This window comes from Felis catus, chromosome B1, assembly GCF_018350175.1.
Source record: "Felis catus isolate Fca126 chromosome B1, F.catus_Fca126_mat1.0, whole genome shotgun sequence".
In the NCBI taxonomy this organism is placed as follows: Eukaryota; Metazoa; Chordata; class Mammalia; order Carnivora; family Felidae; genus Felis; species Felis catus.
This window is the reverse complement of record NC_058371.1, coordinates 61,997,094-62,285,451: the sequence shown is the minus strand read 5'-3', so window position 1 is coordinate 62,285,451 and position 288,358 is coordinate 61,997,094. Positions and strand designations below refer to the sequence as shown.

The window sequence follows — 288,358 nt, the reverse complement described above, 5'->3', positions numbered from 1 at the left end:
TCTCTTGTTACAGCCTTTACTTTAAAGTCTAGTTTGTCTGATATAAGTATGGCTACTCCAGCTTTCTTTTGGCTTCCAGTCGCATGATAAATAGTTCTCCATCCCCTCACTCTCAATCTAAAGGTGTCCTCAGGTCTAAAATGAGTCTCTTGTAGACAGCAAATAGATGGGTCTTGTTTTTTTATCCATTCTGATACCCTATGTCTTTTGGTTGGCGCATTTAGTCCATTTACATTCAGAGTTATTATAGAAAGATACGGGTTTAGAGTCATTGTGATGTCTGTATGTTTTATGCTTGTAGTGATGTCTCTGGGACTTTGTCTCACAGGGTCCCCCTTAGGATCTCTTGTAGGGCTGGTTTAGTGGTGACAAATTCCTTCAGTTTTTGTTTGTTTGGGAAGACCTTTATCTCTCCTTCTATTCTAAATGACAGACTTGCTGGATAAAGGATTCTCGGCTGCATATTTTTTCTGTCTAGCACCCTGAAAATCTCGTGCCAATTCTTTCTGGCCTGCCAAGTTTCAAAAGAGAGATCAGTCACGAGTCTTATAGGTCTCCCTTTGTATGTGAGGGCACGTTTACCCCTTGCTGCTTTCAGAATTTTCTCTTTATCCTTGTATTTTGCCAGTTTCACTATGATATGTCGTGCAGAAGATCGATTCAAGTTACGTCTGAAGGGAGTTCTCTGTGCCTCTTGGATTTCAATGCCTTCTTCCTTCCCCAGTTCAGGGAAGTTCTCAGCTATGATTTCTTCAAGTACCCCTTCAGCACCTTTCCCTCTCTCTTCCTCCTCTGGTATACCAATTATGCGTATATTATTTCTTTTTAGTGTATCACTTAGTTCTCTAATTTTCCCCTCATACTCCTGGATTTTTTTATCTCTCTTTTTCTCAGCTTCCTCTTTTTCCATAACTTTATCTTCTAGTTCACCTAATCTCTCCTCTGCCTCTTCAAGCCGAGCTGTGGTGGTTTCCATTTTGTTATGCATTTCGTTTAAAGCGTTTTTCAGCTCCTCGTGACTGTTCTTTAGTCCCTTGATCTCTGTAGCAAGAGATTCTCTGCTGTCCTGTGTACTGTTTTCAAGCCCAGCGATTAATTTTATGACTATTATTCTAAATTCACTTTCTGTTATATTATTTAAATCCTTTTTGATCAGCTCATTAGCTGTTGTTATTTCCTGGAGATTCTTCTGAGGGGAATTCTTCCGCTTGGTCATTTTGGATAGTCCCTGGCGTGGTGAGGACCTGCAGGGCACTTCCCCTGTGCTGTGGTGTATAACTGGAGTTGGTGGGCGAGGCCGCAGTCAGACCTGATGTCTGCCCCCAGCCCACCGCTGGGGCCACAGTCAGACTGGTGTGTGCCTTCTCTTCCCCTCTCCTAGGGGCGGGATTCACTGTGGGGTGGTGTGGCCCGTCTGGGCTACTTGCACACTGCCAGGCTTGTGATGCTGGGGATCTGGCGTATTAGCTGGGGTGGGTAGGCAAGGTGCACGGGGGCAGGAGGGGCAGGGTTAGATCGCTTCTCCTTAGGTGATCCTCTTCAGGAGGGGCCCTGTGGCAGTGGGAGGGAGTCAGATCCGCTGCCGGAGGTTTGGCTCCGCAGAAGCACAGAGTTGGGTGTTTGCGCGGAGCGAGCAAGTTCCCTGGCAGGAACTGGTTCTCTTTGGGATTTTGGCTGGGGGATGGGCGGGGGAGATGGCGCTCACGAGCGCCTTTGTTCCCCACCAAACTGAGCTCTGTTGTCAGGGGGCTCAGCAGCTCTCCCTCCCTTTGTCCTCCAGCCTTCCCGCTTTCCGAGCAGAGCAGTTAACTTATGACCTCCCAGACGCTAAGTCGCGCTTGTTGTGGGAACACAGTCAGTCAGGCCCCTCCGCTTTTGCCAGCCAGACTCGGGGGCTCTGCTTGGCCGGCGAGCCGCCCCTCCGCCCCGGCTCCCTCCCGCCAGTCCGTGGAGCGCACACCGCCTCGCCGCCCTTCCTACCCTCTTCCGTGGGCCTCTCGTCTGCGTTTGGCTCCAGCGACTCCGTTCTGCTAATCCTCTGGCGGTTTTCTGGGTTATTTAGGCAGGTGTAGGTGGAATCTAAGTGATCAGCAGGACGCGCGGTGAGCCCAGCGTCCTCCTAAGCCGCCATCTTGCCGCTTCCTCTCAAGGGAATTATTTTAATGATTTACATTAAGTATGATGATTGGTATAGATTTTTCACTGATACACTTGCTAAGTCTTAGAAAGTTGCCTTCTGTTCAGAGTTCTCTAAACATGCATGGTAAAAAACCATGAATGGATTTGAATTTAATGAACATGTTTTCTGAACTGTTGAAATGTTTGTTTTTAATTTTTTTTAATGTTTATTTTTGTGAGACAGAGCATGAGCAGGGGAGGAGCAGAGAGAGAGAGAGAGAGAGAGAGAGACAGACAGACAGACAGACAGAATCAAAGCAGACTCCAGGCTCTAGAGCTGTCAGCACAGAGCAGAACCCGGCTCTCCAACTCATGAACCACAAGATCATGGCCTGAGCCTAAGTTGGAAGCTTAACCGACTGAGCCATCCAGGTGCCCTGAACTGTTGAAATGATTATATTGTCATATTCTTCTAATATGTTAATGTGGGTAATTTACCAATTGATCATTAATCAATTTTCTAATATTAAAACAACCTTCACTCCAATTTATTTACCTAATTTTGTTCTGCAAATATTTTGTTCAGGTTTTTGCATCTATGTTTTATGAGTGAAAATGGTTTTATGAGTGAGAACATTTTTACCTTTATCGTAAAGCCCTTGTTTGTTTTTATATCAAACTTGGGCCAGACTTTTTTAAAAAAATGGATTTGGAAATAGTTGCCACTCTTTCTATGTTTTTAATATTTTCTACAATTCTTAAGACAATTATGGTAGTGTATACCGAGAAAACCGTCTATGTTTCTTTTGTGTGTGGAATTACTTCAGTGGTTACAGGGTTTTTTATTGGGGTTTTCTATTCTTTTTGAGTTAATAAAAATTTCTTAGAATTTTACAATTTTTAGAATTTTTTTCCCAGTTTGTTTACATTTTAAATTTATTGGTATAAAATTCTTCATAATAAGCCTTTTGTTATCTCTTTAATCTCTTAGCATCCGTGGTTAGATACCTTTTTATTTCTGTTGATGCTTATTTTGTTTTTTTATTTTCTTTTCCTTTATCAGTCTCGCTAGAGGTTTCTCCTAGAACCAATTCTGGGCTTTCTTGATCCTCTCTATTATATATTACTGGTCTATGTTACTGACTTTATGTTTATTATTTCCCCACTTTTATATATTTTGGGGCTTATTTTACTATCTTTTTTTTTCATCAATCAGGTAATTCATTTAACAGTTTTCAACTTTTCTTCTTCTCTAATGGAAATGTTTGAGGCTATAAATGTCCCTCCAACAATTAAATTAGAATTTATCTCTCAATATTTGGTATTTTTTGTTCATTTTTAATGTAGTCTATACATATTCTCCTTTTCATCATTTCTTCTTTGCCCATGAGGTGTTTAGTTATTTTTTCCCTGTTTTTTTAAATATTATTTTTCCCAACTCAGAGAATTGATATCTCAAACAATTATGGAAATTTGACCATTTAATCTGATCATTGACTAACATTTATTCTTTCTGTTACAACTAATTTTTTACATGTAATTGATTTTTAATTGGATTCTGGCAAATAATGTAATATGAAATATACAAATCTTTTGATATTTGTTAGGGTTTGTTGATAGCCCAGGACATGTTAATTATTTGTGTGCTGAAAAGCATATGTTCTATTTAATTGTTAAGTATAATGTATACATATCTTTAAATAAAGTTTTTTTATTATACTCTTTAATAGTACATGCAAGCAATACTATGGCACTATTAAAATCTGAAATATTTTCCACAAATGATATTTTGTTCTTTCAATTACTGAAAGAAGTGTTTGACATATCCCACAATGATGGTGGTTTTCTCAAATTTCATTTCTGTGAACTTTTGCTCTAAATATTTGGTGTTACGTTATTATAAAAGTTACACATAAAAAGTTTAGAATAGCAATATTCCTTATAAATTAAATATTTTTCATACAAGTATGTGTGTTCTTGTATTGTTTCATGCCTTAAAATCTAACTGGTATTGTGTTAAAGTTGCTTCAAGTGTTCTTTTTTTAGAATTTGCTTTTGCAGTCTTTCCTCATGTTTTAAAGAATGTTTGAAAGTGAAACATAAAATAGATATAATGTGGAAATATACATTCTTTAGGCATTATTCTTACTGCTGTCTTTTCTACCTTTTTCACCAACTTTATTGAGATATAATTGAAAAATAAAAGTATATATATTAAGATGTGTAATGTGATGATTCAATATACATATACATTGTCCAATTGTCACCACAATTAAATTAATTAACATTCATCACCCTGTGTTGTTACCATTAGAACATTTTTTTTTCTTATAGCTGTCTTTGATTTTCCTTCTCTTTTGCTTTTAAAATCCAGTTTGGGGGCATCTGGGTGGCTCAATTTGTTGAGCATCCCACTTTGACTTGGGCTCAAGTCATGATCTTACCCTTCCTGAACCCAAGCACCCTGTGGGGCTTTGCTGTTGTCAGCTCTGGGCTCCCTGTTGTCCTCTGTCTCCCTCTCTGTCTGCCCCTCCCCCACTTATGTGCAGGCACTCTCTCTCTCTCTCTCTCTGTCTTTCTCTTTCTGTCAAAAATAAATAAAACATTAAAAAAATTACAAAAAGTAAAATAAAATCCAGTTTGAATATTTTACCTTTCAGTAGAACTAATGCAAATACAACTACTGTGATTACTGACATAATTGAATTTTGTTTTTTTACCATTTTTACTTTTTGAGCTTTGTATCTGCCCTAATTTTTATCTTTATTTTGTTTTCTCCTTATTTGCCTTCTTTTGGATTCTTTTTCTCTTTATTACTTTTTATCCTTCTAGTAGCATGAAAGTTTAATAGTTTATTTTTATTCCTTTCAGGGTTATATTATAAAACTTAACATGCATATTTTAAAGAGTTTAGTATTAATAATTTTACCCTATTCCTGGACTCTCATTACTCCCTTTATTTTACATTCTACTCTTGTCCATATTTTCATTCAATTTTTTAATTCATTAAATCAGCCATTAATGTTATGTTTTACACAGATATTTCTAACTTAAAATAGTTACCATTGATCACCAGTCCCTTATGCAGTTCAGGCCATTTACCTGGAATCACATTTGTTTTCCTAGAGTCATCCTTAAAGTTTCCTTTAGTAAGAATCTCTTGGTGTCCAATTGTCTCCGTTTGTTTTTCCTCAAGTGGTATTATTTTGCTCTCTGTATTGAAAGGTAATTTAACTGCTTGATTGACAACTGATTTCTCTCAGTTCTTTGAAGATTACATGGTCTTCTGGTTTTGATAGTTGTTGAGGAGACAGATATCACTCTACGTATCATTTCTCTGTACGTAATTTGCCTTTACCTCTGGTAGCTCTTAAGACCCTTTCCTTGTCTTTGGTGCTTTGAGGTTTGCCATGATGAGTGTAGGTATGGTTTTAACTGTGCCCGGCTTTCTGAATCTGAGCATTGCTGTCTTGACAATTTGGGAAACGTCGGTGTCATCATCTTTTCATTATCACCTTTCTCCCATTGTTTCCCTTCTGTCTTTATTTTATCTTTCATGTCTTTTTAATCTGCATTTTGTTTATGTCACATTCTAAACAATTTCTTCAGATTTATCTTTGAGTTTACTAATTCTCCTTTTGCAACAGTGTAATCTGCTTTTAATACAAGAGCCAATTTAAATTTTTTTAGTTATACTTTTGTTTCTAAAAGTTCTTTTTTTAAAGAAATCTTAAACTTCTCTCAGTTGTCTTTTTAAAAAAAATTTAATGTTTATTTATTTTTGAGAGAAAGACAAAGTATGAGTGGGGAGGGACAGAGAGAGAGAGAGACAGAGAATCAGAAGCAGGTTCTAGGCTCTGAGCTGTCAGCACAAAGCCCGATCAGGGGCTTGAACTCACAGACCGCAAGATCACAACTTGAGCTGAAGTCAGACGCTTAACCAACTGAGCCACCCAAGCGCCCCTGTTTTTAAAAGTTCTGATTAGTTCTTTTCCAAAAATGCTTTTTTCCAGTTTCTGGGTTCTTGTTCTAGTTTTTAGTTTTATGCTTGTATATATTTTCAGTGTCTTCTTTTTATTTATTTAAACATAGTAGATACTATTATTTTATATTTGTACCTGATTTTTCCAGTATAAGGAATGTCTGAAATCTGTCCCTTTAGTCTTTTGTTTCTGTTGCTTCATCAGATATTTTGTCATATTTTACTGTACACTCATGTGCCTTAAGAATTTATCTGTGGGAGTTACTACTTTGGCTGAAATTGAGTTTTTCCTAAGAAGATTGTATTTATTTATACTAGGTATCTGAAAACACTTTTGGTTCAAGACCAATTTAAAATAAGTTTTCTAGGGTGCCTGTGTGGCTCAGTGGGTTAAGCATCCAACTCTTGATTTTGGCTCAGGTCATGATCTCAGGGTGGAGACTGAACCCTGAGTCAGCCTCCCCACTGGGCATGGATCCTTCTTGGGATTTTCTTTCTCTCATGCTCTGCCCCACTGGTGCTCTGTCTCCTTCTGTCTCAAAAATTAGATAAAATAAAATAATAAAATAAAATAAAACAAAATAAAATAAAATAAAATAATTAAAAAATAAATACATAAAATAAAATAAAATATGTTTTCAATTTGAGACTTTGAAAACCTGCTAGTAAATTCTGGCCACAAACCCAGGTGAGTCCTAATTTATTATTCTTAATTATCAGTATATTTTTTTCCTTTTACCCCAACAAGATAGACATGTTTTTTGAGATATATTTCAGTCCTTAGTTTCATTTTTTTAAAGTTTTTATATCTATCTATTTATTTAAGTAATCTCTACACCCAATGTGGGGCTCAAACTCACAACCCTGAGATCTAGAGTTGCATGTTCTTCCAACTAAGCCAGTCAGGTGCCCCTGTCCTTAGTTTTATTTTGGATTTTCTTTACACTAAGGGCATAACTCTTGCATTCTCCACTTTAGTTAGGTGTTTCTGTTAGCTTTCCTGTCCTGGGAAATCTGTAGATTTTGTTTTCTTAGCCTCTCAACATGATGAAAGCTGACTGAAGAACTCCAAGTTTTGGTGAATGCCCTCAGGTTAGAAACCTTCTTTGGTGCTAGCTTACCTCCCAGATTCCCTCTATTACCTCATTTTAGTCCTCTTACACTCCCTTCCCTTTTGTAGGCATGACAATAACTTCAAACTATTTTAAAAATATTTACCACAAACAGCACTGAAAGAAAGAAAGAAAGAAAGAAAGAAAGAAAGAAAGAAAGAAAGAAGCAAGAAAATAAAAGGCAAATGCTAGAGGCAAATATCTGTTTCAAAGAAGAATTTAACTACCCAGAGGAGAGAAATGATGAAGTGTCAAAGGAAAATTTGGTTGTTACTATGAATATTTCTGTGAAATATCAAGTAGCAGTGTTCTGTAGTCTGTCCTATTTCACAGTGGAGGATTATTCCTTATGCGTGGCATTGATATGCTTTTGGTAGCATTGTTTTCTCCACCCACAGGACTCACATAGTTTGTCCATCAGTGTCCTGTTATCTTGTGCCTGGAACACATCTCCCAGAGCCTGCTAAGCCTGTGGTCCTTTCTCCCCTGTCAGTCCTGTACTGTTGGATCGACCAACGTAGAAAAAGGATGGGGGGGGGGGGTGGTAGAATTGGAGATACTAATAGGGAGGAGAAAACAAGTCCCACGGAAGTTTTAAGCCTCTATACTAATTATTTAATCATAAAGTTCCTCCCTACCACCCCTCCTCCCTGACTCACTCCATATTCTCTTTGACCTGTAGTTACAAGGATTATCTCTTGCCAAGTCTCAATCTGAGTTCATTTTAGCAGCTCTAATCCAACCAGAAAAACACGTTGTTTTTAAATTTTATTAAAAAAAAATTTTTAAGTAGTCTCTATACCCAACGTGGGGTTGACTCACGCCCCTGAGATCAAGAGTGAGATGCTCTACTGACTGAGACAGCCAGGCACCCCTCATATATGCTGTTTTTAAAAACTAACACATTTTGTTTCTGTTTCCTTATGATGTCTTATAATTTTTGTAGTTGCACAGATCTATGCTGCAACAGGAAATGAACAGAGTTATTTGTACTGATTGATATTCCTTGCCTACTTCCTTCCTATTTTTAGGTTTATTTATACAGGATGCATAATGTTTAATAAATAAATGAGCCATATTTATTGTTAACAATTTCTGAAGTTTTAACTATCAATTTTAAGTCTTTTGTTGACAAGGTTTTCAGGAACTCCAATTCTCCATATGGCTAGAATTGGAAGTCCCCACTAAGTTTTTCTCACAATAATAAGATTGATCACTTCAAAGAAGTGACTTCCTCAAATGCAGTTTTGATGAACACCATGGCGCAGTTGTAAGGGACCTAGCAGTTGCCAAATAACAGACATTATTCCTGAAGACACTGACTCAGAGAATTTAACCTGGTGGGTAGTTGGCAATTCATTAGGACTTAGAAAAGCCTTCGATAAATCTAGTCCTATGGGAGCCTCACTATATTTCTGAAGTTCCCTTCCCATTGGAAACAAAAATACTCTGAAACCAGTTGTGAGCCCGAACAAAGGATGCAAAACAGTCTAATGGCAAACAGTAGGATAAGAAGCAGCGATTTGACCCCCACTGGCTGTTTTTGGGCATAGTCTCACACGGGAAAGTTGCAATTAGTTTGCCTTGATTTCTCCATTTGTAACAGAGACTTGTTACAAGAAGCAAGCAAAAGAATAGATAAAAAAGCTCTTTTGAAAGAAAAAAAGTGCTTCTGACATATGAAATAACACCAAACTCATAAGAAATGTTAACAGGGTCTCTTAAGACTATTTTTTCCCCCTTGGTTTTATTGACCTTGTGCCTCTTTAAACCAGTGCAGCTGCCTGAGGAATTCAAATAGCGTTGGGGTGACTTTGGACACTCACCCCGGGCATCAACCCCTCATCAGTGGCCTGACGAGCTTCAAATCATCCTTGCTGTTCTAGTGCCCTTCCTGGTGAACTGAGAGTGTTAGGCCAAATAAGTTTTAAGAGTTAATTTTGAAAAGTGGTAAGAACAAAGTAATGATTACTATTTATTCTACAAACAGAATAGTTTCATTTTAATGTCCTTTGTTCTCGATTCCTTTCTCATGATCATCCAAGATGCTTCTCGAACAAGCACAACGTAACAAGAACATTTCCAGGGCACTTCCCAGAAGGTGCTCTAATATTACAACTGTCACTCAAAGATTCTAGATTTTGGTTAAAAAGGAGTTCCCAGAAAAACTGTGGTTTGCACAGCAAAAACATTTAACTTGCCAATAGTCTTGTTTTTATTTAGTTACTGTGTACACAGATATAGAAAGAGGTAGAAAGAACATGGTGCTGAGGAAGGGGATGCCTTCCCAATAGTGAGGAAATTGCCAATAATTCACAAAGGTGGAGCCTTAAAAAGTTGAAAAGGTCACTTTCCCAGCTGTGACAACAGTAAGCATTTGTTTTATACAAAAGTTATGCTCAGTGTTATCTGTTATATATTATCTGTATAAATCATTTTGACCCATGTTACTTCTTAAATAAAATTATCTACTTTACAGTTGCTTCCTATTCCTATGTCATCAATATTTATTGCTTTTTCTTAAGTTAAAGCTCTAGTGTAGTTTTAACATACTATTTTTGAAACTACAATTTTTACTTGCAACGTTCTGATGTCGTATGTGAATTGTAAGGGAAAGTCAAAGGTTTTATGAAGCCAGAGTTTAGGAATAGGAGAATTCAATTCTTCTGTGGATAAAATAGAAATAGAAGCTTTCCAAAGCTTCTATAGTTATTGTTAAGGTATTAAAATATTAATTCAGTTATGAGTTCATTTTAAATTCATAAAAGTAAGCATGATGCAAATTTAACAGTTAAAAGGGCTTAAGAATTATTATGTCTGATAACAGTGACTTAGTGTGAAATACAGCATCCCTACCATATGATGGTGTCTATACAGAGGTCTTTGTTAATTTAGAAGAGTTTCTGATTTTTTTTTGTGGTCAAATAATTCTTTTTAAAAAGAATGCCTAATATGCAGACTTGATTATCTTAACACCAAGAGTGGAACTGGAAAAGAAGAAAACCGAAGGGTAGCTATTGTATAGTACTCATTTTCTCCGGATGTGAGTCTGTAAATTGTTTCTAATACCTCATAAATGAAAAAGAAACATATGTCACAAAGGACACTTGACCACAATAGTGTACAATAAAGGCAAATCAAAAAACATATTTTCCTTTCTCGAAGTAGCAAGGTATGGCCAAATTGCTTCTTTTAGAAAAGACTAATAGAAATGGAGTATTCTCTTCAAATGTTGTAAGAGTAAGAACTCTCAAGTGATATTCTGTTATCCATACCATTTGTCTACTGCTCCTCATTCTTCATTTTCTCTTTGTATGTCAGGTGAGCTGTTCCCTTGAACTTGACTGTGAATAGTATTCCTCCTGCATAGAATTCTAACTGCATGCCACATTCTCGAGCATGCTCTGACATATTTGGAAGTGTTTTCTGATCCATCAAGACTTTGAGTAGGTTTAATGAGGGTTATTGGTTAAATACTCATTTTTATGTTTGTTTCTTACCTGTCTACGACAGATCATTCACAACATGTTATTCATTAGACCGCAAGTGAAAATCATGTGACTTCTGGTATGATTAATTTTAGTCCACATGCTATGTCCTTTAAAGAGTATAAATCAAGTGGTATGCTTCAAACACTTCCTTTGATTTTTTTTTCTTTCTCATCTTTTTATACCTTAGGCTTCCTTTCAAGCATGATATGAATAGGTGAAAAATGGGGCCAAGTATTAATAACATAATAAAGTAATACTATTGATAATTAAGTAATACTATTATTATTATAGTTCTTTGTTTCCATTGTGTTCTCAAATCTTCTGCCTTTTGTAAGTAGTTTCTGTCACAAAGTTTAAAAAAAGTACCTGTGTCTATGAATGTAGATATATGTGTCTGAGAAAGAAATGAAGAGAATACTGGTACGATTTAAAAACCTGTTCTCCGATCTAGATCAGTGAGACATCTTTATAAAAAATGAGAAGAAAAATGAGATAAAAAATGAGAAGAAAAAAATCCATTACAGTGTCTTGTTGGGGTCATTATTTATCTGCTGAAAATGAGGAATTATTTGGATCATAGAATCTGTCTGATCCTTTTGCATCTTCCTTTTCCCAAGAATTTATTCAGTTTCTGTTGTTCTTAGCACAACTTGCACGTGCAACTCGAGATCACTCTGCCTGATGAAAATCACCAGAAGAGAGAAATCTGGATTACTGATTATGTACTACCATCCAAACCTAAATCTAACAAAGGGGATTGCTTCTGTTGGTTTTATTTGCTCCAGGTCAGTTTGTGGGGGCGGGCCAAATAGAAATGAAATATTTATTGCTGATGAAAATAAAGCGTTTATCTGAAAAAAAAAAAAAAGAGGCAAATGGAAGACCTAACAGAGGCATTATATATCAAATAGCTGCACTATCAGACCAAGTTACACTGCCCCATGCTGCGGTCAGCAAGAAGATAAGGTCCCCGCCGTCTGTTCTCTGAAGGTCCTGAGTTTAAATCTCAATGGGAGATGGCTGCAGAATGCCAGGGCACAGGGAAAGGTACTTTGTAAATGTTGCTTTCTTTATGCGGAAGCAATAATGATTCTTACATACATTTGTTTATAAAAAGGATAACATCCCACCCATACACTAATTTTAAACAAACTAATATATAATAGAAAGTCGAGATCCATTTTAGCTTAGCTTATATGTTTCAATCTCAGCTAACACTCTTTGGGACGTACTATATACATAGAAGAAAAGGCGTCAACGATTATACCTGCACTGTTTAGTTTGTCTAACCGTTAATGCTTTTGGATTCCAATGTTGTTTAAATTCCAGTTGGAGGATGCAATTTTAAAGTATTTAAAAGAGCCATCAAGTGAAACCCTACAGTTCTTCCTAATGGATAGCAATGTAGTAAGTGAAGAGTTCGCAATTAGGTTGAGGTTGCTTCAGTTATTAACACAGAACGAAACAAACTTACTCTTAAATGTGTGTTCCTATATTTGGAAATAACCTGACAAATGTTGGCATCTGGTGCTTAGACTGGATTGTAATATAGGTGCAGGTAACTTGCAGTGGTTGTTATAATACTCAAGAGGAGAGGGCTCATATGTCTCTCTCTGGGGTTTCTGCATTATGTCCATTTCAATTTCCTATGTCTCCGAGTCTCCTGTTTATATTTCCTGGTCTCAGCATTTATGTCTCAAATGATCTTCAATCCTGGAAGCTTTTACAGAAAATACAACATCTTTTTTTTTTTTTTCTCAAAATAAATGTCCTCAGGATGCAAAAGCTTCTCCTCCACTTCCTCTCCTTTCACTGCTCACTCCACCCATGTATGTCTTTCTCTCTCCCCTCCGTGCTACTAGTAGTCATTTCATAATGAATAATAGCATTATGTGCAAGGAATCCCAGTGGGTCTCTTAAAGGAAGGATTTCTTGTCTGTACAATCCAACACATAATTCAGCGCCCTACATAAGGACTCCAAAGGAAAATTTTGATCTTTCCTTTCTTCTGGACACTGTAGCCAAAACAACCTTGATAGTTCCATAGTATGTTACTCTTTGGTCAAAGCCTTCCTTCCTCATTGCTTACAAGCATGGACGTTCAAAGCCCTCCACAATCTGGCTTCCCCCGTCTCTTCCAGGCTTGTTTCTAACTGCATGCACTACACTCCTGCCAACCACGCATCATTACCGTAACAAGTCATGCCTTTTCCTGCCTTTGTGTTTTTGTTCAAATTTGTTCTTCCTAGAACATTCTTGGGACCTTTCTAACAGTTCTGTTAATTGATTTTTCAAGGTGTAGGCAAATACCACTTCATTCATGATCTTCCAGCTACCACCAGTGAGAAATAACTTCTCCCTTCTCAGTATTTTGTAACTGTTTTTTTTTTAATTTTCTTATTTAAAGCACTTTTTTTTAATGCTTATTTATTTCTAGAGAGACAGAGAGCACGTGAGTTGGGAAAGCCCACCTCCGGAGAGAGGGAGAGTGAGAATCTGAAGCAGACTCCATGCGAAGTGCAGAGCTGGACCTGGGACCTGAGCGCACAACCATGAGATCATGACCTGAGCTGAAATCAAGAGTCGGACGCTTAACGGACGAAGCCAGCAGGCGCCCCTGCAACTATTTTTTAGCAATTACTTTATTGTCAATGATGTTAAACCATAATAACCAATTGCATGAGGCAAGAGTTACGTCATTCATCTTGGCAAATGCTTTCTCCATGTGATGTTGCATACTCCCTGATAGAAAGTACTTGATAATTATTGAACCGCATTTGCTACAGATCAAATAGGTGTTGCTTGTGAAAACCGAATGCTAAAGGTATGTAGAGCAGTTCTGGCTCTCTTGTCTTGGTTTTCATTCACACGTTCATCTAACAAATATTTATCGAACACCTGCCTGACACTTTGTAAAGCACTGTAGGTATAAGAATTGACAAAACAGTCTTGGTTCCTGCTCTCACAGACCACCGCTCTCTGGACTTACCGGTTTTATGGGATTTCAATTTCTTTATCTGCAAAATGAAAGGCTTAGGTTATGCAATCTCAGAGGCTTCTTCCAATTTTAAAATTATGAAGACTCCTAAGCAAAACACACTTTGTAAGAATATCCTTATTAAGAAGACACGAACTTATTATGCATTCTATGTATATATTTATAAATAAAACACACACACACATGTTTTCTTTATAATATGTCACAAAAATATGATTGTCATAAACAATTGAATATGGGGGTAGAAAATGAATTGTCACTTGTTAATTAAGTATGGTAGTCAAAGAAGTTATCAGATATAACCTCCATTTTTTATTTAGTTTTTATCTATTTATTTTTTAATGTTTATTTATTTTTGAGAGCGAGAGAGAAAGCCAGAGAGCACATACATGCTCAAGTGAGCAGGGGAAGAGCAGGGAGAGAGGGGGACAGGATCCAAGGTAGGCACTGAGCTGACAGCAGAGAGCCAATGCAGGGCTCGAACTCATGAAGCGTGAGATCATGATCTAAGCCAAAGTCAGGAACTCAACCTACTGAGCCACCCAGGCACCCCTATACTCCATATTTTTTAGATTTTGGATGAAAATATTGTTCTTTCTCCTTATAAGAATCAAAAATTAGGATGATATTAGAAGATATGGGAATTTGTATATTATATATACTTTTTGTCAGATGGAGGTAATCTTTCTACATAACAACTTCATCATTATATTAAAATTCCCCTTTACTAATATGTATTTTACAAGTAACACTTGGAATGTTTCCAGTAGAAAATATGGTGATGTTCTTGGTATAATGGGGTCTGGTTGAATTCATTCTTACATTACTTATTTTAAGTAGAAATTATGTATGTTATCGAGTCTGCAATCTGAGGAAACTTTGTAAATTTTCTTCAGACACTCGTTTACAGTAGACTGTCTCCCATGAACCCTTGAACATGGCTAGAAATAGCCCTGCAGCTATGAGATTTTCTTTCACCAGTTAAATGTTGTATAATATAATGGCAGTTAATCCTTTTAAATCCTTCAAAGCATTTTAAAATAAAAAGGCACAGTATATTTCCAGCTATGTACTAATGCTGATTATCCCTGTTGTTTAAAAACCTTTAGAAAACTCCAGTATATGAAAAATGAGTAAAAATATTCCGTATTCTTTGAGCAAAGAAAGATGCAGAGCTAAGGTCCAGAAATGTGATATCCTGATTGTTTGATTGAAGGCTGTCTTTTCAGATATCTTATATGTGCTTTCGGTTGGAGAATCTGGATCTAGCACATTCTCAATGAAAGTGGGGTAAAGAGGGTAGAATTGAAAAGTAGAAAGGGTAAAGTGGAAGAATTGCTTACAATCAAAATAATACCAACATAATAATTACACTGTTATCACTTAAATAGAACCTTTATTCTATTCTGAGAAATTATCAGACTGAGTTTATGAAGTGAATACATGTTTACACAGATGTGAAACTGCTGTCTAGGCTCATTATCCCATCATGATTCAGTTAAGTCATACTCTCAAAGGAGAGTGATTTGTTATATTTGTGAACAGGTGGCAGCTTCATCTACTCAGCGACCAATTATGTAAAACAGCATGAAAAGAGCCAGGGTGCCAAGGCTGGCAGAGAGAGAGAGAGAGAGAGAGAGAGAGAGAGAGGGAGAAAATCTGTCACATGTTACAAAAACAATAATCATTTGCTTTTTGAATGAGGAATTTTTTTCTTAAGTGAAATAACTCCCTATATAAATGTCTATCATTGTAACACCCGTCTGAGTATCTAGTAGTGATTCTATTAGTGCAGGTAAGAAGAATGAAACTTACCACCATTATATTTCGATGGTATTTTGCTCTAGGATAGGCTGCTGGGACTCATTTCCAAGAGAACTGACCCTTAAAAGACAGACTATCTGTTAAAATTTGAAAAATACTGACAGATCAGTTTGCAACTGCAGGGTTAAAACATTGCCTATGAGAGCTATTGTTCACACGCAAATGTATCTATTAAGTACAGATTTTCTTATTGAATTAACTAGTCATCTCCTGAAAATGTGTAAAGAGGGTCCCTAGAGAAATGGGGGACAAGTTTGGTTAATTTTGAAGAAAGTCAAATGATCAGAGAAGTTTCTGGAGACTGAAAGTTTCTAGAAACCAGGAACAGCATGAATGAATGGGACCCTAAGAGGGTGAGCTGACTGGGGAAAGACACAGAGCCAGCTCTTTCTCAGTCACCAATGACTAGAACTACCCACAATTTACAAACTGCCTTTCTCCAATACTTCTTGGTGAAAGCCTTTTATACTAAAGCTTGTAAGTTTTGGTGGGTGATTAATTTATCTGATGACTTAATGAAAATACCCACAAGCCCAAAGATGAGTTGAACAAAAGTTATTATTCCTTAAGCTTGGAAATGACTTAGGTGATGATTAACAAGTGAAAAATGTAAAGGTGTTTAGACTATTGAACTTTAACCCTACTTTTCATTTTTTATATGGTAAAGCTTGCCTTCAGAAAGTGAAAACAATAATAATCAAAGCCACTGTATTTGTTGTGAGCATTGGGAAAATAATGAAGTCTCTTTGTTTCAAAATAAATATTTTCTTTTCAAAAATGTTTGAGATTCAAATTCTCTGCTAAATATATTGATTTAGTAGAATCAGCATCACTAGATTTGGGCCAATCAGACACAAACATGTAGGATATTTAAAATTTATTGGGAACCATTCTAACTGAACTCATCTTGGCTTTACCTTGTTGCTGTATGTCATAATGGATTTCTTAGATTTGGGAAAAATTGAGTTTCTAATGAAAACTTCCTTGAGAAATGATGATTTCAAGTCTCTGATGGCATGTAGTTTCTTTTGGCATTTGGGGATGATACAGTTAAAAATGGGAATAAGTATTCAGTTGTGCCTGTCTGAATACGTAAGTTGCCTGAGAGGTCTTCAGTGGAAACTGCCTTAACTGAATGTTGTGTATAACACTTGATGTTGAATAGTTCATTAATGTCTTATGTAAATTTAAGCTTAAGCTAATAAGCAATCAGTAAAAGTTCCTTTACTATGTAGATGTTTACACATAATTTAGTGTATAGGCTACATTCATGTTTAATTTGAAAGAATCAAAATTTCTATCTGTATTTAGTTTAGATTTAGATAAATTTTTGCAACTTCCATTGACTTACATTTGTGTCTGCTTTTCTAAGGAGCTTACTTGAGTCTTCGGGTTTAGCTATTTCTGCCTGATTTGGGATAAAGATCTGTTAGAGATAGAGGAAAAGAGAAATGTACAGCGTTGAGAATTTCTATGGGAATGGAATATTCCTCACTTTTATAAATCAGATTAGTCAGATATGAATTATTAAAATAGTCCTTTTAATCTGTCTGCAAGGTTAGTTAGAGAGAAAATCAAGCTGTAAATCTTTGGGGTTTTCAGTACCTCTTAATTCAGTATTATTTGTGAATTTGACTATTTGTGAATTTGTAAATTTTTGACTAGATTTAAATAAAGTCAGGCAATTCTGATCCCTCTGGCAACACATAATAATCCTTTCATGTTTCATTACCGACCCCCAAGTTTTATCCTGTTTTTTAAGGATAAAACTTCACTCTGGTTTTATCCCATCACTGCTGGTGTATACAATTTGCTTCCATTTTTTTTCAAGTCTCTTTATCTTTCCATTAAGTTCCATTTCAAATAATTAAATTTTAGTTACTTATATTTACCAGTCTCCAATCTACCAGTTTATTAATTTGTGACCATTCATTTGAAGTTTATCCATAGTAGAAAACTATTCTAAAGATCATTCTTTTTTTTTAACATTTATTTATTTTGGAGAGAGAGAAAGAAAGAGAGAAAGGAGTGTGAGCAGCAGAGGGGCAGAGAGAGACGGAGACACAGAATCCAAAGCAGGTTCCAGGCTCTTAGCTGTCAGGACAGAGCTCTATGCCTGGTTCCAACTATCTGGCGGGGAGATCATGACCTGAGCTGAAATCAGATGCTTAGCCGACTGAGGCACCCAGGTGCCGGGAAAACTATTCTAAATGTGGGGGAAAAAGTAACAAATACCTGTCAGGAATACTTTGTGTCTATAACAGCAGAGCAAAAGACTCATGCTCCTGTAGAGTATTATTTAAAGTGATTGTGAGTGGTATTTTTTCCAAGTATTTTAAGAGTCTATAAACTAGCTTTTCTTTTGCACATTCATGTGTGGGGATGAGCAAAGTGTACAAAGGGAAAAGGAGAAGGGGAAACCTTATAGGTGCAAATATCTTTCCTGAATCTGTCTGATCCACTGAACTGGTTTAATGTCTCCGGAACTATAGCCAAGGCCCGTACAGTTTGGCTATTTCTAGTTGGATCTCCTCCTTTTTTTGTATAAATACAGAAAATGGTAACCAGCATATATTAATAAATGAAAGATTTTACTATGCTTTGCACATGCTTTCAGGATTGGTAAGGCAGTATTTCATATGTTAATGTTGTTTATCTCAAGTAAAATTTACATATACACAAGTGACATTTTCCTATCATTCCCTAAATGAAAAGGATTTCTTTCTTAATATCGTGATTCCTTTTCCCTATAAGAATTAATTGCATGGACAGCCTGTGAGAAACTTTGTTACTTATTACACATGAGTGGAATTTAAAAGGACATAAACGACAGGATTTTATATCAAGAATAAAAGACAATTTCCACATGGGAAAACAACAATTTGAGAAATCCCAGTTATCAGAGAACCTGTAATCTAATCAGCCATCGATGTCTATAAATTCAGTAACTAAATCTATCTAGAAAGCAGGTAGTATTTAAAATAACATTATCTTGTGTTGAAAGATTATGTTAAAATAACATTCTTGATGGCACCCAGGATCTTTCAGCACATGGTGATCTCATAAAGATGTGGACTGTACTCATTTTTTTATTCAGTCTCATCTGTAAGCTGCCTTCTGAGCAGATCCGGGTAACTGAGCTCCCTTATCAGTTCATTTCTCATGATTATTTCTCTCTATAGATTCAGGAAAGCGCATATTCCCAATGTTTTACTTTCCACAATTTATTCCTAACCTCCTCTCCAACTTTCCATTTTTCTTTTCCAAAGCAGCAAAAATCTCTAGTATTGAGATATGTATATACATATGTGTGTGATCTCACACACACACACACACACACACACACACACCCCACTCTAAAATTTTTCTACTCAATGTTTTTTGTGTGTATGTATCTCTTGCTCATTTTTTCAATGGATGTCTAAAACTTTCATGAAAGGCAAAAGCTGATTTAAGAACTTAGTATTTACTGCACACTAGAATTCATCTTATAATGAAAGTCACTTTCAGTTCATTTAAATGAGACAATTCCTTTACTCACTCTGGAGAGGATATACTATCATGGATGGCAGCCAGTTGATTCTGCCAGAGAATTCTATTTCCACAGTCATTGGAAATTTCTCACATAGAGATAGTAATATCCCTGGTGAGGACAGTGATGACCCTGCTTAAAAAAATGCTATCAATGATTGGTCAGATTTGGAATATATCAAGCTGTTTACAAATTGTTCTACTAATATATCTTCCATGACTATAACTGGGAAGGAAGTTACGCAGGCTAATGGAAGGTTCCAGGATTTCCCTGTTCTCTTTGTTTGGCATTTACCTCCATATTTATTTTTCTTAATTTACTCTGACACCTGCTTAGGTTTCTTTTTAAGCTTATTTTTAAGTCCTGTTAAAAATATTAAGTTGTTATATTTGCTCCTAATTCCCATTTTTCAATTCTCTATATCAAAATTTAACTAATTATACTTCACTATATTTGTGAAGTTCTTTTATATTCCATTATCAACCTGGGAATCATCCTCATACTGTCTTCTATAGTTTAAGATGATTATACCCCTTACTTTATACACTCTGCCCTCCTTTAGTCCCAAATAACTAGAATTTTTTCTTAAATTGCTCACAAAATAATTACCCTTTATTATTATCACATTAATAGCAATAATTTATATTTCTGGAATACTTAATAGGTATAATGCTAAATGCTTTGCATTACTTCAGTCAGTCTTAGAAGCAACTGTCTCAGGTGAGTACCATTTTAAAGATGGGGAAATTGAGGCACACAGCATAATTAATCCACCCCACATTTTCGGTTATTCTCCAGTGTACCTATTCGTTGGCTCGACTCATGCCAAAGCTCTCTTTTAAACAATGACCCTTAACCTCTGCAGCTGTCTGGAGCTCCTTTTCCTTTACTGGCTCCCCTCTATCTTTTTCCTGCACTGGCTTTTCCTGACACGACTCTGTAGTCAGGCTAAGGTCCTTCCCAATCACCTTTCCATTTAAATCGCGAGTTCTTTTTCACCTCATAAATCCCTCAGTATTATCTGGGAGTCAGCTGTAAATCTGGGCCCTGTATACAGGTGAGCTCTTAGATGCCATGATATCCAGGAGCTGGGAAATTCATCCTCATGAGTGTTTCTGTCAGTAGAGGGCAGGAAAGCATGCTCCTTCTGTCATGTGGATTAGCGATGATTGTAACTGCTTAGACTTCTTGCTGGAACGCATAGCCAAAAGAATAACTTGATATTTGATTCATCTTCTTGGTAAACCAGACTTTTCTTCCACTGGAAATGTTTGTTATATATAAGTCTTCTCTGTTGTTTGTTAAAGGGTGGGAATGGGGGGGGGGAGGGAGGAAGTACATTCACTCTGTTGTCTTTCCCTTCCTTCAAACCTGGTGTGAAATTCCACTGGGCGTACTTTCCAAAATTTGGCCTGAGTAGCACGCACAATGATACATAGTGTATACAGGAAGCAAAATTCAACAGAGTACCTTTGGCTACCGCCCATGCTTATACAAAAGAGGAAATGGGCCATTATCCTACTCTCTACTTGCTGAACTTTGGCTACCATTGCTGTGAGGACAATATTTACTCTCATCTCACTTCATTGAAACTATTGTATTGTTTTCAAGGCACAGTATGAGGCATGAGGAATAAAACCCAAGCAAAATAAAACCTTACCTGCCACATCAGCCAAACAGCTGATAAGTCGAAGAGAAAAGAACTTTACAAAATTAGGTATACTTAAACATTGCATTTGGATATAAGGTTGTTTATAACATGGGAGTTGATAAACCACTAAGATTTAGTTCCCTGAGGGCAAATTGTAGAATTCATAAGTGGGAAGGACATCAGGAGTTGTCTGGCTTATAGACAATTTATCAATTTTATGATGTTCAGAATACAAATGTACAGAAATTCAGAATCAAAGAGAATAAATCCATTGCCCAGTGTTAGTTACTAGACAGTTAGGGACAGAATCGAGTTGTGGATGAGGACCTCTGGATTTTCTGAGTAACATCCTTCACATGTACGACACGCTTAAATACTGCTCATCAGGTAGGTGATGTAAAGTCTGAGTAGCTATGGATTTGATTTATAGTCAACGTTTGCTTATCCACATTTAACATATCCTATTTGTAAATTTTCTGTGACAAAAATGTAATCTTCTGCTAGTTTTCCTCACTCTGCGTCCAACTTTACTTATACTGATATTATTTCATTGTAACTAAATACTGCCATTATACTCCTTCTGCAGAAACACAAAGGGATTTTTTTCTGTTTGGAGGAAATTGGGGAAGCCTTCACAAAAAGGCTTTTAGCTCAGGATTCAAGACGAGAGGAAGTTTACTAGGATGAGAAAGAAGGAAGCATTGACTGAGTCAGTAGTTTGTGCGCTTAGCCCGGAGGACAATGCCTGGCCCTGTTGTAGGTATTAATTGGAAAAAAGCAGGGTTGTAAAAACTTACCTTACAGGAGGGAGGGAGAAAGTTAGGCAAGAAGGAGGGGAGATAGATAGAAATAGATGAGGGGGAGACAGAGAGAAAAGGAGGGGAAGACAGCGAAGAGGAGAAAAAGAAAAAGAAGAAGGAAGAGGGGAGGGGGAAGGAGGAAGAGGAGGGTGAGGAAGAAAGGGAGAGAGAAATTAAATAATTTGTTACAATTACGCAGTGAGAAATATGTTTCATTTGTTAGAGTATTTCTGCATTAGGAAACATTTAATGGGTCACTTAAGTAAGACATGATAGGCCCCTTGAGGCTAGAAGGAACCGGCATAATAATATAGTATTAAAAGTACGTGTAATTACACTGCATTAAAAAAAAGGAGAAAAAAATAGTATAAGCAAAACAGAACCTTAGAGGCATCTAATTTTTAATTTATGTGACAGAATCAGTGCTAGAAGTAAGCAATGACATAAAAAGTAGTATTTCAGAGACATCTCAGCTCTGTTTTTTAATACAATATTATAACATTGTCATCTAATATTGTCATTAAATCAATGCTATTTAAATTCTCATTTAGCCAAAAAGACAATCATTGTAAGCCACAAATGTAGCTCAAATCTAGGATTAGAACGCAGAAACTCTTGTTCACATACTTAAATGCTCATTTTGTTGAGTCAGATCTATAGCATCTCACTTCATGGGGGTCTATGAACAGCAAACAATTATTTTTATGGGTTTGTACACTATGAGAAAGAACTTTTGAGATCCATCAGAATGGATCTGATAGAAGCTTTTTATAGAAGCTTCTGATAGAAGCTTTTTAAATTTAAAACAGTGTAAACCTGTACTTTCTTATAGAGAAATAACTTACTCTATAAACCTTAATTTATTTATCCATAAAATGGAGATTATAAACTTATAAGTTTCTTTTTTTGAGGATTAAATCAAAATAGATATAGAAAGCATCTAACACAATGCCTGGTATACATAGGATGTGCTCAAGTGTAAATTCCCTTTCCTCTTGTCTGTATCATCTAAGAACTGACATTTGCTTTTTATCCCCAGGGAGAAAAAAAAAATAATTCAAAAGACAGGAAACTGAGTTATCTAGTAAATTTGGGCTAGAGTAATATAATATTTAAGATAATTTAACTTTTTACCTAGTGCTAGAAAAATCACTGCTTGATAAGCAATTAACTTGGTGCTTAATAAATCCTTAGATTATTTCTATGGACAATTTTGAAATCATCAGACAAGACTACAAGAGGTAGTCTTGTTTATGAATGAGACATCTTGTCCTTGCATTAATGTATCTGATCAGTGTAAGCAACTAGAAGGGGGAGCAAAAAGAAATACAAGTAAAAAGACAAAGTATATGATAATCCAATGCCCTATTTTACCTCTCTTTCTAAATAAAAAAAAATTCTAAATATATAGACCTATGTTGGCTTATTGCTCATTCTTTGTAACATCTTGATCATGAAGCACTAAAAATAGATTCAAGTCCTATTTATGTAGTTTCCCTATCAAACAGACATTTCAATCAATCAATCAATCAATACAAATATTTCACAAAATTTTGACTCCTCTCCTATCTCTATCTCTCAAAAGAACAAAAACAGAAAAAGAGAAGCTAACTCTGCTAATATTTCCCTAAGCTTTATTTCATTTCTATTCATTCAACTTAGATGAATTAAATGGATCATCAGTAGGTTAATGTCTCACAAGGACACCCTAGATCTCTGAATACTCTCCCATCACTGTTAAAAAAAAAAAAATCTCATGGAAGGTGATGTTTTAGCTGTCTTGAGGTGTTTTTATTCTAAATTCAATTATCTCTAAGACAGAAAGAGGGTATTAAATTTCTCACTATAGTAGACCGTATAATGCTAGATGTTTTGCTGATAATGTAGAGCTTCTAGTTTTAAGAATAACTAAACTCAGGGGCGCCTGGGTGGCGCAGTCGGTTAAGCGTCCGACTTCAGCTAGGTCACGATCTCGCGGTCCGTGAGTTCGAGCCCGGCGTCGGGCTCTGAGCTGATGGCTCAGAGCCTGGAGCCTGTTTCCGATTCTGTGTCTCCCTCTCTCTCTGCCCCTCGCCCATTCATGCTCTGTCTCTCTCTGTCCCAAAAATAAATAAACGTTGAAAAAAAAATTAAAAAAAAAAAAAAGAATAACTAAACTCAAAATATGGCTGTCCATTAGATCAAGTTTCCTTGTAACACTCAAATCTCTCTTTTTATTTAAGTACAAGTTTATAATTAAAAATAAATTGTGGTAACAATATTCATACTGAAAATGCTATTAAATTAACACTTTTATCTATGTTATTTTTTTCAAATTTGACTTGTGATGGGTGAAATGATTTTTTTCTATTATTTTAAGAAAGATTGATTAAACTTCATTTTAACTAACCAAGTAGGGAAACAAGAATCACAAAAAATATTACTATATTAAATTTTTTTTTACATTTATTTATTTTTGAGAGACAGAGCACAAATGGGGGAGGGCAGAGAGAGAATGAGACACAGAATCTGAGCAGGCTTCAGGCTCTGAGTTGTCAACAGAGCCCAATGTGGGGTTTGAACTCACAAACCATGTGAGATCATGACATGAGCCGAAGTCGGAAGCTTAACCAACTGAGCCACCCTGATGCCCCAAAATATTACTATATAAGAATGGAAGTTATTATTGAAAAGATATGTAGAACCCATAACTGAATTATCATTCGATTTATCCAGTATTTTCAGAACTACTTAGATATACAATACACCCTTCTCCATATCCCATATCCCATCTGCTTTGCTGTGAACCAGGATCGATAGCCTTCTCAGTTAGAATAAAACAATTCACAGACTACCCCATTTTTTTTCTCACAGAAGCAGCATCCCTCTATTATGGGCAAACTCTTCTGGGCAATGTGGTCTGTGACATTCATAGTGTGCATGCTATCCTCCAGGATATTCTGTATCCTCAGAGCTTCCTTACCTACAGCTACATTGCTCTGGATTGTGCAAAAAAATGGACAGTGCTATGGAAGGAGCAAAAGCAAAGCATAGGTGCCTTTTTTTTTTTTTTGGTACTTGCTTCTCCCCTGCCCCCCAATACAATAAAATAAAAAATAAAAATAAAAATGTTCTTCTTTAGAAAGTTAAAAACTTTGATGAATATACTTATAATTTGTTTCTGGCTTAGTGTTAATATTTAGCATTTCTAGGTCTTTATCCCACCTTTCCCTGCCCTTGAATGCCAAAGAAGCACTTATTCCTTAACTTCAACCTCAAGTTCTCACCTATTGAGAGGGTCCCCTCCTTTTGTGTATACTCGATTGGATTCTCTTCCTATGTACTTTCTGGCCTCTCGTTATTACCCTTATCACCCCCCCATTTTTTTGGATTTACACTGTATTATAGTTAATTAAAATAGAAGGATTTAATTGTACTAGATACTCATTTATTTGTATTATACAAATATTGCTTGAGTTACACTTTCCTCCAGGCTTAGACGGTTTGGAACATTTCTCAATAAAATTTAAACAATTGTCTAAATGTCAGATTTTAGCCTCTGTGCATCCTTTTTATTTAATGTGAAAGATATCATGCATGTTTTCTGACTTGTGTCTGGCCCTCTGAATAAAACCATGTTTGACTCTGCTCTCTAATTAATGGAGTTCATTTTCCGGACAGGTCTCTATTGGCAGTGCAGGATGGATCAGAGCCAAATTTCTGAGGTTGGTTGCTCACAGAGTAGCCTAAACACACACGCACTCACGCACTCACTCACCACTTCAGCAATGGAGGTTTAAGGGGGCCCTTCTGGAACAGCTTCATCGCAAATGGAAATTTCTTCTCTCATCCTCTCCAAAACTTCACTTTAAATTATATTTAGGCATGAAAACTTGCTTACTTTGTCCTGAGCTTCCATGCCCTATCACGGGAGATACTGACCACTCTCAGTGTATCTTCTCTCACTTTCCCAGAGATTTAAAAAGAAACAATTTTGGACTGTAAATTAATTTCAAACCATGTACAATGGGGAACATGGACAGCATAGGGTGTTGGTAAGGAGTATAGTCTCTGGAATGGACAAGATCGTATCATGGCTAAACCACTTACAGGTGTATGACTGACACTGGTGATCAACCTCTGTTAATCTCCATTTTCTTATCTAGAAAATGGGAAAATTTTAGTACCCAGCTAATGGTGTTGTTGTACAGATTAAATGAGATCTAGTAGGACACATGGGTGGCTCAGTTGGTTAAATGTTTGGCTCTTGGTTTCAGCTTAGGTCATGATCTCACAGTTCATGAGTTGAAGCCCCTTGTCGGGCTCTGGGCTGACAGTGGGGAGCTTGCTTGGGATTCTATCTCCCTCTCTCTCTGCCCTTCCCCTGCTCACACTCTCTCTCTCAATAAATAAATAAACTTTAAAAAGTATAAATAAACAAATGAGATCTAGCATAGTGTCTAAATGATAGCTATTACTATTGTTTAAATTATTAACATTTTCTCCACTGTGAAACAAGGCTGTAATTAAGTATGATCTGTTGTAACTTGGTTAAAATTGATCAGCAGCCTCATCTGATTTGGAGATATTTTAGCTCCCAGAAGCTCTGAAATATTTATAGCAGCTAAGGGAAATTCTATCTAGGCTTTACAGTAGATGGGAGCACAGCTCAATATGTCTCTGACAGATGTCATAGCCTGGGATTCTCTTATTTTTTTATGTTTGAATAAAACTATGTTCTAAGAATAAAAATATTTAAATTTTATTTTACAAAGTGAAATATTTTCTCTTAACAAAAAAATATTGGGAATATTATAAATAAATGCAGAGGTTTTGTAGACTTATTATTTTGAAATAAAACCCAAGGATACTACAGGTCCTTGGGGGAAAACATTTTATGTAACCTTATAGAAAGATTTTTCTGTAGCAACATGGGCAAACAAGCAAACTTGAAGCTCTAAAAGCTTCCAAAGACACTGAAGTTAGGTGACACATTTGCAGAGAGAATGGCACGGAAGATTGTGGCTTGCAAGAGTTCCTTATAGCCTTGTGTATCAAACTTTGAAATTGAGACAATACACCAACAGGTAAAAGTATTAAAAAATATATGGAGACTTCTGACATACACCATTTTATTGATTTCTCTTCCCTAGGGAACACTCAAACACAACCAGATGGAACTAAATGCTTTGGAAATTGCTTTCTCTTGAAGGCAAAGGTCTGAGACTGATTCTTCCTTATTTATTCTGGGCTTGTATACAAAAATACTTCTGTTTCTGGAGTGTCTAATTTGAGGTTTTGGAGTAGCAAAATATCATATCACTTGATTATAAAATGATAAAAATAACTTGTTCTATTTTAGGAACATGCAGTAGGATGAAAAGAGAAGGACCTGACTGTAAGTTTATCTTAGATTTCAGTATGTAAGCATTCTAGAAGTGTAACAAAAATTATTATTTTTTAAAGTCCTTATTATTTGAGAGAGAGAGAGAGAGAGAGAGAGAGCATGAGTGAGAGATGGGCAGAAAGAGAGGGAGACACAGAATCCAAAGCAAGCTCCACGATCTGAGCTGTTAGCACAGAGACCGTCGCGGGGCTGGAACTCACTAGCTGCGAGATCATGACTTGAGGCTAAGTCGGATGCTTAACCAACTGCGCCACCCGGGTGATCCCAAAATTATTTATGTAGAAGTCCCAAGCAACAGAATTTTCTACTAATATATTTCTTTCATTCTTGTTTTCTTACCTGTCAGCCAGATTTCTAAAATGTAAGTACAATCAAGAGAAGAGGTGTATTAAAATTGTATTCAAATTAAGGAACTACTAGGAATTCCAAATTCTATCTCCAATAATAACTTCATTTCATTCTCTGAGAAATCACAGATCCTATATATGTATATAATCTAAGTAGTCTATTGATATACAAACTATTAACTCAGGGATAGTCATTTACAAAAAGCAATAAAAAATAAAACTGAAATGAAGCTCTGGGTTTTATCAAAAATAAACAAATAAAAGGTCAAGACTTTCAACCTGAAAGGAAATGGTTTGCACTTAAAAAAAAACTTATTGATCAATAAAATATACTCTTGTGAATTACTGCTACTACTATGTGACATTTTTTATTCTAATAAAAGAGATTTTAAGCTACGTATGTTTTTCTTAAGTAATGACGCATAGAGGTACTTGTCAAATCATTTATACGACTAATCTAAGTCATACTGATAACCTTTAATAAAACAGTAACAATTAAAGATCATAGGCTAAAAGAAATGGCACTTAACATTTGACTTAAAGCTTGACATGTTGCCACAGATACTAAGATTAAAGAGTATTTTTAAATTAATTGCTTTTCTTTCCAATAGAGTGAGGAAATCATAGAGTGTGTTGGGCTTCCTAACACATTTGTAAAACAAAAACAAACACAAACACAAAAACAAAAAGCAAAAAACCAAAAACAAAACCCTCAAAGTTTTCCTGTTGCAATAGTGATCAGTCCTAAACTGTATTAGATAAAGTCCAATAAAAAACAAAACAAACAAACAAACAAAAGACACTTTTGTGATTGGAGGTGGGAAGAGTGGACATAACTGGTACAAAAGATTATTCAAGTGGCAAAGTCTGTGACAGCTCTCATTCTCTTCTCATGCCTGACCTGGGTCTGCTTCATGAACAGTTTGTTATCCCTGGCGGTGTCCACAGGATAAACTCAGTGTTTTCAAGTTATCCAGGGCCAAATATACATGAGGATTTTATTTCCGGGGCCAAATATCCTTTAGGATTTTATCTGCTGGCTTCAGCCATTTGTGGGTTTTGACTACTCGAGGGAAAAAAAACAAATGAATTCAATATGCTTTGCAAAGCTTTTTTTTTTTTTTTTTTTTTTTTTAAAGGATCTATTATTTATTTGGAACCTGTTTTGTTAAGAGATCTTCCTGGACCAAAATGTAACCATTGATCTCAGAACAAAAATACCCTCTTGAAAACTCAAGAGGAGTATAGGAAATTAGTGAAAATTGCCTGAAGAGTAACTGCTGACTTTTCTATGTCAACACACACACACACACACACACACACAAATATGAGCACACATGAGCACATGCACTTTCAAATCTGTAGAGATGATTAGCCGTGTGAATCTGCTCTGTGTTCTATAGATCATGAAAAAAGTCCGCTTTCCTATAAGGAAAGAAAATGTAGTTGCTACTATTCATTAAAAGGCCTGAAGATTATATAGGCTAGATAACAGAATGAATTAAGAAAGAAGTATATTTGACATTCTTCTTTCAACAGTTTAAGCAAATTTCGTGTGAGACGCCAGAGCCTCGAATCATATGGTGCCAATTCATGATCGTCCGTCAGTATTTATAGCATGCCTACTTAATATGTGGCATTATTACAAATTCTTTTTCTTCAGGCTGTGGTTCCTAAAGATGACCCTTAAAGGCTTATAAGCAATTACAAAAAATAAACAAAATAATATCTACTCAGATCTTAATTAGTGATGTCCCTTGAGGAAACCTTTGGCCAGAAAAATTTCAATTAATTCAGAATTGAAATCCCTCGTACTTTTTCAAAAATCCCGAACATATTTTTTACCAATTTATAAATCTCTATTTTTTCATACACAATTTAAAAAGTAAGCTTTGAAAACCTGTTCTATTATGCCAAAACTTTCTCTGTGTCTTTGTGTCTCTCTCTGTCTCTGTCTTTCTCTCTCTGCATACACACACACACACACACACACACACACACACACACACACCGCTACTTACAATGAATTAGACATTGTCTTTAACAAGGTTTGAAGCTTCTGGCTTCAAATTTGCCAATTTTGGGGCAATCATTAGTATCAATTCTTCCAGAAGATAGTTTTCATTCCCAGAAAAAAATAATGTATTTCTACCATAATCTAAAAATTTCATAAATTGTGAAGATGAATTGGAATTTCCTATTAGATATTCATATTAATTAGATAGAAAGCTTTTTCTTAGTAAGAACTTAGCCACATATGTGGAGGTTGAATACAATAATTTGAAGAGGCCCCAGCTTTTCAAAATGGACTTAATCAATCATAAAAACAGAGAGAAAACAGTAACTTTGCTGAAAATTCTTGTGCCTTTTTCTTACGTAAGAAGAGTAGATTTTTCTATGTTTATAAAGTTAAAACAAAATTGTTTTTCTTATATCAGACTATTAAGTGGCAATAAATTTTAAGACACTATTTTTTAAGTATATAAATACATAGAAAGACACTCTATTGATATGCATATTAATATAATGTGCAATACAATTAATATTATAAATGTTGGTATGCATATTGATATCATCATGGTTTATATGATGAGAAAAATTCCTACGTCTTCAAAATGTCAAAAGGAGATATCCCATCTTTTCTTACCAGCATGGTATTAGTCATTATATTTGTAGCAAACTTGTATGATGCCAATAGACATATGGAATATATACAATGAATGATTTTCTAATTGTCTAGAAAATTTAGGCTTAAAGTGCCTTGCTTGGAAGAGAACTCTGAAAACAGAGTCACCTTCTTAGCTCTCAGTTCATAGCATCTGTCTCTCCTAAGCTAACCAATGATTTGTCCTCAAGAGCTCTGCATAATCAGCAGCCACTGGAGTCTCTGAAAACCCCCAGGAAGGGAAAAACTGAAGCCAGGCCTCCTCTCTGTGGCTTGATGGGAGCCTGGTGTCCACTGATGGGGGAGGTGTAGCTGCCAGATCAGAAGGGTAAATCCTGGAGGAAACTGCACCTGTGTGAGCCTCAGGAATTGAAGATGAAGGCCAATGGTGGTCGTACCCAAGTGTGTCAGGACTTCCTGGCTCCCAAGAAGACCATATGGAGCTACAAGGGAAGGCCAGCTGTGTATATACATGGTAAATATTTGAAAATAATAATAATTACGATGTTAATGAAATTATCAAGATAATTTAACCGTATAACTTCCACTCAAGAATCTCTTAGATGGTGCTATAATCATCTTGTAGTTTTTTGTGTGTGTGTGCCTTACCTGATCTGGATACTTGGCGAGATCAAGGTCTGCTCTTTAATGTTAGCGCTCATTTTCATAATTCAGTTTAAAGTTTAAAAAACTTTGAGAGTTAACACTGAAAGTGGTACAGACCAATACTGGCCGACAATCTTGAGATGACAGGTCACTTGTCTGATGCCTTGTTTTCTGAACCAAAAAATGAAGGTGATGTCATAGGCCATTCAGTGGCATATTTTTGTTTGTTCATTTTTAACCTTCTTGTTTATCCTCTTTGAATTTAGTGAGGCTCTGAATCTCATTATTTCTTTGAGCTGTGAGTTCCACAAGCTTATCTCCTCATTTCATCTCTAATTTTCATTTACTCATATGGCCTCTAATGTTTGACATGATTAAGTTTGCTATGACTTGACAAAAGAGTTGATATTTTGGTTATAATATAGTATTGACTCTAAGGAATTTAATTTTTTTATGTTTCCAATTGAACTCTGAAAATCACGTAGGTCTCTAATTGAGCCTTTTATGTTGGATTAACATGGCACCACTCAAATGAAATGTTTTAATCTTACATTTTCTTAATATGAAAAATTACACATATATTTTTGTCTTATCTAAAGATACATTATACCAAGAATATTATTAAATTTTACTTTGGCATTCAAACTGGATTCATTTTCTTTGTCATAATCTTTTTTAGTTCAAAGAAAATTTTTTTTTCTCTTGAATCATTTCTTGCCCTGTGAGCCGCCATGGTGGTGAAGTTGGCATGAGCCGTTCCAGATATGAATGTGTTTAAAGCTGGTTTGTCTTTCTCTCTCTTTCCCACCTGCACACAGCCACACACAGCCACAGATGACACACACACCACATATTGTGCTCACACACACTCCACACATCACATACACGTGCACTGAGAAATACTATTAATCTGTAGCAGTCCAAGGGAATTCTAGGCGTAGAATTGGACCACCCACGGAAAAGTGCATTTTTCATAAATGAACTTCTGTGCCAGGATTTCTGTGACTGCTGAGATGTGCACCATGGTCATATAGGAAGAACAAAATGCTCCTTTGCCAGAGCTCAGTTAACAAATTAGTACTATAAATACTATCAGCAGTCATATAATATCTAGCAACAATAGAGGTATCATTTTCTATCTTATATTGCCAGTAGAGCAGTGTGTAATTGCATATGGCTCTGCGAATTATTCTTTACTATCAACTTTGATAATCTCCAAACCACAAGTTAAATAATTCAAGATTATAAGCTCAAGTAATATGATATATAAAAATTAATATATTACTACTTTTTAAATATTCCTGACATAGAGGCTGACGTAAAAGAGCTATTTTTACTGTTCTGACAACCATCTGAAGACTCTGGCCGATGTTTGAAAGCTCTTTCAACTCAGAACTCCCTCAGATGTTCTTTTATGATAAGGAAGAAAGGAGAAAGCAGAACAGCTTTGTGTTCTGTGGTAATGAAGGAAGGTCAGAAACCACAGCATATAGATTTTTGGAAGAGTCAGAACTTTTTAGAGAGAAAAGATAAAGATTATTAGCAACATTGACCTTGCCATCCCATGTAACCATTCCTAAAGCTAAATTGAAGTCTTTGTGAAACAAATAACATGTTGACCCTCAAAATAACCTCATGGAGACTATGCACAATGGAGCAGCAAGGCAGAGGTGACCAGGGATTCAGTCTTAAATTACAGCAGCAACATCAGACTCATAGAGTAAACTCTAAACAGAGTTTCACTCATACTTTATCTTTTTTTTGTATAGTAGGAGGACTGTAAATACTATTTTTTGTTTGCAATATCGCTATAGTAATCATATTAATTACCATGTAAATAGATATTTTTGAGAGTGGCAGGGACAGTGCGATTCTGGAGCAATAGGACCAAACTGGGACTGACTGGGGGAAACCAGGATGCATGGTCACTGTATGAGCATACTTGTGGTGGAGAATAGATTTTATTATCACCGGACATACATTAGTGTATACCCTATGGAACCTCATTAGTAGCTTCTAATTATTTGAGACAACCTAAAAATAAAAACAGTTCAACTGAGATTTGTTGCCAGGAGGAAAGAATGACTGGGTGTTATCGAAGTTTTAATCAATGACACTTTAAAAATTATGTTCAATAGACAATGATAGCATGGCTTAATAAATATCAGAGTGAAGTCTTGTGTATGCATTGCAAATCTGATATAAAACTTTGGTCTAAATATAGGTGAATATCAGTGAAATATTCCTAGGATGTGGTTTTTGTTTTAAGTACCAGCAGAACAGTGTGGAAATTCCTATAAAATATATGATCCTCTCTCAGAAATTCCATTATGTTTCTATTTTGTGGAAGGATGTTTATAATTAACACCTAGCCCAAAGACTGAAGTAATTACAACTAAAAATACTGAGAAATTCTTTAAGAAAAAGTAAATCTTTATTTGAAATAGTATTACAATTGGGGCGCCTGGGTGGCGCAGTCGGTTAAGCGTCCGACTTCAGCCAGGTCACGATCTCGCAGTCGGTGAGTTCGAGCCCCGCGTCGGGCTCTGGGCTGATGGCTCAGAGCCTAGAGCCTGGAGCCTGTTTCCGATTCTGTGTCTCCTTCTCTCTCTGCCCCTCCCCCGTTCATGCTCTGTCTCTCTCTGTCCCAAAAATAAATAAACGTTGAAGAAAAACAAAACAAAACAATATACGTAAACACAAAAGATTGGGCTAAATTTAGCAATTTCCCCCAATTGCCCAACTTAATTTTTAAGGCTGCTTTTATGTAAAAATGTTACATTTCACTAAAATGTAAACTTTCCCCAAAGTTAACTTTATTTGATGTGGGACAACTAGTAAATACACACATTTATTTTAAGTTTTAATTGAATAAGTGAACTTAAAAAGCTGAACCAGTTGTATGTAGTGGCACAATCTATTTAGGATATTCCAAATCCAAAATCCATCTGTGCGGTTCACCGATGAATGAAAAGAATACTGACATCACACGGAGGAGACCTGCCTTGGTGGAATTGGTCCTGAGCAACTGCAGGTTCATGGTTAAGCCTCTTAACCATGACTTCAGTTTTCTTAACGTGTAAAAATGAAAGTACTGAATTAAATTGTACAATGGTTCCTTTCCAGCTCTGACACTAGATACTTCTGTCCTAGTGACTCAAATCACGGAAACCATTTTGCTGTCATTTGGCCATTAATCTTCAGAAAATTATCCTCTTGTCGTAAGAATTTATGTCTTACCAAGAATTTATCAGAGAATGGCTTTCATTGAAATGTGTCAAAAGTTAACTGTATTTAAATGAATCTTGGTAGGAGAATTTTTGGTTTGAACAGTCCCCTCCCCTCCTCCGCTGCAGAACCATGGGATGCAGGGGCTGTCCGGCCAAGCGCATCAGCTTCCTCGTGCTCATCCTCGGAGGCTCTGTCCTCAGGCCCTGGCCGTGGGTGCTGTGGTCCTCCCGCCCTCAGGGAGTGGCTCTCCACACCATCCCAGCTTGGACTGTTCCAGGGAAAGCGGCTTCCTGCCCAAACTGGATGGGACACGCCTTGGAGGAGGAGCGTGGGCGGGGAGGAGGGGCAGGGAGGGGGTAGGTTATTTCCAAAGTTAATTCCTCAGAGCAATTAAAAGGGACTCATCCGTCTGGCCGCACCTAAAAAAAAAAAAAAAAAAAAAAAAAAAAAAAAAAAAAAAAAAGGAATTTGACCTGTAAGGAGTGTGCCTTTCTAACAGTTTCCGTCTACGTATCTTCATGTTGACAATCAGTTGCACAGAGTGGCATATTCTCTAAGTAGTGTGCTTCAGCTGCATTTTTATTTCACTTTTACATGAGAAAATCATCAAAGTTGGTTCATAAGGATTCAATTTCTGGAGAGATACGGAGGAAATTTCTGATTTGTTTTTTTCCTCCCAAATCGCTGCCAGCTACAAGTGAGATTCCATATGTTGTGTGGTATTTAAAGAGAAACTGCGCTTGATTTTTTTCACACCTGAACTACCCTAGTTCAGATGTTTCAAAGAATGTCTACCTAAAAAGAAGCTGCAAAATAGATTATAAAATTATTTTGGCATCATTTACTGAAGAAAAAATGGATAGTATTTACTAACATATTATCACACCATCGCATATAAAAGAAGGAAGCTGATAACTTTACTAGTTACTAGAGTACCATTTAAAGCAACTGATCGAACAAAAAGAATTTTAAGCCTCTTTATCTTGCTTGGAGGGACTTCCACACTGAATAGTTACACCTGGCTATACATTTTCTGACTCTGATTTTTCTCTGTAACATTTACAATTATAATAGTCATTTACAATTTCTAGTATATAGTCATTTATTACCATAAACACTTGTCATCGTGATTTTGTAATGACAAACTTGAACATAATTCAAGTGATCTGCGTCTCTTGTAAGGGTTCTCATGTCCATAATAAGTTGAACATGCTCCTATTATCCACAGTGCTGTGGAGAATGAGAACTGTGTCAGCGCTAAATCAGTACCTACTGGTGGAGGCTGTCATAGCAGGTCTGTCTGTGGATGCAAAGTCAGATTCATAGAGCATTTATTAAGTCAGATTCCACAACTTTAGGGTCTCAGTAATCACTGAATCTTCAGAGCCTTGAACATAGTAAGTATTAATAAAAAAATCTCTACTAAAACCATAAGGAATGAGAAATCACCCCAAGAATAGATACCCTCTTGGTATGACCATAACATTTATACCATCTCTCCTTTTTAAATAAGTGCTCTCTAATAACTCAATCCAGTAAAAAAAAAAAAAAAAAAAAATCAGAACATAATTACTTCAAACTATCTTCTGCTATGCAATTTTATGTATTTTTTTCTTTTTTAGTTGTAGCTATTTTTACAATACCAATTGTAAAACTGGTTACATGTTTTTACTATGGCATACATCTTGCACGTAGGCTTAATCCAGGCCTTTTTCTCCGGGAATCTTAAGAACAATGGAATGCACACGGTGATGCAATGGTAGGGTATCTGTGGTTTGAATCAAACCATAGAATGCTGTTAACTGTTTTCTCAACTACAAATAATGGAATATCATTTCTAAAATATGCCAAATAGAATTAGGCTCTAAGAATGTTATAGCATATATTTCAAAGCATCTTATTTTTCAACCCAGAGAATGCCATGCAAAACCTTGGAAGTGCTTATTCATGCCTAAAGCAGAAACATAAATATAGGTGTTTTTTTGTTTTTTTTTTTTTTAACCAACAGGAATTTAATCATTTGGTCACAACTTGTTATGTTAAAAAAATAAATAGTCCAAGAGATGTCTTAAAGTCTTAAATGGGCTCTTCCAAAATTAAACATAAAAGTTACATCCTATGACATGAGGAACAGTCCTGTACACAGAACTATTACAAAGCAATGCTGACACCTATAGAGAATGTATGCAAATATCCAACTTTAATTGGTATATACCTTATTGATTGGTATTAATACTTTAAATTCCACCTATCTTGATGTACAAAAAAAAAAGACAGCTTAAATTTGATGTGCTGCTTTTAGAAAGGATATTTAATTTCTAATAAAAAGGATCTTTTACTGTCCTTTCAATAAACTTCACTGTTGCAACAGTATTAATGTGAGTGGCAAATCAAAATGATTTGATTATTTTAATAGTCAAGGGTGGAACCGATCTTACCAGCCTCACTGCTGTGGATTCATCTGCTGGTGCTAACTGATGACATATGTGAAACATGCTGACAATAACGAACAAACTAACAAGCTTATTCTTTTTCCTCTTATATTTGTGTAGTATTTCTAGCGAGGTAGGAGAGCTATCTTTCTGAGAGAGCTAAGATAACGAGTTCCCAAATGTATTACTGGAGGCCAGAGAGAAACAGACTGCCTTTGTCCAGTAGTTTCTTTATTGGCTCTTCAACTCCCATGATTTAGAAGAACTATTCTCCCAAAATTAAACCATGACGTGAACTTGGACCAAAGAATATTTTTTATATAAGTAAAACTCACTACCCTCTTTCAGGAGCATTAGCTAAAGGAAGGCAAAAACCATATCCTTTATTAAACAAATATTTGAGTGCCTAGTTGTCATGGGAAGAAATCAGGATCCCACAATGATGAACAATCAGAGTCTACTGGTACCAACTGAGCTCAATATCCCATGAGCTATTCTCATAGAAAACATCCCATTTATTTGCAATTAAAAATACCTAAGAATGACTTTACTAATGAAAGCTCAGTAGCTTTATCAAGAACAAGTACCAAATTTTAGAGACAATAAACTTGACTTAAATGAAAAAGAAAGATGTTTCTGAATAAAAATATAGGTTAGTATAGAGATGTCAATTATCTCTTAATTTGTAGATTTTATATGATTTCAAAAAAAAATCCTAAAAAGTCTTCATTGGACTTTTATTTGTTTAAACTCGTTAGAAGTTGTAGAAGTCAGAGTTTTCTAGAAAAACCAAACCTGGGCTCACTGGCATGGGGGAGGGCCATCTACTTTACTTAGTCTACCAATTCAAATGTTAATTTGATTCAGAAGTAGCCTCTCAGACTCATGCCAAATAATGTTTAATCAAATATCTGGGCACCCTGTGGCCCAGTCAATAAAATTAACTCTCACAGAGGCTTATGGGTCGAATTAGCTAAGAGCTTTTTGAACAAGAAGACTAATAAGAGAATAGTGTTGCCAAATAACTATATGCCTAGTAAAATGTATATTGCATAATATGTGTTATATGCCATATTGTGTGCATATAATATAAATCCAAATAATTAGAACAATGTAGATCCAGCATTATTTAGATGGACACTTGGAAAGGACAAAGTCCATAGTTTATAAATAGATTCTGGTATCACAAATTATTGCAAAAGGAAGAATTAGTCAGTAAAATAGTGTTAGGAAATTTATTTCCCAGTTTATTAAGCTAGCAGAAATATAAATAAAAAGTACAGATGGTAAATTGAATTTATTATCTAAATTGTAGATATGAATAGAGAGATCATAAAGTAAAATAAAGAGTGATTGAATTAAGACCATCATAAGTGGAAATTTCTGTGCCACTAATATGTCACATTATGTCACATTAATTAAAAAAAATAACAAACTTGGGGAAAATAATTACAGTGATTACAAAAAACACATGCGAAGAAAATAAAAAAAAGTCTAATTGAAAACTAGGCAAGGATTATAAAAGGTTATTCCATGAAAAACTAATAGAAGTGTTTAATAAATATAAGAAAAATTGTTCAACACCACTAGTATTTAATCAAATAAATTCTAGTTAATGTGATAATACTTCTTTGCACTTTAAAATTGTCAAAGATTTAAAGTAGATTATATTCTTTATTGGGTAGGAATATGGTGAGAATACACATTCTCATATGATGCTGATAGGACATTAACACGGTAAAACCTTCTAAAAAGGTAATATATAAAATGGGCTTAAATATAGATCATGATTTTTGACAGTATTTTCACTATATGCTTTTCTTCTATTGAATTATCCTGAAAAAATATAGTCTAAGTAAATAATGAAAGTGGTTTAAGATCTAAGTATATGTGAGAATACTCATTGAAGCACTACAAATTGGGAATAAGTCCAAAAGTCCAACAATTGAGATATGGTGAAAGTGACTTTGTTGCTTCTATAAGGTAGACTATTATGTAGCTAATAACAAAATATTTTCAAAGAAATTTTAATATGCATGCAGAAAATTTATTGAGATAAGCAATATGGCTACAATATGGGGTTCAGTCAGGGTGGAGAAGACCTGTTTGGATTTAAGAACTTAGTTTGAACATGCTAACTTTGAGATGTGTAAGGAATATCCAAATAGAGATTGGCAATTCAATATATGAGACTTGAGCAAAGAGGAGATATAAATAGGGAGGTGAACATATTTTACTGACCTTTTCATTTCTGTTTTTAGCATCTCTGGTCATTCTGGTTAGGACTCTGTGTAGTTGTTGACTATTCTTTTTCCCTTGCTATCCTTTCCACTGGAAAACAAAAGTTAATCGAGTTTATCAAATTCTATGAATGACTTCTTCATAGCAATTCATTTTTTTAATGGAGTACTTAATACTCCATTGAATGAACTGACAGTTTCGCTGTCATGACTGACATGAATTGTGGCAATATATTCCTCCACATCTTTTTGCTTTTGAATAATTCCTGGAAATGACACCAGATTAATCTTCCAAAACCATCAACTCTATTATAGTTCTCTCTTTCTCAAAATCGTGAATGGCTCATCAGTATGTAACTCTTCTTCCCAATATGTAACTCACATTCCAGGCAATCTGTATCATTAGCTTTAGCAACCATTTTTTTTTTTTTTTTTTTTGTCACAAGACCCACCTTGATTATTTGTTCCCATGGGCTATAACCTCTTTCCCTCTTCTGTAACTCTTCACGTTTAAACAATCACATAAAGGGGCGCCTGGGTGGCGCAGTCGGTTAAGCGTCCGACTTCAGCCAGGTCACGATCTCACGGTCCGTGGGTTCGAGCCCCGCGTCGGGCTCTGGGCTGATGGCTCGGAGCCTGGAGCCTGTTTCCGATTCTGTGTCTCCCTCTCTCTCTGCCCCTCCCCCGTTCATGTTCTGTCTCTCTGTGTCCCAAAAATAAATAAAAAACGTTGAAAAAAAATTAAAGAAAAATAAAAAATCACATAAAATGCGTTATCCTGTATGGTGTCTTCTTCCAATCCCCACAGACAAAATATTTCATCGCACTGAACTTTTTGTGGTTCTCATATTTACCCTTTTTATTTTAAAGTAATCTCTACAGCCAGAGTGGGGCTCAAACTCACAACCTTGAGATCAAGAGTCACACGCTCTAGTAACTGAGCCAGCCAGACAACCCTATGTTTATGTTGTAGATTACACTTATCCCATGCCAGTCTATATTTTGCTGATTTGTTAAAAGTCTTACTTCATCTCCTAATTTTAAGTTATTTGTAGCAAGTTGCAAACTTTAAACATCCCTATTTTGGCAGATCTGTCTGACCCAAAACAAAACACAATGCAACAACAACAAAAACAAACAAACAAACAAAAAAGCAAAGGTAGTGACAGTCTTCATTTATATGAAGACATTAACACATACAAACTTAGCCTCCTATTTTAAAGCAGAGAAAACCTGTTCCTTTCCCATGCCTATGCGGGCTTTAGCAATGCTGGCTATCTTTTGGCCACACAAAATCTTAATACATTTCAAACAGCAAAAAAATATGCAACATCACCTTCTTTGATAACAATAAATAAAAGGAAATTAAAATTAGTATTAAATTGATAAAAAGAGAAAACAAAAACTCAGTTGCTTTGAAATTAAAAAATAAATCTAAATAATTCATGAGTGAAATATAATAAAATTAGGATAAAACCACATACTATCAAAAGTCATTACAAAGTGAAGAATAAACCTTAGGAGATAGTGTCTGAGCTTCTTACTAAAAAATACATCATATGGAACATACAGTGACTTCACTTGCTCAGTATTCTTTCAGCTTTCAATTAGGAGGGCTCTCTGAATGACAGGCACTACAGAGCTAAACCCTACTTTTACTTCACTTCCTTGCAACTAAAGTTTTGGATGTGAAATTGGCTCTTCTAAAAGGTACACTCTCATGAGTTATAGAATACCACTGTCCAACAGAAATTTAATGTGAGCCACCTACAAAATTTTTAATCTTCTAGCAACTCCATTATGAAAGGTAAAAAGAAAACAATGAAACTATTTTTAATAATGCATTTTGTTTTATCCAATATATTCAAAATATTATCATTATAACATGTAATCAATAATGAAGTATTGTGATATTTTACATTCCAGTTTTCCCCTTTAATCTTTGACATCTGATATGTGTATTAAGCTTAGAACACATTTCCATTTGGACTATGTCGAATGCTCAGGAGCCATATTTGGCTATTGGCTACCATGGTGGGTAGCAGTATTCTAAAAGATGACAATGAGAGGAGCCCTTTCCTGCTTTTAGTAGGCACTGAGGTAGACAAGTTGGGTTTTCGACAGTAGAGTTTCAGTGTTGCTTCAGAAATAGGTAGTGACAATAACTTTTTAATTTCTGTAACAAAGCTGAGGGATGTGTTCTTGAAGTCAACATCTCTAGCAAAGGCTTTCTGATTCCTTCTTTTCTGACTGTATCAAATGTGGTATCTCCCTTGGCAGGCTAGTTCTGTTGTCTTTTTCTGGAGTCATTCCTGCTGGATTAGAATCAAGCTTGCTTTTTCAGGCCTTCTAACATCTCTCTAAGCACACAATTCCACCAAATTTATTTCTGTTTAAAATAGAATGTTTTTTGCCCCTACAACTGAAATCCAAAGGTTTATTATATGACATTATCATAGATATTTTCATGTTTAAAAGGATAAAAATGCACTGAGGATTTTAAAATAATTAAAAAAAACTTTAATAAAATGCACATAAAATGAAGAAATAACTAATAAAGAAAAAGATAAATTAGCTAAAAAAAGAAAATCTTCTTGACTAGCCTAATAAATAAGTAAAAGCTAAATTGGAAATGCATACAATTGGAAATGAAAAGAGCATGAGTTATTCAATAACAAAACTAAATATAATACAAGACAGTATTTGCATCAATGTTTGACATTGTAGTGTTGAAAATCTTGACTAAACAAATGAAATGGAGGCTACAACTTTAAAAAAAAATGAAATGATCAAATTTGATTGAAGATACAGTAAAAACTTCAATATTCATGAAAGAACCAAGCATCTCAGAAGATAGAATATTATCTTTTTACAAAGGAACTTCCACTGATGGAAAAGTCACTCTTGCAACAGTTTAAAAGAAGCAAAATCGGGGGCGCCTGGGGGGTTCAGTTGGTTAAGCCTTCAACTCTTGTTTTCAGTTCAGATCATGATCTCATGATTTGGCTCATGGGATTGAGCCCCACATCAGGCTCTGTGCTGAGAGCACAGAGCCTGCTTAGGACTCTCTCTCTCTCCCTCTCTCTCAACCTCTTCCCTGTGTGTATGCATGCATGCTCTCTCTCTTTCTCTCAATATAAATAAACTAACTTTAAGAAAGAAAAAAGAAAAGAAAAGAAAAGAAAAGAAAAGAAAAGAAAAGAAAAGAAAAGAAAAGAAAAGAAAAATCTTTCTCTAACTTACTGGCATTGTTAAGTTGAGTGCACCTTTCAATTCAGGTAACCAACAAAAGAATTGATAAAATTACTCAAGAAAACAGACAGGTATCTAGCATGTAACTGATGAATTATAAATGAATGTTTACTCACAGTTTTTTAATTACTAAAGAAGTCAGAGCCTATTCTACCCAGCATCATGTTTGTGAAAGGATGAATAAAACAAATAGAAAATATTGTACGATGTTCACAAGACTTCTTGTGTTCACAGTTATTTCTTTAGTCATCATTTTATGATGATGTGCCCACTTTGAATTTCCATGGCAGCCAAATAATCAGCTCCTGGGCCACTATTTGCACGTAGTAAAACCGTACTTTTCTTCAGGTAAGAAATGATGTCTTTTGTGTTTGATTCCCTAGAGTATATAACAGAATGATGGGTGAATTGGAAATAAAATAAAATTGAATTTATTTCTTTTGTTGGTTTACTTTGTGTGTCAGGTTCGTTTGAAAGCAATAAAACAACACCCATACTTACGACAAATTCTACCATATAATCTTTGAATATCATTAAACTTGTTACTAATTTCTCTCTGAGTAATTACAGAGCTTCTGAGTTATCAAGTCTGTTTATGGTGGGTATAAGATGATGGCCAAGTGAAGACCAGGACAGCAATCTGGATATGGTTGGCCAGTTCCCCTCCACTCATTAGGTAGAAGAAATGCCTTTATCCATATCCTTTTATATATGGAGACAAAGTTAAGCAATGTTGTTCCCAATGGCTGGTTGCAATGTCAAGTCCTTTCTAAAGTGCTAACACACACATACCTTACAAAGAACTTGTAACAATGAAAGATACAGGCATTCAGTTCAGGTCCTCAGTGAGAAACTTAAAGAGAAAATTCAGACTAAACGCAAAGAAAATGACTACAGCTAAGATTTTTATTGGCTACCTCTCACTCAGGTGAAACTTCAAGGTAATAAAATGTTCAGTTATGCTAGAAATGGACATCATCTGTGATTGTTTCAATTGCTATCATTCTGATGATCCATGCTCACAAAGTATCATTCAAAGATTCAAGTAGCTGATGTTTTAAAAATCAATATAAACTTTGGACTCTATGTCACCTCATTCCATATATCTGGTTGAATTATATCTGTTGATTAATTGAAATTACATTTTCAAAATTACTAATAAAAAATTTTAAACCAGCCCAATATTGTCCAATACGATGGAAGAAAAAAAGTCACATAAATCCCTATTTTTTCTTAGAATATTCTTTAGTGTAAAAACCAATTTATAAGACACAGGCTTGTCAAATCACTGTTATACACCTGAAACTGATATAACATCGTGAGCCAATTATTCTTCAATTAAAAAACAATCTATAAGAATTTTAGGAAGCTAGATTTATAAAAATAGTTCTAGGAATATTTAGACTAAATTTCCTACCTAGAAGGAAGAAAGAGAGAAAGAAAAGATAATCAGAGAAAAAGTTATATGGCCAAATCTAATCAATTAATTGTATGCCCTATTAATTGACTATATAGGAAAATATTTTGTCATTATATGGGTAGATTTTATCCAATGGAATATTATTTTTTTAATGTTTATTTATTTCTGAGAGAAATAGAGGGAAGGAGAGAGAGAGTGCGCAAGTGGGAGAGAGGCAGAGAGAGAGAGAGAGAGAGAGAGAGAGAGAGAGAGAGAGAGAGAGACAGAATTTGAAGCAGGCTCCAGGCTCTGAGCTGTCAGCACAGAGCCATGCAGGGCTCAAACTCATGACCTGAGCTAAAGTCAGATGCTTAACCCACTGAGCTATCCGGGCACCCCTGATCTGATGGGATCTTAGGACATAATGAGAATCACTCTCACAGTCAAATCTCAGAAAAATTACATTTACTGTAATAACTATGTACATATATACATATGTAGAGTTCTGTAACCACAGTTTAACATTATACATATTATATGTGTATGTGAACATAAAATATTGCTGTGCTAAATATTTATAGGCATAGTTCTCAAAAAAAAACGGCCTTGGAACAGAAATTTTAAGAGATGGTCATAAAAAGTTTGAGATTATCAACAACAAAGATGACTCCCTAATTATGCTAAGTGAAAAAAGTCAACCTAAAAAGAGTTTTATGCTATATTGTTCCATTTCTAGAAAACTCTAGAAAATGCAGACAAGCCTACAGTGACAGAAAGCAGATCAGTTTGTTAGGAAGGGGAGTGCAGGGTGGAGGAGCACAGGAAAATGAGACATGAAAGAATACAAAGGGACATGAGGGAACTTTGGGAGGTGACCCATATACTTACTATCCTGATTGTAGTGATGTCTTATGGGTGTGTGCATATGTGAAAACTTACCAAATTGTACATTTAAAATATATATGCTTTATTTTATCTCAATTATATCTCAATAAAATCATTCTTAAAAAAGTTGGAGATTGGGGCGCCTGGGTGGCGCAGTCGGTTAAGCGTCCGACTTCAGCCAGGTCACGATCTCGCGGTCCGTGGGTTTGAGCCCCGCCTCGGGCTCTGGGCTGATGGCTCAGAGCCTGGAGCCTGTTTCCGATTCTGTGTCTCCCTCTCTCTCTGCCCCTCCCCCGTTCATGCTCTGTCTCTCTCTGTCCCAAAAATAAATAAACGTTGAAAAAAAAAAAAAGTTGGAGATTCAGTTAAATTACATACATTTATTTAGTCTGGGGGACATAGATATTTTATAAAATAAATAAAATATAAAATATGTTACTCATGAAACGTATCTCCAAGAAAATATTTATTTGATCAAAAGACTTACCTTATTGGGGGCACCTGGGTGGCTCACTCAGTTAAGCGTCTGACTTGGGCTCATGATCTCATGATCTCATGATCTCATGATCTCATGGTTCGTGAGTTCGAGTCCTGTGTCAGACTCTGTGCTGAGAGCTCACAGCCTGAAGCCTGATTAGGATTCTGTGTCTCTCTCTCCCTCCGCTCCTCCGCTGCTCGCATTCTGTGTCTCCCTCAGAAATAATTAATGAATTAACAACAACAACAACAACAAAAACACCTTACCTTTTTTTTCAAGAAGAATTATAGATTGAACTCATGCTTCTTGGAACATCTTTACATGTTATGGCAGTAAAGAGGTATGGAGTGTTCCAGTTTTCTAAGTGTGGATACATTTTATAATTCCTATAGCAACTATAGCCCTGAAACACTGAAAAACCATATATAAGTGTTTAAGTGTAAAGCTCATTTGAATTGTATTAGTTATACTAAATGTCCTGATATAAACAAATGCATTAATATGCTTACTGTTATTAACATCAGAAAGATTAAAATATAGAATGTTATAGAATATATGTGAAATTTGGGAAGAAATATAAGAGTATTACCCAAGGTAAGATCAAAGAAATAATATTTTCCATCTTTGCCTAAGAGATTAAGTAAAGGCTAAAATAAGGCCAAAGAAGATGAATGAAATTTATATGGCATCGAAGGAAGCTGAAAGGTGCTTGTTTGTTCCTCTTTCCTTCTCCCTTATATTCCTTATTAAAGTCCAACAACCGTATAAAAATTCTTCCCTTATTTCCTAAAGCGAGAGTGATCATTTTTCATAGAACATCTGTGATTTTCCATTGTTCATCATATAAGGTACTTATCACATTCTATCAAGTTATACCTGTTGTTCATCCTATTAGATTGTACATTCAGTCAGGGTGGCAATCATGTGTCATTTGCCCTTATGTACCTATATTATACTGTTAATAAATACATTTGACCTCAAACAACTACGCATCATTATCAAAGTTATTAGTTATCACAACTAAAGTTTCTAGCATGCGCAGCATGCCAAGTGGTACACTTTGTGCTTTGAGAATTAAGGCCATGATATTCTTACTCATGCCTCATTCACTTATTTATGCATTTACGTTTTGCACTGAAATGCACTTAATTAATATCTTCATTTCAGAGACTAATACTATGCTTTATAGGATTATTTAAAATACAGTATAATTATATACTCTCTTATACATACAATTTGCAAAAATTTGCTGGAAAACAAATATCAAATGACTGCCCACTTTAAATTATTTTATTTTTTCCTTTGATACCCAGCTTATGTTGTTATTGGATGTTTCACCATTTTCCCTTTCATTTGCATGCATTTTAATTTTTTACAGTGTAGTATTAGAAGATATTTAATGACTGCAATGTAATTCCTAGAAAACCTGAGCAAAAACGTCTAAAGGTACATATTTTTAAACATTGTCACTCTCTCAAACCTGAATTAATGCTGTGATCTAAAAAAAAAAAAAAAAAAAAAAGTATTCTATGAGCCTTCCCGAAGTTCTTTTCTATCTCTGCAGTTCCTGTAGGGACTCAGACCCAGCAAGGAAATTTATGTTGGCTGACAACTTCTGGTTCTCACTAGAGGTCGCAGGATGTCAAAAAACTGACCAGCAAACAAGGACACAGTTGCCAGAGGTAGTCTGCACAAAGCATCCTCTTTGTATGGTCGGGGCAAGGCCTCAGACAGTGAGCCAATTAGAACACCAGACTCTAAAACCTGTTAAGGCTAATTAGTGCTCACCTCCTGCACCGCTTCTGCCTTTGAAACTAAGAGCTTCAGTGCCTCGTGGCCTTTAAAGACCTAGCAGAATAGGATCTGAAGGATTGCTATAACATTCTACAGAGTAAATGCTTCAATACAGTTAAGGTTATCTGATGGCTACGGTTAGTAGTCTATTTTCTCTCTTGTGAAGTGGCAGACATATTTAATTGGTATCCCAATGAGTATTATAAATTCAACTCTTACAAACTCATTATTTCCTTAAATATTTTAGTAATCATATTGCTAGAAAAGGAGGTAACGCTATCCTGTCCTTTTCTTAACACGCTCTATCTGGTAAGTTTCACATGCAAATATTCCTCTGGTAATTTCCGTTTTCAAGTTTGATTGTAACAGCCCTTTCGATATTCAAACTCTGATATGGATCTCATACTTTTTACTTACTTATTTATTTATTTATTTATTTTGCCCTTCATAGTAACTAAAGTATTATCAAAACAAAATAATGCTTAAAATATACAAAAATCTCTTGCAATTGTGGTGCAAAAGTACCAATTATAAATCCTCAGGAGAACTTTTAAATGGAGCAACCCTTCTGAAAACTTACCCTGAAATGAGCCAGCATAGTTAAAGGATTAGTCTTATGGAAAAATGTGACAATTGGGGAAAAACAGATCTCCTCTTTGAGGGCAATTCAAAAGCCACAGGGAATCTTACAGATCAAAAAAGTTGTCATCACTTCAGCCTATAGTATTCGACATGTGAGAGAAGAAACAACTGATTCTGCAATAAAATAAGTTCTATTGAGTTAAATTAAAATTTATCATCCCATTGTTCCCTTTGATGTTTCTTATTTGGGGAAATTATTAAAAATAACTCAGATACTGAGATCAAAGCAGTAAATATTGGTTCAGTTAGGAGCAAGTTAATTTTGAGAGGTAAGAAGAACACAAGTTAGTAATTGGTCAATCCTGATATTATATTTTTTTGTATAGTTAAAATCACTTATCGGCACTTACTCTGTTTTATGAAGAGCTACCTGTTTACGATAGGTTTATTTATTCTTCGGGAACAGGTCCTGAGAACTGAGGCATTTATATGCTGGGTTATTATAATAAAAATGGCTAATAAAAGGTCCTACAACATATTGAATTAATTGCTCTACTAATTGCTTTCCTGTTTTACTAGTAATTAAGAGCAAACGGCTTTATGTTCTTTGCATGTGGTCTGATGATTTCAAAAGAGTAAGTCATAAACTTTGCACTGATTTTAAAGCCAAACACATGACAATTTCCATTTCTTGTAGCAATTGTTATTATAGGGCAAGAAAACAAAGGAGAACCAAATTCACTTCTACAGGTTATCTAGAAATGTTTAAATCTTCTGTTATCCTTTTTTGAAATTACTGAAACATTTTATTTTAAAAGGCAGCCTGTGCTTAGACATTGCTCTAGCAATATGATTTAGTTACTTTTTATGTTAATGTTGGAGCCATTATGAACGAGCAGACTTTTTGAAATCCTTCTGTAGAACGGAGAGAAAAAGGGACAGCAGCCCAGTCCATCTCTGTGACAACCAGAATACTCAATAGTGAGGAGTGTGATACGAAGCACAGCCTTACAAATGAACTGTGACCTCAACTCACAGATGGTGGTGTTTTTAGAGGAGTGGTAATAATTTGGAAAGCACTGGGTATAACCTTCTATCAAATACATGCTAACTAAAGTAGAAAACGGAGGAAATTATCCGGAAATGTCAGCACTTTCCCTCTAGCAAAAAATTAAAGCACCACACCCATTGTCCTCTGAAATAGCTAGATAATTGAGGATGAGGGGTGCTTTCAAAACCTTGTCTGGGTAATTAGCTTTTGATAACCCAGCTCTCCTGTGTACCCTGGCAAAAGCAATGTGGATATTCTAGTGCTCTACTGACCTGTGAGACAATCGGAATCCACTGTTCAGACAATTGGTATCCCTGGCTCAGTTGTGCTCAGTTCTGTTGACAGATTTTTTTTTTTCTTTTGGGTGTCAGACATAGAGTAAATCTGAATGAAAACTTTCCCCAGGAAGCGAGGAAGAGAAATCACATAAAAGGAAATTGTCCCCTCCGAGTTGGAGCCGCCTCAGCGTCTCAGGATTTTAGAGCTGGTGTTGCTAGCCTTGAGCACACCATGTTCACCTATTTTAGGGACCATTAGTTAATGTTGTTAAAGTGCTGTGCAGATGAAAAGCAATACATATATAAATAAACACACCTCAGATGCTTCATATTGATCGGAATTTGGTTTTATGGTGCAAAATTACTGCTTTAGGAGTTGCAAAAGTGACCCAAAGTGAGTTATAATGCCTGAAGATGAAGGCCAAGGTCATTAATTATTGCCACCTGAAAGCTCAGTGCAGCTTACCAAGTGAAGTTGGCCTGGCCCCGAAACCAGCCCAGAGCATAATGGTGAGTCTAGAAGTACAGAAAAACCAGTGTGTAAGTGCAGCTGCATATGATGAATAGAGTTAAATAAGTTATAAAATAACCTGGTGATTTTACAATGCATCATAAAACCTGAAGTCATACATGTTGTAAATGTATACCAACCAATTACCCAACAACTTATTCTAGAGGCTGGTAGAGAATGTCAGCTTTTCCCAGCTAAGTCAGTTTGGCATATTGTGTTTTTATTTGCTAATTACTGAAAGAGGCTTGCTTTGATAAGTCCAGGCTGTCAGAAATTTATTTTCAGAAGGTAAATTAATAAAGTTAGTTATGGGGATCACTGCTATTTGGACATTTAGTCCCTAGTACTTACGGAATGGGATGATGTAATCCTGAGGTAAATGAGTCCTGTTACGAGGAAAGGCATTCTCCTTCTCCGGTCTCCCTTCAGATTCTCTTTTTACCTGTGATGGGAAATCTTGCTTTCCCCTACTGTTCTGTAAGAGCTTGTTACAAGTTTCCTTTCTGAGTCTCTGATCTGATTGTTGATGCTCTCATGGATATTTGTAATTTGTGGGCGGGAGAAGAGACCAGGACTTCCTAGCCTCTGAGCTGCTGTCAAATGCCCGGCTCCATGCTAAATGATTCATGTACCCGACGTGTTTGCATTGCAAGATAACCGTATGAAGTGAGCATTTTATTTTGAAGGTGAGAAAAATTGAGCTGAGAAAGAGTAAGCGTCCAAAGACATCTTGTCCAAGGGCAAGGATTCAGAGACATTTTCTGATTCCAAACACTGCATTTATGTTAAGTAGGTAGAGTTTAAAATTAATTTTCAGGCTTATTCTAGTGTAAAATATTTCCTGTGATGGAATATTAGAATACTACTTCGCTTTTTGAAATAAACTGAATTCTATTTTTGTTAGTTAGAGATATGTATCTGATGGGATTCATGCACAGAAAATACGGGGCCTTTGTCATGGAAAAGATGTGCATGGAAAAAACATGGCATCTACTTCTCAGGACTTGAATGGAAGGCAGAGTAGGGACACTTCCATGTAGAATATAACCTGGGGAGTCAGGACGGATACAATGCAAAATGAGGCTTCACCAGAGGCTTGAAGAAAGACTGGGCTTTAGCTGGGGCCAGAGGTTCTTGGCCACTATCACACATGCATTTCTCCCTGCCCATCACCGGTCAGCAGGAAGGACTAGCAGAATTGCAGGCCCCCAAAGAGCAGACAGCTTAGGGAGCCAGCGGAGGATCAGAAGTTATGAGGTGACAGTAGTGTGTTTATGAAAGACATACTTATTCTCTTATCGCTTATTTTTATTTATTCATCTATTTATTTTTACATTTTTAGAAAAGTTTATTTATTTATTTTGAGAGAAATAGAGAAAGCATGAGCAGGGGAGTGACAGAAAGAGAAGGAGAGGGGGAGAATCCCAAGCAGGCTCCCCTGGCAGTAGGCAGAGCCCTACGCAGGGGCTCAAATTCACGGAACCGTGAGATCATGACCTGAGCCAAATCAAGAGTCCGACGCTCAACCGAGTGAACTACCCAGGCGCCCCTATTTATGTATCTATTCATCTTAGCCCTTTATAATAGCATAGGATCAGAAGAATGTTAGGAAGTGATTGACTTGGATAATGGCCCTTATGTAGTTTGGGCATTTCTATCTCACAAGAAGCTGGTACTACTTAGTTATTTTATTTTTAAAATTAAGTTATCCTCATTGCACTGGAAGTATATAGTATGTTTTATTGAAGGTGCCAGTGACTATTTTTTAATCTTCTTGAGGAAAGTTGAATGAAATGAAGTACAAATTTTATTTGATAAGGAGATTGCGTAGCAAAAGTTGGGAAACCTACATTCTAGACACTGGTCACAGATGTATATTATTGGGGAATTTATAAGCAACACCACCAATGTCACCTGAATCTTTATTTTAAACTGATACAGGCTGTATTAGAGGGATTTACAAATAAAATTGTCCTAGCTTTATTTAATTTGTACCCAGGTGTGTGTATGTGTATGTGTGTGTGTGTGTGTGTGTGTGTGTGTGTGTGAGTGAATTTCTTGCCTGACGGTGGAAAAGCTCACAGTGTACAGGATTTTCACACAAATCATTAGGAAAATGCCGATTAATAATAATAACCACCTTTTAAAATATGCTTACACCCACCCAAAAGTACACTGCATGCATAATCTTACTTAATTCTTATTTCAACACTATCGGATATTTTATTCTTGTTTCAAAAACCAAGAGAGAGAAGCTAGGGAAGTAATTTGCCTGAGGCAAAACCGCTACTAATTGACAAGGTCAGACTTAAAACTTTGTTTTCTGCTAGTGAAACCCATGCCCTTAACCAATCTGTCCGTTGTCTCTTTCCAGCATCACCTTGAATAAATCACTCTACCTTAGAGTTATACCACTTAGTTCCATTTAGTGAAGGAGAAGGCTCTCTTCAAATAATATGTTTAGAGGGGCTGGATATAGTTTGACTTTTCAGAACTCACTTAGGATGATAATAATAGCAAACAGATACCAAAAGTGCCCTATATATGGAATTGTAAAGCGTATCACATATATTAACTAACTTAATCCTTATAACAACTCCATTAAATATTATTATTACCCCTAAGATTATCCCTGTTTTATGGATGAAGGAAGTGAGGACAGACAAGGTTAAAAAAAAAGTGGATTCAAAGTTACCACTACTAAGCTAATAAAAGAGCACTGGAATTTTGATTGGGGGATCATTTCCAAGCTCCGTATTTTTGTACCTCCCTCGCTAGTTGTTCAGGGGAAAACAGTGAAGATTCAGTGTAGGCCTGGAGGTCACATAGTTGAATACCTGTTAGTGGACTACGGTTATGAGTCCCATCGGGTGAGAGATGAGATGATTTTCTTCTTATTCCATTCCATTCCTTCCATTTTCCTTTGGCAAGCTGATGCCTGAATGAAGAATACAATCATTTCTGGATGTCATTAGGCAATAATACATGGTTACTGACACAAGTCAGTGGCTCTTCTTGAGACCTAAATAGTAAATGATGCTTAAAGAAGCGACCCAACCTAAAGTGCTAATGGTAAATACACGCAGCTTCTGTGTACAAACATGACCTTTTTGCACTGTGTTACTAGACGTGACAGTGAGTGATAAGTAAGAGAAGGAATAGACTGAGGTTTGGCGTGTGGAAGCCGCAAAAAGGTTGTGGTCCACAGACAGTGTGGGGCCCTATGGGTACATAGCAAGTGAGTTAGATCGGTGTTTATCAAGTATCAGTTAACCTTTATGTGCTACCTTTATTTTCGACTTAATTTCATAAAGCAACCAACTTGCTTTTTAATCTAAGTAGCAGGAGAAATATATGCAATTGCGAATTTGTTAATTAATTTTTTATAACATGTGTATATGGGATATACAGATATATGTAACTTTTCATGTTTTTGTTTTTAGAAAGTTATCACTGTGTTACCTAAAATGATCTCAAGCAGTATTGGTAGTTTAAGTACCACACCTTGGGACACTGAAGTAGAATTAGGAGATGCTATGTAGACTTGCTTAGGGCAGAGAGAGAGCCTAAGAGAAAGAAGGTGAGATACAGCATATGTGTGCTGTAAAGGATCGCATAAGAATGGGGGGAAAGCGAGAGTTACAAGAGTTAAAAAGCCATAAAAACAAAGGGGATCTCTGTTCCCCACAGTTGAGGATATGTTAGAGAAGAGGGTAGTACAGCACACCAGTAAGTACCAAGGAATAATCAGACTGGTTTTTTCTTTCTTTCTTTTTTTTTTTTTTTTTTTGATATTTATTTTTGAGAGAAAGAAAGAGACGGAGAGAGTAGAGGAGGGACAGAGAGAGAGAAAGAGGAACTAAAGCAGGCTGCACACTGACAGCAGAGAACCTGATGTGGGGCTAGAATTCAGGAAATCTTAAGATCATGACCTGAGTGAAAGTCAGATGCTTAACCAACTGAGCCACCCAGGAGTCCCAATAATCACAGACTCTTAGTCAGTAGTCAGACCAGAAGCCTTTGACGGAGAAAGGTTCTTTCTTCCTTTCTCCCTCCCTCCTTCCTTCCCTCCCTCCCTCCCTCCTTTCTTTCTTTCTTTCTTTCTTTCTTTCTTTCTTTCTTTCTTTCTTTCTTTCTTTCTTTCCTTCTTTCTTTTTCTTTCTTTTCCTGGGGGAGGTGTATGTCTTTTTCTTAACAAACAAACAAACAAACAAACAAACACCTTCTGTGACACTTTTGTTGTGAAGCTAATACTGCCTTCTGTTCATTTTTTCATTCTGTCTCTGACACTATATTTGTTACTTAGGAAACAGCAATACAGACAGATTTTGATTGAATGTAGTTTCATGCTAATTATCAAGAGTTGGGAGCATCCTGTAATAGTGACATATGAAACAATGTGACATAAAAAATTACCCATAGAATGTGAAATTTAAAAAAATGTGAAAGTCAGAGGTCATTTAGGCCCAGAGAATCATCTCCTCATTGAAATATATTTATCTGAGATGCCTAAAATGTAATTCCAAAGAACAGCAGCATTAATTCAAAGCAGGATTTTTTTTAAAAGCCTTGAAACAGTAGGTTGAACCATATGAAATTGCCAATATTTTCTGTTTTTAACCTTCAGAGAAGACAATTTCACAGAAGCCAGTCAATATATATACTATTTGGTTAACAGGTTAAAGTGTTTACTTCAGACAAGGGGAGTGAGACTAAGGGAGAGAGGAAAACACATTTGATTCCATTCACATCTAAATTACAGTAAAACCTTGGATCCTGAGGAACTTGTGTGAGTGTTCTGCAAGATGAGCCAACATTTCTAATAACTTTTGATATGATAAACGAGTGATGTCTTGCAATACAAGTAGTGTCTGATGCCGAACATCACATGATCACAACTTAGTCAATGGTTCTTGAAATTTGCATTGATATACGAGTGCTTTGGATTACAAGCATGTTTCCAGAATGAATTATGCTCACAAAACAAGGTTTTTCTTTTCTTTTTTTTTTTTTAACCAGGGACATGAGCAGGATATATTCATGTATTACTTGGTTTCCTAACAACAACAATCACAATTAGCTTTTTACAAAATGACTAGACAAGAAAATAGACATTTCTAATTCAGATTATCCACAGGGCAAGTTTATTTAAATTACTGTGACAGCCAACAGGATATACCAGTTGGCATAGAGTGTATCTCTTGCTTTAGCTCTCTTGGGTGACTTTATTCCCTAGAGTGCTGGGGGCTGATGGAGTTCTGCTGCAGGTGGTGATGGTGGTCAGGGCCAGGTGCCAACTAGAAGCCAAGGTTACTTCAGCACATGTCTCACTAAAGGAATCAATCTCCTCTTTTTATCTTCCTAAGGGAGACTGGATTCACATCCTGCACACGTTTGTGGCTACATTCTGACTGAACATTCAACTCCTTCCTAACATGCATATTCTTGCTTTTTGTTTTCTTCAAATTCTTGCAAATTCATGTTTTTTTTAATGCACGTGGGAAAAAAGTCTACTTTTAGTTTGTGATCACAACAACTATAGAAACAGAATTTAAAGGTAAGTATTTTATTACTATAGAGTTAGATTCAGTAAATATTTTAAAATAATATTTATAAATAAATCAGGGTTGAGGCCTAGGATATTGTGGTGTAAATAACTATTCTCTACAGGTAATTTTAGCCTTAAAGAAACATTTCTATATTTTGATTTGAGGTTCTAAATCTAGAATATAAATTTATAAAATTGTGAAACTGAGCAATGATAAATTTTGTATGGAAACCATAATAGGCATCATTATATGATGAGGCAGATGTCCCTATATATTACCTTTTTTTTTTTTCAGGGAAAATGAATGAATATACTTATTCCTGCAAAGTAAGTGATGTTTAAGTAGACTCCAGGTACAAACTCTTCCAAATTTACCTATGTTAAAAAGGCTAGGAGATGTTTGCAGTCATTTACATCAGCAAGGGACATTTTAAAAGTTTGGGGATAGCAGGTAGGGACAACGCTAGCAGCTTTTCAAGAGCAAGGATCCTCTAAAGGAAAGTTGCATTTTCTAGGCATTCAGATGGGCAGAATACATTCTTGTTTAGCCCTGCACTACAGCAACACCATTATTAATTATGCAAACCTTTTTTTTTTTTTGGATGGGTAAAAGAATTTGAGAATGACTCAGCAAGAGATTTCAAAACCAAATACCTCTACCTACTTATTGAACATGTTCTTTTCAGATCTGCTCTCTGTTCTGTGACCTGGGGTTAAAAGTTTGAGATCTACAGAAGAAGGCTTTGTTACTGCACCGGCCTCTGAGAAAGCCCCAGTTTTGCCAGGAATATCAAATCAGTTCTACCTAGTCCTCTCATCCTTTTAGTCTTAGTTTAAGTTGGAAATAGATGATACTTCTTTGAGTTTAGCCTCCAATATTTCTTTAACAAACATAAAACCTGGTCAAATCCACTAACCTAACTGGGTCTACCTGTCAAAAGTATGTGTGTGGGAGGGAGGATGGTTACTTTCATACTTTCCTCTAGATAACACTGTATATTGATGGAAAAGGGGGGCATTTAAATGTTAAATAAAAATGCAAAGGGAACAGAAGATTTTTTACAAGCCACTGCCAAAGTGACAGTTCAAGATTGAGTCGGAAAAGGCAAGACTCCCAATCACCAGTCTGGGGGAGGAGAAGTCCTCTCACCTATTTTGGAAACTGCTTGCAGATGTGGGGAAACCACTGAATTGCTCACAACAGGGGTTTTGCAGAGATTTCCTCTGATTTTTTTTCCTCCCCTATTTCCCACAACCTGTGTTTGTCTTGCGTCTGCTAGGCTGACATGTGGTTTACCTCGCTGATCCTGCTGCCAGGTTTTACACACTCTCCTCAGAAGTAAAACAACTGAAGCCGAAGGATACCGAGCAACTCTGGGCATGGGCGCCAGAACTGTCACAGAAAATTTGCTTCCCGAGTATTCCTTCCAACTTCCCTTCCTGCGCCCACGTGAGCCAGAGCGCCAGCCCATCAGCAAGGTCTTAGCGTTTCCTGCTGCTGCAATCTGTAACTTGATTTTGGATTTTTTTTTTTTTAATTGCAGTTCTGGGGATCTTAGTTCTTAGCAAAACTTTGTTGGTTGGAGGACTTTTAAAGCAGTCTATTTCCTTACCCAAGTCGCGAAGGCTCAGACACTTCTCCTCCATTCCCGGGCTGCACTAAGGTTAAGCCGCAGCAAAGGAAAGAAACACACACTCGCTGTTTATTTGGGGGGAGGGGAAGTAGAGGTTTGCAGCTAAGTTATCACGATCCCTCGCGCCACCCCCGGTCTGGCACTCTCGGCTGACACGTACATCATCTATTAATTGCTGTTCGCGGACGCAGATACATAATATATTCATTTTTATCTTTAGTAAAATATAAATGGAATTGTCAGCGCGCTCGTGTCTGTTTGTTTGTATAAGGCTATCAAAAGAAGTCAGAGAGGAGGCTGTGGCCCGGATCCTGACCCTGATTGTATGAATAAGTAAGCAGGATGCAAGTGATTGGGTTAGATGCTGCGAAGATTTTTTTTTTTTTTTTCAAGTTAGGAAGAGGGTAAAAAGACAGCCTGGGGAAGGTGGGGGGAGGCAAACGGTGCATCCCCACATCCTCACACTTTTGCTCTTTTCAGTCAGTTGCTTTGCTGGCTTCTGCAGGCTTTTAAGGTCTCGCGGCGTAGAAATGCCTGCCCCCCACCCCCTTCCTCGGTCTCCCCTTTCAGTTCAGATGTGCTGATGTGCAGACCGGATTCATCTTCCCGGAGCGGCGGCGGCGGCGGCGGGCGCAGGCGGCGGCGGCGGCTCGCGCTCGACCGCCGGGTCCTGGCAGCGGCGGGGGCGCGGCGCTGGAGCCCGAGCTCCGGTGGCAGCTGAGCCCGCGGGGCGCCGCTCGCCCAGCCGCGGCCGCGGGAAGTTCGGCCGCCAGAAGGACGACCTGGCAGGCTGCGAGCGCCCGCTCCGCGAGAGCCGAGTTTGCCCGCAGCTGCCCCTCCCCGTCTCCGGGAGCCGAGCTCCTTACCTGCCCTCCGCCCACCCGCGGGCCCCTAGCCAACTTCTCCCTGCGACTGGGGGTAACAGGCAGTTCTCGCCCTCTCTCCTGTCCCGACGGCATCCGTATGTCTTCGGACACCTGAACGCCCCAGTGTCGCCGAGGAGCCTCCCGGTGGGGAGAGGAGCACCGGTTCCCCTCGCACCGCACATCAGCGCGGACCGCGGACGCCTCACCTCCCGGTCCCGTCCCTTCCTTTTCCTCCAGGGGAGGAGGATGGGGTTGGAAACGCTTCCCCCGAGGATGCTCGTGTTGCTGGTGGCCTCGGGGATTGTTTTGTACGGGGAGCTTTGGGTCTGCGCTGGCCTCGACTATGATTACACTTTTGATGGGAACGAAGAGGATAAAACGGACACGATAGATTACAAGGACCCTTGTAAAGCCGGTAAGTGCCTCTCCAGGTCGGGACGGTGGCGCGCGGGGTCCGTCGCGCTGGATTTCCGAGGGGTGGCGGTGGGAGCTCACCTGTTTCCTTCCCTCTCTCGCCAGCCCCTCCGCCGTCCCTCCTTCTCTTGCCCTCCTTTCCTTCCCCTCCCCACCCCCCAAGTGGCAGTCGCCGTGGCCCGAGTTGACTGGAGTTCTGTGCTAGTGGGATCGAACGCCAAGCTCCCATCTCCCAGTTTGGGAAAAACGTCCAGAGTTCGGATTCCCTTCCCCTCCCCCAGCAAAACGAAACAAGACTTACACACAGCTGGCTGGCCGTGGGTTTTAAATACCAACGCTCAGCGGGCTATATGTATCTGGAGGGGACTTCACCTCCTCTTTGTTCCAGGGTGCGGTTCCCCGGTGCTCGCCCGAGACCCAGTTGGTTCGAGTTCCCCCAAATATGGGTGGGGGTGGGATTGCTACCTCGGGACACCTTTGCTTCCCTCTTTTGCCAGGGATTTCAAGTGTGGGATCCGGGCGAAAAGGGGATTGTGGGACGACCTTGGAAGCTCTCATGCTAGATGGAATTCGAATGCATTTGCCCATTTAAAATAAACCTTAAAAAAAATGTCCAAGTTGTTACCCCATTCAAACTTGCGCCTTCCTTCCTGTGTACGCCCCCTGGGAACCGCAGTTTGATCTGCACTGCCTGAAGCTCAGCTTCCCCTCGCGGGTCCCCAAGCGCCCCGGGATCTTCCCCTCTCCCCCCCAACGCGTCCAGTGCTTCTGCGGGTCCTCCTCCCGCTCGGGGCGGAGCTTAGCTCCCGCCGCCTCAGGTCGGATCCGCACGTGCCGCGGCCGGTGACCACGTGAGCGCAGCGTCCCGGGGGCTCCGGAGGCGCCAGGTCCCTGGCCCTGCGCAGCCGAGGTTGGGGTGACCAGAATTCAGTGTGGTGGACTCACGACCAACTTCGGAAGGAAGGTTACAAGGGGTGTTGCGGCCGACTCGGTAGGGTTGTTTGTAAGCACGTTCTGTCCCATCTCTAGAGGTGTGGGCTTTGGCGAAGCAGAGAGGAAGGGAGTGGGCAAAGTGCCAAAAGTGTGTCTGCCTCTCCGGATTCTGTGCGGGCTTGGTCGGTATGTGACTGCGACTTCTTCCCTTTTCATAGCTAGGTAAACCTTATTCAGCCTTTCTTGGTCCTGAAGGAAGGAGAAATGCACACAGTGAAAGAAAATGCTGGAAATTCCCTTGTTGCTTTGTACCGTTGATGACACATTGCTCTGACAAGGAGCGAATGTGTGCTGTGTGCGCGTTATCAGATCTTCCTTGGTGCCCTCTTACTGAAGATAGTTGTTCAAAACTTGGAGTAGCTTCGTAGAAACTTGTCAGTCTGGAGCTTGGAATTCTCATTTGATTCCATTTGGTTTGTAAGTTTCCTCCTGACACCTTTAACACTAAGTCTGCCCCGCCAGAAGTTTCTTGGGCCTTCCCTGGTGGTTTGGAGAAGGAGACATCATTCTGCCAGGATGGGTGACTAGCGACTGGACAACCAGAATTCAGTACTGTAACAACTCCCCAAAGCACACTTTTTATTGGGAAATTAGTTTTGAATCATGTTTACAGCTGGGGGAAAATTGTGTACTTTCTTGTTTTACATAAGGTAGAAATGAAGTGTTTCTAAAGGTTGTCTAGGGAAACATCTATTCTGATGCTCTCTTGTGTGAAAAATTCAACCAGCTATTAATATGAAAAAACCAGGGCATATGTATCATGGGCTTGATTTCAGGACAATAAATATTGTTTTCCATACAGATTCAAGTAAAAGTTTATGTCTTTGAAAATCATTGACTTCAAATATGAATATAAGAAGTGTCAAAAATTAGTACTATTTTCAGAAATTATGTTGTGTTTAGACTTATGTTAGAAATTGTACAGAATAAGATTTGGCGAACATACTGGTTTTTTTGTTTTGTTTTGTTTTTTGTTTTCTACTTAAGACTGTTTTCAATTTTGAAATTTAAATGGTTGCACCATGTGTATTGAAATATGACTCAAGGATAAATATTTATTATTCTCAGTAAATAAACATCTAGAGCAAGGAAAAAAATTCTAAGAGCGTTTAGTTTTGTTTTTTCCTTTAATATTGGTTTATTGTTGAGCATAGCTGTTGAAGATAAAACAATGAAAACAACTTTGAATGGGTTATTACTCTAATCTTATTTCTTCCCTATCTTTGAGTACAAGAGGCATACCTGTGTGTATGTGTATGTTGTGTATGTATCATGAAAGAGAGAGAAGAATGGCACCAGTGGTAGGCTGAGAAGTATGTCCAAAATCTGAGATCACTTAAAAAATTTTTTTAATGTTTATTTGTTTTTGAGAGGGAGGCAGGAAGGGAAAGGGGGCGGGGAGAGAGAGAGAGAGAGAGAGAGAGAGAGAGAGAGAGAGAGAAAGAAAGAAAGAAAGTGGGGGAGGGGCAGAGAGAGAAGGAGACACAGAATCCCAAGCAGGCTCCAGGTTCTGAGTTGTCAACACAGAGCCCCCATGCAGGGCTCGAACCCATGAACCATGAGATCATGACCTGAGCCCAAGTAGGATGCTTAACCAACTGAGCCCCCCAGGGGCCCCTGCCATCACTTTTTAAATGATCAACCCTACCTTTTAAAATTCAGTGACGTGAAGGCTTTAATTTACCATCTTGGCTAAAGAGTGGCAAAATCCTTTTTGTTTTTCCCTTGGCCTCTCTTTTGGCACTATATAAGACAAGTAAAAGTTGTAATAACAGGAAAAAAATTAAATAGTACATTGAAATCCCAAACGAGAGTCAAAAAAAGGTCACTAAAATAAGAAAGATGAGGGCAGATATGTGAAAGAAGGCCACACAAAAGCACGGAGGGTGCTCTCCAGATTCTGGGATACCTTTGTCTGCCCTTTCCAAGAGCAGAGTGGAGGACGTGGGCCATGAAATAAAGTGTCCTTCTCTAACAAGGGTCCTAATTTTCCTCAGACTATACAGTGGCTTGATGTGATAATGACTAATGAAACCATAATTTTCAGTTCAACACAACAGCCCAATTGGGTGGAACTTGTGAATCTTCCCATTACACAGATAGGAAAACAGATGCTCCATGAGGTCAAATGCTTGTTAAGATTATCCAGAACTTGATTTGAAGTCTCCTGGCGGCAAAACCTGCATGCATATAGACAGATAGACTGACAATAACACTGCATTCTTAGCTGGCCTTTTGGAGGTCTTCCTTGAAATGCAAACAATAGAAATTTGTCCGGGTTTACCTAGAGTCTAGACTAATAAAAGTGCAGTTACTTTCATATCTGGTAAGTATGAAATGACTAAGAACATAGTTTCATCTTATAAAGTCTTTGAGGTCAGAGGTCATAGCTGATTTTTAATGTTTATCACAGGGAGATAGATTACCACTGTTGGTATCTAGCTAAAGTTCTTAATTCCATCTCGATATCTGTAGAGTATAAATGTTGATCTTCATTCCTCATCTACAAACTTCTATTTTAACCAGTAATGTGACTCAAGAAGAAATATAAATATAACATTAAAATTGTGCCATTCTTAATACATTTGCGAAATAGTATAATTTGTATATCCATGAGAACTCTAATTTCAAGTTCATGGGACAGAAAGGAAGCCTCGGGTTAATTTAATTGAACTTTCACTTAGACATTTGGGTATAAGCAAAAGTAGGTTAAGTTAGTACAGCACAGCTTCATGTATATTTATATAGCCAAATCTGTTAGGACAGAATGTAGGTAATTAATCTTTCTCTCTTTGTAGATAATCACAAAGAAGCAGATAATTCAAAGGAGTATCTGACTGTCTTTCTTCAGCGTAGTGTGTAGTCCTCTGAGTTTGCAATCCTACTCTCTCTAGTTCAGAAGGTTCCTGAGGGACACCAGGAAGCTGATGCTGCAGGAAGTCATTCCAGAACAGAGACTGTTTCGGTGTTGTACTGTTCCATTCCATTCCAGAACATACCCTTGTATGGAACTGTTCCATACAAGGATCAGTGTGGAAGTGTTCCAGTGGGTGTTAATCTGAGTATTAATATCTATGAAGAGCCTGGGCAAATTCAGCGTGCAAGTTAAACTCTCAGATTTGTCTAGAGGTTCCCTGGAAAAACAGAAACCTGATAAACTCTGTATTCCCTGCCTTCCTCCTTTCTTTCTCTGTTTGTACTTAAGGGGGTATCTGGAAAGCTCAGGCAATCGAAATACAAGCGGTAAGAAGGGGGATTGAAGAATTTCTATTGTGAGTGATGGGTAGAGGCGGAGGAGATCGATGACGTAAAATGTTTGTCTAGAAGATTTGTCCTTATCCTCTTGGACAAGTGTGAACACCCTGAAAAAAAAGACTTTCTACTTTGAATCTCCTCAGTAAATGACTCCTTTGCTTGGAAAAAATCCAAACAATATTAAAGGTCAGTGACTTGCAAGGTTAAATTTGCCTTTAGAGTGGCATATACAAGCCTGTTTACATAGAAATAGATTTTTGGCATCCTAAAGGATTCTCCTTTCCGCTTTTCTTTGCAATTAATGTCCCAGGGTCCTGGTATACTAATTCTTCATCAATTCTTCATGGGATAATTTTCATAAATTCATAATTTCTTGGTAAAGATTTTCTTTCTTTTGGTCCTCAGTGCTGTACTTTCTAGCTTCATTGCCAGCCTCTTAGGTATGAGGTTTTAGAATTTGATGTCCAACCCGGTGTCTACTTCATTCTATCATAGTATTAAATATTGAGGCATATATTTCTTGGTCAGCACCTCTCTAGGTTGCCAAACCCTCATGTTAAAAATGCATTTCGTAGAGTGGCTTCCCTTAACCAGCCTCCTCTCTTTCAGTTTTCATTCCTCAGATCTTGTTTTGTTCTTTTTTTCTTTTTTTTTTTTTTCCTTCTCCTGCTTCTGGTGCCAACTCAGAAGTGGCCAGAGTACAGTTTTTGCAAAAGGGATGGATAGACATTATATTCTATACACTTGAATTCTGTTCATCATTTACAAGAGTAATTCTTTAGCCCTTGTCGTGAGGGTTCACATCCATTTTTGGCCCATAAATGGCAGTTACTGTCACTAGGTATGAATTAGGTGGACTATTTTTTTTTCTTAAATATATCCCCATAGAGGAAGCTGGCTTTGAAACTCCTTTTTGTTTGTTGATTTACACATCGTCTCCTGGTGTCTTCCCAGTTTTTGATCCCTGAAGAAGGTGGTATCATTTACAAGTTCAAAATCTACCTGGAATCCCCTCTCTGAGGCAGTTCAGGTAATTAATGGAGTCTTTATGATTTCTAATTCAGCAGGTGCTGTTTGAGTCCTCCCTTCTCTGTTGAGGCCTCCTGAGTCTATGGTGGAACAGTTAGACGTGCCTAAGAGCCCATCTAGCAAAGGCTTTTTGAGAAAGTTAGCACATAATTCCCTACTTTTCCTCTTGCCATCATGATGGCTCACTTTTCTATGAAGGCCTGATGTATGCCATGTGTAGTTTCTTCTACAGAAACCATATTGTCTTCCCCCATTATGTATGTAAGAATCCTATTTTTGTGCATCTTAGCAACTCTCCCTTATTTAACATTTATTCTCACTTGCCTGTAGTTACCATCATATTCTTTGTAAACCTTAAGAATATTAGTCACATTAATGATCCCTTTGGCCTCTTCAACAGTGAGTGTACTGGACAGAGGTTAGCCTTTCAATTTTTCTAGAACTCAGGTAGATAGTATTGAGTGCTAGTGATTTACCATCATTACTGTTTTTCTTTTTAGAATATTATCTATTGTTTTTAATAGTACCTTAGACCCATCTACTTAAATATTTAAAATTAGGACTGCCCTAAGCTTTTCTAAGAATGCTTGGAAAAGATAGAGGTGAATAATCCATTTAAAATGAGGCCTTGCACATCCTGCTGGGACCATCTGGTGTCTGGGGAGATGGGGGGAGGGGGCCGTACTGCTCCCCTGAACTGTAGGAAAGCCCCCTGCAGCATCTGGAGCCCATAGCTAGGCCTGGGCCAGGCTGAGGCTCAGGTGCCTGGCAAGGTTTCTGGGCCTGTAGGATATCCTCAACTGAGGGAATTTTGAGGCCTCTTACAGTTTTCATATTCCAAGATCTGAAATTAATCCTGGACTTATCCTTCCTAAATGAGGGAGTTAAGAGTTCTCTCCCCAACCCTGGATATAGTAGAATGATTTAGCAGTATGGCTTTAGTGGTTTATTTCCTTTAGTTATCTATTGAATAATGATGCTTAGGGAGGAACATTAAAAACAATTTATAGCCTTAAAGTTATGGAATGAATTGCTTAGAATATGTTCTTTCCCAGAGAGCAGGAGGGAGGGAATCCCTTGCTTATTTATTTAGTTCTTGCCATTGTCAGCCCTGAAAATGGGATATTGACTATTAGATTTTGAGACACTGTGGGTTGGCTAATGGAATGCTTGTTTTATCAGCTCTTTACAAAACGTGGGCTAATCCTGTCAAGCTGTTTTAAAGAGCTCAACTATATATTTGTATTAAGAAGTATTGTAAATTAGGTGTTAATTGAAATCCAGAAAGTGAACCAAGGAGACATTTGTCTTACTCAGCTCTTCTCTTGCAATTTACATTTATAGTTTGAGCTAAACTATTTGCTCTAGACCATATTAGAAAAAAAAAAACAAAACTTTCTTGAACGATAATAGTTCTAAAATGTTGAAACCATACATTAGAAGGTCAGGGGTGCTTCCAAATATATTATTTTTCTCAAACAAAATCCAATGTTGTGTAAATACTCAAAGCATTTACCTTGATGTTTAAAAAAATATATATCTCAACACTTTTTGACACACTACACCATTTTACAAATCAAGGGAGTTGTATGGGGATGCAGTCACAAAGCATGTATTTACTATCGACAGTTGATATCTTCCCTGTGTTGTTGAACTTCCTATTGATGACATTTAATTTGTGTGTTGGGGGAGTGTAGGTGGATGTGTAGGAGGGTAGAATAGTTTCTTCATTCTTTACATTTCTCATCTGTGTTAAACTGTTAGCACGTGGATTGTGTACCACAGGGACTCCTTGAATGGCCCTAGTAGCTGATCTCAGCATTTTTGAGCTCTCTTCTTTGGCCATGAGTAGATTTGAAGTGCTTATTAAGATCATCTCTGCTCTTGTGCAGCACTGGGAACCCACTTGGCACCATTTCAGTGGACCAGTCATACTGAAAGGATGGTGCTCTATTCCTCAGGGCTGAGCTCTCTGACCGCAAATACCTAGAGGTGAAGGTTTAGGATAGTTTGTGTTTTGTACTCAAATTCTGGAAGTTAATTAAACCTTTAAAATATCTCCGGGAAGAACATCGTGTATAACCAGAAAACAGGCACATGGAGACCTTTCTTAGAGAATGAGTTTTTGGACCTCACTGTCTAGGAATTGCCTTTGTTAGTCATGTCAAAATAACATAGTTCATCTTTTCACATTAAACGTTTTACATAGTCTTCTATCTTCACCATATCGCCATCAATTAATATTATTGTTACCTCTTTTGGACAAATGAAGAAACAGACTCAGAAAGATTCAGTGGTGGGCCTGTCATGATACTTACTGAGTGGTGAGAATTTGAACCTCAACCTGGGTTCTGTATTTCAGATGCCTTTTTTTTTTTTTTTTTCTTTTGAATCCCCTGTAGTGGCTCCTCAGCCAGTACAAATGTATTAAGACTGGCAGTTGAAGTGATGGTATTTGTGCCCTGGGCCTCTATCCCTTTTGGCAAGTGGTTTTCTGTAGTGAGAATACATTTTGTCTTTAGCATTCTTGCCTTTTATAACCCGTATATTGTCGGATTAAGGCCAATACTTTCAATTGCATGGAATACAGGGGAGACCCTAGTCCCTTTCAAAAGAGTGTTCTCTAAGTGTGGAGAGTTGTAAACTAAATGTCCAATTATGTACGGGACGGATACAAAATGCATACGGTTAATTTTAATAGTGTTAGAGAAATATTTGAGCGCTAAATAGTGTCAGGGAGACACTGCTGCCCATTGTCCCAAGTATTTAATTGTGACAGCAGGCTTCTCATGTCAGTGAAGGCAGAGGCTGAATTGGATTTGAGCAGAATTCGTCGTCATTAGTGTCTGGTTCTTGGCACAGGCTCTGACATTTTGTGTGGTAACGCGTTAAATTGTTTCACACTTTGGATTTGCTGTCTAAGTATTCATTGAATGCATGATTATGAGCCCATAAAGAGTGTGAAGAACTTCCTTTCAAATGCAGGTGATTCAGGAAAGTGGTTTATTGTGTACAGTATGTATGTAAATGATGCGTGAATGCCTTTGAGAAAACAAATATGCTGTGAGAAGGCTCTTAAATAACTTTATCTTTTCAATCCTAACTTGTCTGAAAGCCCTAAGGTCAAAAGCTCCAAAGCTTTGGGGGATCATAGGGTTAACTAAACTTCTTGGAACTCCAGTGTGGTTTCCTAAGACTAGGAAGTCTGGCATGTTCAAAATATATACTTTATGTAATATTTACTAAGTTACAATTTCTTTGAAGAAAACATGCTACTTTTAGCAAATTATCATGTGTTCTAGAAGGAAGAGTTCCTGCCTGTATTTTTTCTCTGACAAATGGGTAAGAACAAAATCTGGTGAAACAGGCTTCCCTTTTCTGTTTCCTTCTTTTCTAAACGTAAGAACCAAGGGGAAGTTTTTCTTTTATATATATTTTTTAGTCCCAGGGGAAGAAATAGTATATATGTGGACCTGGGAAGTGTGGCCTGCAGGCAGTGACCAGGGGAGGAAAAATTAGGATTTTCCATCTGGAATGGGTAACGGAAATAATGACCTAAATCAGGTTGCCTTATGTTTCTGTGGGGGAAAGAGATTTGTGAGATTTGCTGGGTGAACTAGTGTCCAAGAGTAAAAACAGAAAAAAGATATTGATTATAGGATACACTTCCATTGTGTCCAAGATTAAAAAGTTCACAATAAGACCAGATTTCTAGTGTATGTCATGGTAGAATGGGGCTTCATGTACAAAACTGTATGCATCATAAAAAGTATCCTATAACATATCTTATTTCTGTATTGCATAGTACCTATAGCTTAGGGTTTTAAGGTAACTTATCATATGTTGCTCTGTGATAGAATCAGAATTTGAATCCAGAACTCTGGATTCCATGTGTTGCCATGATGCTTCATTCTTCCTTTCCTCCTCCCCCTCCTCGTCTCCTCCTACTCCTCCTCTTCCTCCTCCTTCTACCTCTCTCTCTCTCTCTTTCTCAGATAGGTATATTTTTGAAAATTGGGATTGGCTTCAAAAATTATTATTATTATTTTTTAAGATTTTAAGGAGACAGAATAGTGCTGCTATTAAAAATTTGGGCTCTGGAATAAGAAGGACATGACTTCTAATACCAGCCTACACATATGGTAACTGTGTGTGGCTTTTGGCAATACATTTTATGCTTCAGTTTTCTCATCTATAAAATGGAGACGACGTTATGACCCTCACGGTGTTGTTATAAGAACTAAATGAATGTGAAGTAAAAATCACTCTGTCTGCAACAGAGTAAACACTGTATAATTTTTACTCATAGTGCCATAAATATATAGGAGGTAGAGGATTTTTTTTTAATTGCAACTACTTATTGGTGGGAAGGTGTTCTGTATAAAAACATTTGTAGATAAAGTTCTTTTTTCTTGTCATATACAAAAATGCATTCATATCTCAAGTCCTCCATATTTTACAGTTGAGAGGTTAAATCCCCAGTAGAAAAATAAGGGAGGTTTGGAAAGGTAACAGGAAAGGTTTGGCTATTTGCTCAAATGCTTAATAGACCCAAAATATATTGACAGTTTTCAATTCCCATTCATAATATGTGAATAGAATCTTGGCTATATAGTCTTTCAGCAATTTCTGGTACACATTATATTTGCCATCTGGATTAAGTTGAAGAGCTTACATACTCATAATCCTGTGTTTACACAGAGCTAAGTGTAAGCACATGGCTCTAAACTACAAATATTCGTAAATTCATCAAACCTTTATTGAACACTTACTGTGGATGAAACATGGATTTATCCTTGGAATTCCAGAAGATGAAATATGATACAATCCCTGACCTGGTGCAGCCTTAACTTCACCACTTTTAGGTAGAGAATACCTAAAAGTAGATAATATACAGCTAATGTGTTAATAGTTGCTTGTATACTAATCGCATAACTATATGCTAAAATTATTTCAATTTAGTATTTGAAAATGGATGCTATTATAAATGGTGACAATCAAGAAATATATTCTTATAATTTTTTCCTCGAATTTTCTTTACTCATGATATATGAAGAGTGAAGGGTAGAGCTATGAAAACTTCTAAGCAAGTACTTTGCAAGCTTTGTTATTTGGCAGTGGACTGGGATGGGATGTAACTAATAATTGTGCAGTTATTTGGAAGAAGTCTGTATTGATAATATGATTTCCGTTTGTTTTTCTCAGATAGCTTGATTTAGAAATTTCAACTTCTTTTTGTCATCTTTTCCTACATTATCTGCTAGAGTACATTTCTGTCCTTTACGCAGTATCCTTATCCTTAAATACATCTTAGTGTACATGGTTGACTCTTTGCTTACAGGTCCAGGCAAAGCAAGAATTGATGATAAATGGAAAAAAAAAAGAGTCTAGTGTTTTTACTTGCAGTGTTCTCCTGTGGTTTTGAAAAGGAAATATAAGTTTTGTTTTCTTTAAATAATTCTGTGTGGGTAGTGGTATGGCAGTTGGAAAACAAACAATTGGTAGTAAGAGATATAATTTCCACTACAGACTTTGCTGTTGTATTCGTATGTAACCTTGGGGATGTCCCTTGATTTTCTGGGACCTAGTCCCTGAGGTTAGGAATCCCTAAGGCTGTCTGAGCTACAAAGCTCTCTGCACCCTGGTGTCTCTGACATGAGAAGTAAGATCTCCTTTGAAGTGATACCAGGAAGTTGTGGGACCAACGGCCTATACTGTTCATTGAGAGGAAAGGGAAGATGTTTACACCTCTCCAGCAGGCACTTTTATGAAGGCCTCAGGTTTCTCATGGCTCCAGCCAAATCATGGCAACCAACAGATTGCAGCTGCAATAGGGCTGTGCAGTTCCCTGACTTGAATTTTGCCAGAATTATCTTTGAAAGCATTTAGGAATAATTTCCCATTCCTCTTTTCCAACCTCAGTCCATCAGCAAAATATCTGCCCAAATAGCGACCAGGTATGTGAGCAGCACCTATGTGCGTTTCAGAACTTGTTAGTCTCACATCACCACTAGAATCGAGTGTTGCTCTATTTGTTTCATAGAAGAGATGATTGCACTGCAGATGAGCAGAAAATGGCCAGTGGATGGGGAAAATTCACTTCTTTCAAGTTGGAGGTCAATATTCATAGTGGAGAGAACAAGAACTCTAAAGAATCTACAGCAAAGTTTTTCTCACTTAAAGCATTTTTTGAAATATACAGTATATTAAAAGATGCATTCTTATATCAATTGATCACATATCTATTCTTGAAAACATCCTTTTACTTGGCACAAGTGTGTACTGTTAATTATCTGTATAAAATTAAATTTCTCAAACTTTCAATTTATCTGAATTGTCTAGTGAATAACTAGTTTTTTTATCATAAGTTAATTTATGTAAATTTTTTAAATGAAGAGTCTCAAATTCTCAAACAAATCATTGCCAAAAGAAGTTTTCATTCTTGAGCTTTTATGATAGTAAAGAATGAACTCCAATAGAAATTAATAGTCTGAATCTAGGTAGTCTGGTTTAACTTAAAGAACACTGGATATTGTGTCAGGAGACCTAGGTGCATGTCTGGGGTCTTCTGTGTTTAATTATATTATTTGGGTTAATGCTGCTGAATTTAAATTCTCTCATTTGTAATATGGGATAGTGATACCTAGTCTATAATAAATAGGTAGGGATTAAATGCATAAGTGTGGTGCATTGTACAGATGTAAATTAATACAACCAAGATTTTACACTTGGTGTGTTTCAGGAAGATTGGAGAATACAAGATGTGTCCCTTCCTATAACAATTTCAAATCTACCAGAAAAAAAGCAACAGATATTTCAGTTATGAATATGAAAGTGTAACAAAATATTGTAGTAACACAGAGGAAGGAATGCATTAATTATGTTTGGGATTGGAAAGACTTCTTAAGGATGGTGGCATTTGAGTCGGATCTTGGCTTATAAGTTTCTTCCTGGACAAAAGGTGGTGCAAAACTTTATAGAGTCAAATCACTAAGATAAAAACTGAAGCTATGTATGGAGACTCATGGAATTTTATGAAAGAGAAAGTGGTAAATAGTCTAATGTGGGTAATGCAGAGGGTATATAAAGGTTTGTGCTTTGGCAAGAGATGATTTGGGAAGGTGCAATGTAAAAGGATTTTTAATGCCCAGAGGGGTTGTGAATTTGATCCCCTTTGCAGTGGGATAGGGGTTTATTGAAAACTTAGATCAGATTACTGGCTTGGTAACAGTCTTATTTTTTTTAAAGATAAGTGAGGATGTAAACAGTGGTCTCATGTGGTAGCTGTAGGAAGTAAGGAGCAAATGGGAGCGTGGAGGCTTGTTAGAGCTATAGTAAAAGTAGTGGCCAAGTGTTGATGAGTATTTGCATTTGTACTGTGGCCGTAGTTATAGAAAAGAGGGATTGGATTTAAGAGACCAGTCACCAATTGGACAGACTTGGAGTGAAGGTCAGAGGGTAGAAGAAAAGGAGGACTCAAAGATGATGTCTCCATGGCTGTATACTTGAGTGACTGGAGGAGAAACAATGATACAGAGCAAGGTAAGAAACACAAAAAAAAAAAAAGAAAAAGAAAAAGAAAAACAAAAACAAAAACCAAGTTTGTCTTTTGTAAGCAAATAAATTTGGTTTTGAAATCCCTTTGAGTTGCACATATCTGCTGTTTGTTATCATAGGTCCCTTCTTGTTGTTATTCTTCAGGAATATATTTGTTGTATTTAGACTTTTGTATTCTATATTAACTTTGAAATCAACTGTCATGTCCTACTGTTTAGATTTAGATTTGAATTGCCTTGAGTCTCTGGATTAATTTAGAAAGAATTATTTTTATGATATTGAGTCTTTCAATCCATGAATATGGTATGTATCTGCATTTGTTTAGGCTTTCTTTAATACTGTTTAAGAAATTTTTAGTGTTTTTAACTGTAACAATGTTTTCTGCATGTTTTGACAAATTTATTTATATATATTTTCTATTTTTTGATGATACAAAATTTCTTTTAGGCCATGTGCTGCTGTTACATAGAAATGCATTTGATTTTTGATATGTTTACTTTTTACCCCAAATCCTTGCCAGTCTCTCATTAATTTTAATAATTTATCTGTATATTCTTCACACAGGCAATCAAATGATCTGCAGTAAAGATATAGCTTTGTTTCTTTACAATCCCTATGCTTTAAATTTAACTTAAAACTTTCTTGCCTCGTGTGCTGATGGTATTCCAGTGTTATAGGAAATGATGACTGAGGACTAGATTACTCTGTTCTCAATTTTAAGTAGAATGCTTTAAGTTATTTATCAATTATGCTATTTATAGTCTTTAAAACATAAGATACTTTTTATCAGATTAAGAAATTCTGCTTATACTGAGATGATACGATTATTTTTTTTTCTTTTGCCATTTAGTGTGGTGGATTAGAATAACTGATGTACTAATATTAACCCACTTTGCATTTCTGAGTTGAACCCAATTTTTAACATAATACATCATTCTTTTTCCTTCCCTCCATTCAGTTTATTGATACATACTTTAGAACTTTTGTTTCTGTGTTCGTTAGTTAAATTGACCTGACTTCTTTTACTGTTCTTGGATTTTGGTGTCAAGGTTGTGTTAGCCTTGTAAATACTCTGGCATATATTGTGGAAGATTGGAGTTATTTGTTCTTTTAGTGAATTGAAAGGATTTTTCTTCATTTCTGTCCAGTGTATGGCATTGCTAACATTTCAGTACAAGTTTAAACTAAATTCGCCGCTTGAGTTTATTGTGCTACCATCGTAGTGTAAATTCAGAATGCAAACCTACTTTCGGGGTGATTTTTGCATATGACATTTGAGGATGTTTGCTTTTCTCTCTTCTGTTTAATTTCAGGCTTCCAGATAGTCAGGTTTTGTGCAGTTACCTGGGGTGGTAGGAATTTAATTTTCATTCTTCCTTATACTGAGACAACCCAGATGATCTCAGAGTTTTGGAGGGTTATCCTATTATTCTTTCAGCTTTGGTGGGGCTTGCATGTGCCTTCTTTCTCTTGAGCCCTGGTTGACAACCAAATTCAATAGTCAGGTCAACCAATCTAGGCAAATGCCCTCCTTTGAGAGCTGACTTTAGTCTTCCACATACTTCTCTGGGTTCCCTCCTTCACTCAGCCATGAAAATGTTTACTCATCCTGTCATACATCAGGGAGATTTTTAAAATATTTTATGTACCAATTTTAGTTCTCCAGGAAGCTCCAGTACCTCATCTGCCATGTTGGGAGAAACAGCAGTCTTTACAACGGATTTTAAATATTAAAAAGGACTTTATAATGTTAAGCGTCATCAAGGCATTTTTTTTTTTTTAGAATTTAAAAATTATGGTGATTCAATGGCTTTATTAGTTTTACTAATTTACAAAAAAAAATAAAATAGTTTTCTTTTAGGTTGTTTTTATATGCAACTCTAGTAAAAGAACTTGACCTTCAAAAAAATAAAATAAAATGAATGTATTATTTTATGCTAAATATAACCATAAAGTTATATTGATATGTATATCAGTATACATATACATTGGTATATGTACCATATGTCTAATTTGGTTCTTCATGATCAAGCCACCATTTGTTTTTAGCTGACTTTTCATTAGCTGACATTTAGCTGACTTTCATTCAGTCCTAGGTATGCGTAAGAAGACCTCCAGAAATTTCCTGAATTTTGTGTGAAGATTTCATTGTAAATGTAAACATTTTTAATGCCCTTCACATGAAAGAATTCAATTCAAATTTTAGGGGGGAAGAAAATCCAAATGAATTCAAAGCAAGCCATTGTGATTTGCAAGGGAAAGAAAGACACTGCTTGAAGGAAGCAGTACTTGGTCATCTGCACTGACTTGCTGCCTTAAGGCAAATATGATTACTCTGTAACCGTGTTAGGAAAAGCTAGGATTTTACTTTTCTTAAATTTACTGTGATGTAGACTGGGAATGTGTTTCAGCATATTTTGATATGTAATGCATTCCATTTTATTGATTTTGAAAACATAGAGAAGCAACCCACCATTATTCAATCTATTATTTTTTTAAATCGGTAATGTTTTCCTTTCTCCTTTAAAATACGCAGAATTTCTTTAACCTCTCCTCACATGGTTATGAAAACTTTTACTAATATGACTTTAACCTCAATTAACAATTAACTCATTCAAAATTTCCTGTATTAGTTTTTAGTTATAGGTCCTCAAAGAAAATATTATTCTTTAATTTGTAAAAATATAGCTCTGAGTGTACTCTTAGCATTTATAGCCAAAACTTCTCACCTTAGGGCACGACAATGCTGTTTTGAAGTCCTGACCAATCCCAATTATCATGCTTAACCTGTGTTGAAACAGATTATGCAAATAAGTAGAGTGGGTGGTGGGGATTTGTACGTGTATGAATGGAGGTGAGTTAGTGCGTGTGTCATTCACTGATTCAGTAGGATTTGTTGAAAACATGCTATTAGTGATTTCTTTGAATTAAGCATTGCTCTCTCTGTGCCTCTTTCTTTTAAAACAGAGATACTCTTTGCTGGGTAAGTAAGTATTAAGTCATTAGTGTGAAAATCATTAACGTGGAAGATTAGGCTAGTTTTATAAATGTGCTAGGAACAGACAATAAGAGGGTGGAGAACGCAGCTCTGAGGAGAACCCAGTCCGACTTCACCACTGGTGCCTTTGGGCAGCTCTTTGGGTACTCGGATGACTCTCTTGCCCTTAAACTTTTGAATTCTTTTTATTGGTGCCTCTGCATTATGCTCAGTTTTCCTTAACCTCCATCTGGGTTGTGGTTATAGAAATTTTTCTTTTTTAAAGAAATTCTTCTGACCTTACATTAGAAGAGTTCTTCAAGATGGTAGCTATTTCCCTCAACTTCATTCCTTGTCAGTACTCCAAACTATCCTTGTCATTTTGAGTCATTAGTGAGCATGTAAGCTTGCCCTGAGCTTTTGAGTGAGAGTACTTGATAGTCTTACAAACTTATAAACTTCTATAGAATGATAATAATTTTTAAACTGCTCTTTTTTAGTAAGGTTTTCTATATAGGTGGTCACTACTTAAAGAAAATTTGATCCAAATTGAGTGACCATATTTCTGAAATGCGACTGAATAAAATCTTAATAAATTCAGACTATGGACCTTCTGCTTCTGGCCAGACAGGGCTAATAGGGACCAGACTATCACTGTGCCTGAAGAAACTAAAAAACTGGACAAAATATAAGGAATAGTAGTTCCAAGACATTGAGCATCAAGCAACCAAAGGCAGTGGTCTTTGGGAGATGGGAAACAAATGAGATGAGCCCTATCACTGCCTCAGCTTATTCTGTATAGGACAGGGTTGGAGAATCCAGACAGAGACCAGAAGTTTCCCTGTGTTGAGGATATGGAGCTGAGAGTCCAGAATTCAAAGCAGCTAGAGTTTGTGAAGCAAAACACCAGAGGGGAGATTGATACACAGAGAAAAAGTTCTGGAGATCTGCAGAGAATCCCTTTGTTTTGTTTTATTCAGCAGTGTCCAACCCGAATAGTTAGCTGACTACTGATTAGTGCATGCATTTAAGAAGACTCCCCAAGGTTCAGGAAAGAACTACCCCAAAAAGATAGAAAATTCCTGGGCGCTCACACGGAGCTGGTAATAGTGTTCTGTTCTCACCTAGCAGAATGGAAAAACTCCATAATTTACTGGATAGAAGGTAAAATCTGGGAAATGTTTATCTAGTGTATTAGGAAAAACTTAGCACTAGACTAAACACCGTGCTGGTTCTTTCCAACAAAACTTGAAAAAAAAAAAAAAAGACCGGAAAGGATCCAGATAACTTAACTGCTTCCCAGAGCAAAACTCAAGGATGTTCATAGGAATATAAAAATATCCAGCAACCAACAACTTAAAATTCAATCAGTATTGCATCTGGCATGCAATCAATATTGCTGCATTGCTTTAAGAGGCAACAAAACAAAACAAAAACAATAATAAAAAGCAACCCCCCAAAACAAAAAGAAAATACTGGAAACAGTGGGAATGTCTATTAGGAAAATGATTAAAATATGTTGTATTGTTGAATAGGCAATAAAATGAAGATATTGAAAGAATTAGTTAAGCCTGTGTCTTTTGACCTTGAGAGGTATTCATGGTATAATAAATGAAAAAAAAAGTGAGTTTCCAAAAAACCCACAAACAAAAATTATATATTTGTCTATATATGGTTTACATATGAAAGATAAAGAAATAGAAAAAGATAAGGAAGGATACACACCAGAGTATTAGTATTTGTTAGTTAAGGAAATGCAATTGAAATTGGGTGTGGAGACCATGTATAGGCATACCTGACTTTATTGTACTTTACTTCACTGAACTTTGCAAATAGAGTATTTTCTTTTACAAATCAAAAGTTTGTGGCAACCCTTCATTGAGCAAGTTTGTCTGTTGGTGCCATTTTTCCAATAGCATATGCTTACTTCATGTCACATTTTGGTAATTCTCACAATATTACAAATTTTTTATCATTATTATATTTGTTACCATGATCTGTGATCAGTGATTAATGACTCACTGAAAGCTTAGATGATGGTTAGTATTTCTTAGCAATATATTTAAATTTTTTTTTAATGCTTATTTACTTTTGAGAGACAGAGTCCAAGCCGGGGAGGGGCAGAGAGAGGGAGACACAGAATCCGAAGCAGACTCCAGGCTCTGAGCTGTCAGCACAGAGCCCGATGCAGTGTTCTAACTCACAAACCATGAGATCATAAGTTGATCATAACTGAGCTGAAGTTGTACGCTTAACCAACTGAGCTACCCAGGTGTCCCAAGCAATAAAATATTTTTTAATTAAGGTATGCACATTGTTGTATTTTTTAATGCAATGCTATTGTACTTTTAATAGACTATAGTATAGTGTTAACCTAACTTTTATATGCACTGGGAAACCAAAACATTCATTTGACTCATTTTATTGTGATATTTGCTTTATTGAGGTGGTCTGGAACTGAACCTGCAATATCTCTGAAGTCTGCCAGTAATTTTTCTTCCATATAATTGAATTATTTTACTTGTAAAATAAACATAAATTGTCTCATAATTTTTTAATCCTTAAAATATTTAAGAGAAAAATAATGACAAAGACTATATGGGGATATTAAAGATTGTTTTATAAAATGACAGCATAAAAATATGAATTTGACTACATACTTTGATTTTACAGCTGCATAAATGAGACATGCATGTATATAAAAACTAGAAAGCACTTCAGAAGTTTTTTTTAGTGTTAGATATATGTATATTCTCCCCCACACACCTTTTTATATCTGAATGTTTGTGGGTAATATTAAGGATAGTTCTGTGATGTAAAGTGTGTAAAATATACATGGATATGGACAAAGTATAGATGAGAAAATGTAAAAATTAGCAGTATTAGAATGGCAGGTTATGAATCATTTTGTTTATTCAATTTCCCCAAACTTTATGTGACATTGTACTGTCTTTATAATAAAAAGTAACTCAAAACTCAACAGGGCTTGCAAAGAACCACACAAATATGATTTAGCATAAGGAGAAAAATCTCAGAAATGATACAGATGATAGGACTAGTAGGCAAAGACATTAAAATAATTATTACAATGGTATTTTGTATGTTTAAGAAGCTAGAAGAAAGATTTAACATGTTATGTGGAGATATAAAGGGTATAAAAAAGACCCAAATCAAATTTGTTGAGATGAAAGACCCAATGTTTGAGATAAAAAATACACTAGATGGTATTACCAACAGATTATACATTGCAGAAGAGAAGCTTGGTAAATTTGAACACAATACAAGAAGCTATGCAAAACGGAACACAAAGAGAAAAAAGACCTTAAAGGCATGAGCAGAGAGCAGCAGTGAGCTGTGGGACAAGGTCGAAGGACTTAATACATAAGTAATTGGAATTCTTGAAGGAGAAGAGATAGATGGGAGCACAGCATGGTGGTGGTGGAACACAGCCTAGAAAACTATTTGAATAAATAATGACTGAAAATCTCTGAATCTGATGAAAACAATCAATCCGTAGATTCAATCATCTCCATAAACCCCAAGTATAAGAAACATGGAGAGAACTGCACTATGTCACATTGCAATCATATTTTTAAAATCCAGCGATAAAGAGAAAATATTAAAGAAGCAAGAGAAAAGAGCACATTACAGAGGAACACACAAAGGAATTGCATGTGGAGGAGCAAAGATAAGAACGATAGCAGGTTTCTCGCTGTAAGCAAAGCTAACTAATCAATGGTGCAGCCACATGTTCAAAGTACTGAAAGAGAAACACGGTCAACTTAGAATCCTTTACCCAGTGAAGGTATTTTTCGGAAGTGAAGGTGGAATACTTTTTTCAGACACGCAAAAGCTGAACGAGTTTGTAACTACCCAACTTACCCTACAAAAATGTTAAAATAAATCATTCAAGTAGAGAGCAAAGGGTACGAGATGACAATCTCAATCTACTCAAAGGGATGGAGAGCCTGGGAAAGGATAGCTAAAGATGTTTATTTCATTGTGTAAATCTCTTGTGTTGTTTAACACTTCCTCTGCTCTGTCTTTAAAAAAAAATTTTTTTTAATATTTATTTTAGAGAGAGAGACTCTCAGTGTGAGCAGGGGAGGGACAGAGAGAAAGGGATACACAGAATCTGAAGCAGGCTCCAGGCTCTGAGCTATCAGCAGAGAGCTGGTGTGGGACTCGAACTCATGAACCATGAGATCTTGACCTGAGTTGAAGTCAGGTGCTTAACTGACTGAGCCACCCAGGTGCCCCCAAAGTCTGGACTTTTAACAATTGTCTCATTTTGCTGCTTCAATTGAAAACATAAAGGAAATACAGAATCAAGGAAAAAAATCTAGCACATAGAATACGTGGTTAATTTATGGTGGACAGTCAACCAATTTAGGTGAAAAGCAGAGAATTATTTAAATTACAAGGAAGAAGATAAGATATATTTAATTAGTTTTAGATTAATTATTGCAGTTTCCTCGGGCTTATCCACAAAAGAATAATTACACGACTAGCCAATTTCTTAAAATTTGCTTTTGTTCACCCTTAGTGAATTACCTCTTTGAATTAGGCCTGTATCTCAGTATAGTCATTTTACAGGATAGTAGACTAAGGCTCCTTTTCCCAACTTCTCTGTTTCTCTATTTTGTCTTTGTCTTTTCCATTTGATTTGATGTCATATCCCTGGAACTGTTCCACTGAGGAATCAAACTCACTTCCAGAATTTTAGCTTCCTAACTTTGACTTCTCCTTAAACCTGTTTTATATTTTCTGCATCATTGTAGTAGAGAAATCAGAAAGCATTTATTTTGCTAATTGTTTGCAACTAAAACATGTAAAACAAAACAAGCTGAAGAGATCCTGACAGCTTGCTTATTTTTCTTGAAATTATTTGAGTTTGGATTTTTGACACAGTGGTCTCAAAAAAGTTTAAAAACGATAAACATACAACTTGGTAACTGTTTCTTCTTATGGAAACTATGCTTGTGACCAGAGTTCAGCATGAACTAATATTTAAGAATATGTCATGGTTATGCTTTTATTAAAACACCATTATGTATTCATTTTTAGACTCAGGCCATGATGCCCTTTCTCTTTTAGGGCCATAGTAGATACTTCTTTCAATATAGGAAGCAAGATGTTAAAGTAATACCTATTCATTATATCCAAATAAGTACATCAGCTATAAAAAATGTGTACATTTTCTTTTAGTAGGCACCTGTGGAATATGTGAGAAATTAAAGAACATCTCGTAGGGAGTATCTTTTTAAATATATATATTTTTTTAATGTTTATTTTTGAAAGAAAGAGAGAGAGGTTGAGAGCACCAGACGAGGAGGAACAGAGACGGGAGACACAGAATCCGAAGCAGGCTCTAGGCTCTGAGCTGTCAACACAGAGCCTGACATGGGGCTTGAACCCACGAGCCGTGAGATCATGACCTGAGCTGAAGTCAGATGCTTAACCGACTGAGCCATCCGGGCGCCCCTCATAGAGAGTATCTCGTCCTAAAAAGAAATTATAATCTGGGCAGGAGCAACAGAATAAATATACCAATGATTGTAATTAAAAAAATGCAGAGTAAAGCCAGTTTCACAAAGGACACTTTATAAACTTATGATAAGTTAAACAGCATTGCAGTATTGAATTACCTGATATAAGTTGAATTGAAATATAGTAGATGTTTGCAACCAACAGTGCTATAGGAAAGGTATTCTTTTACTAGTTCATCCTGGAAACACTTTACAAAGCTATGTGGACTGGGTTTTAAGTAGATAGAAAGGATTGGATTATAATGGAGACTAAATATTTCTATAGAGCTTGATTTTTTTTCGAACACTTTTCATGTCTCTAATCTGATTTTACAACAACCTAATAGAACAAGTAGCATTGTTATTCTCATTTTAAAAATAGTTTGAGACAATAGGTTAATGTCTCGGGTGTGAACAACTGGTAACTGGTGGTGTTGCTCTTCATATCCAGGTCTTCCAACTCTGAATCCTCTGTTTTGCATTGTACCACCCTTTAAAGAGGAGAGTGGGAAGCGCTAAGCTAGACTCATTCTGCCTGGAACTCAGGTAAAGGAGGTTGGAAATTAGGCTAGGAGTCAGGGTTTAGACTCAGAAGCTCCTTAAATGCCTGAGAATAGATTTGAGGTGGGAGCAAGCAAGAGAAGATGAGTGGACCATTGCAGTAATCCAGGCAAGATATGATTGTGGCATAGACCAGGTGTGAGTTAAGAAGCTGAGGGAAGTGTTTGTATTCTGGATACATTTTGAAGACAGAGCCAACTGGATATACTGATGAACATAATGTGGGATCTTGAGAGAAAGAGTCAAAAATGGATCTAAAGTTTAAAACGTGAGCAACTGGAAGAATAAGATTACGGGGAACACAGAGATGAGCAGGTCAGAATTGAGTCTTAAATGTGTGGAGGTGAGATGCTAATTAGGCATCCAAGTGGTCATGTCAAATGGCAGCTGGACGCATGAGTTTAGAGTTCAGAGTAGAGTCTGGGCTGGAGATCCGATGTTCGAAGTCATCAGGTGGTACTTACAGAGGTGAGATTGGGTGAATCACTAGGGGGAATGATTGCAGATAAAGAAGAGAAGAGGTGTAAGAACTTGGTTCTGGGGTACTCCAGCATTCTGAAATCTTGAAGATGAGGAACCGTTAAGGTACTTGATATTGATTCAGTTGCTTTAGAATAAGCTGGAGTGAGGCCGCCAAGAATGGGAAAGCTGTAAGGGCATGTTGAAACAGAACTTGAAAGCAACTTGGAGAGTTGTTTTTTTTTTTTTCTCCTAGACCATGCTATGGGCATAATGGTATGTTAGGCATGGAGTAGTTCAAGAAAAGTCCATCATAAACACTGTAGTGATTAAACATTTTTATTCATTAGATGAAGCAATGTTCATGGCTGTCACAATAACAGAGTGAGAAGTAAGTAATAAGGAGTCATCATCCTCATTTTTAACATGAGGAAACGGAGACCAGAGAAGGTGACTGAGTTGCTAGTAGTTTTACAGTTTATCGTAGCATATATTTTTTGTTACAAATATCAAGTTAATTTTCAATACCCTGCTGTCAAATATCTTGCTAAATTTCTACAAATGTATTTTATAAGTAGGAAGCAATTAGAGGTCAGAATAAAGTAGAGAAAAATAATTGATGTTAAGGAAAATCACAGAAGAATGTTTAGAACATAAACAGTGACACAGTCTACGGGGACATAAGGAATCACGGGGTGGTGAAGAGCGCCCTGGACTGAGAATCAGGAAATTTGTGTACCAGTCCTGGCTGCTTAACTTTCTGAAAGCCTTGAAACCAGTGTCTCAGGGCTTGGTGTATTGCTGAGAGCACATCTATCATGTGGAAAGGTATTTGTAAACGCATTAAAAAAGTCTCAGAGGACACACGTACCAAGGAGTTACTTCTGGGGAGCAGGTTGGATTGGGAGGGGCAATTAAGGGAGACTTACTTATCTCTTCAGTTCTGTTTGATTTGTTTATAACGAACATGTGTTACTTTCTTCAGTTTCATGAAAAAAAAATGAACTCTAAGAAAAAGTTCATTTAAGCAATTTCTAGACATCAGCAGGCAGACATAGTTCATATCCATTTGATCTCCACGTCTGCATTTCTCCTGTGAAATGAGGGAGTTTGAGTAGAGTCCCTAAAACTAATTCCAACTGTAGTACCTGTCATCCTATGGAAAGCCACACATTTCAAGATGTGGGGCCCTTTCCTCACTACTATATGAAGGGGAATCTTTGGACTAATGTATTCAAGAAAATTGGGTAATTGAAATGTATGGTACATTATAATGCTGAACTTGTAATGTGGATTGGATAAGTAATTTCGTAAAATAATACATTATTTCCCATAACCATAATAACCACTTGAAATAGTTACTGTTGTTATCACCCATCCATCATTCAGTTTTACATATGAGAACGTTGGGGCTTATCAAGATTAACTAACATGGTTAAGTTCACACAGCTAAGTGATGAAACCCAAGCCTGAGTTCTGAGCCTGAAATCTCAATCATTAAATACATCTCTCTCAGTCCTTTGGGGGGTACACCTTCCTTGATGTGGGGAAGCAGCGATTTATTTCAGTTTACAGAGTGGGAAAACCAGAGTTTGCTTGATTTTGTCAGATGCCTTGTTTCTGAACTCACTCTCTTATTCCTTTTCTTTTATTTCTTTAAATGTTTTTATTTATTTTTGAGAGAGAAAGAGAAACAGAGAACTAGTGAGGGATGGGCAGAGAGAGAGGGAGGCACAGAATCTGAAGCAGGCTCCAGGCTCTGACTTCTCAGAACAGAGCCTGACACGGGGCTTGAACTCACAAATTGTGAGATCATGACCTGAACCGAAGTCAGATGCTCAATCGACCGAACCACCCAGGCACCCTCCCTTATTCCTTTTTAAGTTAACTTCTCATATTAACTAAATGAAGTGCTCACATCTCCTTCCTGTGCCTCTCATGTTATAAAACTACCCTCATATTCTTTAGTCTTAAATTGCATTGCGCAGATTTTAATGTTTCTGAAACACAAATCTTAGAACTTATGGGTCTGCTGAATGTGGCAATATTTCTTTTTTTCCTGTGGAAAGTTAGAGTCAAAGATGTTCTTAAAAATGATAGATTTTCTGTTGGCAGCATTATCTCCTTCTTTAACAGTCTAGGGGCCCATGCGTCCAATTTTCCTTGACTGTCTTCCTGGTCCTAACAGGAAGATCGCCAGCTTGAGTCTCTGACGTCCATTTCTCTCTTAATTGTCAGACACGGAGCCCTTCCAGTTTGACTTACTCCTTTGCTGCCTTCTAATTCTCATTCCAGAACTTGATTTGGGCTGTCGATTGTTCTGCTTTCCTACCCTCTTTCTGTCAGCCATGTGAACAGCTCTCAAGCCCGTCAAAGTATCAGAATCACTTGAAGAAACTTTTGGAATGACAGATCCTGAGGTACAGATCAGAAGCGTAAAATCTGTTCCTTCAGTTGGAACCTGGAAATGTATATTGAAAAATGTGTCTTGCTTCATGCGTTGCCAGTCTAGGAATTTCTGCCCATTGTGATACCTTTACCTGGAGCAAGTGCCTGTGTAGATGTTCTCCCGGCTCAGTGGTCTGCATTCTCTACCTGCTGTGGGAAGTTAGACGATGAGTTCTCACTCTGTCATGGCACTTTGATTAGAAACTTTATTACTGCAAACTGTTAGGAGCAGATACTCTAATCTCCAGAAAAATGTGCCTTTTTTGTCCTTAGAGTTGTGTAAGCACATAGTAAATTACACTTAGAATTGTATTCCCAATAGAGGTGCTCATTTTACATGTAAGGAAAAGAAAAATTTGGGGGTTGAGTTCCTTGATCTTTTTCCTTCTTTAATCACATATAAATTACTTTATGCATTGGGGTTTACAAGGAAATATTTTTTTTTAAAAAAATCATCACCGTACCACATAAACTGTGAAGTAATTGCATGTTTATTCCAGTTTTTGGAATAAAGAGATTTCAGCCATTTTCTCAGTGAGCACTTTTCTTATTTGAATAACTAGTCCGTATCATTGATTTTTTAGTTACCTTCAGTACACCATGAGTTGATGATTAAAATACTCGATGCAAATGAAGTTTTTTATGTTAATTTAGTTAGTGACTATTTAATGAACGTCCACTCAATGCTGAGAGGGTTATTCAGTGCTCAAGACAAACAGAACACAGTTTACGTCTTTACATTCCTGACTATTGTCTATTTTTATTGTGTGAGAAGAGCCTTTTCAGAGTCAGCACCTCGTGTTATTTTTCTAAGGCAGCACATGCAGATTACTTTTTGAACTATGGCGTAATTACAGAGAACCGCTTAAAGCAAATGTATAATTTATTCACCTGAGAAATTCAGGGCAAAGCTGATCCTGCTTAGGTATGAAAGTGTAGTTGAAAAGATGTTAATACTGTGTTCCAAAACAGAATCCCATGTTATTGAGACTCTCCTCCTGCACCTTACCCTTAATTTGCAGTTGTGCAAAATAACAGCTGTCTCATAGTAGCCATTTAAACTGAGGTAATGTGTAAAACACTTGCATTTTAGTTTATAGTTATTTACAGCATACACTGGGGAAGTTCCAAGACTACAAGAAGTGAATGCAGTAAGTCTCCATAGTCCTCTCTCATCCCTCACCTTCCTTAGTGGCTAATAGCACCAATAAGGAAGGATGTTTAAACTCTTTTCAGGAATTTTTTTTAAATATATTCATTTCCTTCATTTGAATAGTATTTTGTATTTAGTTTTTACTTTTTACCATTTGCAAAATGTCAGGGTGTTTTTTTCGATTGCTATCCCAGAGAACAGGCTTTATTAAAAATGTTATATGTATGCAGGTTTGGAGAAGTCTTGAATCTACTTATGTTATTTTTCCCAGGTTACCTTTTGTAAATAAACATTTGTAATTTTTTGATTCTGCAAAATGCAACTTGTAGCGCCATTCAAACTCATCAAGTACTCTGACTTCAGGAAAGCTATGTGGAGGTCTGATGTTCAAGCCAGTTCAGAGTTCCCTGAGAACAGAGAGAGAGAGAGAGAGAAAGAGAGAGAGACTGAGTGATCCCTCAGCTGAGACAGAGGGATATACCAGGCTAAAACTTGGGCAATGCCAGTGCCCTTGTGAAGAACTGGGGATGGTCTGAGATGTTTGCAGTCCCTGCAGCAGGATCCTTGCAGGCTAACGGGATAGCCTGGTATCGTTTCATAGACATTGGCCGAAACTTTTGATTCAGAGACAGAGACGCTTAATACGTCTAGCACAGCAAACAGTATGAACTCCATGTTTGTGAGAGTTCTTGTGCCCCAGGTTCCTCAGGAATGCCGTGGAGTCAGCCAGGTGGACGGTACTAATTCAGAGGATTCCCCTCTCAACCGGGGATCCTGAGATTAGGGAACTCTTTTATAATGGACTGCAAACAAACCTGCCCAGACTTTGCCCTGGTGAGAGATGTTATACTACTCAGCAAACAAATCTGCCCTCTGCTCTGTCTGCATAGGTTCTTCTCTCTACAAAAATCCTTCAAAAGATGGCCTAGAACCCGGGACATCAATACTTCTGCTTACAAGATGTGCTCACAAGAGACCCTTGGAGAATTGTCCTCTAATAGTCCTGAGCAATGAATATGCTCATGGTTTAAAGTATTCTTACCAGATTTTTTTTGCCCATTCTAATTCTCCTTTACTTGAATATGCCTTGGAGTGTATCTTTTTATATCCTCTTTACCAGAGGCAATTTGATGATTAATAGTTCAGCTAAAATATAAATAACTGAGCGTACAAAGGGGAGGGGGAACCGATCATCATAGATCAGGCCCTCTTTCATACAAATGTACTATATGGCAGGCAATATTGTTCTTTTATGAGGCTCTGGGAAACATATTAAATAATAGTAGCCCAAACTGGAATTTCCTTTTAATGAAGATGGTCTAAGGGGAAAAAAAAAGGGCGGGGGGGGGGAAGAAGAGAATAGGGGCAACTCTTCAGACAGGATTCCATAACTACTGAGAACAGAGCAAGTCTCTTTCTACAGTTAAATCTTGTGGCTGGGACTGAATGTTTAAGATAATTGAGTGATCTGATGAACTACAGGTTTGTCTTTGCCAGGTACTTAATTGTTCTCAGGAAGATGGCTCTTTTTTTTTTTTTTTAATTTTTTTTTTAACTTTTTTTTTTTTATTTATTTTTGAGACAGGGAGAGACAGAGCAATGACAGGGGAGGGTCAGAGAGAGGGAGACACAGAATCTGAAACAGGCTCCAGGCTCTCAGCATAGAGCCCGATGTGGGGCTCGAACTCACAGACCCCAAGATCATGACCTGAGCTGAAGTCGGCCGCTCAACCGACTGAGCCACCCAGGCGCCCCAGAAGATGGCTCTTTTGAAGTGAATTTTGTGTTAACTGCTCATATTATTGACATTCTTAATGCTGAGGATCATTTAGTCACCCCTCCTTCAATATTACCAGCTGGAAAACTGAGGCCCAGGAAGTCTGGCAGAGTGGCCTGAAGTTACACAAGAAAGGCGGAGCTGAACTAACATCCCATGTGTCCCCTGTAGGGCGTTTGTTTACTCAAAAGATATACATTATGTCAAAGTCAAAATGTAAGAGACAGAGACACAGACACACACACACACACACACACACACACACACACACACAGAGAGAGAGAGAGAGAGAGAGAGAGAGAGAGAGAGAGAGAGAGACAGAGACAGAGACAGAGAGAGAGAGATACAGAGACTGATCTCAGCAGGAATTATAATCCTGATGTGGAGAAAACTCCACTTGTCACTGTAAATACCGACCCAAATTAGTACTGTATTTGGGAACTGGCCAGAATGTTTGAAGGTGCATTTCAGTTTACGACTAGAGCTTGGCCCTAATGTGGGAAAATATTAATTGCCATTCAAAATCACTTTAAAAAGATGAATATCTGAGACACAAATACGGGATCGCCTTAAGCACAATAAACAAACAATTAAACCAATTATAATTTACCAGTGAAACTTCCAAGTGTTGAGAAATTGGCCTTGTTTCATGTATGGTGAAAGGCAGAGAATGTCAGAGTGGTTTAACTGTTTTCATCTGTGCTAAGAGGCTATGGCTGTGTTGAGCTGGAAGGGGGTCTCACAGAGCATCTGCTGGGATGATTTCCTCCCCTTTGCGGGGCCCTGGGCTCTAAGAGCTCTGAGGCAGTGCAGAGGGACCACTGAGGATGAAGATCTTCACTCTTACTTTTAATAGAGCTTCTCTATTTTTGCCACATCTTGGCTTCTGTGACTTAGAAAACAAACTCAGAAACTCAACAACATAGTATTTTATATCTTGAAAGGAGTTTGGGTCCATGCATTTATTAAAACTAAGTGAGTATGCACTTGAGATTTCTGTTTTATTATATGTGTGTTTTATGTAAAAAACTAAACAGTTACCGAACTCAATTATAGCATGCTGAAGTATTTAGGGGGAGATGTGTCGATGCCTGTGATTTACTTGGAAGTGCACCGAAATAAGGTAGATTGTTGCTCGGATACATGATGAAGCAAGGATAGTCACATATTAATGGTAAAATGTAGGGGGGGGGATTTATGGGTGCTCAGCCTATGATTCTTTCAACTTTGCTGGATGTTTGCTGTATGTTAGAAATTTTCCTTAATAAATTATTTAGGAAAAAAACCTCACCAGTATACTTTGACCCTCTCATTTTTGTAAGGGTAGAAAGTGAGATTCAGGGAGAATAAGGTTATGTCATTGACAGAGCAGGAACTGGAACCAAAAGATCTTCAAAGAACTGGTTGTGCTGCTCGCTTTACATCCAGATTTGAGCATTTGCCCCAAGATTTCTTTATGTAAATATCCGAAAAGTCATGAGTATTATCAAAGATGAAAAAAAGGCCTTCACAGGGTTATTGAAACTCCTACTTTTAGAAGGATTTCTTCTCCTCCCCCTCTCCTCCCCCACTCCCTCCCGTTTCTTCCCCTCCTCTTCCTCTTCCCCCTCCTCCTCCTCCTTTTTCTCCTTGTTCTTCAATCTGTTTTTCATGCTGGTAGCATTGAGACAATTTTTGGGCTTCTTGTAGTGTTTAATACACTAGAACTGATTGTGAGCCTATATATTGTATGGTATTTCTGGGCCAACTTTCCATTCTGTTTTTCGTTTTATATAAATAAATGCATATATTCTTTTGAAAGTATGGAAATGAAGTTAACATTTTAAGAAAAGGTCCATGAACTTTATATGGATTCTTCTAAAGCCTTTTCTGGGCAGAAAGTTGGTTTTGCCTCTGGTGTTTGACTGGTATAAGTCATGATGAAGGACCACCTAAAAATGACTTCTCCTTTATTCTTGTGCTCTGCTAGAACATTTAGAGGGTAAGAGTCTCTGGAGTCAAGCTTGCCTTAGGTTTAAATCCTAGTTATGACATTTCTAAATGTGAATACCTGGAGAAGTTACTCAGATTATCTGATCTTTCTTTCTTGGGTATAAAATGGAGGTACTAATAGTACCCTACAGATTGTAGTATTCCATGACATCAGCCATCACAACTTTTATTAGTGGTAACCTTAGAGTTTGCTAGTGAATGCCTTATATATTTGCATTTTATATTTACATTTTGTTTCATTTATTTTACTCTTTATTTATAGCTGATATTTGCTTTCACAAGGGATTGTGCTTCTGAATATTTATAGGATTTGCTTCTTCCCTTGTCCTGTCAATAAAGCATACACACTAATTCTCCCAGTTGTTTGCACAAAACCATGAGTCATCTATAAAGCACATTTTAGTTAAAATTAGGTTTATTTCATAACTGTGCTGTCCTTTAAAAGATTTTTTTTCTTTCTCAGGTTTTAGTATTGATTACCACTTTTCAGTTTCCTCTTAGGTTTCCAAGGTTAGAACTGTAGACTCGTACAAGTAAAAAATAAGAAATGTAGACTTCTAAAAGAGTGAGAAATTAAAATTTTAGTCATCAGTGTGACTTAAAAAAATTGCAACATAAAGATGCTACTTTTTCATAGTAAGTGAATAAAAACTTACTTGTAGGTGCAATTTGAGACTAATGAAAATGTTGGCTTAAAAGTTGTTGGATAGGTGTATTTTATCCACCCCAACCCAGTACGTGTGTGTGTGTGTGTGTGTGTGTGTGTGTGTGTATATATATGCATATATATTAATACATAATATATATACATAACAACACATGTGTATATTAATACATATAAGATATAAACATGTATATAATAGTAAATCATTTTAAAGAGAAAAAAATCAGGCTTATATTTATATGGTTCAATAGTTGTGTAATGCTTTCTTTGTCTACCATTTGAAACCCGTTTTTTTTTTTTTAATGTATATTTTATAGTTTCCATGAGTGGCAAAATGAGCTATGGTACAGAATTATAAAATTTGGTGGGTGGGAGGAAACTTTGAGATCGTCTGGAATTCTAGATTTGCCATTTTTAAGTTTTATTTCTGGAAGTCTAAAAAAATACTTACGTTTAATTATACTTTAATTACATCAAATTAGAATCTCTGTGAATGGGGACTGAATATAGGCCTACTCTTCAAAAGCTCCCTGGCGATCAGGGTCAGAATCATCCATCTGGTTGTGTGTGTGTGTGTGTGTGTGTGTGTGTGTGTGTGTGTGTGTTTGAGTGTTTTTGCCAATAATTAGAAAGGAAACAGAGAATTGCTCTAGACCTTGGTGAAGTCACAGAACCATTTATCTTCAGAACTGAAACAGAATCTTGGTTTCCTCTTAAACCAGTGCTTTTTCCAGTCTCCTCCACAGCTTTCTTTTGGCAACTCCAGATTGTGTTATTTTTAATGAGTTTGTGTGGTCCCCAAAACCCTTGGAGTAGACCTCTCCTTGTAACTCAGGCCTTGTTTTGGTAGATGAGCCTTAGGGATAGCATACATTTGTGTTTCCTAAAGCACTGGGGAGTGAGTGAAGATGTTGGAATAGCTCCTGTATCCCTGAGCTAGTCTGGTCAAGCTCTTCCCTAGAGTTCTCCCAGGCCAGGATTAAGTGCAGTGCCACTTCCAGTTGGTCACTCTGAGTTTAATGTATTAATTATGTCAATTAACATTAACATAAAAATATGTTAAGTAATATATTATACTTTATTCAGAAATGATGGGATTTGTGTGTATTAAATTAGTTTAGCTATGGGATATCTATTAAATTATTTTAAAGATGGGAGAGTAAACAAAACAAATACATTCTGTAATTAAAGCTCATTTAAATTATTTACCTATTTTATGATATTCATATGATTTTGTTCTTACCTATAAACAACAATATAATTCATTGACTTTCTGTATGTTTCAGAATTTTTTTAAATATGGAGGTGTAATATCATTCCATTAAAGCTCATTTCCAATGAATGGCAATATGGAAACATGTGTTTATAACCCTTTTATGATATATTCTTTGGAGAAATGCAGTTCATTCTAGGTCATCACCATTTCTTGCTGTGGTGGGATAATGTTATAGTCTCAAATGGCATGTGGCCAATCATGGATGCAGTGTTAGTGCCTCTTGAAGGCCTTGTTTAAAACACTCACTCTGGGATACTACTGTGCTTCTTTACTTCCAGACTGACCACTGCTCTAAGCAGTGTTGGGGCAATGCCTGGGCTGCCCGAGCCCTTGAAGTTCAAGAAGAAGCACCTGGACTTCTCATGATGGGAGGTCAGAGTCAATGTAAGTGACTTCCTAATTTGGGGGGCTAAATCCCTTCAGTGATTTTAGGTCTGTATGAAGTCAGCCATAGAAATGATTATTTTCAGTGTGTGTTTTATGTCATCATAATACACCCAAATATTGCCACTGACTTAAAATAAAACTTTAGAAGTATTTCTAAAGTAGTAAATTCTTATGCATCTCTGGTGAAAAGCATAGTTCAAAGATACAATTTTTTTTTTGTTTCATTAGGATTTCCCATTGATATTTTCAATTCCTCCAAAATATTACTTTGAGGAAATTGAAGTTACTGGAAAATGTACATCAATTAAAGTTTAGAGAAAACTTAGAGAATCTAATTTAAAATTTTCTTGGACTTTAAAGGTGAGCATAAATAGATTCATAAATGCCTAAGTGGGCAAAGCTACAAATTTATATTTTTGGAGATTGTTTTAATTCTGTTAGAGTTTGAGCATTGTTGAACATTGTGCTCAGTACAGATTTATTTCCTTTCGAAGTTGTTACTTCATGAATTCCCAACCATGTAGGAATTCCCAAAGGTAATAGCTTAGTAAATTGTATCATAAAATACTTGGTATATGTACAAATGGATAACAAAAAATAGTAGAAATAATGTTCATTTGTGACAAATTACAGGGATTGAATTTTTCCTTTCGGGCAAAATAATGAAGTTACATTATGATGCATGTATTAAGATGGAATTTTCATTATGAACAAAGAGGAGAAAATATTATATACTTCGAGTTTTATTCTCATCAAGTCCTGAGGATCTAAATATCTTCTCAAATAGTTTTTCTGCGTATAAGTTATAAAGTAATGGTATTTGAAGATGATGAGGAGATCATTTCTCTTGTACAGTTGAATTCTAGAGCTCTTACATAAAGTTATAATACTTCATTATATAGAAGGGAAAAGAAGGTTCTACAGTAAGTAAAGATTCAAATTAGTTTCTATTTTTCTGTATAATGGCTTGCATCTAACTCTGACAAACAAATTTGAACTTATACAAAATTAATGTTTTATATATTGCTACTTCTTTAATTGAATCCATCCTATATAACATATTAAAATAGTGGATACTGGAAAGAACACGATATATAAAGCAAAAAGCCCCAGATATATTTTAGGTGCCCGTTCCCCAATTTACTAGAGTGTCATTTAAGTTCACTGAGTGCCTACCCTTCTAGATTGTGAGGATGAAATGAGATGACATATGTAAGATTACTTGGTTAACTATTACAGGCTGTAGAAGATTTGTTAATCTTTTGGGCGCAACACTTAGAACAAAACACTTCAGGTCTGGGTATTTTATCCAGCAGCCTTAAGTAAGATTTTCTTTTTTGTGTAACTTTTATTTTTAAAAAAGAGCAAGAAACAAAGTGATTCAAATATACAGTAGGCTGGAATGCATGGAATAACAACATCAAAATACTTAGGAAAGCAGCTTAAGCTACCCTGGCATGTCCCGGATCAGACGGTCTCTACCAGCCCTCCTCCCTCTCCCTCCTCTGCCCTCTTTCTAGCTTCCTCCTCTCCTCTCTCTCTTTCTCCATTCTGTTTTTCCCCTTCCCATACCTTCCAAGGATGATGGGACTTCCTGCTTGTCTCCTGACCTTAGGTTTTATACCCTGCAGGCCCTCTCCTTCATCGATACTATATTGCTTAGACATCCTGGCAGGTTTTGTATAAAGCTTTTTGACATCTTTCCCTTGATGTTTCGTAGTAAGACAGGGTGAAGCTCTAAGCTGCTGGACCAGAAAAAGGAGAGCAGCCTTTGGTCCCCAGTGAGTAATAAAACCACAGGTGGTGTTGACAGGTGTGTATAGTCACACTTCGGCTGAGATTCTTCTGTGGTTTGAAACTCCTTGGATGGATCTGTCCCTACCATTCATAATTCGAAGAAAAAAGTTTTTAAAACCACACCACATGTTTAGAATGAAAACTCGGGGAAGAACAGAAACAGAAAAGTTATTAATGCATTAAAAAGGAAAAGTAAGCAGAGTTTGAGAAGATGCACGTAAAAATCTGAATCCCATAAACAGATAACAGTCAAGTTGATTTTTTTTTGATTTGAGATGGGAGGAAAGCTCTCGGATGAGAAAAACAAAGAGAACTTATTTTACCAGGGTAGCTGTGCTTGTCAGAGCTGATCCCAGAACAGCTGACTGGGGCTCTGAGAAACTGTGTGTACCAGTTGACCTGGGCCGAGAGCACTGAGAAGGGAGAAAAAAGCCAAAAATGAATGGGTAACAGGAGGTAAGAAACTTATTTATCTTGGCGTTCATAATTTAAACATCTTAAATCAAGGGGAGTATCTGTTTTGAAACTCTTTAAACTTATTAGAATCAAATACTTGTGTGATTCTTTGTTACTGGTTGTTTGTTTTTGAAACCTGTAGTTGAATGAGTGGTTTAGAAAGCTGGATATTTGCGTGAATATTGTTTACCACTCTGTAATTACCCTGAGGCAGAAAATCGGGGTTGCTTTTCCTCTGTTCCCTTCATTTCTTTGTTACAATCATCCTTTTCCTTCCCCGCCTATCTTCCCATGTCTTTTCTTGCTCTCCTTCCTTGTTTTCTGTTCTCTGCCCCAAGATTTTAGAATGATTTCTATCGATGCACAAGCCCTAATTTGACCGTGGGACACCTCAGAAGTATTTTCCTCAAACGTACCCATCATAAGTAATATTATTTTAAAGGGGATTCATGTGCCACATTGAATTTTTATATTTTCTCTGTTGCATAAAGAGACTGGTGTTGATAAAGACATAAAAGTTAAACAACAGGGAATTACTTCAATAATTTGGGCTATTTGTTAGCATCGATTTAGGATTTTTAGAACTTACATCTGTGTAAAAATTGGGATTTTGGAACGTGATCTTTAGACAGAGTCTGCCCTTTGAGGGTTATGATCTAGCAGTTAGCACAGAATTTGAAAGGGTTGTTCTCTGGTCATTGAGTTTTTTTTTTTTTTTTTTTTTTTTTTGGCCTGTTCTTCCACATTTGAGTGATTCTTGAGGTTCTGTAGTGTACCTGTCAGGTAGGGATTAGCTAGCGTGTACTTGTCTTTGGATAAATTACAAGAACGTGCCACCTCTGAGCAGAAGAATCCTAGTAATGCACTTTTCCTTTCAGATGTGGCTTGGCACTGAGGCTGGGCTGGGTTTGCGTCCCCTTTGTCACTCAGGATCTGTTGCACATGTATAAATAGTAGAATCATATGCAGTAGCCCTGCCTCCAAGCCACAAGGCTATGAGAAAAATGGGAAATTTTCCCAAAATCATCATCAAAATCCCAAAATACAGCATGCACTTTCTTTCATTTAGCCAATAATAAGAAATGACTGACTTTTGGAATTAGCAGATTATCAACATTTTAGTGATCAGTTTTCAAAGTTTTATAAGTAAACTATTTTAAGTATAGTCATATGATCTTAATTATTAGAAGAGGGAATCTGAAATATAAGAGTTGTTTCTATACTATTTAATGAGGCATTGGGGTAGGAATATAATGCAATTTTTAAATGAAATTTTAGTTTAAATAAGAGATTAAATTTTGAATATTGTCACAAGTCGAAGGGTTGGTGGCAGTAATTATGATTTGCCAGTCTTGTTAGCATTCCAGATTCTCAAATAACCTGGGAGCCTGTGGATTGCAGTGGAAATAAAATTGTGTGTGTGTGTGTGTGTGTGTGTGTGTGTGTGTGTGTGTGTCTAGTTTGATTATCTGTCTCCTTATTATCTATATCTGCTTTTTTTATCAGGTTTTAAGGCCTTATTGAGGAGATAGTGAGCAGGATGGAAAAAGTTCCTGGTTAAAAACCTCATACTTAAAGCTGTGATATTCCTCTTAATTGCATTTAAAAGTGTGAGTGGGTAGATAAAACCCCACAAGAAATGAAATTTGGCTATAATGTGATTGGCAATTTGCCCTTTCCCCTGGTTAAAGTTCCTATTTTATGGAATCAGGAAGATCACAGGGGATGGTAACATGGGGTGGGAAATAGAAGGCTACTCTGTTCAGGAAGCAGAAGCAGGTGGGTGAACCTGGAGTGTCATTTGGATCCAGTTTGCACAGTGTAGTGATGAAACCACCTGAGTTTCAGGGATCCCTGCTGTCGTTCTGGACATGGCAGCTGGCATTAGTGCCATATGCTGTCTTCATTGCTGTTTAAGCTGAGTGGACAGCCACCATCCAGTGGTGCCCTGTCAAAGCCAAGAGCTGGAGGCCAGACCCCAAGAATTCCCAGCCAGCCAGTTGTGTCGGCTGACTGTTCTTTCATTAACTTTGCAGAAATGGGACGTTGTGGTTTATACAATTGAACAAGTACAGTTTTGGACTCTACTTAGTAAGTCATGATAAGGTGTTATTGGACTAGATGAATGGAGTAGACTAGGTTTGGGTTATTCTTTTTTTTTTTTTTTTTGATAAACCCCGATTTTATAAAAAATAAAAAGTAATAACTCTGGCCATTGACTATTCATGTTTAATATTTTAGTTTTGAAATGTGAGTTTGTTACACTCCTCAGTTAGAAATTAGAACAGAACTATAAATACTGGAATTACTTTTAAGAATCAAAACAGAAAAAAAAAAAACGCAGGTACATTAAAATCTTAATTAAAGACTTTTGCATACCATGAAGGAAAGCATGGGTTTTGGAAGATATACACTCAAATCAAGTCAAAGATATTTGCTTCCTCTTTCACTAATTTTTACTTCCTTAGATTGTGTTTTGTAGGAATAATGAATTTGTGATTCTTATGTGTGAAGGACTTTTAAACAAGTTTAAAGTAAAACTGAAATAAAAATTATTAAGGTTATATCTACACATTAAGTATGTTTAATCTCTTTTAGAACTGTAAGGTTTAGCAAGGTCTATCTTTCCCTTTCTTCCTCCCTCCTTTCTTTCTTTTCTTTCTTTCTTTCTTTCTTTCTTTCTTTCTTTCTTTCTTTCTTCCTCTCTTCCTCTCTCTTTCTTTTTCTTTCTTTCTCTCTAGTTGTTGTATTAACAGTTATAGGCCAAGTGACAACATCATTGTTTTTAATAAAATGGATTAATAGAAATGTAAGAGGATTAAGTATTTCAGGTTCTGGCTTCTATGCTTAATATGAGAATATTGGTTTGAAGCCAGTATATGAAACATGCTAATTTATTGGTACTTTGTTTGAAGTAGTGTAGATTACCTCCTCTGAGACTGTTCGCCTGGGGCCGTCAGTCTCAACCTGGAGCGATTGTGCCCCCAGGGGACATTTGGCAAAGTCTGGAAACATTTTTGGTTGTCACAGTTGGGGAGGTGGGCTGCTACCAGCATCTAAGTGAGAAGAGGGGGTCAGAGATGCTGCTAAAATCCTGCAGTGCACAGGAAAGCCTCTCACAACAAAGGATTATCCAGTCCAAATGTCAGTAGTGCTGAGGCCAAACAACCTCGATCTAGGGGTGTTTACAATTTGGCTTCCTCCTTGTCTCTTTTCTTTTTTCCTTTTCCTTCTTCCCTTTTCCATTCCTCGTTCTTAAAGAGGCATGTGTAACTTGGTGAGGAGAGGAGTGACTGACTCTGTTTTGTGCTAAGGTAATCTGTTCAGTCATTTCCCAAGGTGTGGTATTGTGCAGAATGAAAAGGGACTCGGGAGAGCTGTCCTGTAGCTCTAGCCCTGGACATATTTCTTAAACTCTTTCATTTCTTTGTCTCTCAATCAGAGCTGAACGGGACCTAAGGTTTCTTCTAGTCCAACAAAGTTAAAATAGTTCGGCTAGACAATTTATTCAGCCTGACATGAGTACCTCCTCTGTGTCAAATAACATGCTAGATTCTATGAGTGAAATGACACAGAAGACCAGAATATGTGGTTCTGATTTCTAAACGCCCACAACGTAACTGAGGAGACAGATGTAAACAGATGTGACCATGCACTGTGATGAGCATTGTAATGGAAGTGTGATCAAAGTTCTGCAGGACAGGGGAGGACAGCTACTACCTGAGGTAAACAGAGCTGGGTAGAACCTCATCAGAAGGAAAGTAGAATTTGACAGACTGTTGGAGGGTTAGATGAGGGATTTGCCAGAAGGCAGGAAGGGCATTGCAGGCCAAAGGAATGGCATAAACAAAGACGTAGAATTATGCCAAGCCTTGGAATATTCTCTAACTCTGCAAGGTTTCCGTATGGCTGGAACATGATCACTGCATAAAAATACTCTTCTTCTGTTGCCTTAAAATATCAGAAATTTCCAAAAGAAGCTTAAAGCTGAGAAAAGTAAACATTACCCCTTCGCCCTGGTCCTAACTCCTTGCCATTCACTCGTTTCCAATGTGTACACCCCAAGCACTGCCAGCCTCAGTTCCAGTCTGAGGATTCCCTCAGGCTCCTGGCTCTCCTACTTTACTTGTTGTAACTTGTGCCTCCTCTGCTGCTTCATTGCTAATGTTGTGGCTTGTGGTGCAGAAAAGTGAGGAACAACAAATCCAATTAAAAAAAAAAAAGTGACTGATTTTTTTCACCCCATCAAATACCCGTGAAATAAGTTTGAATTTTAAGAACCCCCTTGGGGCGATGGGCTTGAGTAATTAGAACTGCTGATTTAGTTCACAAATGCAGGGGAACCAAGGGCAGTGTCATCCCATTCAGTTCTTCTAAAGTAGAGAGCGTGATGGCAGAGATCGCGCCAAGGCTTTTGGCACAAAGTGACAGTAGTTTTTGGCTTTGGGTGACCAAAATGCTGCTCAGCATTGCCGAACTAGTGGTTCTCAGCTTGGCTTAAGTCACCATCACACTCAGTTTTCTTTTGCAGCTGTGAAAGTCGGTATCCTCCTTCAGATTAGGTCACGAAAGGAAACAAGAGTATTGAAAGAAACTCGTCTTCCTACTGTCTGTAAAGAAGTAGACAAATTATACATGAGTTTTCCCTCAGCAAGTCTGACTTTTTCTCAGGAGAAGTGAATTGAAATGGAGTAACTCCTCCTGTTGCTTTCCTTTGGAAATATCCAGATATAAAAAGAAGCTATGTAGTAGATATCACAGTGATGAGAGTTCAGGAAATTGGTCTTCTATTTCCAGCCAAGCAGTCGACTCTCTGTGACACTTTATTTCTTGATTTCTGAACTTCTCCTTATAGAAATAAATCCTGTAATACCTGCTGCTGTTCATTCCTTAGGACTTAGGAAGTAATGTCTGTATTGAAGAAGTAAAAGGTTTTATAGCACAAGTAAATATTTTTCCAACCTTAATGTCCATTAGTGCCCTGTTTGTATGATTAAATTCTAAGTAGTCTGATATTTGGCAACATCTTTTTTTTCCCCCACCAGAATGTAAAATTCATGATTAACTCTTCATTATGAATTTGTTTAAGCATCACTCAACCTAATAAATATCCCAGAAAAGAGCTGACTTGGCTGGAGTTGAATCAGTACAGCTTTGCTAATTTGGCCACTAAATTAAGCCAATACTTTTTAATCTCGATTGAGCTAAAGGGGAATGTTCAGAAATCAAGGCCTGGGTGTATTCTCCCAGAAATCACTGGAGTTTGGCTGTCTTCATCAGGTTGGTAAGAGGAGGAGAAGGTACAAATAAATGTGTTTTAAGGCCAATGTGTCCCCTTCGATAGGTATAGAGCAGTAGTGGTAATATCAGAGGGACTATAATGAAGAATTAATGGATAAGCAATCATAAGTGTGATATAAGAGAATTGAAAATAGTTTGAGTTCTTAAACACTGTTCATCATGCAACAGGTACATATTCTTTCGTCATCTATTAGATTTTGCTTTCTATATGAATAGTTATTTATTGCATGCTTGAGACCTGGAGTAGACACTTTTATTGAAATAGTCATATTCATTTACATGCAGCCTGTGGCTGCCTTTGCATTACAATGGCAGACTTAAATAGTTGCAACAGAGAACATATGGTCCACAAAGACTAAAATAAAATATTTACTATCTTAAAGTCTGTTGACCCTTGCTTTAAAGAAGTGCTTTTTGTAAATGCAAACTAATTTCTGTGATTTTGATAAATTCGCTCAGGGTCATTATTCTCCTAGGCAAAAGAAATTATTTTCTTTCAAAGAAGTGGAACCCCAAATACTTTCTTTGCATCTTGTTTGCTCATACTTGAGAAATTCTTTAAAAATGCAAATGTTGAAATAAAATGTATAAGGAAATATGTTGTTTAGCTCATAAGCACTCCAGAAAAAACATAGGCATATAGTAGTGTAGTGACTGTAAAGTGACCTTGAATAGTATGTCACCAGTTGTATTTGGGAAGTGAATAGATAACAGTCACAACAGCAAATGTTTATAAAGTACTAATTCTGTGTTAGGCACTGTTCTAAGTACTCTTTATGATTCCTTTCTTCAGCAACTCTTTGAAGTAGGATAATTATTATCCTTAGTTTATAGATGACATTTTTTACTTGTGAATACATTTAAAGACTTAAACTTGTAAGAAAGACAACTAATAAAATACCATTTATAATTTATTTCATGGATTTATTGATACAAATGAATACTTATGTTTCTTGAGATTATAAAGCCAGGTCACTGTATCCCATGACTAAAGTATTAAGAATGACAGAGAACTGTTTTAATTAACTTAGGAAAGTTATCTTGAATTATAATTTGGTAGTTTGCAGTTCTGAGCTTAATTTAATTTTTAAGCTTCTTCTAAGCTTAATTTAATTTTTTTACACAGTTAGATTTCTACTGGGTTTATTTTTCTCTTCCTTCAAAGTTAATACATTCAAGTGTGCCCATATTGGAGACTGCAGTGGCTAGCCTTGTATTCTTCATGGGGTTGTTCTCAGTTCATTCTGAGATACTGCACTTACAAAGAGGAAGTGGCCTGAGGCAAAGCCACGTTTCTTGCAGGTGGTAGATACTTGAGAAGCAGAGGATACAGTCCCCTCACTCTATGGCTTTTGGTAGGAAAACAGGCGCTATCCTAACTTCATCAGTAAGGATGTCAGAAGAGTGACCAATAGAGTTTGACTGTAAGCGGATGAACCCATGGAGAGAGAGTCAGAGAAGGGTTGGACATCCTGGAGTAGGTCGTGAGATACCTGCTTACATACCACCTACCATCTCCGCCTACGTGGAACTTGTCTTGGGGAAGGACTAAGATTACAGTGAAAAGAGGTGAGGAGGACAGGCCAGGAATGCTACCAGAGACACCCGCGACCAGGAATTTCCCTCTTAGTCCACACTCATGTGAATAATCGCCCCTGCCCTTCTTCCTTTTCTTGAATCTGTAGCACTGCTATTTCACCTCTTCCACAGATCACCATAAGCTTGTGAGTCTGAAAATGTCACGCACCCTGTTCCTTGTATTACCGTCTCTTCCAGATTATTTCTTTCTACTGGGACATTCTCAATTTTGTGTGTAGAAAGTGAGTATTTCTAACAAAGTACTCCTCCTCCCTGACTCTCATCATCTTTATAAAGTTCTGTGTAGCTGCTTACATTGAGACAAAAGGGTAGGTTCCTATATAGGTGTAGCTTACAAACCTTTCAAATTGAGGGTACTCAGCATCTGCAATAACCTTGCCTAAGTCAGAAGGCAGAGCTCAGGTGTGAGGCTCAAAATGGAGACTGCGAATGGGAAGTGAGTACTGCGTTTAGTTTAATACGAATCACAATTCAGATGCCTTCTTGTACTTTAGAATTGGTTTGTAGTCTAGTGTTATTAAAGAGAGTTGGAATTACTTGTCAGAAAAATATTTTAAAAGAATTTAATAATCATTAAGTCATTATGTATATAACTATATATTAATTATAAGTATATAATTATTAACGCATTAATAATACATTTAAATACATTAAAATCAACAAAGTTTTTGTGTTCCCTTGACTGTGACAGAAGCCTTCCGTGTTGTGTGTGTTGATTTAAAAATTTAAATCTGCTGCACTGTGGAATAAACTGTGACACTGAACTGCTTGATGTATGGAAAGCTCCGGTGTCAGTGTTGGGCAGAGAAGAATGCTGCACTTAACTGTACAGTAAGATCCTTATTTTCCCTCGGTACGTTTACTGCTTCCGATTAGAATGTTAAAGTGGCTTTAAGTATATGAAACTTCTCAAATTCTTGTATAAGACTTCACAAATTTATATGGCACTATACGTGTCCCCCAAACCCTCAAACCAAAACCTGAAAACCAAACCAAAAACAAAACCCTAGCATTTTTCTCTTCTGTGTCTTATTTTTAAAGCTTCCTTTGCATGCTGCTGGTGGTGTGGATTGTGGTGGTGGGTACTTAGAGCACCAAGTAATTACCTCAGTTTCATTTTCCATAATTGTTCAGTAAGCTCACTTCCCTTATCTGATCAGTTTCTCCTCATAGACTCGCTGAGATGTTATCTGGGTGTCTGGGGGCAGGGAAGGGAGGCTGTTTTGTGACATCCCCATCAGATCTGAGCATCATCCAGTGCTCACACTGGTCTGCTTGGGGGAGACAATTCTGGGCTTGTGCCCACTGCTGTTTTCTTGGCTGGAGTTCACTGTGGAAATCAGGGATGATGAACGCATGTCCCTGCTGACGCAACCATTGTTTAAAAGCCCAAGGTTGACAGTCCATCCGTTCTGGCAGTCTGTCTTTTAGCTTTTAATTTCAGGATCACTTTGATGATCTTTATACTCCGTGATCAACTATCTTTGTATCCTGCTTAGGGCATGGGAGAAATACCCCTGAATACCTTCCTTGACTCATGAGGGTTTGAGAGGAGCTTGGGGGTACTAACTGGCGTTTTATTCTGGCTCGGTGGCCCCAATTGGAATAGATCCACTTGACTGTCACTTTCCTCCTGGATTTTCTAGCCCGCTCAGCATTCAGCTTTTCTTTTAGCATGCTGGGCCACCCCCCCCCCCCCCCCCCCCGCCCCATACCCTTTGCTATTTCAACACTCTTGATGACTGAGTCCCCTACTGCTTTTCTTTATCCTTCAAATTTCTATGAGCTCCTTTTATTTCTCCTTTCTGTGTTGCTGGAAATTCCCCTAAGTCATATCCACTGCCTTCTCAGGGTGGCATTCATCCTCACTCTTTAAGTGCAGAATGCCTGCTGGGAGACACTCTTTATCATAGAGGAAATAATTTTAAAAATGCCATGGTGTTTTCAGAATCGTTTCTGTAACCTCTGATATGTGACTTACACTGACTGTTCTAGTCCTGGCAACTACAAGTCAGAGGATGAGCCTCCGTGTCAGGTAATGATTCAGATGTCTTTTAAAAGGTACAGAAGCCGTGCTTAGAAATCAGGCACAAAGACCTGACGCCCAGCTTTAAGAGAATGACCCGGGGAGCTAAAGGCAGTGAGGAAGAAGTTCACTTGAAAAGAAAAGGCAAGAGATTTTTCTCCTTGCTCTGTACCACATGTTTTCATTATAGTAATGGTTGATTTCATTCCAGCAGACTCTGGGATCACCTCTAGCCAATCTCTTGATGGCCACATCCCCTTCTTAGTGCCCTCTAGAATCTAATTGTTAAATTATTTTTCAAGTTTTTTATTCAAATTCCAGTTGGCTAATATACAGTGTAATATTAGTTTCAGGTATACAATATAGTGATTCAACACTTCCATGCATCACCCGGTGCTCATCACAACAAGTGCCCACCTTAATCCCCATCCCCTGTTTCACCCATCTCTGCCCCCCCCGCTCTGGTAACCATTAGTTTGTTCTCTATAGTTAAGACTCTGTTTCTTGCTTTGCCTCTCTCTCTCTCTTCTTTTTTTGTTTTTTGTTTTGTTTTGTTTTGTTTCTTAAATTTCACATATGAGTGAAATCAAATGGTATTTGTCTTTCTCTGACTCACTTATTTCACTGAGCATTAGACTATCTAGCTCTATCCATGTCATTGCAAAAGCGCAAGGTTTTGTTCTTTTTTTGTGGCTGAATAATATTCCATTGTATACCAGATCTTCTTTTTTTTTGTTTGCTTCAAGTTTTTTTTATTAAAATTTAAAAACATATTTATTTAATTTTGAGAGTGAAAGAGACACAGAGCATGAGTAGGGGAGGGACAGAGAGAGAGACAGAGACAGAGACAGAGACAGAGACAGAGACAGAATCTGAAGCAGGCTCCAGGCTCTGAGCTGTCAGCACAGAGCCCGACACGGGGCTCAAACCCATGAACCGTGAGATCATGACCTGAGCCAAAGTCAGACACTTAACCGACTGAGCCACCCAGGTGCCCCAGTTTCAAGTTTTTATTTAAATTCTAGTTAGATAACGTGTAGTACAATATTGGTTTCAAGAATAGGATTTAGTGATTCATCACTTACGTATAACACACAGTGCTCATCACAACAAGTGCCCTCCTTAGTATCCATCACCCATTTAGCCCATCTCCTGCACACCTCCCTTCCAGCAACCCTTGGTTTGTTCACTGTATTTAAGAGTGTCTTATGGTTTGCCTCCCTTTCTCCTATTTCCCCTGTTCCCATATGCTCATCTGTTTTGTTTCTTAAATTCCACATATGAGTGAAATCATACGGTATTTGTCTTCCTCTGACTTGTTTTACTTAGCATAATATACTCTAGCTCCGTCTACTTTGTGGCAGATCTAATACATTTTAATGTGTTTATCACAATGGCCACAGGATCCCCTAATAAACGATAGCCGTAGTATTTCTTATTGCTTCAAAATACATGGAAGCTACTAGTGGGAAATGGAATGAACTGCAATTCTGTTTTTCCTTTGTTCCGGAAAGTCCGTATTCTGGGATCTGATGTTTTGTTGAAGATAAAAATAAGAATTTGAAAAAGAATTTTAGTAACTTAATAATTTAATTTTTGATTAATAGTAGATGATATTTCTTGAGAACCTGAACTGTTTCTGGCACTTGGCGTAAAAATTTTCCAGTGTTAAAAACAATAGTGACAGTGGTTATTCCCATTTTGCAATGAGGAAATTGCAAATCAGAAAGGATCAGTCATAAAACTGAAAAGAAGTGGGATCAGGATTAGAATTTACATCTGTCTGAAGTCAACACCCCTGCCTTTTCAAGTTATTAAGCTTCAGTAAATAGATCATGTTAGAAGTAGCTCTGTGACAAAAGACCTTGTGACAAATAACGTTTGTCTCTTAGTTCCCTCAGGAACATGCCGAGGGAGTGATGCGAGAAGAGTCCACGTTACTTGTCTGACATCAGTCTCTTTTGCTGTAGCAATATATCAATTTAATGCAGTACTGACTTCGTGCACGTGATCTAAGTTCAACCTGTTTTAGGCCTTACTATTTTAAAAATAAAACTCAGATGTGGGAAACCAGACAAAATGAACCTACAGCTTAGTGAATTAGAAGGTGTAACCACTACCCAGGTCAAGAAGTAGACCCATGCCCCGGCTCCAGAAGCCGTCTGCGAGCTCCCCCCCCCCCCCCCCCCCCCCGGTCAGAGGCCTCTCCTATTCTGCCCATGTAACCACTACCCTGATTTTTGTAATAACCACTTTTCCCTATGGCTTTATCAGCTATGAGTGCATTCCTAGACACTGTAGTTTAGTCTGGCCCATTAAAAAATGTGATAGATCTTTGAAGTCTCTTAATCTACAGGTTCCCCTTCAATCTTGTTCTTTCCCTTGTAATCTCCTTCAGGAAGAACTTGTACCCTTTAAGTGTTATAGTTTACCCTAATCTACGTTTTGCTGATTTGGAAACTTGTGGTGCATTCAGCCTGTTCTTCTACGTTCTAGATTTCTTGCACTTAGCAACCGGATCCAGACGTATAATCAGACTCAAGTTACATCTCTCTGGTGGTATATGTTCCTTTTATCAGGAGGCAGGCACATCATGCCTAGTTTTAACTTTTTGTATTAGTAGCTGTTGACACTTAAGACCTATAATAATTCCATTAATTCCTTGAGAGTTACAAAAATGGTCATTCTTTTTCGTTTATATAAATAATTTCATAAAATATTTTTTCTCATTTATTTTTTGGCTAGTAGTCAGAGGTACAGTTCATATAGGAAAGGCACGATAAATGTTTGAATCTTTCCCTTTACTTACATGGTTTTGAAGACAATAATTTCAATTGCTGTCATCCTCTAAAAGGGACCAATTACTATTTTGAAAAATCATAATTAACTAATTTGAACACATTTGATATATTTTATTTCACAGCAATTAAATAAAATTGAGAATCTGTCTTTATACTGCTTTTAAAACTTAAAAAAATTTTTTTAACGTTTATTTATTTTTGAGACAGAGAGAGACAGAGCATGAAAGGGGGAGGGTCAGAGAGAGAGGGAGACACAGAATCTGAAGCAGGCTCCAGGCTCTGAGCTGTCAGCACAGAGCCAACGTGGGGCTCGAACTCACGGACCGCGAGATCATGACCTGAGCCGAAGTTGGATGCTTAACCGACTGAGCCACCCAGGCGCCCCATATACTGCTTTTAATTGTGGGTTTTTTTTTCTTTTTTTGGGTAGTTTTCTTAGTGGTTACTCCGGGTTTTATAATATACATATGTGACTTATCACCATCTACTGGTATGAACATTGTACTGTGTTAATTGAAGCATGAAAACCTACCTTCCATTTAGGTCCCTTTACCATTGCCATATTTAAGTATTATCGTCTTAAGTACCCTATGATATCACTTATGTGTGGAATCTAAAAAAGCCAAACTTCTAGAGGCAGAGACTAGAATGGTGGTTACCAGGGACTGTGTGGTGAGGGAAATGGGGAGATGTTACTCAAATAGTACAGACTTCTAGTTTTGAGATGGATAAATCTGGGGATCTAATGTGTAGCATAGTGATTATAGTTAATAATACGTAGTATATACTTGTAAGTTGCCGAGATGATAGATCTTAAGTGTTCTCACCACAAAACAGATATGGTAGTTATGTGATGTTATAAGGTGTTAGCTGAGGCTACAGTGGTAGTTGGTTCACCATATTCACGTGTATCAAATCAATATGTTGTACACCTTAAAGTTACACAATGTTATATGTCAATTGTATATCAGTAAAACTGGGATGAAATCATTGTCTTGAGTATCAGATCATGTTGTAATTTTTGTATCAATCATCAAATATGATTTATAATACTTGTGAGGAGCATAGTTTCCTGTAGACACCTAATTTTCTGGTCCTTCTGTTGTTCCTACTCCCTTCTCATGTTCCAAGATTTCTTCATCTATTTTTTATCATTGTTTCTTAGCCTATTCACTGGAAAAAACTAGGAAATATTATATACTTTTAAAGATAAATTACCTATGAGTTCATTCAGACACTGCCAATTCAAATTTTGGATCCCTGGGTTTTTACTTAATCTTTTTATGTCACTTTGTTTCTCAAGGACACAGAGGAGTTAGAAAATTCCATAATTATTCTATCCCACGTACTATACACAGTGTTTTCTGAACAACAATACTAGGACTATTATTACCAGTTCTGATTACTAAAAATAATAAAACAAATGTCCTTGCATATGATACATCTATTAGCCTTCATTTTTTGTCAGTTTCTAACAGCAACATACGATCTTTTCTTCCTTCTAACCTTCATTTCCTTTTGTTCTCTAAGTGCCTATTTATTAAATGCTGCACACAAGCTCTTTTGCTGATGTGCCTCTACTCATTTTGGTTGTCTAAAGTTCGTTCTCTAGTAGTTCTGTAAGAAGGCTAAGAGTAGCCACGTTCTCTGAGTTCTTTCATGTTGCTAGCAGTTTGTATTCTTTACACTGAAAGTTTTGTTGGGTAAAAACCTTTGCCTCATATTTTATTTTATTTTATTTTTTGAGGATCTTAATTATACTCTCCATTTATTTCTGAAATAAGGCACTACTCTCAAAGAAAATTATTTTCTTTCCTTAATATGCCCTATACTCCTTTTGTCTAGATGCCCACAGGATTGCTTTTTTCTTTCAAGTCCAGAATGTTACTAGATTATACATTGGTGCTGATAGTTACGGGTGGATACTTTCAGGTACACTATGTGCTTTCTTAATATATAATTTCAAATATGCTTATTTTAGGATTTTTAAAAATCATAATCTTTATCAGCTGTCTTGTTTCTTTCAGGGACTGGGTATAAAATAATAGAGTGGACACAGTTTCTCTTAATTATTTTGAAAGTATGGCTTCACTGTTTTTTAGCATCTAATATTATGTAAAAATCAGCAGCCCTTCTATTTCCCGTTAAGTTGCATGCTTCTCCTTTTTCTGCTTTCATACCCACTGTTGTGAAATTTCTCCAACATTTGCCTTAGTGTAAGTCTTCATTCATTCATTCGTTGGACAGGCTCCAGGTGAAACACTTTTATCAGGAGAATCTGGTTCTTCAGTTTGAAGAAGATTTTGTCTATGTTTCTTTAATTTTCTCTTCTTTTAATTTTCTCATTTTATAATTACTTTTTAAATGTTTTCAGCGTTTATTTTTGAGAGAGAGAGAGAGAGAGAGCACGCGCGCGCAAGCGGGGGAGGGGCAGAGAGAGGGAGACACAGAATCTGAAGCAGGCTCCGGGCTCTGAACTGTCAGCACAGAGCCCAACACTTGAACTCATGAGCTGTGAGATCATGACCTGAGCCGAAGTCAGGCACTTAACCAACTGAGCCACCCAGGTGCCCCCTAGTTGAATGTTTAGCCTCCTGGATTAATTTTCTAATTACTTTTTCTTTTGTTTTCCCATTTTCCATGTGCTATAGACTGTGTTCTCTCAAACTTCATATATTGAAACCCTAATTCCCAATGTGATGGTATTTAGCAGTGGGACCTCTGGGAGGTAGTTTAGTGATGAGGGTGGAGCCCTCATGAATAGGATTTGTGCCCTTATAAAATAGACCACAGAGAGCTCCCTTGCCCCTACCTCCATGTGAGAACGCAGCCTGAATTTCGCCTGCTAAGAACCAGGAAACTGGCTCTCAGCGGACATTGAAACGGTCGGCGCCTTGCTTTTGGACTTCCCAGCTTCTAGAACTGTGAGAAACGAATGTCTGTTGTTTATAAGTTACCCGGTCTGCGGTATTATAGCAGCCCCAAAGGATTAAGACTCCATCTCTATGTCTTTTGTTTTTTAAACATAATTTTCATGCACTAGAGGTTGCCTTTGAAGTTTACAGTTTGATATGTTGACAAATGTATGCAGTCCTTAAGCTGGCACCACAATATCCCACCCCAGCCCCCATTCCCTGTGCTCCTTTGTAATCAGTCCGTTTCCCCACCCTTGTCTCCTGGCAAACTTGACTCTGTTTTCTGTTCCTAGAGTTGCCCCTTAAAATCACTGTTCTTCTGTTCTTCTATCTTGCAGGGTTTTGCAACTTGCAGATAGTTTTTTTTTTTTTTTACCTACCTTTCTACTAAATATTTTATTTAAGCTATATTTAAAATTTTTTCTAACATCTTGTTTCATGGCTAGAATGTCATTTTATCTGTCTATGGATATTAATTATGGTTTCCTAGAAGTTTTTCTGTATTTCCTCAGAGTTCCCTTTTTTCTTTGCTTTGCTCTTCCCCCTGCACCCCCCACCCCCAAGTTGATTATGTTTCTTAGATGTCTGATGGTTCTTAACTATCCAATTATAATAAGTGTCAAGTACTAAAATGCAGATTGGAAGTTCTGTGCACCTGGGTGGGTCTTGCAGGATTTGGGGCTTCACTATAGAGTGATTATAGGACTAGCTGGTCATTCACTGGTAACTGCAAAATTATCTGTAAATGTGTTTCTTAGTGTTGGCATGCTACCTTCAAAGAAAGAGTCACTAGTGTCCTTCCTAGTATTATGAGCCTCCAATCTTATAAATTTGAGGCAAGAAAAGGGGACTGTGGATCTCATTGATGACCATGCAAAATATCACTTAACCATTGTGTTTTGAATATCACTTCTCATCCTGGGTTTATTCTGTTTTAGTGTCCCCAAATCTGACGTCTAATTGGCTCAGTTTCTTCAGAATCTATAAAACTTTTATTCTTCTGGGTAGCTTGACAGATCTCAATGGGGTAGGGTCTGGGAACTCAACCATTTTTTAAACAGATTTTAAGATGACTCGACTGTTTTCAGCCCAGGTTCATCTCAGCCTTCCACTATACTTGGAACTTTCCATCGTTGAACATTTTGAGGGTTCCACAAGGCAAATTGGCTTATTCCCTCTTCATTAATTCTGTGAAGCTTATCTTTCTTCCACTCTACTAAGTCACTTACTCTCCTTTTATCTACTTACTGTTTGGGTTACAGAATTTTTAAGTTTCAGCCGAGATGGTGTCTAGACTTTTCTTTCTTGTTGTATTTATTGCTTAGGGGGAGTTTTGGGAGTTTAAGTGTATGGAAATGTCTTCACACATCCATCTTGAAATGAGAAGTCTGCACCCTAAATACCCCTGTGGACTTATATATAAACTGTAGTCTTTTGTGGCATTTGACACAATGTACTACTATTGCTAGAATTTCTTTCCCTTTGGCTTTCCTGGTTTTCTTTACTCTTATTCTTGTATGTCTACCTTATTCTTTTGTTTATTCTTATGATGCCACTTTCATCCATATTATGTCTTAGACATGGATAGAATTCTGGGTTGTAAAATTATCAGTTTTCTGTCTTTCCATCAGTGATCACTTAGACTATCATATTGAGCTGTAACCAAACAGTAGTTCTAGATTTCCATCTTCTTACTGGGCATTTTTATTTATGTATTCTACCCATTTTAATAAAAGTCAAATAATAAAATTAAAGATCTCTTCCTTACCAAATCAGCTTCTCCTCTTCACATTGCTAAACCAGGACACTACAATTTTCCTATGCAATCAGGCTTGATATTTTAGAATTGCCTTTAATTACAGCCTGCATATTTAATTGGAGAGTGAAGCAATCCATTTGATTCTTTCTTCAAAACTATATGTGATTGCATTCCATGTTTTCTTTCCATTGCTGCTGCTTGAATACAATTTGAGTTATTTTTTCCTTTATTATTCTTATTATTCTAGTAAGAGATATATATCACACATTTGTATAAGTAAAGTAATCTGTTGGGTGTAAATTCCATCAAACCGATATCAGGAAGCTGAAATTCCTAAGAACTGTACAAAATAATTCTGTCTCTCTCTCTCTCTCTGCACATACGCACACACACATACACACATACACAGTGTAAAAATAGCCAAGAGATTGGTAATTTTATGATGAATAAACTAGTTGTATGGGGAGGATAAATTTATTTTTTAATTTGTTCAAGAAAAGAATATTTAACATTAATATGTACATGTGTAAACTAGAAACTTTTAAGGAAAATAGCATGAGATTTTTGCCCTTTTAGACATTCCTGTCTATATTTTTGTTAAGACAGACATGATGTGGATATGTAACCTTTTACATATCTTGTGTCATCTATTTTCTTACAGAGCAGAATGCACATAGGCAAACTCTATTATCTATGTGGGTCTTGCAGATACAGTATTGGATGGGGACAGACTCCCTTGCATTTTGTAAGCATTCACCATTTATTGGGTTGTTTCTTCTTGGTATTCTATATCCTGCTGTAAATGTTATACATTTGCTCAGTCCTGTCTCTTAGAATCACTTATCTTACTATTCTATATACAGAATAATTCAGAATTTAACATGATTTTGTTACACCAGAGATTCATGATCACTCTATATCATTTAGATCTGAGAATAAGACATATTTTCTGTATCTTCAGAGCTTTGTAGTTGGCTCAGAGTTATATAAAAGCTTAAAACAGATGCCTTCTTGGTACTTAAACTTGAAAGATGTGATTTTTTTTTCTTTTTGGTGACTTTTGTTCTACCGTCCTTACTTCTGAACCTAAAGCATTTGCTAAATATCACTTTGTTATTATAATGATGCAAAAAAAGATTCTGCTCCTCATTTGCCAGTTATAAAAGAGAGGCCTTGAGAAAGTGTAATTCCTATGAGGTCCTATAGAACAAAGTGAGCTTGTTCCAATGATGAGGCAAGAATTAAATTTCAGGAGAAAAGTGGAGGTAAAATGAAGACAAGAAATTGAGCATAAAGAGAGCATATACCAGGAGTGAGTGAAACAGAAGTACAAGCCATTATAGAATCTGTGAGGAGGGAAACAGAGAACAAAATACTTAATGAATGATGAGGCTTAGACATATTTTAATAATTCATTGTTGGTGAAACTTAGCAATTGATCTAACTTAGAATGACACCTTAACAAATCATTGGGATTTTTATAGCCCAATGCCAACCTGAAAATGTATTTAAGTTTGAAGTATATCCATTTGAAAAGGAACCTAAAATTAAGTTAAAAATAGGAAATAATTGCCTGGACAAAGTACTCCCACATGCAGAGAGTAAATGTTATAACCAATACCTAATGTTTATTAGCTTGCCTGCCTTCCTTCCTTTCCTCCTTCCTTTTATTCTTTCTGTTTTTTATTTTTTAGATTTTATTTTACTAGATCATAAAACATAATTATTGTACTCAGGTTCTTTTTCCTGTTATTTCATTCTCCTTTCCTGTTACCTTGACTTTTTAAAATTTTTGGATTTTTTAAAACTTGGGAGCTCTTAAATAAAAAATGAGGAAAAACAACATTTTTTATTTGAATCGTATTGTAGCATATGCATTTTTTTAAGCCACTGGACTTCAGGTTGTGTTAGAATAATGGCCTTAGGAGTTCCTCCGGCCTGAGTTTAGGTCCTGGCCAGGACACTTACTAGCTCTATAATCTGGGCCCAGCTGCTTTTTCCTCTGTTGGCCAAGAATAGCAAATATTTGAATAGCTACTGTGTGCCATTCTTTCCAGTTTTGGTCATTAATTCATTTACTCCTCACAAAACCTGTAGGTATTATTAACCCATTTTGCAGATGAGGAAATGGGAGCAGAGCAAGACTAAGTAGCTTTCCCGAAAGGACCATACATCATAATTTCTTCATCAGGGCTATCTGCTGAGATCTTTTCCAGTTTCGCCTTTGGCCATTTCTCTCCACAAGCCTCCTGCTGTCAACAATGTTGGCACTTGCAGTTGCCGGAAGCTATCTGGCCATTTCCCATCCGCGTAGCTTTGTAATGCACTTTCCTGTGAGCTTCTTCCCTCCCCATCTCTTCTCCTGCCTAACTCTTCATCCTCCTTTCAAGACCAAGTTCAAATCCTGGCATGTCTTCTAGCGGAAAGGCTTCCTTCTCTGTGCGCCTGTGGCTGAATTAAAAAAAAAAAAAAATGATGCTGGGCTTCTATGGCATTTGTTGTGTTTTATCTTTTAATTTTGCATTATACTCATTGCTTTTTTGGTCTACCTCCTTGACAGGCCGAAGCAGAACTTAACGACCTGTGTTTCTATTACCAGAATCTAGATAAGTACCTCTCAGTACTAGTATACTATAGTATAGTGATTGAGAGAAGTATATAATTTTTGAATTACAAGTTGTATAGTTTGAACAAGTTCCTTTTTTTAGCTTTTGCCTCTCCAGTTGTACTAATGGGTTCAATACTCTTTTCATCCTCAAAGAATAACTGTGAGAATTGAGATATAATATGCTAAATGTGCATGCATGCCATGAGAAGCTTACACAACAAATGAAAGCTGTTTTGGGGATTATTAGTAGTGTCCGAGATTATTCACATGCCTGGGCTTTCTCAGAACACCCAACAATGTAGTATATTACTGGTCCTGTATCTTCTTGAACACAATTTATTTTCGTGTCAGAAAACATTTTGTTTGGTAAAGTATTTCATTTAATGGTTGAAAACAGCAGAAAAATTCCTTTAATTATCAAAGGTGAATGGGAAATTTAAGTTCCTTTTATTTCTCTTTAAACTTGCAATATTTATCTGGGTGCTTTAAATCAAAATTAATTGCACTGCAGGATTAATTCCATTATTCATTTACTATACTCAGCATATGAGAAAGGATTGCTGGCTCATGCAAATAGAACAATTGCTGAAATGGGTTTTTCCTCTTTCCAATCAAATTCTTTAACAATTTAAAAACTTATTTTCCCAACTATAAATTTTAAGCTTTCTTATGGAGAAGCAAATGTTAATTTTCTTAGAAATCTCCTTGAATAAAAAAGAGCCTTACTTTATTAGTTGTATACTCTATAATGTCAATTTTATTTATGCCTTTAGAAATCTTCTTAGAGAGCTTTGGAGTTCCACATTTTAAAAGATCATAAAAAAGATCATCTCTTCTCTCTTGGTAGCATTTTACTTTTTTTGTTTCTGTCGGATATTCTTAACACGATTTTTCTAAATAGTAGATTAAATTTATATAATAAAGTAAGCTTCCTTTAAAAGAAAACTGCTTATCTCCTTAAAAGTGAACCTTTAAAATACTCATGCCAGGAAGTATTAAGTAAACCATGAATCTGAGTTCTAGTTGTGGTTATTTGGAAATTATTTCCTATAGTCCTCCTAAGCCACATGTACTCTTTGGAAAATGTGAAGCAAAATACTCATTACTGACCTCATCATTTAAAGCCATAGTAAGACAAAATCATGAAAAAGAAAATGCATGCACCATATAAATAAAGCTGCTAAAGTAGATTGAAGTTATTTTTCATTTCTGACTTTTTGCTGTGTATTTTATTGGAGTTGAATATTTATCGTTATTTTTTTTATTGTTGCTGCATATGCACAATATGTATTGGCTTTTGCCCATCATAATATTATTGCGTTTAGCTCTTCCCCCTTCCTATGGGGATTGACCTCTCTATGCCTGTGTGTATGTATTTTTAGTAGTTTCAAATTCTTGTTTCAGGCCTTATGGACTCAGCTATTTGAGAATACGCAGTCTTCTGATACAACTTCATTATAAAGGGATAAAATGCCCCTTTGGAGGACATTCAGTGTTTGGAGATGCGCTTATTGTTAGTGATCCCAACAGTTGATTTGAGGCTGTATCTTAGGGGAAGATGTTTTAAAATGTACTACATGAAGCTTATTTTTGTACAAAGCTGTCCAATGTGTTTATAAAATCCAGATTTCTCATCTGCTGTCTTAAGACCCTGCCTGACTTGGCCTTTATTTGCTCTCCAACTTTGTCAGAGGACCTTATCTTCTGACTCTAAGCACTTATGTCTCCATGGTCATATTTCAGGTCTTCTAGCACAGACCCTCTTTCTGGACTCATGGTTTTGCATACACTTTTCTTTTTGCTTTCAGTGCTCATGGCTTATTTACTTAGTTGACTCATTTTCATTATATAGGTCTCAATTTAAAAATTACCTTCTCAGAGAGGCCTTCTCCATCAAGCCAAAATTACTTGTTCCCCCATGTTGTCTGTCATAATATTATTTATTTACCTGATTATACCTATGTTGTGTGTTATGTTGGTGTTTTTTCTTATTGTCTTCTGTACCGTAAATAGTAGACCTTGAAGAGAAGCATAAAGAGATCAAAGCAAAGTTCCTGAGGTAGGAAGGAGCTTTATGTGTTCCTGTGTGCTCCAGTGTGGCTGGAGCATAATAGCAAGATAATGGCATGAAATGAGGTTACAGAGTTTAGCAGGGACTGGAAGACCATTTTAAGCAAAATTAGATTTATTTCATTGTATAAGGGGAAATCCTTGTAAGGTTTTATGCAGGGATGAAAAGGTCTATAGTTAAAGGAATTCTGATTCACTGCTCTTGGAGACAAGCATTGGATGTGGGAAAGTAAACTGGGAAAGCCCATTCAGAGACTCGTATAACATCTAGGGGAGGAGATGGGCATTTGGACACGGTGGTAGTTGTAGAGTGGGAAAAAAAAGAAGATAGAAATTGAGAGAAGATACTGTTGGTGCCGTTTTTGTAGATGGGTAATTCTGGCATTGGTGTTACAAGTTTGGATTTGAGGATTAAAAGATTTTGGACGTGGGGCACCTGGCTGGCTCGGTCAGTTAAGTGTCTGACTCTTGATTTCGGCTCAGGTCATGATCTCACAGTTTGTGAGATCGAGCCCCGCATCAGGCTCTGCATTGATGACGCAGGGGCCTGCTTGGGATTCTTTCTCTCCTTCTCTGTGCTCTTCAACTGCTTCTGTGTGCTCTCAAAATAAATAATAGATAAATAATAGATAAATAGATAGATAAATAAACAAACTTAAAAAAAAGGTTGTGGACGTGCTGTGGTGAAGATATCTGAGATCCAAGTAAAGATGGCAACTAGTGGATATATGAGTTTCAAACTCAGGAAAGAGGTTTCAACTAAGGAAAGGAATTTGGCAATCTTTGGTATGTTACTACTATTCAGATACACAGAACTGGATATAATTAATTGGGAGGCACTACTGAGAAGGAAGCAAGTCCAGGGAAGTATCTTCAGAAATCCCAACATTTAAGAAGCATATTTTTGCAGATTCAGCATATAGAGTCAGGACAAACAGCAAGTAGCACAAGAGGAAAGCTAGGATTGTGAAGTTCTGAGAGAAGAATGAGTGGTCTGCATTGCCTGATGCTTCCAAGAGGTTGGAGTAAACCGCCTGAAATATCACCAGTGTTGGCAAGAGAAGTTTCAGTGTTGTTGTGGTGGTAAAAGTTGGGCAGGAATTGGTCACACAGGAGAGGAGGGGTAAAGGTAGCATGTAAAGATAACTTAAAAAAATTTATTTTTAATGTTTATTTTTGAGAGAGATAAGTTGACGTTAGCTATAAAGTGATATAAAGTGTCAACTGTAGACTCTACACGTTAGAACAACCACTGAAAAGATTATATGAAATCGAAATAGATTTCCCCTACTGTGAGGGGACTTTGCAGATGGGATTCAGGTCACTAAACATTTGACCTTAAAATAAGGAGGCTACCTACTCTTCAGGTAACTACATCAGCTCTTGAAAGCAGAAGACAGAAGAGTCAGAAAGATGTAGCAGAAGTCAGAGATCTGAAGTGTGAGAATGAGTGAGAACAACTCAACCTGCTGTTGCTGGAGGTACAAGGTGAAGAGGAAGGCTTGTGACCTTAAGAAGCTGAAAGGAGATCCCGAGGAATAGCAGACCTCAGGGACTTTGCCCTACGGCTCCAAGGGAATGGATTCTGCCAACCACCTGAATGAGCTTGGAAGCTGACTCTACCCCAGAGCCTCCAGTAAAGACGGCAGTGTCAGCCTAGTGATACATGAAGCAGAGGAACCAGCCAAGCCACACCGTGCCTCGGCTTCTGACCTACAGCAACTGAGATAAATGGTGTTGTGTTAAGACACAAAATTGTGTCATAATTTGTCATGGCAGCAATAAAATTTAATATAGACTTTGCTACCTGGAAGTAGGGAGCTTCTGTAACAAATGCTTAAAAATGTAGAAATGGCTTTGGAATCAGACTATATCTAGGCAGAGGCTGTAAACATTTTGAGGAACATGATAGGAAAAAAATAAAAAGCTTAGATTGCCTTGAATAGGCCAGTAGAGGATATGGACATTAAGGATGCTTCTGGTGAGGAATTAGAATGGGAATAAGGAGCATGTTATTGGGAACTGGAGGAATAGGGATGAATTCTATATAGTGGCAGAGCACTTGGAAAAACTGTCCTGAAGGCTCAACTTGTAAGTGATGAACTTGGATATTTACTTGATACATCCAAAGAAAATGTTAAGGGTATTATTACCTGGTGTATTAGTCTGCTCAGGCTGCCATAAGAAAATGTCACAGATTGGATGGCTTAGGCAATAGAAATTTATTTCTCACAGGTCTGGAAGCTGCGAAGTCTAAGATCAAGGTGTCAGCAAGGTAGGTTTCATTCCGAGGGCTCTTCTCTTGGCTTGTAGGCAGCTGACATCTTGCTGTGGGCTCTTGTGACTTCTCGTGCTCTCGCAAAGAAGGGGTGAAATTCCTCCTGTCTATCCCTATGAGGACACTAGTCCTATTGGATCAGGACCCTACCTGTATGACCTCATTTAACCTTAATTACTTGTCTACTCTGAATACAGCCACACTGAGGGTTAGCATTTCAACATACGAATTTTGTGGGGAGGATACGAACATTCACTCCATAACACCTGGCTTCTTCTTGCTGCTTATCATAAAATGTGAGAAGAGAAAGATAAATTGGAGGAAAAACTATTAAACAAAAAGGAAGAAGGATTTAATGCTTTTGGAGGTTCTTCGTCTACCCAGATGGGAGAAGACTCTGAAATTAAAAGATTTATTGTCAGTAAAGAGTGCTCTGGAGAAAAGGCTAAGGGTGTGACTCTACAACTCTTTCAGAAATTTCAGAAAGATAAAAATATCAAGCCTTCAGGTACTAAAAGGCTCTTTGAAGAGATTAAGGGTGACTTACAGATCTCCTCATTCAAACCAAGGGGCTTCTTGTCATCTGAAGTGTGTTGTCCCTCTGCCCATCTCAACAGAACCCAGAATTAGAGAAAAGATTACCTAGGAAAGATTTGTAGAGAGGCATCTTGTCTACTGGTGTGAAATTCACATGAAGCCCACAAGGCTCTTGAGAATTGTATACTGGTAGAAACGCTGACAGCTGGGACAGAAAGGGACAAGAGAGTCTGAGATGACATAAGGCTGTTTGATCTCGAGAATTCTGCTGGCAGGTAGATAGAACTACCACGGATAGAATTACCCAGCTGCAGCAGGTGCTACATTTTAGAGAAAACAGAAGGTGAGTCGGAGAACAGAATCATGAGCCTGAAGAGTGAAACTAAGACTCTAGAGGGCAGAACCAAGTGCCAACGAGGGGTCTTCCCAAGCCTTGTAACCTAATGTGTTTTTCCTGCCTAGATATTGAAACTGCTTTGGGCCTGGGACTTTGCTTTACCTTTCATTTTTCCCCTGTTGAAACCAGCATGTTTGTTACTGACAACCTATGCCTGTCTCAGAGTCCTGTACTGGGGCAGATAACATGTGTCTTTAATTTCATGGGTCCATGGTTAGAGAAAAATTGTTCCTAGGAGTTCACTTTAATGGATTACTCACCCACACTTGATTTAGCTGAGAGATTTTGGACTTTTGAGCAGATGAGATTTAGATGAGATTCTTATGCTTTGAGTTGATGCTGTAATGGGATGAAACTCTTGGGACATTGGGAGAGATGTGAATGTGTTTTGCATTTGGGAGAGACCTGAAACTTTGGGGGCCTGAGGGCAGACTGCGGTAGATGTGATTCTAACAGTGTTCCCCCCCAAATTCTCTTCTGGCGATTCAATTAAGCTACTCCAGGTACTGGTCTGAAGGGACATTGCAGATGTAATTAAGGTGTAACCAGCTGATCTTAAGATGGGGAACTTATCCCGGTTTATCTAGATGGGCTTACTGTAATCACAAGAGCCCTTATACAGAAGAAGAGGAAGGTAAGAACATAAGAGATTCAGCAAAAGAAGTCAGATATGAAGTGGGAGAAGAACTGAACCCCTGTTATTGGAGGGTAAGGTGATGAGAAATACAGGTAACATTAAGGACCTGAGAGAGGTTCCCAGCTAACAGCCAGCCAAAAAAAAACCAAAAAACAAACAAAAAAAAACCCCCCAAAACAGGACCTCATCTCTACAACTGCAAGGAACTGAATTTTTTTGGCAAACTGAAAGAGGTTGGAAACTGATTCTTCCCTAGAGCCTTCATGAAGGAGTATAGCCCTACCGACACCTCAGTTTCAGCTTGGTGAAGCTTCAAGCAGAGGAACCATTTGAGCCACATGGTGCCTAGGACTTGTGGCCTATGGAAACTCTGATATAATAAGTGAATGTTACTTTAACACATTCCATTTTTGCTAATTTGCTATAGTAGTGATAGAAAACTAACACAACAAAACATAAGGAACAAGTAGAAAAGTAATACTAAAATGGCAGTTATAAACCCAATCAAATCAATAATTACATTAAATGTAAGTGGTTCACAGCATTAAAAGACTAAGATTATTAGATTAGCTGTAAAAGAAAGAGCCAGCTATATGTGGTCTACAAGGAAACTCACTTGAAATATAATGTTCATAGGTTAAAAATAAAAAGATGGAAAAAGATATACTCTACAAATCTGAGTAAAAATAAAAGTTAGACTGACTATATTAATGTCAGACAAAGAAGACTTCGGAAGAAGGAAAATGACCAGGGACAAAAAGGAATATTATGTAATGATGAAAGGGTCAACTCACCAAGACATAATTTGTGCAGGGCTTTTATAATAATGTTTCCAAATATGTGAATTAAAAATAAAAAGAAATGAAAGAAATAATGAAGGGTACAATTATATTTGGACACTTCAACATTACTTTCTCACTAATTGATACAACAAATAGACAGGAAATAAGCAAATATATACAGAAAACTTGAGCAACATAAGCAACTTGGCTTGACCAACACTTACAGAAAATTCTTCTCATAGCAGAATACACATTCTTTCAATAGAGGTGTACATGAAACATTAACCAAGATAGACCACATTGTGGGTCATAAAACAAACCTTATTATTAAGTTAAAAAATTATTTAAGCTATGTTTTATATTGTTTTACTATAATGGAATAAAGTAGAAATTGATGACAGAAGAACAGATGGAAAATCAAATATTTGGAAATACTAAATAATATATCAATAATATCTCAAAATAATCCATGTATCGAAGAAATATCAAAGGAAATTAGGAAATATTTTGAGCTGAAAGAATTTTAATCTGTGACATATCAAAATATTTGTGTTGTTGCTAAAACAGTTTTTAGGGAGGAATTTATAGTGTCAAATGCTTACATTAGAAAAGAAAAAAGTTCTCTGGGGTGCGTGGGTGGCTCAGTTGGTTGAGCATCTGACTTCAGTTCAGGTCATGATCTCATGGTTGGTGGGTTTGAGCCCCACGTCAGGCTTTGAGGTTGGCAGTGCAGAGCCTGCTTCAGTTTCCCTCTTTTTGTTCTTCCCCAACTCACACACTCTTGTCAAAAATAAACATTGAATCGGCCCCCTGGGTGTCTCGGTCAGTTGAGCATCTAACTTTGTCGCAGGTCATGATCTCACAGTTTGTGGGTTGGAGCCCCACATCAGGCTCTGTGATGACAGTTCAGAGCCTGGAGCCTGCTTCAGATTCTGTGTCTCCCTGTCTCTCTGCCCCTACCCTGTTTGTGCGCGCTCTCTCTCTCTCTCTCTCTCTCTCTCTCTCTCAAAATAATAAATAAACATTAAAAAAATTTTTTTAAGAAAAAAGTTATCAAATCAGTAACTTGAGCTTCTGCCTTCAGAATCTAGAAAAAGAAGAGAAAACAAAAGATAAAGCAAGCAAAAGGAAGGCAGTCATCAGGGCAGAAATCTCATAAGTTGAAAAGAGACAATCATTAGAGAAAAATCAATGAAACCAAAAGCTGATTCTTTGAAAATAATTCAATAAAATTAACAGACTTCTATCTAGATTGGCCAAGTGAAAAAGACAACACATAAGTTACAAATATCAGGAATGAAAGTGAGGATGTAATTACTGATCCCAGAATTAGTAAAATGGAAAACTACAAAAAAATCCTCTATGCACCTAAGTGTGACAGCTTACTGATTTCTTGAAAGACAAAGTACCAAAACTGATCTAAGAAGAAATGGTAACCTGAATAGCCTGTGTGTATTAATGAAATCAAATTCTGGTTAAAATCCTTCAAGGAGAGAAACCTTCAGGTGCAGGAGGGCTAGAATTTAGGGCAAAGTGTTGGAGTCAGCAAAATAATGGGCAAATCAAGACTGGTCAGGCTATGGGGCAGTGCCCAAACACAGGTTTATGGCACCAAAGGGAATCCCAGATTCAACCCGCTGGCAGAAATGGGGCCACTAACAAGAGGTCTGTCTTGGTCTCATTGGCCCATGAACGATTAATACCAGGCTTTAGTAGCTATATTCAAGAAGGTCTAGGTGGTCTTTGAAGGGCAGAAAGAGTCTCAAGAAGACATGTCTTGTCAAAAAGGGAGGGCTAATGATGTGCATTCCCAGAGTGATACAGTGGGTATGCTGAGAAGAATTTTGATTAAATTGTGTCTGCGTAATTGTGTCTGACTAAATTGAGTGTCACTTGTGTATGACTTGGTGGTACCGGTGGCAAAGATAGTTCCTCCTTTTAGCGCTGGGTGCTTCCATATGCTCCCTGCTCAGCCACTGTGTTCTACAGAGGAGTGAAGTTTCTTCAGGTGACAAATACAGGCACCTTGCTATACTCTAGAAAGAGTTTTAACTCTGTTATACTCATTGGTCCATTTCTATGAAGTCAACCTAATTTCAGTTGGTCATGCATTTACATCCTTTTTAGAGTAGTGCTGTTAATATTAGAGAACACAGTGCTAGGGACGCCCGGGTGGCTCAGTCAGTTAAGCGTCTGACTTCGGCTCAGGTCATGATCTCAAGGTTCATGAGTTTGAGTCCCACGTCGGGCTCTGTGCTGACAGCCAGGAGCCTGGAGCCTGCTTCAGATTCTGTGCCTCCATCTCTCTCTGCTCCTCGCCCCCCCTCAAAAATAAATAAAAACATTTACAAAACTAAAAAAGAATAAAGAGCACGGTGCTAGAATACTGCTAATCCACTTCGTATCGTAGTTTGTATAACGTTGTGCTTATTTTCACACTTTTGTTACAAATTTGAACAACTGCTCTGATGGCCAGGTAGCCCTGAACAGGTAGAAATAAAAAGTTTGATGTTTGCAGTTACAAATAGTACCTGTAGTAAAATATGTCTCATTATATTTGAAAACAAAGAGTTTCCTGCTCATCAAATTAACGTACTCTACAATTTGGCCATGTCAAGGAAAATGTGAAATGATTCTCTTTTAAATATGAAAAATATTCAAGATTATACTAAATTTCTATAATATTTCATAATTACTTTGTATATATTGCTAGCCTATTGAAATTATGAAATCTTATAGATCAGGTAAAACTTCTACAAATTTTTGCACAATCTCAGGACAGCATTTGGAACTATATTCTGGTTTTGAAGAAAACTTGTCTGGGAGTGAGTTCTGAATTGTGAATGATCTTGAATGTGTTTTTGTTTATTTATTTATATTGAGAGAGAGAGAGGGTGTGAGCAAGTGTGAGTGAGTACGAGCAGGGGAGGGGCAGAGAGAGAAGGAGAGAGAGAAAATCCTAGCCAGGCTCAACACAGAGACTGCACTGAGCCTGACACAAGGCTCCATCTCATGACCCTGAGATCATGACCTGAGCCGAAATCAAGAGTTGAACACTTAACCCACTTAGCCACCCAGGTGCCCCTGATCTTGAATAGTGATTCGAATAATGAGGAAGTGAAGTAGGGAGATCATGGACAAGGAATTAAAAGCCTGAATTTTAGATACTCTTCATCATTTTGTGACCTGGGACCCTTCACTTAATAATTGTTCTTGCGTCTTACAGATTTCTTATGAAAATTGATGAGAACGGATGGATTGAAGGGTTTGAGATACAAGTAAATGAAGAAGTGAAGGATTATTGCCCCAGGATGTTGAGTGTCTTCTAGAGACATACATGGTTACTGTTTTTGTGATTCTAAAGAGTGGGAGAAAAACATAAATACTTTCAAAAAGTCTATAGATCCGGTAATGTAAAGAAAAATTGTCTTTGTTTTATCTTCCAAATTATAATAGGCAAAGTGTGTCCTACTAAGGAGTAAGAATGAGCTTAAAAAGAAAAAGGAAACTTGAGGTATGATACAGATTTCATTGCTGACATATTTGCTTCATTTACAACTTCACTTAATTATAATGCTGGTAGATTCATTTTTTTTTCCCCCAAATTTCTCCAACAGCCTTAACCTGCCTCATGTGCAGTAATTATGAAGGACAAAATAAGATATGAAAAGCAGTTGTCTTGTCAAGGCATAGTAATATAAGTATTGGGTTTGATATTGCGATTATGAGCGTCATTGGTGAAAGGATGTGTGACTTCAACATTTTGACACTAAACCCAGGATTTGGGTAATAGAGGATCGGATGATCCATTGTGGGCGACAGGTCCAAGTGAGTGAGTATAGTACTTGTCCTTTGATATTTATTGTCATTACGCAGGTTCTCACGCAACCTGCAGTTTTTAGGAACCATGAGGTGCTTACTGCCAGATGGACAGCTTGTGCTTCTTGCATACTTTGGCTCCCCCAAGCTTCCCTTCTCCATCTGGAGTCTGGTTAACTGTGCCAATGCTGCAGCACCAGGAGCAAACTTCTACCTGCCTCTCCCCGGCTGTGTTCTCTCCATGGAGCATCTATTTATATATCACCTCATGCTGCAGCACCCCGCTGCTCTTGTTATCGTTGCTTTCCATTTGCCGAGATGGTAACCACAATGGTATTTATTCGTCATAAAAAACACCTTTCAGATGGGTCGTCCATTTGCTCTTCGTCATATGTTTTGTACAAATGAAGAGTGAATTTCACTCGGTTTAGTCAAGGACACAATGCTACTTAAACACTTCTCTTTATTTAATAGTAGGTCATCATCTCCCTTCAATCTTTTTTTAACTTTATCAGGGAAAAGTTGTTTCCGAATTGGAATGTGAATGCTAGCCTTCTGTAATTGAAATAAATTCCAATGGGGAACCTTCTCAGAAGGTTCTAGGCCTAAGAAGGGACCCTGTGGCAGATTCTCTTGTAATAAAGTTGTAATATTTCCTTGTATCTCTGCTTTCCTTGATTTTTATTTATCAAACATAGGTGCTCATCTAATTTAGGTATTACAAACTTTACTCCTTTGGCTAGAATTCTTAATTTGGGTACTGTCATCTGGCTTTTATTTTTAAACTCAAAATTTATTTTTATTATATCTTATTTTAGATCTTTATTACTGTAACTCCTCCAAATAATTACTGGCTTCTTTCCAATATTCACTAATTACATTTGTGTAAGAATGCTGCAGAGGACCACACAACATTCCCCAATAACAATAGGAACACCAAAGGATACTGGGAGAGGAGGATTCTAAGAATATCTTATTGTAAGAATGACTGTAACTATTTGTTTGAAATACTCAGAATACCCGTACATTTGAGAAAAGTAAAAGGGATAAATACACAGAGGAAGCAAATGGGCTCCCCAAAAGGAAGATATTTTTTACAGATCTGGAAAATATGGGGCACCTGGGTGGCTCAGTCAGTTAGACATCTGACTTCGGCTCAGGTCACGCTCTCACAGTTCTTGGGTTCAAGCCCCACATTGGGCTCTGTGCTGACCGCTCAGAACCAGAATCCTGCTTCAGATTCTGTGTCTTCCTCTCTCTCTGCTCCTCCTTCACTCATGTTTTATCTCTCCTTCTTTCTCTCAAGCATAAATAAACATTAAAAAACTTAAAAAAAAGATCTGGAAAATATTCGTGGACTCATAAGAAGATAAATGGAACAAATTATGACTATAGGCTTAATAATAGTATGGTGGACGGTGGAGGAAAAACCAGCCAAACACAATACTAGGGTGTTATAGAAAAAGAAAGCAAATGGTCTGATACTCTAGATTTTTAAAAATGTATTTATTTTGAGAGAGAGAGAGAGAGAATGAATGAGCAGAAGAGGGGCAGGAGGGGCAGAGAGACAGAATTCCAAGCAGGCTCCGTGCTGTCAGCACAGAGCCCAACATGGGGCTCAATCTCACAAACTGTGAGACCATGACTTGAGCCTAGCTAACTGAGCCACCCAGGCACCCCACTCTAGATTTTTTTAAGTTTTATTTATTTTGGGAGAGAGAGAGAGAGCGAGAGCGCTAGTGGGGGGACAGAGAGAGGGAGAGAGAGAATTAGCATACTCTGTGCTGTCAGCATGGAGCCTGACGGGGTCTTGATCCCACGAAATGTGAGATCATGACCTGAACCAAAATCATGAGTCAGACACTTAACTGCTTAACCGACTGAGCCACCCAGGCACCCCTGGGTTTTTAAGATTCAAATACAAAGATTTGAACAAGCACATATTTGAATTAAACGAGCACACATTTGGATGAGTTTCTTCTCATGATGGTTGTAACTATGTTATGTTCATCATATATCGTATTTTTTTTTTTTGGGAGGGTGAATTGGGGAAATTATATTTTCCTTACAGCTCAAAGAAGGTTGCACTTTGGTTCTGTAATTTTAAGATTTTATAGTGAGGACTGAAAAATAATGAATAAACGAGAAAAAATAATCCAGGTGAAGGGAAAATGCCTAATATCATTGGAAGGCTGGAAGGATCTCAGTTTTCTATAATTTATCATAAACTATGAGGAGTAAGGGTGAAATCTCAATAGGTAAGAGTCTGTCTCCTATACGTGATGGGGGGGATGAGTCTCCATGGTAATGGCTGTGAGGTTTGCAGATTCACAGCAGCTGTGCATTCAGCATGAACACAGATGCAATGAAAGAAGTGTGTGGTTGGGAGAAATGGAAGAAAGAGATACCAGGGCAGCAGTACATTATTAAAAACATTGCCAATTACTGAAATAACATGTGTTAAGTGATGTCTTTGCTGGTGTTGTGTGGTCACTAACACCTAATGAAAAACTTCTATAAGCTGATGTGCCAGAATCTCAAGATTTTGAACTAAATATGGCAGAATCCCATTAAGATTTTACAATGTGGGCAGGGTGGAGGGAGACATATTATAGCATATACATCATTATACGTTATTATTATTCACTGTGGCATCTACATTAAAATGAAGTGCGATAAAAGAACGATACTAGAAGAGTAGTTGTAGTTAAATATTTGGGCTCTGGAATCAGACTGGGTTTGAACCTAGTGATTTACTGGCTGAATTTCTTTAAGACATAATTTCTTCATTAATGTTTTAAAATATGGGAAAAAATTAGACTACTTTGTAAATCGTTGTGTGTCAATCCTTGTATCATACTAAGTGCTTGTTATACACAATAAGTTAGTTATGAGAATAATTATGAATAATATGTTGTGAGAACTACCTTGGATTTGCAGGTTTTAGGTGTCAAATTCTTTGTGTGTTTGAGTGTGTGTGTGTATGTGCGTGTGTGTGTGTGTGTGTGTGTGTGTGTGTGTGTGTACACATGTTTGGAAATGGTGCATCCAAGACTCAGACTTTTTAAGTTGTCACACAGATTTAGGCCCCAGTTCTGACCTTAATGCCAATTAGCTCTGACCCTGATGAGCCACTGAATCTCTCTTTAATGTCCTCATATGTTGTAATTCCTACCTCAGAGGGTTGCGGTATGGGTATTAAAAGATTCTCTGAAAGTTCTGCCAAACATAAATAAATCCATCCGTTTCAGTCATCCTTGCATAATTTGGGGCATTTATATTTCATTTTTAATATCTGAGAACTGTGTTGATTGATCTTACCTGATTGCTTATGTTCAGAATGTTTAGATTTCTAAAACTCCATTTTTACTTTGTCCATGACTTTGTTTCTGTGTTAAATAAGAGTAACCAAAACCTGAATATAGATGTATCATAGACTCAAAAAGACTTAATACTACGTTTTTTTGTAGACCTGTTTGGATAATTTTTGATGAGATTACATTTACCTTTAAGAAACCCTACAGATTAAAACCCCTTTACAAAAGATTTTACGAACACCCATTTACTCTGAAGTTAGATTTAGAGCTTTTTTGAACCCTAAAAGGTCGAGCTTTGGATCAAAGTAAACAAAGAGCTCCAACATGCAGCACAAATCTGTGTCATAAAACCATTTGTTAAATGGGCACTTTATTTTATTTCTTGGAATTTCTATCAGAACCTTACTGCCAGAGCTTTTAAATAAGCTTACTTACTGGCTTTGAGTCTAAAAACTAGAACAAGACGGAGCAAAGCTTTTGGAAGGAAGGATACAGATCGCTGGGGAAGTGGCCCCATATAACCAGAGGAGGACACAGTGACCTTCATGTCAACATAGATGTGTATTCCTGCAGTTTGCAATCATCTGTGTTCATAGTGCCTACTGTGAGTCACTGAGAAAGAATGTCAGTAGTCTTTTCATGAAGCGAGGCACACGTGTGTTGTTTTATTTTGTTGTCATCTAAGAATTTGATGCGAAATGTTCAGTTGCCCAGTATACTAAGAAGCATTACAGTATTTAGAGTGGCATCAGGAAAGGATGTGGATTTGAACTTAGAAAGTACAAGGATGGGACGGAAAGGGAGCCACTGCAAACAGCTTGAATGAAGGCAAAGAGTGGAACAAAGCCTGTGGCCACAGGACAATGAGAAGGCCAACAAGATGGACAAAGGATGAAACCAGACTTAGACATGGGGGGCACTCAACCTTAGGGCTTATAAATAACTATCATACTTCGAGCTAAAGTACAGATTTATGGGCCCTATCTTGAGATGATAGATTCCATTGCATTGGAATTCAAGGCCACATATCAACACTTTTCCTAACTCCTTGCTAATTCTAATGTGTACAGTCCAAGGCTCACACTTGTTGAAGATGAGGCCATTTGTTGAAGATGAGGCCATTTGTTGAAGGCACCATTTTGTGCAGAAAGGTAATGTTAGAAGTGTTCTAGAAAGATTAATCTGATGGAGTGGTATGCCAGAGGCCAATATGAAAGCTACTGATGAGTTCGTTTATTTGGTGATGAGAGGCTGGCCTGGCATACCGACAGAAACATTAGAAAAGATGGAAAAGCTCAACAGAATGGGATGAGGGCCAAGTAAACAGAATGGGATGATCCACCCTAAATATGGGATAGAGCAGAGGGAGAGGGTAATGACAAAGCTCACATACTAAGATATTGCTGGAAAGGAAAACAATTTTAAAGGCAAGGGATAGAATTTATGTTGGGTTTATCCCCTATTTGATTATAATTAATCTAGTTTTTTAAGGTTTATTCACGAGTTAATAATGCAATATTCTACTTTCTATTTAAGATTTACTCATCAGTTCATATAACATAACAATAAAATGCCGGGTTTGAATTGCAGCCCCAACCAAAATTAAATTAAGACAAGTTTGTTTACCTCACTGAACTTCATTGTTCATATCCATGAAAGGACTGGACCAACATCATAGGATTATTATGCGAATTAAGTGCATGCATAGCACGTTTTGCATTCCTTGTCCAAGTTGTGAGCATCAGAGAGAAGCCATCTATGATGCTTTATTTGTCTTCGGTCTCAGAATCCCGTTTGCAGAACAAGAATTTTAATTAATTTGTACATGTTGCCTTTTCTTTCACAACCTGGACCTTCTAAACACGAAGTACATATCTAAATTTCTGAGATTGTTTTGGAAGAAATATTGTATTAGTAGCCATAATATAACATACCTTCAGGACTCATGTGCTTCTAACAGTAAGCAAACTGTTGCTTCTAGGCCAAAGCACTTCTAAGTACACTTCTTCTGCATGCAGTGCCAATGCTGAATGCTTATCCCCGGCTGCTAATTCATTAGTTCTCTGCGTCAGAACATAGACTGAGCAAGTGAATGGCTAAAAACACTGCCTTTTCACTGCTGTTTAGAAATGAGGTTATCAGTTTCAGGCTCAGTTCTTACTTTTTTGGGCTATGTGTTAGAGGACCATTATTTGCTAAATAGCTGTATTAAATACGTGTTTATTAAAACATGGAGGTATTAGCTCTCCCAGAGAAAAGCTAAGCCAATTTGATCACACTGATCTCCCCCTTAAAAAAGGGGGAGATGATAAGTTTTGTTTTGCCAATATTTTTTTTACGAAAAAGAGATTCAAACTGCAATATTTTCTACCACAGTGTCATTTTTTTCCAAACCATGGGATTGGAATTGTTATAGTAGTTCATCTCTTAAATTAAAAGCTAGCGTCTTTGTCTGTGTGACTGTAGCAATAGTTATGATGAGCTACATAGGGAACTTGGGTCAAAGACATATTGATTGTGGTTTTGGAAAGCTACTTTCATTGCTGCCTGGGTGGTGAAAAGAAAGGATATAAATGTGTATGTCTTAAGCCTTGGAAAACCTGGAAGTGTTTTGAGCTTGGCAAAATTAAGTTTCACATTAAGATGTTTTGTGTTTAGCAAAACGCGAAACATATTTGGAAGATTGCTTTCTCCCTTAAGTTTATACCTCTGAGTATTTTAAGCAGTATGCTAATTACTGATTCATTTCAAGTATTTTATGAGAGATTTCTGATAACTATGGGACCTTCTTCTTTGAACTTGGAAATATTGCCTTGCCAATATTAACTTGTATTCTGGTCCAGAAAGTTTGAGTTCAGTTTACAATTTTAATTTATGCCTTGATGGTTGGCCAAATATCGTCAGTCATGTTTAATTATATGGAAATGCTTAACTAGTTTATCTTCTCATTACGTATGTAGTTTTACCTTTATTATTGTGTTTCAGTAGGGAAAGAGTTCAGGACCCTAACCCGTTAAGCATCAAGACTGTCTATAACTTTTATATGGTAGAGTTGGCATGCATAACATCATAAGTATTTATGTATACACACATTAAAAATGCTGCATATATGTCGCATATATTCAAAGAGGCTCCAAATTCAACAATTCTAGCTCTAAACCAAGTTCTGAGAAAAAATATATGGAAAATATCCTCAAATGGATGCAAGTTATGATAACAGAGAGTGTCATAAATTGTTTTGGGTTTTTTTGGTTATTATTTTACAGATGATCTAACAGAAATAACTCAGCGTCTGCTTTTTTCTTTTTTTCATGGATGTGTGGCATTCTTGATGTCATGAAAATAAACTGTAGAACGCGAGTTCAGAATTATTAATCACTGTACTTAGAAGTACTGTACTGTACAGAATCGCTTTACTGTAATTTTCATATTAAAATGTTGAAAACATTAACTGATCCTTTGAAGAATCTTTTTTTTGTATATTTTATCATTGCTAGAGCACATTTTTATCATGTAAAGTGTGTGAGAAGTTATTATTCCTAGCTAGAGTTTTACTGTGTGTAATGTTGTATGTATAATTTCACAGGAATCTATAGTTCCCACACAGATTTTAATTCTTTAAAAATCTAAGGGAATTCATTAACTTAAATACACAAGCTAGAGCAGATTCTGAGTGTCTCATTACTTCATAAGATGTAAACATTAAACTTTTGATGGCATTTTAAGGCCAAGGAGGACCTCTTTTTGAATAAAAAAAATAAATTAAAAAATTTTAGTCTCTGCTTTTACCTATTTTTATAATTAATCAGGTAATTTTTATATTTATTGACTACTTTTGTGCTTAGAGATGCTCTAAACTGGAAGTGAAATATTCTAAAAATACTGTAAACATTGCTGCTTCCTTAAAGAACCTTTCTTTCTGTGACATTTTTAAAATGTACAAATAAAGGAACACAAACATACACATTCATGATGGTTTTGGAAATGATCCAATGGGAATCCACTACAGTGGAGAGACAACATGAGTGGGGGAGGGGCAGAGAGAGAGGGAGAGAGAGAATCCCAAGCAGGTTCTGTGCTGTCAGCATGGAGTCCGGTGCGGGGCTCAAACCCACGAAGAATGAGATCATGACCTGAGCCAAAATCCAGAGTTGGATGCTTAACCGACTGAGCCACCTAGGTGCCCCAAAATTAACACATTATTTAAGTGACTATAATTACTCTTTTTTGAAGAATAAATAATATATATAAAATTGAATTGGTTCGCTTGTGATCCGGTATCTATCATGTGCAACAGAAATTGGAATTCATGAGTTCTTTTTTTCTTCTCCAAAGTATCACCCTGTGGGTTGGCAATATTAGATACTAGATTGTCGTCGCCTAGCCTAGGTGGGTTATCTAGTGGTGTCACCTACACCCACATCCCTAAGGATGCTAAGCCACTGCTTACGGTACCCTTCTCAGGCCATGGCTCCTGCATTTATAATCACAATTGGTCAAGAAAGTGTTATGAGGTGCCCAAGAGGATTACTCGCTGTCAAACATATTTCTCCATTTCCAGGTATGCAGCAGTCCTAGTTCCTGATGATTAGGATCAGTTACCCTGTCAGGATGGTGACACCTTATCTTACCTGCTGGTCCCTTGGCAGAAAAAGCTGAAAGCGCCCTGGCAGCCATCATGGTTTAAAAGTTCGGTGGGAATCTTGTCTTGTCATTTGGTAGAAAAGCTCTTTTCTTGTGAACCAGGATGTCTAAATGCTCAGAGTCCTGAGCTGTGGAGATATGGGCAGCTGAGAGTGATGGTAACAGGGCCATTTCTGTTTCTCTCCTTGGCTTTTTTTTTTGTGATGCTGGTCCACACTCAGTTGTTAAGAATTTGCTAATTTTACATGTTTTCTTACTATTCAATTTTAAGGGCTATGTCTTCCTTTCATGTTCTGTTTCCAACAGTTCTCAAAATGTCTGTGTATGGTTCATCCAAGGATATAGCTGTAGGCCTCTGTGAAAGGACTGGAGAATCATTATCAAATATTTTTTATGGCATTAAAGAGTTATTTCTGTTGGAGCCCTGATTCCTCCTTCAGTATATGGATTCCAGTTCTGAAAACTGGCTTATATCTTGAAGCTCAGGATACTTTGGGGTAGATGGGATGGAACTACTCTTAATCTCCTGAACATCCAGCTTTCATATTTTTGATTGAATAATACCCTTTGTTGGCTTCCCATCTATTTTACCCTTGGATACCACGTTCTATTAATTGTATCATAATACTCTGAGGGTCAGGGCTCTTGCATGAGACTACACCCTCGCCATGCCTTATGATAATTATCTCTATCTGGCTTATGGTAAAGGAGCAGAATCCTATGACCTCGGTTTTATTTTGTTTTGTTTTGTTTCTTTTTGGATTCTGTTACACCTGTTGTCAGTGAGCCCAGTTCTGTAATACTTATTATCTTCTGCCATCAGTCTTGGCTTTCAGAAGATTACCACTTCTTAGTGATTCTGTTTTTTCTTTCAATAGTGTGTTCCTCATAGCCTTGGTAAAGTGGTGAATCTTTCGGGCCCTTTGATATTGTATAGTCATCTGGTGGGTTTTCTGACTGAGCATAGTATGTCCATTCAAGCATACTTCCTTCTCTGAGACTTCTAATCCCTCTGACATGACCCTTCTGGCATTTCTCTCTCACTTAAGGTAGTTCAGTGCTTTTTCCTAATAGCATGTTTGCATCATCTTTGGTGTCCTTTCAAGGGTATTAAAACCTATATCACAGGACAGTGCTTCCAGATGAATAAACTCTGTCTTACATAATTTTATGTCCCACTCTTAGATTTGAGTCCTTGAGCAATCTCTGGGCTCCTACAAGTACAAGTTGGCTAGGTTCTATAGGTCCTTTTGTATATAGCCCTTGCTTATTTTGGGCCCAGCTCATCCTGGTCAGGTTATATTGTTGTTTAACCCTAGTTAGTGGTTTAGTAGCCAGAAAGGGAGGCAAAGGCAGATCTTGAGTGGTGCATGCTGTTTTTCAGGATAGGATCACTGCATAATCTTTTTTTAAAAAAAAAAAAAAGGAAGGACACTGGTCCTTAATAAGGTGGAGTAGGCCCTTCTTCAGACCTGGTAGTTTCAGATAAATCTTGAGGTTCAAGATTTTTAGGTGCCTCAACTCCTATTCTTCATCCCATGTGTCAGTGTACCATTATTTTGTAAGTAGAACCCAACTTTGGTATAGCTTACCTGCTGAGATTGGGAGGATAACCCTACTTTAAAGTTCTATAACTCTTAGTATTTGGCTTTGGACCTTTTTTAAAAATTTTCTCTGCCATCAGTCTGTAGAGGATGAGAGCTGATGTTAGGATGAGAGTCCGAAGTTGGGGTGATGTGACTATACCTTTAAGCATTGTCCTCTGCCAGTCATACGATGCCGGTTACATATATGAAGTGGGTTTGGCTATGGATTTTGTTGCTTTTCAGCCAAGAGAGCTAACATTGACGTTTTTCAGCCAAAACCTTTCCAGCATCTGGGAATCAATTCTTCAAACAAGAGGTGGGATCTGGGCAGCCCATCAAAGCATCCTCTAACAATATGCCATAGAAAAGACTTTATTAGTGGTATCCCTCTCCATAGTTATAGGGGCAGTGCAGACAGGGAACATCTAGGTTACCATGCCCTTAACTATAATACCATGCCCAAACACATTTACAAATAATTTCTGCCAACTATTTAAGGAACAAATAACCCCATTCTTACACAAATGATGACTATGAAAAATAATGTCTGCCAGCTCATATTATAAGGTTAGTATAATTTTGATTCTAAAGCTAGACAATGAAAATAAGAGCAAAAATAGTATGGGTCAATTTCTTTTATAAATCAAAATGCTAAAATCCAAAATAGGTGCATAAGGGTCTTCTCTAACTGGATAAAGTGTTTAAGATGTGCTGCTTAAATATGACTCAAAAGCACAAAACATAAAGGAAACGTGTATCAAATTTATTGTGTTGAAATTAAATGCATTTATATGAATTGAGTACATTGAATTAACTATAATCAGCATTGACTATAAATCAGAAACTACTGTCATGAAAGAAAATTGGTATCAAGAGTGTATAACAAGAACCTACAATCAATAAGCAAATGACAAACCTTTCAAAGGAAAACCATCTCCAAAGTGGGAACAGCCCATTCTCAAAAGAGAAAACTTTTCTAAAAATGTATACACAATACTTAGTCTCACTAGTTATCATGCAATGTGTTTCTTAAGATTTGTTTCTCTTTATATGTACATTTACATAAAGAAAATGAATTGATTTCCTAGTGTCCTTCAAAGGTGCTCAATTGTTGTTTTAGTGTTATGTGCTAATGGACTAAATGGTGTACAATACGATTGTTGATTATCCTTATCGATGCTTCAATTGTCCCAGTTTTGGCCGGTGGAGGCTTGTTTACTGATTTCTGAATCCTTTAACATAACACTTTTATCTCTGGTAGCTTCATCGCTTTCTGGTTTATGGTATATATTCCAGGCCCATCTTATTCATTTCCTAACTAAAACTTAGAATCAGTAATTTTTCCCAAAGAGCCCTGCTTGCTTTACTGGGAAGTTTTCCTGGGTGCTCACGGTGTTTATTACCAGTATGTTGGTCATTTATTTTTTTCCCCCCAGGCTTTATTTTTTTTTCTAGGTCAGAGTTAGGAAATATGTGTATATATTATTTTTATTACGTTAAAAACGAGCAGACACCTTGATTATTATTATCTATTGAACTTCTATTTTGTGCTTGATATTATGCTAGGTACTAGGAACTCAACAATAAATAAGGCAAAATCTCTTTCCTTAGGGATTAATAATTTAGTACATCACAGCATGGTGACTAAGTTAATAATACTGTATTGTATAGTGAAAGTTGCTGAAAGAGTAGATTTTAAAAGTTGTTGCCCTACACATAAAATTTATAAGTGAATAAGACAATGGATATATTAGCATATATAAAATCACTACTTTGTACACCTTAAACTATACAATGTGATATGTCAATTGTAATTGAAGAAAGCTGGAAAACAATTTAGTATATTAGGTAGGTTCCTTTAACAACCATTTAAAGACAAATTGACTATTTAGCCTTCTTTTTTTTTTTTTTTTCTATTTTACCATTTAAAACATTAGTAGGCTCAGGTTCCTGAGGGTCACTTTGAATCATTGCAAAGAACATTAAAAATAGATAAAACTGCCAGAATTAGTCACATCGCCCTAGCAACTGCTCACAATATAAGTTTTACGTTATATACCTATAGCTCTAACTACGCTATCCCTGAATGACAGTCCATCATTACAATTGGCTACAGTACACACTTAAATTACTTTTTCTCAGAGACTGTGGCTCTAATAGTTATTCATTTGCTACTTCATAAGAGACCACTAATGAAATACACGAAAAAAATGGATTTTAAACATTAAACATTAGTCCCTTCTGGAGGGCTTCTTTAAGACCTTTTTAAAATTAAAAAAAAAATTTTTTAGACATTGTTTTATAAGTCTCTAACAACTTTTCTTTTCTTTCTTTCTTTCTTTCTTTCTTTCTTTCTTTCTTTCTTTCTTTCTTTCTTTCTTTCTTTCTTTCTTTCTTTCTTTCTTTCTTTCAATGTTTATCTTTGAAAGAGAGAGACAGAGCATGAACAGGGGAGGAGGAGGGGTAGAGAGAGAGGGAGACACAGAATCCAAGGCAGGCTCCAGGCTCTGACCTGTCAGCAGAGAGCCTGACATGGGACTCATACTCACTAGCAAGGAGATCATGACCTGAGCCAAAGTCATATGCTTAATCGACTGAGTCACCCAGGTGCCCCAAGCCTCTAACAACTTCTATGTCATTTTATAATTTTTATTTTTTAAATGTTTATTTATTTTTGAGAGCCACAGAGAGAGAGAGCAGTAAGGTGCAGAGAGACAGGGAGACAGAGAATCCCAAGCAGGTTCTGCACGCTCAACACAGAACCTGATGTGGGGCTCAAACTCAAACTATGAAATCATGATCTGAGCTGAAATCAAGAGTCAGACGCTTAACCGACCTTAGCCACCCAGGCGCCCCTATAAGCTTCTAACAACTTTTAAAGTGAATTAATATATGGATTGTTTTTTTATGCCACTGGATTATTTTGCTCAATTATATATATATATATATATATATATATATACATATATATACATATATATATACATATATATGTATATATATATATTACATATATATATGTAAAATTTTTATTCAGGTTATGCATTTGGAAGCTTTTTTTAAGAACTTGTAATTTATTCTCTTTTAAAATGAACTCATCTGTAACACTACAGAGAGATTGTGGATTTAATGGCCAATTTTTTTTTAATGTTTATTCATTTATTTTTGAGAGAGACAGAGAGACAGAGAGAGAGAGTCCCAAGCAGACTCCACGCTGTCAGAGCAGAGCTCCAGCTCATGACCCGTGCCGAAATCAAGAGTCAGACTCTTAACTGACTATGCCACACAGGTGCCCCTATTTATATTTCAACATCTGTTTTCTTTTCCTTTATTACCCTAAACAAGGCTTGAAACACTATGGGCAGATTACTCAATAACATTAATATTGCAACTAGGTAAGCAGAGTTGGGCGAGATCGTGACCTGGCTGAAGTCGGACGCTTAACCGACTGCGCCACCCAGGCGCCCCATATTTTTCAATTTTTAAAAAATTTTATTTAAACTCTAGTTAGTTAGCATACAGTGCAATATTGGTTTCAGGAGTTGGAATTCAGTGATTCATCACTTACATATAATGCCGAGTCCTCGACATAACAAGTGCCCTCTTTAATCCCCATCACCTACCTGCCAATCCCCAACCCATCTGCCTCCATCAACCCTCAGTTTGTTCTCTATCGTTAGGAGTCTCTTATGGTTTGTTTCCCTCAGGCTCTTTTTTTCCCACTTCCCATATGTTTATCTACTTTGTTTCTTGTATTCTGCATATGAGTGAAATCATATGGTGTTTGTCTTTCTTTGACTTATTTCGCTAGCATGATATACTCTAGTTCCATCCTCTTTGTTACAAATGGTGAAGATTTCATTCTTTTTGATGGCTAATATTCCTGTGTGTGTGTGTGGGGGGGTGGGTGTGTACTATATCTTCTTTATTCATTCATCAGTCGATAGACATTTGGGCTCTTTCCACAGTTTGGTTATTGTTGATAATGCTGCTATAAATATCAGGGTGCACGTGCCCCTTTGAATCTGTATTTTTGTCCTTTGGACAAGTGTGGAAACACTACACATTTAATGTTAGTATAAGCTGCTGACACTTTATAGATCTTTTATTTATTAAAAAAAATTTTTTAGTGTTTATTTTTGAGAGACAGAGCGTGAGTGGGGGAGGGGCAGAGAGATAGGGAAATGAAGAATCTGAAGCATCTCCAGGCTCTGAGCTGTCAGCATGGAACCTGATGGGGGGTTGAACTAAGGACCCATGAGATCATGACCTGAGCCGAAGTCGGATGCTTAATCGACCGAGCCATTCAGGTGCCACTATAGATCTTTTAAAGTACCAGTTTAAAAGGTTGAAAATAATATTGACAGGATATTTCACTGTTTGTTTGTGGTTTTTTTTTTTTTTTTTCAGTTTTTGCTTGTTTTGGTGTGAGTAAAGTTCCCTTTATCTTCCCAATTATTTAAAATCCCTGAGACTATGGGAGGAAGAAATAGAAATCAGTGCATGGAATCCAGTTTTTTAGGATATCAGTGAGTTTTTAAATTATGTAAAGTTTATTTCACTGAGTACATGTTGTTTTATGGGTTGGCAGTGGGGGATATTAACCAAAGAAAAACCCCGCCTTGGACTTGTGCTCAAGAGGAAATCTTATACAAAGGTTGGAATGTAGCATTTTCTCTCAGTCTTTCCTAACAGTAGACTAAATAAAAAATGGAAAAAAGTGGGGAAAAAAAGATTCTGTTTATGTGAATAGATGACCAGCCAGTGGGTAAAATGTAGCTAAAATATAGAAAACAACAAATTTGCATGAACAGTCTTACTTCCAGGAAGACATTAAGATTTATTCCAAGAGCTAGTGTCAATATTTAGAAAATAAACAAACCTAATTAAGAAAGAAGTATCAGGGTTGACGCCCACACAAGTGGCCACAAGTGTAAACAATTAAAGGCCTGAGGGAAGAAAAAACAAGTGTTTGCTCTGTCATTACAAGATGTATGATGTGGGAAACATAAATAAACCAAATCTTGGTAGCAGTTGCTTATATATTCATTTTTGAGCAGTGTAAGAATGGCAGTTTTTAAAAACTGACGGACTACAGTAATTTGTTTTCTAAATTTAAAGGTTGTAACAAATTATTAGGTCATATGCAAAAAAAAATTCAATATTTATTTTTACATTGTTTGATCAAAGTATGTTTTTGTCAGTGTTTTCTCTTTTGAGACAGAGTTCAGAATGAATATTTGTGGTATGGGTGATATTTTAAAAATGTTCTGAGAAATCCTATCCATGGGCATTGTGGGCTATAAATGCAGATTGATATGGTATTTCAATGGATCTTTTGTTATGAGAACAATTTTGTTTTCTGACTTAAAAAGAAAGACGTTTATTTGAAAATTTAGCATTTACTCATATCCATAATGTACAATTGCATTAGAGTAGAAAAAGATAAGATTTAAAGAAGACAACTTGTTGCTTGTGATCTGTATTCATAATCTATTGGTCAATCTAGATTCATCTTGAAACTCATTAGTATCATGGAAAATGACTTTATTATCAAATGTCTCTATATTCTGGAGAAATATTCTTTGCTTTAGCGTGGTATATATGTATGTGTGTATGTATGTGCATATGTATATGTTTGTTTTGCATTTCAGATTGAACATTTGATTTTGTATTGTGATTACGTTTTATTTCCTGATTTAGGAAATAATCAAAGAAGACTGTGTTTCACTCTAGTGACAGTTATGGGTTCTTTTTTTTTTTTTTTAATTTTTTTTTCAACGTTTTTTTTTTTTTTAATTTTATTTTTGGGACAGAGAGAGACAGAGCATGAACGGGGGAGGGGCAGAGAGAGAGGGAGACACAGAATCGGAAACAGGCTCCAGGCTCCGAGCCATCAGCCCAGAGCCCGACACGGGGCTCGAACTCATGGACCGCGAGATCGTGACCTGGCTGAAGTCGGACGCTTAACCGACTGCGCCACCCAGGTGCCCCAGTTATGGGTTCTTTGAAGGGACCTTTCAATTTGGAGGATGTTTGGACAGGTTTTTTTTTTTTTTTAATATATAATCAGTAATCCAAACTGTATCTAGATTTTTATGTCACACTGTATCCCCTCCCTTCAAAAATTCTGTCTTTGGTGGATGAAGACATCTTGTTTGAAAATGGCCAGATAAGAGTCATGTTACCCAGAGGCACCTTTCAATCCAGTTTATGAGGGAAGGATATATAATCCACTTTATTAAAATTTTTTTAAATATTCATTTATTTTTGAGAGACAGAGAGACAGAGCACAAGTGGGGGAGGGGCAGAGAGAGAGGTAGACACACAGAATCTGAAGCAGGCTCCAGGCTCTGAGCTGTCAGCACAGAGCCTGATGCGGGGTTCAACCCCCCAACCGCAAGATCGTGACCTGAGCGGAAGTAGGATGCTTAATCAACTGAGCCACCCAGGCACCCCAGTGTATCATTTTATTTAACTCATCATTTGTAACTCACTATGTGAACACTTTTCTTTTAATGTTTATTTATTGTCAGAGAGAGAATGAGTGAGCAGAGGAGGAGCAGAGAGAGGGGGAGAGAGAGAATCCCAAGCAGGCTGCACGCTGAATGAAGCTAGACATGGGGCTCTATCTCACGAGCAAGATCATGACCTGAACTGATATCAGGAGTCGGATGCTTAACCGACTGAGCCACCTAGCAGCCTATGAACACTTTTTAATGCAGATGAGAAGGCTTTGCTCATGCTATGTGATAATATATGGTAGAAGTGAAAATGCAGATCTTGAAAAAAAAACCTAGAAATTATTTTAAATAAAACATTTCATGGGCTGTTTTTTTCCTTCCAAGATTTTATTTAAATTCAAGTTAGTTAACATATAGTGTAGCATTGGTTTCAGAAGTAGAATTCAGTGATTCATCACTTACACCCAGTGCTCATCACAAATGCCCTCCTTAGTACCCATCACCCATCTAGCCCCCCCCCCCCCGCCCACCAGCCCTCCAACAACCCTCAGTTTGTTCTCCACAGTTGAGAGTCTGTTTTACAGTTTGCCTCTCTCTAACCCCACCATGTTCATTTGTTCTGATTCTTAAATTCCACATAGGAGTGAAGTCATAATTGCATTTGTCTTACTCTGACTTATTTTGCTCAGCATAATACAGTCTAGTTCCAAAGGTCATCACAAATGGCAAGATTTCATTCTTTATGATGGCATGGGCTGTTTTCTTAATAACACTCACTACAGTAATTGGACTGCAAATACTTTTTTATTATTAGAAATTTAAGAAGGAGATATACTGTACAAAAAAATTCTTGGAGTGCCTGTGTGGCTCAGTCAGTTAAGTGTCCGACTTTGGCTCAGGTCATGACTTGGCAGTTCGTGGGTTCAAGCCCTGCGTCAGGCTCTGTGCTGACAGCTCAGAGCCTGGAGCTTGCTTTGGATTCTGTGTCTCCTTCTCTCTGCCCCTCCTCCACTCACACTCTGTCTCTGTCTCCTTCTGAAAAGTAAATAAACATTAAAAAAGTTTAAAAAATTCTCATTCTTATATTTTTTGAAGAGTAATTATGAAAGTCTATATAAATATATACATATTTATTTCTATGTTGTATTAAGATTTTAAAAATTTCAGATAATTGTTTCACAAACTTGGAACTTAAATTGACTTTTATGTGTGTCATTCTGGGGGAAAATTTTATTCTGTGCATATGAGATGCCAGCTGAAAATTATTTTCCCTTTTAAATATTGGAACCTTGTCTCCAAAATGTGTAATTAGAATTTTGCCAAATCTTACTTTTCCTTGGGAATTTGCTTAGTGGTTGTCAATCAAGTAAAAATAGTTGACTTTTGAGACTTCATTGTTGTCCTTGTCCGAGGAAATTTTTACTCAGCCTTTATTGTAGGCTAGAGCAGCCAAAGCAACCTTGTCAGGACTTCACATGGCATCATTCTTCCTCCCTAAATCCAATATCAATAAAAGCAGAAAGTTTAAACTGTATATGAAAACAGTGTAATGAGCAAGTGCTCTTGGCTATTGTTGAATCTTTGAGCTATCTCTTCAAATCCCATAAATCTCATGATAACAGATCTCCTAGTTCAGTCCGTATTTCCTGACCATATCAGTGTGATGTGTAGAGAAAAGCAGACACGTTTCCCATAACTGCACTTAATAATATATAGTACTGGAATAAAAAAGGAAGACAGTTGCCCTTTAATTTTTTTTTTTTTTTGAGTATATAACAGTAATCCACTCTGGATTGAAAGGATTTAAAATACTCCTTCCGTGGAATGGTGAATATCAGTATTTTGGGTCTTAAGGCAAACCTGTGAAGTACATAGCCTGGCTAGCCTTATTTTTGTCATGCACGATTTATAGCCCGATGCACGGTATTTTCTCATTCACATTTTTTGTGTGTCTCAAAACATATTGAGGACCTACTTTATGTCAGGCACTCTGGCAAGTGAGGGATTAAAGATGAGTGACGCATGCTTCCTGTGGTCAGTATTTTCAAAATTAGACTGACGAATCAGACTGTTGAAAACATGGTATGAAATCTTGCATGCTGGCCTACTCCTGACGGAAGCACAGGCAGGACACAGAAGTCCTTCTGGAAGGACTTTCTGTAGGTAATGCCCAAGGAGACTCCATTACAGTACACTGTCAAGTAGTAACCAGCTGTCAGATTCTTTAGCATTAATTCAAGTAAATGCATCCATTTTTGTGAGGGTGTTTAGTTTGCAAGCATTTTCTCCTGAATGGACGGGAAGGCTTTGCTTTTGGCAAAAGTAGTGGCTCTTTACTTTGTGTGATCCTTTCTGACAGCCTGTGCTGGACCTCTCCCCTGCAAAACATGTGACTGAGCGCATAAACTCCTATGTATGTTTTGTATACAGCTTTTAGGAAATCGCAGGCTAGAAGCCTCCTTAAAGTTGACTGCTGGATCCCAGCTTCAGAATGGAAGGGCTAAAGATCTTTGGGGAGTCCCTGAAGTGGGTGGAAGAAGTGTCACTGAAAGTCGTGGTGTAGGGAGTCCCGACCTTGGATTGCCTATTCTGACCATACATTCTTTTATAAGATATGTTTACTCTACCTACTACAATAAAAGCTACTTGCCTTCCTTGGTCTTCGATTTAAAAAAATAAAAATGTAGTACAATGAATGCAAATAGCCTTCAGAAGAAAAACAATACCTGTGGTTTTCCATGTAGTTTAAAAATTGTTCTTGATATTTTATGTTGGCCTATTGGTTAGCTCCAAACCCATTTTTGACCATAGGAATCCAAGCAGAATTCCAAACAGATAGTAAATATTCCAATTGCACTTGAGCATTTCCCTAGTATTATGATCTATAACCAGTTTCCTGTATTCCTTTCAGTTCTGATAGCCCCAACCTCAAATCACTGTACTAAATGGGGCTAGTGAGTAGTAATTCATATTTTTCAAACTATTTCTCATTTTTGTGATGCAAAACAAAGAGAAAATACCATAAAGAAAGAAAAGTAAAAAACCCCAAAGTGGATTTGAGAATTAGAAATATCTTGGAGCCTGAATAACAAATACATACTAGATTATAATGCAAATTCTAAATCCATGTAATATAAGGGGTTGTGGTCCAGTTTGCTACACCAATGCATAAGTAAAGTATTCTAGCATGGAGAAATAAGACACTCAGATTTATGTAGAAGATGGATTAAGGAAACCCTCAGATGTGTGCAATACAAAGAAAGAAATTGTGCGTTTTAAACTGTGTGATGGGTTGTAATTTTAAGATGGCTGCTTTTTCTTTTTTTGTTAATGTTGATAGTATCAACATTTAAAGATATATATGGCCTGCAGTGTATATCAAGTCTGCACAGAAATGAATTGGCTTTGTCGTTCACTACTGCTTGTTCTCAAAGAAATATTTGGTTTTCTCCTGAAGCGGTTCATGGTGTATTCAGACCTGCCACACCGTTCTGAAGCTTTGAGTTCAGGAAAAATAACACTAAATAAAAAAAAAAATGGGTTTATGTATTCCAGAACGGTTTTGTTTCCTCTTAAGAATCATCTGGCCTTGTGCCTTTTCTTCTCCCCAGAAGTAATGTTTTTGCTCCTGTGAAGTGTTATATCTTTGGACTGCGGATCTGTTTTTGATATAATCCATCCATCAAGACATGAATCCTATTGCATGTGAAAAGTCGTTACAAGAAAATAAAAATCTAAAACACATTTGAGTTTTATTTTACTCATACTACTTTTATTATATAAATGGGGTACTGACAAACTACGTTTTGTTTGGTTGAGTGCCTCAGTGTTCAAGTTAACAAGCTGATTCAGAGAGGAGTTTATTCTTGAGAAAAAAAAATGATGCTAGTCAAGATGATGGCAATGACAATTATTTGCAGTAATGGCAACTTGTTAAAAATGTAGGATCTGAGCCTCTCCAGACCTCCTAAATCAGAGCTTCCATTTTAACCAGATCTGCTGTGATTCCTATTCGAATTAATGTTAGAGTAACACTATTTTAGTGTCTCTAGTTGCCCTAAGAAAGGAAGAGCCAGGCTGAGAGTCACTGCCAGTCCGTGCCCTCAACTAGTATCGTAAATACATACGATGGAAGATGTAAATAACTAGCAAACTTTAATTTACCTTAAAGTGTAAAATCTTGGGGGGAAAAGGTGCAAAATTTATTTTTTATGAAAACTAGTCAGTCTTTTATGTAATTGCAATTTTTTTTTTATTTAGGCAGGTCATCTATTTCTTGAGATGTCTGGGTTTAGGGGAGTGGAGCATCAGCGGTTTCTTCCACATGCGTATGAAGCCGATTAGAATCTGGATTCAATTTCAGGCATCAAGACCAGCCTCTTAGCCAGTGCTATAAACTGTTCTACAGACCTTTCATTACTTTGTCTCTACAATAGTGAAAGATAGTAAGCATTTCCCTACTTCATGCTTTTCCATTGACAGTAGGGCACAAGAGAGGGGTTGATAAGAGGATTCAAATTTTAGTGAATATTTTTCCGCATGTTGAGGTGATAACCTTCCTTAAACTAATTTCTATCTTCTCCCTCTCTAGATTTACACATAAATCTAACCCCTTCTTATATCATTTTGCATGAGGGAACTAAACTGGGTGAATAATTCTACATAATAAACTTTTGACCAAAGCCTAAAGTATTGTATTGCTTTCGGCATTGAAATGTAAATTGTATAAATTAACTAACTTTATTAACTAGTTTTTTATAGTGAAAGTTCGTAAGTATTAAGTTTTAAATCTACTAAAAGACAGTGATTGGAAAAGTATGGAGGATTTTTTTCACTTCCTAAAGTTCTAATGTATTTTCCCCCTTTCCCATTTGGTTTGCAAAAGAAACATTTGAAGTAAATTTTAGAAAAGAAAATTTGTAAGCCTGTATCAAGAAACAATATCCCACAACTTCCAGGGCATTTGTCAATGTTTTAATCTCATGATTATTCTCTTAATTTGCTGTGTTTCTTAAAGTTATTATATTTTGACATCTGGCAGCACTAAGAGATTGATTAGTTTAGCTTTGGACTCAAATATACAAAGAGGGCATTTTTTGTTGATGTGTATTTCTGACTTTAAAAGAGAAATTCATATACTGATTTTAAAGAAATTATCTCATTTTTTTCCCCACAATGGTTTGTAGAGCTTTATTTTATTAAGCAGTATAAAAGACTGGATATAAAAGATAGCGTGTTTTCAGGATTTGGGTCAATGATTTTGAAGCTCCTGAAAATTTGGACAATGTTTTATTTAATATGAAAGATCAAAGGTGTAGCACCTAGTCATTGACTACAGTGAAGTGACTTAGTCACTTCAACTAACATTGACTAAGCCAATGAACTGACTTCAGTATTTATTTATACATTTCACAGAAACTCAGAGGCAATGCCATATTTAGAGAAAGTGTATCATAATTGTCTACAAGTGTGATGAGTAAGGTGCTGTGACAGTAAAATATTTAGTTACTACTACCTCTCCTGCTACCTGGCTGTGAAGACCTGCTTTTGGTCACAGGCATCCACTGCAAATTCAAACACACTTTCATTTATTTGCAAATGAGCCATGAGTGCTGAACTCTTTCCTAAGATCCCCCATAAATTAGTGACCATTTCGTTCAGAGAAATGACTTACTCCCTTCCCTCCCTCAAACATTAAAGTAAGGAAATGTGGGTCATATCCTTTTATAAGTGGCTCATATTATACTATTACAGGTTCAATATTTTATTCAGTTATAAGTACTTTCTGAAATATCTATCTGAACCACATTTCCATAATTTTCTCAAAATTTTCTGATTAGCTTTGTTTGCATTGACTTTGCTCTGAAGTATTTCATTTTAATTGAACTTTTCTTTTTTAGCTGTGTTTTGGGGTGATATTGCCTTAGATGATGAAGACTTAAGTATCTTTCAAATTGATAGGACAATTGACCTTACACAGAATCCCTTTGGACTCGGACATACCACAGGTATGGTTGATTATTTGATTGAATTTGTGTTCATTTTGCAGAAAAGATACTTTTGAAATGCTAAAAGTACTCTTTCAATCACTTTTCATGTCCTGATCAACTTCCATTTCTTAAACATAAATGAGCCTATTTGCAAATTTATATTTTGTTAATAGTTTTAATTTTATTAATTTAACAAACATTTTGTAATGTTTACCATGTATCAGGCCTGATTTAAGTGCTTTTCAGATATTAACCTTTTGAATCTGCATAATAACCCTATGAGGGGTGGCTATACTAATATTTTTACAAGTGAGGAGATCAAATTAACTGTATTTCTTATTTTCTTCTTTCAAACTGTATTGTCTTTCCCATAATATATACTTAGTTTGTTTTTAGAATATGTGAGAAATAACCACTTATTTTATCAATTTCTTTTTTTTTCTATTTTAATGAACTGACTACACAGAATTTTTTGCAATTTCGATTTCTATAAAAATTTTTAAAAATTGCTAAATATGAGGAACATCATTGCTGCTAGTAGTCTTGAGGCATTGTTTTTGTAAAGTTTTATAATTACTCTTATCCTTATAATTTTATAACTGAAGACACTTTTTTTTCCTCATAATTAACCTTCTTCTAAACCTATTTATATGTGTTTCAGGCCTGTCTAATATGAAGTTATAATTGTTACAAAATCATCATTTCAAACATATAAATTCCATTCTTCAAAAATGTTTCTTATAACTACTTAGGAATGAATACATTCAAATATTACCTCATCTTTCTAGAATGTTCAATGAAAAAATTTCAAAAATTTTTCTCAAGTAGCACAGCAAAAATGTGACTGTGTAATGCAAATAATCAAGCAGGTTATTAGTCAGTGAACAAGCACTCTAACTTATTTGCCTTATAAGGACTTAATTGATTTTTTCCTCCAAGAGGCTTATATAATGTAATGGTTTTTGTTATTATTTTTGTTTTTATTAGCTTTAATCTAGGTAAATAAGTTTTGGTATTAATTTCAAAGGGGGAAAAGGTATTGGAAAGAAATAGTTCAAGGTCCAAGAACAGTTGGTTGTCTTTATGGGTTTCTGGCCCTTTCATCGTCAGCCTAAAGAGACTCATGAACCATACTCTGGTGATATGAATTCATCTGCACTTGTTCAGATATCATTAGTGGTTATATTGTTTGCTCAGTGCTGACTTTTTGTTATTTGTGTATTGAAAATTAAACAAAAAAGGAAAATAGGAGATAAAATTAGGAGAGCATTTTAGTAAAGCCCTGGAATGAGAATCATAGGACTTAGGTTTTCCTTAAATGCTCTGGTTTCTGACTTGATGACAGGAAATCTACCTTTTCTAGCCTTTTTCTAGTTGGTAAAACTGCGAAAGGACATATTTCCTTATCCTGACCTCTTCTTCTACCTTTTGAGCTATAAAATTCTTTACATCTATTTTTATAAGTGTTGCCAATTACATAGGATAACGGAATGCATTTTGCTGCTGAACATCCTTTTGGATTCCTGTGACGTTTTTCTAATTATGTGTTACTGTTTTTTATAAATTATCAAAACTAATTTTCTAGTTTTATGTGAACATATTATAAAGTATAACATGCTTTTAAAAATGTTTTCAAAATTGATCACAGCCTTGGAGCAAGACTTGCACTATACATTTGCTTTTCTAATGTTTTTATTTCCAATGGCTGATTTGACTTCTGAAAATATTCAGTTTACATTGGAGACATAGCTGGAATGCAGTCAACAGGGCAGAACAGCTTGCTGTCATCCTATATAACACTATGTGATGTCAAGGTCACAGTGAAGAAAAATGTTCTGAATTATCAATAGATGACTCAATTGCCATGATGTCCAAATAAAGTCATTTAGATTGCTCTCTGGATCACCCTCACCCCCTTGATTTCAGCTACCAAAATTGTGTTTGTAGAATGTTTACACTCTCCTAAGATTTATGGGTATTCATGACTCTAACACTCTAAGACCCCATGAAAAAAAAGATGTCCAAAGAGAAACCAATGTAGCCTGTTGCTATGGTTTATTTGCAAGAGTTTTAAAATACAATGAGTTTAACTTAACTGTTTTCTTTTATTCTTAAGGTGGATTTGGAGACCATAGTATGTCAAAGAAACGAGGGGCTCTCTACCAGCTTATAGACAGGATAAGAAGAATTGGCTCTGGTATATCAATGTTTAAAGTTGCAGACGCTTGACTTGATGTACAGTAAATATTATACTAATAGCAGTTCAGTTTGCCATTAATATGCAAAGCATGTAAAGGGTATAGGCTGAGAAAAAGTCCTGTATCATTTTTGTTAGCTGATGTTTAATGTAAGTTTCTTAGAACTTAAGTTGGAACTTAAATTTAATGAATAGAACGTGAAGTTGAAATGTTTTTTTAACTTATTTTCAGCTTCTCCTTATTATAAGATGTATTTGGGGGTTATTTTACGGTTGATATTTATTTTTGGTGCAATGGTTATCACACTAAGGTGTTTTTATCAAGCATGGAACTACATCAGTTTTAATCAAATCAAAAAATGTTTAATCTGACAAAAAATGTTTGTTTTGAAGTAAAGTTCACTTAAAGTAAATTGAGAAACTGATTTGTTAGATTAAGAAAATAGTTGAGAATGTTTGATCCTTCCAAAAACATACATAGAAAAACAGCCTTCTGGTCTCATAATTAGTTAATACTTCTAGTATTGAATTTGTTAAACACTGTTCGTATATTTTAGAGTTTTTAGAAGAGTTTTCTGTTCAAAGTTTATATCCTAATGTTTTTTTTAAATTGATGAATTGTTAATTAAGTAATTGATAGTACACACTTCCAAGCGATAATTTTCCCAAGCAAACTAGACCTGTTAGGGACACGGGAATAGGGGCATACTTTCACTGTTGTGTCTGAAGTATAAACCAGTGAGTTATTTGTGTCAATGGTAGTAGATGAATAAGAATGAATAATAATGAAGATTTAGGAAAAACAAAAACAGTAACAAAAATATTTTGGGGCACCCGGGTGGCTCAGTCGGTTAAGCATCCGACTTCAGCTCAAATCATGATCTCACAGTTTGTGAGTTTGAGCCCCATGTCGGGTTCTCTGCTGACAGCTCAGAACCTGGAGCCTGTTTTGGATTCTGTGTCTCCCTCTCTTTATTTCCCTTCCCCACTCATGCTCTGTCTCTCCCTCTCTCTCAAAAATAAACAAACATAAAAATTTTTTTTTTTTAAATATTTTGAAAGGCCACCAAGAAAATTAATGACTACAGACTCAAAAGCTTCTCTAGGAGTAGGTTGCATTTTAAGTTGGCTTGTTCACGTTGTGTACTGATCTCTAAATAATGCTAGGTCACCTGGATGTGAATCCAGAGGAAATTTGAACAGAGATCTACTGGCATTCCAGGAGGCCGAGACCATATCTAGCTCAACATTATTTCATTTACCCTCTCTGTAATGCAATCTTCATAATTTTAGGCCATACGATTGAATATCAATCCTGATTTAAAAGAATGAAGGATTTAGCAAGAGTTAAGAGGAGTTTCGAATATCTTGTGACTTTTTAAACAACATTTATTTTATCGTCTGGTGGTGAATTGGCAGTGCTCTAGTGTTAGAATACAGGAAACAGGTTTTTTTTGTGGCCTACAAGTCTGCCTGACTTCTATCTGTTGTAGACTGTTGTATGAGAATTCATTAAAGTTGCTAAGAGAGCATCATTAAGAAATAGGATTTTGACGTGAAATGCTTAAATATTTTAATGTTTTTCAAGTATGTAAGGTAAATGAAGTTCTTTAACGCATTGACTTTAGGCATATTTACACAAATATGTAAATAAGACATTTTAACTTCAGTCTTTTAAGAGGAAATGATTCCCTGACCAAGGACTTCTGTTTCACAGAATGTTTTAAATGTCACTGCAGGCTTGGAGCAAAACAACACAGTGAAGGGAAAAGTACCTCTAAAATTCTCAGGGCAAAATGAGAAAAATCGAGTTCCCAGAGCTGCTACATCGAGAACAGAAAGAATATGGCCCGGAGGTGTTATTCCTTATGTTATAGGAGGCAACTTCACTGGTAAGATATTCCCAGAGTGTTTATTTTTATGAAGAAATATTATCATACAGATTAAGTGTGTGTTTTTGCAGAGTTTTATATATATATGTAATTAATATATAAAACATAGTATTAAATCAAGCATGAGAAATACTCCAGTCACCTTGGTTGTTAGTTTAGAATGTTTTTGGAATTGAAAAATGTCTTTAGTATTGAGCTCTAAAGGTTGAAAGTACTGTTCTGGTTTTTAAACTGAGCTTCAAATGTGCTCATGTCTGGAAGCTGATTTCTCTTCCACTGTCAGGTAGGGTGTATGTCCGGTTTATAGAGTCTTGTACACATGTATTAAGGCATTGAGTTCAAATCTCTGATTATAAGGGGAGTGTCCATTCTTAAGAGCGCTCGCTTGTGGTGTTCCAGGCTCATCTCTGTTGGTTGGTGAGCGTGACGGCATCTGAACTGCCCAGGCGGACTCAGGACGAAGGGGCCAGCATGTAGCCCTACTGCTCAAGACACACACTCTTTTATTAACATCCTGCCATTTTTCCAGGCAGCCAGCGAGCCATGTTCAAGCAAGCCATGAGGCATTGGGAAAAGCACACGTGTGTGACTTTTATCGAAAGAAGTGATGAAGAGAGTTACATTGTATTCACGTATAGACCTTGTGGGTAAGTGGAACCAGGGAATGACTTAAGCAAGTGTAGACGGGGGGGGGGGGGGGGGGGGGAATCCATAAGTAGGAGTCATGTCTCAATATTTGATTAGCATTTTGCCCATGAGAAAGTGTGAATTTTACATAAGAAAATAGATTAAATTTTTTTAATGTTTATTATTTTGGGGAGAGAGATGGTGTGTGAGTGGGGGAGGGGCAGAGAGAGAGGGACACACAGAATCCCAAGCAGGCTCCAGGCCCTGAGCTGTCAGCACAGAGCCCAATAGGGAGCTTGAGCTCACAGAGTGCAAGATCATGACCCGAGCCGAAGTCGGACGCTCAACCGACTGAGCCACCCAGGTGCCCCAAGAAAATATTATATTTTAAATAAATATATTCTCTGATCACACACTTTGATCATACACCTACCCCAAGTGTATTTCTCCACCAGGTCAACTACTTTTCTTTGTGTTGCAACTGTAACAGTGGTATGGCCAACATCCCACTCATCTGAATTGGAAACTGGTAATATTGTCTGGTGATTCTCTTGTGCTCTGTCTAAAACCTATGCAGTAAGATTACATTGATATTCACCGTGTCTGTTGATTTCCACCTCTAGCCTATGTCAGTACCTCAGTGCATATTTATCTCTTTGTCGTGCCACACCTGATCTATTCCGAACGCTCTCCCGTGTTCCTTCACCAACTTCCTGCCACTAGAATTATCTTCAAAAAATGCTGGACTGAGCAAGATACCACACTTTTTGAGGTGTTTCAGTGCTTCCTCGGACAGTGGCGTTTTCTAGATTTTCTCTTTACAGGCGGGTAACGAATACTCTCCAAAACAACTGTTCCGTAAGTTGTGAAATGCTGTGTTACATTTCAGTAGGTATTTCTGCAGCAATGTGCTAAGGAGCGCTATGAATATTCAACCAATTGAAGAGAATATAGAACCCAGTGTTTTTTAAACTTCTTGAAACACGAGAGCACCCATGCCCCTCTTTCAAAAGTGAAGAACACGCATCAGTATCCCAGAAATGTTAGCCTGCGAATAAGATCCAAATCCCTTGATATAACATTTAAAGAATGCCATGAACTTACCACAGCTTCCATCTGCAGCTTCTTCTGCCACCACGTCTCTGCACAAATCCTAGAATGTAGCCAAGTGACATTAATAGCAGCTCCCCAAGCAGTGCTGTGTCCTTTAAAGACGGTTTACTGTGAGAGGTTTCGAGCTTCTCTCCCCTCTGCTTCCACATTCGAACATTTGATTAAATGGAATGGGTGCTTGCTGAGAACACTTGCTAGGGTTTGCCGTCTGCTTTACATTGCATCCCGTCAGGAGGCACGCGCTCTGGGTCTACCACGTCAGTGATGCTGCTGTTGAGCAGTGGAATCCAGCACTGACAGCCAAGTCCCTCCATTGTAAAAGTTCTCATCATCGCAAAAGAGTGATGCTCTAATGTGGTTCTTTCCTTTGATCCCGTCTACACTTATTAGCTAGAATCCTTCTATACAGAGGGATGTTCTTTAGTCAGCTATAACTATCTGAATACCCTCTAGTATAGTTTACAATGAGGAAGTAAAAATGCTTAATTCCTTTGGAGGAAATAGTTCTTGCCTGATCACATATAATTTGGGAGGAGGGAATGTATATTTCACTAGGTACTGGGGGAGGATTATGCGATCTGGAGGATCTGGAGGTACTGGGGGAGGATTATGTGATCCCCCACTAGGTACTGGGGAGGATTTTTCTATCATGTATTCCTACAACATTTAACCTCACTTAAAAAGTAATAAATTTTAGGGGTGCCTGGGTGGCTCAGGCAGTTAAGTGTCTGATTTTGGCTCAGGTCATGATCTCATGGTTTGTGGGTTCGAGCCCTGCGTCGGGCTCTGTGCTGACAGCTCAGAGCCTGGAGCCTGCTTCGGATTCTGTGTCTTCCTCTCTCTCTGCCTGTCTCTAGCTTGTGCTCTGTCTCTGTCTCTCTCTCAAAAATAAATAAACATTAAACATTATTTTTTAAGTAATCAGTTTTAGTTTTGGCTCTATCTAGGGATCAAAATAATACATTATTTTTTTCTGTATAGTTTTGGAAAATGCCATAATTTTTTAGTTTTGACTTATTCAGGTAATGTTTTCTTCCAAATTACTCTAATTTTAGCTTGACAGGTTTTGGTTACATTTGGAATGCCTCCTAGTTCTTTATATCTATTTAATATTTAAAAGATCCAAATCTAGACTGTCCTTCCTTCCTTCTGGTTATCTAATAGGAATGGATATAGCTCAGCTTACATATTTCTAAATACATAATGTATTTAGATCAATACATCTTTCTTTTTTCTTTACCACCTTTCAATTTTGTAAAACAAATACAAACAAAGCACTGGCATACATTATTTTATTGATAAATTTCTGTTTGTAACAAATTCATAGTTATACTCATGTTCTTTCATTAATTTGGCTTTTTTTTTGAAAATTTTTCATTTTACTTGTTTTATTCTGCTAAACTATTTTTGCCATTCACTGTCATTTCTTCATGTTTTTTGCTTGTGCTTTTCTGATTGCTTGGACTGCCTTTGTTTCCATTTTTATCAGTGGAAATCATTCACATGTTTCTTTGTCACCCATTTCTGAGCTGCCCTCAGTGGGTCATTGCTCTACCCACAGCTATAATAGTTACATTCCCACCATTGGTTCATAGGTCTGCCTTCATCAGTGCTGAGGGCTGGTAGCTTATCTCTGTGTCCCTTGGGACACCCAGCATGCTGCTTTACAGATAGGTGATCGAGAAAATCCTGACAATTTATGCATCAGCTAAAGCACGTTCAATGTAATCCTAAAATAAAATTATGTAAGGATTTAAAGACGTATTGTAGAGCATGCACTTTAATGATTACTGTAATGACTTTAGAGAAATGCATACTGAAGGTGTGAATTGCCCTCAGATCTTTAAATCTGTATTTACACTCTTGGAATTAAATTTTGAGTATTTACATATGCATATAATTTTGACTGTTATGGTAGTAATATTGCATTTGATCATTTGTTTTGATACTCAGTTTCCCTTTTTACATTTTCAGTGATGGGAAGAATGATACATTTTATAGGAATCGATCATTGGCTTGTTAACCATTCTGACCATTTTGTGACTTCTAAATTTCATTTGGAACTACCACTATTGGCCATAATTTCATGAAACAGTTATTTCATCATTGAGGAGATTTTTCTGTGATGATGCTGTATTTAAATCTCATAGATATTAATCAAAATTATTAAAGAGTTTGGTTGTTGGTAATTACACAACATACTGAGGGCCACTGCAGTCAGATATATGTCAAGTCAAACACATAACACTCCTATTGGACTTTAGTACTGTGTCTTTTATATCATAAAAGCTGTTGCACATAGGGCATCAAATTTAATAATATCTAGTGTAACTCTCCATTGAGTACGGAGAGGCTGTAAAGTAGGGCCACTGATACTGATGGCAACATTGACCGTTCTATTTCTGGCTTTAAAATGTTAGGCAAACACATCTTACCACTTCATATCACTTTTTTCATTTTACTTACCCACTAAGCTTACTCACTAAGGCAACTTGTAGCTATTGTAGTTTTTTCTTTTTAATGTTTATTTATTTCTTTTGAGACAAAGAGTATAAGCAGGGGAGAGGCAGAGGGAGAGAGAGAGAGAGAGAGAGAAAATCCCAAGCAGGCTTCACTCTGTCAGCGCAGAGCCCAATTCAGGGCTCAATCTCATGAACGATGAGATGATGACTTGAGCTGAAATCAAGAGTCAGAGGCTTAACTGACTGAGCTACCCAGGCACCTTGCTATTGTAGTTTTTAACAAAACAACAGGGGGCTCTGGGGTGGCTCAGTTGGTTAGGCGCCTGCCTCTTGATATGGGCTCAGGTCATTGGGGTGAGATGGAGTTCTGTGTGGGGTGTCTGTGCAAAGCATGGAGCCTACTTTGGATTCTCTCTCCCTCTCTCTCTCTCTTGCTTGCACTCTCTCAGTGCTTTCTCATTCAAAATAAATACATAAATAAATAAATATTAAAAATATAAAATAAAGCAATAAAAATTGAAGCTAAAATAATGTCCTCATATTAATAGAAGAATTATTAAATGTGGAACGACTTGTACTATTTAGCACGTTCTATTTTCCCTCTTATTTTGCTAGAATCAGCTTTTTTTCACTATTTATTGGGTGCCTAATTCCATATCACATCTTTGGTAAGTGGGAAAATAATAAAGTTTTTAAAAAACAAAAGGTAAAGTTCAGAACTTTTTAGTATATGATATCTTTGATCCGTCTTCAATGGGACGTATGCTTTAACTCTCTCTTCCTATGTTGGCAAAACGTTTAAACTTAACAATAAATACTTCTTAAGTGAATATTTATTGTCATCAGTGGCATTTGTTTATTTCACAAGATTATTAATTATTAGCAAAATGATCATTTTATAACAACTGGTTTATTTCTTTGTAAGGCAGAAATTTATATATTACTTTTGTCTACTATACAACCTTATATTGCTGAATATCCTCTATTTTTTAAGCACAAATTTAAAATTTTTTACAGTCTTATATTAGTTTCAGGTGTACAATACAGCAATTCAACAATTCTGTACATCGTGTGGTGCTCATGTCAACAAGTGCACTCCTTAATCCCCATTACCTCTTTAGCCCATCCCCTACTCTCCTCCTCTCTGGTAACTATCAGTTTGTTCACTATAGTTAAGAGTCTGTTTGTTTAAATTTTTTTTAAAAAAATATTTATTTTTGAGAGACAGAGAGAGACAGAGCATGAGCAGGGGACGGGCAGAGAGGGAGACACAGAATCTGAAGTAGGCTCCAGGCTCTGAGATGTCAGCACAGAGCCCCACGTAGGGCTCGAAGCCACAAACCATGAGATCATGACCTTAGCCAAAGTCAGATGCTCAACAGACTGAGCCACCTAGGTGCCCCAAGAGTCTGTTTCTTAACTTTGTCTCTGTCTTTCTCTTTTTATCCTTTTGCTCATTTGTTTCTTAAATTCCACATATGAAGTGAAATCATACGGTATTTGTCTTTCTCTGATTGACTTATTTCACTTAGCATAATACTCCCTAGCTCCCTTCAGTTTGTTGCAAATGGCAAGGTTTCATTGTTTTTTACGGCTGAAGAGTATTCCATTGTATATATATATACCACATCTTCTTTATGTATTCATCAGTCAGTGCACACTTGTCCATTTTTAATTGGATCATTTGTTTTTTGTGGTGTTGAGTTTGATAAGTTCTTTACGTATTTTGGATACTGTCCCTTTATCAGATATGTCATTTGCAAATATCTTCTCCCATTCAGTAAGTTGCCTTTCAGTTTTGTTGACTGTTTCCTTTGCTGCCCAGAAGCTTTTTATTTTGATGTAGTCCCAGTAGTTTACTTTTGCTTTTGTTTCCCTTGTCTCAGTAAACCTATTTAGAAGGAAGTTTCTACAGCCAGCGTCAAAGAGATTACTGCCTGTGTTCTCCTCTAGGAATTTTATGGTTTCAGGTCTCAGATTTAGGTATTTAACCCATGAATATCCTCTATTTTATATTACCTCTCTTATTCTACTAGATAGTTTCTTGAACAATCTTACTGTTTTCCTATCTGCTAAATTTTAATGATTCCTTAAAAACAACTAGCCAGGGGCACCTGGGTGGCACAGTCGGTTAAGCGTCCGACTTCAGCCAGGTCACGATCTCACGGTCCGTGAGTTCGAGCCCCGCGTCAGGCTCTGGGCTGATGGCTCAGAGCCTGGAGCCTGTTTCCGATTCTGTGTCTCCCTCTCTCTCTGCCCCTCCCCTGTTCATGCTCTGTCTCTCTCTGTCCCAAAAATAAATAAACGTTGAAAAAAAATTTAAAAAAAAAAACAAACAACTAGCCAAACAAATAAGCTTAGGGTTAACTAATTTACTTACTTATTTATTTATTTTTTAGATTTTATGTTTTAAATTGTCTTTAGCTTTGGTCAGTTTGGTTATTCAGATTATGGCAGTAGTCACTTATATCCTTACGTACAGCATTTTCATTTTGTGCCACTTATTGTCCCAAATGGCAGACTATAAAATTGAACATGAGGTGTTTTTCTCTGCAAGGAAGTTACAGTTTGACAGAAGAGGTGTGCCAGCCAGGATTCCTGCTTGCAAACCATAGGGACTGGTTAACGTAAGCAGAAAACAACAACTCATTGGATTACTACATAATGTATAGAACCACATGAATGGAAAAAGTGGAGAGCCAGGTTGACGGAGGTATTGGGGGAAGATTATGTTTAACCCCTGGCCATAAACATCTTCACCCCTGCTTTGGGTACTCCGTGATAACCACCAGAGTCTTAGCTCCCTTCTGCACTTAACAAGACCTGTTCTTGTAACAGTATTTATTAATTTATTTATTTTGAAAATGATCTTTTCCCAGTTTTCTTATAGTGTAAATGACATAGAACATTGTATTAGTTTAATGTGTCTACCATGAAGTGTTGATATATGCATATGTTGTGAAATGATTCCCACACGGGTCGCCTGGGTGGCTCAGTTGGTTAAGCATCCAACTTCAGCTCAGGTCATGATCTCACGGTTCGTGAGTTCAAGCCCCACATCAGGCTCTGTGCTGACAGCTCAGAGCCTTGGAGCCTGCTTCAGATTCTGTGTCTCCCTTTCTCTCTGCCCCGCCCCTGCTTGCACTCTCTCTCTCTCTAAAAAATAAATAAACATTAAAAATTTTTTGAAATGATTCCCACAATAAATTTAGGTAACAGACATCACCTCACATAGTTGCAACATTTTTATTTTCCCGATGAGAACTTTTAGATTTGCTCTCTTAGCAACTTTGTAGTATGTGATAGAGTATTACTAACTTCAGGGACCATGCTATACATTACACTTGCAGGACTTATTTATCTTGTAACTGGAAGTTTGTACCTTTTAACCCCTTTCACTCATTTGACCCACCCACTACTTCCCACCCCAAGCTCTTGCAATTACCAGTGTGTTCTCGGTATCTATGGAGCTGTACTAACTATAGCCTGACTATATTTTAGGCGCTAGAGATATCAGTGTGTAAAACGTGTAAGTTGTCTGCCCACAAATAGCTTATGTTCTAGGATAAGGCGTCAGAAAAAACCATGAAAATAAATGAAATATAAAATGTATTAATAGACTGTAAATTATAGAGACAGAAAGAAAAGCCATGTAAATGGTATGGAAAGGCATTTGCACAAAAACTTGAAAAAGCAGGTGAAACAAGTCGTATGCTGCCTGGGAGAATAGAGTTCCTGACAGAGGAAATAACAAGTAAAAAGGCTTTAAGGCAAGAGCTTGTCTGTATGCTCAAGGCACAGCAAGGAGACCACATGGCTCAGGTAGAGTGAGTTACAGGGACAGTAAGAAGAGATGGGATCCGTATGGTAAGACATTTATGTGTGAAGACCATGTAGGATCTTTACAGTTATTTGTAAGTACTGTACTTTAGATTTTCCTCTGAGCTTTATTAATCAGCTGAAACAACTTATATCATTGTAATACATGACCCTTAAACCTCAGTAGCTTAGAGTAATGTATTGATTCCTTATTTATAAGGATATTGGATACAGATATTGATTCCTTATTTATATTGCATGTCCATCACTGGTTGGCTGTGTCTCACTCCAGAGTTATCACTTTAATGTTCAGTATGATGGCGAAACCTCTTTTTAGAACATTGCAATTGTGGCAGATCAAACAGAGACAGTATTGACAACCATGTTGACTATTAAAGATTCTCTCTGGGGGCACCTTGGTGGCTCAGATGGTTAAGCATCTGACTTTGGCTCTGGTCATGATCTCAGGTTCCGTGAGTTCAAGCCTGCTCCAGGCTCTGTGCTGACAGCTCAGAACTTGGAGCCTGCTTCAGATTCTGTGTCTACTCTCTCTGCCCTTCCCTTGCTGACACTCTTGTCTCTCTCACTCTTAAAAATAAACATAAAAAAAAATAGTTCAAGCCTGCTCCAGGCTCTGTGCTGACAGCTCAGAACTTGGAGCCTGCTTCAGATTCTGTGTCTACTCTCTCTGCCCTTCCCTTGCTGACACTCTTGTCTCTCTCACTCTTAAAAATAAACATAAAAAAAAATTAAAGATTCTCTCAGAATTTACACAGTTTGTGCTCACATGACATTATCCAGAGCAAGTCACATAACCAAACTCAACATCAATGGTATAAGGATGTATAATTATCTTCCAGTGAGGGGTAATGAATGTTTTTGAACATTGACACAATTTGTCATAGAACCATTGGAGAATATTGAGAAGAGACGTAATATGACTTTACATTTTTAAATTATTTCAATGTTAAGTAAAGACTGCTGTGGAGAGGACATCTTCTTGGATGTCATGATAGATTATCTTATAGGCAACTTCCAATGGTGCTTTGGTTCCCCAGTCTGAGGCAAAGGTAAGGAGTAGCAGGTTTGAGATTACTTGATTACTGTCTGTGGTTCAGAGAGAGGTGTCACTTCTCTATAGATGGTGAAACTTTTTCTTGAGACAATAAATAGAACTTTTGGTGGTCAAATTTTAAAAGCAGCACACGAATAAGAAATAAAAAAAAAAACAAAAGCCATATACAAGAAAAATGGCATCACCTGAGCTACATTAGAGGCTAATACCTAGACATCCTTAAACCACTTTTTTATAAACTACACATATTACACTGTCATTCCACACCTAGTTCTATGTGCATATATTTAGTTATTTATTCATCTGAGCATCCAGAATTATTCTCGACCTAAAACACTATGAATCAAATCACCATATTTTTCTTCTTTCACAGGAGCATTGTAAGTCAGTGGGAAATGTATTTTCAATTTCTGTTATGGAATCCCACCTTGTATATTGGAAATTGCTATGGGTGAAATTATGGTAAAGAAGGCGTTTTAGATTAAATAAGTTGACCACATGGCTTGACTATCTCCCAGATTTTGATTTGCGAGGTATTTTCTTATTTGAATACAACCAGCAAGAATGACTTAGCATGTGTAATTTAGTTGCTATATAGTCATCAGATATTTGTTTAACTACTTCTGCTCTATGGTAGTGAATGATTCAGTTTAAATATCTCCAAAATTTGCAAATTTTGTGTTTTTCTACATCTAATACTTTACTGTTTGGGTATTTGATAAGTATCTGTGTTTAGGTTGAAAAATGCTATTAAATATGGGAGCAAAACCAAGATTTCCTGTTTTTTTTTCTTACCGGTTACCTCTTTTTTTGTTATTGACTTATCAAGCTTTGTTAACTGTTATAATAGACTCATAAATAATAAATCTGTGGCATAGGATAAGATGGTTAAGGCTTTAAAGCCTACAGAAATAAATGCAATGACAAATATTTGTATTTGTGAACAATCAAAAGGGCTACTGAATATGCTTACTGTGGAAAGTGAAAACTTGTGAAATTCCTTTGAATCATTTGGGCAATTAATTTTTGGAAATTTTCTATTTTAATTTGATAAATTTAAAAAATTGTTTGCTTAAATCATTTTTGATCAAGAGCAAGAATTTAGAATAATAGTCATAAAAGTAATTGCGGGGCTTGAAAAAGTTTAGAGGACAGCAGAGAATCTATTGCTACAGAGATCAGGGGACTAAGAAACAGTCATGAGGAGCTAAAAAATGCTGTAAATGAGGTGCAAAATAAAATGGAGGCGACCACAGCTCAGATTGAAGAGGCAGAGGAGAGAATAGGTGAATTAGAAGACAAAATTATGGAAAAGGAGGAAGCTGAGAAAAAGAGAGATTAAAAAAAAAAATCCAGGAGTGTGAGGGGAGAATTAGAGAACTAAGTGATGCATTTAAATGGAATAATATCCATATCATAGGAGTTCCTGAAGAGGAAGAGAGAGAAAGGGGCTGAAGGTGTACTTGAACAAATCATAGCTGAGAACTTCCCTGATCTTGGGAAGGAAAAAGGCATTGAAATCCAAGAGGCACAGAGAACTCCCTTCAGATGTAACTTGAATCGATCTTCTGCATGACATATTATAGTGAAACTGGCTGGCAAAATACATGGATAAAGAGAAAATTCTGAAAGCAGCTAGGGATAAACAGGCTCTAACGTATAAAGGGAGACCAATAAGTCTAGTGGCAGATCTATCTACTGAAACTTGGCAGGCCAGAAAGGAATGGTAGGAAATCTTCAATATGATAAACAGAAAAAATATGCAGCCGAGAATCCTTTATCCAGCAAGTCTGTCATTCAGAATAGAAGGAGAGATAAAAGTTTTCCCAAACAAACAAAAACTGAAGGAATTCATCACCACTAAACCAGCCCTACAAGAGATCCTAAGGGGGATTCTGTGAGTGAAATGTTGCAAGGACCACAAAGTGCCAGGGACATCACTACAAGCATGAAACCTACAGACATCACAATGACTCTAAACCCATATCTTTCTATAATAACACTGAATGTAAATGGACTAAATGCTTCAACCAAAAGACATAGGGTATCAGAATGGGCAAAAAAACAAGACCCATCTATTTGTTGTCTACAAGAGACTCATTGTGGGCCTGAGGACATGTTCAGATTTAAAGTAAGGGGATGGAGAACTATCTATCATGTTACTGGAAGTCAAAAGAAAGCTGGAGTAGCCATACTTATATCAGACACACTAGACTTTAAATTAAAGGCTGTAACAAGAGATGCAGAAGGGCATTATATAATAATTACAGGGTCTATCCATCAGGAAGAGCTAACAATTATAAATGTCTATGTGCCGAATATGGGAGTCCCCAAATATATAAAACAATTAATCACAAACATAAGCAACCTTATGGATAAGAATGTGGTAATGCAAGGGAGTTTAATACCCCACTTACAACAATGGATAGATCATCTAGACACGGGATCAATAAAGAAACAAGGGCCCTGAATGATACATTGGATCAGATGGCCTTGACAGGTATATTTAGAACTCTGCATCCCAAAGCAACAGAATATAGTTTCTTCTCGAGTGCACATGGAACATCCTCCAAGATAGACCACATACTGGGTCACAAAACAGCCCTTCATACGTATAAAAGAATTGAGATCATACCATGCATACTTTCAGACCACAATGCTATGAATCTTGAAATCAACCACAGGAAAAAGTCTGGAAAACTTCCAAAAGCATGGGGGTTAAAGAACACCCTACTAAAGAATTAATGGGTCAACCAGGCAATTAGAGAAGAAATTTAAAAATATATGGAAACAAATGAAAATGGAAACACAACAATCCAAACACTTTGGGATGCAGCGAAGGCAGTCCTGAGAGGAAAATACATTGCAATCCAGGCCTATCTCAAGAAACAAGAAAAATCCCAAATACAAAATCTAACAGCACACCTAAAGGAACTAGAAGGAGAACAGCAAAGATGCCCCAAACCCAGCAGAAGAAGAGAAATAATAAAGATCAGAGCAGAAATAAACGATATAGAATCTAAAAAAAAAAAACCTGTAAGGCAGATCAATGAAACGAAGAGCTGGTTTTTTGAAAAAATAAACAAAATTGACAAACCTCTAGCCAGGCTTCTCAAAAAGAAAAGGGAGATGACCCAAATAGATAAAATCATGAATGAAAATGGAATTATTACAACCAATCCCTCAGAGATACAAACAATTATCAGGGAATACTATGAAAAAATATATGCCAACAAACTGGACAACCTGGAATAAATAGACAAATTCCTAAGCATCCACACGCTTCCAAAACTCAAGTAGGAAGAAATAGAAAACTTGAATAGACACATAACCAGCAAAGAAATTGAATCAGTTATCAAAAATCTCCCAACAAATAAGAGTCCAGGACCAGATGGCTTCCCAGGAGAATTCTACCAGACATTTAAAGCAGAGATAATACCTATCCTTCTCAAGCTTTCCAACAAATAGAAAGGGAAGGAAAACTCCCAGACTCATTCTATGAAGCCAGCATTACTTTGATTCCTAAACCAGACAGAGACCCAGCAAAAAGAGAACTACAGGCCAATATCCCTGATGAATATGGATGCAAAAATTCTCAGTAAGATACTAGCAAATAGAATTTAACAGCATATCAAAAGAATTATTCACCTTGATCAAGTGGGATTCATTCCTGGGCTGCAGGGCTGGTCCAACATTCGCCAATCAATCAATGTATTACATCACATTAATAAAAGAAAAGAAAAGAACCATATGATCCTGGTCAATCGATGCAGAAAAAACATTTGACAAAATTCAGCATCCTTTCTTAGTAAAAAACCTCGAGAAAGTCGGGATAGAAGGAACATACTTAGATATCATAAAAGCCATTTATGAAAAGCCCACAGCTAATATCATCCTCGATGGGGAAAAACTGATAGCTTTCCCCCTGAGATCAAGAACACAACAGGGATGCCCACTCTCACTGCTGTTGTTTAACATAGTGTTGGAAATTCTAGCATCAGCAATCAGACAACAAAAGGAAATCAAAGGCATCAAAATTGTCAAAGATGAAGTCAAGCTTTCACTTTTTGCAGATGACATGATATTATACATGGAAAATCCATCTGATAGACTCCACCAGAAGTCTGCTAGAACTGATACATGAATTCAGCAAAGTCGCAGGATACAAAAATCAATGTACAGGAATCAGTTGCATTCTTATACACTAATAATGAAGCAACAGAAAGACAAATAAAGAAAGTGATCCCATTCACAATTGCACCATGAAGCATAAAAAACCTAGGAATACACCTAACGAAAGATGTAAAAGATCTGTATGCTGAAAACTATAGAAAGCTTATGAACAAAATTGAAGAAGTTATAAAGAAATGGAAAAACATTCTGTGCTCATGGATTGGAAGAATAAATATTGTTAATATGTCAATACTCCCCAAAGCTATCTACACATTCAATGCAATCTGAATCAAAATTGCACCAACATGCTTCTCGAAGCTAGAATAAGCAATCCTAAAATTTCTATGAAACCACAAAAGGCCCCGGATAGCCAAAGTAATTTTGAAGAAGACCAAAGCAGGAGGCATCACAATCCCAGACTTTAGCCTCTACTACAAAGCTGCAGTCATCAAGACAGCATGGTATTGGCACAAAAACAGACACATAGACCAATGGAATAGAGTAGAGACTCCAGAAGTGGACTCGCAGAAGTATGGCCATCTAATCTTTGACAAAACAGGGAAGAATATCTAATGGAAAAAAGAGTGTCTTTAACAAATGGTGCTGGGAGAGCTGGACAGCAACATGCAGAAGGATGAAACTAGACCACTTTCTTACACCATTCACAAAAACAAACTCAAAATGGATAAAGGACCTGAATGTGAGACAGGAAACCATCAAAACCCTAGAGGAGACAGCAGGAAAAAATCTCTCTGACCTCAGCTACAGCAATTTCTTACTTGACAAACCCCAAAAGCAAGGGAATTAAAAGCAAAAATGTACTTTTGGGACCTCATGAAGACAAAAAGTTTCTGCACTGCAAAGGAAACAATCAACAAAACTAAAAGGCAACCAATGGAATGGGAAAAGATATTTGCAAATGACATATTGGACAAAGGGCTAGTATCCAAAATCTATAAAGAGCTCACCAAACTCCACACCCGAAAAACAACCCAGTGAAGAAATGGGCAGAAAACATGAATAGACACTTCTCTAAAGAAGACAACTGGATGGCCAACAGGCACATGAAAAGATGCTCAACATCGCTCTTCATCAGGGAAATACAAATCAAAACCACCCTCAGATACTGTAACCTCACGCCAGTCAGAGTGGCTAAAATGAACAAATCAGTAGACTCTAGATGCTGGCGAGGATGTGGAGAAACGGGAACCCTCTTGCACTTTGGTGGGAGTGCAAACTGCTGAGTCGCTCTGGAAAACAGTGTGGGGGTCCCTCAGAAAATTAAAAATAGATCTACCCTATGACACAGCAATAGCACTGCTAGGAATTGACCCAAGGAATACAGTAGCACTGATGCATAGGGGCACTTGTACCCCAATGTTTATAGCAGCACTTTGAACAGTAGCCAAATTATGGAAAGAGCCTAAATGTCCATCAACTGATGAATGGATAAAGAAATTGTGGTTTATATACCCAATGGAATACTACGTGGCAATGAGTAAGAATGAAATGGCCTTTTGTAGCAACGTGGATGGAACTGGAGAGTGTTATGCTAAGTGAAATAAGTCATACAGAGAAAGACAGATACCATATGTTTTCACTCTTGTGTGGATCCTGAGAAACTTAACAGAAGACCATGGGGTAGGGGAAGGAAAAAAAAAAAGAGGTTAGAGAGGGAGGGAGCCAAAACATAAGAGACTCTTAAAAACTGAGAACAAACTGAGGGTTGATGGGGCTGGGAGGGAGGGGCGAGTGGGTGATGGGTATTGAGGAGGGCCTGTTGGGATGAGCACTGGGTGTTGTATGGAAACCAATTTGACAATAAATTTCATATTTAAAAAAAATAAAGAGGAAATAAAAAGAAATAAAAAGAAATACAAAATTGTTTGGCATCTTGTGTATCATGATCACCAACTATCCAAGACCAATTACTTACCCTCAATTGATGTCTCAGGGTGTGATTCTATAGATAAGCATTTTAATGTAAACCTTAACTATCAAAGTTTTAGATATAATTATATTTATATTAGCAAATGTCATAATTATGCCGGCTGTTGATTTTTCTTCACCAGTTAACTCTAGATAATTTACCTTTTGAAACTAATTTTTCCTTCATTGGCTCCTTCTTTTAAAAGTTTTCTTCTTGAGATAAATTCTCCCATGAGTAGGAAAAGTAACTCCGTTTTTGATTAGCTGTCTTTCTTTCATAAAGAAATTTAATTCTGTTTATTTTAGAGTTGTTTTTTTTTTATAAATTTTTTTTTTCGTTTATTTATTTTTGGGACAGAGAGAGACAGAGCATGAATGAGGGAGGGGCAGAGAGAGAGGGAGACACAGAATCGGAAACAGGCTCCAGGCTCTGAGCCATCAGCCCAGAGCCTGACGCGGGGAATCGAACTCACAGACCGCGAGATCGTGACCTGGCTGAAGTCGGATGCTTAACTGACTGCGCCACCCAGGCGCCCCAAATTCTGTTTACTTTAAAGAGGAACAATAAACTTTGTTTTTATATTCAAAACTGAAATAATGGATTATTGCCAAGTAACCATAGTGACAAAGTAGTTACTTACCACAGTAGATGGATTTTGAGAATAAAAAACTATATTAGTATTAAATGTGGGCTGATAATTAATTGTGGGTTTAGCACATTAATCACCATCATAAGTATTTGATTTTCTGATATCTTTTGAATTCTCCCAATGATGATTGAAGGCATATCTTGTAACATATGAGTTAGTGAAAAAGCACTTCCAGTGATTATGTGAGGATGTGTGTTGTATGTAAGTTTACCAGGATATTAGAAATGGGCTGTATTTATTGATGAAAGGCTGTTCTGCCTCTGAATGTATTGGGCTTTGTAGGCCATCGTAATTCTTGCCAAAGTTTCATCATACTGTAACTCATTTATCATTTCCACCACCACTTTTCTCCTTTATTGCAGATGCTGCTCTTATGTGGGTCGCCGTGGAAATGGGCCTCAGGCAATCTCTATTGGCAAGAACTGTGATAAATTTGGAATTGTTGTTCATGAATTGGGCCATGTGATAGGCTTTTGGCATGAACACACACGACCAGATCGAGATAACCATGTCACTATCATAAGAGAAAACATCCAGCCAGGTGAGAGGCTTTAGAATATGTTGGGCTTAAGGTTGACAGAATATCTTTTAGTTGTGTTTACAGTATTTATTTAAGTTTTTCTTAAAACAATGTGAACTGATTTTTCGATATGGTAGAATCAGCATTTTGCTGATTAAAAAAATACCCATGATGGTATTATATTTTTAATTTGTTTTCCTTCAGACTGGATGATCTTAGATACTTTTTATGCTTGATCTTTTTTCTTAAGGTTTAGCTGTTTTATTTCTAAACTTCTGTGCTTTCCAAAAGTGGGTGTAGGCTATTGAGCCACAAATTGATAGTATTAAATTTTTAACAGCATTTTTAATACTTAGCTCTATACTTTATGTGGTAGGGATTTAGAAAAGACCCAGGTTTGACATGAAATGTGCTGCTACCATAGAAATCTACATTATACCAGGGACAATTTTTGGAGAAAATTTCAGGGAAATGAGTCATTTCTGGGATAGTCTAAATAGTTTCTTTGAGAATTCTCCTTCAACTACCCTGAAGATAAATTCTTAATAATTTTTTCAGTAGTTGAAATATCAGATATAATTAAAATTTAATTTTCTCTGATAGTTGATGTGTGATAATAACCTTATTTTTTTTTCAATGTTTATTTATTTTTGGGGACAGAGAGAGACAGAGCATGAACGGGGGAGGGGCAGAGAGAGAGGGAGACACAGAATCGGAAACAGGCTCCAGGCTCTGAGCCATCAGCCCAGAGCCTGACGCGGGGCTCGAACTCACAGACCGCGAGATCGTGACCTGGCTGAAGTCGGACGCTTAACCGACTGCGCCACCTAGGCGCCCCTGATAATAACCTTATTTTAAAGCTTTTTATTTAACTTTCATAAATTCTTAAAGATCAGTACATTTCAATTACCAAAAGATGAATTCTGGTTTTTGGAATCATCTTATAAGGTCATATGTATTTCAAGCATTAAAAAAGTAAATATTTGTCCTTATTTCTTTATTCATGGCAAGTTTTAAGTTACAAACATTGAATTCCTTAGAATTTCTTGTAATTAATGATATTGATCTATGTATTTACTCATCACATGTTTGGTTCTAATTATTTATTGAGGCATTGTTAGATGTTGAAAATACTGTGATGAAAAATATAAGGCTTCATGTGGGGTATGTGCGTATATATACATGATTGTAAGTGGGTGAGAAGAGTAATTATAGTCATATGATGAGAATACCATAAAGTCCCAGCAATGTGTAACAAAATGCCTTGGTGAGTCAAGGGAGATGTCACAAAGGAACTGAAATTTGGAAGTAAAGTAGAAGTGTTGAAAGTGCACCAAAGAGTTATAGAATTTTAAGCTGTAAAAAAATCATGATCATAGCTATAATTATAGAAAATCAAATCATTTTTTATTTTCCCATTATGGCTACATGGTATGTTGCAAATGGGAGATGAGTTGGTAATTACCTAATGAGGTTACATCATAGGGGATATTCTATATGAAGCTAGGGAACTTAGATTTTATCTTTTTTTTTAATATTTATTCATTTTTGAGAGAGAGAAAGGGAAAGACAGAGTGTGAGTGGGGAGAGGGGCAGAGAGAGAGACACACACAGAATCTGAAGCAGGCTCCGGGCTCTGAGCTGTCAGCACAGGGACTGATGCAGGGCTTGAACTCTCGACCTGAGCCGAAGCCTGGCGATTAACCAACTGAGCAACCCAGGTGCCCCGGATTTTATCTTTTAGCTACTGAGAATAATTGATGATTGAAAGCAGAACAAGTTCTGATTTAAAAAAAAAAAAAGATAAAAAAAAAGAATTCTTTCAGCTTTGAGATCCTTAACTGAGGATGGGAAAGTTGAGGTGGGGAGGATGAACTTAAGTTAAGGAAACCTATAAGAAGATTAAATAAGTAACTTATAAGAGATGACTAAGTCTTCAGTCAAGGAAGTGCAGTTCAAGAAGAATAAGAGGCAATGACCTTTCAAATATATTTTAAGAGGAACACTAACATAGGAAGGAAAATCTTCAAGGATTTATTTTTAGGCAACAGGATGAATGGTGACATCATCAAATGAAGGAAGAAATATGGATAAACAACATAATTTTTAGAGTGAGAAAGACAGATAATGATTTTATTTAGCAAATCCTTGATTTTGAGAAGCCATTGGATTATCCAAATGGAAGTGGTTAGTACACAAAGAAAAGTGAGTCTAAACTTCAGCCTGTATCTAGAGAAGGAAATTTGATGGTAGATTTGACTGTCTAGGGAAATATTGAAGGGAGAGGAAAATACACCTGAGGATAGAAAGTAGGAGATGGCAAAAAATCCCCCCAAAGACCAATAAGGTTTGGTCTAAAAGGTAGAAGAAAAATCATTGAATATGATGTCCTAGGGAAGAGGTCATTTCAAGACTGATAAAGTAGGAGAAGAGGAGGGGGTGGTTCCAGATGGCAGTCTAAATATATCCTGAACTCACTTCCTGCCATGGACACAACAAACTACAGCTATGTGTGGAATACTTTCTCTGAAAATATCTTGATAACTAGATGAACAGAGCCTCTCCAACAAAGGATTAAAGACCCACATGGAGAGAGGGTAGGAGAGGTGGAGACATACCTGCTGCCAAAAAATCCAGTTCTAGGCATGATGACCCCTAATCAGAAGAGATCTCAAAAGTACAGCACTTCCCCCTGTGGAGCAAGGGGTTTGGGCCCTACATCAGACACCTCAACCTTTGGGTCCTGCACGGGAAACATGAGCCCCCCAAACATAAAACATGAGGGATTATATCCAGGAGAAGAATAGAACTGGAAGGAACGGAGAACCTGCCTTTAAGGGGCTCACGTGCAGACTCACGCACCCTATGACCCAGTGCAAAAACAGCAGCTTGAAAAGCACCTAGTCCTTATGTGAAGCAGACCCAATGACTAATCGTAAAATGACCACTAGACAGGAAGGAATGTGTTGGGACTCTCCAGGGACAGAAGGAGTGGTAGGTGCCATTTTTTTCAACCTCTTTCTCCTTGCTAATGCCGACACTGGTGGGTGCCATTTTAACAATGTCTGCCTAACCTGCTTGCGCAGGTAGGCGCAGACCCCCTCACCGTGCCTCAGCTATGCCACAGCCAGCTGGGAGAGCACCCTTCCCCACACTAGAACCATGTCACAGTCAGCCAGACAAGAGGCTTTCCCTCCCAAAGCACAGATCTACCACAGCTAGGCAAATGCCCTACCCCTCCTGTGCCATAGCCATACCACAGCCGGGCAAGCACCTCACAGCCATGGCTGTGGCTCTGCCACCGCTGGTGGGTGCATGTACCCCACACAGGAGATACCTTGGAGTGTCTGGCTCTGGTAGCCAAGGGGATTTTGTTCCTGGGCCTCATGGGTCATCTTCTACACAAAGCCCGTTCTTCGAGACTGGGAGATGTAGCTGTTCTGCCTCATACACAGGAACAAATACAGAAGAGGCAAAATGAGACAGGGGAATATATTTCAAATGATAGACAAGACAAAACCTCAGATAATGATCTTAATGAAACAGAGATACATAGTCTACCTGATAAAAAGTTCAAAGTAATGGCCAGAACGTTGCTCACTTCACCAGGGAGAAGAATGGATGAATACAATGAGAACTTAAACAAAGAAAATATGAGAAAGTACCAAATAGAAGTTACAGGGTTGAAGAATACAATAATGGATGAAAAATACACTAAAGGGGTTCAACAATAGAGTGGATAAAGCAGAAGAATGGATCAGAGAATTGAAAGGCAAAGCAATGGAACTCACTTAGAGTAGCAAAACGAAAAAAAAATTTAAAAAGGTGGAATATCTTGAGGGACTTATGGGACAACATTAATTAGAATAGTATCTGCATATAGGAGTCCCAGAAAGAGAAGAGAGTGAAAGGAACAGAAAGGTTATCTGAAGAAATCATGGCTGAAAACTTCCCTAATCTGGGGATGGAAACAGACATCCAGCTCCAGGAAGCCCATAGAGTTTCAAATAAGATGAACCCAAAGAGGTCCACACCAAGACACCTTCTAATTAAAACATCAAAAGTTAAATACAAAGAGATAATCTTAAAAGTAGCAAGGGAAAAAGCTTACATACAAAGGCAATCCCATAAAGCCATCAGCAGAATTTTTAGAAGAAACTTTAGCAGAACAGAAGAGAGTGGCATGACCTATTCAAAATACTGAAAGGAGTGGGGGAGGGGGGGCGGCGGGAAACCTTCCAACCAAAGAATTGAAGGAGAGAGAGTTTTCCAGACAAGCAAAACTTTAAAGGAATCCATAACCATTAAACCAGACTTACAAGAAACTGTAAAAGGACGTCTTTTTTAAATTGTTTTAATGTTTATTTATTTTTGAGAGAGAGGGAGAGAAACAGAGCATGAATGGAGGAGGGCAGAGAGACAGAGAGACACAGAATCCAAAGCAGGCTCCAGGCTCTGAGCTGTTAGCACAGAGCCTGACATGGTGCTTGAACTCACAAACCGTGAGAACATGACCTGAGCTGAAGTCAGACACTTAACTGACTGAGCCATCCAAGTACCCCTAAAAGGACTTCTTTAAATAGAAAAGTACTGACAGTAATTAATGACAATAAAACATAAAAAGTAAAAATGTCACTGGGAAAAGAAAATGTATAGTAAAGGTAACAGGTTAATAACTGATAAAGCTAGTATAAAATAGGTCAAAAGGAAAAGATAGATTAACTATAATAATCAGTTCAAAGGTACATAAAATAAAAAGATTTAAAATGTGATATCAAAAGCAAAACATGGGCGGGGGGGAGTAAGAATGTAGTTTTGGAATGTATTCAAATTTAAGTTGCTATCAACTTAAAATAGACTGTTATATACATAGGATGTTATATGTGAATCTGACAGTAACCATAAGCAAACACTTATAGTGAATACCCAAAAGAAAATGAGAAAGGAATCTAAATATAACACTAAGGAAAGGTATCAAACCACAAGGATAAAAAGAAAGACAAGAAGAAAGGAACAGAGAGGAATTACAGAATCAGCCAGAAAACAGTCAACAAGATGGCAATAAGTACATACCTATCAATAATTACTTTAAATGTAAATGGACTAAATACTCCCATCAAAAGATATAAAGTGGCTGAATATTTTAAAAACTACTCACTTATATGTTGCCTATAAGAGACTCACTTAAGAACTAAGGACACCAGACTGAAAGTGAAGGAATGGAAAAAAGATATTTTCTCCACTGAGTCATTGAAGAATTTAAAAGAGAAATTAAAAAATACCTAGATACAAAGGAAAATAGAAATATGATATACCAAAATCCATGGAATGCAGTAAAGTAATTATAAGAGGTTAAGTTCATAGCAATACAGGCCTATCTCAAGAAAAAAAAAAAAAAGCTCAAATAAACAATCTAACTTTATACCCAAAGGAACTAGAAAAAGAACAAATGAAGCCAAAGTTAGTAGAAGAAAGGAAATAATAAATGGAATAGAACTTAATAGATAATAGAAAATATCAATGAAATTAAAAGTTAGGTCTTTGAAAAGGTAAAATTGATAAACCTTCAGTTAGACTCACCAGGAAAAAGAGAAGGCTCAAATAAATAAAATTAGAAATGAAATAGAAGTAACAACTGATACCATAGCAATACAAAGGATCATTAGACTAATATGAACAATTATAGGTAAGCATATAGGGTAACCTGGAAGAATTAGTTATGTTCCTAGAAACATACAATCTTTCAAGACTGAATCATAAGGAAATAGAAAACCTGAATATACTAATTACTTATAAAGAGGTTGAATTAGTAACTAAAAACTCCTAACATACAAAAGTCCAGGACCAGAATGCTTCATTGGTAAGTTCTACTTAATATTCAAAGAAGACGTAATACCTATCCTTCTCAAACTATTCCAAAAAATTGAAGAGGATGAAATGTTTCTGAACTCATTTTACAAAGTCAGCATTACTCTAATACTAAAACCAGACAAGGGCAGCACAAAAAAGGAAAATTACAGGCCAATATCCCTGATGAATATAGATGCAAAAACCCCAGTAAAGTATTAGCAAATATTAATAAACCAAAATAATCCATTAAAAGGATCATACACTATGATCAAGTGCATTTTATTCCAGGGATGCAAGGATGGCTCAAACGTGCAAATTAACCAATGCGATATACCACATTAACAAAATATAAAAATGAGGAGAAAATAGGTGATTGGCGTTGAGGAGGAGGGCACTTGTTGAGATGAGCACTGGGTGTTGTATGTAAGCGATGAATCACGGGAATCTACCTCCAAAACCAAAAGCACACTCTATGTTAATCAATTTGATAATAAATTATATTAAAAAATAATAATTGGGAACAAAAACCCCACAAAACATAGAAATCACATGATCAATTAAAAAGATACAGAAAAAGCACTTGAGAAAATTCAACATCTATTTATAATAAAAACTCTCAACAAAGTGGGTGTAGAGGGAATGTACTTTGACATAATAAAGACCATATATCACAAAATCACAGCTAATATCTTACTCAGTGGTAAAAAACTGAAAGTGTTTCCTGTAAGGTCAGGAGCAAGACACTTTTGGCACTTTTATTCAAAATACTATTGGAAGTTCTAGCTACAGCAGTTCGATCAGAAAAAGAAGTAAAAGGCATACAATTTGGAAAGGAAGTAAAATGGCCACTATTTATAGATGACATGATGCTATTTGTAGGAAACTAAAGGCTCCACCAAAATAACTTCTGGTGCCAATAAATGAATTCAGTAAATTTTGTGGAATACAAAATTAATATATAAAACTATTGTATTTCTATACACTAATAAATTATCACAAAGAGAAATCAAGAAAACAATCATTTATGATTGCATCAGATGGTATAAAATACCTTGGAATATGTTTAACCAGGGGAGTGAAAGACTTGTATACTGAAGACTAGTAAGACACTGATGAAAGAAATTGAGGAAAACACAGGTAAGTAAAAACATATTCCATGTTCATGGATTGAAGAATTAATATCGTTAAATATCCATGCTACCCAAAGCAATATACGGATTCAGTGCAATCCCTATGAAAATTCTAATGGCAATTTTTAGAGACCTAGAACAAATAATGCTAAAATTTGTATGGAGTCGCAATAGACTCTGAATAGACAAAGCAATCTTGAGAAAGAAAAAACAAAACCAGAAGTATCATGCTCCCTGATTTCAAACTGTACTACGCAATTACAGTAATCAAAACCGTATGGTACCGGCTTAAAAACAGCCTCATAGATCATTGGAACAGAATAGTGTGCCTAGAAATAAACTAAAACATATGTGATCAATTAATCTATAGCAAAAGGAGCAAGAACAATGCAATGAGGAGAGGATAGTTTCTTCAATAATTGGTGCTGGGAAAACGGGACAGCTACATGCAGAAGAATGAAAGTGGACCACTATCTTCCACCATTCACAAAAATTAACTCAAAATGGATTAAAGTCTAATGTAAGACCTGGAACCATAAAATTCCTAGAAGAAAACATTGGCAGTAAGCTCTTTGACTTTAGGCTTAGCAATGGTTTTTTTTTTTTTTAATCTGATTCCAAATGCAAAGGTAATAAAAGGAAAAATAAATGTGTCTACATCAAACTAAAACGCTTCTGCATAGTGAAAGAATCCATCAATAAAATGGAAGGCAACTTGCTGAATGGGAAAAGACATTTGCAAATCATATATATGATAAGGGGTTATTAGCACCCAAAATATATAAAGAACTCATACAATTTAACAACAAAATATAATCTGGTTAAAAAATGGACAGAGGCTCTGAATAGACATTTTTCCAAAGAAGACATACAGATAGGCAACAGGCACATGAAAAGATGTTCAACATCATTAATCATCAGGGTAATGCAAAATAAAACTACAATCAGATATCATCTCATACCTGTTAAAACAGCTTTTATAAAAAAGACAAGAGATAACAAGTCTTGGAAGGATATGGAGATAAGGGAGTCTTCTCCATATCCATATCTGCACTGGTGAAGATACCATAGAAAACAGGATGGAGGTTCTTCAATAAATTAAAAATAGAACTACCATATGATCCAACAATTCCACTTCTTGGTATCTATGCAAAGAAAACAAAATTACCAATTCAAGAAGATATATGCATCCCTGTCTCCATTGCAGCATTATCCACAGTAGTCAAAATAGGAAAACAACTTAAGTATCCATCCGTCAATAAATGAATGAATAAAGAAGACCTCTCTCTCTCTCTCTCTCTCTCTCTCTCTCTCTCTCTCTCTCTCTCACACACACACACACACACACACACACACACTGGTATATTACTCAGTCATGAAAAATGAAATCTTGCCATTTGTGACAACATTGATGGACCTTGAGGGTATTATGCTAAGTGAAATAAGTCAGACAGAGAAAGACAAATCCGCATGATTTTAATTCTAATTGGAATCTAAAAAATAAAACTAACAAACGCATAAACCAGAACAAAACTGAGATTCATAGATACAGAGAATAGAGTGGTGGTTGCCAAAGGAGAGGGGATTCGGGGATATGAAGTAGGTAAACAGAATCAAGAAGTATAAACTTCCAGTTATAAAATAAGTAAGTCATGGAGATGTAATGTACTGCACAGGGAATTCAGTCAGCATTTTATTAACTCCGCATGGTGATTGATGGTGATTAGATTTATTGTGGTGACCAGTTTGCAGTGTATACAAGCATCTAATCACTATGTTGTACACATGAAACTAATATAATACTGTATGTCAATTGTACATCAGTTTAAAAAATGATGAAATCATTTGTAGTGTTGATTATCAAGGAGAAGTAAAGCAAACGTTTACTCCCAATATAGGAGGCTCAAATGCCTGAGCCAGCTATCAAAGTTCATCTTACTTTATATCATTAAGAAAGGAATAAAAAGGAGACAATATTTCGGGAAATGATTTCAACTATCAATTAATGAGAAGTTTGCTGTTAACCATAGCTATTAAGTTTCTTTTATTACGTGGAGAAAACATCTTATAAAGGAAGTAACTTTCAAGAATGATTCTTACTCTTAATAATAGGACTCTGTTTTAACATAAGGATGTATTTAAAACAAGCAAGAAATATGTAAGTAGTATATAAATGTATAATACTTAACACCGTGCTTAGGAAATTATGGCTATTCATACTCTGGGTGACTCAACATTCAGGCAAATGGAAAAGAAAGAATTTATTGTGTGAGATTTTCTGAGTATTTGGAACTAGTGTAGCAAGGCAATCCTAGTATGAAAGAGTTCATGCTGGAGATTAATCTTCAACAAGTTTATGACTTGCTCTGGCTCAGAAACTTAAGATCAACTGTTATTCAAGGGCAATGTCTAATAAGTGCAGACTTTAGCCTCACATTTATATGCAAAATTAGTAACTACAATAGGAACCAGATTGTTACAAGGATTGTATTACTTCAATCCATTTTATTTATTTTATTTTATTTTTTTTTAAGTTTCTCTATTTACTTTGAGAAAGAGAGAGAGAGAACAAGCAGGGGAGGGGCAGAGAAAGAGCAGTGGGGAGAGAGGGAGAGGAAGAGAGAATCCCAAGCAGGCTCTGCATTGTCAGCGCAAAGCCCAACGCAGGGCTTGAACTCATGAACTGCGAGATCATGATGATCTGAACTGAAATCACTATGACATCATGACCCGAGCTGAAACCAAGGGTCAGATGCTTAACCAGCTGAGCCGTCTAGGTGCCCCACTTTAATCCATTTTAGAATATGCTTCAAGAAGAAGGTTCATCATCTTTTTTTTTTTAATTGTTTAGGGTGAGTTCCCCTGGTTCTCTGTATCTCTGGTCTTCTTCCCTTTATTCATGAAATAAGTTCAGTTTTCTTTATTTGGACCATGTATGGTTATATTGTTTTTATTTAGCACAAAACACTGAGTCACCTGCATGTTAAGTGCTCAATTATATGCCTCAGAATCTATGACTAAAGTTGCTTAATGTTCCACTTTCAGAAATTTTTATGAAGCATTTTGCTTTAACTAGAGAATATCTTCCCATAGTGTGCTTGAATTTTGAAATCTCCACTCTCCACTGGGCATAGATTAGTATCTATAAAATCAACTCCATAGCTTTATGAAAACCTCACCTCAGAACTGGATATGTTAAAACATACTTATTCCTTATGAAGAAGAGAGTTGTAACAGTTGCTTCTGTGAGAGGTTGGCAAGAATACAGAGTATTTCCTGAAAATAGTTATAGTAAAAATAGGCACATCAGAGATTTGTGGAATACATATTTCACTGTACAAGCTGGTTAGCTCATTAAAAACTAGCTAATGTGTGAATTAATTGGAAGATAGACCAAAACACTTTAGTCTGGGACTTGGGTTCTGTCACTTCAGGATGATTCTTTAATCGTTAGTGCTGAGCACACCACTTTTCCTTATCACATGCAGAAGACATACTATACTTTGGTATCACTCTATTTCTTTATTGTCGTTAGGAAAATTTTATTAATATGATATTTATATTTTTCATAGTAATATGGCAGTTGGAATAAAAACCTAGTTAGATGAGTGTTGTACTCTAGAATACAAAGCTAGTTAGATGAGTGGAATAAAAACATAGTTAGATGAGTGTTGTTCCATTTTAAGTTGGAACCTTGAATTTGGAATTCTAGGAACTCACCTTTACATTTTGATCTTTCAAAGCTTTTTAAGTTACGTGAGCCACTAAAGCAGCTGTCTTCGGCTACTGAAATTATGAAAACAGAGTCACTGAGGTCTCATCTCTATCTGAGGAAATTCTCTGTTTCTGGAACAACTGCCATGGATGTACAAATCTAAGTCTGTTATTTTCAAATTTCAAGAAACCGTGTAACAATACAGATATAAACAACCAGTTGAGAAACCTATTGAAAGGAAAATGTCCAGAAGTTAAAATAACAGTTGTGAAAAGTAAAGCAAAAATAAAGAAATTATTAAGTTCTCAAGCATATTCTTCCCGATCAAAACAGCCTCCAAGTAGAGGTTGGAATGGATTCATCAGAGAGAATCTTGTTTCAATTTTGAGTGAAATCTGCTGCTATTGTTTTTGCCTTTAGTGACAAAGTCACATAGCTAAAGCCTGCAGTGTTATGTGTACATGCAAATACTCTTTTTATATTTTTCTCAGTGTTTCAGAGAAAGACTCTAAAGCAAAAGATAATTTTGGTTGATCCTGGAAAATGTAGTCCTAAGAGAAAGGTGGAGTCCCATTTGGTAACGATGTAACTTTTTATAATCATTCCTGCAGTGTTGAAAAAAGCAGTGAGATTAAAAAAAAAAGTATTTATAAGAACATAAAGCATATACATGCAAAACAACCCAAAGTATGTTTTTGATAATCTACCTTTTTCCCCCCAAATTAACTTATTAATGAAATTCAGTATTAATGTTTCAACGTGATGTTAAGTGAAAACAGCATGCATACTTTTGCACGTACCTGGGTGTTCGCATTTAGCTGCAATTTGCATTTACTAAAAAGCAGATGCAGGCTTAGGAGGGGCTCTTCTGTTCTTGTCTCTGTCTGCTAAAAGGCTTCTGAAATGTTTCTTAGGTCAAGAATACAATTTTCTGAAGATGGAGCCTGGAGAAGTAAACTCACTTGGAGAAAGATACGATTTTGACAGTATCATGCACTATGCCAGGAACACCTTCTCAAGGTTGGAGTCTCAGGTTATACCTTTTGACTTTTAATTCCTTTCCTCCGTGTGGCTCCTGACAAAGCTATGCTTAACATTAGAACTTGAAGCTCTTTCAAATACTGTTGCCCTCAAGTACAAAAATACTCGATTAAGGTTTATAGCCAACACCAGCATTTGAGATTTTAAAAACATGTTTTCACATTTCCTATCAAATACATACATTCCGATTAAAAATTAAAATGGTATGAATTAATTAAAACTATTTTATATTCCTAAGTCAATTTTAAAAGTTCAATGAAAATGATTATTAAACCAATCAGTATTTTAAATTGGCATAGCATCATTTAAGGAAACTTAGGCATTCACAAATCACATAGGGTACTTGGTTGTTGAGTTGGAATGTTTATTCTCTATTTAAGCTGTGTTCTCTACTGTATATTTTCTATTGCTCAACTACTAGTTATGCTTGAAAGGTGCTTAACTAATTTAATTCTCAAAGAACATATTATGAAGATATTTTGCCTCATGTAATTTAGAATTTCACCACTTATTAACCTTAAATTCATTTCATTAAAGATTTAATGCTATTTTTAAAGAATGCAATAAATTTGGGTTTCAATAACTTTATTCTAAAGATGACGTCATCGAGCAAATAGTTCCCAGGTAAGGAATTTAGATCTGTCAAATCATTGAAATCATCCCCTTTCCCCATTTCTTTTCATTTTACACTCATATGTCTAACTCATTCTTTTTTGTCCACTTATGTCCACTTCACAACTCATCTAACATCTATTTCTTTTTTAAATTTTTTTTTTAAGTTTATTTATTTTGGGGGGGAGGGGCAGAGAAGGAAAGAGAAAGAAGACGCAGGACTCAAAACCACAAACCGTGAGATTATGACCTAAGCCAAAGTCAAGAGTACAATGCTTAACCATCTGAGCCACCCAGATGCCCCTCAAACATCTGTTTCTAAGGGCAGGGTCAGAAAGGAGATAAAAAATTCAAATTAATACCCCTGTCTTTTGAAAAATAAATCCTTTTTTTAAATATTTCATTTTTTAAAGATTTTTATTTTTTTTAAGTAATCTCTACACCCAATGCCCACGTTGTAGGTTGAACCTACAACCCCGAAATCAAGAGTCCCATGCTCCACCAACGGAACCAGCCAGGTGCCCCCTAAAATAATTCTTAATAAAAGGTAAAGAATGATGTGTCAATGAGCTTTTAATACTTAGATACATTTTTAAATTATGCTCCTTTAAAAAGACAAAATTATATTATTTAAAAAATTGAGTGTGAACTGTATTTTAATAATTATTCACTGTATTTTATTATTTTCTACTGAAGTGTGTATATATACATATATATAGTTTATACCTGTAGTTTACATATTTATATACTGTGTGTGTGTATATATATATATATATATATATATATATATATATATATATTATACAGGTATAATATATATGTTGTTTTTTGGAATTGAATTTAAGTTTTGGTAGAAGTACACCCATAAATTTGGCCTGAAATTAATCTCAAAGAGTTATAAAACTTTATTTTTAGATCAGTGTTTGGAATTGAATTTTCCATAGAAACATGTAACAAATGGGATTCGGGTCCCAGTTCAGCCAAGGCACCTCTTGTATGTTGGTGTATTATATTATTTAGAGCTAAACTGACTTTTGATTCTTTGGAACATAGGAAGTAGTGGAAAGAGGAGAAAATAATTCATTCTTTCTTTTATAGATGATGAATCTATACCAAAGTCTAAATATATATTTCCTCTCATTCTGCATTTCTTTTACATGTTTAAATTGCTTCTTTTTCTTCTTTTCCATAAGCCATCCTGCTCCTGCTGCCTGAAGTCCATCGCTCCTACCCCCCACACCATGGTGCTGCATGCCAACCAGTCTTGACCCATTATTTGTCTTATTCTTCCAAAATTATCCTATTCAGTCTTCCCAGTGAACTTAGAGTGAAAGTAACTATATCTACCTGTGAGAAGAGTTGATGCAATTCACATTATTTTATTGTTTTGATCTTTAAAGAGAATGTTTACTAACTCGTACATATATTTAAAAACCGAATTCCAGGAGAAAAATTAGTTGTCACAGTTCTTAGCCATCACCTCCAAAGTATTTGAAGCTGTGTGTGTGTGTGTGTGTGTGTGTGTGTGTGTGCGCGCGCACGTGTGTGTTAAAAGACACTGAACATAAAATTTGCAATCTTAACTATTTTTTAAGTGTACACTAAAGTGATGTTAAACTAAATAGTTTACTAAATAGTTAAACTATTTAGTTAAACTAAATAGTTTAGTTAAATAGTTAACTAAATAATAGTTAACTAGTTAACTAACTAATAGTTAACTAGTTAACTAATAGTTTAGTTAACTATTTAGTTAAACTAAATAATTAAACTATTTTTTAAGCGTACACTTAGTGATGTTAAGTATATTCACATCGTTGTGAAACAGATGTTTGGAACTTTTTCATCTTGAAAAACTGAAACCCAGTGCCCATTAAACAATAATGCCCCATTTCCCCTCCTGCCAGCCCCTGGTGACTACCATTCCACTTTGTGTTTCCATGAACTTGGATACTTTAGATACCTCATTAAGTAGAATCATACAGTATTTGTCCTTTTGTGATTGGCTTATTTCATTTAACATGATGTCTTCATGGTTTATTCAAGTTGTAGCATGTGAAAGGATTTCCTTCCTTTTCAAGGCTGAATAATTTTCCATTGCATGTATATACCGTGTTTTGTTTATCTATTTATCCACTGATAGACATTTGAGTTGCTTCCACTTGTTGGCTATTGTGAATAGTACTGCTATCAATATGGGTATGCAAATATCTTTGCCAAATCCTGTTTTCAATTATTTTGCATATATACCCAGACATAGGATTGCTGGATCATATGGTAGTTCTATTTTTAATTTTTTGAAGAAACTTCATCATGTTTTCTATAGTAGCTGCACCATTTCACAATCCCACAGCAGTACACAAAGTGTTCCAATTAATCCATATCCTTACCAACATGTGTTATTGTCTCTTTTTTTTTCTTTTTCTCTTTTTAAATAGTAGCCATCCTAATGGGTATGACTTGATGTTTCATTGCGGTTTTGATTTTCATTTCTTTGATGATTAATCATGTTGAGTATCCTTTCGTGTGCTTTCTAGTTGTGTATTGTCTTTGGAGAAATGTCTATTCAATTCTTTTGGCCATCTTAAAGTCAGATTATTCATTTTTTGTTGTTGAATTGTAGGAGTTCTTTATACATTCTGGCTCCTTATTGGATGTATAATTTGCAAATATTTTCCTTTTTTCATCTTTGCTGCATAGTAGTTTTTTTTTTTTATTTGTGTAGTCCCACTTACCTGTTTTTGCTTTTGTTAACTGTGCTTTAGTGTCATATCCAAGAAATTATTGCCAGATTCTATGTCATGAAGGTTTTCCACTATTTTCTTCTAGGATTTTTATAGTTTTGGGATTTGTGTTTAGGTCTTTAATCTATTTTTAGTTAACTTTTTATATAGCTTAAATAATTGCCTAACTTTATTGTTTTATGTGGATATTCAGTTTTCCCAGTATCATTTATTGAAAAAATATATATATATACATTTCTGATTGTTTTTGGCACCCTTGTTAAAGATTATTTGCTGTATTTACTAGGGTTTGTTTCTGAGATTCTCATTCTGTTCCATTGGTCTATAGGTCTGTCTTTATACCAGTAACACACTGCTTTGATTACTTTAGCTTAATAACGTGTTTTGAAATCACAATGTGTGAGTCTTCCAACTTTGTTGTTTTCAAAATTTTTTAACTATTTGAGGTTTTATGAAATTCCATATGAATTTTGGGTCTGTTTTTCTGTCTCTGCAAGAAATTATATTGGGTTTTGATAGAGATTGTGCTGGATCTATAGATCATTTTGTGTCATGTGGACATTTTAATAAATTAAGCATAGAATGCCCATGCCATCCATAAGAATGGAATGTCTTTCCATTTATTTTTGTCTTCTTTAATTTCTTTCAACAATGTTTTGTAGTTTTTTTTTTAATTTTTTTAACGTTTATTTATTTTTGAGGCAGAGAGAGAGACAGAGCATGAACGGGGAAGGGGCAGAGAGAGAGGGAGACACAGAATCGGAAGCAGGCTCCAGGCTCTGAGCCATCAGCTCAGAGCCCGACGTGGGGCTCGAACTCACATACCGCGAGATCGTGACCTGAGCCGAAGTCCGACGCTCAACCGACTGAGCCACCCAGGCGCCCCTGTTTTGTAGTTTTAATTTAGAAGTCTTTCACCTTTTTGGTTGGGCTTATTCCTAAGTACTTTATTCTTTTTGATGGTATTTTAAGTGGATTTTTTTTCTTTTTTCTTTTTAAGTTTTTAATGTTTATTCATTTTTTGAGAGAGAGAGAGACAGAGACAGAGCAAAAGCGGGGGAGGAGCAGAGAGAGGGAGACCCAGAATCTGAAGTAGGCTCCAGGCTCTGTGTTGACAGACATGGGGCTCGAACTCACAAACTGTGACATCATAACCTGAAGTCAGACGCTTAACTGCCTGAGCCACCCAGATGCCCCTGGAATTGTTTTTCTTCATTTCCTTTTCAGATTGTTCATTGTTATTGTATGGAATTGCAACTGATTTTTGTGTGTTCAGTTTGAATTCTGCAACTTTGCTGAATTTATTAGTTCTAACTTTTTTTGTGGACTCCTTAAGGTTTTCTACACATAGGATTATATGATCTGCAAAGAGAGAAGATTTCAATTCTTTTTTTCTTATTTTACTTCTTTTTCTTGCCTAATTGCTCTGGCTACAACTTCCAATACTATGTTGAATAGAAGTGGTGAGAGTGGACATTTCTGCTTTGTTCTTGATCTTAGATGAAAAACTCAATTTTTCACTGCTGAGTATGATGTTAGCTGTAGGTTTTTCATTCATGGTCTTTATGTTGAGATGGTTTCCTTCTATTCCTAGTTCATTGAAAGTTTTTATCTTGAAAGGTGTGAATTTTGTCAAATGAGTTTTCTACATCAGTTAGATGAACATGTGGTTTTTTGTTCTTCATTCTATTAATGCAAATATTTGAAATTTTATATATTTTTTTCTATTCTGGATCCAGGGAATCTGTAAAATTTTTAGTTGTTTTCATGAATGTAGCACATCAGCAGATTTGGGTACTTACTTTTAGGGAGAATACGACTAGATAAATGGGATCTTTATATGCATGGGTAATTTGGAATATAGAGGCTTGTTAACTGGGATTGCCCATTTTTCATTAATAAAAAAATTACAAAATTTTACAAAGTTTCTTTAAAAAGCATAGCTCATTCACTCTTCTCATGTAGATGGAGCCAGTGAAGATTAGTATGTGAAGCCTTTTGTAATCTGTCTCTGGCCTATTGATAGTGCCTCACTGAGGATAGTCAGGAAGAGCCTGCATTACTTAATGGCCTGGATGTGGAGGGAGAGAATTGTTAACTTCCTGACCACAAAGAAAGAACAAAAGAAACGGTGACTTACCCCTTCTGAATGAGAGTTTACCTCAGTAGAGAGAAGAAGTCAAAATTCATCACTCTGTTGTCTGAGTTCGAATATATCCATGCCAAGATGTCCTTGACCTTTTCAAGTTGAACTGTTTTGAAAACTGGAAAAAATCAACCTTTAAAGATTACAAATCTGTTTTTAGAAATAGAAAATAGTGAATACTTTGTTGGTGCTGAAGTACTACAGAAATGGCAGCCCTTCACTAATTTGGACTTACCCTATTTAATGTATATGTTGATTCATGAAGTGTAGTTGAAGAATGGCTTTTCTCAATGCTACCCTATTTTATAGCTCTACTTCCCCTTCAATTGCACTGGCCTAGCTATAGTTGCATCTAATTAAGTATGTGCAAGCTCTCACTTTTGCTAGTCAACTCCCATAAATCATTAGTTTCCCTCCCTACTTTTATCTCAGGCAGTATGCATGTGGCGTTCTATAGATACTTAAATTTATAGAGTTCCATTCTCTATTTGCGTTATCCAGGTTTTATCTAAAAGATCACTACCCTGACCTCGGAGCCAGAGAGGTTAGTCATAAAATACTCATAGATCATGTCACTCCTCTGTTTACCATCTTCCAAATATTAACAATTTTCCTCAGGCTAAGAGTCACATTATCTGTGTGACACTCAAACACTTTAAGGATCCTCCCATCTCTGAGCCGTTGAATTTCCTGTTTTTTCTCTCTGGAAGTCTCTACTCCCATTTACCCACAATGCCCCCGCCTTCACTCCCTTCATGTTTGCCCAATTTGTCAACTTCCAAGTGAGTTTTCCTTTGATCTCACTGTTTAAAAGCTACCCCATCACTGGGTAATCAATATCCATCTTCACTTCTTTTTCTCCATAGTACCTGTCACTATCTCAGTTGTCAATCTTTTGTTTAATGTCTCTCACCCCACACTAAAATGTGAGAATCATAAATGTTTATTAAAGGCTATAAATCCAGACTTACAACAGTGCTTGGTTAGTATTCCCTAAAGGAAAGAATAAGTAGAGGTGAAATTTCCTTTAACTTGTGTTTAATATACAATGTATTGATTAAAGTTTTGGAAAGGCGTATCATGTCTTTCATCTTATTTAAAAAAAAATTTTTACAATTGTATTTCTTAATTTCAAATACTTTTGGGGCACCTGGATGGTTCAGTTGGCTGAGCTTCCAACTCTTGAATCTGGCTTAGGTCATGATCCCACATGCAATTGAGCCCCGTGTTGAGCTCTGCACTGAGCATGGAGCCTGCTTAGGATTCTCTCTCTCTCTCTCTCTCTCTCTCTCTCTCTCCCCCCCTTTTTGTCCCTCCCCTGCTCTTGCTCTCTCTCTCCCTAGAATAATAAAAAAAAAACTAATTTCAAATACTTTTATAGAAAGCTTTTCTTTTTTTTGAAAACCCTCATATACACCATCCTTCTTACCACTGGAATAGTTTCCCACTCTAACTTTTAAGCTCAGTTCTTCCTTTAGAGCTATAAATGTTGATATTCATTGCAAAATTAAGATTATCTTTAGTGCAGTATATTCAGAATTTGTAGTTTTGAATATTAAGAAGATGTTGAGTTTTATCACGACCTTGGTCTCACAACTCAGTGTCTCTAAGTTAGCATCATGGGTGCATTGCTAGTTTTTTCCTCTTAATTTTACCACGAAAATTTTATTTTCTAAGTTTTTTTTTTAAATATTTTTTAACGTTTATTTATTTTTGAGACAGAGAGAGACTGAGCATGAACGGGGGAGGGACAGAGAGAGAGGGAGGCACAGAATCTGAAACAGGCTCCAAGCTCTGAGCCGTCAGCACAGAGCCCGACGCGGGCTGGAACTCACGGACCACGAGATCATGACCTGAACCGAAGTCGGACATTTAACCGACTGAGCCACCCAGGCGCCCCTAAGTTTGTTTTTTAATGTTTATTTTTGAGAGAGATAGAGAGTGCAAGCAGGGAAAGGGAAGAGAGAGAGGGTGATACAGAATCCGAAGCAGGCTCCAGTCTCTGAGCTGTCAGCACAGAGCCTGACGTGGGGCTCGAACCCACAAACTGCAAGATCATGACCTGAGCCGAAGTCTGATGTTTAACCGACTGAGCCACCCAGGCACTCCGAAAATTTTATTTTCTTTCTGTGTGTGCATTTATCAAAAAACTATTTTGCTTTAAACTGTTATTTCTAAAATTTGACACTTTCTTTTTTCTTGTTCTTTTAATATATACTTTGATACTTGGACTTCTAAGAATACATGGGTTAATTAGTAATTTAACTAAAAATAACATATTTTGCTTGACTTTTACAATCTTAGTAACCTTAAAAATATGTATTATACATTGTCCTTAAAAATAGATTTCTATGAGGAAATTTGTTTTACAATATTGTAATCCAGGGGTTCTTAGATCTGCTTAAAAGACTAAAATAAAAACCATGGTTTACTTGGTGTGGGAAGCTATGCAGAATTCTAGATTTTAAAAATCATTTCTAAATTAAAGTGAATTTCATCCTTGACTTTATGCTAGGTATACAGTTTAACACAACTTTTTTTTTTTCCTACTTCGATGAACGTGTTTTGAAAGTGGCGCACTATTTAAATTTCAACACTGATGCTTTTTCCTTTTAATTGACACGATTTTGAAAAAAAATAATCTTATACTTGTAAGGAATGTAATTGTCTTAATTTGGTGACTTATGTGTGGCTTGCTTCTGATTTTTTTCAGGGGGATGTTTCTGGATACCATTCTCCCATCTCGTGATGATAACGGCATACGTCCTGCAATCGGTCAGCGAACCCGTTTAAGCAAAGGAGATATTGCACAGGCAAGAAAGCTGTATAGATGTCCAGGTATTGCACCATACGAAAACAGAACCGTAATTGTGCCTGATTGCGCTCTTCCAGATGAATAAGCCACAGTTTACTGAACTGTCTACTTGTGTCTCTCCATGCTGGCAAGTGACGTATTCAGTTCAAAGTCAGTTAATCATAAAATGAAATGAGAGAACTCTGGAACACCCATTGATATAATTAAAAACAAATTGCTAGAAATCAAATTTAAGGCACAGGGATAGTATGCTTTATTTGTTTTAACTTAACAAGTAAAAGAGCAAAAAAGCATGATTGTTTCATAGTTGTTATTAAATAGTTGCATGATTTCAGAGTCAAATGTTGAATTTGCTTGCCAACGTAAAAAGAATATTTTTTATTTCAACTTCAGAATTGAGTACTAAATGATCTTTTTTCTTGCAAATACTATCATTAATGGTACACAAATTCAAATTTTATTAGTTTGAATTTTATAACTTTTTTTTGAAAAAACTGAGTTCTAGCCATGTTGCTAGTGAGTTACTGTGTGTTTTGCTACTGGATAAAGTTGTGAAAAAGAGATTAAGGGAAGGTGTTAGTAAGAATGTTCCAAGACTCAATCGTCTAAGAGAGAAAAAAGGGTTTGCTTCCAAACTAGAAATACTGCATATTTTATGCTCCTCCTCCATAGTCAAAATCCTTTGAAACATCCTAATTCTAAGAAATATGTTTAGCTTTGGTTAGCACAGCTTTCCCCCAAATTTTGGTTCATGTATATATGAATGTATGTGTGGTATTTATTCTTTTTAATGTAAATTTCCACAGGAAAGATGGATTTATAAGTGAATGGTACCACTGTGACAAAAGAAATGAATGATCCTTGGGTAATTTCTGTCAATACTGGATGTACCATACTTTTTAACTTTGAGTGTAGAAAATTTGTGGGAAAATTGTGTGACTAATAGCACTTAAATGAGTAGAAAGTTCACATACAAAACCAGTTTGATTGTCTCTCTAAAAACATATATACATATATATAACACTTAGAAAGCAAACTGGAGATACGTTTGCACACTGAATTGTAAGAAAGGCAGTGAGTAGGAATCAAAAAAGTAGTAAAAATTTGTGACACTATAATTTTCAGCCTGTAGGTCTTAAATATTTGTTATTAATAGGAAGATAAGTATAGTTTTCACTTGAGATTTTCATTATGTACACACATAAATAGGCTATTTTTTTCTTTAAATGCAGTAATAATGTGTAAATTGGTTTGTTAATACAGTGAAACCACATTCATGAAGGTACCATCATCAGTGAGAAAGATATCTTGTGTTTTTAAAGCAGTATAAAAGGCAAGTTGCTTATTAATGGCATGATGAAGACAGAACTAAGAAATATATGTATTAAAAAATAAAAATATATTAACTTTTAGTTCACGAAATCTTTGAGAATGACTTTTTTCCTATCTTGGACTTTTTAATGCCCACCAAACAAATCCCTCCTTGTCTCTCTTTTTTCTGTCTCTTGCTCTTTCTGTTTCTCTCTCTCTCTCTCTCTCTCTCTCTCTGCCAGTGTGTGTGTGTGTGTGTGTGTGTGTGTGTGTGTGTGTGTGTCTTTCTCTGCAGTCCTTAGCTTTGAGCCCTGTATATGGTTATGTATTTAACATTCTTCATTACTTTACAATGGGGAATCCTAATGATATTGGTATAAATATAGGCCAAATAAACTTAAGTTACACTGATGTAGTAGGTTTACCAGTAACTCCAAGAATATCAGTGGAATAATGTTAAAGAGTCATAACTGTACATAGAAGACTAAATAGGATGACTTATTTGAGAATCACCTGGGAAGAAAGTGTTTATAAAATGAAATCTGGTTGTGTCTTTTTTATTTGTACTTTTTAAAAAAGTTTATTTATTTTGAGAGAGAGAGAGAGAGAGAGAGAGAGAGAGAGAGAGAGAGAGAGAGGAGAGGGCAACCGGGGGAAGGGACAGACAGAGAGAGAGAGAGACAGAGAGACAGAGAGACAGAGAGCAAGAGAGAGAATCCCACGTAAGCTCCGTGCTCTCAGCATGGAGCCCGATGCAGGGCTGGAACTCATGAACCCTGAGATCATGACCTGAGAAACCAAGAGTGGGAAACAACCCACTTGAGCCACCCAGGTGCCCCTAGCTATGTCTTGGTTTTAATACAGAAAGAAGGTATAAAACTGCATATTCCTTTGGAGTTTCTCTTGTTTTCTTTTGTTAGAAATTGCTCGTAAATAGATCCAATCAGAGGCATTTGGCTACACCATTCCAACTCTTTACTTTGTATCAGTTTATGCTGAAAGCTTTATTAGATCTGCATTTTATAAAGGTATTCCTTGAAAGTTTAATCTTGAAAGGAATGCCGACCTGATTCACACTTAAATATGTGACGTTGTGGCTTTTATGGTCTGTGATAAGTCCAAGGGGCCCTGGGTCCAAGAGGGCAGACTTCTAATGGGCAGGTTATAATTTGCAGACTGAAAATATTGTTGCTGTTCCACTAATAACATAGGAAATGTGTTTTTATCTATCCGAGATGAACAGCATTAAAATATATGTATTTCTAATTCCATTAAAACAATAGGCGCTGTTGTTTTTTAGGAGACTTTCTAGCTGATAAAGAACGTGTAATCCGTTATTATGTTTGTCTATATACATATGCCAAAGATATAAATTAGATTTGTATGTGAAACCTGAATTACTTATGCAGTCGGTGCCTACTAATTATGAAAAAGCTCCCTTCAGGAATAAAGTTGTGTTTTTAAGGTGATGGAACAAAGATAACGTTTCCTTTGGTTTAGAATGATTTTCATTGCCATTTCTTGTTCTTTTAGAAGCAGACAAGAACAATCTCCTTATGCATTGTTAATATAAAGAGAGAATATGATCCTTCACAGCCCTGGCACTCTTCCGACATAAGAACTGGTCATCCATCGCTAGGCCATGTAGGCCCAGAAAGGGGAAGGAAGGGAAACAAAGGGAGAGCTGCTAAACCCCAGGATTCATTAGGTTTCAGGACAGTGCTGCTCAAAGGCCAATCCTGTGTCCTTTGGACAGCTGCCAAGTCGTTCTAGCATTAAGGAACCCTAAAAGGATGCCCACTAATGCTGCTTTCAACACCTGTCATTAAAATCCCTTGCATCCTACATCCTGTCAGGACCAGATACACCCATGTAGTGGTGGATTATTATTATTATTATCATTATACTCTTCATCTTCCCTTTATGCCAGTAATCAGCAGTTTGCTTCTGAAGGAGATCTTCTCTAGGGCACATGAGTTGGAGTGGATATTTCTTCTCTTCATTAATCAGTAATGTGTGCTATTGTTTCTCTCTTTGTTTTCCTTGTCTCATTTTCTCAGTGTATTTTTCTACTTTGATCTAATCATAGGATTTCCTTTCCTTTTTTATTTCTAAACTGTTTAACAGTCACTGGTCTTCATTTGCATTTTCTCTTAATTTAGTTTTTATCTAGTGCCATAACCCTTTTTTTTTTTACTTAGTACTTATACCCACTATCAACCCTAATATTCTCTCAGCAAATCTTCCCCAACTAAATATGTCAAGTAACCTAATCAAATCAGGAAAAATATAAAATAAATGGTTATGTAAAACGAAAGAGCCTTCTGAGGATTAGAATCTTTTTTGTTACAGAGAAGCATATACGTATTCACACATCAGCACACGTACAGTCCGTGTTCACAGATTTAAAAGCTCTCAGTGCTGGTACACACACAGTATGTGTGCAGGATATCCCTGTCTATGGATGCGCATTTGTGTGGAGGTTTTAGGGATGGAAGGCCAGGTTCAGCAAGCATAGAGTCTGAATATTAAAAACTTCACAGTGCTTTAAACATTTGTTTCATTAAATTTACCTTTAAAATTGATATAAGGTTCTTGGCAGTTTGCCAAAGCATTAATCTCTTGATTCCTCATCTAATTTTCTGAGATTCCAGGTAGTATATACCTTCTATACAGGCTTGTATATACACAATTCTTGGCTAAAATACTGCCCCACATGCAAAAGAATTAACTCAGCCATTTTTTCCCGCATTTATTCGTGGACTCATTTATTCATCTCCCTGTAAACATTCCCTAGTTCTGTGGATGGTACCGTGCAGAGGTCCTCAGGCAGCCGAAGCCAGAACTGTGGTGAGCATTCTTACCTCGTTCCTCCCTCACTTCTTGCAGTGAGTCAGTCCTACTGCCTTCCTAAAATCTTGGATTCTTGCACATCCCCTAGTCCAGGGAACCTCTGCTTTTGTCTGGGTTGCTGAAATGCCTCCTAATTCACCTCTTGCTTCCATTCTGACATCTCTTTATTTCTCTGGCCATGTTTCTGTTAAGGTGGCTTTTAAAAAAAATGTTTATTTATTTTAGTTTTGAGAATCCAAAGCAGGCTCCAGGCTCCCAGCTGTCAGCATAGAGCCCGATGCAGGGCTTGAACTCAGGAACCTGAGGTCATGACCTGAGCCTAAGTCAGATGCTTAAATGACTGAGCCACCCGGGAGCTCCTAAAGTGGCTGTTTAACATTCAAATGTTGCTCTGCCTATTTGTAGGATAAAGGCTGATTTCCTTTCCATTATGTCACTTCAAGATTGTTTCCACTCTTCCCTGAGTGTGTTCTCTAGTTAGTTCCTCTACAGCCTAGTTTGTCACCTCTCCTTCGTCACACTCCTGACACCATAGTATGCTTGCCTCTGGCCCCTTCCTCCAGCCAGAAGGCTGGCAACTGCATCCTGGTAAATCCTAGCTCATATTGAGGATTCAGCTCCTATGTCACGTCCTCCTTAAAGACTCTCTGGTCTCCCAGAACTCTACGGCAGTAAATGCCTTATTTGATCCTGGTCTTTGTATCTTACTCATCTAATCATCAGTTCATTTGCCATTTCCCACACTAGAGTATAAGCTGTCGTGGGCTTGGAGTTGGGGTTTCCCTCTTGGTGTTCTGAATCTGATGTAGATTAAGTGCTCAATAAATAGTTGCTGTATGAATGAATGAGTCACCGTTAACCCGTGAAAGGCACCGTGCCAGATGCTGTGGCCACAGAAGAGGAAGCATAGACAACACACACAAATGGCTGAGCCTCTGGGGTATCACACAGACAATATCACTTGGTGAGGAAGTAACTCATCCTTAAAGGATGCTACTGCAGTTCTGTGAGGAGTGCACACTGGGGGAGGATGGCTCCTTGGAGTGGGCGCTTATGCTTCATTTTAAAGGGTGATTCAGACTAGGCTAGGTAGTTACTATTGAAATGTGCTTTAAAATATTTCAGTAATTAGGGGCACCTGGGTGGCTCAGTGGGCTGAGCACCAGGCTCTTGGTTTCGACTCCGGTTGTGATCTTGTGATCCTGTGATTCATGACTTCGAACCCCCCATGAGGTTGAGCCCCACGGTGAGTTTGAGCCCACATGTGAGCTCAAGCCCCACATTGGGCTTGCTGCTCTCAGCATGGAGCCTGCTTCAGATCCTCTGTCCCCTTTCTCTCTCTGCCCCTCCCCCACTCACAAGTGTGAGTCTCTCTCTCTCTCAAAAACAGAACATTGTAAGAAACAACATAACTGGAGTAATTAATCTCACATTATTTCTCAGGTGATTTAGGATTCCTTTTAGCATTTCCTTGTCTTAAAGTCATTTTAAACCCACATTTTACTTACTATATTTAAAAGCTCACGGATGTAAATATAAGTTAATTAGGTAGTACTAAGTTGATTGGATACAATTTTATTTCTTCCCCTAATCTAGAATTTGTCAAGCTCCTTTGGGAAGAGATTTATCTAACAGAAATTATTGTGTATATCTACCTATGTTTTCTGTAACCTTAATAAAATTATCATTGTGATCCTATGGAATATGGAGAAAGTTAAGTTCTCAATCTTTGGTATTTGATAATATTACAGACATTTAATAAGGACAGTATCTGTAGATGGAAGTGAAGACAGCTGCAAATTTAAGCATGTAATTAATAGGAAAAGAGTTTGTAATAATTGTTCAACAAAACACAATCCAAATAGCATTTATACAATTTAAACACAATTTTCTATTCTGGAAGAATAAGGTATATGCGAATTACCTGATTCGGAAGTGAAATTAATCCTATGATAAAGTACTTAGAAGTTTAACTGCCTTTTTGTTACTAATTGTTTTTTATTTTGGCAAAACAAACACATAATATGAGATCTATCTTATTACCGAATTTGTAATTGCACAGTAAATACTGTTAACTCTATGCACATGGTTGTACAGCAGATCTCCAGAACTTTTTCATCTTGCATGATTGAAACTCTATACCCACTGAGCAGCAACTCTTCATTTCCCTCTTCACCAGCCCCTAGCAACCAGCATTCCACTTTCCACTTCTATGAGTTTGACTCTTTAGAACCCTTGTGTAAATGGAATCATGCAGTACTTATCTCTCCATAACTGTAATGTCTCTGTAACTGACATTGGCATAATGTCCTCCAGATTTATCTGTTTTGTAGCATATGACAGATTTCTTTGTTTTAAGGCTGAATAATATTCTGTTTTATGTATATACCGTAGTTTCTTTATTCATTCATCTACTGATGGATGTTTAGAGTATTTCTGTCTCTTGGCCAATGTGAATAATGCTGCAGTGAATACAGGAGCACGCATGTCTTTTCAGGATCCTGTTTGCAATTCTTTTGAATAAATACCCAGAAGTGGGATTGTTGGATCGTTTGGGAATTATATATATATAATTTTTGAGGAAATTCCACACTGTTTTCCATGGTGGCTCCACTATTTTATGTCTACCAACAGTGCACAAAGGCTACATTTTCTCCCATTTCCATGCAAATACTTCTTATTTTCTGCTTTTGTTTGTTTGTTGATAATGACCATCCTAACAGATGTGAAGTGTTACTTCATTGTAGTTTTGATTTGCATTTCCCTAATGATTAGTGATGTTGAGCATTTTTATTTTTGTATGCATGTGGATCATTTATATGGCTTCTGTGCCCATTTTTAAATTGGGTTATTGTTTTTTCCTATTGACTTGTAGGAGTTTCTCATATATTTTGAATACTAACCCCTCATGAGATATATGATTTGCAAATATTTTCCCCCATTCAGAAAGTTGTCGTTCACTCTGTTGATTATTTCCTTTGGTGCACAGAAGCTGTTTTAGTTTCATGTAGTCTCACTTGTCCATTTTGCTTTTATTTCCAGTGCTTTTGGTGTTGTATCCAAGAAATCACTGCCAGAATTACTGTTCTCAAGCTTTTCACCTGTTTTCTTCTAGAAGTTTTATAGTTTTGGGTCTTACATTTAAGTGTTTAATTCATTTTATGTTCATTTTTGTTTATGGTATAAGAAAAGTGTCCAATTTCATTCTTCTGTAATGTGTATATCTGGTTTCTTCAATGCCATTTGTTAAAGAGACTATCCGTTCCCCATTGAGTAGTCTTGTCACCCTTGTTGAAGATCATTTGACCATATATATATACATGGGTTTATTTTTGGGCTGTCTGTTCTCTTCTGTTGGTCTATATGTCTATCCTATGCCAGTATCATACTGTTTGGAATACTGTAGCTTTGTAATATGTTTTAAAGTCAGGAAGTGGGAGACTCTAGCTTAGATTTTCTCAAGAGTGTTTTGGCTATTGTGGGTTTGTGGTTCTTTGTGAATATCAGGATTTAGTTTTTTCTCTTCCTGCAAGAAATGCCATTGAGATTTTGATAGAGATTGTGTTGACTCTGTGGATTGCTTTGGGTAATATGGATATTTTAACAATACTGTGTCTTCCAATCATGAATACAGGTCATCATTCCACTGATTTGTGTTATCTTTAATTTTTTTTTCAGCAGTGTTTTGTAGTTTAAGGTGTACAAGTCTTTTGCCTCATTGGTTTATTGCCAAGTATTTTATTATTTTTGATGCTATTATAAATAGGATTATTTTCTTAATTTCCTTTTGAAATTGTTTGCTGTTGGTGTATAGAGATGCAACTGATTTTTTGTATCCTGCAACTTTGCTGAATTTGTTTATTAGTTCTAACAGTTTTATGTGTATGTGGAATGTTTACCGTTTTATACTTTAAGATTGTGTCATCTGCCTACAGAGATAGAAGTTTAATTTCTGAATTATATTTAGTTTTACAGTAATTTTTATTAGGACAGTTATAATAATAATTTGCCTGTTTATATTTCTTTATGTCTTTTTTTCCCTCCTAAATATGACATATTAAGTTCAAACATGTATTCAAACCCTTTAGACCACAATCTTCCTGGAAGAGGTTTCTATGGGTTAAGAGGATTCAGGGCATAATAACATTTGACCCCTACAAAGCAACTTTATTAAGTATATGTTAATAAGATGACCACTTAACAAGAGAAAACTGAAGCTGAAACTTTTGTGACTTAATTGTATGGCATAATTAATAAGTGGTAATGCCATAACTAAAACTTAGTTTTCTCATCCATGGACTTTGTTGAGTAAATGAACCGACAATGCATATTAACTTAGTAGTGCCACTTTTTTTTCTTGCTGATTTTCCTTTAGTTTTTTAATAATAGACTTTGCTTTTTACACCTGAGCATTAATTAATGTATAGCTTCGGAAAGTGAAATATCTTTTGTAGTAGGGATCAGGTAGCCTGGGACAACCACATTTACTGAGGTAAATGCACAAACAGTTATAGGCATTATGAGCAAGTACTATATAATAGATTTACTTAATATATATTTTTAAAGTTTATTTATTTTGAGAGATAGAAAGAGTTCACGTGTGTGTGTATGTGGGGTGGGCGAGGTGCAGAGGGAGGGAGACAGAGAATCCCAAGTAGGCTCTGTGCTCTCAGCACAGAGCTCCATGTGGGGCTCTATCTCATGAACTATGAGGTGATGACTTGAGCTGAAAATCAAGAGCTGGATGCTCAACCAACTGGGCCACCCAGTTGCCCTACACTTACTTAATATTTTGAATTAAATTGTGTATTCTGGTTATTTTCACTTTATAGAGTTTTCCGTTTTATCTATTTATCAGAACAGTGTTATTTGTGTACATCTATGAATGAAATATACTTAATTGATTTATTTCCACTTACTAAATCCAGTACCAGCATTCTGTGTGGCTTAGTGTAGTTTTCAATCATTAAAGAATTTATTTTTATACTGCTATGAATTATAGTTTTTTTCACTGACACACACTCAACTCCCAAATGATTATTTAGCATCTGAACTGATCCTACTCAGAAGTGCATTGTTTGCATTAATAAAATCTTAATAAATTTTCATTTTTCTAAAGATTCTTGTAATGTTACATTTATCAAGAGCCCTTACATGATTCATGGAAAGTGCTGAATTATGTATTTGACCTTGAGCATTGTTATTTTATTCTAAAGTTGCTTTTATCTGCCTATTCATCAGAATAAACACTGCTTACTTCCACTTAAAATGTATTTTGTTGTGCAAATTTAATATCTATGTTTTCAAATAAATATTTATATATCAGACTTTTTACATCTCTGTTTTGTTTGCAAAGTCACCATCTTTCTTTCTTCATTTAACTTAAGATATGCAAAACCATTTATTATTTATGGAGGATTTGTTGAGACGAGAGTTCACCTGCTGGTAGCTATGACTCTATAATATGGTAATATCTCAGTCTGATTTCAGTCTCCTTCAGAGAGGAGGGAGTTTTTTTTTAAGTTATTGAGTGAAGGTTATAAAGATGACAGGCTGCAGTGGAGGAATTATTCTTGAATTAAGCAGCCTAGGTTCATATGGCACATGTTATGTCTTACAAAAGCAACAGGAAAACCCATTATAGAACGATTCTGACCACTAACCTGAACCAATGAACTAATTGTATCTTTGTTGAAATGGCCTTAGAGATGTCAATCACACAGATCTTGAGGCTGAGCAGCTGATAATTTGCTCTTTCAGTTGACTGATAATTACTTCCAAGAAATTAGACAGCCTTAGTAAGAGGAAAACATAATTGCTTTCCCAGTAATTTTTACTTATGATCAACAGAAATGAAAGAGTAAATAAATGTCTACATCTTGTTGGAAAATTTTATTCTTCCTTCATGTTTTTAACCTTTCAATTTTTTTCAGTTTGAGAAAAATTTTCATTGTGTATGATATTTAGATACCACGTTTATTGGTTGTATTCTAGTGATTATTTAAGATTTCTCTGTTGTCAACTTTGATGTGATATTTGCTATTAAACTGAGCCTGAAAATATTAATAATGTTTCATGTGATCCCATAGCTACATTAACCAGATACCCACTAGCCTGAATCTGAGTATGGGTGACCTATGGATTCCTCAGGAATGAATGAGGAAGGTCCCCATGAGGAGGAAATTTATGAATGCCATATTATTTATCTCTTAATCTTGTTTTATGGTTAGCCCTAATGATTCCATTAAGTACGCTGAAATCCTGGTAATAGAGCCATAAGAAGAAACTTAGGAACAAAAAGTCTTTATAGTGTACAAGTATACATTCTTGTTTAGCAACAGAAGACTCAGGGCTTTGTTTATGGTGTCCATGTCTTTCCTAAAAATCAAAGAATGACCTTATCTGTTTAAAAAATCAAATATATATGTCTTTTTTGTTTTCCTTTTAGCATGTGGAGAAACCCTTCAAGAATCCAATGGCAACCTTTCCTCTCCAGGATTTCCAAATGGCTATCCTTCTTATACACACTGCATCTGGAGAGTTTCAGTGACCCCAGGGGAGAAGGTAGTGCATACCATTGAGAGTTCTTATTTAGTCTTATATAAATATTAAGATTCATCTTCTTTTAAATATAATTTGCTTTATTTTTATTGTTATCTGATTCTTCAAATAATAGACTGAAAACTCAAAAATTTTATAATGGCAATTGTTTAAACTCTGGGAACTTTCTGAGAAATGTACTTTAAAAAATGGTAAATTCTCTAAAAGTGTTGAAATAATACAGATTATGTTCTCAGGCACAATGAAATTAAGTTAAAAATAAGTATTAGATAGATAACTAGAAAATCCCACACGTTTCAAAGTTAAGAAATATATATCAGATATCCAGTTCAACTAAGAAGCAATTATAGGGAAGATGAGAAATTATTTTCAACTATAATGCAACAAAAATACCGAATAGCAAGTCTGTACGATTCAACTAGAGCAGTACTTAGAAGGAAATTCACAACTTAAATGCTCACATTAGCAAATAAAAAATGCCCTAAACTAATGAGTTAGACATCCCTTTTGAGTGACTAGAAACAGAGTAGTAAAGTAAACAGAAAAGTACATAATGGAGGAAGTAATAGATAAAAGATAAAATTAATGAGATGAAAATAGCATTATATAAAGTCTGAGAAAGTTGGTACATTGAGAAAACTTAGCAAAATAGGAACATGGTTGAAAATAGATCAAACAAGAAAAAGAATAACAGAGAAAGCACAATTATCTAATAATCAGAATAAAAAGGTTATCATAACCATAGATGCTCTAGACGCCTAACATTATGCCAATAACTTAAATACGGAGATGAAATGGGAAAATTCTTACAAAATACTGTTGACTTCTAACTCAAGAAGAAAAAAACAACTTGAATACTCCTATAACCACCAAAGAAAATGAATTCCTATTTAATTAAATTATTAGATCTTTTTCAGCAATGAACATTCAGTCTCAGATGGCATAATTGTGAGTTCTAGCCAACATTCAAATAGGTGTAATCCTATATAAACTCTTCCAGGGAATAAAAAGGAAGATCCATTCTGCTATTTATATGGCTAGCAAAAACTTTATAGCATTCCTGACAAGGACAATATAAGAAAGGAAAATTATAATCCAAACTCACAGTTGAATATGGATGTAAAATCCTCTGTACCAAACCAAAGGTAAATGTATATGCGTGTACATGTGTATACACAAACACTATTAGATGTGTCTCTCAGTTAAATCAAGAAGAAATCTCTATTGCTTATTTAACAACAACAAACCCTGAGCAAACTAGGCATAGGATACTTTATTAATCTCAGAAAGAAAATTGACAAAAGTTACTGCAAATATCATTATTCTTGGGAAAATTCTGAAAGTATTTATTTCTATCACACCACTTCTTTTTCAACATTTTTGATGGAAGTCATGGCATAATAAGGATTGAAAAGGAAGAAAGTTTCCCTTATTATATTTAGTTTGGTTATACATTTAAAAATTAGTCAGAAAGGAAATGAATGAATCTATTAACTTCTGGATTCTGTCTTGAATGCTAATCTTAAAAGTCTTCCCAGACCAAGATTGTATTGATATTTATATTTATTTTTGAAACTTATTAAATAATTTCTATCATTTGCTTGTGGCTGATTTATCTGGAATGACTCAAATAGACTTAGAGTTTTGGTGAAAATTCAGTTAAGGTTAAAGAAAGTTTGATATTCCTGATAATTGAATGTTAAGAGGATCATTGGTATGGAGCTGTCCAGGGTGTTGCAAAAACTCAAAATGAAAATTGAATGAAACATTTGTGCGATGTGAAGAGTTTTAAACATAAAAAGTTACAGCTCATTTGGAATACAGGAATGCATACATAATTCTTCATACAGTTGTTTTCCGTTTAAGAACTAAAACTCAGGGTGCCTGGGTGGCTCAGTCGGTTGAGTGTCTGACTTCGGCTCAGTCATGATCTCACAGTCTGAGTTCGAGCCCCGCATCGGGCTCTGTGCTGATGGCTCAGAGCCTGGAGCCTCCTTCTGATTCTGTGTCTCCCTCTCTCTCTGTCCCTTTCCTGCTCATGCTCTGTCTCTCTCTGTCTCAAAAATAAATAAAAACATTAAGAAAAAAAAATTAAAAAAAAAGAACGAAAACTCTATGTTATAATGTAGTTACAGGTGTTGATTAATTTCTGTTTAGATTTCTGAGTAAGCGTTATGAGAATATATTATGAAAGTCAGTCTTAAAAAGGTGCTGAAAAGCAAATATAACATCTGATAAATGAGAGTAAGTTTAAAACTATACATAATTTTGAAAATAAAATTCTAGAATACGAAAAGTTTTGGAACAAGATTAATCAAATTAATCAACTCATAAGAGCAAAATAGTATCAGGAAAAAAATTGTTCTTCCTAACCATATGCAGTACCCATACCATCAGTATTCAAAGTTAATTCACTTTTCTTATCAGTATGAGTACCAATAAAACTGTGTTTTCCAAAATATTGCAAATAGGAAGAAATCAACACATTTATCATCTTTTAAAATTATTTTTCTTAATGTGTATGATGATGAGCAAATAAATTCAATTAAGTGGTCAATGAACAATATCAACTCATTTTTCATTCTATGTTTTTATTATTTTCTTTACTTCAAAATTTGGGTTTATTTGCTATTCTTTTCACTTCTTTGGTTGGAAGTTTAACTCACTAATTCCAAGAATTTTTTTCTTTTCCAATACAAATCTTCAAGGCTATAGATTTCCTTCTAAAAGCTACTTTATCTGAATTTCACTAGCATGACACTGTGTTTTTGCTATTTTTCAATTCTCATTTTCTTCTTTGTCTCTTATTATTTCTTCTCAACCAACATATTTTTTGGTAACATACATTTTCTTATTTGTAAACACATGTTGTTTTTCCAATCAACTTTTTCTTATTAATTTCCCCTCTAGTAACTTCTGATGAGAGATTATAGTATGTAAGGTGTCAGTCCCTGAAATATTTTGAGGCTGGCAGGATGACCTTGGAAGTGGCCAATATTCATGAAGAATAATTATTTCTTTAAAATGTGTTTTGTGCAGTAATTGGATGCAAAGTTCTCTATATATGCATTAGTGTTTTAATTGTGAAGTGTTATATTCTCTAATGATTATTTTTTACTTCATCTATCAAATAGAAAGGTATGCTAATATTTGTCAGTATTCAAAGGAGTTACTAATTTCTCTTTACTTTCTAAAATAAATACTATTTAAAATATATTTTGTTTTATATTATTAAATTTTATATACATGTTATGTTTAGAATATAACATCTTTTTGATAATCAAACTGTTATTATATACTAAATTTCTTTATCTCTAGTTATGATTGAGGTCAATACTCTTATTTTTTTCTGATATCAATAAGGATGCACATTCTTTTGATTTATATTCTTGCCTGATATATATTCATCTTGCTTTAGACATCAGTCATTCTATGATCTTGTGTCTTACGCGTGTCCCTTTTAGAAAGCAAATAGTTTGGTTTAATTTTTTATTTAATTCATGATGGCTAGTTTTGTCTTTAGCTAGAGTGTTTATTGCAGTTACGTTTATTGTGATTACTGATGTATTATTATTTATTTTTTGCATTCTGTATGCTCCACTCTGTTTCTTTTATTTTACTTTTTGCCTTTTTATGTATTGAATTTATGGTTTCATTTATTTTCTCTCTATTGGTTTGAAAGTTTTAAGTGTGTATTTTCATATTTGGTACGCTTTTTCTACCAGTCTTTTTTTTATAAATATTTTTAATGTTTATTCATTTTTGAGACACAGAGACAGAGCATTAGTGGAGGAGGGCCAGAGAGAGAGGGAGACAGAGAATCCAAAGCAGGCTCCAGGCTCTGAGCTGTAAGCGCTGAGCCCGACACCGGGCTCAAACCCAAGAACTGTGAGATCATCACCTGAGCCGAAGTCAGAGGCTTAACTGACTGAGCCACCCAGGCACGGCTCTAGCAGTCTTTTTTTTTTTTTTTCAACGTTTTATTTATTTTTTTGGGACAGAGAGAGACAGAGCATGAACGGGGGAGGGGCAGAGAGAGAGGGAGACACAGAATCGGAAACAGGCTCCAGGCTCTGAGCCATCAGCCCAGAGCCTGATGCGGGGCTCGAACTCACGGACCGCGAGATTGTGAGCTGGCTGAAGTCGGATGCTTAACCCACTGCGCCACCCAGGCGCCCCGCTAGCAGTCTTTTTAATGGAGTCATATTTAATTAGTATTTTTATCCTTCTCCCAAACCGTAAAAATATCCTAAAAAAAGATTACAATTCTCATTATCTTCATTTTTAGATGCTGTTATTTTTGTATTTTTCTTCCAGTTTGTTTCATCCTGACATAAATGAGATATTATTGTTTTTTTGCACTTAACATTTGTGAAACTATGCACAGATGTTTACCAAATTTTTTTATTCTGGTAAAAACACATGGAAAACTTGCTGCCTTAACTATTTTTAAGTGTACAGTTCAGTAGTGTTAAGTACATTCACATTGTGATGACGGTGATTTCCAGAGCATTTCCATTTTGCAAAACTAAAACTCTGTACCTTTTAACCAAGTCCATTTTCCCCACCCCTCAACTCCTGGCAAACACCATTCTGTTTGTTTCTGTGAGGTTGATTACTTTACATACCTCACAGAAGTGGAAGCTTACAGTGTTTGTCTTCTTGTGACTTGCTTATTTCATCTAGCATAATGGTCTCAGAGTTTAACTATGTTTTAGCTTGTGACAGGATTTTCTTTCTTTTTAAGGCTGAATAATATTCCAGTGTATGTGTAGACCGCATGTGTTTATCTGTTCATCCATTGATAGACATTTGAGTTGGTTCCATCTTTTGGCTATTGTCAATGGTGCTACCATGAACATGAGTTGTAGATATCTCTTCACGACAGTCCTTTCCATTCTTGTGGATATATTCCCAGAAGTGGAATTGTTGGATAATTTGGTAGTTCTGTTTTTCATTTTTTGAAGAATTTCCATATTGTTTCCCACAGTGGTCGGATCATTCTACAATCCCACCAACAATGTAGAAAGGTTCCAATTTCTCCACATCTTCACCAGTATGTAGTGTTTTCTGTTTTTGTTTGTTTGTTTGTTTGTTTGTTTGTTTTTTGTTTTGGAAGTCACCATCCTTTTTGGTCAGAGGTAATATCTCATTGCGGGGTTTTCTTTTTTTTTTCTTTTTTTTAATTAACTTTATTATTTTTTAAATTTACATCTAAATTAGTTAGCATATAGTCCAACAATGATTTCAGGCATAGATTCCTTAATGCCCCTTACCCATTTAGTCCACCCCCCCTCCCAAAACCCCTCCAGTAACCCTAACGAGAGAGAAAGGGAGAGAGAGAGTGCACCTGCAAGCAGAGGACTGGGCAGTGGGAGAGAAAGAATCTTAACTAGGCTCCGTGCTCAGCATGGAGCCCAACGTGGGGCTTGATCCCATGGAATCATGACTTGAGCTGAAATCAGGAGTTAGATGCTCTACCTACTGAGCCTCTCATTGTGGTTTTGATTTGCATTTCTCTGACAATTAGTGATGTTGACCATCTTTTCATAAGCTTTTGGCCATTTGTATATCATCTTTGGAAAAATGTTATCTTCAAGTGTTTTGCCCATTTTTTAGCTGGATTCTTTTATTTTTTCTTGTGGAGTTTAGGATTTCTTTATATATTCCGACTATTAACCCTGTATGAGATATATGATTTGCAAATATTTTCTTCTTTTCTGTAGTTGCCTTTGTAACGTGTTGATTATTTGTTTCGCAAAAAAGCCTTTTAGTTTGACATAGCACCGCTTAACTCTTCCTGCTTTTTTTGCTTGTGCTTTTGTGTCATATCCAAGAAATCATTGAATCATTGAAATCATTGAATCATTTTCCTCTATGCTTTCTTCTAGTTTTGGGTTTTGCATTTAGGTCTTTAATTCATTGTTGAATTAATTTTTGCATATGGCTTAAGTTAAAGGTGACTTCATTCTCTGGTACATGAGTATTCATTCTCAATAGCATTTGAAGATTTATCAAATACTTTTATTCATTATTTCTTCTTGCATTTCGGACTTCCATTAAGGCTCATTTTTGTCCTGCCTATGGTTTATACTTTAGATTATTTTTTTATTAGCATTTTTGGGAAGTATTTTTTTCTGTTTGGAAATGTGAAATATTTTTTTTACTTGAATTCATGATAATGTAGTTTCACTGTATATAATTGGCTATACGTTTAACTTTGTGACATATCAAAACTTGCAGAAATACTTTCTTTTTTTAATGTTTGTTTATTTATTTTGAGAGAGAGAGTGCACACGAATGCAAACAAGTGACGGGTAGAAAGAAAGGGAGAGAGAGAGAATCCCAAACAAGCTCTGCACTGCAGAACCCAACACAGGGTTTGATCCCATGAACCATGAGAACATAACCTGAGCTGAAACCAAGAGTCAGGTGCTTAACTGATGGAACCACCCAGGCACCCCGGCAGGAATATTTTCATTTGAAATATTTCTTAATGTAGGATCCTGGAAATTGAAGATACCAAAAGTGATTTAATGACACCTAAAAATTGAATAAATTATAACCATATAAAATAAGTTTACAGGAATTATTATAAAATTACGCTGTTTGCAGATGATTTCTCATGGCAGTTTTTTCAAATTCTAAAATCTCAAGATTTCTCCCATGTAATAAAATGCATTTTAAGTGCGTTGTATAACAATGTGTAATCTCTGCATTTATGTTACTAAACTAGTAAAATTCTGATAAGCATATACAACACATATGAAAAAATTGTCAAGCACCCTACATATGAATATAAAAACATGAATGTTGTATAAATTTAATCAAATGAAATCAAGCCGCATAATTTACAAGATTGCAAATGTTTTGGCTCAGTATTATGAGGATAGTTCAGTATTATAAAATCTGTTATTTTGTCAAATAATTGTATCAAAATGGAAAGAAAAAGCTGGCTAAAAATTTCATAAATGCTGGCAACACTAGAGTTCAATATGTATTTTGAATGACAACGTGATGAATTAAGCATAGCAGGAATGTTTTCAATTTAGTAAATATAAGAAACTAATATTTATTGAGTATTTACTATGCCAGGCACCGTGTTAAACTTCTCATGCCCTATCGGGTTTAGTATTGTAATTATCTCTATTTTATACATGAAGAAGTTGAACTTAAGAAAGGATTGAGTAACCCCCTTGACACCACACAATTTGCAATTGGCAGAGCTAATCATTAAATTTTTCTTTAGTTATAGAGAATATATTTTATCTTTTTACAAATTCAGAAGAATCAACTAAAAAAACACACTTAAGTTGATCAGATAAAACAAATATGTTAAAATGGAACAGAGTTTAAAACCTGAAGGCTTTAATGTGGGACTAAAAAAACTAACTTGTCATGTAGCAGGATGTTGAGATATGTATCATATGTCAGGATATATTAAAATTGTCAGTTTTTCCAAAATAAATATATAGGTTTTTTTTTTAATATTTACTTATTTAATCTATTAGTTTGTTAAAATATTTATTTATTTTTGAGAGAGACTGAGTGTGAGCAGGGGATGGGCAGAGAGAGAGAGAGACACACACACAATCTAAAGCAGGCTTTAGGCTCTGAGCTGTCAGCACAGTTTGAACAGCTGGGACTTGAACTCACAAACTGCCAGATCATGACCTGAGCACCAGATCATGGCTGAGCCACCCAGGTGCCCTTATATATTTATTTTTAAGTAGGCTTCATGTCCAGTGCAGAGCCCAATGTGGGGCTTAAACTCAAGGCCTGAACTGAGATCAAGAGTCGGACACTTAACTGATGAACCACCCTTTTTTTTTTAAATGTTTAAAAATTTTTAAGTAGGCCAAATTAATGTATAGCTTTAATGTAATTGCAGTAAATTTCCAATATATTTTTGTTTTATACCTATACCCAATTATTTCAGAGGTTACTTATAAAATATTAAGTGTTGGGGCGCCTGGGTGGCTCAGTCGGTTAAGCAGCTGACTTTGGCTCAGGTCACGATCTCGCGGTCCGTGAGTTCGAGCCCCGCGTCGGGCTCTGTGCTGACAGCTCAGAGCCTGGAGCCCATTTCAGATTCTGTGTCTCCCTCTCTCTGCCCCTCCACCGTTCATGCTCTGTCTCTCTCTGTCTCAAAAATAAATAAACGTAGGGGTGCCTGGGTGGCGCAGTCGGTTAAGCGTCCGACTTCAGCCAGGTCACGATCTCGCGGTCCGTGAGTTCAAGCCCCACGTCCGGCTCTGGGCTGATGGCTCAGAGCCTGGAGCCTGTTTCCGATTCTGTGTCTCCCTCTCTCTCTGCCCCTCCCCCGTTCATGCTCTGTCTCTCTCTGTCCCAAAAATAAATAAACGTTGAAAAAAAAATTAAAAAAAATAAACGTTAAAAAAAATTTAAAATATTAAGGGTTGGAATAACCAAGGCAAGTTAGAAAAAAATGAAGAAAAGTGGATTGCACTGTAAGATGATAGAAAAACCTTATGGAGCTTTGGTAATTCACACTCTGTGGTAATATCAAAACAGGCTTCTGAATCAATAGAAGAAACTAAAAAGACCAGAACTGTGCTTGAGGGCAAAAAAGACTCGTCATATATTTGTTTATAAAGATTATTTTTCAAATAAGTTGGGCAAAATTTTTTAAATAAATAATAATGAAATCATTTTTAAGTAAAAAAAAAATTAAACTTACACTTCATATTTTTCTGAAGAAAACATAAGTGATTTGTTTTGTTTTGTTTTTCTGGAAAAGTGGTGTTGAGTACACAAATCAAAAATAAAATAATGAAAAATAATACATGAGAATAATTAAATAAATCAAGTCTCTTTTTAATCATACAACACCACAAATAAGAAGCAAGCAAAGTGGAAATGCTGAGATAGGAGAGCTCAGATCTTCTTGAGAGATCTAGGCTTTTGATAGTGACTTTGAAAGGTGTAAAGGGATTCCAGAAACAGGGAAAGTGAGAGTGGTGTCCTGGGAGGAATTACGTACACCCTGAATAAAGGAGTGCTGGAATTGGGGGTGCTTTTTCAGGGCACAACGGCAAGAAGTCAGGGATGGGTGGGATGCAGATTCTGTGTTTGAGGTAGTGAAAGATGAGGCAGCAGTGGTGGGTTATGACCCTAGAGTCGTGATGTCCAGGCTTAGAAATTTATGTTGAGTTGAATGTGAAGCCACTGGTACCCAACTTTGAAGGGATTAAAGTGGCCATACAGGTAGGGTGAATTAGAGACCAGTGAACCTGAAAACCAAACACGGCTTTTGAAATTATTTCAGTTAATGCAAAGAGGTATGGAGAACAAGGTCAGTGAAAATGGAGGGAGAACATTAGGGGAATTGTGCAAATTGGAATTGATTAAGTATGGAGTGGAGTAGGAATTAAGGAAGAGGAGGTGTGAAAAATGTTCCTCTGAGTAGTTGGTAATGACACATCAAAATGTCAAAATCCAGGTGTTATCATATAATTTTAAGTAGAGAAATTACCTTTATGTCATAATCCAATGCCTGTTTTTCACCTGTCATATAATAAATCCCTGATGGAATTAGGGATCTACCTGACTCATACAACTAGTTTGTTGTAAAGCAGGGACTTGAGCCAAGGCCCCAGGTTCATCCTGTCTATTCTTTAGATTTTAAAGTAAGAATCCCTTACTTTAATGTGTTGATTTTCCTGTGAAACCTTATAATTAAGCTGATATTTTTGTTTCCCAGCACAGTTGGATTAAGTAAATTGGGTCAGTGGTTTTATTTATTTGATAACTGTCTTCAGGATTTATATTATGAGGATTTATATTTACCATGAAAATATTAATACATGAGAATCTTAACAATGCTTTCAGATTACCTTAGTGGTTTGCTAACATTATCCAATTAAATCCTTCTGATTTAACTCTGCTGAGACCAGCTTGATATTGTGGCCTCCAGGGCTTTTATGGTAAGGAAATACATTCAAACTAAGAAAGTTTAAGTAAACTAGCAAACCAAGAAGCTAGAACCTGAACCCATGCTCTCTGATGCCCAGTCATAAATAGCTTTCAGTTGCAGAAAAAAAGATGTAAATTTTTTCCCTTTGGCATGATACAATTCAGGGCTGAATGAAAGCGTAATGACCAATTATTCCATGAGTTTGGAAATTTTTCTGGAAAGGATATACAGTAAATATCTTTGGCTTTGCAGTTCATACAGTTTGTTTCAAATGTTAAATTCTATCATATTGCAAAAGCAATCACAGACGATATGTAAAGGAATGGGTCCAACAAACTTTTACAAAAACTGACTGAAGGCTGGATTTGACCCATGGAGGATAGTTTACTGATCTTCTCACCCCTTAGTCTTATTCCTGAGAAGAAGCCTATAGTCCCGCTAGAGATAATTAGGTTTTTCCAAGCTCCTTCTGGCTGGAACCCAGAAATATATTTTATTTTACTGCTTTTGATTCTAATATTTTTTTCTAAAAAGCCATTTAATGATATCAGTCTAATTGATAACATTTGTGTCTTCCTCATCCTCAGCACTGTGAGGTATAAACATTATTCTAATTAGTCCTTCTGTGGTGCTCATGGAATTAGTGTAGGTAGTCAGTAATGTCTTCATTATGCTGACAGTAGTTTTTTGATTATTTTTTTCTCTGGAGATATGCAGGCATCCAGTCCCTTGTCTGTCGATCTGCCTTTCTTCAAGACTCTGTACTCTGTACAAACTATTAATAAGCAAACTCCACAGCAATTGTATCAATTTAACTTAGCAACTAAGACTCATAACAGATCACAGGAGATCTTAAAATTATTCCTTGTATCTCCTTCAATCTCATGTTCCAGGGGAGCCATGATTAAATTTATATTGATACTGCTAAATTGATACTTACAGTAAGAAATAAACATTTATATAATTGTGCTAGGTAGTTTTTCCTTCATCATTCTTTAAAAAAGGTGCAACATATTTCATAAAATAATATAATGTAAGACAACCAGATATTTTCCAAGTGCTTTTGATTTGCAGTTCAAGTATGGATTCTGCTAGCAACCTTAGTCAAAGGCCAGCATTTTACTTCTAGGTCAGAGCCCTAAGATTTGATTTTAGAAAACCTATCTTTATTGCATTTTCTGCTTCTAAAGGACTCTGTGGTTTATATTAAAATTGGCCATTTTTGTTCCTCCACAGTGCTTGGCATTTAAAATAGAAGATTAAAAACAAGATAGGAAACTTTTCTGTTTAGAGTTATCCCCTTCCAACTGTGTGTGTGTGTGTGTGTGTGTGTGTGTGTGTGTGTGTTCCGAACTTCAAATATTAACTACTTGTTAGCAATCCAACCACATTGTTTCAATTTTGAATACAATTTGACCATATACATACTTCCAATTTAGCTGATTTCTTTCCCTCCTAGAAGAGGAAGTGATACTATTTGCACACCATTATAAAATCCACCTTTAGATCCAAGAAGGAAACCATAAAATGAGCCTTAGGGTCTACTGTTTGTGTCTAAATTCTAGTTTTGCCATTTTTACTATAATAACTGAGTTCTTATATGATCCTACAGATTCGAATCCCTGGTGGTTGCTGTAGAGAAAACACAAATGTAGAATGAAACCTAATATCAGGCAGTGGTAGTGTTTTGCATTTGTAGCAGGCTTAAAGTAAATACAAAATTAAGGAGAAAAACCAGAAATTACTTCTCAATTATGTCGTAAGAATAACCTAATATTGCATTGGTATTCAGAGATGGAGTTGAAACGTATTGGGAACCTCAGAAAAAAATGGTTCGAAACTATGTATTTTGATAATCGAATGTTGAGGAGTACCGAAAAAGAAAGAAAAACATGATCAGTCCTGTGTCCTTGGATATTTTGGAAATTTTTGTAACATTTTTGAGAATATTTCGAATGATAAAATTAGGTGAAGGAAAAGAAAAAGGAGAAAAGGAGAAACTATAAGACAGAAATAAATGAACAATTAAATAAAACCAAGTTATGCTACACTTACTGTATTACATTAAAAAACAGAACAGTGTGCCTCTACTTTCATCTCTTTGGAATTAAGAAAGTACACGTTCAAGGAAACCAAAAAAGGTCAAATTTAATGGTGAGATGTTAATGCCATTATAAAGTACAGACTTGCATTATAGTTAGATTCTAAGTTTCTATCTCTATAAAATGAGTATATGGGCAGTTATCATCAATGTTGGTGTACAGTTTCATTGATCATTGTGTTGCTGAAATATAAGATGCCATGAGAAATATTTATTATTATGCTATATCTTCAATTCTTGGAAGAAATAAGTTAGTTTAGGATTGATCTGACATAGGGGCTCCTGGGTGGCTCAGTCAGTTAAGTGTCCGACTTCGGCTCAGGTCATGATCTCCTGGTTCATGAGTTTGAGCCCCACATCAGGCTTCATGCTGACAGTTGAAGCCTGTCTGGGATTCTCTCTCTCTCTCTCTCTCTCTCTCTCTCTCTCTCTCTCTCTCCCTCTTAAATAAACTATAAAAAGGTATTTTAAAAATCTTTAAAAAAGGATTGATTTGCCATAGTTTCTTTCTTATGTTCAGTGTTATGTTAAGTTACTTATGTTAACTTATGTTAAGTATTATATTCAAGAAAGGGGAGAAGTATATGTTTTCTTACACAAAAATGGCGGTACTTTTCTGGAATATGGACTTAGCATCGATTGCTTATTTATATATTTTACTCATTTCTTGAGCTCGAGAGTACCTTTACATTCAGATTTTTATATTATCACCAAAGGATTCTTTAAATGTTATTACAAGCTATAGTTTTAGATTAGAAGCATTTATTTAAATACTCATAATTGGTCACTTTGGGCCAAAGTCCATTTCAGCTTCTGGAGTAAAAAACAGGTTTACTGCACACCTCAAGTATCTTAGATACTTTAAGCAGAATAGAGTTTAGAATGAGTTTTTGTGAATAACAAAACTATTTTCCAAGTGAATTTTACTTCAGGTAGGTACATTTCTCATGTTAGTTTGGCTCTACTTTTAGTGTAACCAAGAAGAGTTAATTATTTGAAAAACAAACTCTTGTTATAAAGCAGTAAGAAAATTATCCCTCCTAGAGTTGTTCTTGAATTATCTGAATTATCTCCACAAAAAGCAGCATCACTTCAAAACAAAGTACAAAATAAGGGGTCATGTGCAAGATCTTCTAACTTAAAAGGTCTTTGAATATATATTCTTGGATCTAGAGAAGCATAATGACATCTGTCTTTGATTATACTTACATGGACAAATTCAAATTTTAGAGCTGTATTTAAAACATTTCAACATACACAATGATATTATGTTCTTGGAACATGGCACATGGTGGTAATTTTTAACATAATTATAGATGTCTGGTCGTCTTTGAAATAAATTATTAAAAAGAAGACGTTCATGGCAAAATCAGAATTTCTCATGGTTTAAGTCATATTTATCTTAAAACATTCAAAACAAACTATTTGAATAAAGATTTCTGTTTGTTTCAATATTGTTTAAACTACTTCTACAGAAACTTGGCTTTGATTGCTAAAATGTTTAGTTTAACTGTTGACATGGTGGTTCTATATTGTCAGACATCAATGAGAATGAGAAAATATTTTCTTTCTTTGGGGCATTTGTCAAGAAACTATATTAAGGGTATACTAACAGAAAAAAGAAAAAAAAAAAAAGAATTAGCTATGAGTCTGTTTTCTTTGTAGTCCCGGATTCCTAATCTCCAGCAATCAAGTTAGCGTGTGCGGTAACAATCGTTTTTGTCTTTGTGTCGTTTTGCTCCAACTTGCAGATCGTTTTAAATTTTACCACGATGGACCTATACAAGAGCAGCTTGTGCTGGTATGACTACATTGAAGTAAGAGATGGCTGCTGGAGGAAATCGCCCCTCCTTGGTAAGACAGTATTTACCCTCTATGTGGCCACACATATAGTCTGTCCTGCCCAAAGTAGATTGTTTCGTTTTGTTTTAATTGTTTTAATTTTTACTTATTTCTGAAAGAGAAAGGGTGCGAGCTGGGGAGGGGTAGAGAGAGAGGGAGACACAGAATCCTCAGGCAGGGTCCAGTCTCTGAACTGTCAGCACAGAGCCCAACATGGGGCTTAAACTCACGAACCGTGAATTTGTGACCTGAGACAAAATCAGATGCTTAATCAACTGAGCCACCCAGGTGCCCCCCAGAGTAGATTCACTCAAGAGTTATCTTAGAGTTAACAATGTATGGGGTGCACATTTTAATTTCTATCGTACTCTTTTCAACTTCAGCAAAAATACGAATAAGTAGATTGATTTTAAAGTAGCTTACATTATGAGGAAATACTTGGATCCGAGTATAACGATTTAGAATAGCTTTCGCCTATATATTTTTAATTTGAGCATTATTGTTTTAACGCAGAAACCAGATCGATTATGTGAGTGTGCTTATAAGTGTTTTGTTTTGTTTGCTAAGGCAGTAGAATGTGAGCTGTTAGCTACATGTTTGGTGGCTGATTTCTTATGCCACGCATGTTAGCCCTTCCTCTAGGCGTCACAGTTTTGCTTCTCAGAAAGTTTTTTGTGGCTGAGAAGAGCCATTTGTACTTTGTATCATAAATTGTAGCTCATATTTGGTGCTTACAAAAGTGGACTGCCAAAGTTTAACCACAGACCACACCATTAACTTGCATGAGGCACTTTACTGTTGCCCTCTGTTTTACTTAAAGGTGAGTGCTGTTGTGAGCGTGTATCTACTCTCTCTTTATATACGTTTTTTGAAATGGTAACTCTGCCTTTATTTTTAGGAGTAGCTCTGTTCAGTTGTGTTTATGTGCCATACAGATCTTTTTTCTTAACATCTAAAACCTGCTGAATGGACGCTGTTGTAGTCAAAAGTGTGTTAAAAGCCTTAATAAGTCCAAGAGATTCTAGAAGTGTTTAAAAATAAGGAAAAAATAAAGAGTTGAACTAGTTTGATAAGTTAGATTGAGGAACACATTGTCTTGAACACTTAGTTTCTTAGTCTAGGTGAAGCAGTTTGTTATGTGTGTACGTGTGTTCATAAGAGCCCATTTCATTAAATTCATATTGAAGAACCAAATCCAAGGCTATGTATTGAAGCACACTTTTTTTTTAGGATGCTATAAGTCTATAGTATGCTTCAGGATATGCTTCAGTATATAGTGGCTCACCAGACTGGTTCAACCTGATCGTGGTTTTCTGTGGAAAGGTTTTCGCACTCTTTCCCCCAAGACCTGATCCTTAAAGTATAGCCATCAGATTGGCAACATCAGAATCACTTGCTAGAAATGTAGATATTCAGGTTCTACTCCATTCTTTCTGAATTAGAGACTGTATCTTTCCATACTCGCTGGCATTTCTTATGCACATTACAGTTTAAGAAACACTACTCTCTTTTGCATGTCCCTAATTTACTTTGCCATTTAGGAAGACGCTTCTTCATCAGTTGTTTCTTAGTATGAATTTAAGTTGACTACCATTTTTCATTTACTAAACTTATGTATGACATCCCTGCCAGGGGCACACAAAAATGGGTGACAATGTATTGTTTGTAAAATTATTTCGTGTGGATTGCTCTATTCAATCATTTTGTCCTCATATGGAAATTTAAAGCACAGTAGCAGACATACAGCGAGCCAATAAATACTTGTAGAAGGTTGAGGGAAGAAAGAAGGAATGACAGGTATTATAATATTCATTTGGTATTATACTCCGCTGTGGATACACAATTAGAAAATAATCACAACTCACACCCAGGTCTTCAGGTCCTGTTTGCCAACCTGTCTACTGCACTACAGATTATAACTTTATTTATGAGATGGAATATGCCAGTAGTGTAAGATCCTTGAAGCAGTATGTGGGTCTCCCCGATGGGTCGTCATTGAGCCGAACTAGACCAAGAACTCCACTTCGGGCTGAGACACATCGTTAACCAAGTTACTATACTCTACAGTGACCGCTCTGATCTCAGATCATTTGTACCTTTTTCTGTTCTCCATGAAAGAATAGTCCCAACCTTAATGTATTGTCTGTCCTTTTACAAATATGTCTTTTGCACTAGCTGTTTCTTAATTCTGTAGACCATGATACTGACATCAGCCAGCCAATCTGAGGATGGTATGTTCCTGTATTTTATAAATAGATTTGAAGAGATTATTTTATTTGTATACCTTTATTAAGTAAATATTAAGCATACTTCTAGCTCTAGTTACTCAGGATAGAGTATAGGAACCAAGTCAGGCTATATATAATGTGTATATACATATGTACATATAATTATATATATATATATATATATATATATATATATATATATATATATATATAATTTGTAGCTAGAGTGGAAAGCAACTAGAATATAGAGTCATATTTAGGAGTCTCTCTTTATTCTTTTATTTCTTTTAGGTAGATTCTGTGGGGACAAGTTGCCTGAAGTTCTTACCTCTACAGACAGCAGAATGTGGATTGAGTTTCGTAGCAGCAGTAATTGGGTGGGAAAAGGCTTTGCAGCTGTCTATGAAGGCAAGTCACATTAAATTTTAGAGATTACTTCCCCTTAGATCTCTTAGCAGAGATGTCCTTTCTCTCAATGTCATTAGAATGATATTGTAACCATATTTTAATTATGAAGTTTTCTAAATCTGGGTTATAATATCCACAAGACTGATTTTAAGAAAACTACTTAGTCCATTTAAATTGCAAGAAGAACCTGTTTTTTGATACCAGTGATAGAGTAGCATATAAATGTACGCAGGGGTATGTGAGGGGAAAATGGCACAAGAGCTCTTAAATTTCCATTTGTTTCCATGATAGTATTAAAATGTCATGAAGAAATTATGATTTTTCCTTTGTACTAGATTTGTGTCTAGTTGGTCCCTATACTGCTGAAATTCTCTGTCATAGGAAACTGCACAGAAAGCAATTGTACACATTTCTAGGGCATGCTTTGTCTAAGTGGGAGAGTTAGCATTCAAGGGAGAATTTACTAGATGCTTTGTCCTATACTTCTCTAAAACAATAAACTGGCATTGTGCGTCCGGGCTTTAAAAGCAGCCCTTTTCTTGCCAGGTTGTGGGCTGAAGAGACCTTTCTTGCTCCTGCCTCTGCTAGCACACGAGTTTAGGTAATGTAGAAGACAGAAGATTTCTGCTTCCCTTAAACTTTTGAATAAACGGAAGCATTTTGTTTTAGAGATTAACTGTATGGCAGTGAAGAGGGTTATTTGGATGAGGCCACAGATGTTGAGCACATGATGCTAGCCTACTGCCAGAGGCCCAGAGAGTTCTGTGGAGCGTCTCTCTTGATCAACTATTTTACCTAAAGGTCAAAAGACTGTAAGAACCAGTTCAGGGAATCATACAGAGTATGATAGAATATTCTGTCGCATAGAATACATTTACAGAATCTCCAAAGGTTTTTAAAAGTTAAAAAAAAATGCTGTCTTTTACAAAGATGTAAATAAATAGTGACCAAAAAAATCCTACAGTCCCCTGCTGTTATCTAATATTTATAGTTAACTGACTACGTTTTTGCCATCTAAATATTTACAACAGTACAACCAGCCAACTTTGATTTTTATAACCTGGTCTTTGTGTACTCAGCCACAGGCACTGAACTAAAATGTTATCTCAGAAGAAAATGAAAACAGAATGGCACTTCTGGGTTTATTTATTTGATTATTTTTGCCCTCAGCAATCTGTGGAGGTGAGATACGTAAAAACGAGGGACAGATTCAGTCTCCTAATTATCCTGATGACTACAGACCGATGAAGGAATGTGTGTGGAAAATAACAGTGTCAGAAGACTACTATGTCGGATTGACCTTTCAGGCCTTTGAGGTAAAGTCTTTTGGGCAACCTTCACGGAACATATCCTCCATAAATGACAGTGCCATTTAAGGGGATCCTCATTAAATGAGCAGAGAACCAGAGAATCCACTTTTCAATCAGCAGAGAAGCAAGGGATTGCCTATAAAATGTAACATCAAGAGTGAAAGAGGTGGTTTTTTTTCTTTCCTTCTTTCCTCTTGTTGCAGACATTTTCAAGAAGATCAAAGTGAGTTTACGTTAACTGTGCCATTTGAATTAGAATGTTTGAAGTGCTGACCACAGTTTCTTTTGACAAATGCACAGGCTTCCTTCCCAAGACTGCTTGAAGAGTCCATTAAATAATAGAACTTTTACTTCTCTTGTAAACTAAGAGGTTAAAAGGTAGACCCTCGTTTTTTATTGTTGTTGTTATGGAGAAAATCCCTTCTTCACCTTTTTACCATTAGGCAGAAAACTGTTCCTATCAGAAATAGAGATTTGAGTGTTTTTCGCCTTTGATTTCATCAAAAATGTGTATCGGGGAGGAGATCAGCACCAACGTTGCGTTCTGAGATGAGGGAACAATAAACCAAAGGTTAGTCAGGATTCTGGAGCAAAGTCTGGGCTCCAAACTACCCAGCTGGCTGATGAGTCATTTTGGTGGGGCTGGCGGAACTTATTTCAGATTCGAAACCAGCAGATGGGGACATTTGTCAAGAACTCCATGGTATTTTATATCAAAGAGTTGGCCTGGAAATTAGACCCCAAGGTGAAGTGGGAAGGAATAATGAGGTGGTGTGAGTAGGGGCAGACAGGGGTCGGAGATCTAGATGCCATAATTGGAGATTATTTCTTCACTGATTAGAAGGCTGGTTCTCTGTCCAAGCAGTCAGAAGGCTGAAGAGAACCCCATCCTCTGCCAGAGTATCCTTGCCACTGAGTGCAGTGAGTGTAGTGGTGTCTCTGTCTCCGTGGCAGAAACACCAGGGGAGTCCAGGCATCACCCATGAGCCCAGAGACTCTCTCGCCTCCACGTGCAGGCTGTGTAATACGTTTCTTTGGTACTTACCTCTACCCCTTTGCATGTGCCATTTAACTTCCCAGACATACTTCCTTTTATCGTGAAAAAATCGTCTTCTCTTATGTGATCATGAGATTGTATTATATGCTCCTGGTAATTTTGCATTGCTGGAAAACTTAATTCTTGAAATTATTTGACTCGTATTTGAATTTTGATATTTAAAAAAAAAATTCAGTGTTTATTTTTCAGAGAGAGAGGGAGACAGAGACAGAGTGTGAGTGGGGGAAGGGCAGAGAGAGAGGGAGACACAGAGTCCAAAGCAGGCTCCAGGCTCCAGAGCTGTCAGCACAGAGGCTAATGCGGAGCTCGAACCCACGAACCATGAGATCATGACCTGAGCTGAAGTTGGACGCTTAACCAACTGAGGCACCCAGGTGCCTGGAATTTTCTTATTTTCATGGGTCAGTAATATGGCAACAATTATTCAAATAGACCACCTTATTGTTAACAGTAAACTAAGACTGCATAAGATTCACCTCCTATTTAGACCAAAATAGCCAGTTCAGTGAAAAATTATCTACCTAGGACTGCTTTATTTGTATTTTTGTGATGTCGCAGATAATTAAGAGATGAGCTCTCTTTTAATATATAATTGAATGTTTTATGCAATTTTATTACAGAAGTGTTTTCAGTGGAGGCATATAAAACTAAGTTCCATGCACCCAAAAACTGAGATACAATTTCTGAGATACAGGAGGCTTAGCTGGTTTGCAGTCATTATTTATTTATTTTTTTAAGGCCAATATAGTTACAGCGATATTCTTCAACAATAGGATAGTGTAATGACTGGAAAGATTTACATCTCAGTCACTTAGAACCATAGCTGACACAGAGTGTTTGCTTAAGGAATACTTATTGATTGAGTGAGTGAATAAATTGTTACTGAGATTTGGGATTGGGGAAAAGTCCTGTCATAGTTTGGCTGACAGTACATTTTATCTATTATTTCTAGGTTTCTGTCCATCCTTATATTTCTTCCTCCTCTTTAATATACTGGACATATTTAAATATCAGATAGGTCTCTCATCTTTAAATGACCAAAACCAAACCTTTGATTGTCTTGTGCCGCTCACTAACCCACTCTTCTTCAGTCTTCCCTATTTTCGTATTTACTATTTCAGTGTGTCACTATTTACTCAAGGAATACCTGATTCCAATATTTCCCTTAAACCCCGAGGACAATCGATTAGCATATTTCATTTGCTTTGTCTTCAACAATGACCCATACATGACCACTTTATCCCACTTTCTGGCAGCTACTCGGTTCTCACCGCTACTCCTTCTCTTGGAGCTTAGTGAGAGCCTCACGTCTCTACTTTTGCCCCACGTATCCTGATCTCCACACAACAACCAGAGTGATACTTTTACAGTGTGAGTTAGGTCATAACACTAGGCTTAAATTCTTTCAGGAGTTTTCCGTTACACCTAAAATAGAACCCAGACTGAAGGATCATAGCCCAAGGCAACTCATGATTGGTCCCAAGTTCCTCTTACTCTCTCTGAGCCAGCCCCTCTGGTCTTCTTATCTCTGATGCTCTTAACACCTCTAAATCCGTGCTTTTATTCCTCTCATTTCATTTGGATCTCTGCTTTATCATCACTTACTTAAAAAGTCCTTGCTTAGTAACTCTAAATATCAAAATTCAAATACGAGTCAAATAATTTCAAGAATTAAGTTTTCCAGCAATGCAAAATTATCAGGAGCATATAACACAATCTCATGATCACATAAGAGAAGACGATTTTTTCACGATAAAAGGAAATATGTCTGGGAAATTAAATGGCACATGCAAAGGGGTAGAGGTAAGTACCAAAGAAACATATTACACAGCCTGCACGTGGAGGTGAGAGAGTCTCTGGGCTCATGGGTGATGCCTGGACTCCCCTGGTGTTTCTGCCATCGAGACAGAGACACCACTCTCTCCCTCTCTCTCTCTCTCTCTCTCTTTATATATACATATGTATATATATATGTATATATATACATATATATACACCTTATATATGTATATGTATATATATTTATGTATATGCATATACATATACACATATATATGTATATGTATATATATATTTATGTATATGTGTATATATATATATATATTTTTTTGCCTACAATTGTCTATAAACCAGTCTTCTGTTTTATTTTAGTTCATTGGACTTATAACTACTGGAATTTGTGTTATGGGTCTGTTTGTTTACATGGTTACTGTCTCTCTCACTAAAGTATGATCACCAAAGGGTAGGGATCTTAATCTGTCTTGTCAATTACCATATCTCCAGCACCACCAGATGTGTGATTAATACATGATAACGGGAGAGATGAAAGAATGGGTGGATTATAGGTAAGGGAGTGTGTGAATGCATGATTATTGGTGGGTGGAAATTAATATATTCTTCCTTTATCAAAGATACTAATGTTTCTATGTAGAGGGAAACAAGTTTAGATAGGTAGGTAAGAAAAATTTGGATTATGTGGACCTGATATGCCATATAGCTCAATTTAGACTAGATCCTAGGTTCTAAGAAATTGAGAAGTGACAAGGAATTTAGAGATGTTCTAATATATCATCTAAATCTTTTAGATATGCAAGTGAACTTATGCCATTAACCTAGTATCATATAAGTCAGTACTAAACCACCATCAAAATCCAGGTATAGTCAATATTCATTTTTTACAGATTCTATATTTTCAAATTTTCCTACTAACTAAAATTAATTTGTAACCCCCAAATAAATACTCATGGTTCTTTCTGGGTCACTCATGGACATGCACAGAGTTGCAAAATATTTGAGTCATCTGACATGCACATTCCCAGCTATGATGTGCCTTATGGAGAAATGTATGTGTTATATAAACATTGTTCAGGCATGCGTTATAATGCAGTTGCCTGTGAGTTGTATTCATGAATTGGCAATATATTAAGGTGTCTTTCAACAGAAACACACATAAAACAAGGCTGTATATTGATTGGTTGACAAAAATTTTGTGACTAGAAGCTCACAAGAACCTAATTCTGTAGTTTTCCAGGAACAAGAAATCAGTATTCACTAATTCAGTGTTTTTAGCAACTTTATATAACTAACTACCATGAAAACTGAGAATCAACTGGTTATATGTTTTTAATTTGTTCTGGTGCTTATTAGGTGATTTGTTTCATTTAGTTAATTGTATCTGTTTATGTCAATTTATTTTTATTTATGTAATATATTTTCAATCTTCAGCTTATACATTTTATATTGAAGATGTATAATTAAAAAAAAAAAAACCAGCCCTGACCACTTCATAGTGTTTTGTGGTTTTATCTGACAAACCAGTTTTTTATCAGTCTTTGCCTTTTTTCAAAAACTGTGTCTGTTTTTATAACTGTTTTATTCTCTATGGTACACTCTCCCCTTTCAGGTAAAAGGGACTTTAAGATAAATTTGCCCATCATTTTGTTGACGTCTACAGTAAAGAACTTACTAGTTATCTATTATTTATACCTTTCTATGAATTTATGTCATGATTTTACCTCTCCTAATGCTACTTAGATTTTAATGTAGGTACAGAAAGAAAATATGAACAAGTGTCTTTATTAATGAATTTCAGTTATCTTTGAGCAAGAAAGGATACTATCTGGAGGCCAATAGAGTCCTGATACTTCTGTAATTATATTTGGGAAGCTTTTTCCTCTCTAGTAGTTACTGGTGCGTTGCTTCGTAAGGCCGATACGGAAGTGGGTTTGTACATGATTGTTTATCATGTCAGACATCATTTTGGAGTTATTTGTAAAGAAATCTCTGTACTGCTATTTAACTGGAGCACTTTCAGTGTGCAGAAATACAGAAGAGAAAAAGTTTGGGAGACTGGAAATGTTTATACTAACAACTTCAAAGAAACGTCAATAAAGCAGAAAAGAAGTGAAATAAACCCAGAGCTTACTTATGTTTACATTGAAATCCCACATCATTAATTTAAGTGGGATTAAGTTTGAGGTACTTGTCAACCTTTCTAGACACGCTGATTTGGTTATACTTCCCTTATGAAAATCGCAAATGTTTAATAGTCTTACCCATCACTACTGCAAGCTGTAAACTATACACAAAAGTTCTTATCTTGATACTTTGTGGCTTGCCCAACTAAAAGTAATCCTTTAATTCTTCTAAATAATTTATATTGGTTAAGTTAAGTAGTCTTTTAAATGACCTAGGAAGCCAAGACAAAGAGATCTTAATTAGTTAACATTTTTCTGTTCACATTGTACTATTTGGCTAAGAATATATCTTGATTAATGACTTCAAAGAGAATTAAGTAGCTCTTCAGATTTATGGTTGAAGCTTTAGTTCTACTCTGAAAGATTAGCTTGTGTTCATTTCCAATAACCTGCTCGAAGTCACACAATTCATAATTGGTAGCACTATGACTGAAATCAGTTCCACAGCCTGTGCACTCTTGAGCCCACATCCTGGTAGCAGAGAGAGGCATCTATATTCTCTCATAGTATTAATTCTTTCCCTTTATGACTATCTTCATTTGTGCACTTGTGTTGTTTAATCAACACGTGTTTGTCATTCAGGGACATGTCTGTTTTATTCTCCACCGTTTATTCACTGTCAAGTGTATATTTCCAGGCATTAGTAGGTTTTTAGTAAATATTTATTAAATTAAAGAGTTAAAAATACTTGTGTAATGAAAGAAAAAAATCCAAGTGGCAGCATTAAAAAACCCAAGTCACATGAAAATAGAACTAATGCAGAGCCATGATTTTCATTTTCACACGGTTGGACGTATATATATTTTCTCTGTTTTTGACCTGTGATGATCTAGTATTAATATTAAATATTTAATAGTAATAGTAAAATAATATTAAATAGTGAAATATGAAATATGATAGTAGCAAAATAATGATCTATTGTTAAGCCTTTCTTTTTTTTATTCAAAATTCATTTTGTTGATAGCATTATGTCTCAAACTTTACTGGATTTTTTTCCCATTATTAAAATTAATTCATTTTTATTTTTATGTTTTTAACAAAAGAAAATCAAATTTAGTAGTGTACTTATGGGGAATCCACACAGACAATGAACTTCTTCTGAATTAGTTTATTTTTAATGGTAAATGCTAATCTACATTGTTTTTTAGTCATATTTTTCTTAAAAATTTTTTCCTGCAAAGCAAAAAGTAATGACTTTAGCATCGTTCCCTGTGTATAAGATTTTAAATTATATTATTTTTAAAAGTTTAATCACTTATGTAGTGGATTACATTAATTATGTTTTAGAACTAGTCTAACAGTCATAGGAGACACTTGTTTTCCTTAGTATGGTAAAATAAATATAACATAAAATTTACTATCTTAACCATTTTTTTAAGTTTATTTATTTATTTTGAGAGAGAGAGAGAGAGAGAGAGAGAGAGAGAGAGAGAGAGAGAGTGTTAGCAGGGGAGGGTCAGAGAGAGAGACAGAGAGAACCCCAAACAGGCTCCACACTGTCAGCACAGAGCTTGAACTCACGAACCGAAGCCGATAATGACCGAAGCCGAAACCAAGAGTTGGACATTTAACTGACTGAGCCACCCAGGTGGTCCTACCTTAACCATTTTTAAAGTGTGCAGTTCATTAGTGTTAAGTACATTCACATTGTTGTACAACCAGTCTCCAAAACTCTTTTCACCTTGCAAAACAGAAACTCTGTGCTCAGAAAACAACCCCCTTTCTCTCCTCCCCCCCGACTTTTGGCAACAACTTACCTACTTTCTGTCACTATGAATTTGACTACTCTAGGTACCTCATGTAAGTGGACTCATTCACTTCTTGCCTTTTTGTGACTGGCTTATTTCACTCAGTGTAATATCCACAAAGTTCATCCGTGTTGTAGCACATGAAATGATTTCATGCCTTTGTAAGGCTAAATAACATTCCATTGTCTATATATTTGACATTTTGTGCATTCATTCATCCATTGATGGACATCTGGATTATTATGACCTTTGATTATTGTGAATAATGCTGGTATAACCATGAATGTGTAAACATCTCTTTGAGACCCTGCTTTCAGTTTTTTTTAGGTATATACCCAGAAATGTATTTCTGGGTTGTTGAATCAAGCAGATTGTTGAATCTGAACAATTCAGATTGTTGAATCAAGCAGAGAATTTTTCAATCCATTTCACTTTTTCAGGGACATGGGAGAGCTTTTATTGAAAGCTTTTATCGAGAAGTTTTGGAGTTTTCAGAGATTTTTACAAATAACTAGGTAGATGTTTTTGCAATGTTTATTTGGAAAGTTGATTATAAAATGAAGGAAAAGTGTGCAAATGGGTCCTAAGCCTGTGCACGATCCCTTCTTTTGAGGCTGGCTTTTCCTTCCGTGTCAAAGCTCACTCACATGCACTGAGTACAAAGCTCTGCGTGTGTTTGTAGTTTTGGAATGAGAGGCTGACTACTGTAGGTTACATTTAATTGATTTGGGTTCTTGCTAAATAAACGTCACTCGGCTTTTACATGCTTCCTCTCTAACATGCCAGGACAGGCATGAGCGCCCACGTAGTAATGAAACGTAACATTAACCCCTTCTGGCTGGTCTTGGTAGTCATTCTTCCTTTTGTGTGTGTTTGGATCTACTTCCAATATCATTTAAACACAGTTTTCCAAAAACTGTTCAGAGCTTACTGTCACATTCGTTGTATCCTATGTGTACATATTAGGTCTGTTTACATTATGATAACCTTGCCCCATTTGAATATGGTTTATGCTCTGATTATCTTAAAGTCTGTGATAAATCAGCATCATCATTATCAAACCACATTTATTATATGTGTAATTGTGCATGACATTGCGTTCAGGTTCCAGATATGAACTGTGTCTGTGATGTAATTCAAGAAGAAACTACTTTTCCTTTTCTTTTCTTTTTTAACATTTATTTATTTTTGAAAGAGAGGGAGACAGAGTGTGAGCAGGGAAGGGGCTGAGAGAGAGGGAGACACAGAATCCGAAGCAGGCCCCAGGCTCTGAGCTGTCAGCACTGCCCGACAAGGGGCTCAAACCCACGAACTGTGAGATCATCACCTGAGCCGAAGTCAGTCGCTTAACCAACTGAGCCATCCAGGCGCCCCTCTTTTTTTCTGTTTTTATAAATCTTTGACTTTGGTGTTCTTTCTCCTCATGGAGCTTACTGATATAACACCAGTGCACTTATCAACTCTTTAGTTTCAATCATATTTATTTCTGTCTATCTGTTCTGTGTATTTATGAAGTAATTGATATAGCTGGAGAAAATGTTACACAAATGACATAAATAAGAGAACTCAAACTTTCATTTGTGCTCACCCTCATTACTGTTGTGTAGATGTAGTTGAAGAGGCATAATTATAATTAACACCAATAGAGCAGAGTCATTATGCTCACATTGCAATCAGGATTAAGGCAGTTAAACTGGAAAAATATGTAAACAAAGAGCATTGAGATCATTGATAAGATATTTAGAAGTGTTGTTATACAGGGATAATATCATAAATGTCATATATATAAGGCAACTTTTATTTTGTAAGCAGTTGAACAGCTGTGGCATTTACTCTGTAAGAATACAGTATATGTTTCTGTTTTGTTAGCCTTAACACCAAGTGCGTGATATTTAATAAGTAATATGTAATTCATAAATAGATACTAGTAGAATAGAATTAATCCTAAAATCGGCCATTTTGATGCATTTCACCCATGAAGTATTTGCACTTTGTGTATCGTATAAAATATTTAAACCTCTACTTGTTGACTAAGTAACCTGAATATGCAGGTACTTTAAATTAAAATTTAGAAGGATCTGTTATATATCTGTTGCAAGAACAGAGTAAGTTTTATGTGCAGGGAAATATCCATTATCCTATTTCTTTTGAATCACTGAAGAAGTATAAATGTTTTGGCTTCTTTTTCGGTAGTGTCTATCTTGTTTTCTTCCTTGTTAAAATAGTAATTTTGAAAAACAGTTATCTACTCAAAGTAGTGATTGAAAACCAATTCTTTTTTTTTTTTTTTTTTTTTTTTGGGACAGAGAGAAACAGAGCATGAACGGGGGAGGGGCAGAGAGAGAGGGAGACACAGAATCAGAAACAGGCTCCAGGCTCCGAGCCATCAGCCCAGAGCCTGATGCGGGGCTCGAACTCACGGACCGTGAGATCGTGACCTGGCTGAAGTTGGACGCTTAACCGACTGCGCCACCCAGGCGCCCCTGAAAACCAATTCTAATTAACCTTCTTATTTTTACTCAGTATGGCCTATGATATGAAGCAATTTTATTTTTCTTAGTTGACTTTTGAAAAGCAGCTTCTTTCTTTGTTGTGTGTTCTCACTTCTTTTCTTCTTCTAATTCATTCTTTTTCTTCTCTTCCAAAATGATTCGTGAGTCAGGAGCAGTTCTTTCTGTGCTGCTCAAGCAGGTGAGGAGAGGTTGGCTTTCTGACACCTTTGGTTCTTTTCCCTACAGTTAGTCACTAGTTCCGTGTTGTTATTTATTCTTTTATCAATACCTGGAGAGTTGGGGATATTTATTTATGTGTTCCTTTGACTGAAGGAAAAGCCTTAGGCATCTGGAAATGTTCTCATATTTATAGAGAACTCTGATTTTGAAAGGAGTAGGGGCACCTGGGTGGCTCACTTGGTTAAGCATCTGACTCTTGATTTTGGTGCAGGCCATGATCTCACAATGTGAGATTGAGTCCTCCTGCATCAGCATCGAGTCCCCTCATTGGGTTCCGCTCTGGGTATGGAGCCTGCTTAAGATTCTCCCCCTCTTCCTCTCCCTCCGCCCTCCCCTGCCTATGCTACTTCTCACACTTCTTATTTCACTGAATAGTTTTCCATAGAATTTATTAGTCGCTAATATTTTATGATTTAATTGTTTATCCTGTTTGTTATCCCTTTGCTCTCTACCCACCAGTAACGTGTAAGGTCCAGGAGGGTAAGGCTCTTTGTCATTTTGCTGAAGGATGCATACCATATAGTTATGGGTTCATTTTTGGCTCCTCTCTTCGGTTCCGTTGATTTATGTGTCTGTTTTTGTACAGTACTATACTGTATACAGGCTTTGTAATACAGCTTGAAGTCTGGAATTGTGATGCCTCCAGCTTTGTTTCTCTTTTTCAGGATTGCTTTGGCTATTCGGGGTCTTTTCTGGTTCCATACAAATTTTAGAATTCTTTGTTCTAGCTCTGTGAAGAATGCAGGTGTTGTTTTGATAGGGATTACATTGAATGTGTAGATTACTTGGGGTAGTATAGACATTTTCACATAATTTTTCTTCCAGTCCATGAGCATGGAATATTTTTCCATTTCTTTGTGTCTTCTTCAATTTCTTTCATGAGTGTTCTATAGTTTTTGGAATACAGATCTTTTACCTCTTTGGTTAGGTTTATTTCTAGGTGTCTTTTTGTTTTTAGTGCAATTATAAATGGTACCGATTCTTTGCAAGACACGCAAATGGCTAAGAGACACATGGAAAAATGTTCAACATCACTCATCATCAGAGAAATACAAGTCAGAACCACAATGAGACCACCTGAGACCTGTCAGAATGGCTAAAATTAACAACACGGGAAACAACAGATGTTGGTGAAGATGCATTAGAGGGGAACCCCCTTATGCTGTTGGTAGAAATGCAAGCTGGTGCAGCCACTCTGGAGAACAGTGTGGAGGTTCCTCAGAAACTTAAAAATAGAACTACCCTGCGACTCAGCAATTACATTACTAGGTATTTATCCAAAAGATACAAAAATACTGATTTGAAGAGGCACACCCGCCCCAATGTTTATAGCAGCACTACTAACAATAGATAAATTATGAAAAGAACCCAAATGTCCATCAACTGTGAATGGCTAAAGATGAGGTATATACACACACACACACACACACATACACACACACACACACACACACACACACACACACACACACACTGGAATATTACTCAGCCATACAAAAGAATACAGTCTTGCCATTTGCAATGATGTGGATGGAACTAGAGTATACTATACTAAGCAAAATAAGTCAGAGAAAGACAAATACCATATGATTTCCCTCATATGTGAAATGTAAGAAACAAAACAGATGAACATTAGGGAAGGGAAGGAAAAATAAAATAAGGTAAAAACAGAGAGGGAGGCAAACCATAAAAGACTCTTAACTGTAGAGAACCAACTGAAAGTTGCTGGAGGGAGGTGTATGGGGGAAGCCTAAATGGGTGATGGGTATTAAGGAAGGCACTTGTTGGGATGAGACCTGGGTGTTACATATATAAGTGATGAATCACTGGGTTCTTCTCCTGAAACCAGTACCGCAGTATATGTTAACTAACTTAAAGTTAAATAAAATCTTGGAAAGAAAAAAAAAAGATTGCATAGCAAGCAGTGAGAAGAGTGCCTAAAATAGAATAACCACTGAATATTTGTTGGAGGAGTGAATGAATCCTGATTTGTGATTGGGAAAAGGAAAGCTGCAAATGTGGTGATTAGTTCTGACCTAATCTGTGTTTCAAAGTCTGTTTTTTCTATTTGTTCTCGTGCTTTCTTATTTGAAGCCTGTCATTGTTAATGTATTGACAGATCAGCAAGTGATGAAATAGATTCTTCAACCAACTTTACCAGCAGTTGTGGTTCCATTCAGGTTGTGATTCCATGGAATGAATGTATTTCCTGACTTGCATCGTGTAACAGAATTCCAATAAGTAGTGAATTGTATGTCGAAAAATAGTTGACAAGATGTGATACTTTGCATGGTTTATTAATTATGGACGTCTGTGCTTTCTAGCTTTAGATATCTAATCAGTAGTTGACTTACTAAGACTTCAGGGCTAATACCCATTTTCTATGAAAAGAATAAAGATTTTATTTAGAAATCGTCTTATAATTTGAGAGCCAATTTGTAAATTTTGGTTTGTTGTTTTTAGAAGTTTGGGGGCCAAAACATAGGTCCATGAACATGCAATTCTTCATAAAGCTTTATAGGCCAAAGGTCTGAGCTTTTATTTGCATTTAGTTGTTTGAAGAAAGAGATTGAGTTCCTGTAGATTATAGGGGTTAAGAGGAGTGTGTAGGGGTAAAAAGGCTCACCCGAACAGCCATGTTACCTTGAAAAAGGGCTAGCCAGTGCTGATTCTACATACAGTAGTAATATAGTAGTGTATCGTTCTACTATATAGCAGTCTTTCTATAGCTGTGCTAATTATGGGTAAAGAATTTCATGGACAAGAAAGAATGTAATTTTATATTATCAGATTTTTCTTTAAAAAGAGATTTATGAACTTCAACAGTGCAATATTGATCAACAGAATTTGAATCAAGCTTCTCTGTGAATAAAATAACAGTTTTGTTGATAAACTACCAGCGATTTTATGTTTCAGGACAAATTATACATTGCTTATACCATATTTGACCCAGATTTTTAATAACTTTCAGTCTGTATTTTCTTTTGCTTTGTACTACTTGTATTTTTATTTTCTTTTATGAAACAGTTAGCATTTGTTGATTCTGATGCACTCTTCCGTAGATTTTTTTTTTTTTACCTCTTCCTGTGTACCAGAAAACTATGCCTTTTATTCATGGGTGGTGTTGTTGTGATATTGTCATGCACACTCACAAGAAAAGCTCTGTAAGTAATTTGTTATGTGACTATGTCAGCACTATGGCACTGAGCATATATAATAGTCTTTGTATAGAAATTATTTTATCTGCTAATTAGATATATCTTCACAGGGTCGCCCAGGTGGCTCAGTCAGTTAAGCATCTGGCTCTTGCTTCCAGCTCTTGCTGACAGCAAGGAGCCTGCTTGGGATTCTGTTTCTCCCTCTCTCTGCCCCTTTCCCCACTCATGCACACACACACACACACACACACACACACACACTCTCTCTCTCTCTCTCTCTCTCTCAAGATAAATAAATATTTAAAAAGTTCAAAATATGTATATCTTCGCATATTTTTGTTATTGCAGATTGAAAGACATGACAACTGTGCCTATGACTACCTAGAAGTTCGAGACGGAAACAGTGAAAATAGCCCTTTGATAGGGCGTTTCTGTGGTTATGATAAACCTGAAGATATCAGATCTACCTCCAACACCTTGTGGATGAAATTCGTTTCTGACGGAACTGTGAACAAGGCTGGGTTTGCTGCCAATTTTTTTAAAGGTAATTCGAGGTGATTTAAAGTGTGGTATTTCCTTTGTGAGGAATAAATGTGATCTTTAACTTCGAGTTAAGAGAGGAAAGTTATACTGAATGCACTGTTGGGAAAGATATTCGGATGACTTTTGATAGTAGAAGGTTACCGGTATAATACTGGAATTAGGAACTTTCTAGAACAGGCTGGGAGCCTCATTAGGATATTCTGTCATCTGCTTTTTATGAAACAGTCAAGATGGCAAAATCCAGAAAGGGAATGCAGACAGGGAGAAAACATTTGCAATATAATAAACATAGGATTCATGATCAGAAGAAAGTTTACTGATACATCATTCATCAATTGATTTCCAAGTGACAGCATTTCTAAACCATCCTATAGATAATAGCATTCCACCACGTTGAAAATAATGTATGGCCTTCTTCGTAGGATATTCTGATACCGAAAATGCCTTTTTGACAAAGAATTATTATTGATCAGCTTTAATATTTACTCACATAACCAAATTTTAGTGTATTTTCATGTCTCATATTTGGGGTGTATTACTTAGGTAAAAAGAAAGTCATTTTAGTGCACATAGTGTCAAATTTGCATTTGGAAAATTCATAGGCACTTAACATTAAGTGTGTCATTGTAAAAACTCTTATGGGGAGAGAAACAAAACTTTCTCTACACTGATTTTTATATAATAAATGATGGATTTAGTGGTGTATGTCAAAATTTAGTGTGATTAATAACCAAACATTTTAACATTTGATTTTTTAAAGAACATTATAATGGATTTTCCCTGAGCATTACTTCGATATTCACCATATGATTTGAAAGGCAGAAAACCTTGGTGCTTTCACTAGATGTATTAAAAGTGGTTATTAAAATGTACGTTTACATGCTTTAGTTCTTCTCTATATGTAGGATTTTACAGTAGAAGAAAAATTCTATCAAGATTCTCTCCTGTGATGTTTATATATTTGGTTACCAAAAATGCTTGGACTTTGGCCAACACAGAGTTTCTGCTGAGAATACTGTTTGCTATTTTCTTAACTCACACTAGGTTATTTCTGAAGGTTGAGATTATGGAATATCTTATCATCTATGCTGTTTTAAATAGTGTATATTTATATATATATATATTTATTTCATGTGTATATATTTATATTTCCATGTATAATTAAAATAGCATACGTATTTACAAAATACGGAATTTTAATATTTCCTGGATCAGTATGTCTATATAGAAAGTGCTGAAAGCTTTACATTTAATGAGGTCCAGTAGTTTCTTTTATTTTTTTTTAATGTTTATTTATTTTTGAGAGAGAGAGAGAGAGAGAGAGAGAGAGAGAGAGAGAGAGAGAGAGAGATGTAGCATGAGCTAGGGCAGGGCAAAGAAAGAGAAACAGAGACACAGAATCTGAAGTAGGCTCCAGGCTGTTAGCACAGAGCCCGACGTGGGGCTTGAACTCACAAACCGTAAGATCATGACCTAAGCCAAAGTCGGATGCTTAACCAACTGAGCCACCCAGGCGCCCCTAAAGAGGTCCAGTAGGTTTCTGAATTTTCTTTCTTTTTAATTTACATTTACCATAAGCTGTTTCTTCATGGCATTTTTTTTTTAAATCTAAGATTGTATTGTAACTTTTTTTGTGCACTACATTTTTACAGTTAATGGCATTTCTTTAAAAGCATTTCTTAGGATATCTAGCAAACTATACTATGAAATCAACAGGTGAAGCTATATTTTTTCAGTAAGCCTTTCTATTTTATTCTGGAAATTTTATACATTGTAAGAATTCTTTTAGCCCTTAACAATCAGAAAAAAACCCACATACTTGTCTGAGATAAGGTGATCTTCAGTTGGCACTGATAGAACGTTCCAGTCCCTCCCTTGGTTCTTATACACTAATTAGATTGTAGTGACATGAATTCTGGTATACCAGCTGTCAAGGACTTATAAATTGCCCCTTCCCCTTTGTTGAAGAAATCAATCGTCCCTGTTTTATTCAGTTATTAAGTGTCACATTTTCAGAAAATTTTACACCTTAATATGTAAAACCAAATACTGTGTCTCGTTGTTTTCTCTAACTCTCGCCATCTTTGCAGAGGAAGACGAGTGCGCCAAACCTGACCGTGGGGGCTGTGAACAGCGATGCCTGAACACACTGGGCAGTTACCAGTGTGTGTGTGAGCCCGGCTACGAGCTGGGACCTGACAAGAGGGGCTGTGAAGGTAGGGCTGCATTTGCAGGTGGCGCTTCCTGCCTGAATCCTCCAAATCACCACCGCCGCTCCATTCCTTCTTTCTTTCCTATCCTGTCATTTTCTTCCCCTCTGCTTCCCTCTTTCCTTTCCTCCACAGAAACCTCTTTCCTCAAGAGGTTTCCTCAAGAGTCCTAAGACTCAGTGTTTCGTCACAGCTAACATGACTCCTAGCCTGGGTTCTTGTTATAGAATCAGTCATTTCCTCCTTTGGTTACCAGGCCACCTTGTTTATATGTGTATCTCTCTCTCTCTCTCTCTCTCTCTCTCTCTCTCTCTTGCTGTCACTATTTATCTATATCATCCATCTATCTATCCATCTATTTCTACTTTTATCTCTATCGAAACCTAGATTTTTATCCATCTGTCTGGCATTTATTTTTACCTTTTCTTAACATATTTTATAGGTACATCTCCCTTACTAAAGTGCAGAATCCTGAATCTGAGTTTTTTTTTGTATCTTTAGTATTTAGCACAAATATAAAGTTGGAGCTAAATGTGTTTTATTGATAAATGATTCATAAACAAAGAGGTCTTGCTGTTTTCCCCATTTCCTCTACACATTCTAAGAGGAGATTTCTTGCACAATGTTTTGTTGCCATGTCCTGTGATGTCTTCTTTCAGAATTTAAAGCTTTGTCTTTTTTTCCCATCTCCCCTGCTTCATCCTATTACAGGCCCCATGCTTGGATTACAAAATAAACACACTGGTCTTCCTTCCAATGGTTACTTCCTCCTTTATTCCTCTCTCAACATGTCTGCCCAAATCATCTTCATAAAGCTTGTAGCAATTTAGCGTTACTTATCATGATGTATTTATTACTTTGGTGATTACTTTTGGTGGTGCCCACAAAAGTGCAAATGGAAGTTCCCTAAAAATGAGCACCTTGCTCTCTCTGGTGTCTGCAATAGAGGACGTAACAGTGGCAAACATGGCAGACGTCTTTGCTTCCTGACCTAGTTTAAGGAGTCAGTCTCTCTGTTTCTTCTTAAAAGTTTCAACGTTTCTCTGTGACAAAAGTCTCCATCCTGTCTATTAAACTACTGATCTGCTCTCTGTACTCAGATAAAATAGACAGAGTAGGCGAAGCAGTATCTTTAAAACAGAGGGCATTGTATACCAGACAATGTGGTTGTTAGTTCAGTGTGGTGCCTAAGAATAATTATTTTACTTTATAATAATTTACCAAAAAGTGGCAGATGTGAAAGTACAGGAAGTTTTTACAATACACGAATAAATGTAGTAATATACATATGTACACACGCATATAGGCATACATACACATATATATACAAAGGCAATTAAAATAAAGAGAGCAGTTACTTTAGGTAACTCTTGACTCCCTAGGAATTAGTTACAAACCTTGTACAATATGTGTTCTTTTTACTTTTGGATACCCTGTTTTGCTAATTTCACTAACAATAAGCAAGAGAGGTAAGGTATTAAATAGTACCTCTTTTAAATAGATCATCCAAAAGGGGAAGAAAAAACAGTTGTTAAATGAGGTTTTCAACTAACAAATATGATCTATTTACTCTAGTATATCCAGCTTGCTAGCTCACTAACTCCCAAGAGTTGCTCATCTTGGGCAAAATGAGTTTGAAGAGATAAACAACTGATTTCGGTCTCACTTCATCAGCCTATATTGATGCTTACAACCATACTGTGTAGGTATTATACTACCCATTTAAAAGATAAGAGAACTGACACCCAGTTTTCTTTATGTTGTTTTCCTAACTTTAAAGTGATCTGAAATGTTGTTACACAGTCGTAGCTTGTTTGGATCCAAAACTACAAATTAGTGCCTTATAAATGGGATTAGATAATTAAAATAGTTGTAGTAAAAACTAAGGAGCCGAGACTGAGGCTTTCTAGATTTTGAAAAATCTGGAAGATGGTTGAAATTTAATGCTGAGATGTTTGGTTATCGATGGAAAGATGCTAAGAAGGGAATGACTCTATAGGAGAAAACTTTGTCCTTTTCTTTCCTTCTAGCGGCTTGTGGCGGACTTCTTACCAAACTTAATGGCACTATAACCACTCCAGGGTGGCCCAAGGAGTACCCTCCTAATAAAAACTGTGTGTGGCAAGTGGTTGCACCCACCCAATACAGAATTTCTATGAAGTTTGAGTTTTTTGAATTGGAAGGCAATGAAGTAAGTGAATAATAAATGCAATTTTTTTTTCTGTTGTGTTTTGGGAACCTCTGAAGACAATCTGGTAAATGGAAGGGAGGAAGGGAGGAAGGAGAGAAGGAGGGAAGGGTTACAGAAGTACAGTCATATAGATGTTATCGTCTTTGCTGTACTGTTCATTTCTGCAACTGTTTGTAATTTCTGTTGGCATTGGATGATATTTATTTTTATTTTATTTTTTTTTAATTTTTAAAAAAATTTTTAATGTTTATGTATGTTGAGGGACAGAGAGACAGAGTGTGAGCAGGGGAGGGGCAGAGAGAGAGAGAGACACAGAATCCAAAGCAGGCTCCAGGCTCTGAGCTGGAGAGTGAGTCCCAATGTGAGGCTCAAAGTCATGAACCACAAGATCATGACCTGAGCCCAAGTAGGGCACTTAACCGACTGAGCCACCTAGGTGCCCCAACATTGGATGATATTTTAGACTGTTTCTGGGAGACTGAAAATTACCTAGAGGGAGTTTTTACTTAGTGTATTATTATACAGCTTCATTTATCCAAGAAATATGGAAAAATTAAGGTCAGCTTCATGTCACAGAGACTTTTCTAAAAACATCAATCAACTAATATCCACTGCTTGAGTCAAAACAAAAATAGCTATTTAAGGTCTCCTGGGTTGGTTGAGCATCCAATTCTTGGTTTCTGCTCAAGTCATGATCCCAGGGTCGTGCAACTGAGACCCATGTCGAGCTCCATGCTGAGCACAGAGCTGGCTTAAGATTCTCTCTCTCCTTCCCTTTGCCCCTCTCCCCCAACTCTTTGAAATAAATAAAGTGGGCGAAGAAGCCATTTAGAATAACCTGCTCTATTTTACTTGTGGCGATGAGTATATTTTCAGTATTAAGTAGTTTTTCATTATGAACATGTTCGTGATTATAAATAAAGATTAATTTTTTAATCTCAATCAAAGAAGCATTTAGTTGACTCTATCTTTCCTTTACAAAATATAGCTTATTGTAATAAAGGACCCATTTTCTGCCAGGTGGCCACATTCAAACAAGCGAAATCATTTATTTGAGAATTCCTAGGTGCTAGTGCACACACACCAAATTCGAATGGAATGTCAAGTCTAGAAATGAGAACTTTTAGGACTGTTTCCTTTGTATGATTGGTCAACATTGGTTTAATTTCAGTTTTGTTGAGTTTTCCCACTTCCTTTTCTTTTTTTTTTTAAATTTTCTAACTTCCATATCCTTTCTTCCAATGACTTCTGTGATTGTTTTAAAACAAACATGATTTAAAGCTTTTAAGTATGATAAAATTAACTCAAAAATTATTTTGTCTCTGACATACACACACACACACACACACACACACACACACACACATACATATATATGTTGAACACTTATAAAGAAATGAGATAACAGAAATATAATGTATCTATTCTCCTGGGAAATAATAGTTGGTAATATTTAGGGATTTTTACACCATTATTTTGTCTTTGTATATGTATCTTTGTTTTTTTTCCCCCTCCTGCTTTTCTTTATTTTTTCTTAATTCCTTTTATTTTTTTTCTCTTAATTCTGCCTGTAGTAGTCCATCAAGGCACTCGTGTGCATTTTTTTAGTCCTACTAATGGTTTTGAGGTAAGAAGTTCCTGACTTTTGTGTTTCCTTAAAGGAAATTAAAATCTGAAAGGTGATGAACTTATGTATTTCAGAGAATTATAGAAATGAGAGCTCAGCTGGTCTCTTTTGAGACCTTCCTTACATCATGTGTACATTTTATGATGGCAAAAACTGTTTATGTTTCTAACATACTCTGGCCACATGACATATCATTTTCCTTTAATAATTCCCTGAAATTTGGAGAAATATTGAAATGAAGAACAGATTTTTATAGCAATTTTAGAAAAGGTTTCATATGAGCGACCCTTTTTGAAAATGATCATCTCCCTACCAGTTCTGTGATGTGGTATGAACTTAGTGTTGAATGACTTCTACTCTGTCAGTTTCCCCTGAAGCTATTAGTTGTGACAGATACAACATTTTTGATTCATTAGTTGATAGATGTTACTAGGAAGGCTAGAAGTTTGTATTCAAGAGGATGGGGGGATACGTGGTTTTAAATAAATGGGTCACTGTATTCTGAAAGCATTTTTCCCATGGGTGCTGTGTTCTTTGTTCCTGGAAGGACCCTTTATAAACTCGATAAGATATCCCAAGTTTCTTAAACTTATAATGATGTTACTATGTGGAAGGCTGTTACAGAATTCTGTGTATTTTTGTGGTTTGATGTCTTGCTTACTTAAAGACATGAGCAAAAAGTTGACGTATAGAATATCAGACAAAGTTTTAAGTCCATTGTTGTATTCATTATATTGATATCCAAAGGAAAGATGATGTCAAACAACTTTAACCTTGGTAACATTCTCCTAGTCTGTGCCAGAGCCCTCTCTAAACAGAGGCTGAAGTTGTAAACTTTTAATTTTTTCCTAACAACCTTTTGCTTATTTATCACCTAATTAATATCACAAGAAACTTCAATTTGAGTTGACATATTGCAAAGTACAGATCATGCCCCAGGGTTCAATCATATGCATTGTTAAACCTTGCTAATTACACATTTATGTAATAAGGTCATTCATGCAAGATATATTCTTTAGAATGTGCTCTGTTGGAACTTTGGAGAAGTGTATTATGGAAACATCTGTTAGAGTAGCCATAAAATTGCTTAAGAATGCCTGGCGTTCACGTAGCTTCTTCCACTTTGGTGTTGTTAGTGCGTTACATATAAAACAGAATGAGTCTACTTTATTTTAGCATAAATTCCCCTCTCCATTCGACCACATAGAGTTTTTATTTGTTTGCAATTCTATGGTATAGCGACAGAGTAACTTTATAGTGCCTAGCAACTCAAAGAAGTTAAGAAGTATCAATTTGTTTGATGAATTTGAAAGACAAGGTATCCTTTTTCTTGTATACCACAGTGTCTGTGTCTTCTTTGAAATTTCCTAAGGGTACTCTTCTGATTAGGACACAGTGTTTCTGGGAGACAGCACTGGACCAAGGCAAACTCTGTGCTGTTTTCACTAAACTGCCATGTATGATAAGTATAATTTTGGACATTTTATTTAAAAATTTCTGAACCTCAGTTTTCTTATTTTTACGGTAGAAAGGAAGGTTTCTGTTGTTAATGGTTGTTTTATAGACTTAAAATGTACCAATTTTTTTAGACTTTAAAAATTTTTCTTCTTTAAAGTTTATCTTTATTTATTTTGAGAGAGAGGTTGGGAGCAAACAAGTGAAGGGCAGAGAGAGAGGGAGACGGAATCCCAAACAGGCTCTGCACTGACAGCACACAGCCCGATGTGGGGCTCGAACTCACACAATGTGAGATCATGACCTGAGCCAAAACCAAGAGTCGGATGTTTAACCGCTGAGCCACCCAGGTGTCCCTAAATGGTCAATTCAATGTAATTGTTGTCAGCGTTAGCTAAGACAGCACATGACAAGTTCTTTCACAGTTCCTAGTGAAAATATTTAAACATTTAATTTTTTTTTTAAGGCCGCAAAGGATGTTCTTGTGACCATCAGCACCATTATCTCAACAAATATTCATCTCAGTTCTCCTAAACTCTATTCTTTGGAAAAAAAATATGTTGTAAATACACATAAAGAAACACACATTTGTATATACAAATAGGTATTCAGAGCAAAATTCACTAGTCTATTTTTCATGCCATCCACCTCATATTTGGACTCTTTCTCTGATTTTTTTGTTTGTTTGTTTACTTGTTAATTCCAATTTGACTACCAGAGGACTAAAGAGAGAAAGAAATAGTAGACTTTTCAAAAATGAATATCAATCCTCTGACACTTTAAAATCTGTGACTGTACAGTGCCTGGCTAGCTCAGTCAGTAGAGCGAGCATGAGACTCTTAAAATCTGGTGTCTATAATAATTTTGTTTTTTCTAGGTTTGCAAATATGATTATGTGGAGATTTGGAGTGGCCTTTCCTCGGAGTCTAAATTGCATGGCAAATTTTGTGGTGCCGAAGTGCCTGAAGTGATCACATCTCAGTTCAACAATATGAGAATTGAATTCAGATCTGACAACACTGTATCCAAGAAGGGCTTCAAAGCACATTTCTTCTCAGGTATCAATATTCCATGTGTATATCGTGGACTTTCAGGGTGGATTGGCTTAAATTATTATCTATTCTTCATAGTTTTCTGTAAATGTAACTTGGAGAGACATAGAATGCACAAACATTTATTGTAGGTTTAACAATTTTTTTTTTTTACTTATAAATAGAAGGTTAATAATTGGGGCCCTGATAAAATGTAGCTCCTAAGCACTTAACAATCAAATTTTATGAAGGCTAATACAAATAACACAAAGTTATTACAGTGTTTTCATACGGTGACTTTATAAATGGATGGGGATAATGATACAAGACTTTGAAAAAGTGGCAGGCTTTTTCAAAATGGTTATTTTTGTTTTTGGAATATCTGATCTCATTTTACCAACACATTTTTTGGTCTTATTATTTAACAACCTTTTTCTTATTCCTTTTATTATATTTTCATTCTTATTGCTAAATTGATATTAAAATCATATTTGCCTTACCACTATAGAAAAGATTATAGTATGAAACCTACAAATATTGACATTATAATTTTACTAAAAATAAGAGATTATCAGGTATATTTAACAGTTGACCCTTCTGTTTGGAATTTAATATTTAGTTTAACCAACTCATAGTAAAATTTCCCTCTTCTAGAGCTTGTATTTGTTAGAACATCCCTCAACTTTAAGGAAATATATGGAAATATCAGTGAAAATTCCTTTTATTTTTCCAATTTTGGAATCATACTTTACTTATAAAGATAATATGCTGAAACTTCAAAAGTAGATAAAATTATAATAAACCCTAGTATAGCAATCTATTCTGCCTTTCAGACTGGCAAGCAGTTTAAAGCAACTGAATTCCAATTATATTTTAATATTAGGTAATTTGGATTGAGTTAATTCAAAGTCCATTTATTCCAGTCCCCATGTGTTTAAAATTAATGAGATTTACAGTGCCCGGGGTTTGTTTGGGGTTTTCAGTGTAATTGAAGTTAATGGTTCACAAACTCCATTGAGGTCCACGTCATACACAGAAGTACATTCAAAATACAAGGGATCTTGGCTGTCTTATTCACCTTGCCTTTCTTCCCCCAGATTTAATTGCCTTTTAAAAATTCATCTCAGGCATTCATTTAAGATTTGTGTTATTCAAAGTAGCATTTTAATATCCTAATTTGATGAAAGCAAGGCTTTCTTAGACTTCACTATTTTCTGCATATCATGTTTTACAAATTTTACGTGACTCAGTGGTTAGAGATAACGGTTCTTATTTTAGAACCACCAAAGTATTTATTTTAAAAATGGAAATTATAAAGTGAATAAATTTTATCATAATATTAATAATATTCAGGATCCTTTTCACTGTACCATAGTCCGACATTTTACTAAATAATTACCTTTTTAAAAGATACATTCTCCATATGCTGGTGGCAAAGGATGCTAAAATTTAAAGTTACTCAGAATATTTAAAACTGATTATCTGATATTATTGGTCAGGAAAAACTTTCAAATTGTAAAGACAGATTGTTTGTGTCTTTAGAACGATACTGTTGAAATATACAGAATGCTACTTTAATTCTTATGATACAAATATAAGGGGACATAAAGAAGATGATGTTCTCCAGCACATCCAAGTACATAGTCTTTATTCCTGTCTGTGTAGCTGTGCTTTGTAAAATTATCTGAGTACCTTGGGAGTACTTGAGCCCATAACAACTAATTTGCTGTAAATCATATTCACTCATGCAGATCATTTTAGGAAATTGTGTCTGTTTTTGGTATTTATCAGTGCTATATTTAAAAAGTATAAATCAACTAGGTAACATTGAGTCTAGTCTAGATTGTTTGATGGAATGTAGGTAGTGAAGTAAATGGAACAATGAATTTCAAGGGGGAAATTAAACCCCGAGTGTTCATAGGATAGCTTCCATTTTGAGAATTTATTATGCAGGCATGCATCACCTCTTTAATAATCAAAATAAGGATGTAATGTTCTCACTATTATAGTCACCTGACAGAAGAAACAGCTGAGGAGTTAAGTAAACGGCTCAGTGCCACAAGCATTTAAACCCCAGCATGTCCTGGTTTGTCTAAGAGCGCATCATGCCCTTTGCAAATAGCCTTTGTTATGTGTTACACTCAACGTATCTGTGACCTGAAAAACAACAGATATACTTTTCACTTCTTTATTAGATTAATAATTTGTAACTCCAAGGTAATTATCATTAACTATACATTTCCATTGTTTCTTTGTGATGCATTGAAAAATATCAGCCGTTTGTCAAATTCATATTTAAAATACCGTGGTTCTAGATGAGTATTAAATCTATTTTACGTTTAATTCCCTGGGAGTTTAGGTTGGTGGGGACAATGTTTGCTCAGGGAAAGGGGAGGCAACAACATTATATTATAATAAAGAGCTTCTGTGGTACTATCAAGAGACGGTAACACGTTCGTAGTTTACCTAATGTCCTAAACATGATCATCTTACAAAGTCATAATTTACAGAAGACCACCTATTTTAATAGACATGCTCTATCCACCTTGCAAATGTTGTTTCAGAGATCTAATAATGCTTTAAATGTAATAATATATAATTATGTGTTCAAAGTTCAATAATTCATTATATTTATTAGAAAGTAGGCACGTAAACCATGGGGATATTATATTTCACAAACAAAATTGAAAGTTTTTTGTTTGTTTGTTAAAATTTACTCTTGGGGTATTTGATAAAGCGTACTACTGGATTTATTGTAACAAACTCTTTAGAAAGAAATTTAGCATAGGGATCAAGAGTCATTTACAGCGACTCTTCTAGTGGCCTCAGAAATCTCATTCTTGAGACATAGTTGTAAAGAGATATTTCAAAATCTGGAAGAAGGGTTTCAGTATACTATGATAGTGATAGAAACTAGAAACAACCGAATTTTGTGACAGGAAGAAAATGGTAAATAAATTGCATCAAATACACTTTGTGGACTTTTCCACACGGTAGAGATGGTTTAAAGATTCTGTGGTGCATAAAGTTGCATGTGACAAAACATTAATGGAAATCTAGGTACAAACCGTCTGCACGCTATGCATACAGCTAAGCATGTGGAGGGGAACAAACCTGAAAGTTGCTGTATAAAAATACCAAGAATGTTTCTGCTAAGGTGAGAAGACGGTGCATTGTAGTTTTTGTCCAGTTTCTTTCAATTTTCAGATCAAACACAAAAATGACTTTAGAAGAAAAACACATAGCGTATTTCTAACTGTTACCCCAAATGTTTCTAAATTTGCAAACATTTACCTAATAGACTTTGACCTTTGAGAGTGAAGAAATTTTTAAAGTCATCTCTTTCATTAATTACTTCATACATACAGGTTAATAATCCTAATATAAGTATTTTCAGTTGACTTAAATTTTATAATTTTAACTTTATAGTTATTTAATAGTATTATCTTATTATAGACAATGGAATAAATGTGTTATTACTGTATTGTATATGTTGAGAGATATGAAGCCCTGAGTGATTCTGTTTGTAACCAGCGTTCTAAATATTTCAGAAGTGACTATAAGTTTATGAAAACAGAGGGAAGAATATAACATGTTCAGCTATTTTTTCCACAGTCGTGTACTAGGAATAATTACCAAGGAATTCAATAAATAGAAGAAACAACATTTGAAAGTAGGTGATTCCATATTATTTGGAAACAAAAATTATTCAAAATCTAGCTTTCTTGCAGCTAAGTGATACATCAAGAATAAAAAGACAAGAAAATATGTTTAGATTTTAAATGTGTACAGTGAAATCAAATATTTATAGCATCATTTCCAAAAGAGAAATATTTAATAAAATAATCACATAGATATTCCAGTTATTTTCGTACACAGCTTCTCATTTCATTTTTTTTTAAGTTTATTTATTTTGAGAGATAGAGAGCACATGCAGGGTAGAGGCAGAGAGAGAGGGGGAGAGAGAGAGAGAGAGAGAGAATCCTAAGCAAGCTCTGAGTTGTCAGCACTCACAAAACTGTGAGATCAGGATCCGAGCCAAAATGAAGGGTCGACACTTAACCAACTGAGTCACCCAGGGGTGCCAATAGCTTCTCATTTTATTTAAAAATTTTTTTTTCAACGTTTATTTATTTTTGGGACAGAGAGAGACAGAGCATGAACGGGGCAGGGGCAGAGAGAGGGAGACACAGAATCGGAAACAGGCTCCAGGCTCTGAGCCATCAGCCCAGAGCCCGACGCGGGGCTCGAACTCACGGACCGCGAGATCGTGACCTGGCTGAAGTCGGACGCTCAACCGACTGCGCCACCCAGGCGCCCCAGTAGCTTCTCATTTTAAATAAGCACTTTATAGACCTAAGAAATGGAATCAGAAGAATGACTTTTAAGAGAACTTATTAGCAAAATAAAGAATTCTGTCACATGTTGATGAAAATAAGAAACCATCACAATAAGTTATGATTTAAAATCTTAACATTAACGTAATAAAATCTTTCATTAGACATGAAAAATGCTATAGCTTGAACACTTAGGAGTTACTACTATATTATACAGCAGAAAGTCCACAAGGTCCACCACCAAAATCAAAGTGTCCTATACTGTACTGATTTTAGAATATATTCTAAAAACAATATAATGAAGTACTAGGAAAGCTAATAAGGAAATAAGGACAAAGTCATGATATAAAATTGTGTACCTCTTCAGTTTTTTAGCTAAATCAGAAATGGCATAAGCATTTCCTAAAAGATGATCTGGTCAAACAATATGTTACTGTTATCTTTTTTAACTGAATGAGGTTTGTTTTTCAGTTAACACTAACACCTTACTTCATATGATAGTAAAACCACACTTAATTTTGCACGATTTTATACTTGAACACAAGGACATAAATCTGCACAGATATACATGATATAGTTTACTTATTTTATGTGGTTAAGCAAAGTTAACTGTATTCTTCTCAGAAGAAAGTTATTTTTTTTAAATGGATTAAACTTAAAGGAAATATTAGTAGGATTTTATGCCTGCAAAAGCAGCAATATTTGTCAAACTTGATGGGTTTTTAAAAATTTAATTTTAGCATTCATTATTTGAAAAGATTGTTAAAAATGATTTGGCCAATAAGAATTAAACATTCTCTCTTCTTTAGGTGACGATGTATTGGTGAGAATTAAATTAGAGTTAAGCATTAGAGAATTTGGAGAATAAAGTTCATTTAAGAGCAGTCTCTCACAGATCAAGTACTGATGGACCCAGTGACTTGCTCAGTGACCGAAATGGAATAAAATCCAGCTTTCCTGACTTCCAGTTGGTCTGTGACGGATGTAGAAGTCATAAAATAATCTGTGTGACTTTTCTACCTCTAAATTCAAGTGATTTCAGCAGACATGCTCTTCATTTTCTCCAGCTTTCACTGCATACAGTTACTTCTTTAAGGAATTTTTTTAAATGTTTATTTATTTTTGAGACAGAGAGAGACAGAGAGTAAGAGGGAGGGGCAGAAAGAGAGGGAGACACAGAATCTGAAGCAGGCTCCAGGCTCTAAGCTGTCAGCTCAGCACGGAGCCCGATGCGGGGCTCGAACTCATGAACTGTGTGACATCATGACCTGAACCAAAGTCGGATGCTTAACTGACTGAGCCACCCAGTCGCCACCTCCTCCCCTGCCCCCCGCCTTTCTTTTAAGGAATTTTTTTTAACGTTTCCTACAGTTAGTTCTATACCTTGTTCCTCCTGTACACCAGCTCTCCAATGGAATGCTTGTAGATATTTTTAGAAATTCAGCCTGATATTATTCTAAGAAAACTTCAAATGTTAATGTGATTAATTTCAAATAATTAAACAATTGAAACTTTCCTATGATTTTGACAAGTTTTTATTATTAATGATGCTTAAAGTTTTGCATGTTTTGGAAAGAGCGAATTGTCCTAGTCATAGCTCTCAGTAGAATTTACTAGTGCCATTGTTTCCTCAAGACTTTTTTTAAAGTTCTGGTTAGTTAACAGACCGGGTAATATTAGTTTATTAGTGCTGTTCTGAAGATGATCATTTACTGTTAGTTCTATGTTAAAACTAGAATGTGCCGTGTATATGTGCGCATATGCAAGGGAGTGTATGTGTTTATGCGGGAGTGTGCGTGGGCCTGTGTTTTATCTTTTGTCATTTAGTGTGAGTATGTCTGCTCATATATGTTTCTGTTCTGTTTGCATGGACCCTTTACTTTTTTTTCCCCTACAGACAAGGAAGCTTTCTGCAAAGAGAAAATTTTTATTTTTGAATCTTGCAAGAATTTGATACAGGTTACCACTTCAGTTCCATCCAGTATGTATTATTCATAGACTGATGGCTTCTGATAGTCTCAGAGATACTCTGAAGGCCTCTGATGGGAAAATGCCACCTCCTTTTTTCCTAATAATGGACCTTTCCTTTATCTAACATGAAGGAACGGAAAGCAGATATGTCCATTCCAAAGAAGGAGGCTAATTTCCATCTGCAGAAAATAAATGTTTTATTTCTACTCAACAAAACATTTGTTTCTCTCACTAATAAAAACTATTTTTAAATTTTTGTGCCTACAGTATGAAACTACAGTATGAAACTACTGGAAAATTGCAAATAAGTTGATAGAATTCTCAATTATTAAATTTGTTATGCAGATATTCTGAGAAATATTTAAAAACCCCATTCTCCTCCCTTCTCTCTTTTGGATTTTCCTTGTTCAACATATTTGTACTTTGTGTGTCCTAGGAGGAGAAAAGGAAAGTGAAATATAATCATGTGTGCTAGTAGTTTGTATCTCTAGTTTGATGACTTCCATATATAAGAAGTCCAGAATATATTTGTGCAATTTGTCTTTTATGATGCTATTTCTTATGAACAGATAATCAGATATTACATTCACTTTAATTAGAAGAGTTTATTTACTTCTATTGAAGCAACTGTTTTTAAAATAAGCACACTGTATGCACTACTCCCTAGATAACAACATTAATTTAAATAAATAGCTTTCTTTGTCTCTCCCGTGTAAATTGTGTGCATAATTTTAAGTATTCCAATATTAACTGAAACTTTCTCTTTTCATTTGATTATTTGACACATGGAGGCACAGTTTTCTATGCTACTTTGCTGGGCATGATAACTTTACTGCTTTTAGTTGCCGTTTTGATTTTGATTAGTCTAGTTTTGAATTTTAGCTCAACTCTAGTGTGTATATATATATCTATGTATCTGTATATATAGATATATATAGTACATATATAAATATCTATACTATATATACTATAGAAATGCATGTATGGTATATATATAAATATATATATAAATGTATATATAATATATACATAATTATATAAATATATAAATATATATTAATATATACATAATATATAAATGTATATATAACATATACATTTATATGGTATATATAGTATAGATATTCTAACATTGTATTTTTATTACTCTTATTTTCCTGTGACATTGATTATATTTGGCACATCAGATGTAGAGATGAAGGCAGGAAACACCAATCAACAAGGAAACTGGAAAATAGTACGATGGTTACTTAGACAATAATGACCATATAAAATCTTCTTTCTCCTCTTTCTCTTCTTCCCCTCCTTCTTATTTTTCCGCTAAAATTATTTTTAAAAATTATAAATAAAAACGTATTTTTAATTTAAAACCAGCTCCAGATAAAAAGATAACTCCAGCAGTCCCTGCTATCATAGGGTTTGTCACTGAGCAGTTAATCTGTTCACCAGTCGGTTGTAAATGGGAACTCATTTTCTCTAAACTAATTTGCTTGCAGTTGTTAGATTTCCAAAGAACTCTCAGAAATCTGGTTGACCTAGGCTCAGTCAGTTAAGTGTCCAACTCTTGATCTTGGCTCAGACCATGATCCCATAGTCATGAGATTGAGCCCCACATTGGGCTCTGCATTGGGCATGGAGCCTGCTTAAGATTCTCTCCTCCTCTCTCTTTCCCCCTCTCCTGTGCCTGCCCGCCCCCCTTCCCCCCCCCCCCCGTTTCCTCTCTGAATAAATAAATAAACTTAAAAAAAATGTCTGGTTGACATATAGTACAACTAAAGCTCACTCTATCAAGTTTTGTTTTAAGTACACCAGACATTCATTATTTAAACATTTTCATGGGAAATACGTGTCTGTTTCAGAGTAAGTAATGCTGGCACCAGAAATTTTAACTTGGTTATTTCCATTTAACAAAGATGAAGTGAGTTTCTACATCCACTCATATGTGTGTATACATATGAAGCATCTTAACTAAAGAGTCTCTGGAAAGTCACATTAAAATTAGCTGACACCATCATGGTAAGAAGTATGGCTTGCCATCCCCCTGTTTTGCAGAAGCCATTCATAACTCATAAACCATAATTTTCCCTGTTGACACAATTAAGAGAGTGGGGCTTTGAAATGATTTTAAATTTTTCTAAAATTAATTTTAGAAGGCTAATTCTATATTAACTTCTGATTTCTTATACATGTTGATGCCCTGTTAGAGAACAATTGTCTTTATTCTACTCTTTTTTCTTTTTCTTAGGCTACATAGTAAGTAATAAAAGTGTAGGGGAGGTATTAAAGATAGCACATAAATCACAGATACATTGATTCTTATACATTCCTTAAAACTTTGGGACTGTCTGTATGCATTTTGAGTATTCCGATATTACCAATACATGAATGTATCCCATGTGTGTGCTATGTCATGTAATCAGTCTCCAAAAGTAAAAAAAAATAGATGCATCCTTAAAAATTACTATCAGATTCTTTGATAAAAAAAGTTTTTCCTAAACCCATTTCCATAGAGTGAATATTGATTTGATAAAAATACAAAAATAGCTTTAGCTATCTGGGTGCCACCATGAGCTCACAAATTCTCACTAGAAAAATCAGTTGACAGTATAAATTATGAATTTAGCCAACCTCTGATATAACTGTCATGTGTCCTTTTGTTCTCTATGCTGTGGGAGTGATGAAAGTCTGAGTGATGTGTCATCATCTGTGTGTGTCAGGAGCAATCTGCCAGTTTTGACTTTAATGGACAAGCCAGCCATGGAATGACAGCTGAGTGACATAGTATGGTGGCTGATGCCTCTCACTGGATTGACTGCCTGCTAATCTAGTTTGGCTTTTTTCCCTGTAGTGAATTTGTTGGCTATTTCTTAAAGCTCATGTTTCCTATTCTAACCTTTGCTTCGAGCACACTAAAAGCCTCTTCAGGGTATTACTTATTAATAAACTGGTCTACTGGAGTATATTTGCTTAAAATATATAAGTTAAGTTACTTCTTTAGGATAATCTAATGATACTTGTGTTTTGTTTTGTTTTATTTTGTTTTGTCTTGGACTGTTATGAAGTGTCCAAATTCATTAGTGCTAACCATAACGGCAAAGTTAACAAAAAAAAATCAACTGCAGTAGGTATGCTGAGTGATTTTTTTTTTAAAGTGATTATACACAAGTTTTGGAACCTTGTTTAGCCTCTGTCTATACACCATGGCTAACGTATTAAAGAATTTCCCTCTACTTAAATGCCAGTTCTTGCAATTATTCAAACCACTCACAATTTTAAATTTATTTTTAAAAATTGGCAATAAATGTTTAAGATTAGTTGGAGAAAGATCCATTCATTTCCTCTCTCCTACTCAAAACTCCTACTCCAGCATCGGAGTGTAAGGCTACAGCTTGTCATCCTACAGCCAATAGTCTTAGACACTCAATTCATGGTCTAAGGCTCCAAGCTAAACAAGGAGTGGGTAAAACTAAGACACTCTACTTACTTATTTATTTTTTTATGTTGGGAACAAAGAAAGCTGTGACTTAGTTTACCCTTTGCCAGCGTTAACTGCAACTAAAAGACTCCCCTTTGATATCTTTTGTTTTTAAAGCTACTTACTAAAGTGTGGGGTTATCTTTTCACCAGACAAAGATGAATGCTCTAAGGATAATGGCGGGTGTCAACATGAGTGTGTCAACACAATGGGGAGCTACATGTGTCAGTGCCGTAATGGATTTGTGCTGCATGAAAATAAACATAACTGCAAGGAAGGTACGAAGGGAGTGTTCTTTTTCTTGACAACATCCAGAATTTCATGCACTTTGGGCAAAGCACTGCTTCCAAGTAGAGTTAATCATATCAATGAGTAGTATCATTGTTAACTGTTCAAATGTCAAAAAAAAAAAAACAAAAAAAAACCATGTACGGTGTTCAGATATCCAAGCCTACTAATGGAAACTTCATAATACCCAAAAGTTCTGCACTTCACACACGGGTGGCATTCGAATAACTTTGTATACACAGATATAGAAGTGGCTGTGATGCCATCTGGCAGCCAGAAAAGCACCACATTATCCCCAGGTCCTTGTAGAACAGACCCTGTAACAGTCTCCACATTTAAACTTAACTTCTGCTAAATGTTTTGCATTTGGTTTAATTTCCCTCCCCAAAATATCTCATCTATGCTACATGAGCGATGGCACTGTAAATACCAGTAGTATCAAACTCAAATGCCTACCAGAGGAAAGACATTTGAAAATGGTGCCATTTAAAGTTTTAAGTCATGATTTTGGCCAAAAAAAAAAAAAAGCATTCTAATAGCACAATATTAGTCTGTTCATTTTTGGTCCTTTCCTAAGCTCTTAAAATATTCTAATTTTATAAGAACAATTATCTGTATCTCCTTAACCAGTATGAGCTAGATGGAAACAAGAAATAGTTATTCAGTTCTTATTTCATTCTTAGAGGGTCTGCTCCTGAATTTTCTACTTAAATTAGATTTGTGCCCATTTTGAAAGAATTACCATGGCAGATTTTATAACTTTAGTTATTAGCACATACAGATTGGTACGTCCCTGGCTAGAATCATGGTTAGGTAGCAGGTCTTTGTATTAACATTGGAATTGTACAGGATATCCTGAACTGACCCTTGTTCCATTCAGTTTCTTTCAAATATTGTCACATGTCAGGGGTATTTTTTCTGCTTTTTCATTGAGCTAATGATATTACCCAGAATCATATGCAAACAAGAATTTCTTTTTTCCTTTTTTCACTTTCTATATGAGAAGATAAACCCATGAAGACTGATATTTGTAACTGAGTAAAGTTTTTTGTTGAATAAACAGGCTGGGGAATAGTCCAGTTATTTCGCAACATTGGAAGATAATTCAGAAAAAAAAAAAGAGAGAGACAGCTTTTGCAAAGTATGAATATACCCTGTGGCTCACAAGTAGCAAATATAATTTAGATACCTTATTTCTCTGCTTATTTTTAAATATTTTTAAAAATTAAATATTTTTAAGTATTTTCAAGAAAGGATTTCATAGGAAACTTAATACACAACAAAAAAACTCCCAGTCTAAGTTAGAATGGGTAGGGTGCTGCTTCATAAATTACTGAGAATGGACACAGCCTGAGGATATTAATTTTTTTTTTGATATTAAACGTTTTTGAAGTTTGATATAAACAATGTGGAGTAGTCTCTTTTAAGGTAAGGTTATTTTATTGTGAAAAACATAAAAGAAATTTCATATTAAATGAATGAAATAGTCTTTGAAATTAGTTTAAAAGTTATTTCCATGACTAGCAGCTGTTTACTTATTTTTCCCCTTAACGCTTCATTTTACTTTGATGAAATTAGGGTTCATTTAGTTTAGCAGCTAAAACTATGATTTAGATATCAAGTGTTTACTTTAACTAAGGGTGAGGGAAAATGTAAATACATGATCCATAAAATGGCTTAATGATGTCAATTAGCTGTAAATGATGTTTCTGCCAATGGGAAAAAAATGAATTGAAAATGGTGTAGTCCACTGAATCCCGTTTGTGGCATTGCACTCAAATATTTTGTACATGCCAAGCGTTGATAGCTTTGATGTCAGTATATGTTGCTCTGTTAAAATCTGAGCTTTCAGATCTAGCAATTTAAAATAGTTCATTTTTTTAAGCATCTATCTGATTCATTGTAAACAATTTCATGTGAGCAAGAAAACAAACATTGCCTCATTATGCTCAGCAACATGTTTGCCAAGGCAGATGCCTGTGATAACAGAGATTGGCATGGTGATTAGTTAGTACTGAGGAAAATCTTTCAGCGGGATAGTGGGTAAATGGGCTACTTTCTTGCTAAACCAACCCTGGGCTAGATTTCCAGACTGACTTATATTATCGTTGTTGGCACAGCTGAGTGCGAACAGAAGATCCACAGTCCAAGTGGCTTCATCACCAGCCCAAACTGGCCAGACAAGTACCCAAGCAGGAAGGAATGCACGTGGGAAATCAGTACCACTCCTGGCCATCGGATCAAATTAGTAAGTGAGCTCATCCTTCTTTCTATTAAGTGGACTGCCCATGTCTTTTGTGGCTAGCACACGGAGATAAGTTGAATGTTTATTTAATTGAATTGCATTAGTGGGCCGCTGGAAAATATTTTCTTTCTTATGCTTTCCTTCTTACACTAAATAAATCCCTGATTTCCTAGATCAAGGTGACAGCAATGACAGCCATGTAGCTCTCATGTGGTGTTCTTATTATCCTGGATGCTTTAAAAGGCATTATCAGCGTTACTGCAAAACAGTAGGCTCTATTTCCTAACATGTTATTGGTAATGATATTTGCAAATGGGGAAAGTAAATGAACAAAAACACATCAGAAATTCAGCAAGAAAGAAATAAAATGACTATCGGCCTAAACCCAACATAGCACTGGCTGTGCCCATTCTGTATGCCTCATAAACAAAGCATATGTATTTTTTTATAAAATTAATTTTGCCTTGTGGCTTGTGGAATGTCATTTTTGCATCACGTAGTTGCCCTTTTTTTAGATGGATACTGATATCCTTAGACTTCCTCTTCCTAAGGAGACACCACAGCTTACTGTGTCTGTGCATACACAGAATAGAGGCCATGTAAGGATAGAGCAATGAAGTGGCCATCTACAAGCCAGGAGAAGAGGCATGACCAAACCTGATAGCACCTTGATCTTGAAATTCTAGCCTCCAGAACTATAAGACAGTATTTTTTGTGTGTTTTAGCCACTCAGTTTATGGTAGACTTTATTCTGTGTATGCACAGACAGAGTAAGCTGTGGTGCCTTCTTATCTTCTTACAAGGACACTAGCCCTATGGGACTAGGGCATCACCTGTATGACCTCATTTAATTTTGATTACCTCCCTAAAAGCCTTATCCCCAAATGCATCCACACTGTGAACTAGGGATTGAATGTATGGATTTGGGGAGAACACAATTCAGTCCATAACACCATCTCTTTGCTGAAATTTCCCAACTGTTTGTATGTTGTCTGTAGTGTTACTAGAATCTTTTGCGTATTAATCATAGTTACTTTAAATTCCATTTCATAGTTTAAACATAGGGGTCATGTCTCAGTCTGTTCTGTTGGTTATTTTCTCTCTTAGTGGTGCGATTTTTTTTGGTTTGTTTTTCTTGCCTTTTTGTATGTCATATAATTTTTATTAAATACCAGACATTATGTGGATAACAGTAGAGACTTTATGTCTGGAAGTAGACACATCTCTTCTGGAGGCTGTTAGCACATGTGTGGGTACAGCAGGGGCTGGTGTTGAGGAATCTAGTCAGTAAAGCTGAGTGTGGGTTTTCTAGTTCCTACCATCACCTTCAATGCGACATTGGCCTTGAATACCTTTTTCTTAGATTGGAGGCTGGGATTTCAGAGGCATTTTTGCAATACTGCTACTTTAGCTTCTCTGTTCATCTCCACCATGACTTATTTCTCTCTCCATACTTTTCCTTCCCCCAGTTTCTTGTTACTTGGTATTTGCTGCTCCGGTGGGGAAGGCAAGGGGTTCTCTGTTGTCTTAGTACAGCTTGCACCTTAAACAGGCCCCGATTGTTGAGGTCTTGGAAATGGCCTTCCTTAGCAGTCCTGCCTCTTCTCTCTGTGGTGACCAAACTCCATCTTCTATCTCTGGTTGGTTTTCCATGAGAGAAGACCTTCTATAGTGGTAGCAAGTCTCTACTGTTGCTGCCTTAAGAACCTGTGACCAGCAGTTCCCCAGGGGAAAAAGTGGTTCGTTGTGTTGTGTTGTTGTTGTTGTTGTTGTTGTTGTTGTTGTTTTCTGTCATTGTCATTGTTGTTTTACCTTTCCCCTGGCTTCCGTGAGTCTTTGTCCTTGCCCTGGTGGTGACGGTTTTCTTTGCCTTTCCCAGAGGTTTACAGTTTGTTTTTCAGAGAAAGGCTGCCTCTGGGCTTCATGTTTTTGCTCATGGCAGTGACCACTTTCCTCCTCCAAGCCTGTAACACTGAGGAAAGCATTTGGCCTTCTCCTGCTGTGTCCACAATTTCTCTCATGAGCAGGAGATTGAGGTCCATGGAGAAGAGACTGCAAGTGGGTGCAAACTCCCCTATGTCTACAGCTCCCGGGGGCTCTGGACTCTTCCCCTAGTCCACACCTGACTTCTACCAGTTTATTGCAAAGACTTCTTACCTAGTTATATGGCACCCAGCATCTCTTCCTTTCAGGGTCTGCCACTGGTGAACAGGTGTTTGTGTCTCCTCTCTCCTTGGAGGAGGCTGAGATTCAGTGGACTGCATATTACTTGGTTGACTAATGACATCAGCTCTTTGACGTATTCAGCAAAGTGATCTTTAAAGTTGACATGGGTTTTTCTTGTTGTTAGGGTAGAAGCAACACTAGTTCCAGCTATCTATATCCAAGAGGAAATAGAACTCTTGATCTACCCCAATTTTAAACACGACAGTATTTTATTCTTTCTTAGTTATATACCTTTCAGCTTATTGAACACCCGTTCCAATTCTAGGACAGTATATTCCTTCACAAATTGCAAGCTTTAATTTTCATGCAAATATTCCACTTGAGGGTCAGAACATAAAGCATGTTTGTCAACAATAGTCATGCCTACTCGTATCCTAAGAAGGAATTTCCCAGAAAGAAAACAGAAGCTCTAGGCAAATTTGATTGCATTTGACTTTGTGATCTTTGTGGTGTAGTTATGGTCTAAAGCCAGGCTTTCTCAGATATTAGCATTCATCAGAATTACCTGGACAGCTTGTTAAACACACATTACTGACACCCCAAAGTTTCTGCGTTGAAACATAATACTAATTCCAATTCCCTTATCCTATAAATGGTGTTCATACAAAACCTAACTCTCAATACACTCTAAGAGCTAGAATCACTAGAAAGTGCGTCATGACATTAGCTACCAACTTCAAGTGATATTTCAGTTCTATAGTTTTTAATTCTTACTATTTCAACATTATTGCTTATGTTTACTATCATTGTTTCCCTACTTGTTATATAACTACTAACTAATCTACTTTAAAACCAAAATCACCATCTATAGCAGGTAGCAACCAATGGACGTTTGGCCCACACTGTTTATAATTCTACATCACACCATTCAGTCACTTTCCTGTATGGTTAGGCATTTATTATATAGGAGATTTTTATCAAAAAGATACATTGTTCCAGATAAATGCATTTTGCCTGGTTCCTTTGAAATTCTTAATTTTCATGGAAGAACTGAAACCCAAACTGAATTTGGAAAGTGGATTCCAAGGAAACTTGAAAAATTATTAAATCTTTTAATGCCCTTAGGCCAAGAACTGCTGATAGATACTTAGCTACAAGCTAGTCTCTTTATTATGGGCTAAGGCAAAGAGAAAAAGTAAGGAAAACATTTGATCTGTCTTCGGTGCATCTTGAAGCTTTCTTTACAATTCATATATTGTTACCCTTCTTTACTTAGGCTGCATGGAAAAATAAACATTTCTAAATATTTCACGTATTCATAGAGAAGCAAAGGAAATTATTCCTAAACAGAATTTCATGAGATATAAAGAAAGCTACCATATTTGTGAATTTTAAGAGACCTGCTGTTCTTTCTAGCACAAATATTCCTTTAACTTGATACTGAGTTATATTGGCTGACATGCAAGTAATCGTTTGTGGGTAAAACCAACCTTTCTCTGTGTTTGAGATAAACATATTTTAGTTAATTTGGTTTATATATAAGACTAAAAATATCGAGTCTATTTAGACAGTGTTGGAATGATGGAGTAAAACGAATAATAAAATCCAACGCCCTTTGAGAGATATGAGCATTCTTGTGCATAATATTTACTTATAATGAATATATTCTTTTGGTTCATATTGTGATAATCTCTATCTAATATATATTAGTGTACAATAATATAAGGGCTGAGCTATATATAAGGAGTGGTCAGTTTATTACAGATATGCAGAAATTTAAAGCTTTTGGCATTTTAATGCAACTATTTTATGTAGTGTTTTAGTTATCTATTGCTTTGTAACAAATTAACCCAAAGCCTCATGGCTTAAAATAAGCACTCTCCTGTGCTTGATGATGTGTACTCTCCTGACAGATTTACTCTGTAGAGTCCAGAATGTATAGCCAGAATACCATTCGGTTGTTGTATATACCACCTGATACACAAGCAGAAAATCTTCAAAGGTGATTTTTTTGAGGGGGGGGGCACCTGGGTGATTCAGTTGGTTAAGCATCCAACTTTGGCTCAGTCATGACCTCACGGTTTGTGAGTTTGAGCCCCCCATAGGGCCTGTGCTGACAGCTCTGACTCTGGAGCCTGCTTCAGATTCTGTGTGTGTGTGTCTCTCTCTCTCTTTCTCTTTCTATCTCTCTCTGCCCCTCTGCTCACTCTCTCTCTCTCTCTCAAAAAACAAAACAACAAAACACAATAAAATAAACGTTAAAAAAAAACAAGAAAAAATTTAAAAAGGCAAATGTTTTAAAAATATTTTTTAATATTTATTTATTTTTGAGAGAGAAAGAGAGAGAGAGAGTGCAAGCAAAGGGCAGAGAGAGAGGGAGACACAGAATCCGAAGGAGGCTCCAGGGTCTGTCAGCACAGAGCCCAGTGCGGGGCTTGAACTCACCAGCTGTGAGATCATGACATGAGCTGAAGTCGGTCGCCCAACCGACTGAGCCACCCAGGTGCTCCTAAAGGTGATTTTTAAAAAAATGACACAGTAAATACTGTTCAATAATATAAAGCAACAATTTTAATACAATAATAGCCTAAATTATGTCTATAGTACATAATATGAACATACTCATAATTTTTGTCCTTAAATCATGAATTGACTATTATAAAACGGAATATAAAAATTAAGTAGAGTTGTGTTTATGGATGATTACACCAGTTCTTAAAGATATTTTTATACATTCTTTTATGTACTTTTTTTGATACCTGCTCTGATCTTTAGAAAACCTTGAAATATTGTCTTCGTGTAAATGTAGTAAGCTGGAGAGCTGGGATCCTGAGAGCCTGAGAGTGTGTTTTAAAAAGTCATAAAATAGGCACTCTCTCATACGCAGTTCCACAAATAAAAACATAAATGTTCTCAAATTTGCCTTTTCTTAAGAGTGCTCTCCAGATAATAAAATGTAGCTTCACAGGGTACTTCTTGCGCCTCACAAAATCAAGCTTGGACCAAAGAGCACTGAGAACTAATGTCAGTATAATGCCTAATGGTTTCAAAGTGGAATCATGCATATTATCTCAAGTTGGGCTCACAAATGACACTTGTGGAGAAGGATGCAGTTTAGGGGGGTTGGCAAGTGTGTAAAGCTGGCAGGGGTCTAAGGACCTTCAAGCCCAAGATTCTTTCTGTACCTTTTACTTTATTTTGTTTTATTTATTTTAGCATCCTGCATCAGAGAGAAAAAAAGATCCATAATTGCTACATATGTGTGCATATATACTAATTTCAATGGGAAATGTTAATAAGACAAAGTTATAATGATGAAGTAAAATGAACATACAACAGAGAAATAAAGAGAGATTAGGACCATATATATTTTGAATTTAAAGTGACTTGTGTCTAAATGTCAGGTTTCTACTTACTAGCCATCTTGAGATGATACTTGAGAAAGATACTCATCCTTTTAGTCTCCATTTCTAGATAGGAAATTGGAGATAATACTTAGGAATGTTGTAAGTGTATCAAATGAACTTGTATATAAAGTACTTGGCATAATGCCCTGTAAAAGCCAATAAACACTGATATATGATATCCAAATAGCAATTAGAATTATGACAATGATCAATAATAAAAATTATATACCATTTTATTGGGTAATGGAACCATGATCAAGTTTTTGTGTAGCCTTATGAAGTTGAAATTCAGTACCAAAAATTAAAAATACAGCTAATAATTATTTGTCAGAAAACTTTTTCTTTAAAGAGCCGATAGGAAATAATATGGACTTCGTAGACTGTGTAATCTGTGTTGCAACAATTTTAATCTGCTGCTTTGGTGTGAAAGCATCCACAGACAGTACACGAATGAATGGACATGGTTGTGTTTCAGTAACTGTTTAATTGCAAAAACAGCCTGAAAACTAGATTTGCCAGGCAGAATTTACCTAGTTTGTTAAGAAGGTCAGGGTAAAAGGGTTTGAAACCATGAAGTCCATCATTGTTTGTGATTATTTTCCCTGAAATCACAGAGGGTGGAAATATTTAGCTCTTAATTTCTGTGGTAGACAGAATAATGTTCCTCATACCCCAAAGATGCCCGTGTTCTAATCCCCAGAACCTGTGCACGTGTTACCTTATGTGGCAAAAGGAGCTGTGGTTAAATTAAAGATCTTGAAATGGAGAGATTATCCTAGGTTATCTGGGTGGGCTTGATGTAATCACAAGGGTGCTTACAAGACAGGAGCAGGAGATCAGAGAGGAGATGCTATACTGTTGGTTTTGAAGATGGAGGAAAGGGATATGAGCCGAGGAATGAGAGCGGCCTCCAGAAGATAGGCAAAACGCAAGGAAACCGATCATCACCTTCCTCTGGAAGGTCTGGTGCTGCTCACCCATTTTAGACGTCTAACCTTCATAGCTGACAGGGAGTGAAAATGTGTCATTTAAGCCTCTAAATTTACGGTAATTTGCTACAGCAGCAATAGGAAACTAATACATTTGCTTTCTCTGTGTTTGTGTGTGTGTTTAACTAGGAGATGCTGACTATGTGATAATAGCTTTACAATAGAAAGAAACCTTGATTAAAAGGTAGTTGGGGGGAAAAATGTCTTCTTATTAGAAAAGAGATCAAGTTCTGAATGAATAAGACAAGGATCTCTTTTACTCCTGGTTTCCTCCTGTCTTGATTCTGGAGACTCATCATTACATTTTTGGTACTTTTTTAATGTTTTGAATTGCTCCACATTAAATAGAAAATAAAACAAAAACAAACCAACAAAACAGAAACAAAATTCCAGGCATAGGAGCATACAGCAATATGTGCTCATGTCGTGTTTATTTGATTTATCCTAGCCTGGAGTTTTGCGAAGTTATATAGTTGCAATTTATAGCTTTAGATATGGGATATTTAGAAAACAAAAGCACCTACAAATGTTACATAATTCTCCACTATAAATTCACAGAAAGTGTATTTGACCACAGCTATAGAGGACTCATGGGGGGAAGAAAGGTCATTTGAATCAGAAGGCTAGGGTCTGTATTCCGTGCTGCCATTTTTCCCAGTGGCCTTTACTCCTTCCAGTATCTTGTGGGAAACCAACTGACAGTTCTTACCGAAGACAGGAAAAGACGAAGGATGGCTGGGCCCAGGGAGTGCTAAATCTTATCTCACAGCTGCTCAGATTGCATCAGCGCCTTTCATTCGCTCGCTTTTAATGGTCACGCTGGCTAAATTTTATTTTTGCATTGAATGCTATCATTTTATTTTCTTGTCCTTTATGAATATATATGGCAACTCAGGATGACTTTACCCTTTAGCCACCGCCTGTATTTTCAATCAAAGTACCTCTACAGATGTTCATGTGAGGCTGCATATGGAAGCCTGGCGGGGGGCCAGCTAGGTAGATTAGGCTTGCTTGGGAGTTCCAGAAACACATAGTTATTCTTTCCACAGCCCAAAATGAGAATTCAATTTTATTTCTTTTGAATGAGACTCCTTAAGCTCTTGGTTTGCCTTGTGGGAAATCCATTAGTATTTCTGATGAGAGCTCATGGTTATTTGCTCTTTTTTGTTTTGTTTTGTTTTGTTTTTTTAAACTTAGATTAGTAACCTTAAAATCATAGAAATATAATCATGGAATGAGTAAGGTTTAAATGTTCGAATACTAAAATGCCTATAAAGTTTTAGTGTAAACACCTAAGAAAAATAAAGTACCAAAAAAGAGGGCAGTGTTTCAGCAGAAATCAGACTTTCTTACCGCTCCATACATCAGCTTTACTTAGCTGTCCTGTTACCATTGTGTAGTTGAAGGATGTTTGGGGATTCTAAGTGTCTTCGGGGGTGCGAGGGAAGCAATTCTGTGACATTGATTCCTGGTGGCTGGAAATCTCCGTATTCTGCATTATTTAGATATAGATATTCATGGCTCAGGACGCATCATAAAAGAAAATAATAAACTGTGTGTCTCACTGTATCTTTAGGAATTCTACAAAAATATTTTTTGAGGTTTTCCCAGTGTCCCATGGACCCCTGTAATACCTTTCAATGGCCTAGAAATGTTTTTTTATAGAGGCAATGTCACTACATATGGAGGTCTCTAATGTGAATATCTCTATGATATTAAGGGCCAGATTTATGAGATCTCGGCATGTGAATTGGTCACGCTTTTGCTTGTGTGGAAGCATTTGGGTTAGACTGACTTCTGGAAAAGGACCACCCAATCTTTGCAGATGAACTAACAAGCTGCTACCAATTCCAGGAGGAAAAGTCACTAAGACCTTAATGAAGGAGAATTGTTTGCATCACTTGGGAATATGTCAGCTGCAAAACTTTTGCCTAATTTGACTCTTCCAGAGTCAGTCCGATTCCATTAGTAATTTGATAAAAAGCGGGAGCCAGTTGGCTCCAAACCAGGTGTCAGTATGCCCCCAGCCCACAAGCGCACTGCCACTCTGTGTGGTGTTGCTCTGTTCTGTAAAACAGATGTTATGATTCACTCCAGACATCCTGCATTTCATTAGGGAGTGAAATAGTCACTTAGTTATCTCATTCACTTACTTTTCAATGGACTGAACATGTGTGGTCTGTAAATTCTGATCCCATTTTAACTTTTACTTACAGGATATGCTTGAGAATGCCATCAACCCACCCCCACCCCCATCCCCACCCCCCATCGTTCTTACAGTTTTCACTTCTTCACAGTAAGTTTTTCTGGTCTTTTTAGATGAATGACTCTAAATCACATTCAAAAGAGATAGTTATTCAACATGCAATGTTTTTCAGATGTTGTCATTTTCCTGAAACAGTGTTGTTGTTGTTTTTTTTTCTTGAAATAACCCTGGTCTTATAATTCAGAAGCTTGGTTTCATATTTAATCCGCAGAAATTCTAAGTGAGGATAAGCCAATTTTCTCCTGTTGGTTTCTTAACAGTCACAAACTGACACTGAGACTGTGTATATGTCACAAAAGTCCTAGGAGCTGACTGAGTACCGTCTCATGAGATGCAGAAAACCTGAAGGGTTGGCTTTCTCCTTTTACAGCATTTCCGTCCGTGGGGTTGGCCATAAACATGGAATCGGTAGACAGGTAAACGAATGGACGTCCAGCCGACCATCCATTCAGAGTCTTCTATATCACTCATACACTGCGTCTGCTCTACTCCATTCTCTGCCACTGGATTGCAGAGCTAAATAAGGGGAAAACTTCAGTGATCACCCTGCTTTGCATGTTGTACTTCATGATAAATACACTCCGCTAAAGTCTCCTTGTTCACTGTATCTTTCTGCACTGTTTTTTGTTGGTTTGTTTCCAGTAAGACTCTTTGTGCTGTATTTAATCTTTTTCACACTATCCAGTGTCTTGGTAGAATGCAGCGAACAATCCTTTTTACCCATTATAATTATAATACATAATGACTCTCTGAGGCTCGTTGGTTACAACATTTTAATTTATACTTTTAAGTAGGATGCGGCGGAATATACAACAGCAGAGATCAGACCTCTTTCTTTTCTTTTGTTTCTTCTTTTAAGTAGCTTCCATTGCTTTCTCCTCCTCCCTAATTAATATAAATTGCTTCTTTCCTTTCTTCCCTTACTCCTCCGAAGTCAGTGATAGTAGACGGCAACGCATTAAGGGATAGATAACTGTGGTCAGCACCAAAGGAAAACCATTCTTAATTCTTAGTCGATTTTTTTCTTTCAAAATTACAAAACTGATGGTTTTAATTAAACTTAGAATTGTGACAGTTTCACCATATTGCATTAAATACATGTCTGTAAAAAGTTTTGTGCAAATATTTTAAGCTGTAGAGAACACAGCAACATTAGTGAATTTTTTGAGTACATGTTCTCTTTCTTTGGTGTTGTTTCCCTTATTATTTTGTTTTAGCTTTGCTCCATAGACTTTAGTGGAAGCTATAGTTTATTTCTTGAAGGCATGATGGTTTTCTCAGGGAAAGGAAAAAACCTTAATTGGCGATGGCAAATAACCTAGAATTCCTGGAATTATTAATAGTTTGGACATTACTATTTTCAGTCTGTCTCGATTACACGTTCCTTTGTGATGTTTAATATGTGTTATACATTTAATGAATTTTCATTTTAAGAATTTGCTTCTGTACTTTGTTAAAGCATGGAAGTGAGGCCGCTGGCTGGCTGATGAACTCACAAGTGTAGGTAGTGTGCTACATGAGGGCGAGTCTTTCGCTAACACTGGTTTCTGGCCCAGTGAGTGGAGTTTGATAGTAATTCTTGCTACAAGTGTAAAAAAATAATTGCTCAGACTCATACATAAAAATTATTATGCAGGAAAATTAAAATAATTTTTAAAGGCATACTAAACTTGGCAAGACTCTAAATATTAAAATAAGTATACCATCTATCTTAAAAGTAAATTAACAATAATGTAGCCTAAAATCATATTAGGACTCTAATAATATGGGTTTGTAGGATCTAAATAAAGAAGTATATAGTGAAAATTCCCTTTTAGTTATCCTATTAATATCTACTGTGCTTAATTTTTGTGAAGATATAACAATAACTGTAAGAGGTTTTCTGCTTAAGTGTCCCAAGGTACTTGTACACAAAGTACATCCAAGGTAGTATATGATGTTCAATAGTTTATGATCATCAAAACCAGAGGATTCAACTTTTTAAAACAATTTAAAAATGTTAAAATTCAATTTTTGTTTTCTGATGCATTCAGTGTAAACTTAGAATTATATTCAGAATAAAATGTCACTTTGTGATTACAATTTGTCTATATTTTGGAGTAGATTGTCATAGTAGATTTAGTTGAAATAGTTGAATAGTAGAATTTCACCTGGAGTTATTGCATTGTTTTCCTCCTTATGTTTTTGCAGAGATTTTACATCCTGTTGATTTCACACTCTTTCAGTAATGCTCCACATGGATTTCTTTATTTATATGTCCTGAGCATGTTTTATTGATCTGTATTTCTGCTCCAAAGGAAAGAACCCATTTTGAGTGATATGTGATTTTTTATTTTTCTTTTCCTTTCTTCTTCTTCTTTCTTTTTTTGTTTTTAACCAGGCCTTTAGTGAGTTTGAGATTGAGCAGCATCAAGAGTGTGCTTATGATCACTTGGAAGTATTTGATGGAGAAACAGAAAAATCACCAATTCTTGGACGACTATGTGGCAGCAAGATACCAGAGCCCCTTGTGGCCACCGGAAATAAAATGTTTGTTCGGTTTATTTCTGATGCATCTGTTCAAAGAAAAGGCTTTCAAGCCACACATTCTACAGGTCAGCAAATCAGGGCCATGTTTCTCTTTCCTAAGATCTAGGTTTCTCTTCCGGGAATGAATGCAGTGGATCCTATAACAGGAACATTAACGAATCTCTGAGGACAGTAGAAGAAATCTCACTGGAGCATTTTGTAAAATATTTGAGAGCAATGTTGCATCCTACCTATATGTCTTTGTAGTTGTTGAACATTAAAAGGAAATGCAATAATTTGATCTCATTCATGTTCAATGCAGTATGACCAGGTAGAATTATCTCTAAATATTTGTATAATATGTTCCGTATTCACTTTGGCAGTTTGATTTATATGTTCTGTTTAACGGTTAAAAATCTATATCTTAGTATTTAAGAATTATGTTTATCTAACATCCTACCTGGTTACCTAGATTTTGAATTAATATATTTTTATAAATCTCAGTTTTGAGATTTATCTCTCTGTTTTACAGAGCCTCATTTGTTTTTCCCTTTATTTGGTATGCAACACAATCTTTTTCCTAATCCTAATCCCTAATTTGACTTTGTAATGAAAATCTTCAAGAAATAAAATATAATTTAGAAAAATATGGAAAATTTTAGGCAAAATGTAGAATAACATTTTTTATAACTTGGAGCCAGCCTAATAATATATTTCATAAATGTCTAGGAAATGTCCTTTTTTTTCATTCAGTTAAAAATAAAAAAATCAGTTGATTGTAGTTTCCTAAAGTCATTTAGCTTACAGTGCCACCTAGTGGCACTCATAATGCATAAACCGTTTAGACACCAACTGGTAGAAATCCATCTTGGTGTAAAACGCACTAGAAATAGTATACATATTTTACCAGGAAACATTTTGAGTGTAGTAATTTTCATCATGGTTTCCTGATTTTTTGTTTGATTTTTTTTAATTTTATGTGAGAAATCAGAATTTTAATTATTCCATTATCCAATATTACTTTCCAGTTTAATACATTTTGTTATGAGCATTAGATTTATACTGAAGTCTATATGTGAAAAAGTGAATATTGTCCAGGGCGCCTGGGTGGCTCAGTTAGTTGAGCGTCCGACTTCGGCTTAGGTCATGATCTCGCAGTCCGTGAGTTCGAGCCCCGCATCAGGCTCTGTGCTGACAGCTCAGAGCCTGGAGCCTGCTTCAGATTCTGTGTCTCCCTCTCTCTCTGCCTCTTCCCCACTTGTGCTCTGTATCTCTCTGTCTCTCAAAAATAAACATAAAAAAAACATTTTAAAAAAAGTGAATATTGTCAAAATATTGATCTAATTCATACTAGGAATGGTTGGACTCATTGATAATTCAAATTAATTGTTTCTCAGGATTAGTATAAATATTTATATTTAAAATTATTTATATATATATTATATATTATGTTTGAGAAAAATTTTTCATGGACTATAAACATTTCGTACTAATGATTTTCCACCCATTTGACATGTACTCTTTAAATATTTTCCTGATAACTTGTTATGCATTGAAGGGGTGGAATGATTGGAATCCCATTACTTCATCAATACTTTTCTGATAGCACAGAGTTTATGGCATATATATGCATACTTTAATATCCTGGGTATCATAAGTTCCAAGAAAGCAGTATAAAAATATGCTGTCAAAGTTCTTGAAATATCTGACTATATAATATTTTTAATTTTCCTGTCTATGAATTCCTCTTTCTTACGTTAGTAAAAACTTACTTTTATAGTATCTCATACTATCTCTTCTTACCCTTGGTAAGTAGAAGGATTAAGACTTATATCACGTTCTGGTATGTTGATACATTTGGGGTTTGGGTCTAATGATGCCATTACCTAGCTGGGAACGTTGGAAAGGATCATTTCTTTGGATCTGTTTCTTTATCTGTAAACTACTATTTAAGGTTTCTTATAGCTGTAAAACTCCACGACTTGTTAATTTTGCATAGCCTCTGCTCATGAACCCTATTTGCAGTGTTTATATAACCCTTAAGAACCCATTGTTAGGATCTAATTTCTCAATGAGATCACATATTGAGATCTGATGGTCTATAGAGCATGCATTTGGCATTTAGGCACACACATGCACTTAATATATACACTTTACGTATACTGAATCCTCAAAAGACTATACGCTGTGTTATTATCCTCATTTTTCAGATAAAGACTATACGATGTGTTATTATCCTCATTTTTCAGATAAAGAAATTTTAGAAATCTCTAAAAATTAATTAATCATCCAAATTCTCATTTTTCAGATAAAGAAATTGATTATTTTTTAGAGATTTCTAAAATTATGTCAAAGCCTGAATTTAATCTTTATACTACCTATCTCCAAAGCTCACATACTTTCCACCACAGTATATTTTCTCTTAACATGAAAGTTTCAGATTAGGAAGAAAAAGGATACCAAACTGGTCTGTTATTGAAGCAGTGGTAGAGATTGAATTTTTCCTTATGTAAGTTTTAAAAAACCCTCTGTTTAAAGTATGTAACCGGCTAGGCCTATTTTATTGCCCTGTTCTGTTCACATTCATTCAAATACCCAATTGAGCAACATGAGTCCTACTTTCATTAGGTGAAAACGTACCCTGGATATCTTTTAATCCGGCCCTGTCATCTCACAGTTAAGGATTCTGAACAAAAACTTAAATGCCTGAAGTAGAACAAAAAAATAGTAGTTGGTATTAGAATCCTGGCTTCTTAACTCGGGCTCATTTGCTGTTATCAAAATTTTTCATATTTGTGTTTTTTTTTTCTTGATGCATAAATTTTTGCTCTCCCTTAACCAGGCATCTTTTCTGGGTAGATTTGTTTTATACTGTTACTTTCTAGTAGCCATACATGTTGAAATCCTCTGAGGTGCTGCCTCCTATTTATGTCTCCTAAAGCTTTCTCTTTAATAAGTTAATTTATCCCATAGTCTTTCATCACATGTTTATTTGACACCTGCTTTGGATAGACTGTAAGGTATTGGTAATTTATAGCAAAAAAATTAGCAATTTGTGGGAGTTGATAAGGAAATAGAAGGAATCCCTGCCTGTTGACAGCTTACAGTCTGGCAAGTTAAACTTCTAATTTTCAGATGTTTCTGTACTTAGGATTTTTCAGTCAATTTCTGCTGACAAGACAGCCAAGTCCAGTACTACATCAGTCAATTTTTTCTACATGTATAAAACTCTTATTCATTATTTAACTGCTTCTAGAATATCTGTAATTCTTATTGATGGGCCCTGAAATACACCTTTTAATTTGCTTGAGTAAATTTATATATATTTCTGTATAAAATTTGAGTTTTATCCACAAGTTTGTAATACCATGAATTTTGAAGCCAGCTGATTAGAAATATTGCTCTAATATGGTTTTATGGCTACTTTTTTTCACAAGTAATGCTATGTAAAAAAAATCCACGAGTAATGGACTTTATTGGGAAGAGTCTTTTTTATTCTCTGATAGTGTCCAAATTCTAAGCCTAAATATATTTTAAGCAGGTAACAAATGGTTTTCCACTACCCTTAAATAAACTTATGAAAGGAAACAAATCCTCCAGTAAAATATATATATATATATATATATATATATATATATATATATATTCTGTGTGTATATGTGTATTCTCTGATGATGTGTATTCTCTGTGATGTGTATATATATATATATATATATATATATATATATATCCTGTGTATTCTGTCAGAGGATATGGCTATCATACAGAAAAAGGGGGAAATGTGAAGAGAAAATAATATTTTAAAACATGGTCAATCTGGGGCGCCTGGGTGGCCTGGTCGGTTAAGTATCCAGCTTAGGCTCAGGTCATGATCTTGCAATTCACAGGTGTGAGCCCCGCGTCAGGCTCTGTGCTGACAGGTCAGAGCCTGGAGCCTGCTTTGGATTCTGTGTCTCCCTCTCTCTCTGCCCCTCCCCCACTCACGCTCTGTCTCTCTGTCTCTCTGTCTCTGTCTCTGTCTGTCTCTTAAAAATAAATAAACATTAAAAAAAAAACAGAGACAGGGAGGCAAACCATAGGAGAGTCTTAACTACAGAAAAGGAACTGATGGTTGATGGAAGGGAGGTGGGTGGGGGGTTGGGCAAAATGGGTGATTGGCATTAAGGAGGGCACTTGTGATGAGTGCTGGGTATTGTATGTAAGTGACGAATCACTAAATTCCACTCCTGAAACTAATATTACACTATATGTTAACCAACTAGAATTTAAATAAAAACTTGAAATATTAAGAAAATAAATGAATGAAATAAAACATGGCCCGTCTGGTAGGACTTCTTTCCTGTAGCATACAACATCATACTATTTATCAATGACATTAAAAAAAAAATAAAATAATACATTATTAAACTTCTTAGCAAGGAAATTATTTTGATCTAACTCAATTGAATTAGAATGTCCACTAAAGGCATTTGTAGGTCACGTTACAGGACCTCTTTGGGAATTTAATACTTTATCAGGAAACAAACAATCATGTCTTTCCAAATTAAAAGGAAAGTCACCCCCAGGCTCCTCTTCCCTTCTTGTCCCCTATCTTGTGCAGCTTTATTTTCATTTTCCAGAGTTCTGTAGAAGATGTTCCGGCAGCTTATAAAGTACATTCTACACTACTTTCATATTGTTCCAACTTAGTAGATGAACAGAATATTTGCAGGGAGTGTATTTACCTAAACAACATCCTTTATAGGGACCATATGAAATGGTACCTGAACTAAATTTTGAAGAATTGCCACAAGGATTCGCAAAGACACTCGTAAGCAGTGGCCCTCATTCTGCCTGTTATATTCTGCGTATGGAATTTCTCTCAGGGCATATTAAAATCACACCTCTTCCGCATATAATATTCAAAAGTTTGTTCTTAAAAATTTTATTCTGTGGACTAAATTCTGTCTCTGTCTCTGTCGCTGTCTCTTTTTCACTGTTGGATCATTAATTCCAGATTTATTAGCTTGAGCAGTGATCCATAGGAATGCAGTTGTGCTCTGAAACGGATAAACGAAAGCCGGTGAACTTTCTGAAACATTTTTAGTCACCCTTAAATGTAATTTATTTATTTTGAATATTGCCGTTTTCTAGAAATTTTCAATAAAACCCAGTTATAACCCTTCACTGTCATTTTCAGATTCACAAACGTTTCATGAAACCCCTTTCCATTTTTGTTTACTTTTTATAAATGTTCATTTTTGAGACACACACACAGACACACACACACACAGAGCCTGAGTGGTTTCATGAACTCTCCCTTTCCATTTTTGTTTAATTTTTTTAAATGTTTATTTTTGAGACACACACACTCTCACACACACACACACACACACACAGAGCCTGAGTGGTTTCATGAACTCTCCCTTTCCATTTTTGTTTAATTTTTTTAAATGTTTGTTTTTAAGAGAGAGACACACACACACACATACAGAGCCTGAGCGGGGAAGGGCATAGAGAGAAGGAGACACAGAATCTGAAGCAGGTTCCAGGCTCTGAGCCGTCAGCATAGAGCCCCACGGGGTTTGAACTCACAAACTGCGAGGTCATGACCTGAGCCGAAGCCAGAGGTTCAACTGACTGAGCCACCCAGGAGCCCCTCCTTTTCCATTTTGTTCCACTAGTTCATTTCCTCCTTGATTTTTGTTGGAAGTTGGGACTGGCAGAGAATTGTATCTTCTGGATCCCGGTCTTTGTCTTGCTACTTTGTTTGTACAAGGCAGGCACACTGAAACTAAAGCCTTCTTCCGAACACACAGTCTGTGCCTTCGGCTCTTCCTGGCTGTGGGATAAAAGTTTTTTAAAAAGTTGAAACCAAAACAAATCCGGCAATTATATCAAACTTTGAGAACAGGTAGAATTCTAAAAAACCTCTAAATGAGATCACACTGGTTTATACACTTACATATTACATTTGGAAATATTTTTCACAAAATATTTTCCCGGGCTTCAAAAATATAAGTCTTCCATTATGATAGCAGATTAATAGTGTTTTCAATTGTTTTTTTCATTTTTTTCTGGCTTTTCATTTCATACCTGAATGGATCCCTAGCAGCACAGATGATGGCATTTCAATGTTCTCACTGGAAAATTATGGCAGAAATGGTGGTAGCTTCCACTAAGACAGCCTTTCCTATGTGCCAGTTACCTTCCAAGCATTTTACACATATTAAACCATTCACTCTTCGTCTAGACCCTGGGGTGGGGCTACTGTGTATGATGCTTGTCTTAGAAATGTAGTGTGAGGGGCGCCTAGGTGGCTCAGTTGGTTAAGCATCCGACTTCAGCTCAGGTCACGATCTTATGGTCCGTGAGTTCGAGCCCCGCATCGGGCTCTGGGCTGATGGCTCAGAGCCTGGAGCCTGCTTCCGATTCTGTGTCTCCCTCCCTCTCTGCCCCTCCCGTTCATGCTCTGTCTCTCTCTCTCTCTCAAAAATAAATAAACGTTAAAAAAATTAGAAAAAAAAAGAAATGAAGTGTGAGATACAGTCCCACAGCGGATGAAGGGCAGAGCCCAGATTTGGACCCAGGTAGTTTGGCTGCGGGGTTCTGTCACAGGGGAAGGACCATAATTTTTGGACTCAGAAGAGCACCCTGCCCTGGTAGGAAGGGTAGGATGTTAGGTTCACAGTCTGTAGGACTCAAGAGACAATATTTAAGAGATGAGTCCAGCTTTCAACTTTTTACATGGGCAGTAGTAGCACCCACCAGGAACATAGAGGGACATTGACATTCATCATGGAGCACAGCCTAGGGGGCAGTCATTCTCCTGGTTGGAACTCCAGTTGGATATTAGCCACACACACGAATCTAAATGTCTTTGTGCCTACATATATTTAGACACATCTGAGCGGTGGTTCCATCCTGGAGATTCATGAATATTTTGTTATTGAAAGTCACCAAACCACAGTGTGGGTAAACTGTACACAGACCTGAAAACTCCAGCTAAGTGTAATTGCACAATCCATCGTCACAGGGTGCTGCTGAGGATGGTTTGGTCGCATGATCATGACAATGTCACAGTTGTGGTTTGATAGCCAGTGTCCTGCTTGTCCACATCTTTTCATCTTGGGCTTTCATGTCTGTCCCCTCCCAACTTATTCCACTTTTCCTGAGATTTTCCCGGTCTTAGCACTGAAATTGTGGCTCCCCAGGGATCTCTCAGTGCTTGACAAACAGAGATAGAAAGAAACTCTACTTGCTTCTGACATGTTTATATCCCTTTCTTTATCTCCTTTGCCCCCGACCCTCTGCCATAATAATACATATAATGCCTAGTTATTAGGGATAATAACCTATATAGGCCCTAGTTATTAGGAGGTTTGGGGGCGAAGATTACAAAGTTTCTGAGAAAAAAATTTTTTAAGTGTTATATCTAAATTACACTGGCTATAAATTTTTATGCATACTTATCTATTTGGTGTATTTACCTCTAATGACAAAAGCAATAACTGGTAATCCATAAGTTTATTGATATCTCTCTGAAAAAGAAACTGTGAAAAGAGCATTTAAATTTTTTATTTATTACAAACACAAATATACTTAGTAGCTTCTGGAACTACGAAGGTAACTGCAATTAAGGATGTGTGTATGTTTTTCCCAACCCAGTTAGGTGAATATTTCTACCCAAGTCAAACTGTTCTATATATTCTATGTAGAGTTCTATATCATGCACACACACATAGAAATTTTATACATTCTGTTGATTTTTTAAAGCTTATTTATTTTTGAGAGAGACAGAGAGAGTGGGGGGTGGGTAAGGGCAGAGAGAGAGAGGGAGAGAGAATCCCAAGCAGGCTCCGCACTGCCAGCAGGGAGCCCGATATGGGGCTTGAACTCAACAGACTGCAAAATCATGACTGGAGCCAAAACCAAGAGTCGGACGCTTAACCGACTGAGCTACCCAGGTGTCTTATATTTTGTTGATTTTTACATTCTTTCTTACTCATTTGGATTCTGGGTTCTTAATCGATTAAGATTAAGCTTGAATGAAGATAATGATCTTTTTTTCTATTAGAACTAGTTATTTGGAACTAAAAACAGTATCGTGTGTAACAAAAATATTTATTAAGAGTTACTAGACGCTAGGCACTGTTTTAAGTGATTTTCATGTATTCATTAAATCCTCAAAGCCCGCTAAGATTGCTACTGTTGTTATATTGTTATCACCTGCATTTTGCCCTATGGATCAGAGAAATGGCATCACTCGTATAAAGTTAACTGAGCTAGTAGGTGTTGGAGGTGGTATTCCAACCCAGCAGTCTGTGTGTAGTGCCCGTGTCAGTACCTGTTGCACAGACCCCACAATTATGGGACACACATCCGGTGATGAAATGAATTCAGAAAGTAGAGAAGGGTTAGACTACATCAAATTTGAAAGGGGACTTGTGACACCTCACTGGATTGATTTCATTTTTCTTTTCCGGGCAGAGTGTGGCGGCCGACTGAAAGCGGAACCGAAACCCAGAGATCTATACTCGCATGCTCAGTTTGGTGATAACAACTACCCAGGACAGGTCGACTGTGAATGGCTGGTAGTGTCAGAACGTGGCTTTCGCCTGGAGTTATCCTTCCCGATTTTCGAGGTGGAGGAAGAAGCTGACTGTGGCTATGATTATGTTGAGCTCTTTGATGGTCTCGATTCGACAGCGGTGGGGCTTGGTCGATTCTGTGGATCAGGGGTAAATACAGTAGCAGCAGGAAACCATAGCCAGATTAAAAAAAAAAAAGCTCAATGATTCATGATTGTTATGCATGCCATATACAAATTGACAATATTTTTACAAAAAAAAAAAAAAGGTTACACTGTATTGTTATTGGCTTGACAAATTATACTATGCCTCTTCTCCCTCACCTCTTTCTCTATCTCTATTGAATTTTCTCAATAATCTCACGCAAGAGGGATGAATTTGGTAGCTCTAATTTGCTGTTAGTGTCCACATTCTAACTTTTTTATTCATGTTCTTGTGTAATAAATATTTCAACCTTGAAGAATCTAAAGGCAATACATTTAAACACGCACCTTTGACAATTGGGTCAACTTCCTAAATTAAAGCATAAAGGCAAAGTAATATGCACACAACCCATGTTGACATTCCCCTCTCAAAGAATACACCTGCTGAGTGGTGGGGTCCACCAGTGCTGTGCGGACTCAGTCAGTGCTACCAGAATGCTGTTCCACTGCAGCGTGTCACTTGTGCATGGGACAGAATGCCAGCGTACAGGTCACAGAGCGTTGCCACAAGAAATAAGAAAAAGGAAAGCTTAAGATAAATATCAAGTGGTCTTCTGAAGACTTATTTTGTTCAGAAGACATTAGGCCCCCCCGCCCCCGCTCTTTTTTTGTCTGTCAGTGTCTGTTGCTTAAATAATACTGAACATGAATACTCTTGAACTCCTGTCCAAATACCAGCTGCAATGAAACAAAAAAGATTCTTGGTGCTTAGATTATTGAAACAGGAAGGGAGGGATGATTTGGATTCTGGAACTGTCTCTGCCTCAGAGCACCTTCTGAAACAAATTTGATAGCTCTTTATGCTCTTTGAACCTCACTTTATTTATTTCTAAATCAGAGGAACTGGGCTTAAAATTTTGGGGGGAGAAAAAAACGACACACCAACTTGAAAACACACTTCTGTTCCAAGCCCAGCGACATCACTACCTATAACTATGATCTTGAGCATGTCATTTGCTTCTCTGAAACTCACATTTACTCATCTGTAAAATGAAGAAGCCACACGTATTCACTATTCCAGGTTGTTGAGAGGATTAAGTCATATATACCCCACTCCCCCCCCAATCCCAAATATGAATCTCAATGAAGAAAAAAATGACTCCTTCTGTTTGTTTATTTGCCTGTGTGTTTCTTTCTGTCTTTAGCCACCAGAAGAAATCTACTCCATTGGGGATGCGGTTTTAATTCATTTTCACACTGATGACACAATCAACAAGAAAGGATTTCATATAAGATACAAAAGTATTAGATATCCAGACACCATGCATACCAAAAAATAACACCAAAACCTCCATCAGAACATCAAGGAATGTGCAGAATGGAGAGAAGACGTATTTTTTTTTTAAATGAAGATATTAGCACAAATGTTTTATATAACGAGTGTGAACAGAAGAAAACTGTAAGACCAGAATTATCTCTGTACTACAAGAGAAGTTTTCACCTAACTCTGATCAGCATTACCAGGAGATTGGAGCTCCATGCTTGATGGTATAAATCGAAATAAAGCTGGCGGAAGGGCGTCATGTTGCTTCAAGGAAGACTCCACAAGCTTTTGTTGACAGCTTGATGCAGATGCCTTGCAATTGCAAGCAGTTCAGTTCAGGGTCTGTGACCTTGCAAAGTGTTCTTTTTGACAATGCTTCAACATGTGGGAGAAATAGAATGGTCTTGCAGGTCATATACAGAAAAACCCTCTTCCTGCGTCTGAGGATAATTGCTTTGGCTTTGTATCTTGGATGCAGATCCATATAGGATGTTGGGAAATGGGAGTCTTTTGAGGGTGCTTTGTCCTTTAATTGTGGGTGTGTCCGATGTTTGGAAACTGGAATACTTCAGCTTAGTCACTTTCCTTGCAGGCCAGATTCACCTCTTTGAGACGCAAATGGTCTTGTGACCACTTCATTTTACTGGCGTTTTGACAAGTTGGAAATGTCAGTAGTGTCCATTATTGCAATTAATCTCTAGACATCATTTATTTAAATGCTGGAAAACGCCCATCTGATTGGTAAACTCAGTTCTTTCAGTGAAAGTGCTGCCTTTTCACACCAAACTTAAGAAGCGCTGTGATGTCTTAGAACTGCGTGAGAGAACTCCCAACAGGTGTGAACAGAATTCTAGTGACTGCCTGGATGGTCCATTCTCAAGTCACCAGAGCTGCTATCGTCTTTTCTGTTGTTGTCAACCTGTCGTAGCTGTTATTGCTGACGTTGTCACGGTTAATGTTGTATTTAAAAAAAAAAAAGAAAGAAACGAAGTGTAAGTAGGCCATGTAGTCATTGAAAGATTTCTCTCTCTCTCTCTCTCTCTCTCTCTTTCTTCTTGGGATTCAGTTGAAAAAGGATTTGTTTCCGAAAGACTTTCTATGGTGCTATTCCATAAACGTTTTTTTTTTTTAAACAAAATTTTTGACCTTTGAGCCAACCACCTGTAGACTATGAATGTCTCCCTATGTCTGTCTGGTGGCATTTGAAGACTAAAGACTTGTCAAACGTATCAAGAGTATATCATTGCAAGGGCAGCACTTGTCCTGTGGAACAACTACTTATAATGCCTTAGAATTCTTGCACATGATCAAACAGATCCTCCTAGAGACACACATTTCAAAAGGTTGAACTTAATAATGTATGTGAATTAGCAACTCCATGAGGAAAACCCATTTCCGTGACTGAGAACATCGGGTATAAATACGGTGTCTTGCTTTTGTTGTAGAAAATGAATTTTCTGCTTTAAAGCCATGCGTGTTTTTAATATCGTGTGTGTATATGTGAGGTTGTCTGGGTGAGCGGAGCTATAAGAAGGTGAAACGTAGTGGGGGATGGAAAAGTTAGAATTTATGTGCCACGTTCTACTTAGAATCCTGTCTGAAGTAGCACCTTTCTTAGGAGATTTCATGGACAATTAATAGGAACTTCTAATTATTATCAACCCCATTATAAAAATGGCTTTTTCCTTTACAGAAACTCTGTTTTGATATGTTTTGATGTTGACGTAGATTACTACGTGAAATACCTTAGTTTCTGTTACCTGTCCATGAACATTTGACATTCAATAAAATTGGGTATTTCTCTTCATTTTTACAAATTAAACTATACACACAGGTGTAGCTTGTTTCTTTTCTTTGTCATTGCCCTGAAAAATATTTTCTTGCATTTGAATTATACTATGTAAATACATTTTTAAAACCAATCTTCGGTTCTTATTGAACATTACTTTGGGAATGTGTCACTATTGCCTGCAATATAATGAGCTTTCTAGTGGAGCTGATTTATTCCAGTAACTTCTTCCATCTTTTTTCACTAATCTTCAATTAGCCAAAATATATCAGGAGTGAGCAAAAAGGAGGAAAAAATTACGAACACCTAACGTCTACACTATGCCTGGCCCGGTGCTAGGCACATGACACTAGCTTTTTTTTTTTTTTTTATTTTTCTGTTTGAGGATTGTGGTGATGTTCTCATTTTGTAATTCAGGACTGGAGGCTCATAGAAGGTATGTAACATTCCCAGGGTCACAGTGTAAAGTGAGATGTTGAAAGCCAGCTTGTCTGATATAAAAATCTGTGCTCGTTCTACGAAATGTAGTCGAATCGATCTGGACATGTATAAATAGTGGACAGTGTTTTTATGATGAAACTTTTCCACGTAAAGTACACTTTAGGGGTGAATTACAGTAAAACTTTCAGGATAAATATATTGTTCTTTTCAGGAACAGCATGACAATTCAAATATCAGCTGTAGATATCTTTAAGAACCACAATTAGTGCTAGAAATTAAAGAAACAAGACCTGCTCTATAGCTCAGAGTTAGTAACCATGGACTTTTGTTAAAGTAAATATACTAAACTATTTTATCTGGCGTGATAGGGGAAATGTAGTGTTCTACATTAAGAAATATTTTGGGTATTTCCATTGACATCACACTAGGCCACAACGAGCTGCATTCAGTAAAACTGAGAAGTGAAAGTGAAAAGGTATTTGGAGATGTCACAACTTCAAGTCTTCAATGTGAACATTAACTTTTAACGTACCTTATGTCAGATATCAATTCGTTGCATATTATTTTTATATTAATTCAGTTTGGGCTTAACTATGTTGTTAATTGCAAGTACAAACAGCTTTGTTGTCATTTTGTTAATTATTGTTAGCTACTGTTTCAAGTGTTTTATTAAATTAATTTTGTAAATTATTTTCAACCCCTACATCAGTATATTGGTTGTGCTCTCTCTTTGCCAAAGTTCTAACTCCTATACAATCCTCACTGGCTATCCACAGAAAAAAACTGCTCCTACTTCCTATGATTTTATTAAATTATTTTTCAAGTCAACTTGAATATTAATCTAGTCTATTTATGAGGTCATGGCTTAGCATAATTTCACAAAACAACATTTTTTGAAAGTATGCGAGAACAGACAATATTTCCAAAGTCTCCAAATGTCCCCTTCTTGTATTGGCTGGCTTTTTGCTATCCAGGCCTAATTTTAATATATCACAGTATCAGATTCAAATGCTGTCCAGTTTTTTTTTAGAGTTCTTAGTCTCTCATATTTGGTTTCTATTATTACTATATATTTTCAGGGTAAGCCTCAAATACTAAATTTTGTTCTCCCATAGAGAAAATTTCTAAAAGCATCTAATGACTAATTATTATTCTTCAGAAGTAAATGGAAACATCTTATTCAATGTTACTTTGAATTCAAGTAAATGTTACTTGAATGTTACTCAAGCTCATTCAAGTAAATGTTACCTTTTAAAAGTAAACTGTAGCCATGTGTGACATTTAAAACTAACTTAAGGCAGTTATCGAAATGTTTGGAAATTGTGCTTAGTGACAATGGGAATAAAACTTGCTTTTTGGAAAACCTTTAATACCACTTGTGAAATCTGGCACGGGAGGAAGAAAGCAGGAACAATAATTACCTCGTCAAGATTTATAACTTGAAGGAATACCTTCTATTTAATAAGAAAAGTTAGGTAAAATGAGCACATCAAAAAGAAAAAAAAAAAAAAGCTGGCCTGCGAATGAATTAAAGCTTTTTATGCTTCAATGCATAGTAAATGGTTGCCAATGAGTAGTTAGCTGTTAGTCTTTAGTGTTACTGTTATAAAATTAAGACATATTGCCATTAGCTTAGGAAATAATTGACGCAATGCACAGATCTAATACATTTGAGATGTTATTATTAGTCTTCAAGCTTTCTTTTGACATCAGCTGGTTTCATGGCTCTCCTTTCAGCCCACCCCCAGCGTATTCAACCTGCACCCAGGCTCACCGTGGGACCCCAGTCCGGTCCTGGTGCAGAGACCACGCAGAACGACTCCAAAAGGATTATAGGGCCCTGAGCACATCTCATTATATATAACCCCCTTCTCATCCAATATTTTATATAAAAAATTAAAACAGTAAAATCAACTTTTAACTTGAGAAAACTTGTAAGTGGCAACATATCCGGGTTAAAGCAAATGAACACAGAAGACTTTAAGAAGCCGATATGTGGCTTAAGACATGTGGATAAAAGGTCCTGAGCCGGGTCTTATCTTGCCTTTGCGGCCAGGGTGGAGGTTTAAGTGAATAATGAAATTACTCATGTTTATTATGGGTCACTTCTATCTGAATACAAACTACTGGCTTTACCAATCCCTTTGCTCTTACTTTGCTCTACCTACGTTGTTGGTAGCTGGAAAACTAGTTATACAGCATTTTATTTTTGGCCAGCTATCGAAGTTTTGAGCATACTTGCTTCTGAAATAACAAAATAGCAACTAAGGTTATTCAAAGCAATTTATAATAGTATAAACATGTGCTTAATGCTTCAGTGTATTTTAAAAATTACATTTAAAAAACCAATTCCAAGTGTTTCTTCTATTAAATAATATAAAGGGGTGATTATATTAGCCATAATGTTTAACTACACAACAAATCTAAGAACTGACAAATCTCATATCTGTCAAAAGCTCCATTGGGAGTTTTTTTTAAAGAGTAACTTTTAGAAATTGGATTAAATTTGATAATTTTTTATCAAAATGTGGAAGTGCATCTATATTCCCTTGTGATATTTTTACATCAGAATCAGTGACTCACAGAAATGACAGCTAAATGCTAAAATAATGGTGTTAAGGTTGAGGTCAGGGGGAAGGGGTTATTTCAAGGCATGCCATTAAATTATTTAAATAGGAAGATTTATTTAAATACAAAGGGCAAATAAAGTGAAAGGCTTGTACATAATAAAGCTTAGATATACAAACTATCCTAAAAAATTATTTAGTGAACATTCTTTAGGAGGCTATAATTAAAAATCAAAGTAAATTGCAAGAAGATTTCCCACAAGGATCTAATATATTTGTTAAGATTGCTTTTATACCACTGAATGTCTATTATTTGTGTTTGAATTTCCTGGGAGCAAAAGGTCTTTCATAATAAGTTTTGTCATTTTCCAACCAAAAGACTTATTACAACCATGCACTTTAGTTTATTCACTCACTTATTTATTTCTTCATTCCAGAAATACTTGCTTAATTTAATGCCTTCTAATATGTTCAGTACTTGCTAAGAGTTTAATGAAAGGTTGAAAAAGAAAAAAAAAATCACGTTTGCTTCTGTGAAGGTTAAATTCTAGTTAAAGAGATAAACACTAATAAAAGCGATCACAGACTGTCAAAACTGCAATATAATACATGCATGTATATCTTACAGCCATTTGTGGGACATTATTCCAAATAACACGGTTTGTATTTTGAGAAAAGCATTAACAAGCACCCTCTCCTCATCCTTGGTTTTCTACTGTCATATTATTTGCATTTATTTTTAAAATTTCAATTGCCCTCTAAAATTAACTTTTTTTTTTTTTTTTTGCATCAATCGTTTGTATTTTCAACTTATAAATTATTCATTCTCAAGATGGATGATGGGGGTGACATAGTGTATCAAAATTCTGATATCTGTTCATGTAATCATTTAACAAGTAAAACTAAACAAAGTAATTTATAAAAAGCACTATTGCCAGCACCAACAGTGCTTGATAAATTCTAATTAAAAAAATTTTTTTAATGTTTATCTATTTTTGAGAGAGAGAGACAGTGTGCAAGCAGGGGAAGGGAAGAGAGGGAGACACAGAATCCAAAGCAGGCTCCAGGCTCTGAGCTGTCAGCACAGAGCCCGATGTGGGGCTTGAACTCACAAACTTTGAAATCTTGACCTGAGCTGAATTCAGAAACCCAACCAAACTGAGCCACCCAGGTGCCCTGAATTCTAATTCTTATTATGATACACATTAAGATGCTTGAAACCTAAAATCTCCAATCCATGCTGGCCTAACTGGTGGAAAAGAAATGTTTTGCAATAACAGTGTGACTTGTGGGACAGTGAAATGTCTCACTGCCTCACTATTTGCGCCCCTCTTCAAGTCAACATGGATTTTTTTTAAATATTGGTCAGGTCCATGGAATAGCCAAGCCTCTCAAGAGCATACTCACATACAAGGCACTCCAGGGGCATATACTCGCCAAACATTAGCCCTACAGATAATGTTTCATAGAATGGGATGTGATGGCACAACAAAAAATTATAAAATATTTAGGTAAGAGTAATCCAAAGTAACAGGTGGCATAGTTATACTTCACAACTTTGGATACTGGAATTATATGTAGAGCAAAATGATTTAAAAAAGAGGAAATATATGGGAAAGGTTTAGACACTATCAAAATACTGAGGGTTTTTTGTTGTTTTTTGTTTTTTTTAGAATAAATTCACAGGGCATCTGGGTGGCTCAGTCAGCTGAGTATCTGATTCTTGATTTCAGCTTAGGTCATGATCCCAGGGTCGTGGAATAAAGCCCCATGTCGGGCTCCACTCCTGATTCTCTCTCTCTCTCTCTCTCTCTCTCTCTCTCATTTTGCCCCTCTCCCCTGCTTGAGTGCTCTGTCTCTAAAATAAAATTAAATAAAAAATAAAAAGAATAAGTTGAATTTGTAGAAATAAAATAATACAGTAATTGAAATTTAAAATTTAGATTAGATACAGCTGCTGATAATAATTTATGAACTGGGAGAGCTTAAAAAGAGGGAGACAGATGAAAAAAATATATTTAAGGATGTGGAATAGAATGTGAATATTCAGCATATGTTATTAGGAGTTTGAAACAAGAATGTAGAGAATGGAGGAAAATATTCAGTAGATAATATCTGAAATGCCTCAGAATTTTCCGAAGATGTGTATCTTCACATTCTGGAAACACAGTAAGTTCCCAAACAAAATAAAAAGCAAGCTACACCCAGACACAGAGTACTAAAATTGCAGAACGCGAAGTTAAAGAAAAACATCTTTAAAAGTAACCAAAGAAAAGACTACCAAGGAAATTATTTTAGAAATACAGTGTATTCTGAAATAAAATCTCAAGATATTAACAGCAAGTGATTGTTGGTCTAAATTTTTGTGTCCAGTTGAACTACAAATTACAAATGGGGATTAAGTCAATTTCAGGTTAGTAAAAACAAAGAGTTTACCACTAACAGATATTCATCGTTAATGGAATTTTCTTTTGGGGTGCCCGGATGGTTCAGTCGATTGAGCATCAGACTCTTCATTTGGGCTCAGGTCACGATGTCACAATTTGTGGGCTTCAGCCCCAAATCAGGCTTCAGCCTGTGTGCTGAAAGCACGGAGCCTGCTTAGGATTCTCTCTCTTTCCCTCTCTGCCCGTCTCCCACTTGAACTCATTCACTCTCCCTTTTTCTTTCTCTCTCTCTCTCTCTCTCTCTCGCTCACTCTCGCTAAAAATAAACTTAAAAAAATGCATTTTCTTCTGGAAGAAAAATGGAAAAATGAGCGAGTGATATGCAAGAAAGAATAGTGATCAGAGTCACTGGTAATTATGTGCCAGTTTAAAACATATTAATACTATAAAAATAATAACAATGACTAATTTGAAGAGAAAGTGGAATTATAAGACTTTTTTATTGTAATTGTGATTTGACATATAATTTGACATATAATTGTATTATATACAACTAAAGAGGGATCGTTAGATTTGAGGAGTTCTAAGTTTCTCATAGTGTTTGAGAAAAAGATTAACTCTATACTTTGTTAAATACCTGGTAAAGTTATAAAAATAACCAAAAGAATATAAGCAGGATAAATAATTTCTAACCAATAGAGAGGGAAAAGTAATTTTAAAATAATATTAAGAATAGTATTAAAAGGGGCACCTGGGTGGTGGTGCAGTCGGTTAAGCGTCCGACTTCAGCCAGGTCATGATCTCCCGGTCCGTGAGTTCGAGCCCCGCGTCGGGCTCTGGGCTAATGGCTCAGAGCCTGGAGCCTGTTTCCGATTCTGTGTCTCCCTCTCTCTCTGCCCCTCCACCGTTCATGCTCTGTCTCTCTCTGTCCCAAAAATAAATAAATGTTGAAAAAAAAAAAAAGAAAGAATAGTATTAAAAAACTGGTGAATCACAGAAAAAAGGAAACAAAAGGAAAATTATAAAATAAGATGGCCAAAACAATAATATGTAAATTTTAAAATTTGAAACATATATCTGACTGGTATTTTTCTAAACGTGGAACATATTAACTCATTTAACCTCATAGTTAACTATCAGTTATATTTTATTGTCTCCATTTTATCAGTGAGGAAATAAATATACTGGTAATCACAATAAATGTAAGTCCTACAATATTTCAGATTTAAGGAAAAATATATTCAGATTGGATTAAAAATTCATTCATAAGCTTTTAAAAAGGATATTTCTAAAATATAGTATGAGGGAATTTGAAAATGAAAAATCACCTAAGGTAAATTCTAAGCTAAAGTTAACTGGTGTTTCTAGAGTAATATAAGATAAATCTTTTTTTTTTTAATATAAGATAAATCTTAAGGCACAAAAGATTATTTAAGATAAAATGATGACTCCACAATGATAAAAAGAAATAATACATTAAAATAATTAAAAATGTAAATTTGGACAAATGTAAGCCCACAGTCTCAAATATATAAAATTGTCAAAATAATAAAAAAATGTAATCCATGATAAGAATATTAAGATCTCAGTAAGAGAGATATTAACATATAAGATATTTGCAGTCTGTATTCCTGATGAAATGTTAGAACCCAAATTATATAAGTGAATCTTAAATTTAATAATATACAAACAACCCAATAGCTCAGGAGTTGGCAAACTATTTCTTGAGGGCCAAATCTAGATTGCTTCCTGCTTGTGTATAATCTGTGAGTGAAAAGACTCAGCCTTTTGGCAAGAACAGTTAGAGTTGAGGACATTGCCTGTTGGCCTTAAATCCTAAGCTGTTTGGCCCATTACAGAAAAATATAGCCAACCTATGCAATAGATAAATGTGCAAAGGTGATGTATAGACTATTCACAGGTGAGGAAATCAGAATGACCAATAAATAAGAAAACATGTTTGACAACTATTATTTGGAAAATTCAAATTAAAAAATTGGGATACCTCTTATATCTACCGCATTTATAAAACTTTAGTTTTAAACACTATCAAGTGTTTGCAAGTATTTATAGCATAGTAACTCTTACACACTGCTGGAAAGAATGTAAATTGTGCGAATGTTTTAGATAGCTACTTGACCTTATCTAGATGCTTCTAAACCCATTGACCAGGAATTCCATTACTTTATATGGAGATACTCTTGAACACTACTTACCTGATTTTAGAGAAGCCACTTAAACTGCTGGAGCTGGGCATCAGAGAAGCTGTGAGGCTGCAGAAATTCTTGACATGAGGCTAGCAAAGAACAAATACTTATGCAAAGGGCTCAGCTCCATTTGCAACAGCGGGCAATGAAAAATGTGTTTTGAATTGAGAGACAATAAATAATTACCAGACAACTGGTAATATATAAAATGACATGGTATTAAGTATATAAATATGTATGATATATAACATATTTTGTGATCTTTAAGATTTTTAATTTAAATTCATAACCATAAGAATTAAATATTTAACTAAATTTTAAAAGTGGAAGTTTATATATACCATAAATTATGCAAAAATAAAATTTCCAGCCAGAAGTGACAATCTCCTCCTTCTGTTTTTCCTTTTCCCCTCTAGCTCCTCCTGAAGAAGACCAACATAAATAAATCTATTATTTAAAAAAAACATTATTTCAAAGAATTATTAAATAAGGTAAAATAATTGATGTATACCTATGTTAATTTTTAATTCAGATTCAGCATTTTTAGAGTTCACAATAGCTGGTGAGGTAAATATTACTTCAATTTCACAGATGGAGATCTTGAATATAAAATATTTTTTTAAGGTCACATTGTGTCTGTGATAAAGAAAATATATTGAAAACAAGTTGATATATACATTATGTTTTAAGCTTTAAAAAGTAATCATAATTCAGATTTTTGTTTTAATCTTTATGCTGTCATTTTGAATATCAATATATTCAAAACTAAGTCTCCCTTTAAAATTTTTTTTAATGTTTATTTTTGAGAGAGAGAGAGAGAGAAAGAGAGAGAGAGCATGAGTGAGGGAGGGGCAGAGAGAGAGGGAGACATAGAATCTGAAACAGGCTCCAGGATCTGAGCCATCAGCAGAGAGCCTGATGCGGGGCTCGAACTCACCAATTGTGAGATCATGGTCTGAGCTGACATCTGATGCTTAACCAATTGAGCCACCCAGGCACCCCTAAGTCTCCCTTTAAAAAAGGAAAGCCACCAACTTTCCCATTAAGTCAATGATTTAAGCAGCTTGATTAAATTTTATTGACTTCTATTTAGAGTTATAATGAAATAGCTTGTTGAAAAGTAATGTACTCTATGAAGAACAAACAGAACAGTAGGGTGACTTTTTCAGTTTTATTGACAAATATAATTGACAAATAAAATTGTAAGATATTTAAAGTGTACAATGTGACGATTTAATATAAGTATACCTTGTGGAAAGATTCCCCTCATTGAATTAATTATAACATCCATCACCTCACATATTTCCTTTTTTTGTGTGTATGAGAACATGTAAGTTCTACTCCTTAGTAAATTTTAATTATACATGACAGTATTATAGAATATAATCACCATGTTATACATTAGATACTTGGAACTTATTCATCTTAAGACTTGAAATTTGTACCTTTTTGTGAACCTCTCCCTATTTCTCTCTCCTGACAATCTCTTCTTTTCTCTGTTTCTATGGGTTCAACTCATTTTTAGATGCCACATGTAAGTGCTACTATGCATTTGAAGTTAAATTATTATTAGCTTAAAATACTGTTACAAATATAAGATGCTTTATATAAACTTCATGGGAATGGAAAATCAAAAGCTTATGATAGATATACAAAAGGTAAAGAGAAAGAAATCAAAGTGTATTGCTATAGAAGATTATCAAATAACAAAAGAAGAAAGTAAGAGAGGGAGAAAGGACCAAACATATTACAAAGCAGTCAGGGAACAATGAACAAAATGTCAAGAGTAAGTCTATTCTTATAAATAATTTCTTTAAATATCAATGGGCTATATTCCCCAATCAAAGGATATACAGTGGCTGAATGGTTTTGAAACACGACCCAACTGTTTCTTCTTTACAATAGACCCACTTCAGCTTTAAGGACACACATAGACTGAAAGTGAAGGGAAGAAAAAGACATTCCATAAATATGGAAACCAAAGGAAGGCAGGTGTGCCCATACTTATATCAGGCAAAATAGACTTTACACCAAAGACTGTCAAAAGACACAAAGAAGGTCACTATATAATGATAAAAAGGTCAACTCATCAAGAGGATATAATAATTATAAATATATCTGTACCAATATATGAGCATCTACATATATAAAGCAAATATTAACAGTTCAAAAAGGATAAACAACAATACAATAAAAGCAGAGAATTTGATGCCCCATTTTCAATAATGGACAGATCTTCCAGATACAAAATCAGTAAGGAAACATTGGACATAAACTTGATGTTAAACAGATGGACATAACAGATATGTACAGAGCATTTCATCCAATAGCAGTAGAAGGTACATTCTTCTCAAGCACATGTGGCACATCCTCCAGGATAGATCACATGTTAGGCCACAAAATGACTCTTAATAAATTTAAAAAGATTGAAATCCTATCAAGCATCTTTTCAAATCACAATGGTATGAAACTAAAAATCAGTTATGAGAGAAAACTGGAAAATTAATAATTGTGGAGATTAAACAATGTGCCTCTGAACAACCAATGGGTCAAAGAAGAAATCAAGAGAAATAAAAAGACAAAGCTTATGAGATAACATTTACATTAAGGAGAAAGAGAGGGTCACCTGGGTGGTTCAGTCGGTTAAATGTTGGTCTCTTGATTTCAGCTCAGGTCATGATCTCATGATTCATGCTGACATCATGGAGCCTGCTTGGGATTCTCTCTCTCTCTCTCTCTCTCTTCACCCCTCACCAGCTCTCTCTCTCTCTTTCTTTTTCTCTCAAAATAAATAAATCAACTTGAAAAAAGCAAAAAAGAGAAAGCTCAAATAAACAACCTAACTTTACACCTCAAGGAACTAGAGAAAGGAAAAAAGTAAGTCCAAAATTAGCAGAGAAAGGAAAAAACTAAGATCAGAGAGGAAATAAATGAAAGAGACTAAAAAGAAAATAGAAAAGGTCAATGAAACTCATAACTGTTTTTTGTTTGTTTGTTTTGTTGATGATAAAATAGACAAAACTTTGCGAAACTTACCAAGAAAAAAAAAAAGAGAGGACTCAAATAAGTAAAATTGTAAATGAAAGGGGATATATTGCAACTGGTAACTACACAAATACAAGAATCATAAAAGACTTCTAGAAGCAATTATATGCCAACAAATTGGGCAACCTAGAAGAAATGGACGAATTCCTTGAAACATATAATGTACTGAGTCAAGGAGACTGAGCTTGAAGAAATGGGAATCTGAACAGACCAATGAGTAGTCAGGAGATTGAATCAATAATCAAAAACCTCCCACTGGCCGCTGGAGAAGCTTGCAGAATCCCAGCCACAGACTGAGGCTGGCTGCAGGCCTGGCAGGCTGTCCACACTGAAGGAGCCAATGCCCACTTCCCTTCCTGTCCTCCTGTTGCCAGAAGGCCCAGGTGGAGGGGGTACCCATCCGGTCGTTCACCACACATGTGAGGAGGCGTGGGGTTGAAGGTTGCAGTGTGTTTGGAGACCATGCTGGGGATGCCATGTGGGCTTGGGGTGCCACGGGGTATTTCAAAAAATGGGGAAAATACAGGAGAAAAAATGGTGAGAACCATGGTATCAACCCGATATAGCAAACATTTCTCTTGAGAATCTATCTCACTGGAATTTGGATTCAGAAGTTGCTATTCCTGAAAATGAAAACCTTTCTCCCTGGAAGACACAGTGTAGAACCACTTGGAAATTTCATCTAACAACTGATGTTAGAACTTAATTTGTCAGAAAATGCTTACAAAAGAACACAGAATGGTAAACAATGGATATTTTAATTATGGAGTTATCCTTTACTGAAGGAAGTATCACAGAGAACAGAGATTTCAGAAAATCATCAATGGAAACTGGTAACCAATAATCCCATAAGTCTCCTTACTCTGAACCACTCAGTAACTAATGCTTCAGTTGATAAGCAAGCTGGTTTTTATTCTTGGACTGCAGATGCCATTAGGTCTCTGCTGGTCCTATGCTGCTGGAGACTTTTTGAGGGATAGAAAGGAGCTTCACATTGATCCACGTTCAACTATATAACACAACCACAGTGCTGAAACTTTAAACGCTCCAAACTGGAATTTGAAACATGGATTACAGCAGTGTGGAAGAAAATTTAAGAGATCAAAGTGATTTATCTAAAAATAAAAAAAAAAAAAACAAGTGATATTTTACTCAGATATTTTTAAATATTTATTTATTTTGAGAGAAAGAAAGAGCATGAATGGGGGAGGGGAAGAGAGAAAGAGAGAGAGAGGGAGAGAGAGGGAGAGAAAGAGAGAAACAGAATCCTAAGCAGGTTCCATGTTGTCAGCGTGGAGCCTGATGCAGGGCTCAATCTCAGGAACTGTGAGATAATGACCTGAGCCAAAAACAAGACACTTAACTGACTGAGCCACCCAGGTGCCCCTCAGATATTTTAAAAAGATGGACCTGAACCTAAAGCCAAAACCAGTAGAAAACCAGAATCTTTCTGTATTCTGATTTTATTTACTACTCATTTTAGTACGCTGGTCTTGCCCAGATTAGTCCTCTCAAAGTCCAAAAATTGGAAACGAAGAGTGGAATACCCAGAAAGCTCTGTTGCACATTTGACTACTCATTGATTGGAAATGGAAACAATACAACATATGATTATACAAAAAGAGAGCAAAGACTATAAACTACTTCAGTAGTTACTGAACTATTGACTTTTGTACTTCAGTAGTTACTGAACAAACATCTCCCTTCAAAGCTACACCCAAAATGAGACAGCCAAATCTTTCTGACTCTTTGAGGATTTAGACAATTTGTGTAGATAAAGGCCAAGAAAAAAGAAAAAAAAAACAATTATTGTTTCTTGCAAGCTTGAACAAAATGCTTCCAAATGGAATTGGAACAACATTGGCAAATACAAATGAAATTCTAGACCATCGTCTCTAAAAAGTTTATCCAGCACAAAACAACTGATTGCCACTTATGATGATTTTAAGTGTACCAAAATCTCCATTTGAAATGCATGAAAAGAACTTGCAGCCAAGCAGATTATTATCCAAACACCTGGTTAAAATGGTCTCAACAAGGTGTCTGCCATATAGGTCTCCAATATCAGTTTCTCCTATACCTCTGTCTTTTCCTGATAAGCAAAGGGAGAATTAAGGCACCAGTGACCAAAAAAACCCCCCAAAAACCAAAAAAAACCCCCCAAAACAAAACCACGCCCCTCCAACACACACCCACACCACACACAACTTTACCAAAAAGAACATAGTATTGAACAAGACTATTCTAAGTGCTCACCCACTGACCAAAAATAACTCTTTCATACATCTCAGTGAAAGCAAATCTATTCCGAGAAGCCCAGTTAATATACAGTTAATCAGTCTGAGATACAGGTATTAAACACACACACACACACACATACACACACACACACACACCAATTACTTGATGTGATATGGAGTGGAACTTGAGAAAAACACTGATGAGATGTCTGTATATAATAAATCCATGGGCATTCATACTGACATACTTGATAATATTTTCCATGTTTGAAAGAAATGCTTCACTACATAAACTATTCTATTAAAAAAGTTGTTCTTTTGTTGTGATGTTTTCCAGTATAATTCCATCATCAATAAGTGGTATAATTGACCTAAAAAAATATCCCAACAAAGACAAGTTCAGAATCCAATGGCTTCCCTGGTGTATTCTATCAGACATTTTTTTAAAAAATTTTTTAATGTTTGTTTTTAACAGAGAGAGAGCAGAGCATGAGCGGGTGAGGGGCAGAGAGAGAGAGAAGGAGACACAGAATCCGAAGCAGGCTCCAGGCTCTGAGCCTTCAGCACAGAGCCCAATGCGGGGCTCGAACTCACACTGTGCGATCATGACCTGAGCCGAGGTCGGATGCTCAACAGACTGAGCCACCCAGGCGCCCCTCTATCGGACATTTTAAAAAGAATTCCAAACCTTCTCAAAACACTTCCAAAAATAAAACAAATGAGGGAACATTTCCAAACTCATTTTACAAAAAAAAAAAAAAAAAAAAAAAAAGAGAGACAAACCAAAAAACATATAGGCAGTAAACTGTTACCAGAGGGTAGGTGGGTGGGAAGGATAGCTAAAATAGATGAAGGGGATCACGAGGGGATTAAGATTACACTCACCTGCCTGAAGTTAATATAACACTGTATGTTACCTATACTGGAAATTAAAAACAAAACAAAACAAAACTCATTTTACAAGGTCAGCATTACTCTGATACTGAAGCCAAACAAGGATATTAAAAGACAAGAAAATTACAGGCCAATATCCCTGATGAACATAGATGCAAAACTCTTCAACAAAATATTAGCAAACCAAATTAAACAACACATTGAAGGCTCATACACCACGAGCGAGTAGGATTTGTTCCAGAATGAAAGGCTGCAGCAACAGTTGTAAATCAATAAAGGTGACACGCCATATTAACAAAATGAGGGATGAAAATCATACAACCATCTCAACAGATACAAAGAGGGTATTTAACAAAATTCAACATTTATTCATGACAAAAACTCTCAACAAAGAACAAAGAAAAAATACCTCTCTATATGCCACATATGTCAAGCCCACAGCTAACATTAAACTTGATGGTGGAACACTGAGAGCTTTTCCTCTAAGATCAGGAACAAGAGAAGGACTCCCACTCTGGTCACTAATATTCAACACAATATGGAGTTCTTAGCCAGGGTGATTAGGCAAGAAAGGAATAAAAGGCAATCACATCAGAAAAGAAGAAGTAAAATTGTGATTATTTGCAGATGACATGATATTAAATACAGAAAACCCTGAAGACTGCACCAAAAAAACAATTGGAACTAACAAACAATTTCAGTAAAGTTGCACTATACAAAATGGATTCACAAAAGTCAGCTGCGTTTCTATACAGCAACAGTGAACTATCAGAATTTAAGAAAACCATCAATTCCATTTATAATACATCACCAAAATATTCTTGAGAGAAAATGCTATATCAATAATTTGACCAATACCTAGTTACAGAACACTGACTGTAGGGAAATTGGAAATCTCAAAAAAGCAAACATTTTTTGAGAAAATTACAAGAAATCCACATCCTGAAAGAACTGTCATATGTTAGAGGAGAGATGACGACAAACAATGTAGCTGTTAAAACAACATAGGAATAAATAATAGAAAATTATGATATTTGTCCATGGAAGATAATTGACAAAAAATACAGTTAACAACTCTGTTCCAGTAGGTTCAGTTAATCATGTATCAGAAGCTGAAATTTCAAATGGGAATTCAGAAGTGAGGTACATTTGACTCATTTTTAGTTTTAGCTTTTCATAAAAGGTTGTCTTAACTTCAAGGTAATAACATTGGGAAATTGATAATTCTATAGAGCATTCTTTTATTCCCCTACTTGTTTTTTTCTGCCCTTTTGATTGTGAATGTGATCAAGATTTTACTTAATAGAATATGAGAAGATTGCTCTAAATAACAGATTGTAAAACATTTCGTCAGCATGTTATCTATGAAAAATAAATTTCATTTTATGCTATAGTTTCCTTCAAGAAATTCTTTGGAGAGTGGCAACATAAATCCATTTAGCACTATATTGTGGTTGGATATATAGATTTTGATATAAGAAAATATGCTTTTAAAGCACTACAGTAGAGGTTTCTAAAATTATACTGAGTTCACTTCTGTGTGTGCCACCAAATTACTTTTCATGCTGATTGCATTTATTCTTATACTGATTTTTTTTTCCTGTGTAAGGTTTTGTGATTCTTGAAAACAAGCAGTAGGAGGTTTGCAAGATGGCGGCGTAGGAGGACGCTGGGCTCACCGCGCGTCCTGCTGATCACTTAGATTCCACCTACACCTGCCTAAATAACCCAGAAAAACGCCAGAGGATTAGCAGAACGGAGTCGCCGGAGCCAAGCGCAGACGAGAGGCCCACGGAAGAGGGTAGGAAGGGCGGCGAGGCGGTGCGCGCTCCACGGACTGGCGGGAGGGAGCCGGGGCGGAGGGGCGGCTCGCCGGCCAAGCAGAGCCCCCGAGTCTGGCTGGCAAAAGCGGAGGGGCCTGACGGACTGTGTTCCCACAACAAGCGCGACTTAGTGTCTGGGGGGTCATAAGTTAACAGCTCTGCTCGGAAAGCGGGAAGGCTGGAGGACAAAGGGAGGGAGAGCTGCTGAACCCCCTGATGACAGAGCTCAGTTTGGTGGGGAACAAAGGCGCTCGCCAGCGCCATCTCCCCCGCCCATCCCCCAGCCAGAATCCCAAAGAGAACCAGTTCCTGCCAGGGAACTTGCTCGCTCCGCGCAAACACCCAACTCTGTGCTTCTGCGGAGCCAAACTTCCGGCAGCGGATCTGACTCCCGCCCGCTGCCACAGGGCCCCTCCTGAAGTGGATCACCTAAGGAGAAGCGATCTAAGCCTGCCCCTCCTGCCCCCGTGCACCTTGCCTACCCACCCCAGCTAATACGCCAGATCCCCAGCATCACAAGCCTGGCAGTGTGCAAGTAGCCCAGACGGGCCACACCACCCCACAGTGAATCCCGCCCCTAGGAGAGGGGAAGAGAAGGCACACACCAGTCTGACTGTGGCCCCAGCGGTGGGCTGGGGGCAGACATCAGGTCTGACTGTGGCCCCGCCCACCAACTCCAGTTATACACCACAGCACAGGGGAAGTGCCCTGCAGGTCCTCACCACACCAGGGACTATCCAAAATGACCAAGCGGAAGAATTCCCCTCAGAAGAATCTCCAGGAAATAACAACAGCTAATGAGCTGATCAAAAAGGATTTAAATAATATAACAGAAAGTGAATTTAGAATAATAGTCATAAAATTAATCGCTGGGCTTGAAAACAGTACACAGGACAGCAGAGAATCTCTTGCTACAGAGATCAAGGGACTAAGGAACAGTCACGAGGAGCTGAAAAACGCTTTAAACGAAATGCATAACAAAATGGAAACCACCACAGCTCGGCTTGAAGAGGCAGAGGAGAGATTAGGTGAACTAGAAGATAAAGTTATGGAAAAAGAGGAAGCTGAGAAAAAGAGAGATAAAAAAATCCAGGAGTATGAGGGGAAAATTAGAGAACTAAGTGATACACTAAAAAGAAATAATATACGCATAATTGGTATCCCAGAGGAGGAAGAGAGAGGGAAAGGTGCTGAAGGGGTACTTGAAGAAATAATAGCTGAGAACTTCCCTGAACTGGGGAAGGACAAAGGCATTGAAATCCAAGAGGCACAGAGAACTCCCTTCAGACGTAACTTGAATCGATCTTCTGCACGACATATCATAGTGAAACTGGCAAAATACAAGGATAAAGAGAAAATTCTGAAAGCAGCAAGGGGTAAACGTGCCCTCACATATAAAGGGAGACCTATAAGACTCGTGACTGATCTCTCTTTTGAAACTTGGCAGGCCAGAAAGAATTGGCACGAGATTTTCAGGGTGCTAGACAGAAAAAATATGCAGCCAAGAATCCTTTATCCAGCAAGTCTCTCATTTAGAATAGAAGGAGAGATAAAGGTCTTCCCAAACAAACAAAAACTGAAGGAATTTGTCACCACTAAACCAGCCCTACAAGAGATCCTAAGGGGGACCCTGTGAGACAAAGTCCCAGAGACATCACTACAAGCATAAAACATACAGACATCTCAATCACTCTAAACACGTATCTTTCTATAATAACACTGAATGTAAATGGATTAAATGCGCCAACCAAAAGACATAGGGTATCAGAATGGATAAAAAAACAAGACCCATCTATTTGCTGTCTACAAGAGACTCATTTTAGACCTGAGGACACCTTTAGATTGAGAGTGAGGGGATGGAGAACTATTTATCATGCGACTGGAAGCCAAAAGAAAGCTGGAGTAGCCATACTTATATCAGACAAACTAGACTTTAAATTAAAGGCTGTAACAAGAGATGAAGAAGGACATTATATAATAGTTACAGGGTCTATCCATCAGGAAGAGCTAACAATTATAAATGTCTATGCGCCAAATACCGGAGCCCCCAAATATATAAAACAATTACTCATAAACATAAGCAACCTTATGGATAAGAATGTGGTAATTGCAGGGGACTTTAACACCCCACTTACAGAAATGGATAGATCATCTAGACACATGGTCAATAAAGAAACAAGGGCCCTGAATGAGACATTGGATCAGATGGACTTGACAGGTGTATTTAGAACTCTGCATCCCAAAGCAACAGAATATACTTTCTTCTCGACTGCACACGGAACATCTTCCAAGATAGATCACATACTGGGTCACAAAACAGCCCTTCATAAGTATGAAAGAATTGAGATCATACCATGCACACTTTCAGACCACAATGCTATGAATCTTGAAATCAACCACAGGAAAAAGTCTGGAAAACCTCCAAAAGCATGGAGGTTAAAGAACACCCTACTAACGAATGAGTGGGTCAACCAGGCAATTAGAGAAGAAATTAAAAAATATATGGAAACAAACAAAAATGAAAATACAACAATCCAAACTCTTTGGGACGCAGCGAAGGCAGTCCTGAGAGGAAAATACATTGCAATCCAGGCCTATCTCAAGAAACAAGAAAAATCCCAAATACAAAATCTAACAGCACACCTAAAGGAACTAGAAGCAGAACAGCAAAGGCAGCCTAAACCCAGCAGAAGAAGAGAAATAATAAAGATCAGAGCAGAAATAAACAATATAGAATCTAAAAAAACTGTAGAGCAGATCAACGAAACCAAGAGTTGGTTTTTTGAAAAAATAAACAAAATTGACAAACCTCTAGCCAGGCTTCTCAAAAAGAAAAGGGAGATGACCCAAATAGATAAAATCATGAATGAAAATGGAATTATTACAACCAATCCCTCAGAGATACAAACAATTATCAGGGAATACTATGAAAAATTATATGCCAAAAATTGGACAACCTGGAAGAAATGGACAAATTCCTGAACACCCACACTCTTCCAAAACTCAATCAGGAGGAAATAGAAAGCTTGAACAGACCCATAACCAGCAAAGAAATTGAATTGGTTATCAAAAATCTCCCAACAAATAAGAGTCCAGGACCATATGGCTTCCCAGGGGAGTTCTACCAGATGTTTAAAGCAGAGATAATACCTATCCTTCTCAAGCTATTCTAAGAAATAGAAAGGGAAGGAAAACTTCCAGACTCATTCTATGAAGCCAGTATTACTTTGATTCCTAAACCAGACAGAGACCCAGTAAAAAAAGAGAACTACCGGCCAATATCCCTGATGAATATGGATGCAAAAATTCTCAATAAGATACTAGCAAATCGAATTCAATGGCATATAAAAAGAATTATTCACCATGATCAAGTGGGATTCATTCCTGGGCTGCAGGGCTGGTTCAACATTCGCAAAGCAATCAACGTGATACATCACATTAACAAAAAAAAAAGAGAAGAACCATATGATCCTGTCAATCGATGCAGAAAAGGCCTTTGACAAAATCCAGCACCCTTTCTTAATAAAAACCCTTGAGAAAGTC

General features: G+C 36.4%; 1 protein-coding gene, 1 non-coding gene and 1 pseudogene across 6 annotated transcripts; all 3 read left to right on the top strand.

The window, feature by feature from the left end:
* Nucleotides 1-56,563: 56,563 nt before the first annotated feature.
* On the top strand, nucleotides 56,564-270,480 carry TLL1 (tolloid like 1). Of its 5 annotated transcripts, none has more exons than XM_023252695.2 (22): nucleotides 56,985-57,108; nucleotides 89,055-89,160; nucleotides 142,857-142,964; nucleotides 145,063-145,143; nucleotides 146,883-147,035; nucleotides 147,565-147,682; nucleotides 163,246-163,424; nucleotides 175,013-175,118; nucleotides 183,352-183,476; nucleotides 194,066-194,181; nucleotides 207,968-208,070; nucleotides 210,578-210,694; nucleotides 211,865-212,010; nucleotides 225,025-225,220; nucleotides 227,310-227,435; nucleotides 229,460-229,620; nucleotides 233,580-233,760; nucleotides 243,669-243,794; nucleotides 245,925-246,052; nucleotides 257,258-257,471; nucleotides 265,855-266,105; nucleotides 267,304-270,480. In XM_023252695.2, the coding sequence occupies exons 2-22, from the start codon at nucleotides 89,139-89,141 to the stop codon at nucleotides 267,436-267,438; spliced, it is 2,892 nt and encodes a 963-aa protein (XP_023108463.2). In that variant the 5' UTR covers nucleotides 56,985-57,108; nucleotides 89,055-89,138; the 3' UTR covers nucleotides 267,439-270,480. The 5 variants fall into 5 exon arrangements, with proteins under 5 accessions (XP_023108462.2, XP_023108463.2, XP_044911639.1 ...); XM_045055704.1 differs by lacking the exon at nucleotides 56,985-57,108 and adding an exon at nucleotides 57,408-58,098; XM_023252694.2 differs by lacking the exon at nucleotides 89,055-89,160 and having other exon boundaries at nucleotides 56,564-57,108.
* On the top strand, nucleotides 256,320-256,467 carry LOC111560346. The gene has a single exon (XR_002742091.1). It is a non-coding gene; the product is annotated as a small nucleolar RNA SNORA62/SNORA6 family (small nucleolar RNA).
* Nucleotides 270,481-280,320: 9,840 nt separating the features above from the next.
* Nucleotides 280,321-282,005, top strand: LOC101080707 (annotated as a pseudogene).
* The last annotated feature ends 6,353 nt before the right edge of the window (nucleotides 282,006-288,358 follow it).

Excerpts from the sequence above, each read along its gene's own strand:
- TLL1 (XM_023252694.2), top strand. The coding sequence starts at position 56,940 with ATGGGGTTGGAAACGCTTCCCCCGAGGATGCTCGTGTTGCTGGTGGCC. Across the intron at positions 147,036-147,564 it reads TATAGGAGGCAACTTCACTG|GCAGCCAGCGAGCCATGTTC; the intron begins GTAAGATATTCC and ends CCATTTTTCCAG. Across the intron at positions 194,182-207,967 it reads CAGTGACCCCAGGGGAGAAG|ATCGTTTTAAATTTTACCAC; the intron begins GTAGTGCATACC and ends TCCAACTTGCAG.